This window comes from Hippocampus bargibanti, linkage group LG18, assembly GCF_051943395.1.
Source record: "Hippocampus bargibanti isolate YZ-2025 linkage group LG18, ASM5194339v1, whole genome shotgun sequence".
Taxonomy (NCBI): Eukaryota; Metazoa; Chordata; class Actinopteri; order Syngnathiformes; family Syngnathidae; genus Hippocampus; species Hippocampus bargibanti.
The window spans coordinates 1,550,613-1,833,431 of record NC_142751.1 but is presented as its reverse complement, the minus strand read 5'-3'; the positions used below and the strand labels follow the sequence as shown (position 1 = coordinate 1,833,431).

The 282,819-nt window shown below is 42.3% G+C and overlaps 12 protein-coding genes and 2 long non-coding RNA genes across 33 annotated transcripts; 7 read left to right on the top strand and 7 right to left on the bottom strand.

Annotated features, from left to right (window-relative positions):
• Positions 1-8,842: 8,842 nt before the first annotated feature.
• On the top strand, positions 8,843-19,171 carry stoml2 (stomatin (EPB72)-like 2). 2 transcript variants are annotated; one of them, XM_089020983.1, is made up of 10 exons: positions 8,843-9,003; positions 10,100-10,252; positions 10,543-10,642; positions 10,780-10,838; positions 11,626-11,727; positions 11,811-11,945; positions 17,825-17,969; positions 18,060-18,139; positions 18,841-18,969; positions 19,041-19,171. In XM_089020983.1, the coding sequence occupies exons 1-10, from the start codon at positions 8,959-8,961 to the stop codon at positions 19,140-19,142; spliced, it is 1,050 nt and encodes a 349-aa protein (XP_088877109.1). In that variant the 5' UTR covers positions 8,843-8,958; the 3' UTR covers positions 19,143-19,171. The 2 variants fall into 2 exon arrangements, with proteins under 2 accessions (XP_088877109.1, XP_088877110.1); XM_089020984.1 differs by having other exon boundaries at positions 8,864-9,003; positions 10,105-10,252.
• A 1,585-nt stretch (positions 19,172-20,756) lies between these two features.
• On the top strand, positions 20,757-49,984 carry pigo (phosphatidylinositol glycan anchor biosynthesis, class O). 7 transcript variants are annotated; one of them, XM_089020976.1, is made up of 13 exons: positions 20,757-20,902; positions 21,447-21,577; positions 21,676-22,154; positions 26,009-26,152; positions 26,261-26,384; positions 28,334-28,493; positions 38,800-38,982; positions 39,062-40,550; positions 40,653-40,856; positions 42,383-42,573; positions 44,225-44,295; positions 44,548-44,673; positions 48,329-49,055. In XM_089020976.1, exons 2-13 carry the CDS (start codon positions 21,564-21,566, stop codon positions 48,621-48,623), a joined length of 3,480 nt encoding a protein of 1,159 aa, XP_088877102.1. In that variant the 5' UTR covers positions 20,757-20,902; positions 21,447-21,563; the 3' UTR covers positions 48,624-49,055. The 7 variants fall into 7 exon arrangements, with proteins under 7 accessions (XP_088877102.1, XP_088877107.1, XP_088877101.1 ...); XM_089020975.1 differs by lacking the exon at positions 20,757-20,902 and having other exon boundaries at positions 21,010-21,577; XM_089020977.1 differs by lacking the exons at positions 20,757-20,902; positions 48,329-49,055 and adding an exon at positions 44,945-46,042 and having other exon boundaries at positions 21,011-21,577.
• Positions 49,985-62,865: 12,881 nt separating this feature from the next.
• phf24 (PHD finger protein 24) lies at positions 62,866-95,023 on the top strand. Of its 3 annotated transcripts, none has more exons than XM_089020487.1 (9): positions 62,866-63,172; positions 80,945-81,021; positions 85,318-85,706; positions 88,793-88,978; positions 92,165-92,243; positions 92,635-92,837; positions 92,922-93,088; positions 93,549-93,626; positions 94,347-95,023. In XM_089020487.1, the coding sequence occupies exons 3-9, from the start codon at positions 85,320-85,322 to the stop codon at positions 94,441-94,443; spliced, it is 1,197 nt and encodes a 398-aa protein (XP_088876613.1). In that variant the 5' UTR covers positions 62,866-63,172; positions 80,945-81,021; positions 85,318-85,319; the 3' UTR covers positions 94,444-95,023. The 3 variants fall into 3 exon arrangements, with proteins under 3 accessions (XP_088876613.1, XP_088876612.1, XP_088876611.1); XM_089020486.1 differs by having other exon boundaries at positions 80,945-81,045; XM_089020485.1 differs by lacking the exon at positions 80,945-81,021.
• Positions 95,024-98,874: 3,851 nt separating this feature from the next.
• On the bottom strand, positions 98,875-112,548 carry LOC148884191 (cilia- and flagella-associated protein 44-like). Of its 4 annotated transcripts, none has more exons than XM_089021207.1 (33): positions 112,410-112,548; positions 112,092-112,254; positions 111,916-112,018; positions 111,611-111,827; positions 111,243-111,357; positions 111,002-111,166; positions 110,758-110,913; positions 110,638-110,685; positions 110,303-110,402; positions 110,110-110,204; positions 109,852-110,046; positions 109,646-109,756; positions 109,382-109,534; positions 109,108-109,284; positions 108,783-108,925; positions 108,415-108,694; positions 108,226-108,281; positions 107,960-108,122; positions 107,733-107,863; positions 107,439-107,644; positions 107,208-107,352; positions 106,930-107,107; positions 106,608-106,846; positions 106,301-106,514; positions 106,006-106,209; positions 105,678-105,870; positions 105,495-105,605; positions 105,285-105,415; positions 104,871-104,987; positions 104,587-104,788; positions 104,356-104,516; positions 104,113-104,247; positions 98,875-102,027 (listed from the first exon to the last, which is right to left on the bottom strand). In XM_089021207.1, the coding sequence occupies exons 1-33, from the start codon at positions 112,490-112,492 to the stop codon at positions 101,764-101,766; spliced, it is 5,154 nt and encodes a 1,717-aa protein (XP_088877333.1). In that variant the 5' UTR covers positions 112,493-112,548; the 3' UTR covers positions 98,875-101,763. The 4 variants fall into 4 exon arrangements, with proteins under 4 accessions (XP_088877333.1, XP_088877332.1, XP_088877331.1 ...); XM_089021206.1 differs by having other exon boundaries at positions 105,495-105,599; positions 112,410-112,542; XM_089021205.1 differs by lacking the exons at positions 110,758-110,913; positions 111,002-111,166; positions 111,243-111,357; ... (2 more) ...; positions 112,092-112,254; positions 112,410-112,548 and having other exon boundaries at positions 104,587-104,764; positions 110,303-110,675.
• Positions 112,549-113,386: 838 nt separating this feature from the next.
• On the top strand, positions 113,387-126,698 carry pum3 (pumilio RNA-binding family member 3). Its single transcript, XM_089021209.1, has 18 exons — positions 113,387-113,460; positions 113,874-113,941; positions 114,023-114,202; positions 114,908-115,103; positions 115,232-115,307; positions 115,838-115,931; positions 117,656-117,722; positions 118,007-118,181; positions 118,829-118,932; positions 122,668-122,746; positions 122,818-122,916; positions 123,209-123,262; positions 123,798-123,878; positions 124,115-124,257; positions 124,363-124,585; positions 124,687-124,774; positions 125,571-125,661; positions 126,214-126,698. The coding sequence occupies exons 2-18, from the start codon at positions 113,875-113,877 to the stop codon at positions 126,335-126,337; spliced, it is 1,941 nt and encodes a 646-aa protein (XP_088877335.1). The 5' UTR covers positions 113,387-113,460; position 113,874; the 3' UTR covers positions 126,338-126,698.
• Positions 118,943-126,339, bottom strand: LOC148884190 (uncharacterized). 2 transcript variants are annotated; one of them, XR_016118346.1, is made up of 5 exons: positions 126,203-126,339; positions 125,521-125,687; positions 123,944-124,029; positions 122,632-122,729; positions 118,943-119,633 (listed from the first exon to the last, which is right to left on the bottom strand). It is a non-coding gene; the product is annotated as an uncharacterized LOC148884190 (long non-coding RNA). The 2 variants fall into 2 exon arrangements; XR_016118345.1 differs by lacking the exon at positions 118,943-119,633 and having other exon boundaries at positions 122,190-122,729.
• A 1,410-nt stretch (positions 126,699-128,108) lies between the features above and the next one.
• On the bottom strand, positions 128,109-142,259 carry LOC148884188 (potassium voltage-gated channel subfamily V member 2-like). 4 transcript variants are annotated; one of them, XR_016118344.1, is made up of 10 exons: positions 141,072-142,259; positions 140,088-140,204; positions 139,628-139,806; positions 139,366-139,537; positions 134,155-134,355; positions 133,832-134,086; positions 130,953-131,069; positions 130,748-130,873; positions 128,702-129,366; positions 128,109-128,183 (listed from the first exon to the last, which is right to left on the bottom strand). XR_016118344.1 is itself a non-coding variant. In XM_089021201.1 (9 exons), exons 1-9 carry the CDS (start codon positions 141,225-141,227, stop codon positions 129,025-129,027), a joined length of 1,665 nt encoding a protein of 554 aa, XP_088877327.1. In that variant the 5' UTR covers positions 141,228-142,259; the 3' UTR covers positions 128,632-129,024. The 4 variants fall into 4 exon arrangements, 3 of the variants coding, with proteins under 3 accessions (XP_088877327.1, XP_088877328.1, XP_088877329.1); XM_089021201.1 differs by lacking the exon at positions 128,109-128,183 and having other exon boundaries at positions 128,632-129,366; XM_089021202.1 differs by lacking the exons at positions 128,109-128,183; positions 130,953-131,069 and having other exon boundaries at positions 128,632-129,366.
• A 26-nt stretch (positions 142,260-142,285) lies between these two features.
• On the bottom strand, positions 142,286-173,201 carry vldlr (very low density lipoprotein receptor). Its single transcript, XM_089021200.1, has 20 exons — positions 173,054-173,201; positions 172,805-172,953; positions 168,910-169,029; positions 168,687-168,803; positions 166,029-166,151; positions 165,735-165,943; positions 163,253-163,415; positions 162,242-162,364; positions 161,952-162,074; positions 158,816-158,935; positions 158,583-158,708; positions 157,815-157,986; positions 155,662-155,886; positions 155,452-155,570; positions 154,816-154,955; positions 154,568-154,709; positions 153,204-153,353; positions 147,023-147,097; positions 146,423-146,592; positions 142,286-142,599 (listed from the first exon to the last, which is right to left on the bottom strand). The coding sequence occupies exons 2-20, from the start codon at positions 172,875-172,877 to the stop codon at positions 142,564-142,566; spliced, it is 2,526 nt and encodes an 841-aa protein (XP_088877326.1). The 5' UTR covers positions 172,878-172,953; positions 173,054-173,201; the 3' UTR covers positions 142,286-142,563.
• A 6,147-nt stretch (positions 173,202-179,348) lies between these two features.
• Positions 179,349-207,083, top strand: LOC148884186 (uncharacterized). The gene is made up of 2 exons (XR_016118317.1): positions 179,349-179,381; positions 206,337-207,083. It is a non-coding gene; the product is annotated as an uncharacterized LOC148884186 (long non-coding RNA).
• sh3bp2 (SH3-domain binding protein 2) lies at positions 201,357-219,376 on the bottom strand. Of its 3 annotated transcripts, none has more exons than XM_089020838.1 (13): positions 219,020-219,376; positions 213,510-213,649; positions 211,534-211,636; positions 211,341-211,458; positions 209,259-209,326; positions 209,091-209,176; positions 208,932-209,021; positions 207,268-207,952; positions 204,994-205,114; positions 204,863-204,918; positions 204,618-204,693; positions 203,024-203,083; positions 201,357-202,898 (listed from the first exon to the last, which is right to left on the bottom strand). In XM_089020838.1, the coding sequence occupies exons 1-13, from the start codon at positions 219,082-219,084 to the stop codon at positions 202,773-202,775; spliced, it is 1,794 nt and encodes a 597-aa protein (XP_088876964.1). In that variant the 5' UTR covers positions 219,085-219,376; the 3' UTR covers positions 201,357-202,772. The 3 variants fall into 3 exon arrangements, with proteins under 3 accessions (XP_088876964.1, XP_088876963.1, XP_088876965.1); XM_089020837.1 differs by having other exon boundaries at positions 204,994-205,117; positions 219,020-219,375; XM_089020839.1 differs by lacking the exon at positions 219,020-219,376 and adding an exon at positions 216,446-216,622 and having other exon boundaries at positions 204,994-205,117.
• A 26,937-nt stretch (positions 219,377-246,313) lies between these two features.
• On the top strand, positions 246,314-253,912 carry spp1 (secreted phosphoprotein 1). Its single transcript, XM_089020951.1, has 8 exons — positions 246,314-246,386; positions 247,597-247,666; positions 248,123-248,167; positions 248,248-248,316; positions 248,403-248,477; positions 248,547-248,693; positions 248,791-249,111; positions 253,290-253,912. Exons 2-8 carry the CDS (start codon positions 247,613-247,615, stop codon positions 253,560-253,562), a joined length of 984 nt encoding a protein of 327 aa, XP_088877077.1. The 5' UTR covers positions 246,314-246,386; positions 247,597-247,612; the 3' UTR covers positions 253,563-253,912.
• Positions 253,913-261,422: 7,510 nt separating this feature from the next.
• LOC148884183 (uncharacterized) lies at positions 261,423-262,916 on the bottom strand. The gene is made up of 3 exons (XM_089020505.1): positions 262,772-262,916; positions 262,622-262,694; positions 261,423-262,216 (listed from the first exon to the last, which is right to left on the bottom strand). Exons 2-3 carry the CDS (start codon positions 262,682-262,684, stop codon positions 261,689-261,691), a joined length of 591 nt encoding a protein of 196 aa, XP_088876631.1. The 5' UTR covers positions 262,685-262,694; positions 262,772-262,916; the 3' UTR covers positions 261,423-261,688.
• Positions 262,917-269,992: 7,076 nt separating this feature from the next.
• Positions 269,993-275,798, top strand: LOC148884182 (uncharacterized). Of its 2 annotated transcripts, XM_089020409.1 has the most exons (4): positions 269,993-270,010; positions 270,538-270,621; positions 273,314-273,529; positions 274,911-275,798. In XM_089020409.1, the coding sequence occupies exons 3-4, from the start codon at positions 273,375-273,377 to the stop codon at positions 275,290-275,292; spliced, it is 537 nt and encodes a 178-aa protein (XP_088876535.1). In that variant the 5' UTR covers positions 269,993-270,010; positions 270,538-270,621; positions 273,314-273,374; the 3' UTR covers positions 275,293-275,798. The 2 variants fall into 2 exon arrangements, with proteins under 2 accessions (XP_088876535.1, XP_088876536.1); XM_089020410.1 differs by lacking the exon at positions 269,993-270,010 and having other exon boundaries at positions 270,521-270,621.
• Positions 275,799-275,976: 178 nt separating this feature from the next.
• Positions 275,977-280,611, bottom strand: LOC148884181 (5-hydroxytryptamine receptor 1A-beta-like). The gene has a single exon (XM_089020949.1). It carries the CDS (start codon positions 280,520-280,522, stop codon positions 279,296-279,298), a length of 1,227 nt encoding a protein of 408 aa, XP_088877075.1. The 5' UTR covers positions 280,523-280,611; the 3' UTR covers positions 275,977-279,295.
• Positions 280,612-282,819: the final 2,208 nt, after the last annotated feature.

The window sequence follows — 282,819 nt, the reverse complement described above, 5'->3', positions numbered from 1 at the left end:
CCTTCTGACTATATCTACCGATTGCGCTATCCAGTCTCCGTCGGAATATTTCGGAAGTCACCCCCATTACTACCTTGCTGTCAGGTTCGCTATTTCTTCCATTGCCGTTACGCACATTCCCCACTTTATGAGTTTGTTGTTTTGCATGCGTGTTTCAGTAAAAGACTTTACCCTGATCTCTGTCTCGCCGTTGCATTTCGGATCCAAGCCTTCCCTCCTTCCCTCGCCACTCGAGCCCGGCGTCCTTGCCTCGAGTAGCGTAACATAATATTCCGACCACCCATGGATCCCGCCGGCGAAGACAGATTCCTCACCGCCCTCTCCATGCAAGCGGAGCGTTCGAGCCAGATGGCGCAAGTCATCACGGAACTCCGCCAGATCACCACCTCGCTGGCTCAACGATTCGAGACGGTCGAGGAACGTCTGGCAGCCCTCACAATTCGGTCCTCCCCGTCCGCGGGTGGGCACCCGCTCCCGCTACCCAACCCCTCTCGCTACGCAGGCGAAACCGGGCGTTGCGCGCAATTTCTCATGCAATGCGCGCTCGTGTTTGAACAACTGCCGCAAGCCTACGCTAGCGATGAGGCTAAGGTAGCTTTTATCACCAGCCTGCTCAGGGGAGACGCCGAGACGTGGGTGCTGGCCATCCGGGAGTCTCGACCGGAGCTGTGCACCTCCTACCCGGACTTCGTGGCAGAGATTCGCCGGGTGTTCCACCATCCAGTCACGGAAGTTGAGGTAGAAGGAAGACTCCTCGACTGCGTCCAGGGGTCCCGCTCGGCTGCAGAGTACTCCGTCGCCTTCCGGATTCAGGCCGCTGGCAGCGGCTACGACGACCGAGCGTTGAGGGGGGTGTTTCGTCGCGGGCTTAACTCCGATCTCAAGGACGAACTGGCTACACGCGACGCTGGCACCACCTTCGACGACTTGGTCAACATAGTCATCGGCCTTGATCACCGCCTTCAGGAGCGACGGAGGGAGCTGAGCGGTCGGCGGCCCGACGAGCCACGAACCCGGTCGTTGAGAACCAACGCCGGCAGCGAGCGCGTGCGACGTCGGGAGATTTCCCCCGAACCCATGCTGATTGGTGGGGGGAACGACCGCATCGAACCCGGGGCTCGCCGCACCCAAGGCCCCCAACCAAAGACCTCCGGCACATGCAAGTCCCTGTCGAAGAAACGACATAGGCGACCGCGGGAGACAAAACCCCCTACCCCCGTAACGCGATTGGAGCTGGAAGGTGAATTGACTGGGCCTTCCAGCTCCCAAACAGTGCGGGCATTAGTGGACTCGGGGGCCGACGGGTGCATTATCGATCCCGAGTTGGCAGACTCATTGGGCTGCCAACTTATCGACCTCCTGCCCCCCAAGGAGTTCGTGGACCTGGACGGAGGACTATTAGCGCGAGTCACGCACATCACGGCCCCGCTCAAACTTCGGGTAGCGGGGAACCATGTGGAGCACCGCCAATTTTTAGTCATGCCCTCCCGGAATGCTCCATTGGTATTGGGTCTTCCCTGGCTCAATACCCACGACCCATCCATCTCCTGGGAGGGTCCCACCATTCAGGGCTGGAGCCCCTACTGCTACGCCAACTGCCTACGGTCGGCTACGGCAGGGCAAGATCCCTCCCGCGTTGGCCCGCCCGAGGCCATCTGCCTCAAGGGTGTGCCACAATGTTACCATGACCTGCGGGAGGTGTTCAGCAAGGACAGAGCCCAATCCTTGCCACCCCACCGACCGTATGACTGTGCCATTGACTTGCAGCCAGGGGCTCCATTACCGGACTCCAGACTTTACCACATTTCACAACCGGAACGGGAAGCCCTGAGCACTTACATAGACTCCTCTCTAGCGGCGGGACTCATTCGCCCGTCGCGTTCCCCGCTGGGCGCAGGGTTTTTCTTTATCGAGAAGAAGGACGGATCCCTGCGCCCATGCGTTGACTACCGGGGCCTGAACGACATCACCATCCGTAACAGATACCCTCTCCCCCTCATGGATTCGGCCTTCGCGCCCCTTCAGTCCGCCACCATGTTTTCTAAATTAGACCTTCGCAGCGCCTACCATTTGGTCCGTATCCGTGAGGGGGATGAATGGAAAACAGCATTCAAGACACCTTTAGGGCACTTCGAATACCTGGTGATGCCGTTCGGGCTCACGAACGCGCCCGCCGTTTTCCAAAATCTGATAAATGATGTGCTCAGGGACTTCCTCAATGTTTTCGTTTTTGTTTACCTAGATGACATTCTTATTTTTTCCCGCTCTGCAGAAGAACATCGGCAACACGTCCGACGGGTCCTGGCGCGGCTCCTGCAAAACCGGCTCTACGTGAGGGCAGAGAAGTGCGACTTCCATGTCCGCTCTCTGTCGTTCCTGGGGTTTGTCGTGGAGCAGGGGCAGCTCAGGGCCGACCCCGCCAAAACCAAAGCGGTGGTGGAATGGCCGACCCCTAAGACGCGCAAGCAGCTTCAGCGGTTTTTGGGGTTTGCCAACTTCTACCGCCGCTTCATTCGCGGGTATAGTCAGAAGGCACTTCCCCTCACTAACCTCACGTCCACCAAGCTCCCTTTCAGGTGGACTCCCGATGCTGAGGGGGCATTCAACCGCCTCCGTCGTGCCTTCACCAACCCCCCTGTCCTGCGTCATCCCGACCCCGAGCTTCCGTTCACGGTCGAGGTTGACGCATCCGAGTCCGGAGTAGGGGCCGTCCTTTCCCAGCGCTCTCCCACCGACCAGAAGCTACGCCCATGCGCCTTCTTCTCCCGCCGGCTCAGCCCCGCCGAGGCCAATTATGACGTCGGCAATCGGGAACTGCTGGCGGTCGTCCTGGCCCTGCAGGAATGGAGACACTGGCTTGAGGGAGCTAAACACCCCTTCACCGTCTACACGGATCACAAGAACCTGGCGGCCATCCGGTCTGCCAAGAGACTTAACTCGCGACAGGCCCGATGGTCACTCTTCCTCACCCGGTTTAACTTTTCTCTCACCTACTGCCCAGGGTCACAGAACACCAAGCCCGATGCCCTATCCCGCATCCATGAGCCGGCAGAAAGGGAGGAGACCACCACCAACATCCTGCCGGCCCAACGCATCCTGGGTGCCCTGAGGTGGGAGGTTGAGAGAAAAGTTCAGCAAGCCCTGGGGACGACCCCCATCCCCAGGGGCTGTCCTAAGGATCGCCTGTTCGTCCCCGCCCCTCTTCGCACGGAGGTGCTCGTCTGGGGGCACACCTCCAAGATTGCCTGTCACCCGGGGGTCAACAGGACGATCCAACTCATCGCCCAACGGTTCTGGTGGCCGGGGTTCCGAAGGGACATCACCAGCTTCGTGAAAGCCTGCCCGACCTGTGCTTGTGGGAAAGCTTCCCACCAGCCCCCGGCAGGACTCCTCCAACCGCTACCGGTGCCGTCCAGACCCTGGTCTCACATCTCCGTCGACTTCGTGACAGGCCTCCCCCCCTCCCGTGGCAAGACGGTCGTCCTCACCGTTGTGGACCGATTCTCCAAGTCGGCCCACTTCGTCCTGTTAACCAGGTTGCCGTCCGCCATCGAGACGGCTCAACTCCTGGTTAACCACGTCGTCCGTCTCCACGGGATTCCGACGGACATCGTGTCGGACCGGGGACCGCAGTTCGTGTCCAAGGTATGGAAGCGTTTCTGTCGGTCCCTAGGGGCGTCGGCGAGCCTGTCATCTGGATACCATCCCCAGACCAACGGACAGACGGAGAGGAAGAACCAGGACCTGGAGGCGGCCCTCCGGTGCGTGTGCCTCCACAACCCGGCGTCGTGGGCCCTGCACCTACCTTGGGTGGAGTACGCCCACAACTCCCTGGTCTCCGCAGCCACAGGTCGGTCCCCATTCATGTCCGCCTGTGGCTATCAGCCGCCCTTGTTCCCCACACAGGAGGGCCAGGTGGAGGTCCCGTCTATTGAACATCACCTCAGACGGGCCCACCGAGTCTGGAAGGAGACCAGGGACGCCCTGACACGCACCGCATCCCGGAACCAGCGGTTGGCGGACCGTCATCGGAGACAGGCACCCAACTACCAGGTCGGGCAGGAGGTGTGGCTGTCCACGAGGGACCTTCGGCTGGCAGGGTCTTCAGCCAAGCTGGGCCCACGCTTTACGGGTCCCTTCCCCATCGAGGCCATCCTCAGCCCGGTCTCGGTGAGGCTCCGGCTGCCACCCACCATGAGGATCCACCCCGTCTTTCACGTTTCCCTCCTCAAGCCAGTGGAAACCAGCTCCTTAGCCCCCACTCCCACCCCCCCACCTCCCCCCCGGATGTTGGCCGACGGACCGGTCTACACCGTGCGGGAGATACTGGACTCCAGGCGCATGGGCAGAGGAGTGCAGTACCTGGTCGACTGGGAGGGCTATGGACCGGAGGAACGACAGTGGGTCCCACGTGCCTGGATCCTCGACCCATCTCTCATCCGGGCGTTCCATGCGGCTCACCCTTCCAAACCTGGAGGGCCGCCAAGAGGCGTCCATTGAGGGGGGGGCACTGTCACATCTCGTCGCCGTCCTGGGCGCGCCCCGCCCCTCCTGTCATCTCCTCCGCTGCTCCCTGGAGACGGCCCCTCCCATCATCACGCACCTGGGTTCCCACAGCTGTTTGTCATTCCCGTGATTGTGCCTTCTGACTATATCTACCGATTGCGCTATCCAGTCTCCGTCGGAATATTTCGGAAGTCACCCCCATTACTACCTTGCTGTCAGGTTCGCTATTTCTTCCATTGCCGTTACGCACATTCCCCACTTTATGAGTTTGTTGTTTTGCATGCGTGTTTCAGTAAAAGACTTTACCCTGATCTCTGTCTCGCCGTTGCATTTCGGATCCAAGCCTTCCCTCCTTCCCTCGCCACTCGAGCCCGGCGTCCTTGCCTCGAGTAGCGTAACAGGAGTCAATCAATGGGAGCGGGTATTTGTTCTTGGTAGTTATTTCATTTAGCCCACGATAGTCCACGCATGGACGCAGCGATTTATCTTTTTTGGCGATAAAAAAGAACCCAAGGGTGACCGCGATGGCCGAATGAGCCCGGCCGCGAGTGAGGAGTCAATGTCGTCCCGGAGAGTTTGTTGTTCGGGTTGGGAGACGTTGTAAAGTCGAGAACTGGGGAACGGAGCGTTGGGCTGGAGGTCAATGGCGCAATCATAGGGACGGTACGGTGGTAAGGACAGGGCGCTGTCCTTGCTGAACGCCTGTCGTAGGTTGTGGTAACAGGGCGGGACCCCCTCTAAACTAATAATCTCCGGTGGGTGGTTGCGAGATGATGACGAACCGCCCGCGACCGACCTGAGGCAGTGAGCGTAGCAGAGGGAGCTTCACCCCTGAATGGTAGGTCCGTCCCACGAAATGGCCCCCAGCCAAGGTAAACCCAGCACGCCGGTATTCTACGTGGTTGCCCGAGAGTACGAGTCGAAGCAGCGCTGTTTCTTGCTTAACCTCGGCGAGTAACCGACCGTCGAGATCGAGTACGCTCCGACTCGCCCCCAGCTGGACAACCCGACAACCCAACGCAGACACGACGCGCAGATCTATGAAACCGCCTTCGGCCCCCGAATCCACTAGGGCCCGAACGGACATGGTCCTGGTGGGGCCGTGGTTTACGGCGTCCAGTTCAAGTCTCCGCAACGCGAACCCACCCGCAGACCTTAACGGGACCCGTAGTTTGGGAGGACGGGGCGACTTATAGTCACTGAAGGGCTTTCCAGGAAGCCCCCAGCTAGGACAGTCCGGGGCTCTGTGTCCCGACTTCCCACAGAGTTGGCAAGCCGGGCCGGTGTTGCGTCGCTCCGGCTGCTGTGGAGCGGCCCTTTCACCCCCCATCTCCATAGGCTCCACGCCCGCGTGGCCCCCGCACAGAGAGGTCCGGGCACCGCCCCCTCGGGCCCCCGCCGGCGGCTCGGGACTAGCCTGAGCAGCACGCTTCCGGATCCTCTCTCGCATCCGGTTGACAAGCTGCAGCGTGAGGGAGATGAGCTCGCAAAGGCTGGAGCACTCGTCGCGCGTGGCCAGTTCGTCCTTCAGCGCCGCATTGAGCCCGCGCCGAAACATTCCCCGCAGGGCGCGGTCGTCGTAACCGCTGGCGGCTGCCTGGACATGGAAGGCGACGGAATATTCCGCCGCCGATCGGGTGCCCTGGTGGCAGATCCACAGCTGGGCCTCTGCTTCCTGCCCACTCACCGGGTGATGGAACACCTGCCGCAGCTCGGCGATGAAGTCCGGGAAGGAGGCTCGGAGCTCCGGCCAAGATTCACAGACGGCCAACGCCTAAGCGGCTGCCGGGCCGGCAAGCAGGCTGGTAAGAAACGACACTTTTGCCGCGACGGTGGTGCATACGGATGGTTGTTGGTCGAATACTATGGAGCACTGCAGCAGGAATTGCGCACAGCGTCCGGGCTCCCCTCCGTAACGGGCGGGGTGTGGGATGTTGGGTTCGCAGCTCATAGGTTGGCAAGGGACGGCCACCGAGGCGGAGGCACCACTGGTCTCAAGTCTCTCTACCCGTTGGGCCAATCGGGTGATGTCGCGTCAGACCTCCGCAAGGGCTGGCACCAATTCACCGAGCTGCTCCGCCTGCTAAGTGAGGACGGAGAAGATGCGGTTACTGTCTGCGGGATCCATGGTGGTCGGAAGATTCTGTCACGTTCCAGCAGCGACAGTGGCAGCTGACGAGCGGGAACATTAGGGATAGGTGGTGGATCGCTAAGCAGGAATGAGGCGTTAGTGCAGGCAGTTGATTTATTAACAGAAAGCGCGGGTCCGAGATGACGCGGACCCGGTAAAAAGGTATGTAAAACAAAAAGAATGACTAAACAACAATGCTAGTGGGTGAGCGGCGGCAATCCACCCAACCACAATAACAAACAAAACAAAGAGGCACACGAGGGTGCAAACACAGCCTACGACGCAGTGCAGTTAAACAAATGCGATCGTGGCTAAAATAATTCCTCGGGCGAAGCAACTCACATACTGAATACACGTTCAAGGTGCTGGCAAGGCGCGAGGCGAAGTATCGTCCGACGCTTGGTAAGTGCCAGCGTCTGGTTTAAATGTCCAACAGTCAGTGATGAGGGAATTGACAGCAGCTGGCGGACGGCGGGAGCAGAGGCCCCGCCCAGCTGTCAACTCGCTCATGACAAAAGTCAGCTTTATTGTCAAATATGCTAGTATGCATGACATACAGCAAATATGAAATTACTGTCCTCTCGGACCCAGCACGCAAGGCACTTATAATGACTTTAACAAACATAATAAACATGAAAACGCCAATTTGCCGGGAGGGGGAGCCGCAAGACATTGTCTCACATCTCCTGTCCCACATAAATCCACTTCAATTCCAAGCCGCGACAGTTCTACATACGCATCGGCGCTCTGCGCTGATGCTCCTTCTTATCGCGGGCTCCTCAAGCCATGCATCCATCCAACCGCAGACTGTCCAACAGCACCGACCTTTCCGCTGAAGAAAGTGGGGCTGTGAAGATGCTGCCCATTACAAGCGCAAAAAAAGCACAATGGCCCAAGAGCTGTCCAGCAATGACAGTCAAATGGCACCGACATTCCTCCCATTCAAAAACAGTACTGGCATATTCATGCTGCCGAAACTGCTCAGTCTCCTCCTTGATGATTGTCGTGACCAAAAATGCTGAAAAACAATCTGTATCCGTTCCACACGACGCACAACAACACAAAGTGACAAAAGAAAACACAATAACAAGACAAAAACAACAACAAAAAAGCAAGGCTCATGAGAGCACTTGCTGACGGCTGCCTACTCAGGCGCCATCTTGAAAAAATATATATATACCTGTATATATATATATATATACATATATATATTTGGAGTCTTGCACAGAGCTAGGATACTTTTGTTTTGATGTGGTTTGGGTGGAAATGATGATGATGATGATGATGATGATGATGATGATGATGATGATGATGATGATGATGATGATGATGATGATGATGATATTATTATTATTATTATTATTATTATTATTATCCATCCATCCATTTTCCGTACCGCTTATTCCTCATTAGGGTCGCGGGGGGTGCTGGAGAGTATCTCAGCTGTCTTCGGGCACGAGGCGGGGGACACCCTAAATTGGTTGCCAGCCAATCGCAGGGCACACAAAGACGAACAACAGTCACTCTCACACTCACACCTAGGGACAATTTGGAGTTGTCAATCTGCCTGCCATGCATGTTTTTGGAGTGTGGGAGGAAACCGGAGGACCCGGAGAAAACCCACGCGGGTCCGGGGAGAACATGCAAACTCCACACAGGGAGGCCGGACCGGGACACGAACCGGCGACCTCTGCACTGTGAAGCCATTGTGCTAACCACTCAACTATCGGGCCGCCTATTATTATTATTATTATTATTATTATTATTATTATTATTATTATTATTATTATTATTATTATTATTATTATTATTATTATTATTATTCGTGTTAGGTGACGTAATGATTTCGGAAAAAACAACAAATTCATTTTGCAAAGAAAGCTCAAAGTTGCATTCCGAGAGTTTTTGATAGTTGCAACAGGAAGTGTCATCGACAGTGCTTCGCGCTTACAAGTGCAATGTCTTATTGTCATTACTTTCATGCTTTTAAAATATTTGTGTAAACCCGTTTTGTTATATTGCTTGTCAAACACAACATTCTATATTATTATTATTATTATTATTATTATTAGTAGTAGTAGTAGTAGTAGTAGTAGTAGTAGTAGTAGTAGTAGTAGTAGTAGTACAGTAGTAGTCGTCGTAACGGAACCGCAGATCCCACGTCGTTGTTGCACAGCGGCGACATTTCTAACGCTGCACCAATGATGTAACTTTCCTGATAGGTCATATACAGCAGAGTGGGGACTTCCGACGAGTGGAATTTACTTTCAATTCACAATTCCTGTCACATAGCGTTATTCATTCATTGCAATTTAGTTTATATGATGATCCGAACACTGTTTCGCACCGGTGGGTCCCTCCTTCAGGTAAATTTAAATCATAGTGCATTTGCATTAGCGGTTTGTTTTACGTTTATTTTTATGATGCGAACCAATTTTTTTGTACATTGGAAACACTCCCATTCATAAACAAATTCACTCATTTTGTGACAGCCTAATCTGGTTTCCTCCCACATTGCAAACACCTGCACGGTAGGTTCATTGATGACTCTAAATGAATGTGAATGATCCATTCTCTAAATATGATCTATTGTTTGGCAACCAGTTCAAGGAATACACCACCCACTGTCCTAAATCAGTTCTGATCGGCTCCAGCAAGCCGCGACCCTCGTGAGGCCAAGAAACTCAGATAAAACATAAATGAATTGATAGGCATGCATGTATTTTTGTGGAAATGAATATCTATTTAGTTTCTACAATATTGGATTGGATGTACCTTTATTCATCTCACAGTGGAGAAATTTACATTTCACAGCAGCAAAGTTATGAAAGGAAAGGGAAATGAAAGAAGTAGAAAAACAAAATACAGGAGCTGCTGGAAAGGCAGCCACTTCCGCGGTCTTGAAGTAAAAACAAACTAGAATTTAAATTTTAAAAATAAGGTCTGGAGGTCGTGGTTGGTTACCTGTAGTTGAATGGTTCTCAAAACATCATGTGTATGCTAGCTGTCTAGCTGGCTACCTAGATAGCTATCTATTTGCTATTTTCTGTCTATTAGCTATCTATCTAGCTAGCTGGCTCTCTGGCTGTCTATCTATTAGCAAGCTAGCTATTAGCTATCTACCGAGCTAGCTACCTGGCTGGCTATCTATTTGCTAGCTTTCTAACTATTTCAGTTATTCCGGGCTGAGTGAACGCTGGTGCGTGTGGCTGCCTCGACTCACCCACAGAAAAAAACTTATCCTGTGACTGTAAAGTGACCTTGAGAGAAAGGCGCTTAGAAATACAATGTATTATTATTATTATTATTATTATTATTATTATTATATGACAACACGGAGAGGCATTCATTCTTCAGCACTTGATGTACCCTCTTTGTGACATGAAGAAGTTCTATATAAAAGAGGAGATAACCCCGTATATATATATATATATATATATATATATATGTTTTTTTTTCTAGCACAGCCGACGAACCGTGCCAAAGTTGTGGGTGTCCCCACTGCAGCAGCGATGGGCCTCGAGTCTGCCGATGAACACAGTGGTCCTGTTTGTGCCACAGCAGGAAGCGTGGGTAGTTGAGAGAATGGGTCGCTTTCATCGCATCCTCGAACCGGTATGGGTTTTTTTTTTTGGTTGTTGTTGTTGTTTTACAATCGGTTCAATCGGCACAGTGACATTTTAGGATTGAGACCTAGCAGATGACAAATGCAAAGCAGACCACCTTATGTGTGTGCCAATCCTCTAAAGCTGTTGAAAACTAAACTTTGGGCCGCGGTAATGCAGCACCGATTACAACTCAATTAATTTGTTAATGTCTTCCACTCACTACAGCATAAACTTAACAGGTGTGAACACGTTTTTTGCACTCCACTTGCTCATCCTCTCCTGGTTGACCTCCTCTAGGGGTTAAATTTCCTCATCCCAGTGCTTGACCGAATCCGGTATGTGCAAAGTCTCAAAGAAATTGTCATTGATGTCCCTGAGCAGTCTGCAGTATCTTTAGGCAAGTCATCCTGTCATGTGTTTACGCTGTGAAAAAAAACACAAAACAATGAACGCTCCAACAGTCTTCACACAAGTTGATATTCAATCCTTTGTAATTATAGAATGTTTCAATTGTACTTCTAATCTGTTTGCCAGATAATGTAACACTCCAGATTGATGGAGTTCTGTATTTACGGATCCTGGACCCTTTCAAAGTAAGAGTTTCAAATTGATGTGATAAATTGTACATTTTCTACCCCGATACGTCTATGTAAGCTCTCAGTCATACAGGAGTGGTCCATCGATGAGAAGGTTTCTTCAGCCATCTGTACTTCTTTGAAGGTGTCTGACGTTTCGCTTCTTATCCAAGAGGGTTTGTCAGCGAACAAAAATTTTTGCTGGTAGTTTTGGCCCTATATATATATATATATCCCTACTGTCCAGACGTGGCGGTGCCAGACTCTGCTATGATAGGTCCCTGCTCTCAGGTTCGGGGGAGCCGAGGATTATTCCTTGAGGCTACACTGATTACTTCTATTGTCCAGGCTGATTATGGGGTGTACGACTGGCCCGACTACGACCTACAGCATAACTAACCCTATGTTGCCTAAGAAGTCTGTTGTACGAACGATCCAAATTAAACCTCACCCCACCATGGCGATTTAGTGAAGGGTTTTGCTGTTTTATGAACATAGCTTCTTTTACTCCCCTTTCAAGCGATCTATTTTCTTTCGCTAAGATTTTAACCTCACTGTTGTCAAATTTATGGTTGCTAGCTTTTAGGTGCATATGTACCGCAGATTGAGGCCCACTAGTATTATCCCTGCGATTTTTATAAAGTATTTTTTTTAGAATTTGTTTAGTCTCCCCAATTTATTGCTCTTTACAATTTTCATTTTTACAATGTATTGAATAAACACCACTTTGTTTTTGATTTCGTTTCTACCCCGATGTCACTGATTTTTTTTGTTTTTTTTTTTTATGTAAAAATGTTCGCCCCAGGCTAGTTATGGCGTTGAGGACCCGGAATATGCTGTCACGCAGCTGGCGCAGACCACGATGCGTTCAGAACTGGGCAAACTCACCCTGGATAAAGTGTTCAGGGTAGCAACATGCTATTAAATCTCACTTTGTCGATAATATTGTGTCTAAACAAGATAAGAACCAGTTTGTTGTTTCCTCTGAAGGAGAGAGAGTCCCTGAACGCCAACATTGTTCACTCCATCAACCAAGCTTCAGACGAGTGGGGAATCCGTTGCTTGCGGTATGAAATTAAAGATATACATGTTCCACCTCGTGTGAAGGAATCCATGCAGATGCAGGTGAGGTTTAAAGATCGATGTTTACGTTTGTTAAATGTGCTCAATCCCCCTTTTTCATAATTACAAGAAAAACACTAGGTTTATATAACACAAGATGCATAATAATAATCATCATAATAATAATAAATTTCATTTCTAAGCACCTTTCAAAACTCTCAAGGTCACTACAGTCACAGGATAAAATTTTCCTGTGCGTGTGCAGCGGCAACCACATGCGCCAGCATTCACTCAACCCCGAAGTAACTGAAATAGATAGAAAGCTAGCTAGCTCGCTAATGGATAGCAAATAAATAGTTAATAGATAGCCAACAGCTAGACATTTTACAGCCAGCCACCTAGACAGCTAATAGCTAGCCAGCTAGCTAATGGATAGCTAATTGATAGCCAACAGCTAGCCAGCTAGCTAGCTAGCTAATGATAGCTAATAAATAGCTAATAGATAGCCAGATAGCCAACAGCTAGCCCGTCAGCTAGACGACTAATTGCTAGTCATCTAGATAGCTAATAGCGAGCCAGTCAAATAGCTATATACAGTGAGACCTCAACTTACGAACTTAATTGGTTCCCAGACAGAGTGTGTAAGGCGAATAGTGTGTATGTAAAAAAAAATCCCATAGGAAACCATTAAAATGGGAATAATCCGTTCCCGGGTTTCCATAAAATATACTTTTCAACTAAATAAGCCTTAAAACTACACACAACATACCTTATTCTTCTCTTCTTCTTTTCCATTCGGCTTTCCCCTTCAGGGGTCGCCACAGCGAATCAATGTCCTCCATCTATCCCGGCTTTGTGCATCCTCTTCTCTCACACCAGCTACCTTCATGTCCTCCTTGACCACATCCATAAACCTCCTCTTGGGTCTTCCTCTCGGTCTCCTGCCTAGCAGTTCAAGGCTCAGCATCCTTCTCCCGATATAGTCACTCTCTCTCCTCTGGACATGTCTAAACCATCACATTCTGGCCTCTCTGACTTTCTCTCCAAAGCCTCTAATATGAGTTGTCCCTTTAATGTACCTATACCTGAGCCTATCCAACCTGGTCACTCCCAAAGAAAACTTCAACATATTCAGCTCTGCTACCTCCATCTCTGCTTCCTGTCTTTTCTTCATTGGCACTGTCTCCAGTCCAAACATCATGGCTGGTCTCACCACTGTTTTATACACTTTTCCTTTCATCCTAGCTGAAACCCTCCTATCACACATTACACCTGACATTCTTCTCCAGCCGCTCCAGCCTGCCTGGACACGTTTCATCACCTCTTTTCCACACTCTCCATTGCTCTGGACAGTTGACCCCACTTAAAATCTTCCACCTTCTTTATCTCTTCTCCCTGTAGCACCACTCTTGCACTTGGATCCCTCTCATTCACACATGTATATTCCGTCTTGCTGCGACTGATCTTCATTCCTCTCCTTTCCAGGGCATTTCTCCACATCTCTAGTTTCTCCGCCACCTGTTCCCTGTTCTCGCTACAGATCACAATGTCATCTGCAAACATCATGGTCCAAGGAGATTCTTGTCTAACATCATCTGTCAGCCTGTCCATCACCATAGCAATAAGAAGGGGCTCAGAGCTGACCCCTGGTGGAGTCCCACCTCCACCTTGAATTCCTCAGTCATACCGACAGCACACCTCACAACTGTCTTACAGTCATGATACATGTCTTGCACCGCTCTGACATACTTTTCCGTCACTCCAGACTTCCTCATGCAATGCCACAGCTCTTCTCTGGGCACCCTGTCATACGCTTTCTCCAGATCTACAAAGGCACAATGCAAGTCCTTCCGACCTTCTCTGTACTTCTCTATCAGCATTCTTAAAGCAAACACTGCATCTGTCGTACTATTTTTTTGGCATGAAGCCATACTGCTGCTCACAAATGTTCACTTCTACTCTTAGTCTAGCTTCAACTACTCTTTCCCAGAGTTTCATTGTATGGCTCATCAACTTTATTCCTCTGTAATTAGTACAACTCTGCACATCTCCTTTGTTCTTAAAAATGGGCACGAGTACACTTCGTCTCCATTCTTCAGGCATCTGTTCACCATCTAAGATCTTGTTGAATAACCCAGTCAGGAACACCACCACCACCTCTCCAAGACACTTCCATACCTCGATTGGTAAATCATCAGGCCCGAGTGCCTTTCTATGTATAATAAATGTCCTGTTGTATTGTAATGATAGAAATACACTGCATTGTATCATAAAGTCACTATTTACATTTGTGATGGCCATTGATCGCTTGATGGAATATCGTTGGAGGTCAAAGGGAATTGCTGTTTGGAAAGAGAGGCACATTACATAAGGACTGTAATTAAAGAAATAAACTGTGCTGTAAAATAAAGTTTTATTTACCTTTTTGATGGTCGTTGATAGCTTATAATATGAGAGTCACCTTCCATAAGGACTGTTGATAACTTAACCTCTGTTGTGGCTTCTCTTTTTTCTTTGGAGACTCCTCATCATTTTTGCTGATTAAAAACCTCTTAATTGACACCTGTTGCTTTCTGACTTGTAAGGTCTTACGAAGCTGAGGCATCACATTATCGCTCATCATGTTGATGATTATCATAGCCAGTCTTTTCTGGATTGACTGTTCACTAAAAGCCTGCACATCATTCCACTTAGCCAACATTGCCTTTATGAGCTCACTTGATGCTGCAGCCATCACCTCCTCGTCGCCCTCAGATGTTCTCGAACCATCCGTTACTGGCTTTAAAATCCTCAATAAGCGCCGAACTTCCAGGTTGGCGCATGGCGATATCGGCGTGAATTAGCTGTGCTTTCTCACATAAAATAGCTTTACTCACGGTGTCGTCGGATAGCTGCTTTTCGTTAATCCAAATTAACAGAAGTTTTTCAACTTCTTCGATTGCCCGAGACCGTCGCTTTGAGAGCACGGAAACACCTTTTGCAACAGACGCACCTTTGATGGCTTTTCTGTTCCGGAGAATGGTAGCAATCGTTGACTCAGCATAGCCGTGCTCGGCCACTAAATCACAAAAACACACACCTCGTTCGTGTTTTTCAATTATCTCCATCTTATCAGCGACTGTGATTTTATTTTGTGTCTTCTTGGGCTGAACACGAGCCTGTGGTGTTTTTTTTCCGGTCCCATCATAATAAAATTACAGTGAAACCTCAATTTACGAACGCCTTATAATACGAACTTTTCATCATGCGAACGTCAAATTTATGAAAATTAAGCCTTATAATAAGCAATATTTTCATAATACACACCCACCATGGCCGGTCCATCAAGCACACGACCTTCGGATCTGGCGAAAGTGATCTTCGGCTGTAGCACACGACCGAACAGCGCTCCAGCCGGCGCTACTTTCCATACCCCTTCTCATTGAATGCACACGTCGATCGCCTACTTGGAGCTTTTTGCTGATAATTTTACTATTATAGGACCGGAAAATAAACACCACAGGCTCGTGTTCAGCCTCAGTTCAAATGTGGTGCGTTTCTATGAATAAATTGAAGAAACTACCAGCCGTACACGTCTATTCTGCTCTGTTTGTTTGTCATCCATGACTTGGTGTGCGTTCAGGTTCGAGAATAGCGCACGACTTCTTATGACTCTAGGCTGTTTGGAAAGCATTGTCTAACTGAATGAGCAGGGACAAACACTTGCCAACGTTTTTGTGTTGCTACACTTGAACGCACCCCCTTGTCAAGATGCGATAGAAGTGATTGTGATTGGCTAAAGGGTAGAGTCATGTGTCATGGTAAGCCAATCGGAGCTAGTGTTTTCACACACACTGGAACAGCGTGTCAATAGTCACGCTAAATTGTCACGTGCGAGTTGACAGCTCGGGCGTGGCTTCCGCTCGCGACACTTCAATTTCATTTCATTTCAACGAGTCACTGTCACCTCACCAGTGACATGATTACGACGGAAGTGCATCGCTATGCCCTGTGCTCCAAAAGTTTGCTTTGGACGAGGTGATTGTTAGACGCGAGTGTGCCATTTTATTCGCCCCGCCCGCCTTCTTTTGTCGCATTTTATTCCGCGTCCGTGGAATCATCGGACTCGCGCCTTTTGTTGTAATAAAATCTCTGCCAGCACCTACGGGACTCGAAGTGAATGCAGATGACATTGAGGAGCTTGTTGCTGACCATAATGAGGTCATCAACACAGATAATTTGATTTGCCTTCAAGAGGACAAGCAGAAGCAGGCCATTCAACAGTTGATGTGCAGGCTTTTATTGAACAGTTCCATCCAGAAAAGGCTATGAGAATCATCAACATGATGAATGATAATGTGATGCCTCAGTTTCGTAAGACCTTACAAGTCAGAAAGCAACAGGTGTCAATTAAGAGCCATCAATGACCATCACAAATAAAGTGACTTTATTATACAATGCAGTGTATTTCTTTCATTACAATACAATAGCACATTTATTATACATAGGATAAGGTAGGTTGTTTGTAGTTTTAAGGCTTATTTAGTTGAAAAGTATGTTTTATGGAAACCCGGGAACGGATTATTCCCATTTTAATGGTTTCCTATGGGAATTTTTTTTTTAGATACACACTTATCGCCCACACCTACACACTCTGTCTGGGAACCAATTAAGTTCATAAGTTGAGGTCTCACTGTATCAGCAAAAAGCTCCAAGTAGGTGATCCACGTGTGCATTCAATGAGAGGGGGTGTGGAAAGTAGCGCGAGCTTGAGCGCTGTTCGGTCGTGTGCTTCCGCCGAAGATCACTCCACCAGATCCGAAGGTCGTGTGCTTGATGGACCAGCCGTGGTGGGTGTGTATTATGAAAATAGTGCTTATTATAAGGTTTAATTTTCATAAATTTGACGTTCGTAAGATGAAAAGTTCGTAAGATAAGGTGTTTGTAAGTTGAGGTCTCACTGTATTTTTTAGCACAGCCTCATGAGTCCTGTACTTTGTGACTCCGAGTATGAGGAATAATAATAATAATAATAATAATAAATATAGGGCCTAAACTACCAGTAAGACTTTTCATCGGTGGACCACTCCTGTACGACTGAGAGCTTACACAGACGAATGATAATAATCACGTTTATTGAGAAGCCTGAGAGCAGTCGGTATCTCTCCTTTTTACAGCGCGGGTGTAACAGTCTTTGGCTGAAGGAGCTTCCCAATGCTGTCAGGATGGGCTGAAGATGGGCGTCGGAGGGGTTGTCCATCTTAGCTTTTATAATAATAATAATAACACATTTTATTTCAAGCGCCTTTCAAAGCTCTCAAGGACATCAATAGAAGTAATCAGTGGAGCCGCAGGGAGTGTGACAGAAGTAATCACTGGAGCCGCAGGGAGTAGTCCTCTGCTCCCCCCAACCTGAGAGCAAGGACCAATCATAGCACCACATCTGGGCCGTAGGGATATATAGAGCCGAAACTACCAGTAAGACTTTAGTTCGCTGACAAAGCATCTTGGATAAGAAGCGAAATGTTTGACACCTTCAAAGAAGTACAGATGACGGCTGAAGAAACCTTTTCATCGATGGACCACTCCTGTACGACTGAGAGCTGACACAGACGAATAATAATACATTTCATTTATAAGCGCCTTTCAAAACTCACTAATCACACTCTTTTACAGACTGTATAGCAAACAACTTTCAAATTGTGTAAAAAATCTGGTTGAAAGACGTTAGCATTTGGAAGTGGGGTTTCACTATCAAGTGAGGCAAATGAAAGTTAGTATATTTTGATACAATACAGTACAGTAAATATAGTACAGGTAATATCCGAGTTTCGACCGGGTCCCGTTCCGACAAAACGGTTGTAAGTCAAACGGTCGTAAATCGAAATCCATTCAAAATGGCCGCACATGTATGTAATGTAATTCTCTGTGACGTGCAATAATTTAGAAACACCATATTGCAGGTAGAGGCTGAACGTAAGAAGAGAGCCACAGTGCTGGAGTCTGAAGGAACAAGGGAATCTGCCATTAATGTCGCAGAGGGTAGTAAACAAGCTCAAATTCTTGCCTCAGAGGGTGAAAAGGCGGAACAAATCAACAAAGCGGCTGGTTGGTGCATTTGATAAGTTATTGTTTTGTACTAGAGTTACGGTTAGAAGTAGTTTTTGTTTATTTGTTTGTTTCACTTACATTTGCCAGGTGAAGCCCAAGCAGTCTTAGCATTAGCTGAAGCCAAAGCCAAGGCCATCCGGGTTCTATCTGATGCCCTCGCTGAGCAGGTGAGTAATTTTCCCTTTTTTGGGGCTTGGTATGGTGCCAATCCAATCTGAAACATCTCCCTGTTCATTTTACTGCCTCAAACAGGGATGAGAATTTCTGACTTTTTCAGACCAAATGGCCAGATAATAAGAATAAGAATAAGAATAATAAGAATAATAAATGACTTCAACAAAATGTCAGAATGTATTATATATATATATATATATATATATATATATATATATATATATATATATATATATATATATATATATATATATATATATATGTGTGTGTGTGTGTGTGTGTGTGTGTGTGTGTGTGTGTGTGTGTGTGTGTGTGTGTGTGTGTGTGTGTGTGTGTATATATATATATATATATATATATATATATATATGCACGCAAGGAGAAAATTCCATGCGCGCAGGGTGTATATCGTGTGTTATATCGAAATTTTTCGTGAGAATATCGATATAACGAGACTTTACTGTATATATATATATATATATATATATATATATATATATATATATATATATATATATATATATATATATATATATATATATATATATATAGATATATATATATATATAGATAGATAGATAGATAGATAGATAGATAGATACACACACACACACAGTATATATGCCTGTGCACAGCCGGCACTCCACCTTTTTTTTCAGACTTTTTTCTCATTTGTCATTCTCATCCCTGCTAGAATGGAAATGCGGCCGCATCACTGAGCGTGGCTGAGCAGTATGTGTCTGCGTTTTCCAACCTGGCCAAAGAGTCCAACACTGTCCTTCTCCCGACAAATACAGGCGACATTAGCAGCCTGGTTACACAGGTAAACATGTGAAAACCTGAAAGATGTTTTCTGAAATCATGAATTTACTAATTGTGTTGTCCTACCTGCAGGCCATGACCATTTATGGAACTTTAGCAAAGGCGAGTCCAAAGATCCCACCGGGAGGAGTGGAGAAGCGTGAAGATATTTCGAATCAATCAGAAGCTAAATAGCACAGAACACAATAAATGAACTGAAAATGCACCAGAAATCAAAATGATATGATTCCAATGGATGGTTAGATAGGATGACAAACTATTTTCAATGACTTGCATGGAGTTGCATGAGTGGAATTTTCCAACTGTCATCAATTTGACTTTTGGATGCGGCTCATGTTTGTCATTTACTGCGGGTACCATCGCTCTTTTCTGTCAAATGTAAAAATGTGATAATTAATTCAGGCAAGACAATCTTCATACACTTCATCATCGAAGTATAAGTGAAGACTGCATTTTTTTCCTACTGTACTAGTTTTGCGTTGAAACATGTCCGGATGTCTCATTGTGGGAATACCTCAATGTGTAGTATATTTAGTTTGTCATGATAAAATAGCAGGCAGCAAATTAATTTCAGCCCTCTAAAGGACAACCAACACCATTTTTTTTGTTTCCTAACTGACAACGCCAATAAAAATGACTTAGTGTCCCAAAACTGCCACAAATGAGCTCGAAACCGGGGAGATTCAGAAAGCCCCGCCCACTTGTTCGTGACATCACTATAGGTCACACACTGCATTGCCAGAATCAAAAGAATGACTTTAGAGAGTTCAGATTCTGAGAAGATGCTTTCTTGTTACTCATATATAAATATTATTTAACATTATAAATATGATTCAAATTGTTCTGAAGAGGAAAGCATAAATGTTTGCAATCCGTGAAAGAAGTCCTTCTGTATCAATTCGAGCCGTCTGCAAACGATGAAACCGATGAAGATCTGGACTCTGATGTAGAAAAATGCACAAGATGGCGCACAAGATGGCGCACAAGATGGCGCACAAGATGGCGCACAAGATGGCGCACAAGATGGCGCACAAGATGGCGCACAAGATGGCGCACAAGATGGCGCACAAGATGGCGCACAAGATGGCGCACAAAATGGCGCACAAGATGGCGCACAAGATGGCGCACAAGCTCCGTTGAAAACAGGCTGATTTTTCAGCTGGGAATTTGTGTAAACTTACACCTTCTTTATCCGTGTTACTGCAATTGGCTGCGACACACAACGATTCACCATTGCATTATTTATGTAGTTTTCCTTCTTTCGCGATCAACACAGACGGTGTTTTCAGACGAAAAAAAAAGTACCCAAAATGCATTGTGTGTCACTTTCTCGGTCAGGGGCGAATGTGACATCACTTCGGGCATTGTCATCAACTCGAAAACAAGACTTCATGAATATTCAGTGCGAGTCTGAAACTGTAAAATATAGCTATATGCGGCGGAATCTTTGTAAAATGCGCTCACTAGAAGTCATTTGAAATGATTTTACAAATTATGGACGCAACTTGTCCGAAGATGTCGGTTGTCCTTTAAAATATGTTAACATTTTTTTAAGATGAAATATTTTGCCTTTGTTCTGTTAGAAATAAATACAATGTCCAATCATCACATTTGTATTGACATTTGTTAACTTTGGTATATATTTTGTGCTTTCTCTTCAAATTCTATTTCTTACGGAAGAGGATTAGGGCCACTGAAGAAAAAAAAATACGGTTGGCAAAATTCTGACTTTAATCTCAGATTTCTGACTTCAAAGTCAGAATTATTTTCGTTGCGACTTTAAAGTCAGAATTCTGACTTTGTGACGTTCGTGGAGCTATTCAACGTTGGCCCTGTCAGCGTGTACAGTACGTTAAGTGTGGCTCGGAAGACAGGACATACAGTAATGGTTTCATCGTTTGCAGACGGCTCTGCTATCAGCTCCGCGGAGCACGGTAACTATGGACACAACAGCCATTAAACGAAACAAACACAACACACTGTTTACTCACCCTTCCTCAGTATGAATAATAATACATTTTATTTCATGTGCCTTTGAAAGCTCTCAAGGACACTTTATAGTCACAGACAAGCATACATACAATGATAAATAAAACACAATTATAAATAGAATACAACAAGTAAAATACAATTATAAATAGAAACAAAAGATAGAGCTACACAGAAAATGCAATTTTAAATAGGAGGGTTTTGAGATGGGATTTGAAGGTGGGAAGAGAATCGATAATACGAATGTTGGGAGGAAATGAGTCCGATGTGTTTCTTTTTTAACAAATCACTATTTCGGAAATGAATTTATTTTCAAAATACAATATCTTAAGTGGCTCCGTTCAGCTGTAAACACAAATTAATCGCCGCAAGACAAAAAGAAGTTCGAATGTTATGTTTTGTGTCATACTGAAACGGTTCCCCCTAACACTTCCGTTCCGTGCGCCTTAAAATTCCGACCCACTCTTGTCTTGGCTGTCCGGACCGCAGTTCGAATGAGTCGGGCTAAGTGTGCACCGTAGTGCATGTACACGAGACACCCGAACCCGACTGGGCCAAAACAACGACCATCAAGTCTGCCCCCGGTCCACCGCGGCAGGGGGGGCAATGACTTCTGCAAGGTCAGTGTGTTCAACAGCGAGTCGATATTTGACGCAAGTAACCGAGTGAAGAAATTGACAAGAGTCATGTTTTGATGCATCAATCGTTGTCGTTATAGAATGAAAGGACAACTGGTGCTCACCTCACTCCTCTGGGTGTGCGCGTTGTATTTTGTGGGAATTTACTTGTTTGTGGGTGGATTCTTGCTGGTCCGGTTGGAGGTGAACCGCACCAGCACCTGCGGAGACACACTGGAACCGAAGGGAGAGTCGAGAGACTTTTGTAGGGTCAAGCCACGTTTCCGAAGGACTGTTCTACTCATCGTCGACGCCTTAAAGATCGACTTTGCCCGCTTTGACCCCAACAACACTTCGCCTCGACATTTTGAAAACAAACTGCCTGTGTTTGAGGAGACTTCCGCGTGCAGGCCCGCCCAGTGCCGTTTGTACCCTTTTCGTGCTGACCCACCCACGACCACCATGCAGAGAATCAAAGGATTGACCACCGGGTCTCTGCCCACCTTTGTGGATATGGGGAGCAACTTTGCATCTCCGGCCATTTCAGATGACAACCTCATCCACCAGTTTGGTCAAATGGGTGAGTACTACATTAACATGCACTATCCCATTTTTTTAAGAGATTGTGGGAGTTTTTATACACAAATATTATTGCTGTTGTCTTATTTTTTGTACTCCATATGCACGAGTTATTACTGTCTCGTTTACCGACATCACCATCTATTGCACAGTTGTCAAAGTCAAGGCCCGGGGGCCAAATCCGGCCCACCACATCATTTTTTTCGGCCCGCGAAAGCAAATCTAAGTTGTGAAATTCCATGATGCTAGCTAAAATCCTAACCAAAATTTCATATTTTTGGATGTAAACCACAATAACAGTCATTATCCTTGACTTCAGATTTGAAAACTAGTTATTCATTAATTTGTTGTGCACTCTATATGTTATAAATGTGGAGGGTATTAAACATTGTAATGGCTTCCCCAAATTCATAATGGCCTTCGACAGGAAACCGTAACTACAATGTGGCCCGCAGCAAAAAATGACTTTGACACCCCTGAATTGCATTGGATTGGATTTGCCCTTATTAGTCTCGCAGTGGAGAAATGTACATTTCACAGCAGCAAAGTGATGAAAGGAATGAAAGTAGAAAAACAAAATACATGAGCTGCTGGAAAGGCAGCCACTCTCGCGGTGTCACGGTTTGCAAGGTGCTGATGGTGGTTGTGGATCCCAAAAAAGCAGGCAGGGGGAGCAGCAGGTTGTATTTGACAAATTGTATTAAAATAAAGTCTTGCTACGTCTTGGTCCACAACAGTCACGTCTCCTACTCTTTGTTCCTTCTCATTTTCCTCATTCATCAATTCTTCAAAGTACTCTTTCCATCTTCCCATCACACTACCGGTACCTGTTAATACATTGCCATCTATATCCTTAATTACCTGAACCTGCTGCAGGTCCTTACCATCTTTGTCTCGCCAGCCTGTAAAGGATCAGTCTCACCTTCCTTGCTGTCCAGCCGAGCATACAAGTCATCATAGGCCTCTTGTTTGGCCTTTGCCACCTTTACTTTAACCATGCGCTGCATCTCCTTGTACTGCTGCCTACTCTCATCCGTCCTCTCACTGTCCCACTTCTTCTTTGCTAACCTATTTCTCTGTATACACTCCTGCACCTCCCCATTCCACCACCAAGTCTCCTTATCTACCTTTCTTCCACTCGATACACCAAGTACTTTCCGACCTGTGTCTCTGATTATGTTCGCTGTAGTTTGCCAGTCATCTGGAAGGACCTCTTGCCCACCCAGTGCTTGTCTTACCTCCTTCCTAAATGTCATGCAACACTCTTCCTTTTTCAACTTCCACCATTTTGTCCTCACTTCAGCCTTTGGTTTCTTCATCTTCCTCACTGCCAGCGTCATCCTACACACCACCAACCTATGCTATCTGGCTACACTCTCACCAACCACTACTTTGCAGTCACTGATTTCCTTTAGATGGCGCCGTTGACACAAAATGTAGTCTACCTGTGTACTTCTGCCTCCACTCTTATAGGTCACCCTATGTTCCTGTCTCTTCTGAAAGAAAGTATTCACAATAGCCATTTCCATTCTCTTAGCAAAGTCAACCACTATCCGTCCTTCAGCGTTCCTCATCTGAAGTCCAAACCTGCCCGTCACCTCCTCATCATCTTTGTTTCCTGCGCCAATATGCCCATTGAAGTCTCCACCAATTACAACCCTCTCACTTCTCGGCATGTTCTGTATGACTTCATCAAAGTCCAACCAAAATTTCTCCTTCTCTGCCGGCTCACATCCTACTTGTGGGGCATACCCACAAACAACATTGAACATCACCCCTTCAATTTCTAGCTTCAGACTCATCATTCTATCTGATACTCTTTTTACTTCTAAGACATTCCTAACAAACTCCTCTTTTAAGATAACCCCAACTCCATTTCTCTTTCTGTCTTCACCATCATAGAACAACTTAAACCCTGAGCCTAAGCTTCTAGCCTTGCTCCCTTTCCATGGTCTCCTGAACACACAGTATGTCTACCTTCCTTCTCTGCATCATGTCAACCAGCTCTCTACCTTTACCTGTCATTGTTTCTACATTCAAAGTTCCTACTCTTAGTTCTATGCTCTTGGCGTTCCATTTCTCTCTTTTCCTCCGGGCACACCTCCCTCCTCTCCTTCTTCGACCAACAGTAGTCAATTTTCCACTGGCACCCTGAAGGTCAACAGTACCAACGGCGCCCGTTGTTAACCCGGGCCTCGACCGATCCGTTGTGGGATTCATAGGTTTGATTTGCATATTTGTTTTGGATTTTTTTTTTACGTCGGATGCCCTTCCTGACACAACCCTCTGTATTTATCCGGGCTTGGGACCGGCACAATAAGACACTGGCTTGTGCCCCCTTGTGGCTACATTAATAATAATAATAATAATAATAATAATAATAATACATTTCATTTGTAAGCGCCTTTCAAAACTCACACAGTCACTTTACAGTCGCAGGATAGGTTTTTCCTGCGGGTGAGCAGCAGCAGCCACTAAAAAAAAGCTAGCTAGCAAGTCAATAGATACCAAATAGCGAGCCAGTAGTGACGAGTAGATGAGGCATCCTGTATCGTTTCGACACAGTGACACACTGTATTGACACTGTGTTACTGAATTCTGTTGCTGAATACTGACACCTGGTGGACTTGCAGGAAACATTTGACAGGGTCACCTGACACTGATCTGTCAAACCAATTTTATCCAATTCTGTTGATTAGGCATTTGCATACACATTATTTTTACATATACGTAATTTCATTAAAAAATCTTTGATGTTTGAGATTCAGTTGATACATGAAGTGAACATCTGTCTGAATGCCGAAGTAAAAGTGTTATGAATGACAATGGACTCATTGTAATTACAGATTTTTATTAAAAAATAGTTTCTCCAGCGTTTTGTTATTCAGTCTATATATATATATATATATATATATATATATATATACAGTAAAGTCTCGTTATATCGATATCGGATATATCGATAGTCCCGGTTATATCGATACTATTTCTATGCACGCACGGAGAAAATTACATGCAAACAGGGTCGGATATATCGATAGTCCCGGTTATATCGATATTTTTTCACAGCAGCAAAGTGATGAAAGGAATGAAAGTAGAAAAACAAAATACATGAGCTGCTGGAAAGGCAGCCACTCTCGCGGTGTCACGGTTTGCAAGGTGCTGATGGTGGTTGTGGATCCCAAAAAAGCAGGCAGGGGGGAGCAGCAGGTTGTATCCAGTAAAGTCTCGTTATATCGATATTCAAGGGAGTCCAAAAAAATATCGATATAACCGGGACTATCGATATATCCGACCCTGTTTGCGTGTAATTTTCTCCGTGTGTGCATAGAAATAGTATCGATATAACCGGGACTATCGATATATCCGATATTGATATAACGAGACTTTACTGTGTGTGTGTGTGTGTGTGTGTATATATATATATATATATATATATATATATATATATATATTTATTTATTTTTTGGGGGCCGCTGTGCACAACACCTGTGTGGCCAATATAAATAGGTGAGGGAACGTTGCCTCCATGGACTTCCAGTATAAGAGGGGGTCTTCCATGTGTGCCATGTGTCCTGCTGACATATATAGCGCTGCACCTCTAATTGCGCATCAACAGTGGTTCCGGTAGCAGTCACATGACTTTCTTAAAGCGGTACGTGCACCGACACGTGGTATTGCCCTGTAAGCTCGGCGCATTAAACACAGGGGACCGCTGTCTTGGAGCGATATAGAAAGATTTGAATGTATATCAGTGCCTACAGATGAGAGGAGGTTAAAAATGCTAACAGGCGAGGCATAACTCAATATTCTCCGACAAATGCCAGTTTTCAATTCCGATGTCCTCTTTCACAGGCAAACGTGTGGTGTTCATGGGCGACGACACGTGGGAGAGTCTTTTCCCAAAGAAATTCCACCGTTCTCTGCCTTTCCCATCTTTTAACGTGCACGACCTGCACACCGTGGACGACGGCATCCTCCAGAATCTGTACACAACTAGTAGGTCATACGTTCAACAAAACTAAACGGCTCGTTGGAAATCCAAGTCCATCCTCTTGTGTACATACTTGAATAATTTTTTCCCCTTTTTCTTCACTTTGTTGGTAGTGGCGGGTGACGAGTGGGATGTATTGGTTGCTCATTTCCTCGGGGTGGACCACTGTGGTCACAGGTTTGGTCCTGACCACCCGGCCATGGCTGACAAGCTCATCCAAATGGATGGAGTCATCAGGTCAGACAACGGCGCCACGTGCCTGTGTGATGACAACATGCATTACATTAGTACATTACCTTTATTCATTTATTCATTAATTCATTTACAGTAAAGTCTCGTTATATCGATATCGGATATATCGATAGTCCCGGTTATATCGATACTATTTCTATGCACGCAAGGAGAAAATTACATGCGCGCAGGGTCGGATATATCGATAGTTCCGGTTATATCGATATTTTTCGGACTCCCGAGAATATCGATATAACGAGACTTTACTGTATCTATTGATCTGTTTTTATTTCTTTATCTTTTATTTATAATGTATTTGCTTTACTGTTTATTTATTTATTTGTTTATGTGTTTATTCATTTGTTTATGTATTTGCCTTGTTATTTATTCATGTTTTTTATTTATTTGCATATTTAGTTTTTTATTTGCATTTACTCATGTATTTATTTACTTATGTATTTATCTCTTTATCTTTTGTTTGTTTGCTTGCCTATTTATTTATTTATTTATTTATTTATCTGTTGCGATTTATTTATATTTTATTCATTATATATTTACTTTCCTGTTCATGTATTTATTTAGATGTTTATTTATTTGTATTTATTTATTTATATGTTGATTTATTTGTTTATGCATATACAGTGGGGGCTCGGGTTACGAACACCTTGCCTTACGAAATTTTCGGTTTACGAACATTAAATTTATGAAAATTAAACCTCAGATTAAGCACTACTTTTCGGGATACACACAAAGCGCCGCCCCCACCACGGCTGGCGGAGTAATCTTCGGCGGAAGAACACCAAAACACACGACCGAACAGCGCCCCAGCCGGACTACCTTTCCACACCCCCTTTCTCTGAATGCACACGTCGATCGCCTCCAAGGAGTTTTTTACAGATACTTTTGCTGTTATGGGACCGAAAAAGACCCCACCACAGGCTCGTGTTCAGCCGAAGAAGACACAAAACAAAATTACAGTCGAGGAGAAGAAGGAGATCATAGAGAAACACGAACAAGGTGTACGTTTTTCTGATTTAGCGGCCCGGTCCCGATATGCTAAGTCCACCATTGCTACCATCCTTTGCAACAAAGCTTTACACAAAGGCTTTATTTTCTCGATGCTTTCACGTGACTAAAGGCTTGGCATGATGTTACCCATCGATCCTTGAAAGCAGCAAGGAAGAATTTGTGTCCTGCATGCATCCTTGAGAGGGACTTTGAAGGATTTGATCCTCATGACTGTTGTTTTGGACGACATTGTTTCCATTGGACAGAACATGGGACTCGAAGTGGATGCAGATGACATCAAGGAGCTTGTAATGATGTACAGGCTTTTATTGAACAGTTGCATCCAGAAAGGACTGTGGCTACGAGAATGATAATGTGATGATAATGATAATGTAATGCCTCAGTTTCGTCAATTCAGAAAGCAACAGGTGTCAATTAAGAGCCATCAACGACCATCACAAATGTAAATAAAGTGACTTTATTATCCAGTGTATTGTATTTATTTCATTACAATACAATAGCACATGTATTATACATAGAATAAGGTATGTTGTGTGTAGTTTTAAGGCTTATTTAGTTGAAAAATATATTTTATGGAGACCTGGGAACGGATTATTCTGATTTTAATGGTTTCCTATGGGAACTTAATTTTTGGGATACACACTTTTCGCCTTACACACTCTGTCTGGGAACCAATTAAGTTTGTAAGCCAAGGCCCCACTGTATGCGTTTATAATTCATTTATTTGCTTTATTATTTATTCATTTACTTGGTTATTCATCTATTTTTTAATTTCATTTATCTCATTTATCTATTCACTTTTTTAAATGTATTTATTTATCTGCTTTTTATTTATTTATCTATCTATCAATTTGTGTATTTATTTTACGTCATTCTAACAACGAAGAAATCATAGGTACTAGCGCTTTTCATATTTTGGTCTGCAGGTCTGTGATCAAGCATATCGAGAAGGACACGCTCCTGGTGGTGATGGGAGATCACGGGATGACCGATACTGGTGATCACGGAGGAGAAAGTGAGAAGGAAACCGATGCGGCGCTCTTCCTCTACAGCGCCGTCCCACTTTTTCCTGGACCCCCATCGCAGGTCTGTACAAAAATGGCCATTGGATTGGATTGGATTGGATTGGATATGCCTTTATTAGTCTCACAGTGGAGAAATTTACATTTCACAGCAGCAAAGTGATGAAAAGAATGAAAGTAGAAAAACAAAATACATGAGCTGCTGGAAAGGCAGCCACTCTCGCGTCGCCGTCTTGAAGCCATAATATGGATTAGGAGTTCCTCTGCAATCTCAAGTGTTCAGCTGATCGGAACTTTGGGATTCGACATTCCAGAGCTGAGAATAAAACAGAAATCTAAACTTGCTTTAATTCCTCATCACCGATTGTGCTCTGCGAACGGATGGCACTGAGAATTCTTTCCGCCGTCAGCGATTAATAAAGCTCGCCACCCACCAGTGTTGAACTGAGGCGCTCATTTCCATAATTGCTTTTTCAATGGAGCGTCTCGCGGCGCAATGCACACTGTGCAAAGCTGCTCCTTTCAGTCGGAAACATTATGAATCGACAGTGATACCTTGGTTTACGAACCCCTTGGTTTACGAATGTTAAATTTATGAACATTTTACCTTGGATACGAACAATTTTTCGGGATACACACGGAGCGCCACAATGAGTGATGTGTCGTTCGCGAACGAGCCCGTTCTCCTAACAAGAAAATGGTAGCTGACTGTTTTTGTCCTCTATTCCCGCCCCCAGTCTTTGGTTAAAGCCACATGATTGGTCAAGAACGCAGCAGTGAGGGAAAGGGGGTTAAACATTAAAGTACAACCGACGTCACTTTTTTGTTTTTTAACTGACATCAGAAAAACGTTTCATAGCATCTAAAAATACCCAAAACACTCAGTATGATATTTTTAGTCAAATGCAAAACACCAATAAAAATGACTTAAAGTGTCCAAAATATGCCAAAAATTGAGCTGCGAATTGGGCATTTTCAGAAAGTCCCGCCCCCAGTTTGTGATGTCACACCAAGACGTCTTGCATTGCTAGTGAATCAAAACAATGGCTTCAGATTCGGAGAATATGCTTTCTTGTTTTACATCCAGTTATGAATATGATTCAAATAGTTCTGAAGAGGAAAGCATACATGTTTGCAATCGATTAAAGAATTTATTTGTGCCATTTTGAGGCAACATTGGGGAGAAATCTCTCACACAAAAAAAGCCGCACAAAATGGCGACACCTCCGTTTCCACAGGCTGATAAATTCCTTATATGGCACTTGGACGCCCTCTTCTGGCCCTCTGGCGGCTTTTGGGTGCAACAAGAGGTCCCCAGACCAAACAAGTACAGCAACATACATTGACGTGATGGAAGGGCTGCTACAATGCGTCTTTTTTACGGTTATGTGGTGGTCCTTTCGTGACATCACTTACGGACTCGTCACCAACTCAAAAACAAGACTGCCTGAATATTCAGTGCGAGTCTTAAAACGGAAAATATAGCTATATGTGGTGGAATCTTTGTACAATATACTCAGTATAAGTCATTTGAAGCCATTTTACGAATTATGGACACAACTTGTCCGGAGACGTGGGTTGTCCTTTAAAGAGACAAGCAGACGACAGAGAGAGAGAGAAAATGGATAGAAAACAGTGAAATTTGGACTCATTTCAACTTTGATAGTTCAAAGGCAGAGTGTAGACTGCAAGGTTAAAATATCCCATCAATCAGGCTCCACAAATTACCCACACAAGCCATCTGTACACTTGATGCAAAAAGCTATCAACCCTGCTAACCAGAACACAATTGATGAGGAACAAGGTATAAATATCGCAGAAAAAGCACCAATCCTCATCAAGTGTTTGCTGTGATGCTGATGAAACCGGCCACTCCATTCCATCGACCATCACAAAGGTAAATAAAACGACTTTATTATATAGTACAGTTTGTTTCTTTAATTATAATACCATCACCATGATGTCCCTGATCCACTGGTGGAAAGACACTTTGATCCTCTCCTCTTTCATCTGGAAATGCTTCATGTCATCACAAAGAGGGTACAGCAAGTCCTGAAGAATGAATGTCTCTCTGTGTCTTTGTTTTGTCATGTTGTCTCTATGCTGTCATATTATTTATTTAGGTTTTTTTTTTGTTCTTTTGACTTCAAGACGGCGCCGCAAGAGTGGCTGCCTTTCCAGCAGCTCATGTATTTCGTTTTTCTACTTTCATTCCTTTCATCACTTTGCTGCTGTGAAATGTAAATTTCTCCACTGTGAGACTAATAAAGGCATATCCAATCCAATCACACACATTTATTATAAATAAAATAAGGTATATTTTGTGTAGTTTTAAGGCTGAGAAAATTAGAAAGTAGAAATTTATGTTCTATGGGGACCTGGGAACAGATTATTCTCCTTTTAATGGTTTACTATAGGAAATTAATTTTTGGTAGACACACTTTTCGCCTTACACACTCTGTCTGGAAACCAATTAAGTTCGTAAGCCAAGGTATCACTGTATTTACTTATTTTTTCTTATTTATATATTTTATTCATCTATTTATAATGTATCTATTTGGTTGCATATTTATTCCAGTATTTATTTATTTATTTATTTATTTATTTATTTATTTATTTATTTATTAATCTATTGACCATTTACTTATTTATTATATTTATTTGTGTATTTGTTATGTATTATTTTGTTTAGCTATTTATTATTTATTTAGTTGCTTGCTAATGTTTTTTTTTATTTTTTATGCATGTTTTTATTATTTATTTTATTTATCTATTTATAATGTATTTGCTTGCATATTTATTCCTTTTTTATTTATTTATCTATTTATTTAGTTAATCTATTTACTTATTTACTTATTTCTTTTATTTATCTATGTATTTATTGATGAAAAGGTTTCTTCAGCCGTCATCTGTACTTCTTTGAAGGTGTCGGACGTTTCGCTTCTTATCCAAGAAACTTCGTCAGCAAACTAAAGTCTTATTGGTAGTTTAGGCCCTATATATATCCCTACTGTCCAGACATGGCGGTGCCGGACTTTGCTATTAAAGGTCCCTGCTCTCAGGTTGGGGGGGGGGGGGACAGAGGACTACTCCCTGCAGCTCCACTGATTGTTCCTATTGTTCTGACTAACGACTGACCTGATTGCCTCACTTCCACCGGTATCACCTCATCAGTATTACTAATGATATGTTGCCTAAGCATGCTAATGTATGAACGATCCAAATTGAACCTCACCCCACAATATCGGTTTAATGAAGGATTTAGTTGTTTATGAAAATCGCTTCTTTTACTCCCCTTTCATACCATCCATGTTCTTTCGCTAAGATTTAACGTCATTGTCGTCAAATGAGTGGTTGCTCGCTTTTAGGTGATTTAGGTGACAGATTGAGGCCCACTCGTATTATCCCTGCGATGTCGATAGTCTTTTTTTGAGAATTTGTTTAGTCTCCCCAATGTACTGCTCTTTACAATTTTCATTCTTACAATGTATTGAATAAACTACATGTCAGAGATATGATGGACAGAGACTCGGAACCAGAAAGACAGTCCCCACTGCCGGCAGGAGACGCAGTCATCAATGACATACGTCTGAATTCTGGGTCCAGTCTGCTCCTGAAAATAATGGACGAGAACACAAAATGAGCGTATGTCTCCTCAATGAACCATTCTTTGAGGAGCGCCCGGGGCCATGCATTCACCTGGAGCGGGGAGCCCCTGGCCACGTTCCACCTCAAAAGGCGTGGAACCCCTGGCGGAATTTACGGTGACGCTCGAGGCTGAGTAGCGCAATTGGCACAGCCTCACCCAATTGAGAATATCACCGAGGTCACCACCATATAATTCTCAGATTCTAGACACTGTATTGTATTTCGATCTTACCGGGGTTTTCTGACGAACCCCATTTCCCCCGCCTGGAGTCTCCAACCGTTGATACAAACCTTCCGTCCCTGGCCACTCCGTCTGCAGTCCCCCTACTCAGGAATTCACCTAAACGGTCTGCAAGAAGGTGATTAACGTGAAAAAAAAACAAAAACGAAACGAAAAAAAAAACAAATATACTATCTTTCCCCTTAAACATTAAAAATCTCCCCAATTACATCGCCTGAATCATCATAGGAGTTGATCTCCCAACAACTTGGATAAGAAGCAAAACGTCCGACACTTTCAAAGAAGTGCAGATGACGGCTGAAGAAACCTTTTCATCGATGGACCACTCCTGTACGACTGAGAGCTTACACAGACGTCTCCCAACAACTGCTTTCTCTAGCACCTTCAAAAACCCTTAATATCTCTTTAGGCTAACCCGTCTCCTCCTAATATTCTAATCAAGAAACTATTCATACACAACATCAACAACTGTTCATCCTACTTGAATATCATCGACAACTGCACCCAATCCCCCTCTAACTGTTGCAACTTTAGAGTTCATATTGATCAGCACCTCTCTTTCTACCATTCCACCCAAAATTACCCAAACCGCATTCTTCTAGCTAAAAAAAAAAATGTTCTCGTTTCCGCTCCCTGTTTCCACACACTCTCACAAATACCTCCACAAACAATTTGCCCTTTGCCCAACCTTCATATTTTAATAACGTTTTAGTTCAGCCAGCAATCTCTTTCAGAGTAAAGTTATTCTCTTTTTATAGGCACAATTATATCACATTATTGATTTGGTGTTTGCCATCGACGAGCATTAATTCATCAACCTTATTTCGGCACCTCAGATTGAAGGCAGTTTGATTTCGAATGTTCGAGTAGGACTGACCACATTCCAACACTTCGTCCGTCCAAAGCAGAAACAAGTTTGTTGTCAACATTTTATACATTCGGGGCGCCCCTAAATACTGCCTGAGATCCGCGGGCCGAAACACGCATCCTAATACAGTGAGGCCTCAGCTTACGAACACTTTATCTTACGAACTTTTAGTCTTACGAACGTCAAATTTATGAAAATTAAACCTTGAAATATGCACTACTTTTCGCGATACACACCCACCACGGCTGGCGGAGTGCTCTTCGGATCTGGCTGAGTGATCTTCGGATCTTCGGAGGAAGCACACGACCGAACAGCGCTCCAGCCGGCGCTACTTTTCACGCCCCCTCTTTGAATTCACACGTCGATCGCCTCGAGGAGCTTTTTGCAGATAATTTTACTATTATGGGACCGAAAAAAAACACCACAGTCTCATGTTCAGCCGGAGAAGACACAAAAAATAAAATTACCGTTGAGGAGTAGGAGATCATTGAGAAACACGAACGAGGTGTGCGTTTATGGCGTCACATGTGAACACCGCGGCTGTCATGTGAATCTCAGCCTGACACATCTCTCACGCAGTGTGTCACTTCCCTGAGAGTAACATTCTCCATTTCCACCATTGCCACCATCCTTCGCCTAAAGCTTCAGCGACTCGTTGAAATGAAATGAAATTGAAGTGTCAGCGCCGCCCCAGCTGTCAACTCGCACGTGACAATTTTGGCGTCATTAGTCACGTGAAAGCATCGACTAAATAACACCTTTGTGTAAAGTTTACACAACACTGTAAAGCTTTTAGGCAAAGGATGGTGGCAATGGTGGAAATGAAGAATGTTACTCTCAGGGAAGTGACACACAGCGTGAGAGATGTGTCAGGATGAGATTCACATGACAGCCGCGGTGTGCACATGTGACGCCACAAAAGCACACCTCGTTCATGTTTCTCACATCGACTAAATAACGGCTTTGTGTAAAGTTTACACAAAGGCGTTATTTAGTCGATGCTTTCACGTGACTAATGACGCGTTTTATTACGCGTCCGTGGAATCATCGGACTCGCGCCTTTTGTTGTAATAAAATCTCTGCCAGCACCTACGGGACTCGAAGTGGCTGCAGATGACATCGAGAAGCTTGTTGCTGACCATAATGAGGTCCTCAACACAGAGAATTTGATTTGTGCAGGCTTTTATTTAACAGTTCCATCCAGAAAAGGCTATGAGAATCATCTACATGATGAATGATAATGTGATGCCTCATTTTCGTAAGACCTTACAAGTCAGAAAGCAACAGGTGTCAATTAAGAGCCATCAACGACCATCACAAATGTAAATAAAGTGACTTTATTATACAGTGCAGTGTATTTCTTTCATTACAATACAATAGCACACTTATTATACATAGAATAAGGTATGTTGTATGTAGTTTTAAAGGACAACCGACGTCTCCGGACAAGTTGTGTCCATAATTTGTAAAATGGCTTCAAATGACTTCTACTGAGCGTATTTTAATAAGATTCCACCGCATATAGCTAAATTAACGTTTTAAGACTTGCGCTGAATATTCAGGGAGTCTTGTTTTTGAGTTGGTGACGAGTCCGTACGTGACATCACTAAAGGACCACCCTTGACCGTAAAAAAGACGCATTGTAGCGGTCCTTCCATCCCGTCAATGTATTTTGCTGGACTTGTTTGGTCTGGGGACCTCGTGTTGCACCAAAAGCCGCCAGAAGGCCAGAAGAGGGCGTCCAAGCGCCATATAAGGAATTTATCAGCCTGTGGAAACGGAGGTGGCCACAGGAGGTCGCCATTTTGTGCCTCTTTTTTTTGGGTGAGAGATTTTCCCCCAATGTTGCCTCAAAATGGGACAAATAAATTATTTAATCGATTGCAAACATGTATGTTTTCCTCTTCAGAACTATTTGAATCATATTCATAACTGGATGTATAACAAGAAAGCATATTCTCCGAGTCTGAAGCCATTGTTTTGATTCACAAGCAATGCGTCTTGTCTTGGCGTGACGTCACAAACTGGGGGCGGGACTTTCTGAAAATGCCCAATTCGCAGCTCAATTTTTTGCAGATTTTGGACACTTGAAGTCCTTTTTATTGGTGTTTTGCATTTGACTAAAAATATCATACTGCGTGTTTTGGGTATTTTAGATGCTATGAAACGTTTTTCTGGTGTCAGTTGAAGAACAAAAAAAGTGATGTCGCTTGTCCTTTAAGGTTTATTTAGTTGAAAAGTATATTTTATGGGAACGAATTATTCCCATTTTAATGGTTTCCTATGGGATTTTTTTTTTTGTGAGACACTTTTTGGCTGACACACTCTGTCTTGGAACGAATTAAGTTCGTAAGCTGATGTGTCACTGTACCTTTTTTTCCCCCTTTTTCTTGTCTGGTCTTCCATCAATTTTTTTTCAACGTCTATATCCACCAATCGTTGTTTTTTTTCAACAAATTGTTCTTCATCGAGGCAGACTGGCAACTGATATGATTTAACTCGTTGCCAAAAACGGGAAGACTTCCGCGTAGCCATGTTGGTGCCTAGACTTCACTGTAATTTACATGAAATCGCATTCTCGTTCCGGCGTGTTTTTTCTAAATAAAATATTCAAGTGCCGGCGCCGAATTACATTTCCATTAATACTATCGAAGCAAAGCCAATTATTAGCATTCAATTTTTGCGTCATCCCCGTTCTCCCTCTCTCTTTTTTTTATTGCTTCTATGAATATGGTCCAGTTCTTCGACGCATAGGGCGGACTCTATAACTGGGTTTGTTCAGTAGGACAGCAATTCAAATTTACATTTGGGGTTTCTCCTTCTTCAACCCCCGATCAGGTGAAGAGAGCTTGCATATTGCATCCACAAAAGTCTGCTGTTTAAATCCCACTGTATATTATATGAATTACGACACGTTGTCGCAATTCCAATCACACTCCGATGCGCTCACGGCTGAAACAGCCCGCGTGCGACAGACACAGCAAAGCTCGCAGGCTTTACTTACAGACCCGCATGCCCACACATTAACTCACACAGGCACAGACACAAAGATGATCAGTCCTTGTGTAGCCAAAAACTAAGCTCAGTTCAGCACTCTTACTACCACAGAAACTAGCTTATTTTTTCCGAGCCAACCGGCTCTTCCTTTTTCCTAAAATCAGTATCCGACTGACCTTCCGTACGTTTTTCTTTCATGGTGCACTGGCCCTTTAAAACATTCTTATTTTCCTAAAATCAGTATCCGACTGACCTTCCGTACGTTTTTTTATCCATGGCGCACTGGCCCTTTAGAACGTTCTCTATCTTCCAAGCTTGGCATTCTTCCCGCTGCACTGTCGTTTATCTTCCAAGACCCAAACAAAAGGGCTTGTACTATCCCAAATCAGACTGACCTAAATTTTCAGAGACGATCTTTCTGGCCCCGAGCCTGCCCAGGTCCGTTGGAATGGCGTTTGCGTCTTACCCGGCGAGCAGGCCTGGCTTCTGGCCCCAAGAAAAGGAGGTTCTCTCGAAATCCTGATGGCTTTGCCGATGCACTGGTTCTTGACAGTCGCCGTAGACAGCTCACCGCAGGAGACGCGTTGCCATCCCGGACGAGCACCAAAATGTCAGAGATATGACAGTCAGACACCGTGGACAGAGACTCTGAACCAGAAAGATCGTCCCCACTGCCGGCAGGAGACGCAGTCATCAATGACATATGTCCGAATTCTACGCCCCTCTGCCAAGCTATTTATTGAGAGTATATGTAAATTAAAGTGATACATTAGTAAAACATAGTTTTCTTGATTATAATGCCACGCCACTGGACGCTCCGAGGACCAACAGCTGCAAGCAATAAAACATAGACACTCTAATTGGTTGTCCCCTACATGAACCGATAAGTCTGTAACCTGGCGCCTGTGCAGGATGTTCAAGCCGTAAATAACTTCGGTGATAAAGGAGTATCCCAAGCCCCAAATTCTGTGCAAGGCCAGACCTCCTAGATGGAGCCGAAAGTTCACCCTGCCGTGTCTGTTTCACTCAGATTTACTGTGGTCATCTGCACTTTGGCTGTGGGCTTATTGTTTAGTTGGTCAGCAAAGCACGGCACTTTTAAACATAACTTCTTATTCTCCATCACTACATTACTTTGTTTTTCCATTTGGCAGCCTATCTTTTGGATGCACTAATTTTTGCCTTAAAGTGTTTATCGGTTTGAAATAAGTAGGAATTTTTTGTTGCCAAAGGACTCTATAGTTTTTCCAGAAACTCCTGCAATGTAAGGTACTGCTACTCCTCTCCTTTTTGTATCTTCAGAATTTTTGGTTTCATTCCCTATTCCTTATTTCTGACATTTGTTAAATGACCACGGAGGGTACCCTCAGTTTGTAAGTGCTCTCCTGATATGTTTTAACTTCTTTTCTCTACCTTCAACGCTTGTTAGTTTAGCCCTATGCTGGAGGGTTCTGATAACCAGTTTGTGTTGTAAAGGGTGGTTAGAATCGAAAAGTAAGTATTGGTCAGTGTGCGTAGCCTTCCTAAAGACTTCTGTTTTTAGCGCTTTGTCCTCTTTTATAATTACTTTACAATCAAAAAAGGCTGGTTGCTTCTCTTTCATGTCCTCACGAGTAAATTTAATGTTGATGTCTACCGAGTTGAGGTGATCTGTGAAGGATTGAATTTCTTGTTTTTTAATTATGACAAGAGTATCGTCCACATATCTAAAGCAGTGTCTAGGTTTTGTGAAGAATGTGAGGGCCTGTTTCTCCATCTCTTCCATGTACAGATTAGCCACTATGGGTGAAACTGGTGAGCCCATAGCACAACCATGAATTTGTTTGTAAAATTTCTCCCTAAATCGAAATATAGTAGTATTAAGGCAGATTTCCAATAATTGGCAGATGTGGTCCGGTTTAAGTTTTGTTCTTTCAAACAGAGATACGTCCGCCAGCAGTCTCGTCCTCACCACTGCTGCTGGGGTTGGGACAGATGTAAAGACAGAAGTCATTTCGTAAGATGCCAATGATTCCTCAGGTTCCAATATGAGGTCTTTGATCCTCTCTACAAACCCTGTGGTGTTCTCTACGTGATATTCTGTGTTACCAATCAACGGAGCTAAGATAGTTTTTAAATATTTGGCTAGATTGTATGGAGAGGAGTCAATGCTTCAAACAATGGGTCTGAGGGGGAACCCTTCTTTATGAATTTTTGGCAGGCCATTGGATACATGGCGTGGCCTCTCCCGGGTATAATCTAAAATACATTATTTATTTATTTAGTCACTTATTCATTCATTTGTTTATTAATCGATTTACTTATTTACTTGTTTCATTTATTGATCTATGTATTTATTATTTATTACTCTTATTTAACTCTTTCTTATTTATTTAATTGTTTGCTTATTTATAATTTTTTATTTATCTATGTTATTATTTCTATAGTTTATGCATCTATGTATTTGTTATTTCTTTATGTGCTTGCTTATTTGTTCATTTATTTATTAATTTATCCATCCACTGGAGTGGACACATACGTTGCACATTGTCTGGCAGTGAATGAGTTGAAGGACAGCACACAGCGTGAATAACGCTATAAAAAATGACGCCATTTCTCCTCACATCTTGTCTCTAGGAGGAACCCGATGTGGTGCCGCAGATCAATCTGGTCCCCACACTGGCCCTGCTTCTTGGAGTTCCCATCCCGTACAGCAGCGTGGGCCAGGTTATCTTACCTTTGTTTCCTGAGTTTGAGTCCTCGCAAGATGCAGTTGAAGGTCTCAGCCAGCTGGAGGCGCTGTGGATCAATACAAAGCAGGTTTGGAAGACACTGGAGAAGAAAAAGAAGACAAAGTCTTTTTTTGTAATCGAAGATTGTTTACGTTGTGTTTCTGAAGGTTAACCGGTTCCTGGTGACGTATTCAACTTTGGCTAAAGATATCCCTCCCGAAAGACTGTCCGCGCTTCAGGATCAGTACGAAAACCTGACGTCGGAGTATCTGATGTTCATCCGAAATGGCGGGCCACCCCCCCGCCACCTGTCGGCGGCGCTGCAGGCCTACCTCACCTCAGTCCAAGACATCTGCCGAGCCACCTGGGCGCGTTTCAACCCGCTTAAAATGGCTGTGGGTCTAATCATCCTAGCGCTGGCCTGCCTGACGTCTTTCGCCTTGTCTGAAACGCAGCTGGCGCAGGTCGGGGGGAATAATTTCCGCCCGAGGGCGGCCGTTGTCGCCGCGCCGCTGGTCGGCGTTAGCGCGGCTGCCGTTCAGCTGCTCTCGCGGGGTGACGTCCAGTTAGCGTGGTGCGCGGCGGCCACCGCCCTAACGTCCGAGCTCCTCTTCCTGCTTCAAGCTCTCGGGTCCATTAAGAAGGAAGCCAAATCCCCTAAAAACGGCAACGGGAGATCGCCGCGTCAGCTGGTCTCTCCACCGGCATTGGTGATGTTCCTTCGCTTTGCCTCGGCGCTCTCCAACAGCTACGTGATCACCGAAGGTCAAGTGGTGATGTTCTTGTTGCGCTCACTGGCTCTCTACGTTCCTCTCCGGCTCAACTGGGATGGTCTCCTTGCACCCTCCCAGCCAGACCCTCCCAAGGCCACCTCGCCGCGAAAAGACTGGACTCTGGCGTTCTTCTTCGCCCTTCTGGCAGGAAGTCTCTACCTCTCTGTTTTCTTCCACGGTTGTCGAGAGGATCAGGGTGGCTGTCAGCCATCGCCCTTCCTTTCGTCGCTCGCACGGGTGAAGGACAATCAACTGAAAAACCTTTTCTACCTTTTGTCGGTTTTCTCGCTGGCCGTGTGGACGTTCCTGTTGAGAAAATGCCTGCGACATTACGGCAACCTTAACTCGTCAGGCGGAACGGTTTTCACTGCCCGTTGGGTCCTACCCCTGCTATCCGTGTGCCTGGCCCTGCACTGGGCCGTTTGCGCCTCGCCAGAGAGCAGCTTCAAGAATTTATCCCAGCTCATCAAACCGGCCCGGTTTTTCATCCCCAGAGTTTCCTTTTCTCTATTGTTTCTGGGTCTGACCCTGACCTGGCTGGACCCACTCACCGTCTTTGTGAAGATGAAGAACTTCCCCGCGCATGCGCCGTGCTACCGAGCTAGCACCGGGATCAGCCCGCAGGCCGAGCTCCACCACCTGATCCCGCAAATCTACCAGCGCATGCGGCGCTCGCTGGAGGACGGCGAAACAGACCAGCGAGCCGCCGTGGAGGCCTACGGTCTGGGAACCGTCTACTCCGCCCCCTTGCTTCTGCTCTGCGGGCTTCTGGGATTGGGTCTCCTGCACCTGCACCCGGAAGGGATGTCTTTGTCTTTCCTCCTGCTTTTTTTGGAAATGGCGGCTCTGCTCCACATTCACGTCTCGTCCGCAACGCTTCGCGGTGAGTTGAGAATGTCCTCACGTCCGCAACGCTTCGCGGTGAGTTGAGAATGTCCTCATTATCTTTTTAGATCATCTCACTGTCACCATTTTTTTTTCTTAGGTGGCTTCATGGTGCCGTGGACTCCTGTGGTGCTTTGGTCGCTAGCAGCCACTCAGTTCTTCCACGCAACAGGTCACCTGCCCACCTTCTCCTCCATCCAGTGGGAAGCGGCTTTTGTGGGATTCCCCGATGGCCACACGGGCACCTTATTGCCGGCCTCCTTGGTTACACTCAACACTTTTGCTTCCCAAATCCTGTTTGCAGGTACACCCAAGCGCTTTTGATTTTGCTGCCCCTCTGGTGCCATATCACACAGTCGATTGCTGTGCGAGAGTGAGATGCTGGCTGGCCAAAATTGTCCAACGCGTTTCCGGCCTGCTAGCACGTTGCGGTGCCAGGCGTAGATTTAAAATTTTAAATAATAGAGTCTGGAGGTCATGGATGTAAATACGGTGGTCGTAAGTCGAGTCGGTCCTAAGTCTGATGTTACCTCTACGGCCGGGGAGAGGGCCACCGATAGAACACCGGCGACCCAGACCCACGCCCGCCCGCCCACCGTGGCGTCCGAATCAGGTCGTTTTCCAGTCATTTAGCACCGAGTCTCTATTCAACATTTTTAATGGATTTTGACTCACGACCATTTTGACTTACGACTGTTTGGTCGGAACGGAACCCTGTCATAAGTTGGATGTTACCTGTATAAGGTGCACCAGACTATAAGACGCACCTTCAATGAATGAAAAAAAGACAAATATAATACATAAATCTATAAAAGTTTTTCAAATATAAGGCACACCACATCATAAATAATAAATAACCCCCCCCACACCCCCATACATTAAACAGCGTAATTTCAGTCATCTCTTAAAATTACTTTCTAAGGTGGAATTTTTTCTCGATTTTACCATAATTTTCCATTTTTGGCATCATGATTAGAAAAGGAAAATTTGGAGTGTGTTTTTTTTTGCTTTTTATATTTAAAGTCTTAACAAAAACAAAATTTCAGAATAAATTGAAGGGCAAAATATTCCATGAAAACATCTAAGGAACATAAAAGTTTGAAAGTAGGAAGATTGGTAATCTCACAACAAATTGATGAACAACCAGTCTTCAAATATGAATCAAAAATAATGACTGTTATTATGGTTTACATGGGACAATTTGAAATGTTGGTTTGATTTGCTTGCACAGGCCGAATAAAATGATGTGGTGGGCCAGATTTGGCCCCCGGGCCTTGACTTGGACACCTGATGGGTGCATAACGTAACTCCAGCCTCGACTGTCGCGCCTTATAATGTGGTGTGCCTTATACAGGTAACATCCGACTTACTACCGAGTTCCGTTCTGACCAAACGGTCGTAAGTCGAAATGTTCGTAAGTTGAAATCCATTCAAAATGTTGAATAGAGACTCGGAAGCTAAATGACACGCAAACTCCCCCCTCTGGTGCCATCACATGGTCAATTTGCTGTGTGAGAGTGAGATGCTAGCTAGCTGGCCAAAATTGTCCTACGCGTTGCCAGCCTGCTAGCGCATTGTGGTGCCAGGCGTAGAATTAAAAATTTAAAAATGGGGTCTGGAGGTTGTGGTCGTAAGTATGGGTGGTTGTAAGTCGAACTGGTCGTAAGTCGAATGTTACCTGTAGATGTAAGACTTTTTGGAAACATGTCAATCAATGAAGGTTCGCCTTATACACCGGAAAATACGGTCATTTACATCACAATAATGCAGGTGTTATGTTATGGTCAATCCAGACGTTTGGCATTGTAACGTAGCCTTGTTGTTTCCTAGTGGCATGTCCCTTGCTGCTGTTTTGGCCCCTAGTCCGCGAGGTGCACAGAAGCGGACCAGGGGCGGGCAAAGCCGGCGGCGACGCAGGAGAAGATGGCGTGATGGAAATGAGACTGAGGGAGAAGCCTCAACTCTTTAGCTCGGCTCTCCTGCAACTCTCAGCACGCTACCTCTGCATTCTCGGATTGCAGGTAGCGCGAAGAAAGAATATTCGCATACAATATCCGCATATTCTTCTCGCCAAATGATCTATTTTGTCACAAATTAGGATTAGTGATTAGGGTCAAAACAATTAACAGTGATACCTTGTCTTACGAATTTAAATAAGTAAATAGGTAAATGGATTAATAAATAAACAAATGAATAAGTGAATAACTAAATAAATAGATAAAAACAGTAAATAAATAAAGTAATAAATATGCAAGCAAATACATAAATAAAATATATAAATAATAAATAAATAGATAAATAAAAAATGAATAAATGAGCAAGCAACTAAATAAATAATACACAGATAAATAAATAATAAATACATTGATAAAAGAATACGTCTGTGTAAGCTCTCAGGAGTGGTCCATCGATGAGAAGGTTTCTTCAGCCGTCATCTGTACAATTTTGAAGGTACGAAGCCTCTTGGATAGGAGGCGAAACGTCTGAAAACTTCAAAATTGTACAGATGACGGCTGAAGAAACCTTCTCATCGATTGATAAAAGAAATAACAAAATAAATAAATACAGTGATACCTTGGCTTACGAACTTAATTGGTTCCCAGACTCCCAAAGTGTGTATCCCAAACAAAAAAATCCCATAAGAAACCATTAAAATGACAATAATCCGTTCCCAGGTCACCATAAAATATAATTTTCTACTTTCTAATTTTCTAAGACATAGAACTACACAAAACATACCTTATTGTATGTATAATAAATGTGCTATGGTATTATAATTAAAGAAATACACTGTACAGTATAATAAAGTCATTTTATTTGCCTTTGTGATGGTCGTTGATGGCTTGATGGAATGGAGTCATCAGCATTAAACACTTGATGAGGAACGTAACCTTTTTCTTTCACCATCTTGAGCAATGATTCCTTGTAAGCTTTGGCAGCTTTATCGTCAGAACTGGCGGCCTCACCATGATGAATGACACAATGAATCCCTGTACGATGCTTAAAGTTCTCGAACCACCCGTAGCCAGCCTTGAAATCATCAATGGATGACGAACTTCCAGGTTCCCTCTTGACGATATCCGAGTGAAATTGCCGTGCTTTCTCTGCAATAATTTTACCTAGTTCCTCATCAATTGTGTTCTGTTTAGCTGGGTTGATAGCTTTGTGCATCAAGTGTACAGATGGCTTGTGTGGGTTATTTGTGCAGCCTGATTGATAGGATATTTTAATCTTGCAGTCTACACTCTGCCTTTGAACTATCAAAGTTGAAACAAGTCCAAATTTCACTCTTTTCTATCAATTTTCTCTCTCTCTCTCTCTCTGTCATCTGCCTACCTATTTAATGTTAGCAGCACTGTGTTTCTGTAAATTCCCCACCGCCTTGCTGCTGCATTCTTGATCAATCACGTGCGGCTCCCATTTCCTTGTTAGGCTCGTTCACAAATGACACATCACTCATTGTTGCGCTCCGTGTGTATCCTGAAAAATAGTTCGGATGCCAAGATGAAATTCTCGTGAATTTAACGTTCATAATCCGAAAACTTCGTTAGCCAACGCGTTCGTAAGCTGAGGTATCACTGTATTTCACAAATCAGAGTTGCTTGACATTTGCAAGATGGCCGCACTGTGTTTGTTACAATGCTAGCATGTTTCCGTTTGCTTGCTTCCCAGCTCTTGGCTTCCATGTGTGCAGCTGTAATCCTCAGGAGACACCTAATGGTGTGGTGTGTTTTCGCACCCAAGTGAGTGCCCCCACTTTAATTTCCCGCTCACACGGCTTTTCGAAATATGGAAAGTCTTGGCACTTATACGACTTTCCACCATGCACACATTAGAGCACGCCTGCTCAACTCGCAGTAATGGAACGCCGTAATAGCTACCGTTGGGTAGTTACACATATCAGAAATGAGAAAACTAAGTGCCCCCCCCCCCCCCCCCCCCTTCATTCCCCCTCGGAGCCCCCGGTGGCATTCATATTGTTGTTCACTTTTCAGGTTTATGTTTGAGGCTTCGGGTTTCCTGGTGAGCTGCGCGTCTTTGCTGTTCGGCGTGGCGTTCGTGCTGAGAGTGGACGTGGCAGTGCACCGTTGGTTCCAGAGACTCGTCCCTGATGTCACCAGGTAGCGGAAGCCGTGGCGTTGCTTTAAATCGGAGCTTGTCGGAGGAACGGACGAGGGGGACGACGTTCCGATGATGATTTGGATCCGGTGTGAAGGCTGACCCGAACATTTTTGTATCCGCAACGCCCCCACTTTATCATGGCAATAAACAATGCAATAAAAACGCAATTTGCATTCCTCAAAAATAAGAACAACAAAAAATGTTGAACCCTCTGTTATCCTCAGTTATTTTTAACTTTTTTTTCTTTGGGGTCCATGGCCCGTCACACAGCGCCAGTTTTGTCTTCAAGTGCAAAAATCTTCATGTGGCGTATGCATCCATTGGGTCTGGCGGCGCCTGCATCTTGAAGGCAGAAAAACACGTTTTGGAGTCATCATCGTCTCGTGCTGAGTGTGGTCAGAATAAAAAGCACACACAGATTGGCGTCTTTGCTTCTAAAAAAAAACGAACATGTATATAAAGGCGTTTTTAGTCTGAAAAAAACATCATGTCTTTAAAGGGGTTTTTAGTCCAAAAAAGACAACCATTCAAATTAAGGCGTTTTTAGCAACAAAAAAACGACGAAATGTATAATAAGGCGTTTTAGCCCCCCCCCCCCCCAAAAAAAAAAATCAACCATGTATAGTAAGGCGTTTTTAGTCCGAAAAGGATGACCATTTATAGTAAGGCCTTTTTAGCGCAAAAAAAATCGACCATGGCGATCAAGGCGTTTTTAGGCTTGAAAAAAACCACCATGTATAGTGAAGCGTTTTTAGTCCGAAAAAGACGACCATTTATATTAAGACGTTTTTAGTCTGAAAAAGACAAACATTTTTAGTAGGGCGTTGGCGTTTTTAGTCCGAAAAAGACGACCATATATAGTAATGCCTTTTTAGCACAAAAAAATCAACCATATGTTTCAAGGCATTTTTAGTCCGAAAAAAATATCGTAAGGCGTTGGCGTCTTTAGTCCGAAAAAGACGACCATTTATAGTAAGGCGTTTTTGTCACGAGCGAGTTGACAGCTGGGCGGGGCCTCCGCTCCCGACGTCCGCCAGCTGCTGTCAATTCCCTCATCACTGACTTTTGGACATTTAAACCAGATACTACACCTTGCGCCTCGCCTGTGCCTTGAACTGCTATTCGGTATGCGAGTTGCTTCGCCGGAGGTATTTATTAGCCACAATCACGTCTGTTTGTACGCCCTGTATCGTATGCTGTTTTGCACCCTCGTGTGCCTTTTTATTTTTCTGCTAGCTAGTGAGGTTGGGCGGATTGCCCCCGCTCACCCACTATCTTTGTTGTTTTGTCACTTTTTGTTCAACAAGTTTTTTCCGGGTTCGCGTTGTCTCGGACCTGCGCTTTTTGTTAATAAATCATCTGCCAGCACCAACGCCTCTGTCACCTGCCTCGCGATCCTCCAATTACTAATGTTCCAACTGGTCAGCTGCCACTGTCACCGGCGGAGCGTGACAGTTTTTAGTCTGAAAAAAAAACAAGGCGTATAAATTACAAGGCGTTATTAGTCCGAAAATAACGATCATGTATAGTCAGGCGTTTTTAGCCGAAAAAAAACGACCATGCATAGTTAGCCGTTTTTAGCCTGAAAAAAAAGCATGTATATTAAGGCATTTACAGCGCAAAAAAAACACCCTGTATAGGAAGGCGTTTTTAGTCTGAAAAAAAATGACCATGTATAATAAGGAATTTTCAACTAAAAAAAAACCCACCATGTATCGTAAGCCATTTTTAGATGAAAAAAATAACCGCCGGCTGCTTAGCGATGTGATGATAGCGTTCATGATAAACACAAATTGTCTCAAATACCAGTGCTCTGCATCCACATTTGGCACCACACACAAGATCGGGGATGGAGTTTGTACACCACCTGGTTTATTTGGAGGATAACCTTTAAATCAAACGCAGCTGTTCCTTCCGCTTCGGATGGAACACTGTTCTGCTTGGCGTCTTCCACCCTCCCAAGGAGTCCACTTCATTCCAGATACCTCCTCCATTACGGATAAGATGCAACAAAAACACCAATTCATTCCTCGCGTATTACATTTTGTATACATGATCTCATGCGGTTTCCTTACGTGTACCGTTGGATGAAATAAAACCGAATGAAAAGCATCCCTCGTCCTTTCCGTTCAAAGATGGCTGAATGGGATTTTGCTGCTCAAAAAGCAAACCAAAACAAAGTAGTGCCTTGGAACTATGCGGCACACGAACAGGTGTACCTGTGACTTTTTTGTCCTCCATCTTTTCATATTCTCATCACGTTCATCCTTACTGAAGCATTTGACCCCCGTTGAGTAACCATTCAGTTCATTTCAACGGTGTACAACTATCTTCTGACTCACATCATGCAGTAGAGAACATTGGATTGGATTTGCCTTTATTAGTCTTGGCGCAGTGGAGAAATTTACATTTCATAGCAGCCAAGTTATGAAAGTAGAAAAACAAAATACATGAGCTGCTGTAAAGGCAGCCACTTTCAAGCTAAATGTTGAAAGCAAACACGCAGCTGTAGCATCCATTGACGAACAGATTGTCACACATAAATCCGCTTCAATTCCAAGCCGCGACAGTTCAACATACGCATTGGCACTCTGCGCTGACGCTGCTTCTTATCGCGGGCTCCTCAAGCGTTGCATTCATCCAGCTGCAAACTGTCCAACATCACCAACCTTTCCGCTGAACAAAGCGGCACTGTAAAGATGCTGCCCATTACAGGCGCAAAAAAGCACAATGGCCCCAGAGCTGCCCAGTGATGACAGTCGAATGGCACCGACATTCCTCCCATTCAAAAACAGTACTCATACCCACACAAATTCTTCCGTAAGCACATCTGCACCTCCTTCGCCACTCAGCTGTCAATCATATGCTGTCGGAGATGCTCCAGATGTCATCTGTGCACTCGCAATTGTTGGAAGGATGAACATTTAGCAAACCATTATTTCATAAAGAAACAAGGGTTTGAGAAAATAAAAATATGCTTTTTTTACATTTATTTTCATTTATTTTTATTTAATTTATCAGAAAAAAAATCTGAGAACCTTTATTTGTCCCACAATGGGGAAATTTGCAAATGTATGTATATATATTATATATATATTTGTTTATTTATAATATTTGTGTTTATTTATTTAATTTAAATATGTGCGTATTTATTTTTTTGTTTATTTGTTTGGTTATCTTTATCTATTTATTTATATTTTTATTTGTTAATCTGGCTGTCTGTTGTTTGTTTGTTTATTTATTATGTGTGTGTGTGTGTGTTTATTTATTATGTGTTTATTTGTTTAGTTATGTTAGTTAGGTATTCATTCATTTGTTTCTTTATCCATTTGTTTCTTTATTCATTTGTGTATTTATGAATTTATTTTGTTATTTATTTATATGTGTGTGTTTATTTGCTTATTTACTATGTGTCTAATGGTTTAGATAGTTATGTATTCATTCATTTGTTACTTTATTCATTTGTGTATTTATGTATGTATTTATTTAGTTATTTATTTATGTGTGTGTTTATTTATTTGCTTATTTATTGTATGTATTTTATTTATTTGTTTAGTTAGTTATGTGTTTCTTTGTTCATTTGTGTATTTATTCATTTGTGTACTTATGTAGTTCTCTCTCATCTCATTTTCCGTACCGCTTATTCCTTATTAGGGTCGCGGGGGTTGCTGGAGCCTATCTCAGCTGTCTTCGGGCACGAGGCGGGGGACACCCCGAATTGGTTGCCAGCCAATCGCAGGGCACACAAAGACATACAACAGTCACACTCACACCTAGGGACAATTTGGTGTGGTCAACCTGCCTGCCATGCATGTTTTTGGAGTGTGGGAGGAAACCGGAGGACACGGAGAAAACCCACGCGGGTCTGGGGAGAACATGCAAACTCCACACAGGAAGGCCGGATGGGATGCGAACCGGCGACCTCTGCACTGTGAAGCCGGTGTGCTAACCACTCGACTACCGGGCCGCCTACTTATGTAGTTAATTTAGTTATTTCTATGTGTGTGTGTTTATTTATTTATTTGCTTATTTATTATATGTCTATTTGTTTAGTTAGTTATGTATTTATTTATTTGTTTCTTCATTTATTTCTTTATTCATTTGTGTATTTATTCAATTGTGTATTTTTGTATTTATTTGTGTATTTATGCATTTATTTGTGTATTTATGTATTGATTATTTTGGTGTATTCCTTTATTTCCAATTCCTTTATTTCTATATTTGTGTGTTTGTTTGTTTGTTTATTTATGTATTTATCTGTGTATTTGTTTGTTTATTTATTTGTTGCCACCCAATCATCCGAGATGATTGGGCACTTTGTGATTTTTTTTTAATTTTTTATTTTAATCCAAAAAATCTTACTTGGACTTTGATATCTTGCTCCTTTCGGGATGTACAGTTGACCACCACTGGTGTTTATCTTTCTCGCACTCGACAGAGAGACACGTAAACATCCATGCAGGGGAGAGGAGACGAGATGGCCAAAAGCACTCCATCACCTTTTATGTTGTTGTTGTTGTTGCTGCTTATGATGATGATGCTGGAAACCTTTGCTGCCATCAGACAACACAGAAAGATGAGAGTGCAAAAAGGGAGTTGGGGCGGGTTCTCTCACCTCAGCTACTCACTTGCAGATGGGATGGCGATCGATACAGTTAGTGTGCTTTAAAAGAGTCAAGAGAGGTTGGTGACGAAACGCAGCGTTTCAATTGCACTTCCTACGAAACAAATAGGACTGCCGCTGCAATTTTAATTCAAAAGCACTTCCAGCAAAAAGTAATTCAATTGCACTTCAAATACAAAATTGAATTCAATTACAAAATTGAATTCAATTGCCAAATTTAATTTCAATTGCAAAATTTAATTCGATTGCACTTCCTGCAAAACTGCCGCTGCAATTTTAATTCAAAAGCACTTCCAGCAAAAAGTAATTCAATTGCACTTCAATTACAAAATTGAATTCAATTACAAAATGAATTCAATTGCCAAATTTAATTTCAATTGCAAAATTTAATTCAATTGTACTTCCTGCAAAACTGCCGCTGCAATTTTAATTCAAAAGCACTTCTGCAAAAATTAATTCAATTGCACTTCAATTGCAAAATGTAATTCAGTTGCAAGTTGTAATTTCAATTGCAAAATTTAATTCAATTGCACTTCCTGAAAAACAAATAGGACTGCCGCTGCAGTTTTAATTCAAAAGCATATTTTAGTTTTAAAAATATAAAAATATATATATTCGAAGGGCTTTTTAGTGAAAACACATAAAAGCCCTCTGAATATTTTATGTATTTATTTATTTATGTTTATTTATTCATGCATTTATTTATCTGTTTATTTTTCTGTTTTTTATCTCTTTATGTATTTACATACTTATGTATCTACAGTAAAGTCTCGTTATATCGATATCGGATATATCGATAGTCCCGGTTATATCGATACTATTTCTATGCACGCACGGAGAAAATTACATGCAAACAGGGTCGGATATATCGATAGTCCCGGTTATATCGATATTTTTTCGGACTCCCTTGAATATCGATATAACGAGACTTTACTGTATTTAGTTATTTGTGTATTTGTATATGTATTTATTATTCTATTTTCTTATTTATTTATTAATGTATTTATCTATTTTGTCATTTGTTTGTTTATTTGTCTATTTATTTTTCAATTTTTTTTATATTTATTTATCAATGTAACTATTTAGTTATTTGTTTATTTGTTTGTTTGGTTTTACGGAAAGTGACTGCTGCATTTTCATGTGTCTTTGAATTACAGTAAATAACTACTCTGGAATTCCGATATGGGGGTGGCGGAATTGAGCACAACAGTCCAAAAAATGTACATCGGCACCAAAATTGATGTCGACTTCTCAGCATGGATGCATATTTTATTTTGAAAGTGGTTCCTTCTTTTTCAAGACGAAATCTGAATGGGATTTGCTTTGTTTGTTTACCTACGAATGACCAGATTGGAACTTTCCCGATTGCTTTGCTTCTTCCGACAAATCTGCCGAGTGATTGAATGAAGGCTGAATGATAGAAAACAGATTTTTGTCTCTCCGTATTGCATCCAAGCGATGCGGGTAAGTCAAACCCAATGACATCAAAGCTTCATCTTGTAAACGTGCTGTCCGTATTTATAAACGGAAGCCTTTTGACGCCTGATCACACGTCAGAGTGTCTTGGCCAAAACTAAACGAGACATCCATAAGGGTGCATTTGCAATAAGTGGCGGCGAAAGGGATCGCTTTCCACAACTGAAGACTGAATTCATCTTTGGTTTACCGGTGACTTAATCAATTATGTATGTGTGACGGGTGTCACAACAGTGACTGTCTTCATCTCCACGATGCTGCCGTATTAATGAAGACGAGACGCGTGGATGTGTCTTTTTATTTCTTTTATTTCTGCAACACAGTATGGCAGAAGGGATGGGTGAAGTCGCATGGGTTTCGTCTTGTGATTAACCTGAATCTCCTCGAGATTGTTCTGGAAACTATGGGCGGGACATAGTGCCACACTGTGCGCCGTTGCGTCACTTCCTTCATAATTTAATAATCTAAGTGCACAACTCCGTTACATACACCCCCCTTAAATTATGCAGAAGTGAGGCAACATACACACGGAAGACAACAGAAAGACCAACAGGCAAAATAGACAAGGTTATCGGGCAAGGATGTACAAGGAAGCTGTCTAATTATGTCACTCATCTGACCAACTACGTCAGGTGACTGGAGTGAGGGATCTGTCGCCGGTGTGTCAGGGTCTGTGTGCTCGTCGGAGATGCACTGTACTGGGTCTGGGAAGGAACTCTGTCCCCACTAACATAAGTGGCCTCAGCTCGCACCTGCCCATTCCCCTCTGTACAAACTACATCACCCTGCATAGCACTACATAACTGTGACAGACTGGAGAAAGGGATCTGTTGCTGGTGTATCAGTTGTCTGTGCGCTCGTCGTAGATGCACTGCACTGGGTCTGGGAAGGAACTCTGTCCCCACTAACATAAGTGGCCTCAGCTTGAACCTGCCCATTCCCCTCTGTACAACCTACACCACTCTGGATTGCACTATACAACTGTTACACAGTTGGGAAGCCTCTACCTCTAGCAACACACTCATTCAAAGGTGTGCTACTGGTTAAATGTAAGGAGCTCATTCTTAGACTTAACACACGAAAACACGTACATGAAAAAAAAACACACTAATTGCAAAACAGCAGGTCAGACAATTAACACACTACATGTATTTCCAAAACGGGGGTCGACACACCGTCCACCGAGTGATGGGACTGCACAGCGTCTTCATTGTGCAGCATCGCGGTCCCGGTCCGAAGTGGAGAGTCACTTGTGATCCGGGTCACGGCACCAATGTGACGGGTGTCACAACAGTGACTATCTTCATCTCCACGATGCTGCCGTATTAATGAAGACGAGACGCGTGGATGTGTCTTTTTATTTCTTTTATTTCTGCAACACAGTATGGCAGAAGGGATGGGTGAAGTCGCATGGGTTTCGTCTTGTGATTAACCTGAATCTCCTCGAGATTGTTCTGGAAACTATGGGCGGGACATAGTGCCACACTGTGCGCCGTTGCGTCACTTCCTTCATAATTTAATAATCTAAGTGCACAACTCCGTTACATATGCAAGCCAAGTATGTGTTTGTTGCTCAAACAGCATCCCTCGTTTCGATATGGGGAGGCCCCTTTCCCGGTTGATTAAAAATGAAACTGTCAGCTTATTTTCACCAGTGACGACTCTGACATTTCAAAGAGTTTAAAGTTTCTTTGCTTTTCCCCTCGTCACTATATCAGGCTTTTTTTTTTTTTCAATTACAAAATGGCCTCCTCTTGTTTGTCGGGCCCTCATTATATTAAAGCCATTTTATATTGAGCATCATCAAAAAGATAAAACAAGAACTAGAACAATAATAATCTATGTCAATTGGACAAAAAAAAAACATTCAGATGAGGACATCCTTGTCCTCTTCTTTTCCTTTCGGCTTTTCCCTTCAAGGGGTCTCTACAGCAAATCAGTATCCTCCATCTTTAGAGGTTTGATCCGCATGTTTGTTTTGGCCAAGCTTTTACGTCGGATGCAACTTCCTGACACAACCCTCTGTATTTATCCGGGCTTGGGACCGGCACAATAGGACATATGTCCTTTTGTGGCTACAGAACAAGCAACTCGCTCCGTAAAAGGCTTCCAAACACAAAATGGTAATCGGCACAGCAACATTCAAAAAAGCAAAAACTATACTCACGATTCATCTGTGTAAGCTCTCAGTCGTACATGGACGTCAAATGAAACTAACAGTTATAAGATTTATAAATGAACTGCCATCATTTTGGTATATAATAGTATTCAATAGAAAAGGTTGCTTAAAAACCACTAGCACATGCAAATTAGACTGCTAAATCAAACAGCTTTGACACGATCCATTTAGCATGCTTTCACACTTGATCATATCTTAAATATTGCATCATCACAATGCGCTATGACATTTTGAAGCGGCTTGTTGAAAGCGCATCATCTGATTTAGAGACAAAATGCTAATCAAAGTTGATCCACCCCATCATGCCTGTCAAATTCACGTTGATTCAAGTTATGGCTGTGCATGTTTTTTCTCTTTCCATTGCAGCATTTATCATTTTATCCCCTAACCTCCAAAAAATATGTTGCAAAAACATCAATCAATCAATCAAAAAGATTTATATATTTATTTTTATTTTTAATTTGTTTATTTACTTGTGTGTTTGTTTGTGTATTTATGTGTGTAATTTTATGTATTTGTGTATCTATTTATTTGTATGTATTTATTTGTGTATTTCAATTATGTATTCATGCATTTATTTATTTGTGTTTACTTATTTGTGTGTTTGTGTATTTTTTGTGCATTTGTGTACTATTTATTTATTTATGTGTTTATTTATTTGTAAGTTTTTATTTGTATATTTTTATATATATTATGTATTCATTTATTGATGTATTTGTGTATTCATGTGTTTGTTTAATTGTTTATGTATTTATTTATGTATTTATGTATGTGTGTATTAATTAATTAATTTATTTATTTATTTGACGCATTTTGTCGAAATCAAATCCTACAACATTAAATTGATTAACTTTGGACAAATTTTCTTAGCGGCTACTTTCAATCTGCTGACCTCAACCTGTCAGCGAAGATCTTTATCATGATCATGTCAAAACGTTTCCATTTACAGGGAAAAAAAAGCTCTTATTAAATATTAAATTGCGCTAATACCCGGCGTTGGGCCATCGCCATGGAAATATGGATCCAAACATGACGTCCAATTACTTGTAATCTCTCGCTAACTGCTGCTAATGAGGCCGAGTGCTTGTGATATTCGCAGCTAATGGCTTTTCCTTTCATCAATGTCTTCCTGAGTGCAGCGAAAATTCACTTGCTTTGTATACGGGATGCAGATGTCAGGTGGAGATGAGCGAGGAACAGAAGAACCAAGACGCGCAAAACTTTGAGCACCTTTTAGCCGCAGTTTGAATGAAACGTCATCGCGCCATCGTCACTGCTCACTGGGCTCAGATGTTGCCTCTGTTTCCGCCACCTCGCGTCTTTTCAATTAACCCCGCCAGAGCCTGTCGGAGTCCTCAGCGGCAGGATATTGCAAAGCGAGAAACCGGCAAGGACAATAACAGAGCAGGTGTGGAGCTTCAATGAAAAGAATCCAAAGCATGAAATGATTCAGCGGATTTTGCAAGTTAACTCATTGACTGCCAGACAATGTGCAAAAACGCATCCGCTCCGGTGCCAGGGTTTTTGTCATTGTCACTCAAATTCCAGGACCCACCAAATATCGAGTTTTAGGACTACAGTAAAGTCTCGTTATATCGATATCGGATATATCGATAGTCCCGGTTATATCGATACTATTTCTATGCACGCACGAAGAAAATTACATGCAAACAGGGTCGGATATATCGATAGTCCCGGTTATATCGATATTTTTTCGGACTCCCTTGAATATCGATATAACGAGACTTTACTGTATATAATTTAATATAGCATTAGAAACCTTAGACTCCCTTCTTTTATTAGAAAAAAAGTGTTACAGTGATACCTCAGTTTACGAACGCTTTAGCTAACAAAATTTTCGCCTTACGCACGTTAAATTCACGAGAATATAATCTTGGTATACAAACTATTTTTCAGGAAACACACAGAGCGTGGCGCTCCGTGTGTTTGAGTGGTGTGAATGAGTGATGTGTCGTTCGCGAATGATCCGGTTCTTGGAGCTCCTAACAAGGAGCTAGAAATGGCAGCCGGCTTTTTGTCCTCTATTCCCCGTCCCCAGTCTTCGGTTGAAGCCGCACGAGTTTGGTCAAGATCCGTGGTAGAGGAGGGAGGGGACACACGCACCAGTGATGGGGGGGAGAAGTTAGAGCAAGGGTCGGGAACCTATGGCTCGCGAGCCATATATGGCTCTTTTGATGATTGCATATGGCTCGCCAATAAATATTACATATTATAATACAGATTGTTGTTTTTTTTCGCCGTTCATTTCCCGTTGGGGGTGCAGTTGGCGGAAAGCGCAATTTTGATTGGATGACACTGACCTAGAATGGCCGAAAGCGCCATGTTGATTGGATGACACCGGCCGTCATGTTGAAACAGGTAAACGCCCCTTTCAATGAGCCCAACGAGTGCACTTCAGCCTGAATGCACCGGAGCATTAGAGGAGAGAAAATGTTCTGATTCTAATTTGGAATGAAACAATTCCATCGATGAAACAGTCGAACGTCAGTGACATTTTAACAAGCCCCTGTTAACGTTAACATCGACATACTTCTGCGAGAAGTAGATTGCAGATAGCAAGTGTGGAAGCTTATGAGCCGTGTGCAGGCTAGCTAGCAGGTACTTCGCCTCTGGACCGGCAATTTGAATTTCATTCCGGTCGTTTGCCTGGGTTTTTACCAATCACCAGGAACGGAAAACCATTCATGTTAACGGTGAGTACTATCACAAAGTTATTTTAAATAATACATTCTGATATTTTGTTGAAAAGTGGCTGCGCGTGCGTGTGTGTGTGTGCGCGCGTGCTCGCATGCGTTTGTATGTGCGCGCGCATGTGCGTGTGGCTCTCACTGAAAAACATTTCTAAATATTTTACTTTTATGGCTCTCTTAGTCTAAAAGGTTCCCGACCCCTGAGTTACAGAAACACAGAGCTGCACATGAATCAGGAAAGGCAGACGACAGAGCTTGAAACAAAAAAAACAAGTGAAACAAAAAAACAAAAGTGAGAAGGTGATAAAATGGATAGAAAACAGTGAAATGTGTACTCGTTTCAACTTTATTGATAGAGTTCAAAGGCAGAGGGTAGACTGCAAGGTTAAAATATCTCATCAATCAGGCTCCACAAATAACCGTCTAACAATTTGAAAAGAAAAGACAAGCAAGGGAACCAGCTTTTAATGAAGTTTCTCGTGTGTCTGCCTGCATCTGTTGCTGTTGCAATATCACAACTTCCAAGATGTACAAACCCACAGCTCCTTGAGACACTTAGTGCAAAAAGCTATCAAGCGAGCTAAACAGAACACAATTGATTAGGAACTGGGTAAAATTATCGCAGACAAAGCATGGCAACTTCACTCCAGTCCATCAGGCCATCAACGACCATCACAAAGGTAAATAAAACTACTTTATTCTATAGTACAGTTAATTTCTTTAATTGCAATACCATAGCCCATTTATTATACATAAAATGGGGTATTTTTGTGTAATTTTAAGGCTTATTTAGTAGAAAAGTATGTTTTATATTTACCTGGGAACGGATTATTCTCATTTTAATGGTTTCCTATGGGAAATTAATGCTTGGAATACGCACATTTCGCCTTACACACTTTCTGGGAACCAATTAAGTTCGTAAGCCAAGATATCACTGTAATTCCTAAATGATATGGGTCTGGTGTTATATGAGCTTGAAATGAGGGCAGCTGTCCAAAATACAATGCAATACATACATATTGGTTTATATAGCACTTTAACAACAGCTGAAGTTGCAACAAAGCGTTAACACGGGCAAAAAGGGAAATGCTGCCCCCTTGTGGAAAAGAACCACCATTTCCAGAGGCCATGGCCCGCACTTTATTGGCACCCAAGCTTGACATTAAAAAAAAAAAAAACAGAACCCGAACAAATTCGGGAACGGTGCTCCACGTCGTATTTTCAATTCCCGAATAAATTAGTGAATGGCAGTGAATGGCAGTGAATGAGTTAAATCTTCCGACCGTGAATTTTATACGTTAAAAGTGGAGCGATCAATTTCCTTTGATTGTTCTCCTAAATCTTGAGACATCCAACAAAGGGTTCCATGTGTCATGATCTGGTTGGCGACCAACGGGGGGCGCTGTCGCCCCCGCCTACACCTCACAGGTGCTGGTCGTCCCGATCAGATTGGCGACCAGCGGGTAGCGACGTCAGCCCTGCCTGCAGCCTCGCAGGTGTTGGTCGTTTAATCATTGACATTTAAAAGAACACCCGGCACGACCATCCGGTGCCGGTTCATTGTTTGTTTGCTGCTTGGTTGCAGCATGCATCGTGTACGTGTTTGTTTAACCTTGGCGGGCTTTTACTTTTGGTCTTCTTTTGCTACTTTGTATTTTTTCCATTCAGATCATTTTGATGTTTTACATTTTGTTCCTGCTGACTTTATTTTAATACAATTTGTCAAACAACCCGCCATCACCACCTCGCAAACCGTGACACCATGAATAGCAACGTGCTCCTCTGTCCTCATCTTTTCCATAAAGCAGCACTTAAATAGATTCCTTATCATCAGCCAACTTCAAATCATATTGTAACTAAATATACAACATTGAGTGCCAGATTGATCAAAGGACAAAGACCCCCCCCCCCCCCCCCGCGCCCCCAAAGACAAATTTGGATTGCTTTTTGAAATGAAACACAAGAGTGAAGATGAACGATGATCAAAACAAATAAATAAACAAACAAATAAATGAAGGGTACGACAGCCGGAGAGAAAACAACTTGGTGCAGAGAACATGGCCTTGGACCTCTATTAGTCACCGTTGCCATGACGACTCACTTTTAATTTGCTCGTCTGCTATAAAAGTGTCCTTTTCCTGACAAAACGCTCAGAAGGAGACATCTGTATAATCGTATTTTTTTTTGGGTGGGGGGGTGAGGTCTATCGATGCCCCCCTCCAAATGAAAACATACAGTGATACCTTGGCTTACGAACTTAACTGGTTCCCAGAAAGTGTGTCAGGCGAAAAGTGTGCATTCCAAACATTAATTTCACATAGGAAACCATTACAATGAGAATAATCCGTTCCCAGGTCCCCATAAAAAATAATTTAAAAAAAAAATCTAGTAAATATGCCTTAAAACTACACAAAATATATCTTATTTTGTGTATAATACATTTTCTATGGTGTTGTAATTACATAATAAACTGTACTGTATAATAAAGTTCTTTTATTGACCTTTGTGATGGTTGTTGATGGCTTGATGGAATGGATAGCTTTTTGCATAAAGTGTCTCCAGGAGCTCTGGTTAGCTAGCGATCGAGCTAGCCAGCTTTCTTTCTCTATTCAAATAGCTGGCTAATCCCTTACATCACGTGTCAAAGTCAAGGCCCAGGGGCCAAATTTTGTCCGCTACATCATTTTATTCAGCCCGCAAAAGCAAATCAAACTTGTGAAATTCTATGCTGCTTGCAAAAGTCCCAACCCAAATTTCAAATTGCCACATGTAAATTACAATAATTCATTATTGGAGTATTTTTTACAAATGTGAAAACTAGTTATTCATTCATTTGTTGGACATGAAACATTTTAATGGCTTCCCCAAATTCATAACGGTCCTCGAAGGGAACCGTAACTACAATGTGGTACACGGCTAAACATAAGTTTGACACCCATGATATTTCGTAAACACACGTCGAAGGCTTTCGGCACATAGCCTAGCATATCTATCATGAATTATGGATGACAAAACAGAACGAAACGGCAGCTTGTCAAAAATAAAAATAAACAACACAAGAATAATCTGACCTCAACACGATGAGCTAAAGCGCATTGACTTGAATGTGAGAGGTCAAAGTATATATTTCCTAGGCGACATACCACAACGGGCCAGTTCTTGTCCTCCCCGAGCTGGAAAACAAGCACCTCAAGGCTGGCGGGTCAACGTGCACTTACGGCTTTATCAATAATGCAAGGTGCCTCCATTTTAGTCATATCACGCTAAGGAATGACACACTGGGGCACGGCGGCCCATGGAGCTGCTCATACATAATCCATGTCGTGTAATGCCCGCTGAGGCCACGAGGTTGCTGCGGTCCCAAACACTTTGAGGGATATGAACTCATTACGGTTACATGCACGAGGGTGGGTGAAAAGGAAATAACTAATCGGAAATTCGTATTGGCTTATTTATTTATTAGTATTTGTTTATGTGGGTGTTTATTTATTTATTTATTTATTTGGAGGTTTATTTATGTATTCATTTATTTGGGTGTTTATTTATTTATTTATTTATTTATTTATTTATTTATTCATTTATTTGGGCGTTTATTTATTCATTTATTTGGGTGTTTATTTATTTATTTATTTATTTATTTATTTATTTATTTGGGTGTTTATTCATTTACACATGTTTATTTTTTTATTTGCATGTGTTTATTTAATCATTTATATTCATGTATTTATTAATTTTGTATTTGCATTTATTTATTTATTTGCATTTATTTATTTATTTATTTATTTATTTGTACTATCGTTAAGTTGGGGGATCCTTCAAGGAACAATTTTCACAACAGCAGCTAGTTTGTTTGTTTATTTGTGCATTTATTTCTATTTTTTAATTCATTTCATTATTTATTTTGGTATTTATTTACTTAATTATTTATTCATGTATTTATTTTTATGTATTTAGTTAGCCTATTTTTATTTAGTTACCAGTTTATTTATTTACATGTTTATTTTTTCCAGAGTAGGCTCATGTGTCGATTTTGTGTGAGCGTGGCGTTGAAGTCAACATAGCATACAGCGTCTTGGTTTTTGCCCTCCAAACGCGCAAGGCTGTGAGAACAAATGCTGTGCAAAGTCATCGGCAGCCACTTTCAAGCAACATATTTTTCGGATCCCTATAGAAACACCCAACATTCAACCCGCTCCCCTTTCGTGACTATGGCGGCGTTCACTAAATGTGACCTCACCGCAGTCACGTTTGATACAAGCAACACTTGATTGCTGTGTAAAATTGTCAATGCATTGGCAGTGAGGGATAAATTGGATTTACTGTGCCGCCATCACAGCATCACCGCCCCCCCCCCGATATGAACAAAGTTCAATTCTGCGGCGCTCTACACTGAAATAATCATGACCTTGTCTCAAGTCCAAGCACGGCTCCTCAGATTTTTTTTTCTCTTCGGGCGTTGAGTGAGCTTGACCAATAAAGTATTATTCTTTCTTTTTTTCTTGGGGGGGTCGGAAAATAAATGTCATGGCAACATGAGGTCTACCGATGCAGCACATTCGCATCTCCTAAGCTCCGTGTAGCATCGTATGTTATTTGTACAGAATTTAAACAACCATAACATGCATTCAGTGAAATAAAATAAAATAATTGTGGAACAGTAGCGGCTTGGAATTGAAGTGGATTTATGTAAGACAGAAGATGTGAGACCATCTCTTTAGGTCAATGGATGCAACAGCTGCGTGTTTGCTTTCAACATTTAGCTTGTAGTAGACATGCACATTCCACCATGACGTCCCTGATCCACTGCTGAAAAGGATGCTTGGATCAAAGAGGGTACAGCAAGTGCTGAAGATCGAATGACTCTGTGTCTTTATGTTGTCATAAATAATAATAATAATAATAATAATAATAATAATAATAATAAATAGTGTTCACTTAACCTGGAAATAAATAGAAAGCTACCTAGCCAGCTAGTAGATAGCTAATAGATAGCCAACATATAGCTCGCTAGATAGCTAGCCACCTAGATAGCTATATAGCTAGCTAGCTAGATCGCTATATAGTTCGTTAGCTAATAAAATGAATGTCACTAAAATACAAAGATAGAAAGCTAGCTAGCCAGCTAGTTGATAGCTATATTATTTGTTATTAAGTTTTTTGTTATGACTTCAAGATGGGGCCGCGAAAGTGGCGGCCTTTCCAGCAGCTCCTGTATTTTGTTTTTCTATTTCTTTCTTTGCTTTCCTCTTCCTTTCATAACTTTTCAGCTGTGTTACTTCTGAGTAGAGTGAACGCAGGCGCGAATGGTTGCCGCTGCTCACCCACACAAAAAAGTTGAAATTATCATTATCATTATCATTATCATTATCATTATCATTATCAAATCATGTGACTCACAGGAAGAAATAAGCCAAGGCAATAGTGCCCGCTTGGGCCTTACATGTTTCATATGTTGAATATGTGTAATGTTATAATACAGTCAAACCGGGGTTTTCAACCATAATCCGTTCCAGAAACCTGTTCGAAAAATGATTTGTTCAAAAACCGAAACATTTCCCATGATAATCAATGTCAGCTTTTTTTGGAATGAATGACTCTCTGTGTCTTTGTGTTGTCATATTATTTTGTTTATGTGTGTTCTTTTGACTTCAAGATGCCACCGTGGGAGTGGCATCCTTTACTCTAGCTTGTTTTTCTACTTCTTTCTTTCATTTCCTCTTCCTTTCATAACTTTGCTGCTGTGTTACTTTCGGGTAGAGTGAAAAAACAAAAAAAAGTTCTTATCCCGTGACTGTAAAGTGTCCTTGAGAGTTTTCAAAGGTGCTTAGAAATTAAATGTACAGTGATACCTTGGCTTACGAACTTATTTGGTTCCCAGAAAGTGTGTGTAAGGCAAAACGTGTGTACTCCAAACATTAATTTCCCATATGAAACCCTTAAAATGAGAATAATCCGTTCCCAGGTCCCCATAAAACATAATTTTCTACTACATTAAAACTACACAAAATATACCTTATTTAATGTATAATAAATGTACAATGTTATTGTAATTAAAGAAATAAACTGTACTGTATCATAAAGTCGTTTTATTTACCTTTGTGATGGTCGTTGATGACTTGATGGAATGGATAGCTTTTTGCATAAAGTGTCTCAAAGTGCTCTTGGTTCTACATCTTGGAAGTTGGGATATTGCAACAGATGCAGGCAGAAACACTAGAAACTTCATTAATAGCTGGTTCCCTTGCGTGTCTACTCTTTAAATTGTACAGATGGCTTGTGCGCATCTGATGAGCACACTGATGCGCTTTGACACAGCGCTTGGAATTATTCACACATTCATCGAATCATTGTCGTCAAATTCATCTTGTGTTCTTCCATCACCGTTTGGTTCGGGGCCGCCACAAAAATGGACAAAATCCGACTTCAACGGACAGTTAGGACGGCGGAAAAATCATTGGCACCGCCCTACCCACTCTCGAGGACTTGCACACTGCAAGAATCCAAACTAGGGCGCGGAAAATCATACTGGACCCTCTGCACCCTGCCCACCACCTTTTCCAGCTACTCCCCTCAGGCAGGCGCTACCGATCCATGCGCACCAAATCCAGCAGACATTTAAACAGCTTCTTCCCCCAAGCCATTAACTCTTTGAACTCTTTCAACAGTAGCCAAAATGGAACTGTATAGTGCCACTTAGCAGTTTTTTTTTACGACGATACTAGTGCAGCGTGTTCTACTGGAAACAAATTCCTTGTGTGTTCTACATACTTGGCAATAAAGATGATTCAGATTCTGATTCAGACATCATCATAGATCAGAAAATTCAGTCACTTGTGCTGTGTGCACACAATGACTATAAAGGAACTTATCTCCGTTATACGATAAACGGGTGAGAGAAGAAATGGTCCCAGTCAGACCTCTCACTCTCAAAATGTGATAAGACTTAATTGGATGTTGAGAAAGCACGTTCCCAAACATTATTAGTTTGTCGCAGTCACGGGGATTCAGGTCCAATCGGGGCGTCCCGCCACTCGCTTCACCTCGGCTGTGGCTCGACTGCATCCGTCCACATCACTTGAAGAATGGGAGAGATCAAAAGGAGGGAAGGGGAGGTGGTCTCGGATGGGATGCAACTTGATTGGTTGCTTGTGAGTCAGCAGCGCCAAGGTCTCTCCTCCTTGACGCCATCGAGCGGCGGCGCGCCGCGTGGCCGCTCACACGGTGGAAGGAGGCCAGTTGCATTTCAGCACTGGGAGCTGTCCGTTGCTCCTCCAAGTCAAGTCTCGGCTTTTCTCAACCGCCTGACGCCCTTCGACAAGCTGCATTATTCTGCTCTCGGGGTTGCATGGGAGACGAAGGAATTTTAGCAAAGAAAGGACAGTGGTATTTATCACGAGAAAGGCACCCAGACTCCATCCAAGCCAAAGTCCTGCCATGCTGAACGGCCCGTTTTAAGGGCAGCGGAGTGATCAAGTCCGCATTGAGCGTCAATCTTTCCCCCTTTAACGGTGAGTTTGGACGGGGGCTGCTGAAGCCCACACATGCACATACAAACAGGCATGCACACCTTTTTGAAGTGTGACGTAATATATTGGAAATGCACGGTGCTAATTGTCCCCTAAAAAGTCATTTGTCGTGGGGTTTAATTATTTATTTATTTATTCATTTATCTATTTTGAGTCATGAGTCAGGCTAATTACTGGACTACTTTTTCCTATTTATTTGTGCATTTATTTTTGAGTCATGAGTCAGTCTAATTATTGTACTACTTTTTCCTATTTATTTATGCATTTATTTTTGAGTGATGAGTCAGGCTAATTATTGGACAACTTTTTCCTCTTTATTTTTGTGTCATTAGTCAGGCTAATTATTGGATTATTTTTTCCTATTTATTTAGTTTGTTATTTATTCATGTATTTATTTTTGAGTCATGAGTCAGGTTAATTACTGAACAATTTATGTATGTATGTATGTATGTATGTGTGTACGTGTGTACGTGTGTATGTGTGTGTGTGTGTGTGTGTGTGTGTGTGTGTGTGTGTGTGTGTGTGCGTGCTGCGTTTATTTATTTATTAATTTCTTTATTTTGGAGTCATGAGTCAGGTTAATTACTGGACATTTTGTCCTATTTATTTATTTGTTTGTTTTTCAGTCATGAGTCGGGTTAATGACTGGACTATTTTGGACTATTTATTTATTTATAGTATTTGTTTATTCATTTATTTGAGTCATGAGTCAGTTTAATTGTTGGACTACATTTATTCCCCCCTCCCCCCAAAGGCCAAAGTGTCCACTTCCCTTCCGTTGTATAAGGGAAGTGTTGAGGCAGTACATCTAAAAGATGCAGCAGTATACTGTCATTCATAAAAAAAGCGTATAGCCTCGTGCAGATTGCTTGAAGCGTTCAAGTCAGCATGTACTTGGGTGTGGGTAGTTTTAATTTGACCCCCCCCCCCCCACCCACGCTAATGAAAGGTCACAACCATGAGTGATCTAAATATACTCTAATAGGGTAGATGGAAACATTTGAAGTTCACTTCCCTTCTTCGAATACTTGCGACATATTGCAAATGGCTGCTAGTTTTGCTGAAAACCAAATCATTGGTTATCTCACTCAAACAGCCATTGTTTCATTTTTGACATCGGGACTTGCTTCCCAATGTTGCTTTTTATCTCGTCGGCTGCATTGGTGTTCAAAACGAGCCTGTCACGGTTTGCAAGGTGGTAATGGCGGGTGCGGATCCCAAAAAGCAGGCAGGAGAGCAGGAGGTTGTTTGACAAATTGTATTAAATTAAAGTCAGCAGGAACAAAATGTAAAACATCAAAATCATCTGAATGGAAAAAATACAAAGTAGCAAAAGAAGACCAAAAGTAAAAGTCCGCCAAGGTTAAACAAACACGTACACAATGCATGCAGCAACCAAGCAGCAAACAAACAATGAACCGGCCCCGGATGGTCGCGCCCGGTGTCCTTTTAAGTGTCAGTGATTATAGCGACCAGCACCTGCGAGGCTGTCTGCAGGGCTGACGTCGCTACCCGCTGGTCGCCAATCTGATCGGGATGACCAACACCTGTGCAGGTGTAGGCGGGGCCGACAGCGCCCCCCGTTGGTCGCCAACCAGATCATGACAGTACCCCCCCTTCAAGGGGCTGCTTCCAGAAGTCCCAACAGTCTCCCAAAAGGTCCACTCGCCAGGGAACGGTCGGTGGAGAGGGCAACCGCTGCCTCTCCAGCATACGACGGGCGGCGGCCTGATAGGAACAGGACTCGGCCTGGGGTGGACGAAGACGCAGCACGGATCGTCGTGGGCGTGAGTGTGATCACTCTCGCACGTTCACGCGACGGCGCATGGCTCTGCATGGACGTCGAACTGCCAGGCGCAGAATGGCACCCCGTACGGCTGTATGGGACCAGGTCTCGGCCGGACGCCGACGTGGGCGTGAACTGCCCGGCTCCGGGGGAACGAGACCAGTCCAGAGCCGCTCCGAGATCCAGCGGTGAGGGGGTCTCGGACTGACGTTGACGCGGACGTTGCACGGCTCGTCGTGGATGAGACTCAATTCGTCATGCACGACGACAGCGTGGCTGGACATGGGCGTGCAATGCCAGTCACCCAGTGTCACCCTGGACGGCCACCTGGAAGGAGGTCTCGGCCGGACGTTTACGTGGACGTTATGGCTCGTCGAGTGACATAATTCAAACTCGACGAGGCTCGGGCTAACGTGGACGTAGCATTGCCAGGCACAGGGTGGAAATGAGACGGGTCCGATGTACCTGCGGGATCCGATGGTTGGCCGCTTCATTCTGTCACGTTTTGCGAGGTGGTGATGGCGGGTGCGGATCCCAAAAAGCAGGCAGGAGAGCAGGAGGTTGTTTGACAAATTGTATTAAAATAAAGTCAGCAGGAACAAAATGTAAAACATCAAAATCATCTGAATGGAAAACATACAAAGTAGCAACAGAAGACCAAAAGTAAAAGTCCGCCAAGGTTAAACAAACACGTACACGATGCATGCAGCAACCAAGCAGCAAACAAACAATGAACCGGCCCCGGATGGTCGCGCCCGGTGTCCTTTTAAGTGTCAGTGATTATAACGACCAGCACCTGCGAGGCTGTCTGCAGGGCTGACGTCGCTAACCGCTGGTCGCCAATCTGATCGGGACGACCAGCACCTGTGCAGGTGTAGGCGGGGCCGACAGCGCCCCCCGTTGGTCGCCAACCAGATCATGATAGAGCCAAATTTCGTGTGTGACAGATCCCCACAGTCTGATCCGCCTTCGCTGTTGTTTATTGTCCAACTATTGTGAGCTGGCACACAAGCATTCGCGGCTCTGGAAGCGGTTGAAAGTCATTTTAGTTCATTTTAGTGTTACAGGTAGCAGCTGACGACAGGCGCGACTTACGACCACCCATACTTACGACCACGACTGCCAGACCCTGTTTTTTTATTTTTTATTTTACTTTGAGACAGTTCGTTCTGCTTCGGAGCGAGGTAGCGGTTCGGGCGCGTCGGCTCGGTGAACGGGATAATGCCGGGGAGCAACTGGTAGAACACCGGCGACGAAGACCCACGCCTACCTGCCCTCGTGGCGTCCGAATCAAATCGTTTGCAAGTCATTTAGTCTCCATTCAACATTTTGAATGGAATTCGACTCACGACCATTTTGACTTACGACTGTTTGGTTGGAATGGAACCCGGTCGTAAGTCGGATGTTACCTGTATTTTGAAAATTTCACAACGGTCAGGAATGTTCGAATTTTACCCAAAATATTTCCGGTACGGCGAAAGGATTTATATCTCCAACCATTCGAGCATTCGAAGTAATTGTTATTGAATGCGGAAAGTGTGTTTTGAAATAAGAGCACAGAACAGATTGTGCTTGCAATTATGTTTTTGTGAATCTGACGAGTGAGAAATATTGAATTGAATTCACTCAACTCTTCATGTAGAACAGCTCGTTTAACTTGCATCTTTTCAATGTTGGCCAATGATTCCACTTAGGCATTCCCTGCAAAGTTCTGGTGACACTCATTAGTGGAATTAGTTCCAGGTCTCTGCTTCTCTCCGGATCCGTGGGCCGCTTCTATGGCTAAAAGCGGTAGGGGGGGGCGGATTCTTTCCCATGAAAAGCAACACAAAAGGAGAAAAAGAAAAAAAAGCCCCTCTCTCCTTCTCAGGCAAGAAATGAAAGGGGGAGCTGGTTGGGATTCTAATCAGCACATACCAGTCACATCCAACAGTCAAGACCGTAGAGCCAGAGAATCCGTGGCCAAACAAAATTCCTTTTTTTCACACTAATTCTTATATATATTTTTTGTTTTTTAAATATTTATAGCAAGAGTATAAAGAGTTACCGAGTACTCTGCACTCTAAATGCGGTGTCATATATTCCTTTTAGCATTGCTTCATTAAGCACAATTTTAGCTTTTATTCTATGCACCTTATATATGAAAACAGTTTTAAAATAGCCCATAAATATAATGAAGCCGTATTGTGTTGTATTCCGTTTAGCGGAACTCCATTAGCCACTATTTTCACTTCTATTCTTCTTCTTCTTTTCCTTTCGGCTTTTCCCTTCAGGGGTCGCCACAGCGAATCAATGTCCTCCATCTATCCCGGTTTTGTGGATCGTCTTCTCTCACACGAGCTACCTTCATGTCCTCCTTGACCACATCCATAAACCTCCTCTTCGGTCTTCCTCTCAGTCTCCTGCCTGGCAGTTCAAGGCCCAGCATCCTTCTCCCGATATAGTCACTCTCTCGCTTCTGGACATGTCCAAACCATCACATTCTGGCCTCTCTGACTTTCTCTCCAAGGCCTCTAATATGAGTTGTCCCTCTAATGTACTCATTCCTGATCCTATCCAACCTGGTCACTCCCAAAGAAAACCTCAACATCTTCAGCTCTGCTACCTCCAGCTATGCTTCCTGTCTTTGCTTCAGTGGCACTGTCTCCAGTCCAAACATCATGGCTGGTATCACCACTGTTTTATACACTTTCCCTTTCATCCTAGCTGAAACCCTTCTATCACACATCACACCTGACATTTTTCACCAGCCGCTCCAGCCTGCCTGGACACGCTTCTTCACCTCTTTTCCACACTCTCCATTGCTTTGGACAGTTGACCCCAAGTACTAAAAATCCTCCACCTTCTTTATCTCTTCTCCCTGTAGCATCACTCTTGCACTTGGATCCCTCTCATTCACACACATATATTCCATCTTGCTGTGACTGATCTTCATTACTCTCCTTTCCAGGGCATATCTCCACATCTCTAGTTTCCTTCTGACCTTCGCTGTACTTCTCTATAAGCATTCTTAAAGCAAACACTGCAACTGTCGTACTCTTTTTTTGGCATGAAGCCATACTGCTGCTCACAAATGTTCACTTAGTCTAGCTTCAACTACTCTTTCCCAGAGTTTCATTGTATGGCTCATCAACTTTATTCCTCTGTAGCTAGTACATCTCCTTTGTTCTTAAAAATGGACACAAGTACACTTCGTCTCCATTCTTCAGGCATCTGTTCACCATCTAAGATCTTGTTGAATAACCCAGTCAGGAACACCACCGCCACCTCTCCAAGACACTTCCCTACCTCGATTGGTAAATCATCATGCCCGAGTGCCTTTCCCCCCTTCATCCTCTTCAGTGCCCTCCTCACTTCATCCTTGCTAATGTTTGCTACTTCTTGGTCCACAACAGTCACGTCTTCTACTCTTTGTTCCTTCTCATTTTCCTCATTATGATATTATCATATCGAGTGGAAGAAAGGTAGATAAGGATACTTGGTGGTGGAATGAGGAGGTGCAGGAATGTATACAGAGAAAGAGGTTAGCAAAGAAGAAGTGGGACAGTGAGAGGACGGACGAGAGTAGACAGCAGTACAAGGAGATGCAGCGCACGGTTAAAGTAAAGGTGGCAAAGGCCAAACAAGAGGCCGATGATGACTTGTATGCTCGGCTGGACAGCAAGGAAGGTGAGACTGATCTTTACAGGCTGGCGAGACAGAGAGACAAAGATGGTAAGGACATTCAGCAGGTTCGGGTGATTAAGGATAGAGATGGCAATGTATTAACAGGTGCCAGTAGTGTGATGGCAAGATGGAAAGAGTACTTTGAAGAATTGATGAATGAGGAAAATGAGAAGGAACAAAGAGTAGACGACGTGACTGTTGTGGACCAAGACGTAGCAAACATTAGCAAGAATGAAGTGAGGAGGGCGCTGAAGAGGATCAAGGGGGGAAAGGCACTCGGGCCTGATGATTTACCAATCGAGGTATAGAAGTGTCTTGGAGATGTGGCAGTGGTGTTCCTGTCTGGGTTATTCAACAAGATCTTAGATGGTGAACAGATGCCTGAAGAATGGAGACGAAGTGTACTCATGCCCATTTTTAAGAACAAAGGAGATGTGCAGAGTTGTACTAACTACAGAGGAATAAAGTTGATGAGCCTTACAATGAAACTCTGGGAAAGAGTAGTTGAAGCTCGACTAAGAGCAGAAGTGAACATTTGTGAGCAGCAGTATGGCTTCATGCCAAAAAAAAAGAGTACGACAGATGCAGTGTTTGCTTTAAGAATGCTGATAGAGAAGTATAGAGAGGGTCAGAAGGAATTGCATTGTGTCTTTATAGATCTGGATAAAGCGTATGACAGGGTGCCCAGAGAAGAGCTGTGGCATTGCATGAGGAAGTCTGGAGTGACGGAAAAGTATGTCAGAGCGGTGCAAGACATGTATCATGACTGTAAGACAGTTGTGAGGTGTGCTGTCGGTATAACTGAGGAATTCAACGTGGAGGTGGGACTCCATCAGGGGTCTGCTCTGAGCCCCTTCTTGTTTGCTATGGTGATGGACAGGCTGACAGACGATGTTAGACAAGAATCTCCTTGGACCATGATGTTTGCAGATGACATTGTGATCAGTAGCGAGAACGGGGAACAGGTGGCGGAGAAACTAGAGATGTGGAGATATGCCCTGGAAAGGAGATGAATGAAGATCAGTCGCAGCAAGACGGAATATATGTGTGTGAATGAGAGGGATCCAAGTGCAAGAGTGATGCTACAGGGAGAAGAGATAAAGAAGGTGGAGGATTTTAAGTACTTGGGGTCAACTGTCCAGAGCAATGGAGAGTGTGGAAAAGAGGTGAAGAAGCGTGTGCAGGCAGGCTGGAGCGGCTGGAGAAAAATGTCAGGTGTGATGTGTGATAGAAGGGTTTCAGCTAGGATGAAAGGAAAAGTGTATAAAACAGTGGTGAGACCAGCCATGATGTTTGGACTGGAGACAGTGCCACTGAAGAAAAGACAGGAAGCAGAGCTGGAGGTAGCAGAGCTCAAGATGTTGAGGTTTTCTTTGGGAGTGACCAGGTTGGATAGGATCAGGAATGAGTTAATTAGAGGGACAACTCACATTAGAGGCTTTGGAGAGAAAGTCAAATAGGCCAGACTGAGATGGTTTGGACATGTCCAGAGGAGAGGGAGTGACTATATCGGGAGAAGGATGCTGAGTCTTGAACTGCTAGGCAGGAGACCGAGAGGAAGACCCAAGAGGAGGTTTATGGATGTGGTCAAGGAGGACATGAAGGTAGCTGGTGTGCGAGAAGAGGATGCACAAAACCGGGATAGATGGAGGACATTGATTCGCTGTGGCGACCCCTGAGGGGAAAAGCCGAAAGGAAAAGAAGAAGAGTACAGTGTTTATAATGTACAGTGACTGTACATTATATACACCAGCTAAACTGTAGAAATTTAGTTCATATTCTAAACGTGTTTGAACGCTTTAATAGCGATATGCAGAAGGACAGCAATGCGGTCTCACTGCAGAGCAAGCCAGCATAGTTAGCATAGTTATTGTGCAATCCATGTTGAGGCTCAGCCGTCTCTAGTTAGTATTTGAACGGTAAATGTGAAAATTCAGCGATTTTGAAAAAAATCCAAAAACGGTGAAGTTAAATGGATAAGAACTTTAAAGTACAAATCAGTAAATACATCTCTCATCTCATCTCATTTTCCGTACCGCTTATTCCTTATTAGGGTCGCGGGGGGTGCTGGAGCCTATCTCAGCTGTCTTCGGGCACGAGGCTGGGGACACCTTGAATTGGTTGCCAGCCAATCGCAGGGCACACAAAGACATACAACAGTCACTCTCACACTCACACCTAGGGACAATTTGGAGTGGTCAATCTGCCTGCCATGCATGTTTTTGGAGTGTGGGAGGAAACCGGAGGACCCGGAGAAAACCCACGCGGGTCCGGGGAGAACATGCAAACTCCACACAGGGAGGCCGGACCGGGACGCGTACCGGCGACCTCTGCACTGTGAAGCCAGTGTGCTAACCACTCGACTACCGGGCCGCCCTCACTAAATGCATATAACTGTTTAATTTATTTTTTCATTTGATATTTCCATGACAGGTTCCCATGATGACAGGTGAGGCACTGCCTCCCCTGACTGCACGTCACTGATCACAGGACAAGGTGATGTGACATTGTCAGGAACTGACGCTTAACAAATCAAGTGGAGTTCGTTTGAAAAAAACTTGACGTCAGCCAATCAGCCATCCCTTTAATTGATTGATACACCGGAGAACCAATGAAATGACATCTCATTGAGAGACTCACTGTGAGCTCAAACAACGCCCCTTCGTTGCAAAGTGAACAAGGATGTCGTTAGTTACATCCTAATTTTTCGCTCGTTTTTTCCCCTTAAACGTAAGATAGAGTATAAAAAAAGTGGAAGAGCTGGACCAAGTAAGAAGAAAAAACGTATCATTTTCATACGGAATGAGAGGATTACTTTTTTTTCACGATGACATTTTCATGTGCGGTTGTCTCGTCTGCCACTTATCAGAATGAACTCAGGTAACGGCAAACAATTGACAGAATTATGTTGTGTTGTGCAACATACGCGGATATACATCAACATAAATTGCAATAATCTTCACTATATTTCATAATAAATATAATGAGTAGATCATTTTGACTTGGTCATTTCAAAAGTAGTTCCCTTGCTGAAAAAAGTGTGAGCACCCCTGCCCGAGCCTGATCAGACACTCGCACACCTTAATATTTTGCTATTATTTCTTTCTTAAATGCAATAGTTGTACGCACTACTTTTCTTTTTTCACTTGTAGCAGCACTTACTTTCTTTGGAGGCATGATTAGGGGCTAAAACTCTTAGTACACCTATATTAAACGCGAGAGCAAAACGCAGCACGAAGAGAGCGATACACCCGTATCTCAGCATCCCACCCTCGCGTACGTACTCACGCGTTGTACCGGCGTTCGAAATCCGATTGTTGTTCGAACTACGAAGCAAGAATTTCTCAAATATTTTGTTCGAACTGTGAGTCGTTCGAAAACCGAGGTTCCACTGTATATGAAAACAAATCACAATGGATGCATAATAATAATAATATTTTTTATTTATAATCACCTGATATGCTTGATATACCCCAGCCACTCTGAAGGACTTGCAGACTGCAAGAATCGAAACAAGATCGCAAATAGCTAGCTAGCGAGATAGCCAGCTAGATAGATGGATAGCTAGATAAATAAATCAAGAAATGAGAAGGTTTCTTCAGCCATCATCTGTACTTTTTTGAAGGTGTCTGACGTTTCGCCTCCTATCCAAGAGGCTTCGTCAGCGAACTAAAGACGTATTGGCCCTATTTATATATCCCTAATGTCCAGACATGGTGTCCGACACCTTCAAAAAAGTACAGATGACGGCTGAAGAAATCTTACACAGACGTAAATTTAGAAATATTCACACTAAATGCTGATTTCATACCATTAGCTAGCTATGTTGAAATTCCCGGACTGCAGTAATACATAATGACTGTTATTGTGGTTTATATATGACAATTAGAAGTTTTTGTTGGTACTTCAGCTAGCATCGTGGAATTTCACAAGTTAGATTTGCTTTCGCGGGCCGAACAAAATGGTGTGGCGGGCCCCCGGGCCTTGACTTTGACACCTGTGCTCTAAACACTAACCCAAATAAAAGTGTATAGTGCCTCTTGCAATTTTTTAAGATTGTACTAGTGCCAATAAAGCTGATTCTGATTCGCTTTGTGGGATTGTACCACACACTGCAGCTACTGGGTAATGTTTTTTTTTTATAAATAAAATGAAGTCTTATTTCATATTATGCTCACATGCCAGCTGTGATGATTGCGGTGAGACTCAGAAAAAACTGTCTCCCAAAGGATCCGAAAAATAAATGAAAAAGATTAGACTTTTTTTTTTTCGTCTCGCCTCCCTTTTTAATTGATCAATATTTAATCAAATCAAGCTTCTCCGGGGAGAAGCGTCGCCATCAATTGCTGACAGGCCTCCCCAGGCTGAGTGAGAATCCACCCAGTTCTCTTGTTCACTGGTTCTTTAGCTTCTCATAAATGTACGTCTGAGAAAAAAAAATGAACGAACAGTATAGATGTTTTCAAGCAAAGCGTTTATTTGTGTCAGTCAAGTAAATATTCAAAATGGCAACTTTGAAACTAACATTCCGCAAGTCAATATGTCAGAATGGATTAGCCTGAAGCAGTGGTCCTCGCTAACCCCCCACCACACTCGCCCTCTTCTCTTAGATCTTTTTTAAACCTGAGGCCTGTAAATCATTCAGACGCGTCTGGGATGGGGAGGAGAACACAGATGTCAAGTTGGAAAGCGCCTGAAGATGTACTTCCTAAGTTGTTTTAAATATAAATTATGACGTTGAATGATGGATCAGTATTAGTTTTTAAAATTATGATTACGATTAGTTTTCATAATTAGGCCAAATGGAATGTGCATACAGTATGGAAAATACAGTCATTTCAGTTCACCTGCCATCAACATTTTTTCACCTTAAATGGCATATTGTTTTGGTTTTGTTCTACTGACCAACTGGATCTGTTATAAATAACCATTTTGGCGTCTTTCCGGCAGTTAGCGAGCAGCACAAATGAGCTGTCAGTTCAGCATCGAGCAGGCTGACGCGTGTCACGCTTGAAAGATGACAAACTGTCATGCGATTGAATTCTAACAAACCGAAGGTATCAAAGCCAGTCAATGACCCATTTGTGTCAGAATAGATTGTTGGCAAGCACACGGGTGCTATTTAATATTCACAACTTAACCAGAAATTGACAAGGTTCTGTTTGCTCAGCGGATACATTCATCATCGTTTCAGCCGTCTGCGCAGTGTGGAGAATAGAAATGCTTATCTTCTGCCGTGATTTCACTATTGCCTCAGATATTAGTCACACATAAAATGGGGAAATTCTGAGATACTTTCAAAATAAAAAGTAGCGTTTTTTTTCATGTACAACACACTTGTCAAAGTCAAGGCCTGGGGGCCAAATTTGACCCGCTACATCATTTTATTTGGCCCGCGAAAGCAAATCAAACTTGTGAAATTACATGCTTATCTATTGAGCTAGCTAGCGAGCTAGCTCTCTTTGTATTCAGATAGCTGGCTAGAGCCTTGCATCACATGTGTCAAAGTCAGGGTCCATGGGCCAAACCTGGTACACTACATCATTTTATTTGGCCCGCGAAAGCAGATCAAACTTCTGAAATTACATGCTTATCTATTAAGCTAGCTAGCGAGCCTGCTCTCTTTCTATTCAGATATTTAGCTACACCCTTGCATCACAAGTGCGCCAAATCATTTTATTCGACCCGCGAAAGCAAATCAAACTTGTAAAAATACAGAAGCAGTTAATGGCAAAGGTGGGTCGCTTTTTGTCTCTCTCCGCCGCGGTTCAAGGAAGTATAAAATAAAAAATAAAATAAAATAAACAACCTTGAACTCGTTGATTGCCATTCCCAAATTTATTCGGGAATTGAAAATATGACGTAGAGTGCCATTCCCGAATTTGTTCGGGTTTTGTTTTTGTTTTGCTTGGGTGCCGATAAAGTTTTTCCCCTTCCACAAGGGGGTAGCATATCCCTTTTTTTCCATGCTCGTGCTTTGTGCCGGCTTCAGCTGTTGTTAAAGCGCTATATAAAACATTCTACAACATAATTCAAAGACACGGTGTCCGAGTCAAGGCCATGGGTCCAAATCTGGCCCACCAAATCACTTTATCTGGCCCGCTAAAGCAAATAAAGCATGTCAAGTGCTATGATGCTAGCTAAAATCCGAACCCAAATTTCAAATTGTCCCATTTAAACCACAATAACCGGCATTATTCTAGACTTCAAATGTGCAAATTAGTTTTCCTTCATTTGTTGTGCGTTCTGTATGTAATATGTGAAGGATGACTGTGTAGACATGTTTGATGTTGAAACTGGCTTTAGTTGATAGCCAACGGGGGAAGTCAAAAGATTACATTCAGAGATTTTTTTTTCAATTTCCTACAGTTACGTGGCCCAAAAATATTTGTCCACCACCCACCTTGGTCATTGCTTTTTTAAAATTTATCTAGCTATCTAGCTGGATATCTTGCTGGCTATCTAGTGGCTACCTAGCTAGCTATCCATTTGCTGCTTATTAGCTATCTGGCTGGCTAACTGGCTATTGAGCTCGCTATCTAGCTGGCTACCTAGCTGGCTATTTATTTGCTGCTCAATAGCTATCTGGCTATCTAGCTAGCTACGTAGCTAGCTATCTAGCTGGCTACCTAGTTGGGTACCTAGCTGGCTACCTATCTATCTATCTAGTTGGCTACCTAGCTGGCTACCTATCTATCTATCTAGTTGGCTACCTAGCTGGCTACCTAGCTAGCTATCTAGCAGGCTATCTAGCTAGCTAGGTTCTAGCTAATAGCTAGCTAGCTATCTAGCTTTATATCTATTTGAGTTATTCCGGGTTGACTGGCACGTGTGGCTGCCGCTTCTCACCCACAGAAAAAAACTGACCATGTGACTGTAAAGTGACCTTGAGAGTTTTAAAAGGCGCTCAGAAATGAAATATATGATGATGATGATGATGATGATGATGATGATGAAGCATATTAATGGCTTCCCCAAATTTATAACGACCCCCAAGAGGAAAGCATAACGACAATGTGGCCCGTGGCAAAAAAATTATTTTGACACCCGTGATGTAGAACACGCTAAAATTAAATTGACATACAGGATAATTCACATTTGCGGTATGTTTCATTGCGCAATAGACAAGCATGTAGGAGTGCACGTGTTTCATCGTAAACAGAATTGACTGACCTTTTGAGGATGGACTTGTCCTAGACTTCTTATATGCGTCACACTGCACAATATGTCACATAGAGGCACGTTTACGGGAACACAAGATGGCGGGATGCTGGAAAGAAAAACATAACATGTCAATATAGGGGACCATTCAAAATTGAGTCTTGAGGTCATGTAAATAGTTTTGGCAGTTTTGTTTGAGAAATGTGAAACATCAATTAATAATAATAATAATAATAATAATAATAATAATAATAATAATAATAATAATAATAATAATAATAATAATAATAATAATAATAATAATAATAATAGGCCGGCCCGGTAGTCGAGTGGTTAGCACACCGGCTTCACAGTGCAGAGGTCGCCGGTTCAGTTCCCGGTCCGGCCTCCCTGTGTGGAGTTTGCATGTTCTCCCCGGACCTGCGTGGGTTTTCTCCGGGTCCTCCTGGCAGGCAGATTGATCAATCCAAATTGTCCCTAGGTGTGAGTGTGAGAGTGACTGTTGTAAGTCTTTGTGTGCCCTGCGATTGGCTGGCAACCAATTCAGGGTGTCCCCCGCCTCATGCCCGAATACAGCTGAGATAGGCTCCAGCAACCCCCGCGACCCTAATGAGGAATAAGCGGTACGGACAATGAGATGAGATAATAATAATAATAATCTTCTTTTCCTTTCGGCTTTTCCCTTCAGGGGTCCCCACAGCGAATCGATGTCCGCCATCTAACCCGGTTTTGTGCATCCTCTTGTCTCACACCAGCTACCTTCATGTCCTCCTTGACCACATCCATAAACCTCCTCTTGGGTCTTCCTCTCGGTCTCCTGCCTAGCAGTTCAAGGCTCAGCATCCTTCTCCCGATATAGTCACTCTCTCTCCTCTGGACATGTCCAAACCATCTCAGTCTTGCTTTGCTGACTTTTTCTTCAAAGCCTCTAATATGAGGTGTCCCTCTAATGTACTCATTCCTGATCCTATCCAACCTGGTCACTCCCAAAGAAAACCTCAACATCTTCAGCTCTGCTACCTCCAGCTATGCTTCCTGTCTTTTCTTCAGTGGCACTGTCTCCAGTCCAAACATCATGGCTGGTCTGACCACTGTTTTATACACTTTTCCTTTCATCCTAGCTGAAACCCTTCTATCACACCTGACATTTTTCTCCAGCCTGCCTGGACACGTTTCTTCACCTCTTTTCCACAGTCTCCATTGCTCTGGACAGTTGACCCCAAGTACTTAAAATCCTCCACCTTCTTTATCTCTTCTCCCTGTAGCACCACTCTTGCACTTGGATCCCTCTCATTCACACATGTATATTCCGTCTTGCTGCGACTGATCTTCAGTCCTCTCGTTTCCAGGGCATATCTCCACATCTCTGGTTTCTCCGCCACCTCATTCCCGTTCTCGCTACAGATCACGACGTCATCTGCAAACATCATGGTCCAAGGAGATTCTTGTCTAACATCGTCTGTCAGCCTGTCCATCACCATAGCAAACAAGAAGGGGCTCAGAGCTGACCGCTGGTGGAGTCCCACCTCCACCTTGAATTCCTCAGTCACACCGACAGCACACCTCACAACTGTCTTACAGTCATGATACATGTCTTGCACCGCTCTGACATACTTTTCCGTCACTCCAGACTTCCTCATGCAATACCACAGCTCTTCTCTGGGCACCCTGGCGTACGCTTTCTCCAGATCTACAAAGACACAATGCAATTCCTTCTGACCTTCTCTGTACTACTCTATCAGCATTCTTAAAGCAAACACTGCATTGGTTGTACTCTTTTTGGCATGAAGCCATACTGCTGCTCACAAATGTTCACTTCTGCTCTTAGTCTAGCTTCAACTACTCTTTCCCAGAGTTTCATTGTATGGCTCATCAACTTTATTCCATTGTAGTTAGTACAACTCTGCACATCTCCTTTGTTCTTAAAAATGGGCACGAGTACACTTCGTCTCCATTCTTCAGGCATCTGTTCACCATCTAAGATCTTGTTGAATAACCCAGTCAAGAACACCACCGCCACCTCCCCAAGACACTTCCATACCTCGATTGGTAAATCATCAGGCCCGAGTGGCTTTTCCCCCCTTCATCCTCTGCAGCGCCTTCCTCACTTCATCCTTGCTAATGTTTGCTACGCCTTGGTCCACAACAGTCACGTCTTCTACTCTTTGTTCCTTCTCATTTTCCTCATTCATCAATTCTTCAAAGTACTCTTTCCATGTTGCCATCACACTACTGGCACCTGTTAATACATTGCCATCTCTATCCTTAATCACCCGAACCTGCTGAAGGTCCTTACCATCTTTGTCTCTCTGTCTCGCCGGCCTGTAAAGATCAGTCTCACCTTCCTTGCTGTCCAGCCGAGCATACAAGTCATCATCGGCCTCTTGTTTGGCCTTTGCCACCTTTACTTTAACCGTGCGCTGCATCTCCTTGTACTGCTGTCTACTCTCATCCGTCCTCTCACTGTCCCACTTCTTCTTTGCTAACCTATTTCTCTGTATACACTCCTGCACCTCCCCATTCCACCACCAAGTCTCCTTATCTACCTTTCTCCCACTCGATACACCAAGTACCTTCCGACCTATGTCTCTGATTATGTTCGCTGTAGTTTGCCAGTCATCTGGTAGGACCTCTTGCACACCCAGTGCTTGTCTTACATCCTTCCTAAATGTTATGCAACACTCTTCCTTTTTCAACTTCCACCATTTTGTCCTCACTTCAGCCTTTGGTTTCTTCATCTTCCTCACTGCGAGCGTCATCCTACACACCACCAACCTATGCTGTCTGGCTACACACTCACCAACCACTAATTTGCAGTCACTGATTTCTTTTAGATGGCGCCATTGACACAAAATGTAGTCTAGCTGTGTACTTCTGCCTCCACTCTTATAGGTCACCCTATGTTCCTGTCTCTTCTGAAAGAAAGTATTCACAATAGCCATTTCCATTCTCTTAGCAAAGTCAACCACTATCCGTCCTTCGGCGTTCCTCATCTGAAGTCCAAACCTGCCCGTCACCTCCTCATCATCTTTGTTTCCTGCGCCAATATGCCCATTGAAGTCTCCACCAATTACAACCCTCTCACTTCTCGGGATGTTCTGTATGACTTCATCAAAGTCCAACCAAAATGTCTCCTTCTCTGCCAGCTCACATCCTACTTGTGGGGAGTACCCTCAAACAACATTGAACATCACGCCTTCAATTTCTAGCTTCAGACTCATCATTTTATCTGATACTCTTTTTACTTCTAAAACATTCCTAACAAACTACTCTTTTAAGATAACCCCAACTCCATTTCTCTTTCTGTTTTCACCACGATAGAACAACTTAAACCCTGACCCTAAGCTTCTAGCCTTGATCCCTTTCCACCTGGTCTCCTGAACACACAGTATGTCTACCTTCCTTCTCTGCCTCATGTCAACCAGCTCTCTACCTTTACCTGTCATTGTTCCTACATTCAAAGTTCCTACTCTTAGTTCTATACTCTTGGCGTTCCATTTCTCTCTTTTCCTCCGGGCAGACCTCCCTCCTCTCCTTCTTCGACCAACAGTAGTCCATTTTCCACTGGCACCCTGAAGGTCAACAGTACCAATGGCGGGCGTTGTTAACCCGGGCCTCGACCGATCCGGTATGAGATTCAGAGGTTTGATTCGCATATTTGTTTTGGCAAAATTTTTTACGTTGGATGCCCTTCCTGACACAACCCTCTGTATTTATCCGGGCTTGGGACCGGCACAATAACACACTGGCCTGTGCCCCCTTGTGGCTACATAATAATAATAATAATAATAATAATAATAATAATAATAATAATAATAATAATAATAATATAAATACATTTCATTTCTAAGCGTTTTTCAAAACTATCAAGGACACTTTACAGTCACAGGATATTTTTTCTGCGGGTGAGCAGCGGCAGCCACACGCGCCACCGTTCACTCAACCCGGAAAAAAAACAAAAAAAACTAAATAACAAATAATAAATATCGATGAGAAGGTTTCTTCAGCCGTCATCTGTACAAATTTGAAGGTTTCGGACGTTTCACCTCCTATCCAAGAGGCTTCGTCAGCGAACTAAAGTCTGACTGGTCGTATCGGCCCTATTTATATATCCCTAACGTCCAGCCATGGCGGCGCCCAACCTGACAGTAGGGACCTATCATAACTGTGTCCGGCGCCACCATGGCTGGACATTAGGGATATATAAATAGGGCCGATACGACCAGTCAGACTTTAGTTCGCTGACGAAGCCTCTGGGATAGGAGGCGAAACGTCCGAAACCTTCAAATTTATACAGATGACGACTGAAGAAACCTTCTCATCGATAGACCACTCCTGTACGACTGAGAGCTTACACAGACGAAATAATAAATATGAAAACACAAATGAATATTACATCTTAAAAAAACACAGAAAAGCAAAAAAAACACAAAAACATACAGACGCTCCCCTACTTCTGAAAATTCGAGTTACGAACAACGGTACATATGAAAATTTTTGTAGCAACATATGAAGTATTCACTCCAGTTGTATCTTTATAGAGGATATATTTTATTAAATGTTTACTTTTCGGTAGAAACCAATAAAGGCCACTTATACAAGCCTTAAACATACTTATATAAATCTTAAACATACTTATATAAGTCTGAAACATACATTCGATACAAAATACAGCACTGAAGCAACTTACGAACAAATTCAACTTACGAACAACCGTTAGAGACCGTATCTTGTTCATAAGTTGGGCAGAATTAGCTTTTTTTTATTGTATTTATTTTTTGGTCTCTAGGGTGCCAGCACCTGCGTCAGTCTGTTTGTGTCACAGATGGCAAGAGTTTACAAGCAGCCTGGGAGCAAAACGAGGGGCTTGTAAGCTGTCAGAGCAGCCCAGGAGGAAGAGAATGACTCCCGTTTCACTCCCGATATAACAGATCGAATTTCATACCAGCACTTATGTAAAGTGAAGATGGATGGGGTTGAATTTCCAAGCAAAAGGAAGACACGGCTACTCCATTTCGCTCCATGTGACAATTCAACCCGCATAAACAAAACTACGGCGACTTTTGGACGACATTGTTAGAGGATGGAATGAGGCAATATGTCAGAATTTGATTTCCTTCAATATGTGTTGTGGTTTTCAGAGACGAGCATCATTCCAGTGTTATTTCTCCAAGCTTGAAAAGTGTTCCAACACCTCTCAGCGCTGTTGCCGCCATAGGTGCGAAATCCCAGTCGGTTTTGGGTGAGTGAGGGAGGGAGGCTGCTATGTACTTCTGGACAATTTCTTCAAGTCTTCGGTTTGTCGACAAAGCAGGTTTTTGGATTGTGCGAGGAGGCCAGAGTAGCTTGAGGAAATTTGTCCAGAGTAGGAAATTAGCATGGTTTGTTTATTGATTTATTTATCTATTGATTTATTTATTTATCTGTGTATTTATTTACAGTAAAGTCTCGTTATATCGATATCGGATATATCGATAGTCCCGGTTATATCGATACTATTTCTATGCACGCACGGAGAAAATTACATGCAAACAGGGTCGGATATATCGATAGTCCCGGTTATATAGATATTTTTTTGGACTCCCTTGAATATCGATATAACTAGACTTTACTGTATCTATTTATTTATTATTTATGTGCTTGCTTATTTATTCATTTGTTTATTAATTTATCTATTTACTTATTTATCTATTTATCCATCCACTGGCGATGACACATTTTTTGCACGTCTGACAGTGAGTAACAATGAGTTAAATTAGTACATCGATTTAATTATTTCATGTATTTATTTGTGTGTTTCTTTATGTATTTATTTATTTTAATCTATTTATTTATTCAGAATCAGAATCAGAATCAGAATCATCTTTATTGCCAAGTATGTAGAACACACAAGGAATTTGTTTCCGGTAGAACACGCTGCACTAGTATCGTTGTCAAAAAAACTGCTAAGTGGCACTATACAGTTCCATTTTGGCTACTGTTGAAAGAGTTCAAAGAGTTAATGGCTTGGGGGAAGAAGCTGTTTAAATGTCTGCTGGATTTGGTGCGCATGGATCGGTAGCGCCTGCCTGAGGGGAGTAGCTGGAAAAGGTGGTGGGCAGGGTGCGGAGGGTCCAGTAGGATTTTCCGCGCCCTAGTTTGGATTCTTGCAGTGTGCAAGTCCTCGAGAGTGGGTAGGGCGGTGCCAATGATTTTTTCCGCCGTCCTAACTGTCCGTTGAAGTCGGATTTTGTCCATTTTTGTGGCGGCCCCGAACCAAACGGTGATGGAAGAACACAGGATGGATTCGATGACAGCCGTGTAGAAATGTTGCAGCACCTCCTGTGGCAGGCCATGCTTCTTTAGCAGCCTCAGGAAGTACATTCTCTGTTGGGCCTTTTTCAGGATAGAGTTGGTGTTGACCTCCCACTTCATGTCCTGGGAGACTGTGATTCCCAGGAACTTGAAGGTCTCAACGGTTGACACAAGGCAGTTGGATAGTGTGAGGGGTAGCTGTGGTGATGGATGTTTCCTGAAGTCCACGATCATCTCAACTGTCTTGAGCGTGTTCAGCTCCAGGTTGTGACGGCTGCACCAGAGCTCCAGCTGCTCCACTTGTTGTCGGTACGCAGACTCGTCGCCGTCTTTGATGAGACCGATGACCGTGGTGTCGTCTGCGAACTTTATGAATTTGACAGCTGGGTGCGTTGAGGTGCAGTCGTTTGTGTAGAGAGAGAAGAGCAATGGAGAGAGGACGCATCCCTGCGGGGCTCCAGTGCTATTCATTTATTTGCTTGCTTATTGATTTATTTATCTATTTATTTATTTATTTATTTGTTTGTTTATTTATTTATTTATTTATTTACATACAATGAAACTCTGGAAAAGAGTAGTTGAAGCGAGACTAAGAGCAGAAGTGAACATTTGTGAGCAGCAGTATGGCTTCATGCCAAAAAAGAGTACGACAGATGCAGTGTTTGCTTTAAGAATGCTGATAGAGAAAAATCCGACTTCAACGGACAGTTAGGACGGCGGAAAAAATCATTGGCACCGCCCTACCCACTCTCGAGGACTTGCACACTGAAAGAATCCAAACTAGGGCGCGGAAAATCCTACTGGACCCTCTGCACCCTGCCCACCACCTTTTCCAGCTACTCCCCTCAGGCAGGCGCTACCGATCCAAGCGCACCAAATCCAGCAGACATTTAAACAGCTTCTTCCCCAAGCCATTAACTCTTTGAACTCTTCAACAGTAGCCAAAATGGAACTGTATAGTGCAACTTAGCAGTTTTTTTGATGACGATACTAGTGCAGCGTGTTCTACCGGAAACAAATTCCTTGTGTGTTATACATACTTGGCAATAAAGATGATTCTGATTCTGAGAAGTACGGAGAAGGTCAGAAGCAATTGCATTGTGTCTTTGTAGATCTGGAGAAAGCGTACGACAGGGTGCCCAGAGAAGAGCTGTGGCATTGCATGAGGAAGTCTGGAGTGACGGAAAAGTATGTCAGAGCGGTGCAAGACATGTATCATGACTGTAAGACAGTTGTGAGGTATGCTGTCGGTGTGACTGAGGAATTCAAGGTGGAGGTGGGACTCCACCAGGGTTCAGCTCTGAGCCCCTTCTTGTTTGCTATGGTGATGGACAGGGTGACAGACGATGTTAGACAAGAATCTCCTTGGACCATGATGTTTGCAGATGACATTGTGATCAGTAGCGAGAACGGGGAACAGGTGGCGGAGAAACTAGCGATGTGGAGATATGCCCTGGAAAGGAGATGAATGAAGATCAGTCGCAGCAAGACGGAATATATGTGTGTGAATGAGAGGGATCCAAGTGCAAGAGTGATGCTACAGGGGGAAGAGATAAGGAAGGTGGAGGATTTTAAGTACTTGGGGTCAACTGTCCAGAGCAATGGAGAGTGTGGAAAAGAGGTGAAGAAGCGTGTCCAGGCAGGCTGAAGCGGCTGGAGAAAAATGTCAGGTGTGATGTGTGATAGGAGGGTTTCAGCTCGGATGAAAGGAAAAGTGTATAAAACAGTGGTGAGACCAGCCATGATGTTTGGACTGGAGACAGTGCCACTGAAGAAAAGACAGGAAGCAGAGCTGGAGGTAGCAGAGCTGAAGATGTTGAGGTTTTCTTTGGGAGTGACCAGGTTGGATAGGATCAGGAATGAGTACATTAGAGGGACAACTCATGTTAGAGGCTTTGGAGAGAAAGTCAGAGAGGCCAGACTGTAATGGTTTGGACATGTCCAGAGGAGAGAGAGTGACTATATCGGGAGAAGGATGCTGAGCCTTGAACTGTTAGGCAGGAGACCGAGAGGAAGACCCAAGAGGAGGTTTATGGATGTGGTCAAGGAGGACACGAAGGTAGCTGGTGTGAGACAAGAGGATGCACAAAACCGGGATAGATGGAGGACATTGATTCGCTGTGGTGACCCGTAAAGGGAAAAGCTGAAAGGAAAAGAAGAAGAAGAAGATTATTCATTTATTTACTTGCTTATTTATTCATTTGTGTTTCTTTATGTAGTTGTTTATTTATTTTTTTATTTTATTTATCGATTTACTTTTGTATTTTTTATTTGCGGCTTATTCATTCCTTTTTTAAATTTATGTATCTATTTATGTACTTCTGTGTAGGCTCTCAGTCGTACAGGAGTGGTCCATCAATGAAAAGGTTTCTTCAGCCGTCACCTGTACTTCTTCGAAGGTGTCGGATGTTTTGCTTCTTATCCAAGAAACTTTGTCAGCAAACTAAAGTCGTACTGGTAGTTTCGGCCCTATATATATCCCTAGTGTCCAGACGTGGCGGTGCTGGACTCTGCTGATCTCACGTTTGGGGGAGCAGAGGACTAATCCCTGCGGCTCCACTGATTACTTCTATTGTCCTGACTGACGACTGGCCTGATTGCCCAATTTGCCCTGGTATCACCTCACCAGCATAACTAAGCCTATGTTGCCTAAGCAGTCTATTGTACAAACCTTTTCATCTATTTATGTACTCTATTTATTCACTTATTTATTCATTTGTTTATTTTTTTATTTAATGTATTTATTTATCTAGTTTTTTATTATTAGTGTATTTGCTTGCTTGCTTATTTATGTATTATTTATTTATCAATGTTTTATTGTATTGTATGTATACATAAATTTAAAAATAAGTGTATACATATACAAATAAATAAAAAAAGCAATGAATAAGCAAGCAAGTAAAGAAATAAAAAGTAACTAGATTCTGGTTATTACTACTGGAGTGGACACATATTTGCACATCGTCTGGTCGTGAATGAGCTGAAGGACAGCACATACCGTGAATAATGATATTGGAAAAAATGACATTTCTACGCTCATCATGTTTCTAAGGGGCAAAGTTTGACACGGGTCCAGATGTTTTCTTTCTTATACTTTTTTTTAAATGGAGCACAGATGGATTCACGATCTGACACCCCCCTCATCCCCAACCCCCCAAGGCTTCTTGAGAGTACTCACGCAAATGTGCCCTGTTCCTTTCCTCTCTCCATCTGTGCTCAGCCATGGGTGTGCTCATGTCAAAGAAGCAGTCGGTGGACAAAGTGCAGAGGTGCACCGCTGTGGTTTCAGCCTTCCAGTCAGGCATCAAAGACCGCGCGGCGTTCGCCAAGCAGGCGGAGGGAGACGCGGAGGTCGGCGAGGCGTCGGCTAAAACCTCCACCGAGGATGACGAGAAAACCGCCGAGGAGGTCAAAGGTGGGGAAACGGAAAGCGGCGGCGCTTTCGCCTCGGTCAACCAGGAGGCCTGGTCCAGGTTACGAGACGGGAAAGGCGTGGAGCCAGAAGATCTGGAAAAGAGTCACCAGCTCACACCGCCGGCTTACGTGCGGCCCAAAAGGGAAGCAGATGACGATCAGCCATTGGAAGCCGCACTGGACAAAAAAGAGCAGGTAACGCCCTCATACCAACTGCCTCCGCCTCATCAATATGACCCTTCAAATCATCGGCGGAGAGGGCACCAAAACACAAAAGGACTTACCGTATTTTCCGGTGTATAAGGCGCACCTAAAAGTCTTGATGTTCTTCCAAAGAGCCTTATATGTGAAGTCATATTGAGCCACAACAGGTCTGGCCAAAACTGTTAGCAGCCATTTCCCCCTGTAGAAGAAGTACTGCAGCCTCGACTGTGGCGCCTTATGTGGCGTGCCTTATATTTAGAAACCGTTCATAAATGTATATACAGGTAACATCCGACTTACGAACGAGTTACGTTCCGACCAAACGGTCGTAAGTCAAAATGGTCGTAAGTCGAAACACACTAAAAATGTTGAATAGAGACTCGGAGGCTAAATGACACACAAACCCCCCCCCCCCCCCCCCCCCCTCTGGTGCCATCACACGGTCGATTGCTGTGCGAGAGTGAGATGCTGGCTGCATGGACAAAATTGTCGTACGCGTTGCCGGCCTGCTAGCGCGTTGTGGTGTAAAGCGTAGAATTACATTTTTTTTAAATAGGGTCTGGAGGTCGTGGTCATAAGTACGGGTGGTCGTAAGTTGAGCCGGTCGTAAGTTGGATGTTACCTGTATCATATTTGAAAAACTTCTATAAATGTATACATTATACAGTAAAGTCTCGTTATATCGATATTCTCGGGAGTCAGAAAAAATATCGCTATAACCGGACTATCGATATATCCGCTCCTGCAGCATGTAATTTTCTCCTTGCGTTCATAGAAATAGTATCGTAATAAGCAGTACTATCGATATAACCGATATCGATATAACGAGACTTTGTAAAACTTCTCTCATTAATTGTAGTCTGGTGTGCCTGATATATGGAAAAATTTGAAAATACATTGGGGGTGCGCCTTATACACAAGTGCGTCTTATACACTGACAAATGTGGTATTTCTTTCTTTTTATTCTTTTTAGAAGTATTTACTAGATTTTATTCATCGATCATATTTGTAAAATGTTTGTCATTCATTGAAGGTGTGCTTTATAGTCCGGTGCGCCTTATATATGCAAATGTTTTAAAATACACCATTCATTGGGGGTGCGCCTTATATTCTGGTGCACCTTATACACCAGAAAATACAGTAGTTTACTCACATGAAATCCCAGAGGGACATGAAGACTAAGGACATATTTGTACAACATCAGTCTCCACGGCAACAGCGGCGAATGATCCGGTTTGCCGGTCCAAGTCAAAGCGATTCAGCGAGGGACTCCCCCCTCGAGCTTTTCTTCTCACGTTCTTGAAGAATAAAAAAGTTGAAAAAGATCCAGAACATTCCGTGTGACTTGTGTCTGAACAAGAGCACTTAACATAAAATGGACGGGGGGTTGATTCCTTCAGCATGGCAAGATGATCCACGTGCAACCTGGTGGAGTTCAGGGGTGGTGCTGTGTTTTCAACACGGCTGAGAAATAATCCTGCGAGCACAAAGAAAAAGGAAGAAATGTCACAATTTCCCCATTGTGGGACGAATAAAGGTTTTCTGATTCTGATTCCGAGGAGACCACTTCAAATCAAAGCTTACCGTATTTTCCAGTGTGTCTCTTCTCTCCTCAGAAAAAAGTTAATTCCTAAATGACATGATTCTCATGTTATATGAGCTTGAAATGAGGGTGGCTGCCCAAAATACAATGCAATACATACATATTGGTTTATATAGTGCTTGAACAATAGCTGAAACCGGAACAAATTGCGAGCATGGGAGGAAAAGGGAAATGCTGCCCCCTTGTGGAAGGAAAAAAAAACATTGCCAGAGGCTGTGGCCAGCACTTTATCGGCGCCCAAGCATGAAAAAAAAAACAGAGCAAATTTGGAAATGGAATTCTACGTCATATTTTTAATTCCCGAATAAATTCGGCAGGAACAAAGCACTAACATGGAAAAAGGGGAAATGCTGCACCTTTGTGGAAAACAAGAAAATATTGCCAGAGGTCTGGCCAGTGCTTTATTGGATTGGATTGGATTGATTGGATTTGATTGGATGTACCTTTATTCGTCTCGCAGTGGAGACATTTACATCTCATATCAGCAAAGTTATGAAAAAAGAGCAAACTAAAGAAGGAAGTAGAAAAACAAAATACGGTACAGGACCTGCTGGATAGGCAGCCACCTGTCGCAGCGCCGTCTTGAAGTCAAAACAACATAAAAACTAAATAAATAATGTGACAACAATAACAAAAATAACAAATTCCCCTGAGGGGAAAAGCCGAAAGGAAAAGAAGAAAGAAGAAGATGAGCGTAGGGACCTATCATAGCTGTGTCCGGCGCCGCCATGTCTGGACATTAGGGATATATAAATAGGGCCGATACGACCAGTAGGACTTTAGTTCGCTGACGAAGTCTCTTGGATAGGAGGCGAAACGTCCGACACCTTCAAAAAAAAAAAAAAAAGTACAAATGACGGCTGAGGGCGGCCCGGTAGTCGAGTTGTTAGCACACCGGCTTCACAGTGCAGAGGTGGCCGGTTCACGTCCCGGTCCGGCCTCCCTATGTGGAGTTTGCATGTTCTCCCCGGACCCGCGTGGGTTTTCTCCGGGTCCTCCGGTTTCCTCCCACACTCCAAAAACATGCATGGCAGGCCGATTGACCACTCCAAATTGTCCCTAGGTGTGAGTGTGAGAATGACTCTTGTATGTCTTTGTGTGCCCTGCGATTGGCTGGCAACCAATTCAGGGTGTCCCCCGCCTCGTGCCCGAAGACAGTTGAGATAGGCTCCAGCAACCCTCGCGACCCTAATGAGGAATAAGCTGTACGGAAAATGAGATGAGATGAGATATTTTCATATTATGATTATTATTATATTATGCGTGCCTTACTTCCCGGTTGAGTGAACGCTGGCGCGTGTGGCTGCCGCTGCTCACCTGCAGAAAAACTTATCCTGTGACTATAAAGTGTCCTTGAAAGTTTTGAAAGCCGCTTATAAATGAAATTTATTATTATTATTATTAAAGTATCCAAGCACCATGTTGTTATTTTTATCCCTGAATCCAAATCAAACCGTTTGTCATTCGACCCCAGCCGAAGAGCGACGAGATGTGCGACGTGTGCGAGGTGTGGACCGCCGACGACCTTTACCCGTGCAGGATCTGCACTCGGGTTTTCCATGACGGCTGCTTGAGGGAGCTTGGCTACCTGCGTGCCGAGGCCTTGCAGGAGATGAGGGACGGGGCTCACACGGTGACCGGATGGAGTTGCTATTATTGCGTAAGTCGCCATTTGGTCTTCGGAAGAGTTTCTATCAATGAATATCACACGGCACAGTAACAAGTTGATGAATTTATTAGTCACGCTTTTCTTATTCTTCCTTAGCTCCGATGAGACGCCTCTGTCAAGACTCAACTTCCCTCTTTTTTTTGCAGTACAGTTAAAACATGTTTAAGTTGGTGCAAAAATAGAGAAATGAATTCATTAATCCATTGACTAACAATTAACTAACGAATTAACTAAATAAATAAATAACCAAATGAATGAACTAGCAAATAAATAAATAAATATAAATAAATAATTAAATACATCCATAAATAACCGGATGAATGAATGAATGAATACAAATCAGAGAATCAGAATCATCTTTATTGCCAAGTATGTAGAACACAAGGAATGTGTTTCCGGTAGAACACGCTGCACTAGTATCATTATCAAAAATACAAATACATAAATATAAATACATGAATAAATATGAATAAATAAATATAAATACATATAAATAAAAGAATGAATGAATGAATAAATAAATGGAAGAATAAATACAGATAAATAAATAAATAACAGGATGGATGAATAAATAAATAACTGAATAAAAAGAAAGACCGAATGAATGAATGAATAAATAAAAAATACATAAATAAACCCAAAAATAAATAAATACAAATTAATTAAATACATTAATAAACAAAAACATACAGAAATAAATAAATGTCTTTCGTCACAATCCGCATCCGCAACATCCGCAATATTGACTCCCTCCCTATTTTCAAGGCTCACCTCAAAACCCACTTGTTTAAAATTGCTTTCAATGTATAGTTCTATCTACTATTTTATTATGTATCATTTTACTTATGGTTTTATTGTTATGTGCTTTGTTTTATTGTTCTTATTGTAAAGTGTCCTTGGGTGTTTTGAAAGGCGCTTGAAATAAAATGTATTATTATTACAATGGTACGTCTGTGTAAGCTCTCAGTCGTACAGGAGTGGTCCATCGATGAGAAGGTTTCTTCAGCCGTCATCTGTACAAAAGTGAAGGTTTCGGACGTTTCGCCTCCTATCCAAGAGGCTTCGTCAGCGAACTAAAGTCTGACTGGTCGTATCGGCCCCATTTATATATCCCTAATGTCCAGACATGGTGGCACCGGACACAGCTATGATAGGTCCCTACTCTCAGGTTGGGGGGGCAGAGGACCTCTCCCTGTGGCCCCACTGATTGTTCCTACATTCATCTTAGCGAAAGAACATTGATGGTTTGAAAGGGGGATAAAAGAAGCGATTCTTATAAAACAACAAAATCCTTCATTAAACCGGTCTGGTGGGGTGAGGTTCAATTTGGATCGTTCTTACAATAGCCTGCTTAGGCAAAACAGGTTAGGCAACTTTCGTAATGCTGATGAGGGTCGTTATGCTGATGAGGTGATACCGGTGGGAGTGGGGGTAATTGGCCAGTCGTTAGTCAGGAATGTAGGAACAATCAGTGGGGTCACAGGGAGGGGTCCCCTGCCCCCCAACCTGAGAGTAGGGACCTATCATAGCTGCGTCCGGCGCCACCATGTCTGGACATTAGGGATATATAAATGGGGCCGATACGACCAGTCAGACTTTAGTTCGCTGACGAAGCCTCTTGGATAGGAGGCGAAACGTCCGAAACCTTCACTTTTGTACAGATGACGGCTGAAGAAACCTTCTCATCGATATTACAATGGTAGTAAAAATCATGCTGTCTGTTTTTAATGCCTGCAAATGCCCAAATAGTGTTGTTTTTTTTCTGTTTTTTTCCGCTCAAGAACCCTTCACGGTAAAGTAGAGGCTTGGCTGTGCTCCATCAGCACTGGGAAATTCAACTGAATGCCAAACGAGTTGCAAGAGGCGGTTTAGAGGGGCTCTCTGCCACTCGGAAAAAGGACCCTGAAAGGTCCTCAGAGAGAGGAATGCGGACCGGAAAACGTTTTTATGTCTCGCTGACAAAGAGTGAGAACGTTCTTTGACATCAGTTGTCGTCTGTTCCTTTCGATTATATAATACAATACCCAAGAAATCAGAATATTGATACATATACAGGGTGACCCAAAAAGATGCGTGCCCATGAAAATTTCAATTGTGGCTTTGATTAAAAAGCTATTTATTTCAAATTTCAACCACACATTATTCAGTTCATGGAAGACCATTCACCAGATTTTCAGCTATTTCTGTCAATTTTTAGTCAATTTATGGCTTTCCCAAGATATGTTCCAAATGTCCACCATTTGGTTGCAAGCAAACCTGTACTTGTCTGAAAAAGTTGTCAATTCCAGTAAAGTCTCGTTATATCGATATCGGATATATCGATAGTCCCGGTTATATCGATACTATTTCTATGCACGCACGGAGAAAATTACATGCAAACAGGGTCGGATACATCGATAGTCCCGGTTATATCGATATTTTTTCGGACTCCCTTGAATATCGATATAACGAGACTTTACTGTACTTTGACACACTCCTCTTTCGGGAGAAAACATTGCTGCAGTGAAGGACTCAGTAGGACACATCTTTTTGGGTCACCCTCCTGACAGAGGAGTGTGTAAAATTGATTGACAACTTTGTCAGACCAGTACGGGTTTGCTTGCAACCAAATGGTGGACATTTGGAACACATATCGGGAAAGCCATAAATTGACTAAAATTGTCAGAAATGGTTGAAACTTTGATGAATGCTCTCCCATAAAATGAATAATGTGTGGTTGTAATTTGAAATAAATAGCTTTTTAATCAAAGCCACAATTGAAATGTTCATGGGTAAGCATCCATTTGGGTCACCCTGTACAAGGCAGATTGAATTGAAAGGTGCACTTTGGGCTTCTTCCGTGCACCTTATAGAGCAGAAAATAAGCTCACCTGAAAGTTGTACGACGGTTGCAATTGACGATCATTTCTCCAAAGGTTCCAATTAAGTGAGAGGTGCCACAAAGGCCAATGTGTATTTGACAAATTGCATGACACAAACAAAACCATGACGAGAAGAAACAAACTTCACACTGAATGGCTGTTAATGTGTCTAAATATAATATTCATACTCTTTTTTTTTATCTTGAAATGATGCGACCTTATTAGTCATTGTCTGATTCTATCACGTTTTAACTGCGGCGATCTGAAAATTCCATCCATGAACAACCACCGGAATACGGGTCTCTTTGTCTTTCAGGATAATTTGAACCTGCTGTTAACGGAAGAAGAAATGTACAGCCTTATGGAGACTTTTAAACAGTGTAAGATCATCCCAGGTGAGCTTCTGGAAAAATACTTCTGTGTACATGTGACACAACCTATTTATAACGATGGTGTCAGCGGCGCCTTTTTAATCAGACTGTGGACTCGGAATTGTGTTCATTTTAAAAGAAATGAGGAAGACTGCTCTCAAAATAACGTTTCCTGCAATATATATAAATATATATATATATATTTTTTTTTTACAGTCAAGCAGCGCCTTTAATTGCCCTCAGTCTCATTAACCTGAAGTGTTATTTCATAGAGCATCCAGGGGAGAGGAAATGGGGGTGGAACTTCCCCTTTGTCTGAAACGTGTCATGGGACGTTCATTGTTCATGCGAAAAATGTTGTCAGTGACTAATGAAGGTGTCAGACGCTGTCATTCACTGTCGCTTGTCGCTATAGAATCGTGCCTGGTCTCGGATGAGTTGCTGCAGTACCACCATTTTGTATCCAAGCAGCAGTTTGAGAAAGACTTAAGCGACGAGCAGGAGGAAGAAGTCCTGGCTCAGTTTGCGGCCCTGGATCCCGACAAAAAGGGTCACATTGAGTGGTCCGATTTTCTGTATTTTGAATCCTTGGCGGTTTTGAGGAAGTTTCGGACTGAGGTATTGAGCAGACGGACGGACAGACGGATGGACGAATTTATTTCATTGTCTCAATTGCCATTATGTGTCTGGCTTCCCCATTAGAATTCCCTTGTGCGCCTGCTGACGGCGAAGGAAAGAGACTCAGCCCGGTTAGTGTTCTTGGCTCTGGATTTGGATGAGGATGGCTTGATTACGAGAGCAGAATGTCGTCAGGCCCAGCAATCCTGGTTCAAAAAACTTAGCAAAGACTCGCAATCGTGCAACGTGAGGTGAGTTGACAAAAGGAGAGCTTTCGCGCACGGACGGTAGTCTTTAAATGCGACGGAAGTTGGTAAAATGTGTGGCTATTTGGCCAAAATGTCACACCGTAATCCCTTCTCTCTCTCTCTCTCTCTCTCTCTCTCTGTCTCTCTCTCTCTCTCTACCTCTACACCTCCCTGCCTCTACCTCTCTACCTCTCTCCCTGTACACCTCTGCCTCGACACCTCTACGTCCACACCTCTACCTCTCTTCCTCTACCTCCACACCTCTACCTCTACCTCCATACCTCTACCTCCCTACCTCGACATCTCTACACCTCTACACCTCTACACCTGTAAACATCCACCTCTCCGCCCCTCCGCCTCTCTCTCTCTCTCTCTCTCTCTCTCTCTCTCTCTCTCTCTCTCTCTCTCTCTCTCTCTCTCTCTCTCTCTCTCTCTCTCTCTCTCTCTCTATCATCCCCCCAAGTATAAGCCACGTTGGTCCCATTTGTGAGAGCAGCCCGGCCAGCTACAGCAGCGAACAAAGCAAGACCGATGACATCCGGTTTGTACTCTTTTAAAGTTTGGGGACTGTCGGAAATATTTAATTGGTGCACATATAAATAACGACAGTCTGTTGATCCGTATTTTATCACCCAGACTTTTAACTGGTAGCATGTGACAAATCACAGAAGACTTGTCATGATGATCTGACAAAAAAAAAAAAAAAAAATCCAAAATGAGCAAAACCAAAAAAACTGCCTGTAAAAATAGCTATGGCACAATAAGATTTTTTCCCTCACTAATTCGATTTTTATTCATTGACGGATATTTTGAAAGGTCGCAGTGAACAACTATTTTATCTTTATGCACCACCAAATTGTGATAATGGTTGTGAATATTGATTTTTGACTTTTCATTTCATATTTGGGTGAAGACGGTCTACCAGAAATCCACTTGATGTTAATATTTTTTAACATTTACAAAAATAATCAGACACATTTTAACAACAGACCACAATAGCCACGTGAACAGGGGGAAACTGTTCTGAAATCGGCTCATCTGCGGTAGGACATTGTGATTTTCTCGGAATGTTCCGTCACACATGTAGTGCTCTGATAACTTTCGTGTGCATTGACATCGGTTGAAGATTCATGACACAGTTTTTCAATTTAGATGGATGCTACTTTGATCACATTGTAATGAGCTGGAAATGAACAGACGTGTCATTGAGCAAAGCATGGCGCATTGAAACCCTTTTTGAATCTTGTCTTACGTTCAACAGGCCAACGTCATGGGCAGACTTCCTCAGGGAGAGTTCCATCTACATCTTGGCCGCACGTCCCAATAGCACGGCTGTGCACATCCGTCTCCCCCTATAGTGCAGGATCCCGCGCCGTCGCCGGCAGACAAAGTGAGAATGGGCTGGGGCCAGGATGTACCTTAGCCTCCGCAAAGTGTCGAGCAGAAAAAATAATAATAATAATCCAGATGCCCGCCGGAGGATAAGGCTATCGGATGAAGAAAGAAAATGACAGTGTGTCAAGCATCTGGAGCCCACAAAAAACAACAACAAACACCGCAACACAACATGAATGTGGGTGACAGCATGTCGGATGGATGGATTGCTTGGATTGATGGATTGTTCGGATGGATGGATGGACGGACGGATGGATGGATGGATGTCTAGACAAATGAAAACAAAACAATTGGAAAAATAATGCTTGGATGGATGATTGATGGATGGATGAGCGGTTGGCTGGCTGGAAGGATGGATGGATGTTGGATGGACGGTTGGAATGATGGGTGATGAATGGATTGTTTAATGGACAGTTAGATGGATGGACAGATGGATGGATGGACAGTTGCATGGATGGATGGAGGGATGGATGGACTATAGAATGGATGCATTGATGATGGATGGATGTTAGATTGTTGGATGATTGGTTGGATGATTGGTTGGATGGACAATGGATGGATTGATGATGGATGGATGTTGGATTGTTGGATGATTGGTTGGATGGATGGATGAATTCTTGGATGGATGGATGGATGGATGGATGGATGGATGGATGGACAATGGATGGATGTTGGATTGTTGGATGATTGGTTGGATGGATGGATGAATTGTTGGATGGATGGATGGATGTTGGATTGTTGGATGATTGATAAGATGGATGAATTGCTGGATGGATGGATGGATGGATGGACAATGGATGGATGGATTAATGATGGATGGATGTTGGATTGATGATTTGTTGGATGGATGGATGGATTAATTGTTGGATGGCTGGATGGATTAATGACGGATGGATGATGATTGGATCTTGGATTGTTGGATGGATGGAGGGATGGACAATGGATGGATGGAGGGATGGATTGACAATGGATTGATGATGGATGGATCTTGGATTGTTGGATGATTGGTCGGATGGATGATTTGTTGGATGGATGGAAATGGATGGACAGTTGGATAGATGGATTAACGATGGATGGATGAACAGATGGATTGTGGCATGGTTGGTTGGATGGATGGTTGGGAGGCACTTAAAGAGGTTTTGAGAATCCCGGAGAGCGAAAAAAACCAGATGCGCCGTTTGGCCACTGGCGCTTTTGAAATGACAAAAAACAGAGGAGTGGACAGCCCTCCGGGTAAAACTAAGCTGGCCGTGCTGGTTGCATTCCTTTGATGGGCTGTTCAATCCTTTGGGGCCTCTTGATGTCGTCATTGTCGCGACTGTAATGGCATAGTATTCATTTGCTAATCGATCACGCCATCGAACACAAAAGAAAAAAGAAAAAATCTGCTTTTTGGCCACAATTTTCTCGCAGATGTGACGACATTTACCTTGCCAGCAAAAGGAACACACACCGCAGACAGAAATATACGTTATATAGCCAATATTAAGCAGATTCTTTACTTACAGACAGTGTAGGTGTAGGTGTTCAATTAGCTGACATGTTTCGGCGACTACTTCCAAGGCGGAAGTAGTCGCCGAAACATGTCAGCTAATTGAACACCTACACTGTCTGTAAGTAAAGAATCTGCTTAATATTAGATATCAAGTACACAGGATGAACTTAGTACAACGATTACGTTATATAGCCGCTATACAAACTAGCCTAATTTATTCCAAATGCAATACAAAGCCATATTTATTCATATATCCTCAGATGTACACCATTTTATCTTCACGCTAACCCTTTTGATTTTGTTTATTTTCCAATGTTCTTTGAAGTCTGTGACACATATATAACTGCCATCAATTGCCATCTAGTTTAATCAGCTGTTTTATTATTTATCATTTTATTCATGGTTTTATTGTTCTATGGATTGTTGTTTTAAAGGACAACCGACTTCACTTTTTTGTTTCTTAACTGACATCAGAAAAAACGTTTTATAGCATCTAGTTAGTGACGTATATCTTGCATTGCTGCAGAATCAAAACAATGGCTTCAGATTCGGAGAATAGGCTTTCTTGTTACACATCCAGTTATGAATATGATTCAAATAGTTCTGAAGAGGAAAGCATACATGTTTGCAATCGATTAAAGAATTTATTCCGTGCCATTATGAGGCAACATTGAGGGGAGATGTCTCAACGGAAAAGAGGCACAAAATGGCGACCTCCTGTGGTCACCTCCGTTTCCACAGGCTGATAAATTCCTTATATGGAGCTTGGACACCCTCTTCTGGCAGCTTTTGGGTGCAACACAAGCTTTTCAGACCAAACAATGCAGCAAAATACATTGACGTGATGGAAGGACTGCTACAATGTGGTTTTTTTTCGGTGTGGGGCGTTCCTTTCGTGACGTCACGTACGGACTCGTCACCAACTCAAAAACAAGACTTCCTTAATATTCAGCGCGAGTCTTAAAATGTAAAATATAGCTATATGCGGTGGAATCCTTTTAAAATACGCTCAGTAGAAGTCATTTGAAGCCATTTTACAAATTATGGACACAACTTGTCCGGAGACGTCGGTTGTCCTTTAAGGTAAAGTGTACTTGGGTGTTCAGAAAGGCACTTGTAAATTAAATGTATTATTATGATAATGATGATTATTATTATTTATTAGCTATCTAGCTAGCTGGTTAGCTATCTATTAGCTATCTATCCAGCTGGATGGCTATCTATTAGCTAGCTAGCTACTTAGCTGGCTATCTGTTAGCTACCTATTAGCTAGCTAGCTAGCTATCTATGAGCTATCTATTAGCTAGCAAGCTAGCTTTTTATTCATTTGAGTTATTCCAGGTTGAGTGAACGCTGGCGCGTGTGGCTGTCGCTGCTCACCCACAGAAAAACTGATCCTGACTGTAAAGTGACCTTGAGAGTTTTGAAAGGCAATTATAAATTAAATGTATTATTATTATTATTATTATTATTATTATTATATTATTATTATTATTTCTTCCTGTGGTCTGACCATTTTGGAAACATCTGTTGAGACATTTCTGGCCAGAAAGTGCCAGGGTTGTAAAATGTGGCGGCGAAAAGGAGAAACTGTACAAATGTTGGGTTGAAAGTTCATATGCACAAAATATGGCAACGTCATTGAGCGACTAGCATAACAACTGGCTATCTAGCTAGCTAGTTATTGGCTAGTTAGCTAGCGTTCTATCTATTTGAATTACTTCCGGGTTGGGTGAACGCTTGCGCGTGCTTCCGCCGCTGCTCACTTGTAGAAAAACTGTGACTCGTCTGTGTAAGCTCTCAGTCGTACAGGAGTGGTTCATTGATGAAAAGGTTTCTTCAGCCGTCATCTGTACTTTGTTGAAGGTGTCGGACGTTTCGCTTTTCATCCAAGAGGCTTTGTCAGTGAACTAAAATTTGCTGGTAGTTTTGGTCCGATATATATCCCTATTGTCAATGGGGTTAAAATCTTAGTGAAAGAAAATATTATTATTATTATTATTATTATTATTATTATTATTATTATTATTATTACTGGAGCTTTGCGTGGCCTGTCATTTATGTTTTTAAAGCTCAGTCTGCTTTGTGAATACATTCTAATTGACAAAAAACACTGGTGTGAGGGATGTCACTGTGCGGAAATAAATGCATAGCGTTAACTCTCCTGGGGGGGGTCTTGTTTCTTTCTTTTCTTCCTTATAATGAACATGATGGCACGGAACGCAGAGTCCAATATGAAAAAGTGTGCGTCAGAATCTTGACAAGTCAAATCCAACATTTTGACTCATTTTTTTTTTTTTTTTTATGTTGAGTTAAAGGATTAATCTGATGCAGAGAGACGCACGCTGTAATTGGGAGGATATGAAGTCTCGAAATGAGCTGTAATAAAATAAGCAGAGGGATTTTTTTTTTATTGCATTCATTATCTTTGGACCTCGGGGACGATTGGCTGACTGCATGTGCCGCAAAAAAAAAAAAAGATAAAGAATGGTTCGAGTTGGAGAAAGATGGGGGATGGATCATAGAGCCGATTCCATAAACGACAAGCAATCGATACCTATTTTCCGATGTATAAGACGCTAACTGACTATCTGGCTGGCTACCTAGCTGGCTATCTATTTGCTGTCTATTAGTTAGCTATCTGGCTCTCTAGCTAGCTATCTATTAGCTATCTAGCTAGCTTTCGATCTAATTGAGTTATTCCGGGTTGAGTGAACGTTGGCGCATGTGGCTGCCGCTGCTCACCCACAGAAAAAAACTGATCCTGTGACTGTCGTGACCTTGAGTTTTGAAAGTCACTTCAAAATGAAATGTATTATTATTATTATTATTATTATTATTATTATTGTGGTGAAGAAATACCGATCATTTTGTTAGATTGGTACGAGTAAGCATGCAGTTGATTTGATTTGGTCTTTATTTGTCCTTAAACAGCATTAAAACCCTCACAAAAAAACAGGATATGATCATACGAGTAACAAATACATAAAGGAGACACGACGCATTCGCATTCGACTCTTTTGCCCTAAAAACATGTATATAAAAAACAGTAAAAATAAGTCGTCGCAGGGAAAATGCATTTGTCCATCATAAGCAAGTCCATCATGGTTTGATTAGCACACAGGTGTCAAAGTCGAGGCCCAGGGGCCAAATCAGGCCTGCTACATCATTTTATTTGGCCCACGAAAACAAATCCAACTTGTTAAATTCCATGCTCATCTATCGAGCTAGCTAGCTAGCAAGATAGGCTAGCTATCTCTCTCTTTATTCAGATAGCTGGCTAATCCCTTACATCACAGGTGTCAAAGTCAAGGTCACAGGGATCAAATCCGGCCCCCCACATCATTTTTTTCGGCCAGCGAAGGCAAATCAAGCTTGAGAAATTTCATGATGCTTGTTTAGTCCTATCCAAAATGTCCTATTTTTGAATGTAAACCACCATATCAGTCATTATTGTTGACTTCGGATTTGAAAACGAGTTATTCATTAATTTGTTGTGCGCTCTAAATGTAAAATGTGGAGGGGATTCAACAATCTAATGGCTTCCCCAAATTCATAACGGCCCTCGAGAGGAAACCATAACTACAATTTGGCCCGTGGCAAAAATGACTTTGATACCCCTAGGATTAGCACAACAAAATGTATAATTGGATGATGTCATTTATGAATGCATTTTCATCGTTTAAATTAACTCATTCACTGCCATTCCCCAATTTATTCGGGAATTGAAAATATGACGTAGAGCGCCATTCCCCAATTTGTTCGGGTTTTGTTTTTTCTTGCGAGGGGTGCCGTTAAAGCGCTGGTTAGACCTCTGGCAATGTTTTTTTGCCATCTGCAAGGGGGCAGCATTTGGTTTTTGTCCATGTTAGCGCTTTGTACCAGCTTCAGCTGCTATTAAAGTGCTATATAAATCAATATGTGTCAAAGCTGACTTTGACTTTGATTTATTCGAGTATAACGCGCAAAATGTTCTATCTAAAAAATAACTCAAAGTTTGGGTGGGTGTAATAAACAAGGGGTGGGGAAAAAATCATATACAGTAAAGTCTCGTTACATCGATATTCAAGGGAGTCCAAAAAATATCGATATAACCGGGACTATCGATATATCCGACCCTGTTTGCATGTAATTTTCTCCGTGCGTGCATACAAATAGTATCGATATAACAGGGACTATCGATATATCCGATATCGATATAACGAGACTTTACTGTATGTTTAATGCTTTATCCCTTCCAGGAGGGGGCAGCATTTCCATCGCTATTCTCCATAGGCCCTTCAGTTTCGATTCTCGGAAAGACTGGATCACACGTATTCCTTTTTTGGGGGGATTGTTAATTGGCATTTCTTTAGCTACACTTCATTTCCTTTCCTCGTCTGGCCCACACTGAAATGTGAGTGAAGCATTGATGTTTTGCACAATTACCAATATCCAGAGTTTACATTGTCAATAACTGATTTTTATCATGGACGCCGCATGTGTTGTCACTTACAATGCTTGGTCTGAGCCGAGAATAAGTGAAACAAAATTTGATACTGATTTTTAATTGAAAATTAGGGGAGCACGTTATACACATGTGTGCGTTGTACTAGAATAAATACATTATGTGTTGCATTGCCTTTTGGACAGCCGCCCCCATTTCAAGCTCAGATCACTGCAGACCCATATAACTTGGGAATTAACTTTTTTCTGATGAAAGAAGAGAATCCTTGGTTTCTTTCGTTGAATTGAATGTTTATGTAGTCCTAAAACTCAATATTCTGTGGGTCCTGGAATTTGAGTGAAAATGACAAAAACCCTGGCACTGGAGCGGACACATTTTTGCACATTGTCTGGCAGTGAATGAGTTAAGGTACAGGTAGGTAAAAATTTTCCTGAGTGAAATTGAGGCATGGATATAAAGGAAATAATTCAGGAATGAACATTCCTCTTTGTAAAGCCACCAAATGGTCTGCCATATGACCAGAAGAACATCCTTTCATGATGTCGGAGGAGCTCAAGAGCTGCAAAAGACCCAAAAGTGGCGATTTGGGTCTGACATTACAAAGAACTTGTCATTAACAGCAATTTCAAGGGCGGGGTTTCGTGAGCCCAGACCGCCACACTTATGCCGCCCACCACCGCGACGCATAAATCATACAAATCATTTTCAGATGAGTAAGTACACTTTGACTTATTAACTATTAACACGAGCCTTCGTGTGTGCCGTAATGGAAAAATGTAACAGTAGCATTTTAAAAAAAAGTCGATAAGATAAAGTACTAGTCCCTTCATCGGAAGTCGAATAAATCAGGAGGGTGATGGTATGAAATCAGCATTGAGTGTGAATATTTCTTGATTTGATATCTAGCTATCCAGCTAGCGCTCTCACTAGCTAGCTATTTGCTATCTATTTGCTATCTACCTCCCTAGCCGGCGATCAACCTAGCTATCTATTAGCTATATCGCTATCTAGCTGGCTTGCTAGCAATCTAGCGATTAGCTATCTATTGGCTAGCCAGCTAGCTTGCTATCTATTTGAGTTACTTCCGGGTTGTGAATGCTGGCGCATGTAGCTGCCACTGCTCACCCGCAGAAAAACATATCCTGTGACTGTAAAGTGACCTTAAGAGTTTTGAAAAGCACTTAGAAATGAAAGGTATTATTGTTATTATTATTATTAAGATGGAGATGATCGAAAAAAATATCCTAGTGGATTTCAAATGAAAAGTTGTGGATGGCAAATAAGCAACTTGACATTTGATGACCTGTATTGATCGCCTCCTTCTGTGACCACAGTGGACATTCAGTTGAATACCTTCCTGTCGGTCGTGTTTGAATTTGCTTTACCTGGTGTCCTTGTGTGTTTCTGAACTGTTGGTTGTGCGAAATGAGCAAGTGGAGGCAGCTTAGTTTGGCCGCCGACGAGGCCATCGGCTCCTTTCTGGGACAGAAAGAAGATTTCTTTTTGCAGATTTTCCAACTGCTCCGACTGCTTTCTCACCAGCTCTTGAAGACTCAAAATTTCCTTTCGATCAGCTCGCCGGCGACACTCTTGAAGATGTTTTCCCTGAGAACACACATTGAATAAAGTGATACCTTGGCTTACGAATCTAATTGGTTCCCAGAGAGTGTGTGTAAGGCGAAAAGTGGGTATTCCAAACATTAATCCCTGAGGAAACCATTAAAATGAGACTAATCCATTCCCAGGTCCCAGTAAATCATGATTTTCTACTAAATAAGCCTTAAAACTACACAAAATACACCTTATTTTATGTATAATAAATGTGTATGGTATTGTAATTAAAGAAATAAACTGTACTATATAATAAAGTCGTTTTATTTAACTTTGTGATGGTCGTTGATGGCTTGATTGAATGGATAGCTTTATCCTTAGGAGTGTCTCAATGAGCTCTAGGTTGTACATTTTGGAAGCTCGTCTGTGTACGCTCTCAGTCGTACAGGAGTGGTCCATCGATGAAAAGGTTTCTTCAGCCGTCATCTGTACTTCTTTGAAGGTGTAGGCCGTTTCGCTTCTTATCCAAGAAACTTCGCCAGCAAACTAAAGTCTTACTGGTAGTTTAGGCTCTATATATATCCCTACTGTCCAGACATGGCGGTGCCGGACTCTGCTATGATAGGTCCCTGCTCTCAGGTTGGGGGAGCAGAGGACTACTCCCTGTAGCTCCACTGATTGTTCCTATTTTTCTGACTAACGACTGGCCCGATTGCCCACTTCCACCTTTATCACCTCATCAGTATTACTCATCCTATGTTGCCTCAGCAGGCTATTGTATGAACGATCCAAATTTAACCTCACCCCACCATATCGGTTTAATGAAGGATTTAGTTGTTTCATGAAAATCGCTTCTTTTACTCCCCTGTCAAACCATCTATGTTCTTTTGCTAAGAGTTTAACCTCATTGTCATCAAATGAGTGGTTGCTAGCTTTTACGTGCATATGTACTGCCGATTGAGACCCACTTGTATTATCCCTGCGATGTTGATAGTCTTTTTTTGAGAATTTGTTGAGTCTCCCCAATGTACTGCTCTTTACAATTTTCATTCTTACAATGTATTGAATAAACTACATTACTTTGTTTTTCATTTGGGCCGTTCATACAATAGCCTGCTTAGGCAACATAGGATTAATAATACTGATGAGGTGATACCGGTGGAAGTGGAGCAATCAGGCCAGTCGTTAGTCAGAACAATAGGAACAATCAGTGGATCTGCAGGGAGTAGTCCACTGCTCCCCCCAACCTGAGAGCAGGGACCTATCATAGCAGAGTCCGGCACCTCCATGTCTGGACAGTAGGGATATATATCGGGCCTAAACTAACAGTAAGACTTTAGTTTGCTGACGAAGTTTCTTGGATAAGAAGCGAAACGTCCGACACCTTCAAAGAAGTACAGATGACGGCTGAACAAACTTTTTCATCCATCTTGGAAGTTGTGATATTGCAACACAATATCCTGATTGATGGGATATTTTAACCTTGCAGTCTAAACTCTGTGTTTGAATTATCAATAAAGTTGAAACAAGTCTAAATTTCACGATGTTTTCTCTCCATGTTCTCGCCTTTTCACTTTTGTTTTTTTTTTGTTTCAAGCTCTGTCGTCTCCCTTTCGTGTGTGTGTTTCTGTAACCCCTCCACCCGCTCACTGCTGCGTGCGTCCTGCTTCGTGTGTACCCTCCCTCCTCTACTACGGATCTTGACCAATCACGTGGCTTTAACCAAAGACTGGGGGCGGGGAATGGAGGGGAAAGAACGTCTGCCATTTTCAGCTTCATTCACTTCTGAGATCCAGCTCCAAGAACCGGCTTGTTCGCCAACGACACATCACTCATTGTGGAGCTCCGTGTGTTTCCCAAAAAATAGTTCGTATGCCAAGATTATATTGTTGCCAATTTTACGTTCGTAACGCAAAGTTTGTTAGTTAAAGTGTTCGTAAGCCGAGGTACCACTGTATAGCATTTTTTTAAACATGAACCCTGCAGTGTTTACCCCCTCTAAACCCTGCAAAAAATAACATCCGTCCCGAAATGTTGATCTCAAATCAGGGTCTACGATGAAAAATCTTGAAATTTCAAAACTGAAACGATCGCACGATGTAGCGTCAGGTCGATACGCTAACTTGGAGAATAAATTACTATTTTCTTCTGTCTGGCATCGAGTTTGCACTCCAGTTCCTTCTTCCGCTCCAAGAGACTATTCAAGCAGTCGAGTCGCTCCGTGTTGCGCCTTGTTGTCTCCATTAGCGCTCCACGGGCTTTTTCCACTTCGATCTGTCAAACAAAACAAAAAAAAAAAAAAGAAATTATTGCAGATGAATGAATGTCAAAGCTCGCAAAAGCAGAAAGGTCCAAAGAGAACACGTGCAAAGAGCGGCGTACATCCCACTGTTGTATTTCTTTGGCGTTCGCGGCTTCTTGAAGGAGTTTCTCCTGCTTCAGTTCCTCAACAGTCCTGTTACCAGATAGCGTTTGCAGAACCTCCAGATCCACCTCTCTTCCAAACCTTCTCATCATAAGCTGGTTGCAAAGCTTCTCCAGCACTTTGTCAAAACACAAATATGTGATCAGTGGTCTTCAGGACCTTCGGCGAAGGATCAACTGGGGTCTTACGCTGGATCTTGGTGGTCATGTCTTTGCGTTCTTGGATGAGTTTGATATGCTGCTGCCTGGCTTGATTGTAGACTTCCGTCCGTTGCTGCTTTTCAACTTCCAACTGCTTCACTCGCTCCTGAAGTCGTCTCAGCTCCATCCCGTTGAGCACTAAAGCCGAGCTGAGGTCTGAAGGCGCCTGGATGGAGATATCAAACTGGATCTTGGGGGAAAAGGTGAAGCAAGGAACAGTAGGAAGAAAAAACTTGTTATTTGTCTTCATATAAATAAACTGTGATATATACCTGGTGCAGTCTTAGAGGAACCACGACATGGAGTTCGTTGATCTTCTGCTGTTTCTCTCGGTTTACTTGCTCCAAGTCATCTTCTGCTGCTTTGCGACTGATTTTCAGCAAATTGAGCTGGAGATCCAAATAAATCGGCAAAATTACAATTCTGGTTGCGTCTACGACATATCAGGTGCCCAAAACAGAACAGCAGCTGCTCCATAAATGGCAATTTCCGACCAATTTCTCACCAATCTTCACACCAAACTTGACATTTTGACCCATGTTAATATATTTTGATGGATTTTTTTCACCAGTATGTTCTGGAAAACATTTTCCTGTATCCACTTGCGCTAAATTTACGCACATTTCCATCATCGAGGTTAACTTAACGTCACCAATGAATTAATGTTTCTCAAGAATCCAATGTACCTTCTTAACAAGGGCGTTGCATTCCCTCTCCAGAAGATCAGCGCTTTTCTTCTCCTCCGTCAGCAGTTCCTCCAGGTCCAGTCGACGTTCTCGGAGCTGCAGTATATGCTTGAATAACTTTGAGTCCATGCCTGTGACCAAAATTGCACACAGGGTTTTATTTTGGGAGCAAGATGATCAATGCCCATATAAGGAACGTCAACGACTGACCTGGAGGACATTGGTCCGTCGCAGCATCTCCATCCAATGCATCCCAATCGTCATCGTCACCTTCCCAGTTTTCGTAATCGTCAAAGTCGTCGTCGTCTTCTTCTTCTTCTTCTGCAAGATTTGGACCATGAGAACCAAAAAGCACAAACTCCTGCTGACGTTCTGTGTGAACCTTTCCCTCACCGTCACCCAGTTCATCCGTTTTCTTGACACGTTTAATTTTCCTTTTGAAAACATTGGTGAGATACACTTCATGGTTGTTGTCATCCCCAAGCGAGGCCCGAAAAGCTTTTGTGATGGCCTGCTCTTTCTCCCGCGCTTTCGTTATGGCTTGATGCTTCATCTCCAGTTCTTCCTTACACTCCTCCAACTCGTACTTTTTTTTCCAAAAACATTTGAAACAAATCCAAAGTCTACATGAGGTAATACCCACTGCATATTTTAAAGCAGATTTTGAAATCCTATAATCCTCATAAATAAAGTCCATTTTGGACGGTCCCAGTTTTCTCACCATCAAGTTGTTCTCCTCCCTCACACGCCCGTCCAGCTTCTCTTGGAGAACCTTCTCTCGCTCGTCCACCTCCTCGAGGACGACCAGCTCCTGATAAAGCGTCAGCTGACGGAGGTGACCGAGTTTTAGCCTGCAGTCCAGCATCTGCACCTTCTGAAGGCACGTTAGGTGTTCTTTGTCAAACTGAGTAATCATGCTCTCCATCTGAGGATTACAAAATATATAAAAGTACATATTCAGTTGCAATTTGCTGAATGAAACATCAGGTGGTGTCAAGGTAAAGGATACCAAAGACCTTTTCCAGGATAGAATCCTGCATGAGGAGCAATTTGTTCTGCTCCAACTGGCTCAGCTCAGCTGCATCCTCTTCTTCAGGCTTCTCTTCTTCTTCTCCTTCAATGGTTGTCAATAAAAGTGACTCATTTCCCCCTGCCTCTGTTCCTCCCATCTCATTTTCCAGTCGCCCGAGCAAATCTTGGCCTCCATCCTGATCCTCCAGCTCTGGAAACCTATGGAAGGTCAAAAAAACCCTCTGAACGGAAATCTGAAGGACGGGATTTTGAACCACAGACCTGGTGATCCGTCAAACGTGGCTTTGGCACCTGTGGTCCCTCAGCATCTTGTATTTCTCCAAGATGCTTCGGGTGCACCGTATCTTGTCTGGGATTTCCTCTGGATGTATTGTTGGTAGGGGTGGCAGAAGGCGCCGGAGATGGGATGGCAGAAGATTCCGGACCTTCTGGAACCGCTTTGTCTGACCTCGTAGTCTTGATAAAAGCCCAAGTTTGGAATCTCGCAAGATCACGATCTCTCTATTCATCTCAGTCTGTTTCTCACGTATCTGGTGGCATGGATGCAATCATTTCTGAAAAATTACATCAGTCTGTTTCTCAAATGTGTTAAGTTGATGCCGAATTGCTTCACCTTTTCCACCAGGTTGGCCATCTCTGCTTTATTTTTCTCTGTGTTCTTCCGTAAGTGTTTTGGTACGGTGAAATTTTCGTCCGTTTTAAGTTTCAAGTCCCCAATGCTCTCTGTGGCTTGGCGGATGGCCTGCACATCGCCCGGATCTTCATGGTTCTTCTTGGGTTTATCTATATAACTGACGCGCCAACAAAGGTGTTGCCATTGTATGAGCCCCAAAGGCAACAAACAAATCATCAGACATAGTAAAAAAAGGTCTGCAGTGACAGCCCACATACAGTTTGTCCCATTCCTCCTTCCTCTTTTTAATCTTGGCGCGTGCCTGTTCAGCTTTCTCTGCGGCCTTTCGGAGCCTCTCGATCTGCCGATGTGCCAGCTTTACCGCTGAAGATCGCGTCACCGGCGGCTGTGGCACATCTTCTTCTGGCGAGCACACAACAGCCAATATTTAGCTGAAAGCAATCGTACCTAGATGGGTACCTAGATGGTATTTGATATCCTGGTCTCACCATCTGTTTCAGTTCTGCCTTTGACAGTTTGATCTTTGGATTTCCTGCGTTCGTCTCGAGCTGTTTCATGTCCGACAGTCTCGCTGCTAATGCTTTGCTTTTGGGCTTGCTCGGAAGAACGTGCGGGGATACGGTAGGTGGAGACTGTGCGCTCAGTGCGGATGGCAAAGACCCTGACTATGTTGGACTCCAGAGAGCCTTTGAACCTGAAAGCAAAACACGTCAATGAGACGTGTACAGTCTTTGGTTTGTCGAAACACTGAGATAAAAGTCATCGTAGTGATTGGTCAGTACCATTCCTGTAGTTTTTTTAATGCGATCTGGGAGTGTTGCTCTTTCCAGCTCATCTGTTTTTGGACTTGTTTTAATTTCCAGGTCTTCTCCTTCTCAGCCTGCTCTGCAAAACACGTGTTCAGCTGCAACTCCTACAAAGACGTAAGAACCAATTGACTTCGCTCTCAAACTGAATTCATATTTGTCTGTGTCGTCAAAATTTAACTCTGTGTGTTTTGTGTGAGTACCGTAAGTGTTAGTCGGGAATGTTTTGGCAGTTCAAGGTTGTCCTTGAGCAATTTTTGGAATATGTTCTGAATCTCAGCAAGCCTCCTGCGCTTGTCAGATTTCTTCTTCTCAGCTTCTCGACACCGAAGGACTTTCTCCAACTTCTGTCGGACCATCTCAATGCTGGGTGGAAGTATTAAATCTCATTCAATATTTTTTTTTTACAGTTTTTACAGTTAATCACCCAGGGAAGGTGATTTCCAATAACAATCAGTTCATACTCAACTTGTCAGCCGCTGGGTCATCAATATCCTGAGCTGAATCCTCATTCTCAAGACCGTCCTAGTTGGAGCGTCACAATATTCTCTATTACTTTTCAATGATATTCTATCAGACCGATTATCCATTTGTCACTACCAACGGATCTGTAACTGCATAAGCCGAGGACGTTTTTGTGGAATGAAGACGAACTAACCCTTGGAGAAGGGACCACGGCCCTTTGTCTCTGCAGGCCTTTCTGTAGCTCTTCATGAGAAAGCAGGTTGAATGAGAAGATGTTCCCGTCATCTCCTGCCGTCAAAACAAACCGATCATCGTAGCTGCAGCGGATGTGCCGCAGGTGTCCGTAATTGCCGTCGTGGATGCTTAGTTCCCAGTATGCCCGCATGGAGGTTAAGGTGTGGTTGTCCGGATCAAGAGGGTAAACCCTGATGCAGCCGGAGCACATGCCGCAGAGCATGAGCCGCCAGTTGGAGCTGCGACAACAACAACCAAACATAAATTCGACCCATAAGAAGCAAGACCTGCATTTTCACGAAAGTTGAGTTTGATCCATCATCGTACTTGAAGGTGATCGAGCAAATAGCGTCGTTGTCAGCATTTAGGACAGTCAGGAAGTCAAATGGCTCATCCTGACGTTGGTCTGGACTCTCATCCTGATTCTCAGAGAACTTGCAATGGTACAAGAAACCAGAGTCAAAGCCTCCCTGAAATTGAAAGAATGTAAAAAAACTAATCACAAATGTATCCTGTTCATCATCCATCCATTAATCGAATCCTATTATTCTGTTTTCATATTTAAGTTCTACTAATTCCCATGTGTAGAGAGGAAAATGTGGATCACGTCAACAAATTGCTCATGATATAATGCACCGACATGTATGTGTACCATCGAGAGCCAGAATTGGCCAGGTCGTGAATAGAAACCACAAAGAAGAGGACTACGAGGGTTAGGGTTGAAAATGGGCGGTAACTCCTCTTCCAGCATCTCCTCTTCTCCGACCTGATGCCCCTCTTGCATTTGCTGCTGCTTCAAAGCTTGACGTCTTGCCGTTTCCTCTGCTCTCTACAACGCACAGACATATCCGACATATCCGAGTTGTGTTGATAATTGAAATGTCCTGAAGAACTGGTAGTACACGTGTGTTGAGAACCCAAGATACCTTGATTTGGGATTTGATGCTCTTGAAGCAGAAAAACCTTCTGGGCAGGTCGAGCAGTTGGAAGGATTGGGTTGGTTTCGGGCCATTCTGATCAGGACATGGTACCTCTACAATTTGGGCAGTCTGACACAGGATCAGCAGCCTGTTTTCTTGCTGCAGAAAATCGGGAAGTGGTACATTGGTATTCATGCGGTGCAAGAATCATCGAAAGCACTGTATATTGATTTTTTTTTTGCTTATACTTCGCTTCAAACCGCAACTTACATGGGAATGTGGCGACCACTCCAGTAACTGCACCGGTCCAGGAACGTGAACAAAACCAATGGGCTCATATTTTTCTCCAACAATAAAGAAGAACACGGTGCGGTCTGAACTCTGGGGATAAAACCAGAGCCTGAATATCAAACGAGGAGTAATAATTCTCAAAAAGAAAATACTTTTGGTTTTATTATGATGAGTAAGGTGCTTACCCCTGTGGCTAATATTTTCCCATTGCACTCATATGCAACAGAAGTGACAGGGCCGTTATGGGGCTTCAAAGCTTGTTTGAGTCGAATGTGGGCGTCCCCTTTGCTGTTGTGCAACCCTTTGGCATCATAAAGCTCCAGTAAGCGAACCACCCCATCTTCAAATCCCGTCACCAATATACTTCCACCTTGGTTCACCTGGAAACAGACGTCAAGCGTTGTTTATTCCATTAGCCGTCGTAACGCATGCCCATACGTTACCGAAAGTGGTGCCCAGTGAAGAGTGGTTCCTCCTTGATTGAACCGGCTACTGATGAGTTCCCTTTTTGTCAGAAAGTCGTAGACTCTTACTGAACCTGGAAAGGCGAAGATCCAGGAAAACATAGCAGCGACTGCGTGATGACGATTGTGTCCATGTGTAGATATTATACGTAGAAATAAACAATTGTCTCACGGTCCAGAGCAGTCGTGGCCATGAGATGACTAGACTTTGACACATCAAGACCCTCGATCGGTCCGGCGTGGGAGGACAACAGGCACTGTGGATCAGGAGTCTGCAGATTTCGGTGTGATAAAGTCGTGCAAATTATCTTCAATTGCTGTAGACTGGCTAGTAGAGCAAAGCAAACACATCTGAACATTTGTATTTTCTCGATTATATTTTAAAGTCATTATAGTCAGTGGTTGCTCCTTAAATCTGCTTCTTCCTGGACATTGAGAAGTTTAATTTCAGTTCAGTTCAGAAGTTAAAGTACACATTGGTTAATTAGTTGTGAAGATGAGCCTCACGGTATATGTGAAAGAGAGATCCACTTTCCAAATAGCTCCATTGGAATCCTACAAAAGACAAGAAGATGAGGTTGGAATTTTTCACCAATTTTGGCATTTTTATGAGACAAGGCTCGTGACCTGAGCAAACCAAACAGTCGAGTCAGATCGGGTGCATTTCACGATGGTGGACAGACACGCTTGGCGCCCAACCACCAACTCATGCACGGGCTCCATCTCAAATTTGCCGCTTTCACCACCGCTGTCCGCATTGTCGATCGCCTCAAAGTCCCAGGCCTGCGGACTCAAAGGGAGTTGACAAAGTATGAATGAACCAGCATCACTGCCTCAGCTTTTCATCAAGCCCAATGATTCTTTCTTCTACCCGGATCACTCCATCAGCGCCCATGGTCATCAGTTGTCCATCTTCCAAGGAAAATGGTTGAACCACGCCAGCGTGACAACGCCCTCCTCCCTTTCTGCAGAGCTCCACCGTAATGGAACTTCCATCCCACAGAAGCAGGTTACCCCAGTTTGAGCCAGATACCACCTAAGAGGGTGGATATATGTCAAAGCGCTGTAATTCTGTACTAAACTCAACTATTCAAGATTTGTAGGACCCAAACCTTTCCATCCGGAAGTTCTACGTAGCTTTCAATATCGGTAGCTGCCGTTTTTCCAAAATTGCCAATATGTCCTTCCAATTTGAGACCTGTAAAGGTACTAGCCATTTTCCAGAACCTGGGGAAGGAAGACAGTTGAGAATAAACGGTCTATGAAATGGTCTATGGTCAGGTTCTCCCAATATGATAACTATAACCATGCTGTCTCCACACAAGTTCAACAGAAGTGCAAACCAGAACATGGGTACACCATGCTGCGATCATCTGAACCAGCAGATGGACCTTGGTCTTAGTATATGACTACAAATCTATCGATTATGACTCCAACAATAATACTAAGGCATTTTAGACTTAAGGATTGCGTCTAGTACTTGATGTGTCCGGATCCAGAAGACGTGAGCAGTCCAGGGTTGTACGGCGAGAAGCTCACTCGGAAAACCTCCTGAGAAAAGGCTTTGCACCTGAGCATCACCTCTTCTTGCCTCCATTTCCATACGGTCAACAAGTAGTCTGGTGCACTGGCCACAGTGGCCAGAAGACTGCCATCACTGTTAAAGTTCACAGAACAAAAGGAATGCTCTGCACCGTCTACACACACATAGACACATAAATATGTGATCACAACACCACAGCTGAAGAGAAATATCCAACACTGATGAATATTAGTTGTGATTACCTCTGAGGATGCAGTAGACTTGCAATGACGGATATTCATATACAACCAGGATCGGCTTTTTTCCTTTGTCTGCCACGACAAAGTACTCTTGGCTTGGGTGCACCTACACATTCACAAAATAATGCATGGTGTACAATGGACACGCTCTATTTACACCCCTTATAATTGATTCTTACACCAATTGCACCAATTCCACCGCCACTGTAGCTACAGATGTATCGCTGCTGTTTGGTGTTCGCATCAAAAAGGATCAGCATTCGACCAGCAATAAAAATCAGAGTTTGGTCTTCCAGCAGTTGCAGGTTTGCTCTGCGCCTGCAGTCATAGCCAAAAGAGTGACTTCGAGAAGAATGAATCAAGGTAAATGATGATGCTTTGTAAAACACTGCTATTTCGAGCTGCTGAACATGAAATCAAGGTAGCCTTTTGGAACATTTGGACACACAGAAATAACCTTCATGGACAAAGTTTGAAGTGCAGTAGATGAAGGATACGAGAGACTCAGGAGATTCTCTGGCAGGTTAGAGCCGGGTGTGATGAATGGTCTTGAATAAAGCTGCTCATATGCATAAGGCATGACCGCAAAGATTTGCTTACTCTCAGCAGATATCACAATGTGACCCCAAGCTGCTCCTGAGAAATGAACAAAATAAATACATAAAGAATAACAGAAGACAAGCATAATAACCATTATAACATTAAATATATACAGTAAATGTATGTTTTAAACAACATCCACTGCTTTTATGGACAGTTATTTTTTCCAATAAGCCGTTCCATAAACTTTATTTGTTTTGGTTATATGTATATCAATTTTGAACTGTGCTCCATTCAATCTCATGACATTATTTGTTTTGTTTTAACAGACTTGAAATGAATGCTTTACTAAATCCCATTTTTTTGATACAGGACAAAAAAAAAATACAATTTCATTGTTGGTCTAATTATAACAAATTATATGAAGGCAAAACGATGCGAGGATGCGCTTACGTTTTTTTCTTTTATCGTTGCAATTTCAGCGCGTCTCGTGTCCAACCGTGTTTGTCCCGTACCGTTGCATCCGTTGCCTAGCAATAACAACCCTCTGCCTATTGGTTACTGAAGTCCTCTTAGTTGGTCCACCCACCCTGTTTTTTTAAACACCGAAAATTATTTTTAAGTGGACTCTATTATCATTTTATTTATTGTTTGAGAACTAAACATTGATTGCAACTTGCAGGATTTGTGAATGACAAACACGACAGAATGACCGCTGAAACGACACTGAAAAGAATGATAACTAAACAGGCAGTTTTGCAGTAATTGTATCAAATAGAGAAGCCTTTATTTGCGCATGATGCAGTAACGTGACCCGAACTGCGATCACATTACAATATTTCCCCTTAGTCTCTACAATGACTTTAGTTTGTGTTGCAACACTGTCGTAACGATATAACGTTTTACGGCAGCAAACGTTGAGATTGATTGGAGCGTTCAGTGTCGTAAACCGTTGAGGAAAAACGCGTGGACAATTTCAGGCGGCGTGTTGGTATCCTAGTAATCAATGTAAGTAAGTCTGTTAAATAACAAAAATCAGTGCCGTTATAAAAATGAATGTGTAATATTAGTAGCTGTCATTTGTGTGCTTTATTTGGGTGGGGCGAATATTCGGACATTTTGATCGCTGTCATGTTCGCGCAAAAGTATCCTTAAAATTAAACCAATAAATATCTGTTCGTAGTCTATTATGACTAAAAATGTCATCTTCCCTAGAAATCAGTTTGTCACATTGAATTTTTATCCAAATGTTCTTTAACCATTCAATTTCGAACCGTTTATTTTCAAATTTTGATTTGCTAATTCGCAGTTTTATTCACATTTCATGGTTCGATCAATATCGTCATCCTATTTTTAGCCTTAACCGCGGGCGTGTATATGGATAAAATGTTACACTGATCATGTTATTATCACTTATTTAGAATGGAAGACAAACCCAAAACAGAATTTTCCTCCAAAGGAAGGAAGAAGATGAAACAAAAAGGCAAAGGTAAGCTTGAAAACACAGTTAAACAACTAAATGCTCATGTTGAAGTTTGAACCTCATTTGGTCCTGAAAACATCCCTCCAGATTCTCCTGGGAAAGCCCTGAAAAGTAGGCCACCTGGCAAAAAGCCCTTCAAACCATACAACAAAAATGGCAAAATGGAGAAGAGTGGAGATAATGCCAAGAAACAACAATCAATTGTTAAAGGGATGAAAGGGCCTAAGAGAAAATCCCTTGTCGAAAAAGGGGATGTAGAGGATGGAGGTAAAAAAAAAAAATGTCTATCCATTTTCTACAGAAGATCATTAGGGCCAGTTTGAAGTATATATATATTTTAGACACGGGGTATTCTGAGAAAAAAAGTCAAAAATGTTCTAGATTTAAACCTTAAAAAAAACTTTCGGAGTTTGAGATAGATTGGGTCATGCGGTGGGTTAGCAGCCTAATGCTCTTCCGTAGCTGACGGATACGGTCTTGCTGAAATGTTACTTTGAGATCGGGTTTAGTAACAGAGAGATCCTTCAAGTGTTGGCACAGAATCACAATATTGTGATTTCTATCCGGAGTTTGAAGAGGCGGTGTCGTGAACTCGGTCACGGCCAAAAGTATTGACGTAGTTAGGCCATGAAAACCTTAGAAAATAAATGAATTACGCCATAATGCAACTCCACAGATACCCACTTTTGTTCTGCTAATTATCTCGTCTCACAAGGCTGCTAATGCTAACCCACCACAAGACCGAATGATGCATCTCAAACTCCAAGTTTTTTTTAAACGTTTAAATCTAGCAAATTTGTGACTTTAAATCGAGCATATTTGTGAGTTCGAAACTGACAAATGTGACTTTTTTCTTAGAATAATACCCCATCTCTAAAAAAATATATACAGTATTTCAACATGGCCCTAATGCTCTTCCGTAATTTTCCTCCACACGTTTAACATCGTTTTATTCATTTTACATGTAACCAGCTCCAGAAGCAAAGAAGTTCAAGGAAGGTAAAATTAAGGCAAAGAAGAAGCAGGAACTGCAGCAGGCGGATGAAGACCTGAAAAAGAACAGGTTGCAGAAAAAGAAAGACTTGAAGAAGAGCAGACAGCAGGCAGACCGAAAGGACATGTACCAGATTATCAATCAGGCCAAGCAAGTATGGGGAGACCTGAGAACGTACGTAGATCTCACTCGGGTACACACAAGTCAAATTTTAATGCACTTCTTTGTTGCGCATTTTTGCATAATTTTGCACAACCTGTGATGAATATGAACAATTTTCGTTTGTGTGTGTCAATCTACAGGAAGAAGTGTAACGGCGATTTGAAGAAGAAGCTGATGAAGGAACTTCATGACCTGATTGGGGGCAAGTACAAGCAGGTATTTGTTGAAAGTCGATGTTAGCCGACGGCCCGCTCGTGAATGATTTTATTAAACAGTACAGTTTAGGTCTTTAATTACGAGACCATAGCACATTTATTATACATAAAATAAGGTATATTTTGTGTCGTTTTAAGACTTTAAGTGGAAAGTTGTGTTTTGTGGGGACCTGGGAACGGATTATTCTCATCTTAATGGTTTCCTATTGTAAATTAATGTTTGGAATACACACTTTTCGCCTTGCACGCTCTGTCTGGGAACCAATTGGGTTCGTGAGCCGAGGTGTGTGTGTGTGTGTATATATATATATATATATATATATATATATATATATATATATATATATATATATATATATATATATATATATATATATATATATGCTGCTTACCCGCAAAAAGTTCTTATCCTGTGACTAAAGTCTCCTTGAGAGTTTTGAAAGGTGCTTCTAAATGAAATGTATTATTATTATTAGTGTTATTATTGTGTCCAAGTAGGATGCGCTAAAAGCCGCCGTCTACCTTCCCCAGATGGCGTACGCTCACGACTCTGTGCGAGTGCTGCAGTGTTTTATCCAGTGGGGAAGCCACGAGCAGAGATTGGAAGTGTTTGAGGACCTTAAAGGTATTTTAAGTAGTTAGATATTATGTATCGGTCGCTTTATAATACAGTGACACCTCGCCTTGCGAACGAACATGTCGCCTTACGAACATTATATTCACTGTCGGACTAGTTTTCGGCGGAAGAACACCAAACCACACGGCCGAACAGCGCCAGCGTGGCTGCCGGACTACTTTTTCACATCCACTCTCTTTGAGTGTAGTTGTGGTTTGCTTTCGAGTGGTTTACTTTTACTTTTCGGGACCCAAAAAGACCCCACCATTCAGCCAAAGAGGACACAAAAGAAAATGCCAGATCACCGAGAAACACGAACGGGGTGTGCGTTTGTGTGTCCCAGTACCAGTAAGCTTAGTCGACCATTGCTACATGTGGCTAAGGGTATTTCTGTGTTGTCTAAGCAACGGTCTCAGGCAATTGAAGAGATTGAAAAACATCTGTTAATTTGGATTAACGAAAAGCAGCTAGTAGGGGACAGTGTGAATGAGGGTATTATCGCCGAGAAAGCACGGCAACTTCACTCGGATATCATCAAGAGGCAACTGCATCAACGACCATTACAAAGGTACATAAAATGACTATTATACTGTAGTTTATTTCTTTAATTACAATACAATAGCACATTTATTATACATAAAATAAGGTACATTTTGTGTAGTTCTAAGGCTTATTTAGTAGAAATTCATGTTTGATGGGGACCTGGGATTATTCTCATTTTTAATGGTTTCCTATGGGAAATTAATGTTTGGAAGACACACTTTCTGGGAACCAATTAAGTTCGTAAGCTGAGGTATCACTGTAAAATAAATTAATAACAATATAAACCAAGTAAATAAATAAGCAAATGGATAAATAAATGAGCACAAATGAATAAACAAACAAACAAATAAACATATAAATGAATACACAAACAAATACATTAATGGATAAATAAACAAGCAAATAAATAACAAATATGTGCATAAATAAATGAACTGATCAACAAATAAATACATCAAAAAATAAATACATAACGGGATACATGAACAACTAAATATGATCGTTATTATGATGATTATTATTTTGGTTATGATTATTATGATTACTACCTGGCTGGCTATCTAGCTAGCTACCTAGCTGGCTATCTGGCTGGCTCGCTAGCTCTCTAGCGGGCTCGCTAGCTATCTAGCTGGCTATCTTTTAGTTATACGGCTAGCTGTCTATGTATTAGCTATCTGTTAGCTAGTGAGCTAGCTTTCTATTTGAGTTACTTCCGGGTTGAGTGAACGCTGGCGCGTGTGGCTGCTTGCTGCTCACCCACAGAAAAAAATGTCCTGTAACTGTAAAGTGACCTTGAGAGTTTTGAAAGGCGCTTATAAATAAAATGTATTATTAAATTTAATTTAAAGCAGATTCTTTACTTACAGACAGTGTATTATAGATGTTCAAATACCTGACATGTTTCGGCGTATACTTCCGCCTTCGTCAGAGTGAATGTATTATTATATTATTATAAAAGATTTTGCAGACAAGTTTCGTTGTATTCTATTAGTTTACCAGAAGGGGGCACTGCATTCTATACACTAAATTTTCATATTGTGATAAATAACTGTTCGAATTTGGTTCGAGTAAGATTTAAAAGTGAGACATTGCTCATTTGGAATGATTTGCAAAACGCTGTTCATAAATTAAAAAAAAAAAAATACAATCCAGGCTTTGCTGATATCTGTCGACTGCTGTGTGTCCTGCAGATGACGTGATTGAATTATCCAAGTCGCAGTACGGCAAGCATGTGGTCAAAAAGTTGCTGATGTACGGGTGAGTTTCACCGCGTTGAAACTGAAAAGGACACTTTGATCCTCTCCTCTTTTCAGCTCGAACTGCTTCATGTCACAAAGAGGGTACAGCAAGTGCTGAAGGATGAATGACACTTTGTTTTTGTGTTGTCATATTATGTTATGCCGTCGTGAGAGTGGCTGCCTTTGCAGCACCTCCTGTATTTTGTTTTTCTACTTTCATTCCTTTCATAACTTTGCTGCTGTGAAATGTCAATTTCTCCACTGAGAGACGAATAAATCCAATCCAATCATTCCGCTCGACAGGAATAAGAAGCTGGTGGCGGCGGTGATGCAAACGTTTAAAGGCAACGTGCGGCCGCTGCTTCGCCACGCCGCCGCTTCCACCATTATCGAGTACGCTTACAACGACAAAGCGGTACTTGCGCAGAGACTTATGCTTACCGAGGAACTTTACGGCAACACCTTCACCGTCTGCAAGGTATGTTAAACGCCTCCAATTGGATAAATAGTTAAAATATATATTATTTGCGCATCCCATTCAATTGAATTCCTAATGCTATTATTTTAAGCCGTTGTTTAACTTAGACCCTCAAAAGTCCATCATCTCAATTATAAATATTTTGACAAAACATTTTTTTTAATTCAAACCACTTCTTGGAATTATATACTCCTTTTTAAAGCAAATACAAATGAGATATCCCTCATGTTAGCCACCAAAGTTGTGTGAACAAAAACGGTAGCTAATACCAGAAACTTGAATTTGAAACACTTTTTTTGTTATGATGATCATTTTGCGATCATTTTGTCACTATGATGTAAAGAGAGTTTTGAAGAGCGCTTGTAAATGAAATGTATTATTATTATTAGCTATCTGTTAGCTAGCAAGATTTCTATCCATCTGAGATACTTCCGGGTTGAGTGAACGCTGGCGCGTGTGGCTGCCGCTGCTCACCCACAAAAAAAACGTATCCAGTGATTGTAAAGTGACCCTGAGAGTTTTGAAAGGCGCTTATAAATACAATGTATTATTGTTATTCTAATGGTTATTTTTAAGTTATGTGTTGTAATCGAGTCGAATGAAGAATGCCGTTTTCTCAATCTTATCGTGTTTTTCTCTGCGCGCAGTCGTCGGTGTGCAACACCATTGAGAAGGTTGCGGAGGCCAACCCCGACAAGCTGAATCGAATCATCACCGACATGAAGCAAATTATTACGCCGATGGCACAGAAGTAAGTTCACTGAAAAGTCTACTACAGGTAACATCCGACTTACGACCCTTTTCCATTCCGACCAGACGGTTGTAAGTCTCAATCAGGGCTGTCAAACTCATTTCACATGGTGGGCCACATATGGCCTCGGTAGATGTCAACTGGGCCTGACCATTAAAATGATACCATACATGGTATAAATAACCAAAATATCATGTCTTTCATTAGTTTTGGTGTAAAGCACAAGAACATTAGCAAAACAATGACATTTAATGAGCATTCCTTTTACACAACATTTCGTTTCATGAATAAATGTGCAATTTACTTTTATCATTCACATATGCATTGCAACTGATCCCAATGACTCTCAACACACAACAATAAATTGGTATCTAAAAATATAATAATGCACTTTAAAGGACAACAGACATCACTTTTTTGTTTCCTGACATCAGAAAAAACATTTTATAGCATCTAAAATACCCAAAACACGCAGTATGATATTTTTAGTCAAATGCAAAACACCAATAAAAATGACTTAAAGTGTGCTGAAACTGCAAAAAATCGAAACTGGAAGTGGCCAGTTTCAGAAGGTCCCGCCCCCTTGTTCGTGGTGTCTCCCCAAGACATCTTGCCTTGCTGGAGAATAAAAACAATGGCTTCAGATTTGGAAAAGATGCTTTCTTGTTACTCATCCAGTTATGAATATGATTCCAATAATTCTGAAGAGGAAAGCATACATGTTTGCAATCAATTAAATAATTTATTCTGATCATTTTGATGCATCTGGAGAGAAATGTAGTGACAAACTCTTTAGTACTCACACTACCCAAAGCTCTGTGGAAATTGTCTCCTGGTAAGTTTTGTCAGCGAATATCAAATAGAAGTCTTGGTGCAACGACCTTCTAATTTCGCCATCAACACGATCAACACGAAGTTTTCAGACCAAACAAAGTACCGCAAAATGCATTGACGCCATGAAAGGGCTGCTACAATGTGTCCTTTCTCTGTCAGGGGCGTTCCTTTCGTGACGTCACATACGGACTCGTCTCCAACTCAAAAACATGACTTCCGGAATATTCAGCGCAAGTCTTAAAACGTAAAATATGGTTATATGCAGTGGAATCTTTGTAAAATACGCTCAGTACAAGTCATTTGAAGCGATTTTACAAATTATGGACACAACTTGTCCGGAGGTGTCGGTTGTCCTTTAAGATTACATTATATTTATAAATTTTGAAACCATTATTTTTGTACCCGATATTTGGCATCTTTTGACCTGTACAAGTGCATCAATAACATGTGTCATGTCCTGACTAGCTGACACTTTCACAATGTCATTTAAAGGACAACCGACGTCACTTTTTTGTTTCCTAACTGAAAAAAAACGTTTTATAGCATCTAAAATAGTCAAATACAATAGTTTAGTCAAATACAAAGCACTAATAAAAATGACTTAAAGTGTCCAAAATCTGCTAAAAATTGAGCTGCGAATTGGGCATTTTCAGAAAGTCCCGCCCCCAGTTCGTGACGTCACGCCAAGACGTCTTGCATTGCTAGAGAATCAAGACAATGGCTTCAAATTCGGAGAATATGCTTTCTTGTTACACATCCAGTTATGAATATGATTCAAATAGCTCTGATCGATTAAAGAATTTATTCCGTACCATTTTGAGGCAACATTGGGGGGAAATGGACCACCAAAAAAGAGGCAGAAAATGGTGTCCAAGCTCCTGTGAGGAATTAATCAGCCTGTTTCCACAGGCTGATAAATTCCTTCCATGGAGCTTGGTTACCCTCTTCTGTCAGCTTTTTGGTGCAACACGAGGTTTTCAGACCAAACAAGTACAGCAAAATACATTGACGTGATGGAAGGACTGCTACAATGTGTCTTTTTTTCGGTCAGGGTCGTTCCTTCAGTGACGTCACATACGGACTCGTCACCAACTCATAAACAAGACTTCCTATATATATAGATATTACGTTTTTCAAACTCCCACAGTAATCCTGCAATCTTGTCTTTGTACTACCTCACGTCCGCATCAGGTCTGGTCACACACACATCTCTCGGACAGGGGAAATGAGCGGGGTTGCGACTTGCCAGTTGCGTGTTGAAAAAATTTACAAGCGGTTGAAAAAAAAAACCACCACTGTTTTCTAATACGTTGATCAAAACAGCACCACTGTGCCCCTTAGTGGACAATCCCAGAATTGCATCTCATTAAAAATATGAATTCCATGTCGTTTGTGAATTTTTTCCAATTTTAAAATCCTGCGGGCCTGATTAAACCTCCCTGGGGGCCCACGGGCCGTATGTTTGACACCCCTAAATGGTCATAAGCCGAAATCCATTCAAAATGTCGGAGGCTGAATGACACTTAAACTCCCCCCCCTGGTGCCATCACATGGTCGATTGCTGTGTGAGAGTGAGATGCTGGCTGGCTGGCCAAAATTGTCGTACGCGCTGCCGGCCTACTAGCATGTTGCGGTGCCAGGCGTAGAATTAACATTTTAAAAATAGGGCCTGAAGGTCATGGTTGTAAGTACGGGTGGTCGTAAGTCGAGCCGGTCATAAGTCGGATGTTAGCTGTATTTGTTTTCCTGCTATTTATGTACAAAATGTGTCCACTCCAGTGCCAGGGCGTTTGCCATTTTCACTCAAATTCCAGGACCCGCAGAATATTGCGTTTTAGGACTACATAAACATTCAATGCAAAGAAGCCTTAGACTCTCTTCTTTCATCAGGAAAAAAAAAAGAGTTAACTCCTTCCTAAGTTATATGGGTCTGGAGTTATCTGAGCTTGGAATGGGACCAGCTGTACAAAATACAGGTAACATCCGAGTTACGACCACTCATACTTGCGACCACAACCGTCAGACTTTATTTATTTTAATTCTATGCCTGGCACCGCAACGCGCAAGCAGCCAGCAACGGATACTACAATTTTGGCTGGCAAGCAGTCATACACTTGCACAGCAATCTACTGCGCGACTACACTCAATACAGTAGTTATATAGTGCAGATACCGTCTCGGCAACATCTCCTGTAGTACTTCACATTGCTTTTTTCCTTCGGCGTCCGCCTGAGTCTGAGCGTGTGTCTGGCAACCTCTTCTGGCCGTTAGCAGGCAGAGCGATTTTTCAACAGCTGTATTTTTTACGTATGTTTTCTTTAACCCACTATATAAAATCTAAATATAAAATAAAAATTAATATAAAATATAAAATGATACAAATGACACTAAAGGTTCTCATTTTTAATTATTTATAAAATTTATAAATGAACTGTAAACAGTTTTGTATATAATAGTATTCAATAGAAACCGTTGCTTAAAAACAACAGATTGACATCTAATGCCATCCTGTCGTGTAAACGTCACGTCGGCCATTTTGAATGGATTTCGATTTACGACCGTTTAACTTACGACCATTTTGTCGGAATGCAACCCGGTCGTAACTCAGATGTTACCTGTACATCCATATTGGTTTATGTAGTGCTTTAACAACAGCAAAAGCTGAAGCAAAGCTCTAACATGGGAAAAATGGAAATGCTGCCCCCTTGTGGAAGGGACAAACATTGCTAGAGGTCTGGCCAGCGCTTCAATGAGTTCATTAATCTAATTTAAGAGCTAATTAGTTATTTATTTAATGAATCCAGAATCCTGCTATTTATTAATTTTCATCATTCAATATCCGGGACAATGTAAACAAAGCTTTAACCTGGATGTGTGAGCTGACGTGCGCCGTTTGTTTCAGAGAGCAAGTCATCAAACATTCTCTGGTCCACAAAGTCTTCCTGGACTTTTTCTTGTTGAGTCCTGAAAAAGACAGAACGGTGAGTTACATTCTGTGACGGATCAAAGTTTTAGGGCGTGTCCGCGTTTTCAACGGTGTCGCTATGAACAGGAGATGATCGAGTCCATCAGAGAGTCCGTGGTCTACATGGCTCACACCCACGACGGAGCTCGAGTGGCCATGCACTGCCTGTGGCATGGCACCGCCAAGGTTCGTTCGCGCTCGCCGCTTTTGAATAGGTGATCGGTCGACAAAATACAGTAAAGTCTCGTTATATCTTTCAAGGGAGTGAATAGGTATCGATATATCGACCCTGTTTGCATCGATAGAAATAGTATCGATATAACCAGGACTATCGATATATCCGATATCGATATAACGAGACTTTACTGTACTTGCAACCAAGTTATCAGTCATCACAACATCCTTGGAGCTCAATCGAGTCTCGTTCAAAAATCAGAAAAGTTGCGTCGAGCTGCAAATGTTCATTTTTGTCTTTCAGGACAGAAAAGTCATCATCAAAACAATGAAGACGTACATGGTGAAATTTGCCACGGTGGGTTTTTACACCATCTTAACTCATTCGCTTTGAGTGGATGCGCAGTACCGTCCTTGGCCACCAGGGGCGCTCTCCCCCATTGATTTGTATGGCCAAGCCATTTCCCCCATTCACTTCGATGGAGGCACAACCAAGCACTACAGTATCGCCTTTGGCCACCAGGGGCGCTCTCCCCCATTCATTTGAATGGCCAGGCCACTTTCCCATTCATTTCTAGCTAGCTAGTTAGTTATCTTACTAGCTAGCTCGCTATGTATTAGTTATCTATTAGCGAGCTAACTTTCTACCTATTTGAGTTATTCCGGCTTGAGTGAACGCTGGCGCGAGTGGCTGCCGCTGCTCACCTACAGAAAAACCGATCCTGTGACTGTAAAGGGCGCTCTCCCCAATTTATTTGAATGGTCAGGCCACTTTCCCATTCGTTTTTATGGAGGGTCAATCATTAACATAAATGACATGAATTTTTTGTTTTTTGTTGTTGTTTTCGACTAAGTCTGGCTGCGCTGACGTGTGACTGTGTTGTTGTCCTCAGGGGGAATTTGGCCACCTGGTTCTTCTCGCCATATTTGACTGCGTGGACGACACCAAACTTGTTAAACTTGCCGTGTTGTCGGTACGTGCAACTTTTAGCGCCACGGCGTTCATCTTGTCTGCCTGTTGCTTCAATTTCACTCTTACCTAGCTCACAGTTTCAGCTGTCACTTAAATCTTTGTCGGAGTCGTCACGGCTTCCTTGTGACGTTTCTTGAAAACAGCAGAATTGTCTGAAAAAAAACAAAGACAGACATTTTAAACCGTATCTGGAAAACATCTTAGCGTGATCACGTGACGCGTTTCTCACTCGTCCAGGAACTGTTGTCGTCTTTGAATGAGGTCATCAATAACAAGTACGGCAAGAAGGTTCTGATGTACCTGCTGAGTCCCAGAGACCCTGCTCACCTTCTACCTGAGATCATCAAGGTGCTGGAAAAAGGAGATGGCAACCAGCACAGGTCAGACCTCCCAAAAAAATGCTTTGTGGACGTGTTCGCTGTTGAAGTTTGGAATCTGCAACCGAGCAACGTCGCCGCCATCTTGTTTTTTTTTTCTGCCATCAGTAAAAAGAAGGCGTCCCTTCGAAGAAAGGAGCTTCTCGATGAGGTCTCCCCGTCGCTGCTGGAGTACCTCCGTGACAACGCCGCCGCCATGGTCATGGACAAGGCCACCAGTGTGACAGTGAGCGACATCTTGTCTTCAGCCTGCGGCGACCTGCGACCCGCCATGGCGGCTGTGGCTCAGCTGGCCAATCAGGAACTCGTCCCAGGTGGCGTCCAAGGAGAGGTCGGTGCGACCGCTTGTGGAATGTTTTGGGTTGGCTAAATAGTGTTAGGGCGGAATCCTTCGTACAATTGATTCAAATGTGCGCCCACTTTTTTTTTAAGCTCCACATGGCAGAACATCCCGCCGGACACCTGGTGCTCAAATGGCTCATCGAGCAGGACGTCACTTTGGCCGATGCTGGCAAAGAAGGTGACTTGACATACATACAGTGATACCGCGGCTTATGAACACGTTAGCTAATGAACTTTTCGCTTTATCAACGTTAAATTCACGAGAATATAATCTTGACATACAAGCTATTTTTTGGGAAACGCATGGTTAAAGCTGCATGTGATTGGTCAAGGTCTGTGGGAGAGGAAGGAGGGGACACACTCAGCAGTGGGGGGGGGGGGGGTAGAGAAACACAGAGCTGCACATGAAACAGAAAAGGCAGACGACAAAGCTTGATCGCATTCAACGAAAAAACAAAAGTGAAAAGGTGAGAAAATGTAAAGAACAAGCCATCTGTACAATTTGAAGAGAAAAGACCAGCAAGGTAACCAGATATTAATGAGGTTTCTAGTGTGACTGCCTGCGTCTGTTGCAATATCACAACTTGAGCTCCTTGAGACACTATGCAAAAAGCTATCCATTCCATCAAGCCATCAAGGACCACCACAACGGTAAATAAAACGATATTATACAGTTTATTCCTTAAATGACAATACCATAGCACATTATCCACAAAATAAGTTATATTTTGTGTAGTTTTCAAGGCTTATCTAGTCGAAAAATGTGTTTTATGGGGACATGGGAACTGATTATTCTCATTTTAATAGTTTTCTATGGGAGATTAATGTTTGGAATGCACACTTTCTGGGAACCAATTAAATTCGTAAGCCAAGGTATCAATCACTTTATTTTCCATTTATGTCAAAGTCAATCTGTGTACGTACTTGCTTTGTCGTGTTTTGGAATTCCGAGTGTCTTCTTGTCATCCCGCCAGAGCGCTTTTCCAGGATCTTGGTGGACACTGTCGGGATGGAAAAACTCAGGACTTGGTCCAAAGTCAACAGAGGAGCCATGGTGCTCTGCAGGTCCGTACGAGTTCCTGTGTCGTCTTCTGAAATCAAAATCAATTTTAATGAACTGATTCACTGCCATTCCCAAATGTATTCGGGAATTGAAAATATGATATAGAGCGCCATTCCCGAATTTGTTTGGGTTTTGGTTTTTCTTGCTATGGTGCCGATAAAGCCCTGGCAATGTTTTTTCCCTTCCACAGGCGGGCAGCATTTGCGTTTTGTCCATGTTAGCGCTTTGTTCTAGCTTCAGCTGTTGTTAAAGCGCTATACAACCCAATTTTATGTATTGCATTGTATTTTGTACAGTTGCATTTCAAGCTCAGATAACTCCAGGCCCATATCATTTAGGAATTAACTCTTTTTTTCTGATGAATAAAGAGAGTCTAAGGTTTCTTACGCTCCATTGAATGTTTACGTAGTCCTAAAAGTCAATATTCTGTGGGTCCTGGAATTGGAATGAAAATGACAAAAGCCCTGGCACAGGAGTGGACACATTTTTGCACGTCTGGCAGTGAATGAGTTAAGTCCAATGGACAGTAAAAATGTGTCTTACTTTTTCCACAGCCTCCTGAACAGCTGCGACGGGTCTGTGGCGGTCGACGTGAAAACAGCCCTGAAGGACTTTAAGATCGACGGCGCCAACAGCAGCATAGGAGCTGAAATCCTGCTGAAAATTTTGAAAAAATAAACGCCATTCACACCGTTGGCGACACGATCCGGAAGTTGGACTGGAAGGGAAGAGAACAGGATCGGAGCCATTTGACCAGATGGTGTTGGCCCAAAAACGTTTTTTTTTTCACCCATGCGGTGCTGCCGACTGACTTGGGCAACAATGACAGCACATATTATTCAATGTGATGCTTCATAAATTGTTGGGTTTTATTTTCAAAGTGGCTCAACGAGACGATGCAATTTTTACACTCATGTATTTTCAGTTTGGTCAAGTTTGTGACTTTTTTTTTCATCTGAATGATGTCGACTGGTGAAATGCTAACAAAATATTTGAATGTCAAATATGGTTGAGCCTCATGATAAATTTGAATCAACCAGCTATTAATGAAGTTTCTAGTGTGTCTGCCCCCATCGGTTTCAATGTCAAAACTTCTAAGATGTACAACCCAGAGCTCCTTGAGACACTTTATGCAAAAAGCTATCCATTCCATCAAGCCATCAACGACCTTCACAAAGGTAAATAAAATGACTATTATACAGTACAGTTAATTTGTTTAATTGCAATACCATAGCACATTTGTTATCCATAAAATAAGGTATATTTTGTGTAGTTTTAAGGCTTATTTAGTAGGAAATTTTTATGGGGACCTGGGAACTAATTATTCTCATTTTAATGGTTTCCTATGGGAAATTAATGTTTGGAATACACATTTTTCACCTTACACACACTTTCTGGGAACCAATTAAGTTTGTAAGCCAAGGTATCACAGTTGGTGATTAGAATTCGATATTTTTGGGGGAGGGTTGGCCTTTCAGAATGAACGCAATTGAAGTCTAAATACACACTAGCACACAGGTGTCAAAGTCATGGCCGGGGGGGGGGCAAATCCAGCCTGCAACATCATTTTATTCGGCCTGCGAAGGCAAATCAAACGTCCAAAATTCCATCTTCTTTTCCTTTGAGCTTTTCCTTTTCCATTCAGGGGTCCCCACAGCGAATCAATGTCCTCCACTATAACGGTCATCATTTTTTACTTCAAATTTGAAAACTCGTTATTCATTAATTTGTTGTGCACTCTATATGTAACATCCCCTCCACATATTACATATTGAGCGCACAACAAATCAATGAATAAGTTTTCAATTCTGAAAAGTATAACTAGAACAACTAGTTTTCAAATCAGAAAGTTTTTAACTTGAATACATTGTTTTCAAATCTGAAAATAAACATTGTAATGGCTTCTCCAAATTCCTAACGGCCCCTGAGAGGAAACCGTAACTACAATGTGGCCCACAGCAAAAAAAATGAGTTTGACACCTTTGCACTAGTACAGGGGTCGGGAAACCTTTTTGACTAAGAGAGCCATAAAAGTAAAATATTTAGAAATGTTTTTCAGTGAGAGCCACACACACATACACTACACACGCGATTTCAACATAATGTCAGAGTATATTTAAAATAACTTTGTGATAATACTCACTATTAACATAAATCGTTTTACGTTCCTCATGATTGGTAAAAAAAAAATCCAGTCAAACGATCGGAATGAAAGTCAACTTGCTGGGTCCATAGGCGAAGCTACTGCTAGTTAGCTTGCACGCTTGCTTTCTGCTGTCACAGAAGTGTATTGATGCTAACGTTAGCATGGGGCCTGTCAACGCGCCATTGATATTAAACTGTTTCATTCATTGTATTGTTTCATTGCAAATTAGAATCACGGCAGAACTTTTTCTCTCCACTCTCCAGAAAATGGCGAATTCGCCATTTTCTTTACTCATCAGGCTTATTTAAAAGGGGGTGTTTACCTGACATCAACGGCCATAGGTCAGTATCATCCAATCAAAATTGCACTTTCCGCCAACTGCCGCCCAAACAGGAAATGAACAGTGAAAAAGTGAGAATATATTTAGTTTTAGTGGCGAGCCAGATGCAATCATCAAAAGAGCCATCGGTACCCCACCCTTGCAGTAGTACAACGCCTATTCTACTAGTAACATTAGTAGCTTTACTTATAAAATCTTAAACTGAATCTAAAGGGTCTGAATAAAAGTATTAATAAAACAAACACTCAAGCGTTTTTAGATAGTGAATTGGAAAAATGGATGATATGTGAGTCAACTTGCCAGGTACATACGCAAGGTTACTGCTAGCTAGCCTGCACACTTCTCATTAGCTTGCACGCTTGTTTTCTGTTGCCTATCACAGTAGTATATTGATGCTAACGTTACCCTGGGGCTTGTCATAGTGCCACTGACATTCGACTGTTTCATCGATGGTAATGTTTCATTGCAAATTAGAATCTACCACAAAGGCGAATCCTTCGGTCTATTCAACTTGATTTTTTTTTACTTATCCGCTTATCCAAAAGGGGGCGTTTACCTGTTTAGACACCTAAATCAAGATCATCCAATCAAAATGGCGCTTTCCACCAACTGCCGTCAGTATCATCCAATCAAAATGGCGCGTTCCGCCAACACAAGCTGAAACAAAATGAAGAGCAAAAAAAGAGAATACATATTTAGTTTTATCTCGTCATTTCGCTCTGAAAAAGTCGGAAATCCACCGATCAGTAGAAAATTCTCATCCCTGTAAAATGAAAAAAAGTCAATGGGAATTTGGGGACGGCAGTTTCCATGATGTCAAGATCCCAAAAAGGAAAAAAAAGGTGTTGGAGCTTTGTCCGGTTTTATCGCTAAATGAAGCTACCGGCACGTGTGGTCAAAGTGCATCTGGAAATCTTTCCCGACATGACATCCATCCTCCGCCGCGCCAAGTGACGACGCCCTGCACCGAACAGCGTCCTGATAACATTCCGCCAATTTCTTGGCCGCCCTTCGGGCAAAGTGCAAATCACCGCGGGCCTTGGTGACGGCGGCGTACTCTTGCGACTTCAACTTCCCGTAGTAGTCGGAGAACTTGTTGTAGAGGACGGAGATGGGCATGCCGTTCAGGATGATCCCGAAAGCGATGCAGGCGAATGCAAAGATGCGGCCCAGGTTGGTCTCGGGGAGCATGTCGCCATAGCCCACCGTGGAGATGCTCACCTGCGAGATTCAAAACGGAAAGATTGTATGGTCATCGTGTCGAAGCCCCTTTTCCCCATGTGAGCGTCGCTATCAGAAGAAAATCAACATGTTCCCTCTTACGAGTACCAGTTAAAGGACAACCGACACCTCCGGGCAAGTTGCGTCCATAATTTGTAAAATCACTGCAAATGACTTCTACTAAGCGCATTTTACAAAGATTCCACAGCATGTAGCGATATTTTACGTTTTAAGACTCGCACTGAATATTCATGAAGTCTTGTTTTCGAGTTCATGACGATGCCCGAAGTGACGTCACGGAGGGAACGTCCTTGACCGAGAAAGCGACAATGTTGATCAGGAAATTAGAAGGAAAACTACATAATGATGGTGAATCGTTGTGTGGCAGCCAATTACGGTAACACGCATAAAGACGGTGCAAGTTGACACAAATTCCCAGCGGACAAACCATGGAGCATTTCCAACGGACCATAGCAGTATAACGCCAGCCGAGGAGCTCATGACTGCTGTCATCCTCTCAGCCTGACAATGGGTGGAAAGTTGCTTCCAGTGGTGAAAGAGAGCAATCGTCATTATAGTGGAGCAAACCTAACGGACAAACATTCAGCTGCTGAAAGGAGGAGCTAACCGGAGTTAGCGATGGAAAACCGCTGACATTCATACGCAAGTTCGGATCTCTTCATCAACGTTTTGCATGCACAACAAGTAAAATATCTGCATTGATGTTGACGTCTTGTAGCTTATTATTTGTGTCCTTATATGCCACATATCACTATATTGCTTATTCAAAGAGCTTCAAATATGCTTCATATGTCGTGTCCTTCACCAGTTTCGTCACTTTGCTTACACGGCTCGAATTGATAGGGAAGGACTTCTTTAATCGATGGCAAACACTTATGCTTTCCTCTTCAGAACAATTTGAATCATATTCATAACTGGATGCCTAACAAGAAAGGATCTTTTTCGGAATCTGAACTCTTTCAAGCCATTGTTTTGATTCTGGAGCAAGGCAGTTTGTGAAGGAGTATCCTGATGAGACGTCACCAACTTATGGTGGAACTTTCCGAATCTCTCCAGTTTTGAGCTCATTAGTGGCAGTTTTGGTCAACTTTAAGTCAGTTTATTGGTGTTTTGCGTTCGACTAAAAATATCAGCCTGCGTGTTTTGGGTATTTTAGATACTCTAAAATGTTTTTTCTGATGTCAGTTAGGAAACAAAAAAATGGTGTTGATTGTCTTTTAAGACGTGAGCAGCAGCATTTTAGACCAACTTGAGAGCTCAATGTTCATTTTGTTGCAGTATTCAAGCCGAGATGCGACAAAATCATGAATTTGAATCCGTTTTTTATAACCTTGGCAAGTGTGGCGGGCGAATGACTCACAGCGGCCCACCACCACGCTAGCGGTATGGAGGTGAAGTTGGTATTGGGAACGTCGTGCTCCACGGTGTACACCATGGCTGAAAACATGAAGATCCCCATGGCAATGAAAAGCAGCAAACAGCCCACCTAAAACACAAACACACGCAAACGATGTTGCCCCCGAGCGATCTGGATGAGAAGTATCAACGTTTTCGTAGCACGCCACCTGCTGGTAGCATTGTCTCAGCGTGAAGCCAAAGGCCCTCAGGCCCGTCGAGTGACGAGCCAGCTTCAGGATCCGAAAAATGCGCATCAATCGCATGATCTTCAGAACTTGGCCCAACTGCAGACGCAAAGACGGACGCAAACGGGGACCACAAACCACAAAATTAATCCACATTGATGACGGTGAATGTCAAAAAATACACATTGGGGGAGGGGTGTTTTAAATATCTCATAATACAGTGATACCTTGGCTTACAAACTTAATAGGCTCCCAGACAGAGTGTGTAAGGCAAAAAGTGTGTCTCCCCAAAAATAATTTCCCATAGGAAACCATTAAAATGAGAATAATCAGTTCCCAGGTTCCCATAACATAATTTTCTAAGCCTCAAAACTACACCAAATATACCTTATTTTATGTAGAATAATTGTGCTCTGGTAGAATTAAAGAAAAACTGTACTATATAATAAAGTCATTTTATTTACCTTTGTGATGGTCGTTGATGGCTTGATGGAATGGAGTGGCCGCTTTCATCAGCATTAAACACTTGATGAGGAACGTAACCTTCTTTCACCATTTTGAGGAATGATCCCTTGTAGGTGCTTTCTCTGTGATAATTTTATCGAGTTCCTCATCAATTGTGTTCTGTTTAGCTGGGTTGATAGCTTTTTGCATCAAGTGTACAGATGGCTGTGCGGGATGTTTGTGGAGCCTGATTGATGGGATATTTTAACCTTGCAGTCTACACTCTGCCTTTGAACTATTAAAGTTGAAACGAGTCCAACTTTTAATGTTTTCTCTCCATTTACTCACTCTCTCTGTCGTCTGCCGGTCTCTTTAATGTTTAAACCACATCCCCTAACTGCTGCGTTGTTGACCAATCACGTGGCTTTAACCGAAGACTGGGGGCGAGGAATAGAGAACAACAGTTGGCTGCCATTTTATTGTTAGAACGCTCGTTCGCGAATTACATCACTCATTGAGGCAGCTCCGTGTGTATCCCGAAAAAAGTTTGTATGACAAGGTAAAATTTTCAAAAGTTTAAAGTTCGTAAACCGAAAAGTTTGTAAGCCAAGGGGTTCGTAAACCAAAGTATCACTGTATTTGAATTTGTATTACAATGAGTAGATTTAGGATACTTTCCATATTTTGGTCTTAACAAAATTTATATATTTATTTTGCACTTATTTTCCATTTCTATTCATATACTCCTTTCCCATTTCTACTTATTTTGTTTTTTTACGTATTTACATTTTACGTCTGTGTAAGCTCTCAGTCGTACAGGAGTGGTCCATCGATGAAAAGGTTTCTTCAGCCGTCCTCTGTACTTCTTTGAAGGTGTCGGACTTTTCGCTTCTTATCCAAGAAACTTCGTCAGCAAACTAAAGTCTTACTGGTAGTTTAGGCCCTATATATATATATCCCTACTGTCCAGACACGGCGGTGCCGGACTCTGCTATGATAGGTCTCTGCTCTCAGGTTGGGGGGGAGCACAGGACTACTCCCTGCAGCTGCTCCACTGATAGTTCCTGTCGTTCTGACTAATGACTGGCATCTATGTTCTTTCGCTAAGATTTTAACCTCATTGTCATCAAATGAATGGTTGCTAGCTTTTAGGTGCAAATGTACTGCCGATTGAGGCCCACTAGTATTATCGCTGCAATGTTGATAAAGTCTTTTTTTTGAGAATGTGTTGAGTCTCCCCAATGTACTGTTCTTTACAATTTTCATTCTTACAATGTATTGAATAAACTACATTACTTTGTTTTTCATTTGGCAGCCTATCTTTTGGGTGCACCAATTCTTGCCTTAAAGTGTTTATCGGTTTGAAATAAGTAGGAATTTTGTGTTGCCAAAGGACTCTGTAGTTTTTCAGAAACTCCTCCAATGTAAGGTACTGCTTTTTGCACAATCACAAATACAATTACAGCTACTTGTAAACACGGGAAAAATTAGGTATGAGCAGATTTCAAGGGAGAATTGGATCAAAAATTTGTCAGGCAGAGATCTCTCAGAGACAGAAAAGGCGGTACTAACCAAAGGTTGACATTTCTCAGTAACTCCTAAAACAATACCTACAATAGACTACATCACAGCTACTGAATCGGCTATTAAAAACAGCAAACTTTCCGATGCAGAGGCAGATGATCTGCGCATTAAAATATCAGCCCTTCTTAGAAGTGCCAAACCACCTCCGTCCAACATCACATTAGAAGAGAGAAAGAAAGGCGTGAACTACTCTACAAAAAGATACAAATATTATTATTACAGACATCGAGTGTTCGTTGGGAGTTTTTGCAGGTGCTGGAGGTTCAAGGGGTCAGCTGGTTCTTATCACACAGGGGAAGCGAAGGAATACAACATGGCCAAGGCTGTATGGAGGAGGTGAATGCTACAACAAAAGCCAACGCTGTTTGATGGGAATGCAACTTGAAATATCCACTTCCCCCGCCAAAGAGGAAGATGACATCACAGACCAGTGAAGGAGAGGGACACAATCAACTGTTGATTTCTTTGTTTGAGCCAAATTTGAATGTGCATGTCGTACCCGTTAAAAATGGGCTCCTGTCTCTGTCTCCCCAGTCTCACTCCTGACTGAAGACATACAAATATTTTCTGTGTCAAAGAGCTGAGACCCAGAATTCTGCATTAGATCAAATTGTTAGGAATAAATCATCTGTGAGCAACTTGCCAGCTTCTTTGGTGATCTCTCTCACAACAAACACACCAATTGTTAGGTTACAACGTTGCACAATAAGGTAAATATTTAATTATGTTCATAATATTTACAATTTTAAAGACAACCGTAAAATGCTAATTTAGTCTAATACTTTAACCTAACACTTTGCATATTCCTTTGTGTATTCTTGTGTCACTTTTACCTTCCCGACCCGCGACATGGCCTCGATGTCTCCGGGATGCACATGTGTGTCCCCTTCATCGAAAGACTCCAAGAGCAGCTGCAAGTAATGCGGCAAGATGGCGATTAGATCGACGGAATTGAGTACGCTGCGTCCAAAACCTCGGATGCTGGGAGTGGATAGCAAGCGAAGAACGTATTCCAGGGTGAAGAAGGCGATGCAGAAAGTCTCCACATGTTCGCCGTAGAACTTGCCGCTCAGGTGACCCGATGGCGTCTGCAACGCAAATTCACACATCCGATGTGATGTGATGTTGAATCCCTCCATTTTGTCCTCTTTCCCACCTCATAGTGCATCTCCTCAACAGTGTTGAGCGTCATAGCGACCAGCGAGATGAGGACAAAGATGGAGGACGCCACAGCCATCAGCTTGGCGGCGATGGAGGAGAAAGGCTTTTCCATCATGTTCCAAATCTTACAGCGAATGCTACCCAAGATCATGTTTTTGTACAAGGCCTGGTCTTCTTCCAATGCCACCATCTCCACCTGCGGGAGACCGATATTACAACATTGAAAAATGAATAAATACCATCTTCTGCTTTAAAAGAAATTACAGATGTATGACAGACAGTGACGAATGTAGCCACAAGGGGGCACAAGCCAGTGTCTTATGGTGCCTGTACCAAGCCCGGATAAATACGGAGGGTTGTGTGAGGAAAGGCATCCAGCGTAAACAAACCAACGAATCAAGCCTCTGAATCCCATACCGGATCGGTCGAGGCCCGGGTTAACAACGGCCGCCATTGGTACTGTTGACCTTCCGGGTGCCATTGGAAAATTGACTACTGTTGGTCGAAGAAGGAGAGGAGGGATGTGTGCCCGGAGGAAGAGAGAGAAATGGAACGCCAAGAGTATAGATCTAAGAGTAGGGACTTTGAATGTAGGAACAATGACAGGTAAAGGTAGAGAGCTGGTTGACATGATGCAGAGAAGGGAGACATACTGTGTGTCCATACTGTGTAACTGGACTACAAACACGGATGCCCTAATCAAAAAGGGACAGAGTCGCCCCTTCCTGAGGTCTTTTGGAGTTCAGGGGTCACTCCTAAAGATTTTCTACGACTCTGTGGTAGCTTCAGCCATCCACTATGGAATTGTCTGCTGGTGGTGGAATGGGAAGGTGCAGGAGTGTATACAGAGAAAGAGGTTAGCAAAGAAGAAGTGGGACACTGAGAGGACGGACGAGAGTAGACAGCAGTACAAGGAGATGCAGCGCACGGTTAAAGTAAAGGTGGCAAAGGCCAAACAAAAGGCCGATCTTTACAGGCTGATGAGACAGAGAGACAAAGATGGTAAGGACCTGCAGCAGGTTCGGGTGATTAAGGATAGAGATGGCAATGTATTAACAGGCGCCAGTAGTCTGATGGCAAGATGGAAAGAGTACTTTGAAGAATTGATAAATGAGGAAAATGAGAAGGAACAGAGTAGAAGACATGACTGTTGTGGACCAAGACGTAGCAAACATTAGCAAGGATGAAGTGAGGAGGGCGCTGAAGAGGATGAAGGGGGAAAGCACTCGGGCCAGATGATTTACCAATCGAGGTACGGCAGTGTCTTGGAGAGGTGGCGGTGGTGTTCCTGACTGGGTTATTCAACAAGATCTTAGACGGTGAACAGATGCCTGAAGAATGGAGACAAAGTGTACTCGTGCCCATTTTTAAGAACAACGGAGATGTGCAGAGTTGTAATAACTACAGAGCAATAAAGTTGATGAGTCATACAATAAAACTCTGGGAAAGAGTACTTGAAGCTAGACTAAGAGCAGAAGTGAACATTTGTGAGCAACAGTATGGCTTCATGCCAAAAAAGAGTACGACAGATGTGTCACGGTTTGCGAGGTGGCGATGGCGGGTTAGGATCCCAAAAAGCAGGCAGGAGGGAGCAGGAGGTTGTTTGACAAATTGTATTAAAATAAAGGTCAGCAGGAACAAAATGTAAAACATCAAAATGATCTGAATGGAATAAATACAAAGTAGCAAAAGAAAACCAAGTGTAAAAGTCCGCCAAGGTTAAACAAACACGTACACAATGCATGCAGCAAACAAACAATGAAACGGCACCGGATGATCGTGCCAGGTGTCCTTTTAAGTGTCATTGATTATAACGACCAGCACCTGCAAGGCTGCCGGCAGGGCTGACGTCGCTACCCGCTGGTCGCCAATCTGATCGGGACGACCAGCACCTGTGCAGGTGCAGGCGGGGCCGACAGCGCCCCCCGTTGATCGCCAACCAGATCATGACAAGATGCAGTTTTGGCTTTAAGAATGCTGATAGAGAAGTACAGAGAAGGTCAGAAGGAATTGCATTGTGTCTTTGTAGATCTGGAGAAAGCGTACGACTTTACAGTCACAGGGTAAGTTTTTCTGTGGGTGAGCAGTGGCAGCCACACGTGCTTGCATTCACTCAGTCCGGAAGTAACTCAAATACAGTAATGTCTCGTTATATCGATATAGTTTATATTGATAATACTGCTTATTACGACACTATTTTCATTTCCCGTGCACATTTCTAGTCTTTTTATGTATAATTAATTCCGTTTAGTACGATTCGTGGTTTTTACGATAATCCGGTTACTACGGTCCTCTTTTTCATTTCCCGCCGGCCATTTAACTATGTTTATATCGATACACGCCATCGGTCGACTTGGTCACGTGAGTTTGTTACGTGACCAGCTCCCGTGTAGCAGAGCCATTTCATTTTCAGACGCTAGCTCGTGTGTAGCAGACGAGATTGAAGTGTATTGAATTGAAGTGTATACTGTGTATTAAAGGACAACCGATGTCACTTTTTATTCAAATGCAAAACACCAATAAAAATGACTTCACGGCAAGATGTCTTGCATTGCTTGTGAATCCAAACAATGGCTTCAGATTCGGATATGCTTAAGATCGGATATATGCTTTCTTGTTACAAATCCAGTTATGAATATGATTCAAATACACTGTAGTTCTGAAGAGGAAAGCATACATGTTTGCAATCGATTAAAGAATTGTATGTGCCATTTTGAGGCAACATTGGGGGAACATCTCTCACCCAAAAAAAAGAGGCACAAAATGGCGAGCTCATGGCCAGCTCCGTTTCTTATATGGCGCTTGGATGCCCTCTTTTGGCGGCTTTTGTTAATGCAGTTCAGCGCAGGACAGATATATTGACAGTACGGTTATAGCGACATTTTTTTCTAACTCCCAAGAATATCGATATAACGAGACTTTACTGTATATAGAAAGCTAGCTCGCAAGCCAATCGATAGCCAATAGCTAGTCAGCTAGATAGCTAGCCAGCCAGCCAGATAGCTATTGTACGGTATTACATAAAAGACAAAGAGCATAGACTTGGCACAATATTACGAAGGCGGAATAGCTAAATGTTGAAATCAAACACACAACTGTAGCATTCATTGACCAAAAGAGATTATCTCACATCTCACGTAAATCCGCTTCAATTGCAAGTCGCGACATCTGGAACCCCCCCCCCCCCACAAGAAAAAACAAAACCCAAACAAATTCAGCTCCACATCCTGCTGTTCAATCCCAGAATAAATTCCTCAATGGCAGTGAATGAGTTAATGGTGTCATCAAACTAGACTGCTCTGTTAATATTTTGTATATTTTACAGCCAGTGAGAACACAAAGAGGACAAGGGGTCATGAGCAATTTGATTTGGTTTCATTTTGGCACTTCGGGTGCTTCATAGGGACACATATCAAGTCCAGTGATCTTTCAGAGCCTCCGCCAGCTCGCCCTGACGACAAAAAAGACGAAAGAGTCGAAACAAAACAACATAACACTTAGTTTAAATACATTTTATTTCTGAAACCATTTTAATTCATTTAAGAGATTTTTTTTGGTCAGCGTCCAAGTAGGTTCAAGTGTGCTGATGACATTTCTTGAACCTTGCTCGACGTCGATCTCTGCGTAGCAGTGGCGGGCCGTGGAATTGATCGCGAGGCCTTCAGTGACTAGCTATCTATTAGCTATCGAGGTAGCTATTTGGCTAGCTGTCTATCTAATAGCAATCTATTAGCTAGCTTTCTATCTATTGGATATATTTGAGCTACTTCCGCGCTGAGTGAACAGAAAAACGTATGCTGTGACTGTAGTGACCTTGAGAGCTTTGAAAGGCGCTTCGAAATCAAATTTATTATTATTCAGTAGTGCTACATCACGATCAATCCAGACTGAAAAACGTTTGATGTGATTTATTACATGTCCACTAGAGGGTACCATTAGCCAGGAAATAACTGACCGACCTTTCTAAATGATGTCCATCTTGAAAATGGCTTTCACAGTATATCTGCAACCAAATGAATTTCTTCTCCTTCAACCATTGTGGGTTGACAAAACTGCTATTCAATCGTCACAACACTATTTTTGCTTAAGCAGCTCGCTACCGATAAAATGTGCTAGCTCTGACCAGTATGCTCTTGTCTTTAGCTGACCAGCGCCTTCAAGAAGGCGTTGGTATCTGTTCTGGAACTCAAAATCTGATTGGTTAGAGCAACAGTTCAAGGTCTGCCGTGACGCGTCTGCCTACATTCGGAAATCCACAATTTTGATTTTGAACGCGCCATCAGCCCTCAGAGGAAATTACATCCGCCCCCCCCCCCCCCAAAAAAAAAAAAAAAAAAAAAAAATTCAAATAAAATAAAAACGATGTCAAATTGAAAAAAAAAAAAAACGTAACTTGACATCAACGTGAATTGCGGTCTGACAATCGTGACACGGGAGGGGGCGAGGTACGCCAAGAAGAAGCCTTTTCTCCTCGCACCATCTGTCGACCGGACCACCGATTTAGGTCAGAAGACGTCTGTCGGCATGCAGATTAGATTAGGTCAGAAATAAACTGGAGAAGTGTGCTCTGTAAGGGGCGGGGCATCGTCTTGAGATGACATTTTGCACTTGTTCGACTAATTTTAAGGCATTGAGGGCAGAAATTAGCATATGTACGAGTAAGATTGACAGATCACAGATGAAACAAACTTGACAGTTAGCGAATAAAAGTTCAATGGCTGATAATGCACAACCACAGGTCAAAGGTGGCCGCCTTATTTTATTTTGAAAAAACATTTAGCTCCATGTTGTACTTTTATAGCATTAAATTGATTTACTGTCTTCGGGGTGTCAGTCATGTTTTGTGTTGGGCCACATTCTTGGGAGCCGTTATGAATGTGGGGAATCCATTAAAATGTTTCATCCCCTCCACATATGTATGCACAATAAATTAATGAATAACTCGTTTTCAAATTTGAAGTAAAAATTAATGTCCGTTTTTCTGATTTATGTGCGACAATTTGAAATTTGGGTTAAGACTAACATGCATCATGGAATTCAACAAGTGCCATTTACTTTCGCGGGCCGAAGAAAATGATGTGACGGGCCAGATTTGGCCCCCGGGTCTTGACTTGGACACCTTTGTCTTCGAATTAAAGGATGTTTTTTTTGTTTAGTGTTTTTTTTACTTCCTTGGACCGTGGCAGTGAGCCAAAGAGCGACCCACCTCTGCCATAAGCTGCTCCTGTATTTTCAGCTGCTCGGTCAGCTCGTCCTGCCTCTCCTCGAATGAGATGCGACAGCAGCGTTGGCTGTTCTTGATTCGGATGCCCCAGTAGTTGATTTCCTCCAGGAAGTTACGCGGGCAAAGCTCATCTTTAATCCACAACACGCCGGTCCTTGGCAATGGCCCAGAGAAGATTCAGCGTCATAGTCTGCGACATTTTTACTTTGGTTTGGTACATTTTTGGTCCCACGGTTTATCGTACCTGTAGAAGTTGAAGACATTTTGGAAAATGGTAGGGTCCCGGTCAAAGAAGAACTCATTGCCGTGCACAATGTAGTCATCGCATAGTTCCAACTTCCTGTCGTGGTCAGTGTATGTGGCCAGGCGACCGAGTCGCGTTTTGGGATACCTGACCGCTAACCTGGAGGGCAGGTGGTAAACCTGCCAAATAGAAAAATACACATCATAAAAAGGGTCCAGTTGCCTTATGGATGGATAAACTAAAGATTTATAATGTCAAAAATGATTGCCAAAACTGAAACGGACCAATTATGATTTTACTTATTATAGTACCTATGCTTGTCCGTGACTGTAAAGTGTCCTTGAGAGCTTTGAAAGGGGCTTAAAATGTAATGTATTATTAATTGTTCAATTGCCTGAAAAATGGCCGCTCGGAACAATTTGGGTTTGCAATAGACGGCAACAGACTGCTTGAAACTTACAGTTCCGCCAACATTGATGTTGAGCACAAAGTGCTTGGCCGGAGAAAGCAGCATGGGGGGAGGCCACGCGTCCTCTTCATCCTCAGCATACAGATCGTAGATGTCTTTGCTTAGATCCTACATACACAAAAACAGAAAAACAATAAAACAAAGACAAAACAAAAAAAAAACATGGCAAGGTGAACATGAAGTATCATTTTTCATAGACTAAAAAAAACAAAAAACTGTATGTAAAGGAAAAGAGAAAAAAAACATCTCAATTTTATCAGTCTGAAACTGCGTGCAAGAAATTCTATTAATTTGTTTCCAAATTGTAATGAAAGAATAGAAAAATACATAAATATACTGTATTAATTCTAATCAGGATGAAACTGCATTGAAAATAACCTTTCCCAAATTGTAACTTGAAGGACAACAGAAAAATAAATCTTAATTCCATCAGGATGAAACTGCATGCAAAAAGTTGCTTTAAAAATGATTTTCCCCCCCAAATTGTAACTTGAAGGAAAACAGAAAAATAAATACATTAATTCTATGAGGATGAAACCGCATGCAGGAAATTGCTTTCAATATACCACTTTTTCCATTTTGTAACGAATTAAAACAGAAAAATAAATAAATATGAATTCTAATCAGGATGAAACTGCATGTAAAAAATTGCATTAAAAATAACATTTTTTTCCCCCAAATTGTAACTTGAAGGAAAACAGAAATAAATTAATTATATCAGGATGAAACTGCATGCAAAAAATTGCTTTAAAATTACTTTTTTTCCAAATTGTAACCTGATGGAAAATAAATCCAATCAGGATGAATCTGCATTCAAAAAGTTATTTTAAAATGGATTTTTGTCCCCCCCAAATTGTAACAAAGGAAAACAGAAAAAAATGAATTCTATCAGGATGAAAATGCATGCAAAAAGTTGCTTTAAAAATGACACCTTTTTCTGAATGGCAATTTGAAGACAAAAAAAAAATGTCTGACCTGCATGGAATTCCATGGCTTGAAAAAGATCCTGGTCAGATCCATCAAGTCGTTTGTTTCCCTGAAGGGTCCAGATGGGCTGGCGGGTTTGTAACCAGGGAACAAACTCCTGCTGCGGGCTCGCAGGAGTCTCAACATGCTTCGATTGGCAGACATCAAGTCATCAACATCATGCCAAAGTAAATCATTGATGGGAAAGGGTGGGAATAATTTTTTTAGATGAATTTACATTTCTTGGGGCAAAAAAGGCATCGGCGCAAGAGAGGTGATGACGCAAATTTGAAATCGGAGAGGCTCTGGGTCCTTAAGAGTGTATTCAATGGTATTATCGACCCCCCCGCCCCCCACGTCACAATAACTTGACCAATCAGGTTTGACTACGGCTGTATCACGTCTCGGGTAAAGCAGAAAAAAACACAAACAAACCCAATTCTCTGGATTAGAGTTTTCATTGAATCGCTTTACAAATTGCCCCACCTCCCTCCACACACTGTATACAGATTTTTGAAATATTTAAACAACTGTACAAGGCTAAAAAAGAGCCACGGCAAACATACAATTTTTTTTTCTTTTGGTACATTTGAACTATGACTCTCCCACCCTGGCAAAATGGCAGACCGGAGCCAAACAGTTCTCGGGTCAAACGTATACAATCTTATTTACACAAATCTTTTCATCAAAGTGCATTGAATAGAACCCAGATGGAGAGGATGGCTGAATATGTACAGTATTTAAAAATGCTATCAATAATCATCATAATATTCATAAATAATATTAAAGATTCAAAACACAACTTCTCGCAAATTTGAACATTAACATTTGACCAAAAACATGATATTAGCATGTAGGTTTAAAAATGCTATCAATAATAATAATAATAATAATAATAATAATAATAATAATAATAATAATACAAAACACAACTTCTCGCAAATTTGAACATTTACATTTGACCAAAAACATGATATTGGCATGTAGGTTTAAAAATGCTATCGATAATAATAATAATAATAATAATAATAATAATACAAAACACAACTTCTCGCAAATTTGAACATTAACATTTGACCAAAAACATGATATTAACATAGCATGTAGGTTGAAAATGGCAAGTTGAGGTTGGGATCTAGTTGACTTGATCCGTTTTGTTTTTTGAATTTTTTTTTTTTTTTTTTTTTTTTTTTTGGGGGGGGGGGGGGGGGAAGACACCCCCCCCCCCCAGATAGATCTCAGAAACTACCGACTTGTACATTGTTGGGCTTTCTCACATTTTTTTTTTTGGGGGGGGGGTGATATGTGGAGATAAAAAATACTGTCGAACTGCTTTTGGGAGAATGGCGGCGGAGGGGCGACGGGTGGTCAAAGTTGGAAAAGCGGAGCTATGAAAACAAAGCGACACAATCCAAAGTAGTATTTACAAAATAAATAACATTTCATTCTGTTAGTGTCACCGCAGAATTATGAGCGAATGCACTTCGGGTGGTGGTGGGGGTCATGAGAGATCATCTTCTGTGCTCACAATTGAAATCTGAAAAACAAAAAACAATAGCGAATTAGGATTTCAAAAAGATGCCCTTTGACCTCCAAAGTCCTAAAAAAAAAATTGCGATCCAGGCGTCCCCACGGAATGTCGAAGCAACGAAAGGCGCATTTAGTTTTGCAAGAAAAAAAATTAAAAATACTTGCATTGTTGACGGCATTTAGTGGAATGACGGCAACCTGCCTCTGAGCCGTTAATCTACCGTATTTTCCAGACTATAAAGTGCATTTTAAAATGTCATTTCAATGAATAATGATAAATGTAATTTCTAAATGCCTATCAAAAATTTCAATGTCACTTTACAGTCACAGGATAAGTTTTCTGAGGGTGAGCAGCGGCAGCCGCACGCGCCAGCGTTCACTCAACCCGGAAGTAAATAGATAGAAAGCTAGCTCGCCAGCTAGTGGATAGCTAACAGATAGCCAAGAGGTAACTAGCTAGATAGCAAGTCACCTATATAGATAGCCAGCTAGATCGTTGGCTAATACACTGTCACTATTAAATACAGAGATAGAAAGCTAGCTATCCAGCTAGTGGATAGTTAACAGATAGCTGTCTAGATAGCTAGCTACCTATATAGCTAGCTAGCTAGTTAGCCAATACACTGAGTGTTACTATTAAATACACAGATAGAAAGCTAGCTAGCCAGTTAGTGGATAGCTAATAGATAGCCAACAGATAGCTAGCTAGCTAATACATCGATTGTCACTATTATAAACTTTTCTATATAATAATAATAACAATAATAGTAATAATAAATTTCATTGATAAGTGCCTTTCAAAACTCTCAAGGTCACTTTAGAGTCACAGGATCAGTCTTTCTGGGGGTGAGCAGCGGCAGCCGCATACGCCAGCGTTCACTCAATCCGGAAGTAACTCAAAAAGATAGAAACCTAGCTAATAGACAGCCAGCTAGATAGCTATATCGCTAATAGATAGCTAGCGAGATATCTAGCCATCCAATACATATCAGGAGAGCACTCACTAACTGTGGGTACCCTCAGTGGTCATTCAACAAATGTCAGAAAGAAAGAATAGCGAACGAAACCAATAATTCTCAAGATTCTAAAAGGAGAGGAGTAGCAGTACCGTACATTGCAGGAGTTTCTGAAAAATTACAAAGAGTCCTTTGGCAACATAAAATTCCTACTTATTTCAAACCGATAAACACGTTAAGGCAAAAATTAGTGCATCCAAAAGATAGGCTACCAAATGAAAAACAAAGTAATGTAGTTTATTCCATACATTGTAAGAATGAAAATTGTAAAGAGCAGTACATTGGGGAGACTCAACAAATTCTCAAAAAAAGACTTTATCAACATCGCAGGGATAATACTAGTGGGCCTCAATCGGCAGTACATTTGCACCTAAAAGCTAGCAACCACTCATTTGACGACAATGAGGTTAAAATCTTAGCGAAAGAACATAGATGGTTTGAAAGGGGGGTAAAAGAGGCGATTCTTATAAAACAACAAAATCCTTCATTAAACCGGTCTGGTGGTGTGAGGTTCAATTTGGATCGTTCATACAATAGCCTGCTCAGGCAAAACAGGTTAGGCAACTTTCGCAATGCTGATGAGGGTCGTTATGCTGATGAGGTGATACCGGGGGGAGTGGGTGTAATAGGCCAATCGTTAGTCAGGAATGTAGGAACAATCAGTGGGGCCACAGGGGGGGGTCCCGCGCCCCCCCCAACCTGAGAGTAGGGACCTATCATAGCTGTGTCTGGACATTAGGGATATATAAATGGGGCCGATACGACCAGTCAGACTTTAGTTCGCTGACGAAGCCTCTTGGATAGGAGGCGAAACGTCCGAAACCTTCACTTTTGTACAGATGACGGCTGAAGAAACCTTCTCATCGATGGACCACTCCTGTACGACTGAGAGCTTACACAGACGCATCCAATACATAGCAAATAGATAGTAGTGATGTGTCATTCGTGAATGAGCCGGTTCTTAGATCATTGAACTGAACGAACAGAGCCAGAAATGGGAGCTGACTTTTTGTCAGACTTTAGTTCGCTGACGAAGCCTCTTGGATAGGAGGCGAAACGTCCGAAACCTTCACTTTTGTACAGATGACGGCTGAAGAAACCTTCTCATCGATGGACCATTCCTGTACGACTGAGAGCTTACACAGACGAATAGAACCGGATCTTTCCAGTGATCTGAGCCAAAAGAACCAGCTCTCTGAAAAGAGCCGGAATTCCCATCATTAGTAGATAGGTAGCTAAATAGCTAGCCAGCCATATAGTTAATAGTGAGCTAGTTAGATAGCTAGCCAGCCAACCAAATTGGTTTTTCTCTAGTAATTAAATAATTCATTCGGTCATTAATTCATTCATCTTCTGAAGCGCTTATTCCTCTCTAGGGCCGCAGGAGCCTATCCTAGCAGTTGTTCGTTCGGCAGTGGGGGAAGATGCACCACCAGACCAGCAGGCTCATGGACAGTTTCTGCCACCAGGCAGTCAGGAGACTCAACTCCCTCCCTGCCCTTTCCCACTGCCACACTCACCGAACTCTGAGTACACGCTACACGCCGTACTATCATCCTGAACTCTATTTTTTTTTCCTGCATGTCACTTTACATAAGGCACAACCTCACTTTACATTCAGCAATTACATCTATTGTCTGCCATTCACGCTGGGTCCGCGAGGACATTAATTTCATCGGTGCTGTATGTCATGCATATTAGCATATTACACAACAAAGACTGACATTATAATGATGTATATAAGAATTGTTTTCATATACAAGGCACACTGGATTCTAAAGTATATGAAAGCATTTGAAAAAAATGGGTTTTTATGTGCACCTTGTAGTGCAGAAAATACGGTAAGATTATGGAAGGCTGCAGATGTGTGTGGAGGTCATACGGAAGCATTCTCAATCCCCTGCGACTAAGAAATGATTTAATCTAATGCGAAGGGGACTTTGCAGCAATTAACCTATTTTACCGCTCGGTTTATATTCTTAGCTCAACCGAAGTGATACGGGGCTGGGGGGGGGGGGGGGGGGGTTTAACTCATTCACCGCCATTACGGAATTTATTGGGGAATTAAAAATATGACGTAGAGCGCCATTCCCGAATTTGTTCGGGTTTTGTTTTTTTCTCTTGCGGGGGTGCCGATAAAGCGCTGGTCAGACCTCTGGCAATGTTTTTTTTGCCTTTCACAAGGGGGAAGTATTGCCCTTTTACCCATGTTAGGGCTTTGTTCCAGCTTCAGCTGTTAAGGCGGTATATAAACCAATATGGATGGATTGCATTGTATTTTGAACAGTCACCCTCATTTGAAGCTCATACAACTCCATACCCATATAAGGAATTAACTTTTTTACTGATTAAAGAAGAGAGTCTCCAGTTTCTAACACTGAATGTTTTTCCTCTTTCACTTTTTATTTATCTGGCTCTCTAACTAGCTCACTATCTATTAGCCGTCTAGCTGTCTATATATTAGCTAGCCATCTATCAGCCTAGATATTTAGCTGGCTTGCTATTAGCTGTACAGCTAGCTTTCTATCTATTTGAGTTACTTCCGGGTTGAGTGAACGCTGGCCCGTGTGGCTGCGGCTGCTCACCCACAGAAAAACGTATCCTGTTACTTCTAAAGTGACCTTGAGAGTTTGAAAGGTGCTTATAAATGTATTATTATTATTATTATTATTTAGTCCTAAAACTCAATATTCTGTGGATCCTGAAATTTGGGTGAAAATGACAAAAACCCTGGCACTGCAATGGACCCATTTTTGCACATCGTCTGGCAGTGAATGAGTTAAAAGGTAATTCTGCTCATTGCTTTTTACTTACCGCTGGGTACGTGTGTCCCACGTTGGCACTGTGCCGTGTGATGTCAATGTTGAGGTCTTCTTCGGTGGTTTTCAGGTAGACCGGGTTGTCAAAGTTCATACTTTTATGGTTTTTCAGTGTCCAGTTCCTCCACATCAAATAGCCACCAGCTGCCGCCATGGCGAGCAACACTGTGGGCGCAAATTTTGAGCCGGTCAGAGGAAAGGAGATAATAATCATCATCATAGGGAAATTGTGCCATCAAGTGGCCAAAAATGAACATACAGCCGCCATGAGTGATACTACCGACACTATCAAAATGGAGCATATTTTGTACAAAGTAGTACAGTAAAGTCTCGTTATATCGATATCGGATATATCGATAGTCCCGGTTATATCGATACTATTTCTATGCACGCACGGAGAAAATTACATGCAAACAGGGTCGGATATATAGATAGTCCCGGTTATATCGATATTTTTTCGGACTCCCTTGAATATCGATATAACGAGACTTTACTGTAATTAGTTTGGCCTTGCAACAAGATTGTGTGCCAAATATAACACACGGAATTCATTCATCTAAAATAATATGCAAGAAAGATAATGATGACGACGTACAGACAGGTAGGATGGCCCAAGCCGCTGCAGAACCTCTGGCTGCGTTTATCTGAATTGACGTACTCACATTGGCTTCTGGGGGGACGACAAAAAAAAAAGAAGTCATTTTCTTTTCAACTCATTCACCGCCATTCCCGAATTTATTCAGCAATTGAAAATATGACGTAGCGTGCCATTCTCAAATGCGTTGGTGCCGATAAAGTGCTTGTCAGACCTCTAGCAATGTTTTTTCCCTTCCACAAGGGGGCAGTATTTGCCTTTTGTCCATGTTAGCGCTTTGCTCTAGCTTCAGCTGTTGTTAAAGCGCCATATAACCCAATATGCATGTATTGCATTTTGTACAGTTGCCCCCATTTCAAGCTCATATAACTCCAGATCCATATAATTGAGGAATTAACTTGTTTTCTGGCGAAAGAAGAGAGTCTAAGGCAGGGGTCGGGAACCTTTTTGACGAAGAGCGCCATAAAAGTAAAATATTTCGAAATGTTTTTCAGTGAGAGCCACAACACGCGAGCACACACGCGCACACACACACGCACACACACACACACGCACACGCACACACACACGCACACACACACGCACACACGGCCACTTTTCAACAAAATGTCAGAATTTAATATTTAAAATAACTGTGATAGTCCTCACTGTTACCATGAATGGTTTTCCGTTCCTCACGATAGGTAAAAATCCAACGGAATGATGGGAATGAAAGTCAACTTGCCGGCTCCATACGCGAAGTTATTGCTAGCTAGCCTGCACACGGCTCATTAGCTTCAACACTTGCTATGCAACACACTTCTCACAGAAGTATATTGATGCCAACATTAACATGGGGGTTGTTAAAATGTCACTGACATTCGACTGATTCATCGATGGTATTGTTTCATTGCAAATTAGAATCAGAACCTTTTCTCTCCACAAAGGCGAATCCTCGGTGTATTCAAGCTGAAGTGTACTTAGTTTTTACTCCTCAGGCTCAGTGCCGCCATTTTGATTTTTTTTTTGTATTGTTTAGGTTTTTGAGGCTTTTTTTGGTGAAGTATTCACTCAGTCTTCCGCCATTTTTATTTTTTCAGGCTTTTTTTTTTTTAGGAAGATTTCAGTCAGTCTGCCGACATTTTCATTTTTTGTTTTGTTTTTTTTTTCGGGTTTGTAGGATGTAGTCCTAAAAGTCAATATTCTGTGGGCCCTGGAATTTGGAGTGTGATGGAGAATAATAATTTATCATGTTTAAAAGTGCCGTGCTGACCAACTAAACAATGGGCCCACAGTCAAAGCGCAGATGGCCACAGTAAATCTGAGTGAAACAGACACGGCAAGGTGAACTGTCGTCTCCATCTAGATTCTAGAAGGTCCGGCCTTGCACAGAATTTAGGGATTGAGATACCCCTTTTTCACCAAAGTTATTTACGGTTTAAACATCCTGCACAAGCGCCAGATTACAAACTTATCAGTTCATGGAAAAGACAACCAATTAAAATGTCTTATGTTTTACTGCTTGCAGCTGTTGGTGCTCAGAACGCCCAAAGGCGTAGTATGCAAATCAAGAAAACTATGTTTTACTAACACTTTAATTTACATATACTCTCAATAAATAGCTTGGCAGAGAGGCGCATAATTCAGACGCATGTCATTTGATGACTGTGTCTCCTGAAGGCAGTGGGGACAATCTTTCTGGTTCTGAGTCTCTGTCCACGGTGTCTGACTGTCATATCTCTGACAGAGTGACAATAACAAAAACCCTGGCACTGGAGTGGACACATTTTTGCACATGGTCTGGCAGTGAATGAGTTAATTTGATTCCTCATTGTTTTAATAGTTGACTGTCGGAAAAGTAACAAAATACATGCAGTCTCCAAATCAGCAACGCATGACGGATATCAAAATAAAAGTCCAAATTGCTGTCCAACGCTTAGCACCTAGCTTGCGCGACAAAACGAGCAGGTTGTAAAATCCAAAGAACAAACGATCCCCAGTTCCATTTTGGATCGTCTGCAATTGCCGAACAAAATGGGATCAACGCGTTGAACTTGAGATTGACGCCGAGCGGCTTCTGGCTCCAACCCAATTCAAGGGGACGGTGAAAGGGATTCTTCTACCTCCAGCTATTAAGTCAGCCGGCCAAATTCACTGAAAGCCGTGTTAACGTAATTAGACGCGCAAACTCGCCGCGCAACTTCGACCAACTGCATTTTTTCTTTTGAGGAGTACGGCGGCGCACTGTTGTCAGGGAGATGCTCCGCCGCTTTGTTTACCGTGATTTCTCCGTCTGCAGCCCAGAGAGCCTAATTAGGAGTTTATATGCCATGAATTCCGTTGCCGGGTTTGTTTAAAGGAAAAAAGAGGGTGTAGGGAGGAAGGGGGGGCGATAGACTCTCCGTGTAGTCACATTGTTAATCAAGGAATGAATGGAAAAGACTGCGGGTGTGGCAGCTTTTTTTTCGTCAAACAAAATATATTCTGGCAAAATGGAGATGCCGTAAAGCAGGGGTGTCAAAGGCCTTTTTTGCCGCAGGCCACATTGTAGTTGTGGTTTCCTCTCTAGGGCCGTTATTAATTTGGGGAAGCCATTAGAATGTTTAATCTCCCCCACATATGACATAGAGAGCACAACAAATTAATCAAAAACTAGTTTTCAAATCTGATGTCAAGAATAATGACTGTTATTGTGGTTTACATCCAAGAATGAAATTTTTGATCGGATTTTAGCAAGCATCATGGAATTTCACACGTTTCATTTGCTTTCGCGGGCCGAAAAAATGATGTGGCGGGCCGGATTTGGCCCCGGGGCCTTGACTTTGACACTTGTGCTATACATGGTCGTTTTTAATCGGCTAAGAACGCCTGACTATACATGGTAATTTTTTTCGCGCTAAAAACACTTTACTATAGATGGCTCATTTTTTTCGGCTAAAAACACCTAACTAATCATGGATGAGAAGGTTTCTTCAGCCGTTATCTGTACAAAAGTGAAGGTTTCGGACGTTTCGCCTCCTATCCAAGAGGCTTCGTCAGCGAACTAAAGTCTGACTGGTCCAGACATGGTGGCGCCGGACACAGCTATGATAGGTCCCTACTCTCAGGTTGGGGGGGGGGGGGGGGGGGGGGGGGGGGGGGGGGGGGGGGGGGGGGGGGGACCCCTCCATGTGGCCCCACTGATTGTTCCTACATCCCTGACTAACGACTGGACTATTACCCCCACTCCCCCCGGTATCACCTCATCAGCATAACGACCCTCATCAGCATTGCGAAAGTTGCCTAACCTGTTTTGCCTAAGCAGGCTATTGTATGAACGATCCAAATTGAACCTCACCCCACCAGACCGGTTTAATGATGGATTTTGTTGTTTTATAAGAATCGCTTCTTTTACCCCCCTTTCAAACCATCTATGTTCTTTCGCTAAGATTTTAACCTCATTGTCGTCAAATGAGTGGTTGCTAGCTTTTAGGTGCAAATGTACTGCCGATTGAGGCCCACTTGTATTATCCCTGCGATGTTGATAACGTCTTTTTGAGAATTTGTTGAGTCTCCCCAATGTACTGCTCTTTACAATTTTCATTCTTACAATGTATGGAATAAACTACATTACTTTGTTTTTCATTTGGTAGCCTATCTTTTGGATGCACTAATTTTTCCCTTAACGTGTTTATCGGTTTGAAATAAGTAGGAATTTTATGTTGCCAAAGGACTCTGTAATTTTTCAGAAACTCCTGCAATGTACGGTACTGCTACTCCTCTCCTTTTAGAATCTTGAGAATTATTGGTTTCGTTCGCTATTCTTTCTTTCTGACATTTGTTGAATGACCACTGAGGGTACCCACAGTTAGTGAGTGCTCTCCTGATATGTAGTTCGCTGACGAAGCCTCTTGGATAGGAGGAGAAACGTCCGAAACCTTCACTTTTGTACAGATGACGGCTGAAGAAACCTTCTCATCGATGGACCACTCCTGTACGACTGAGAGCTTACACAGACGCATGGATGAGAAGGTTTCTTCAGCCGTATCTGTACAAATTTGAAGGTTTCGGACGTTTCGCCTCCTATCCAAGAGGCTTCGTCAGCGAACTAAAGTCTGACTGGTCGTATCGGCCCTATTTATATATCCCTAATGTCCAGCCATGGCGGCGCCGGACGCAGCTATGATAGGTCCCTACTCTCAGGTTGAGGGGAGCAGAGGACCACTCCCTGTGGCCCCACTGATTGTTCCTACATTCCTGACTAACGACTGGCCCATTTCCCCCACTCCCACCGGTATCACCTCATCAGCATTACGAATGTTGCCTAACCTGTTTTGCCTAAGCAGGATATTGTATGAACGATCCAAATTGAACCTCACCCCACCAGACCGGTTTAATGAAGGATTTTGTTGTTTTATAAGAATCACTTCTTTTACCCCCCTTTCAAACCATCTATGTTCTTTCGCTAAGATTTTAACCTCATTGTCGTCAAATGAGTGGTTGCTAGCTTTTAGGTGCAAATGTACTGCCGATTGAGGCCCACTTGTATTATCCCTGCGATGTTGATAACGTCTTTTTGAGAATTTGTTGAGTCTCCCCAATGTACTGCTCTTTACAATTTTCATTCTTACAATGTATGGAATAAACTACATTACTTTGTTTTTCATTTGGTAGCCTATCTTTTGGATGCACTAATTTTTGCCTTAACGTGTTTATCGGTTTGAAATAAGTAGGAATTTTATGTTGCCAAAGGACTCTTTGTAATTTTTCAAAAACTCCTGCAATGTAAGGTACTGCTACCCCTCTCCTTTTTGTATCTTGAGAATTATTGGTTTCATTCCCTATTCTTTCTTTCATTTGTTGAAAGACCACTGAGGGTACCCACATCGCCTGATATGTTTTGACTCCTTTTGTCTACCTTCAATGCTAGTTGGTATTAGTTTAGCCCTATGCTGGAAGGTTCTGATAACTCCTAATTTGTGTTGTAAAGGGTGGTTAGAGTCAAACAGTAAGTATTGGTCAGTGTGCGTAGCCTTCCTAAAGACTTCTGTTTTTAGCGCTTTGTCCTCTTTTATAATTACTTTACAATCCAAAAAGGCTGGTTGCTTCTCTTTAATGTCCTCACGATTAAATTTAATGTTGATGTCTACAGAGTTGAGGTGATCTGTGAAGATTGAATTTCTTGTTTTTTTAATTATGACAAAAGTATCGTCCACATATCTAAACCAGTGTCTAGGTTTTGTCCCCGGGAAGGATGTGAGGGCCTGTTTCTCCATCTCTTCCATGCACAGATTAGCCACTATAGGTGAAACTGGTGAGCCCATAGCACAACCATGAATTTGTTTATAAAATTTATCCCGAAATTGAAAATCCGTAGTATTAAGGCAGATTTCCAATAATTTGCAGATGTGATCCGCTTTAAGTTTGGTTCTTTCATGCAGAGAAATGTCCGCCAGCAGTCTCGTCCTCACCACTGAGACTGCTGCTGGGGTTGGGACAGATGTAAAGTGGGGCCACAGGGAGTGGTCCTCTGCTCCCCCCAACCTGAGAGTAGGGACCTATCATAGCTGTGTCCGGCGCCGGCATGGCTGGACATTAGGGATATATAAATAGGGCCGATACGACCAGTCAGACTTTAGTTCGCTGACGAAGCCTCTTGGATAGGAGGCGAAACATCCGAGACCTTCAAATTTGTACAGATGACGGCTGAAGAAACCTTCTCATCGATGGACCACTCCTGTACGACTTAGAGCTTACACAGACCTAACTAATCATGGTCGTTTTTAATCAGCTAACTACAGTCGTTTTTTCAAGCCAAAAACGAGTTACTATACATGGTCTTTATTTTTCAGGCCAAAAACACCTTACTATACATGGTTGTTTTTTTTTTGGGCCGAAAAACAACTTACTATATATGGTCGTTTTTTGGGGGGCTAAAAACGCATACTATACACGGTCGGTTTAATCCCCTCCACATATTACATATAGAGCGCACAACAAATTAATCAATAACTAGTTTTCAAATCTGAAGTCAAAAATAATGTGTTATTGTAGTTTACATCCAAAAATATGAAATTTCGTTTTGGAGTTTAGAAAGCTTCATGAAACTCCATTTGCTGTCGCGGGCCGACTAAAACGAAGCGGCGGGTCAGATCTGGCCCCCGGACTTTGACACTGGTGCCGGAAATCCACAAAATGACAAGAAAGACACGTTTGGACTAACCTGGCCTGCAGCGCAAGCCGTCAGCGGCCACTTCCTGCCCGGTTGGACAGAGGCAAGTGAATTTGGGGGAGTGTTTGTTGATTTGCGGTGCGGGCAGACACATGAAGCTGCAGCCTCCGTTTGCGGCTTTTTCCATACACCAATTCGTTCCTGCAAGGGAAAAAAAAGAATGGAAGCTTCTGGTGAAGTTCTTTTACACTTTTGACTGGCACTAAATTCATAGATCCACTCATACTTTTCTTGGATCGCATTTAGAGAAATATTTTTATTTTATTTTGAAGATCCAGTTCATACATACCAAAAGATGTGTATAAGGCGCACCCTCAACTCATGCTGTATTTTCAATTTTTTCCATATAAAGGTAACATCCAACTTAAGACCGGCTCGACTTACGACCACCCGTACTTATGACCACGACCTCCAGAACCTATTTTTATTTTTTTTATTCTACTCCTGGCACCGCAACGGGCTAGCAGGCCGGCAACGTGTACAACAATTTTGGCCAGCCAGCCAGCATCTCGCTCAGCAAACGACCGTGTGATCAGAATTAGAATCCTCTTTATTGCCAAGTATGTAGAACACAAGGAATTGGTTTCCGGTAGAACATGCTGGTGATGGCACCAGAGGGGGGAGTTTGCCAGTCATTTAGCCTCCGAGTCTCTATTCAACATTTTGACTTCCGACCGTTTGGTCGGAACGGAACTCAGTCGTTAAGTCGGATGTTACCTGTATAAGGCACACCGGACTATAAGTCGCACCTTTAATGAATGAAAAAAGCTTTCCCAATATAATCTATAAATAAAATCCAGTCCGTACATACCAAAAGAAAGAAATACCTCTTTTTTTAACTCTTAAAATTTGAAGGGCTGAAATTAACACACAAGATAGACCGGAGCCTTGATCCACAGCCCCCCCCCCCCCCCAAATAAATAAATAAATAAATAAATAAATAAGTAAATAAATAAGGAATGGTGCCCCATGTATTTTTTTCAATACCCGAATAAATTTGGGAATGGCAGTGAATGAGTTAAAAAGCACCGTATTTTCCATTACCATATGCTAAAATTAAGTAAAAAAATAAAACTACTACAATTAAAAATTATTTAAAATAGACCACAATTTGAAACATTTGGCAAAATGTGCTTCAAATATGCCGATAGCAAAACGAGAAGGATGAATGGTGAATTTTCAAAATTAAAGGCGCAGGGTCATTTTTGAAGAAAATCAAGGCTTTTTGATGTGCCTTATACACCGGAAAATACAGCACTTCTTTTCCCCACAAAGCCGCAAATGGATGGTTTGATCACAAAATTAATTTTAGGTGCGATTCTACACGTTCCCCCTCTATTGTTTTATGTTCTCACCAGAAAGTTGAATGAGCTCATGGTACACGATGATATCTTGTGGATCGTTGAGGTTGTTGGCTAGCATCACAATATCCGATCCGGTGAATTTGTTTGCGCCATAGATGGCTTTCTTCTCGCCGTCTGTCCAGAAGACACGATCCTGAAATTGAAGATGACGACAACATACATTTTTTGAAGCAGATAAAAAAAAACTACAGTATTACAGTACACGTATTGCACATTATTTCAAAATAACACTGATTTACCTCAAAAACAGTCAGAGCAAAAGGATGAGCAAGGTAGTCGGAAGATTGGAGCACTTTGTTCCTGTTGTCGCCATTCAGGTCGACACTGCACAGCATGTGGAGCTTGGAATCGACCCAGTACAGTCTGCCTTTGATTAGATCTAGATCCACAATAGACGGAACATCAGAAGAAGTTGGCATTAACTCATTGGCTGCCAGACGATGTTGAAAAATGTGTCCACTCCAGTGCCAGGGTTTTTGTCATTTTCACTCAATTTGCAGAACCCACACAAAAAAAAACATAACCCGAACAAATCCGGCAATGGCTCTCCACGTTACACTTTTCAATTTCCGTATAAATTCGAGAATAGCAGTCAATGAGTTAACATATCGCAAAAGGTAAGCAAATAATAATAACCCCTTGAAGGGAAAAGAATAATAAATAATAATAATAAAAATAAATTCAATTCATAAGAGCTTTTCAAAACTCAAGGTGTGGTACAAAAAAATCTGAATTATAAACGAAGCTTTAAAAAATACCACAGGCCATATTTTTAAGATGAATTTAACCCGTAGCCTGTAACCGATGACATCCCATCAGGCACATGAAATATTGTGACAGACTTGTTGGTTTGAAGTGCGCCGCTTTGTTCTTACCAAGCGTTATCCCATTGGGCCACTGGATGTCCGTTGCCACCAGAATCTGCCTATTGACTCCGTTCATGCCAGACTTCTCAATTTTGGCTGGCACACCCCAGTCAGACCAGTATAGAAACCTGGTAGAGGCGGGGGGTGAATTTTGAAGATTGTGCAATACACTGTTAATGTCATCTGAGGAAGGAAAACAAAAAAAAAAAAAACACCCACCCGGACAGAGGATCCACTGCGATGGAAGCCGGTTCCTTCAGGCCTCGCCGAAAGAGAATTTTCTGCTTGGTCCCGTTAAAGTTGGCGACAGAAATAGTTTTGGTGCCAAGATCGGACCAGTACAGGTTCTTGTAGATCCAGTCCACAGCCATTCCGACGGGAGAGTGGACGTTTTCGATCACTTTGTTGTGGACGTTCACGTCGCCTCGTTTGTCTAGCACGGTACTGTTGAGAAAAATTATGTCAGATGCAATACGTTGCCATACTCATTTGAAACCTGTCAGTCACGTTCCTGGTCCCCTGCTGAAAAGGAGACTTTGATCCTCTCCTCTTTCATCTGCAACTGCTTCATGTCACAAAGAGGGTAAAGCAAGTGCTGAATAATAATAATAATACATTTCATTTATAAGCGCCTTTCAAAACTCTCAAGGACACTTTACAGTCACAGGATATTTTTCTCTGCGGGTGAGCAGTGGTAGCCACACGCGCCAGCATTCACTCAACCCGGAAGTTAGAAAAAAAAAAAAAAATAAAAAAAAAAACTAAAATAATGACAACACAAAGACACAAAGTCATTCATTCTTCAGCACTTTCTTTACCCTCTTTGTGACAAAGCAGTTCTAAATGAAAGAGGAGAGGATCAAAGCGTCCTTTTCAGCAGTGGACCAGGGACGTCATGATGGAATGTGCACGTCTACTCTGTCTTATTATTTGTTATTTAATTTATTTAGTTTTTTTACTTCAAGATGGCATCACAAGAATGGCTGCCTTTCCAGCAGGTCCTGTATTTTGTTTTTCTACTTCTTTTTCCTTTCCTTTCACAACTTTGCTGCTGTGAAATGTCAATTTCTCCACTGACGAATAAAGGTACATCCAATCCAATCCCACCGAGGCATTTGGTCCACGCATTTGAGGCGACATCACTTTTTTTGCCAACATCACAAATGGGCAGATACAGCAAGAGGGACATACGAGTGGAGTTTGATGAACTTTCCTTTTTTTGCAGCAAACTGTTGTTTGCCAAGTACACCTGTTGCTCAATTGAATCTAAAAAGGAAACTGGACGTGGCAGCTTTCTTTAAACAGAAATTTGTTGGGGGTCATTTCTAGGAGGACAGTGATACGTCAGCTAAAGGAACTCAATTGGTTCCCAGAAAGTGTGTGTTAGGTGAAAAGTGTGTCTTCCAAACATTAATTTCCCATAGGAAACCATTAAAAATTAGAATAATACATTTCCAGGTCCCCATAAAACAATTTTCTACTAAATAAGCCTCATAACTACACGAAATATACCTTATTTTATGTATAATAAACGTGCTATTGTACTGTAATGAAAGAAATAAACAGTAAACATAATACATAACACATAATAAAGTCGTTTTATTGACTTTTGTGACGGTCGATGTAGTTGCCTCTTGATAATATCCAAGTGATGTTGCCGTGCTTTCTCGGCGATAATACCCTCACACACTGTCCCCTACTAGCTTCTTTTCATTAATCCAAATCAACAGAAGTTTTTCAACCTCTTCTATTGCCAGAGACTGTTGCTTAGACAACACAGAAACACTGAGCCACAAGTAGCAATACTGGTACTCGGACACCAAGTCACACAAACGCACACATCGTGTTTTTCGATGATGTTTTTCTGCTCGACCGTCATTTTCTTTTGTGTCTTCTTTGGCTTAATACTAGCCTGTGGTGGGTTCTTTTTCGTCCCAAAAAAGCAAAAGTACTCCACTCGATAACAAACCATGTCTGCACTGAGTGCACTCAAAGAAAGTGGATGTGGAAAAGTAATCCGCCAGCCACCGTGGCGCTGTTCGACCGTGTGGTTTGGTGTTCATCCGCCATAAACAAGTTGGTATGCCAAGATTATATTCTCACAAATTTAATGTTCGTAAGGCAAAAAGTTAGTGAGCTGAAGTGTTCGTAAGCCGAAGTATCACTGTATTTGCCATTTTTGGAACACATTTTAAATGGAAGTCGACTTGGAAGCCTTTTCGGACGCACGACAGAATATGTCACATTGACGAATTGACAAATATGAAGCTTCCACTTCCACTTTCACTTCTCCAAAACTACTTTTACGGACTGCGTGACTCATGTGCTGCAGTTTTCCAATGTTTATTTTTTGACATGTGGGAATAAATTACCTGAATATGGCTTTCTGCCCGAGGTCGGCCCAAAACATCAATTGCTGATCAATATCGGCATCCAGCGCCACCGTGTTCCTCTGCTGCTCCAAAATCTGAGTGTATTCCTTCCTCTCAAGGCCCAGACGGCGGACATCGCGGCGGTTGGTGAAAATCAGACTGGGCTCCTTACCTTGGGGGAAAAAAAAAAAATAGGATTTTGTTCTTTTTCACTCAAGTCAAGTCGAAGTCAGCTTTATTGTCAAATATGCTAATATGCATGACATACAGCACAGATGAAATTAATGTCCTCTCGGACCCAGCGTGCAAAACACTTATAATGTGGCTAAAAAAGACAGACAATTGACAACAGACAATACATGTAATTTGTGAATGTAAAGTGAGGTAGTGTCGTATGTAAAGGTAGGCAGTGTCGTATGTTAAAGTGACGTAGTATAGTCATGCAAAAACAAAAAAAAAAGTTAAAGTGAGGTCTTGCAAAATAAAAAAAAAGAAAAAAAATAGAGTTCAGGATGATAGTACAGCATGTAGCATGTACTCAAGAGTGTGGCGAGTGTGGCAGGGCTCGGAGGGAGTTGAGTCTCCTGACTGCCTGGTGGCAGAAACTGTTTGGTGGTCCTGGCTCGGAGTCAACCTAGCGTGCTTGCTTTTGTTTTTTTTTTTTTTTTTTTTTTTTTTTTTTTTTTTTTTTTTTTTTTTTTTTTTTGGGGGGGGGGGGGGGGGGGGTGAATCTTCAATGCCGGTGTCTGTTGGTTAGGTATGACTCACCCACAGCTTTACAGACTCCGGTCGGGGGGTCCATCTGGTAGCCGTTGTGACACTCGCATTTGTATCCCCCCTTTAGGTTGATGCAGATCTGACTGCAGATGCCCGGGTTCAGACACTCATTAACATCTGAGGGGAAAAAAATAAAAACCAGAAGGTGAGAAATAATCTCACATTAAACATGAACGAGCGATGTTTCAAACAAATACCACGACTGAAGAAAGAAATGGTGATACCTCCGCAAGTCCTGTGGTCAATGAGCTGCAGGCCCGGCGTGCAGTCACACTCGAAGCCGATTACCATGTCTTTGCAGAGATGCGAGCAGCCCCCGTTGTTCATCAGGCATTCGTTGACGTCTGCAGGTGATGGAAAATAGAGAAAACCGAATCAGCATTCGTACAAGGAAGGGGCTACTGTTAAACCTCCCCGATTCAGGCTGTCAAATGACTGAAGCAAATGAAGTAAAAAAAATAAATAATAATAATAATAATATATAATTTATTTTTAATCAATGTATTAATTTACTTCATTTATTTTTTATTATTTAATTTATTCATTTATTTTTATTTATGTATTATTTATGTATTATCATTATTATTTTTATTTATTTCCTATTTATTTATGCGTTTATGAATTGATGTATGTATTTATTTTTGTCTTTGTGTCTAATGTATTTATATTTATTTATTTATATGCGTTTTTATCCATTTATTATTTATTTATGTACTATTTATCTTCTTTTCCTTTCGGCTTTTCCCCTCAGGGGTCGCATCCTCTTCTCTCACACCAGCTACCTTCATGTCCTCTTTGACCACATCCATAAACCTCCTCTTCGGTCTTCCTCTCGGTCTCCTGCCTGGCAGTTCAAGGATCAGCATCCTTCTCCCGATAGTCACTCTCTGTCCTCTGGACATGTCCAAACAATCTCAGTCTGGTCTCTCTGACTTTCTCTCCAAAGCCTCTAATATGAGTTGTCCCTCTAATGTACTCATTCCTGATCCTATCCAACCTGGTCACTCCCAAAGAAAACCTCAAAATCTTCAGCTCTGCTACCTGTCTTTTCTTCAGTGGCAGTCTCCAGTCCAGACATCATGGCTGGCCTCACCACTGTTTTATACATTTTTCCTTTCATCCTAACTCTTACTGCTATACTCTTGGCGTTCCATTTCTATCTTTTCCTCCGGGCACACATCCCTCCTCTCCTTCGACCAACAGTAGTCAATTTTCCACTGGCACCCTGAAGGTAAACAGTACCAATGGTGGCCGTTGTTAACCGGGCCTCGACCGATCCAGTATGGGATTCAGAGGCTTGATACGCTTATTTGTTTTGGCATTTTTTTTTACGTCGGATCCCCTTCCTGTCACAACCCTCTGTATTTATCCGGGCTTGGGAATGGCACCATAAAACACTGGCTTGTGCCCACATTAATTATGTACTATTTATTTAGATTTATGTGTTATTTGTTTTTATTTATGTATTCTTTTTTTTTTAGTTTCCATGTGTGTATTTATGTATGTATGTATTTATATATATATTTTTAATCTATTTATTTATTTACTATTCATTTATTATTTTATTTATGTAATATTTATTTAGATTTATGTGTGGTTTGTTTTTATTTATGAATTATTCATTTTTATTTATTTTCTATTTATTTATGAGTTTATGAATTGATGTATTTATGTCCAGTGATACCGTGGTTTACGAACTTAATTGGTTCCCAGACAGAGTGTGTAAGGCGAAAAGTGTGGATGCCAAAAACAAAAAAAAAAACAAAAACAAAAAAAAAAAAAACATTAAAATGAGAATAATCAGTTCCCAGGTCCCCGTAAAACAATTTTCTACTTTCTAATGTTAATTAATTAACTGTACTGTATAATAAAGTCGTTTTATTTACACTGATGGTTGTTGATGGCTTGATGGAATGGATAGCTTTTTGCATAAAGTGTCTCATGGAGCTCTGGGTTGTACGTCTTGGAAGTTGTGATATTGCAACAGCAACAGATGAAAGCAGACACACTAGAAACACCATTAATAGCTGGTTCCCTTGCTTGTCTTTTCATTTCAAATTGAACAGATGGCTTGTGCGGGTTATTTGTGGAGCCTGATTGATGGGAATTTTAACCTTGCAGTCTACACTCTGCCATTGAACTATCAAAGTTGAAATGAGCCCAAATGTCACTGTTTTCTATCATTTTTTTCACTCACTGTCGTCTGTGTCTCTTTAACGTTTAAACCACATCCCCCTCACTGCTGCGTTCTTGACTAATCATGTGGCTTTAACCGAAGACTGGGGGCGGGGAATAGATGACAAAAAATGTCGGCAGCCATTTTCTTTTTTGGAGAATGGCTTCACTCTGTCTGTAAACCCCCCACACCCTCACTGCTGCGTTCTTGACCAATGACGTGGCTTTAACCCACGACTGGGGGCGGGGAATAGAGGACCAAAACAAGCCGGCTCCCATTTTCTTTTAGGAGAACAAGTTTGCATGCCAAGGCAAAATTTTCATAAATTTTACATTTGTAAACCGAAATGTTCGTAAGCCAAGGTTCGTAAACCAAGGTATGACTGTATTTATTTTTTTATATTTATTAATGTACTATTTGTTCATTTTATTTACATATTCATTTAGATTTATGTGTTATTTGTTCATTTATTTATTCTTTTTTAATTTTGAATTTGTGTATTTATGTATGTATGTATTTTTTGTCTAATTAATTTATATGTATTCATTTTTGATTTTATCTATTTACTATTTATTTACTATTTTATTTAGACGCGGTAGTCAAGTGGTTAGCACACCGGCTTCACAGTGCAGAGGTGCGGCCTCCCTCTGTGGAGTTTGCATGTTCTCCCCGGGCCCGCGTGGGTTTTCTCCGGGTCCTCCGGTGTCCTCCCACACTCGAAAAAGATGGATGGCAGGCATATTGACAACTCCAAATTGTCCCTAGGTGTGAGAGTGACTGTTGTATGTCTGTGTGCCTTGCGTTTGGCTGGCAACCAATTCAGGGTGTCCTCCACCTCGTGCCCAAAGACAGCTGAGATAGGCTCAAGCACCCCCGGCGACCCTAATGAGAAATAAGCGGTACGGAAAATGGATTGATGGATATTTATTTAGACGTATGTGTTGTTTTTATTTATGTATTACTCATTTTTATTTACTTTCTATTTGTGTATGTATTCATCTATTATTCATCTGTATTTATTGTCTATTTATTTATGTATTAATGAATTTATGTGTTTATGTATTTATTTTGGTCTTTTTTTATCTGTTATTCCCTCTATTTCTGGATGTTTTTATTCATTTATTTACCTACTTTTGTTTTTTTTACTGTTGAAGAGTTTCATTTTGCGTTGCAAAAAAACTCACCACATTCTTTAATGGGTTCGTCACTCCAGTCTGGACAATCTCGATTCTTGTTGCACACTTTGCTCATCTCGATGCATTCGCCGCTGCGACATTTGAACCTGTCAGGTCCTTGACAGCGAGTCTCTGCAAGGGAAATAAAAAAGTACATAAAAATTGCATTTAATGTAAAAAGTATTTGTCCTGCATAGTTTGAAATTGAGCAATTTTCACCAAGGGGGAACACCAAAGTGAATTTCCACCATATTTACATAAAAATAAATAAAAATCAAATAGAAGAAATTGGAACTTACGGTTTTTGCAGTTGACCTCATCTGATCCATCAGGACACTCTCGGATATCGTTACACTGCTTGCTGCCCGGGATACAATTCCCATCATCACATTTAAACTGATCCACTCCGCAGGTGCGAACAGCTGCCAACAGCGTACATCATGCGTTAAAACTCCCTCGGAAATGACAGTACATTAACACCTCGGCTTACGAATGCTTTAGTTTACAAACGTTAAATACGCAAGAATATAATCTTGGCATACGAACTCGTTATCAGGAAAAACACGGAGCGCCAAAATTAGTGATGTGTCATTCGTGAGCGAGCCGGTTGTTGGAGCTGGATCTCTGAAGTGAACGAAGAGAGCCGAGCTGGAAATGGCAGCCGACTTTTTGGGGAATTTGGGCTTCTTTCAACTTTATTGATAGTTCAAAGGCAGAGTGTAGATGGCAAGGTTAAAGTATCCCATCAATCAGGTTCCACAAATAACCCGCACAAGACCTCTCCAATTTGAAGAGAAAAGACAAGCAAGGGAACCAGTTATTAATGAAGTTTCTAGTGTGTCTTCGAAGATGTACAACCCAGAGCTTCTTGAGACACTTGATGCAAAAAGCTATCCATTCCATCAAGCCATCAACGACCATCACAAAGGTAAATAAAATGACTATTACAGTAAAGTCTCGTTATATCGATATCGGATATATCGATAGTCCCGGTTATATCAATACTATTTCTATGCACGCACGGAGAAAATTCCATGCAAACAGGGTCGGATATATCGATAGTCCCGGTTATATCGATATTTTTTCGGACTCCCTTGAATATCGATATAACGAGACTTTACTGTATATAGTACAGTTTATTTCTTTAATTACAATACCATATGACATTTATTATACATAAAACAAGGTACATTATGGTTTATTTAGTTGAGAATTATATTTTATGGGGACCTGGGAACCAATTAATTTCGTAAGCCAAGGTATCACTGTATTTAAAAAAAGTTGACAAGGTGTTTTGGGTTTGTACTTACGACAGTTTTGCTCATCACTGCCATCTTTGCAGTCACGGTCCCCGTCACACCTCATCAATTTGTCGATGCACTGTCCCGAAAGGCATTGCATCTCCCAGGCATAGCATTTGGCTCGCGGGGTTGGCTGGTGACCGCAACGTGACGGCGACTCGTCAGACTCATCCTGCGCAACAAGTTGGGGAAAATGGGCACCGCATCATGGGATAAGGATAAATAATAATAATAATAATAATACTTTGCTATCTATTCGCCATTTAACTAGCTAGCTGGGTATCTGGCTAGCTATCTGTTTGCCATCTATTCGCTATCTAACTAGCTAGCTGGCTATCTGTTCGCTATCTAACTAGCTAGCTTGCTATCCTTTAGTTATATATTAGCTAGCTAAATTACCATCTATTCGAGTTATTCAGGTTGAGTGAACGCTGGGGCATGTGGCTGCCGCTGCTCACCCGCAGAAAAACTGATCCTGTGACTGTAAAGTGACGTTGAACGTTTTGAAAAGCACTTAGAAATGAAATGGATTATTATTATTATTGTATTTTGCACAGCCGTCCCCATTTCAAGCTCAGATAACTCCAGACCAATATAAATTAGGAATTAACTCTTTTTTTCTGATGAAAAATGAGAGCCTAAAATTGCCAAAGCTGAATGGAATGTTTATGTCGTCCCAAAACTCAATATTCTGTGGGTCGTGCAATTGTAGTGACAATAGACCTCTTCAAAATTGACCTTTTTCTTCAAACATATGGAAACTGATATTATTCCAATACTCCAAGGTCTAAATTAGTTAAATATACCAGTTATTGTGATTTTGGACCTTGGCTATGCCTGCCTCAAGAGCCATGTAATTTTAATGTTGACGTTTTTCAAAAACATTGCAAATTTTGGGATATTAGAAGAAGTCCAAGATGGCGCCCGAGTAGGCAGCCTCAGCAAGTGCTCTCATGAGCCTTGCTTTTTTTGGTTGTTTTTGTCTTGTCTTGTGTTTTCTTTTGTCACTTTGTGTTGTTGTACATCGTGTGGAACGGATACAGATTGTTTTTCAGCATTTTTGACCACGACATTCATCAAGGAGGAGACTGTGCTGAGCGGTTGCGCCTTTTCGGCAGCATGAATATGCCAGTACTGTTTTTGAATGGGAGGAATGTCGGAGCCATTCGACTGCCATCGCTGGACACCAAAGGGGCCATTGTGCTTTTTTTGCGCCCGTAATGGGCAGCATCTTCACAGCCCCGCTTTGTTTAGCGGAAAGGTCAGTGCCGTTGGACGGTCTGCGGCTGGATGGATGCATGGCTGGAGGAACCCGCAATAAGAAGAAAGGAGCGTCAGCGCAGAGCGCCGATGCGTATGTGGAACTGTTGCGGCTTGGAATTGAAGCAGATTTATGTGGAACAGGAGATGTGAGACAATCTCTTTTCGTCAATGGATGCTACAGCTGCGTGTTTGCTTTCAACATTTAGCTTGTAGTCGACGTGCACATTCCACCATGATGTCCCTGATCCACTGGTGGAAAGACGCTTTGATCCTCTCCTCTTTCATCTAGAACTGTTTCATGTCATCACAAAGAGGGTACAGCAAGTCCTGAAGAATGAATGTCTCTCTGTGTCTTTGTTTTGTCATATTGTCTCTATGCTGTCATATTATTTGTTATTTAGTTTTTTTTTTTTTTTTTGTTCTTTTGACTTCAAGACGGCGCCGCGAGAGTGGCTGCCTTTCCAGCAGCTCATGTATTTCGTTTTTCTACTTTCATTCCTTTCATCACTTTGCTGCTGTGAAATGTAAATTTCTCCACTGTGAGACTAATAAAGGCATATCCAATCCAATCCAATTATGTCCTTATTTTCATTGTAGCTTTCCAGAGGTTGATGCTATAGCATTGAAGTGGTACCAAATGAAAGCTAATAAAATTTTCTTGCATATGGTAGTAAACACATGAACACCTGTGTTAATTTTAATGCACAAACATGTATTTTTTTATGCTTGGAAAGGATGCCATCATATAATACATAACTTCATCTCAGAAATGTTACTCTTAATGCATGCATATAATTTATTATCACTAGTTATGTTTTATCTCTTCATTTCAGATTGTAAGTGAAAGCTGATTTGTTAAGATTTGTGAACTGCTGACAACATGGCATCTGGAAGACAACTACGCTGTGGGAAAGTGGTACGCGATACAAGTGAACGGGATGAACCAACTGAAAAGAGAAGAAAGGTGGCAACTCCTGCCATAAGGTCATTCAGTGATGTGTATCTCATTGGGCAACCCAGCTCCAGCATCAGAGCCTCGCAACTTCCTACTAATCGCCAGGTGTTCCAGTATTTCCTGCATTTGAGGAATGATAATCCCAACAGTGACAATAGGTCTTTAGCCCATGATACAGTGGATGTCGTTTTGCCGTTGTGGAATATGGCAAGGACTAAAAACTAACTAGACCAAATGCACATGGTCTCGCAGTGAATAAGTGTATTGCATTACCTGGCAGTCGACGTCCTCATCGCACACCCAACTATCGGGGATGCAGGTTGAATTTCCACATTGGAATTGACTGGGGCCACAGGAAGAAGGCACACATTCCACCTCGTCGGAAGCGTCGCCGCAGTCGTCCTCGCCGTTGCAGACAAAGTTTCGTGAGATGCAGCGCTGGCTGGCGCAGGTGAACTCGTTTGCGGCGCAGGTGATGTTACCTGCCAATTCGCAATAAACCCAAAATTTGCAATTGGAGGACGTTTAAGGTGAAAGGTGGAAGGTGAGAATATTGGCTTGGCTTACCGCAGTTGAGCTCATCCTCTCCATTGTCGCAGTCTTTTTCGCCATCACAGGACCAGAAGTTGGAGATGCACTGAGTGGAACCGGCGCCGCAACTAAACTCGTTCAGACGGCAAGTCCGCATATCTGCATGATAACGATAAATATTAAAAAAAAAAAAAAAATAGGTCACAATTCAACAACAAAAAAATAAATGTCGTAGACGTGTACATTCCACTGCTAAAAAGGACGCTTTGATCATCTCCTCTTTCATCTGGAATCGCTTCATGTCACAAAGAGGCTACAGCAAGTGCTGAAGAATGAATGGCTGTCTTTTTGTTGACATGTTATTTTCGTTTTTTTTTTACTTCCAAGATGGTGCCGCAACAGTGGCTGCCTTTACAAACCCATCACACAGTTCATGAGCAATATTGCATTTTGTTTAAAAAAAGGGACAACCAAAACAGTGTCGACGAATGGATGTACTGTATTTTCTGCAATATAAGGAGCACTTAAAGGACAACCGACGCCTCCGGACAAGTTGTGTCCATAATTTGTAAAATCGCTTCAAATGACTTCTACTGAGCGTATTTTACAAAGATTCCACCACATATAGATATATTTTACGTTTTAAGACTCGCGCAGAATATTCAGGAAGTCTTGTTTTTGAGTTGGTGACGATCCCTGACGTCACGGAAGGAACACCCCTGACTGAGAAAGGACACACAATGCATTTTGCGGTACTTTGTTTGGTTTGGAAACTTTGTGTTGATCCGTGTTGATGGCGAAATTAGAAGGAAAACACATAACGCGATGGTGAATCATTGTGTGTTGCAGCGAGACAACTATTTGATATTCGCTGACAAAAATTCCCAGGAGACCAATCAGCCCATTTCCACGGAGCTTTGTCGCCATCTTCTGCATTTCTTTGGGTGCTACATTTCTGTCCAGATGCCTCAAAATGACACGGAACAAATTCTTTAAATCGATTGCAAAAATGTATGCTTTCCTCTTCAGAATTATTTGAATCATATTCATAACTGGATGAGTAACAAGAAAGCATCTTCTCCGAATCTGAAGCCATTGTTTTGATTGTCGAGCAAGGCAAGACGTTTTGACGTGACACCACAAACAAGGGGGTGGGAGATTCTGAAACTGGCCACTTCAATTTCAGAATCATCTTTATTGCCAAGTATGTAGAACGCACAAGGAATTTGTTTCCGGTAGAACACGCTGCACTAGTATCGTCGTCAAAAAAAAACTGCCAAGTGGCACTATACAGTTCCATTTTGGCTACTGTTGATTTTTTTTTCAATTTCAATTTGAAATAGTTTTTAGACACTTGAAGTCATTTTTATTGGTGTTTTGCATTTGACTAAGAATAGTAGCCTTCTTCCTTCTTTCTAATTTTACCTTGCTTCTCATCAATTGTGTTCCGTTTAGCTGGGTTGAGCTTTTTTTGCATAAGGTGTACAGATGGCTTGTGCGGGTTATTTGTGCAGCCTGATTGATGGGAATTTTAACCTTGCAGTCTACACTCTTCCTTTGAACTATTAAAGTTGAAATCCATTTTCTCGCTTTCTCTGTCATCTGCCCGTCTCTTTAATGTTTAAACCTCCTCCCCTCACTGCTGCGTTCTTGACCAATCATGTTGCTTTAACTGAAGACTGGGGAAGGAGAAAGTCGGCTGCCATTTTCTCTTTGGACGGGCTCGTTCGCGAACGACATCACTCCGTGTGTATCCCGAAAAATAGTTTGTATGTCAAGGTAAAATTTTCATACATTTAATGTTTGTATACCAAAAAGTTCGGAGGCCAAGGGGTTCGTAAACTGAGGTATCACTGTATGTCATTCGTTGAACGTGCGCTTTAGATTCCAGAAAATAGAAAATCCGGTAATTTAATCTCCCAAAAAAAATACATATGGTTTGATAAAAAGGGATACATTTTGATTATAAAGCGGTGCACCTTATGTAATGCGGTGCACCTTATGTATGGAAAAAGTTTTTAAATGTGCGACTTGCGAACGTGCGACTTGTATTCCAGAAAATATGGTAATTTAATCTCCAACAATCAAAAAAACACATGTTGAAAAAAAAAAAATATGGATTAATTTTCAAGTGGATTCCGGTCAATGAAAGCGTATAGCGCATTCTATTTTATTCTTGTTGGAGTAAAACTGTATATCATGTAGTCACATTATATTCGTAAATTAGTTTGCTTTGTATTATTCAAGTTACTTACACACGCTCATAGCTTATTGTTTTGACTCATAGCCATGCAGACTCTCAATAACAGAATGTGCAGACACAATAACAGAATGTCTCCTTGAACAGTCTTTTCTGCTTTTCTCAAAATATGCTTGTGTTTTGCGCCAGTCTCAACCCGTGTGCTCCCCCTCCCTTTAGACGGTTGAGACCTTGTAACTAGGCACTCCCAAACTTTCAATAAAAGCAAGGAGACCAGAAATTGTTTTCAGAGTGGGTCGGATGAATGTTACTGAACAGTCTCTGAACACTCTCCTTGGAAGTCCATCTCGCGTCTTTGTGTTTTCTTTCACAGTTGGTGAAAATGTTTTGGGTTTAACCCTAACAATTCTTAAAAAATGTTGTGAATATCCAACATAAACACACATTAAAAAGAAAAACAGGACTTCAAATTGCCAGTTTTGAGCTCTACTTACGGCAAATTTCCACATTTTCGTCAGAGCCGTCCTCGCAATCTGGTTCGCCATCGCACTGCCACCTCTTGGGTACACACTGGCCATTACGACATACAAAATCCGGACAAACTTTCTTGACTGTTGTGGAAAGAGGAAGAGAAAAAAACAATCAATTTGACAATCACAGTCAATGTGAATTTCATATTTGGGGGGGGGAGAAAAAACTAAAAACAACCATTCTTACCGCACGACCTTTCGTCACTGCCATCGCTGCAGTCCTCGTCACCGTCACACTTCCAAATGGACGGGATGCAATGACCGTTTGCGCACTGAAACTGGTTGGCCACACATTCCGTTTTGGTTCCTGGAACAGACCATGAGGGACAAGCATGCCAAAAAAATCTTACTGGACCCTCCACACCCAGCTTTCACAGTTACTCCCCTCAGGCAGTTTGTTCCATACTTATTCATGTACATCTGGTTTTTAATTTGTGCTCGCTGTGGTTGCCGTTGAGCACATCAAATAATTAATAACATTATTTAATAACGCCTGTAACTTCTAATTGAATGCTAGTATCAAAGCACCGAGGTTTCCTATTGGCAGGCCTGTCCTTGAACGTCTCCTCACCAATTTAAACCTATTGAAATTGATATTTAAAGTATTTTTACCAACCATTTTCCAACCCCTTGTTTAATCCTAAAACCTTATGATTCATTGTTGCAAGTGTATTTTACTAAAACCTGACTATTTTTAGCAAAATATGATTTAATGCTCTTTAACGTAACTAAAAGGCTATTTTATAGTTATTTATTGTTAAATTCTTAATCAATAGTTTAACAAAGAACAAAACAGCATATACCAGTAAGATAATTATGTTGATATGAAAACAAAAGCGTAATTATTAATATACGGGCTGTGATTTCTATAGCACTTTCATTTTTTAGAATTTGTCATTTATCATTGTATCTGCTGTTTTATTTATGTGCTTGTTTTGTGATTTGAAAGTGTCGGAGATAAATTCCTTGTGTATTCGACATACTTTGCCAATACAGATGATTCTGATGACAAACGGCACTGGACTTTTACAGAAAAATAATATTTGGACTATCATATGACAAAGATGTAGTTAAAAAAAATACACAGTAGCACCTTGTGCCCTGCTAAAAATAGATTGACACTGTGCTTTATATAAATGCTGTCACAGTCCCAACAGTGTTCACGCAAATTTCCCCAGTAACACAAACTGTTGCAGTGTGTTTACCCCCACTCCTCCTCGTCTTCTTCTTCTTCTTCTTGCAGTCCGCACCCCGCCCACTTGGGCAGCCAAGCGCACCCCCAACCTCCCACGCCGCCTTGGTTCCGAGGATCTGGGTCTAACGTACCATCACACTAAGGGAGGAGGGAAGCTACATTCGTGCTAATCCGGGCAAGTATTGCTACCGTTCATCTAATATGTGAGACGTCTTGCTCGGGAAGCTCTTAAATAACATCTGCTAGCTTGTACTTCACCGTTAGTTTTTTTTTTTTTTTTGTCTTTCAATTATTTATTGAATAAGACTGTGCATTATAATCAGAATCATCAGAATCTTCTTTATTACCAAGTATGTAGAACACACAAGGAATTTGTCTCCGGTAGAACACACTGCACTACAGTGACGTGCAGTCAGGGGGGGCAGGTGAGGCACAGCCTCACCTGTCATCATGGAAATATCAAATGACAAAATAAATTGAACGGTTACATTTCTTTAGTGATTTGTACTTTAACATTCTTTTCCATTTAACTTCACCATTTTTTTTTTTCCAAAATCGCAGAATTTTCACATTTACAGTTCAGATACTAAGTAGAGACAAGCGGTGAGGCACCAGCCGGATGAGCCTCACCATGGATTGCGCAATCACTATGCTAACTGTGCTGGCTTGCTCTGCAGTGAGACCGCATTACTGTCCCTCTGCATAACGCTATTAAAGTGTTCAAAAGCTTTTATTATATGAACTAAACTTCTAAAATTTAGCTGGTGTATATAATGTACAGTCACTGAACATTATAAACATAGTACTACAGTGTTTATTTTATTTTTATCAAAACTGTGCATAGGTGAGGCACACAGTTCTCCTGCCTCATGACAGGGGGCGCTGGTGATTACAGATTCTTCTTGCGACTCCTCGGCTGCAGAATAATTGAATTAGTGACAGCAAGCTACAGTAAACAGTTAGCAAGTAAAGTGCAACCATCCAGTCATTTTTTTCGTGTTGCTTGGCCTTATTTTCAGAATGGAGGATTACATTTCTAAATTGAAAGAATTTTCTAAACTGGACTTTCAATCGAAGCAGGAGATAGTAATTAAAGGAAGACCAACACCGGACTGTTTCGCTCACAAACGGTGAGGGATGAATGTAAATTTCCTGGACAGCTTCTCAGCTTTTTGGCCAGAAAGGATCTCATTGAAACTATTCCTGAAGCGACAAGTTGCTCCAGCTCGTGCTCACTGTTCCAGCTACTACAGCATCAGTAGAGCGGTCATTCTAAGCACAAAAGACTGAAAACATACAGTCGGAACAGGACTGATCAAGGATGACTTTCTTCACTGGCAGTGATCTCCATTGAGACAGAGTGACTTCATTTACAAGTCAAGGTAACATAACGTTTTTTTAATTATTATTTTTTCTATGCTAGTTTGTATACAGTATATAAAGAATGCTGACATTACATTTTAAACAAAACACGTTAACTTGCCAATCAAATGGTGAATAAGCGACACTGTGGAGTTCATATGTTTGTAAATCTGACTGTGATGACGTCAGTGCCTCACCAGCCATGAACCTCACCGCACGTCACTGCTGCACTACTATCATCATGAGAAAAATGGAGGCACTATACAGCGCCATTTGGGTTACTGTTTAGAGCAGGGGTCGGGAACCTATGGCTCTTTTGATGATTGCATCTGGCTCGCCGATAAAACTGAATACATATTCTCACTTTTTCGATGTTCATTTCCTGTTTGGGCGGCAGTTGTCGGAATGCGCAATTTTGATTGGATGATACTGACCTACGGCCGTGGATGTCAAAACAGGAAAACGCCCCTTTTAAATAAGCCTGAAGAGTTTGTAAAAAAAAATGGAGGATTCGCCTTTGTGGAGCGAAAAAGTTCTGCCGTGATTCTAAATTAATAACAATAAACTAATTTGCAATAAAACAATCCAATGAATGAAATAGTTGAATATCTGTGGCACTTTGACAAGCCCCATGATAACGTTTGCATCAATATACTTCTGTGAGAGACAGCAGAAAGCAAGCGTGCAAGCTTGAGCAATGTGCAGGCTAGCTAGCAGTAGCTTCGCCGATGGACCCGGCAAGTTGACTTTCATTGTGATAGGTTGGCTGGATTTTTTTTTTACCAATAATGAGAACGGAAAATTATTCGTATTAATGGTGAGTATTATGAGAGTTATTTTAAATAATATATCCTGACATTTAGTTGAAATCACGTGCGCGCGTGTTTGCGCGTGCGTGAGTGTGTATGCGTGGCTCTCACTGAATAACATTTCTAAATATTTTACTTTTATGGCTCTTCGTCAAAAAGGTTACGGACCCCTGATTTAGATGATAGTTATGCAATCGGGAAGACAAATCAAAGGGAGACTTGAATCTCCTGCGTCAGGTAAACTCAGCTGTCGCCAATATTTCATCCCACAACTCATCGTGACCCACTTCCACGCAACAAATAATAACAAAATAAACCAGTTTCAACAGCCCCGAGGCCCGATAAATGAAAGCAGATTCAGTATGCAAGCGTTTTGTTTCTTCGTATGAAATACATTCATTGATGATATCGATCATTAGATCATTTTTACGCAACGCCAACAGGGCCCACTTCGACGATCAATTCAAATGAGTCCGAATTAATTAGCTACGATGGCCAATATGCGTTTTTGGTTATGGTTAAGATTAGGGAAATGTTATGGTTAAGATGATGGAAAGAAAACGCGTGACAAAAACACCAGGTCACATAAACGCAAAAGGTAACAACACAGCCGAGCAGGGTCATTCAATCGGGGGCGCAGCACTAAAACAGGTGTTCCAGCGACATTAAGCTAACATCGCCGACGGTGCGTGGCCAGCGTCGGCTTCAAGACTTACCGTGAACACCGGCGGGGTGCTGGAGGCATATTAGCAGCGGCAGCAGAAGAATTCCGGCTGTGGAAGCGAACATGTCTCGCCGTGGAACGTGCGGTGGGGTGGTTGGTTGCTAGCCGAGCGCTGGCGAGCAGCCTGCTTTGCTCTGTCGCCTGTCAAGCGACCAGATTCATAAGGACTTACGGGCGCGCTCACGCACGTGCGTAGGCGCTCCCATGCACGCGCAGACGTAAGTGAGCAAACCAAACTCACGTGCGGCAACGGTCACGCGCCTGGCTGGTCGCTTGTGGTTCGGTTGATTCGATTCGACACGGAATTCATTTCCGAAATTGTGACGTTCGGGCGGCTCTCGGTGAGCTGGCGCAATCCAGATTGGGGTTTAACCTCGGTGGATTTTTTCCCTCCTCCTTCTCAATGTTTTGTTAACCCTTAACGTACCGCACTGAATTTTTCAATTTTAGTTTCCACCCCCATCTATAATAAAATAATAATAATAATAATAATAATAATAATAATAATAATAATAATAATACATTTAATTTCCAAGCGCCTTTCAAAACATTCAAGGACACTACAATCAAAAAACAACACACAAAACAATAGACCCATAAATAAAATGATAAATAATAAAACAGCTGATTGAACTAGACCATGAATGCAATATTAAATATTAAACAGATGGGTTTTGAAGTGGGATTTGAAAGTAGGAAGGGAGTCAATATTACGGATGTTGGGTGGAAGTGAATTCCAGAGTTTCGGAGCAGAACGGATGAAAGCTCTGCACCCATCGTGGTGAGACGGGCCGAAGGCACATAGAGGTGAAGGGAGGATGAGGATCTGAGGGACCTACTCGACAAACCAAAATACGTATGACAATAATACACAACACAAGGTCCGATTCAAAACGTGCATAATAATAATAATAATAATAATAATAATAATAATAATAATAATAATAAAAATCAGAATCAGAATAATCTTTATTGCCAAGTGTTTTATGAAAAATTGCCTTGTTAGAGGTTCAGAGAGATCGCAGCAGAGAAAAGACCACAAATAACGACTGTATATATATAAAAATATGTATTTATTGATAAAACACACAGCAATTTACAGCATTTCCCGATCATGAGTAATTACGCTAGACACAAACTGTCACCTCTATGCCCCCACGTAAAGACTCCAACATCACGGTTAAGATCCAGAATAGTATACCTTACCGTTGACAGAGGGCGGAGAGCCGGCAAATACACCCCGGTAGAGTAATCTGACTCTACCGGGGCTCTAACCAATATTGAGGAAAACCCCATTTTATAGACCCACTCTTTGCTAAGACAGGTGGCCAGCCTGTCCACGCAGGAGATAAGTCATTCCTCCTCCTTTTTCCTCAGCCCCGGACTAACAAGCAATTTTTGGCAGGCACACAAAGATGTGTGAGAACCTGCAATTTCCAAAACCAAGACAAATTTGGTCAGTGTGACGGATTGTGCCAGTGTATCCGACCCAGGTGTTTCGACTCAGAAACACAAAAAGGCGAATACAAAACAGTCAATGTGAAAAGCGAAAAAGCGAATACAAAACAATCAGTGTACCCAGGTGTTTCGACTCAGATACAAAATAATCACTGTGAGAAGCAAAAAAAGCGAATACAAAACAATCCATGTGAAAAGCAAAAAATGAAACTATATATAAATCAGCTCAGGACACCAATAACCATTTTTTCTTCCTTCACCAAGTATGTAGAAACAAGAATAAGAATAAGAATAAGAATAAGAATAAGAATAAGAATACATTGTATTTATAAGCGCCTTTCAAATCTCTCAAGGTCACTTTACACTCACAGGATGAGTTTTTCTGCGGGTGAGCAGGGGCAGCCACACACGCCAGCATTCACTCAAACCGGAAGTAACTCATTACGTCAAAAACCCCTGTTTATTAATCCATAGCCCAATATTAGATCAATAACACCTTTATAATTTTGACTGGTTGAATAAAAAAATTATCTTTGACACCTCACAAAAGCTCCCCAAATAACACCATACGACCAGCATGAAAATACAGAAATAAGAATAATAATTCAGCACAATAGTGAATTAAAATGTAATTTATATTTTTTTCCAATTTATTCAACAATACAGTGTTTATCCTAAAACAAGACCGGGCTTTTAAAATAATTATAATAGTAAGAACATTGTAAACTACTGTAATTATTATCCATAATTTAGTGCTTTAAAAAAAGGACAGGAAAAAAACTGTTTGGAATGTGATTCAGTGAATATTTACTGTATAGAGCAGTTAAATGAAACGATATAATCATGTTTTAAAAACAGCAGTTCAAGCTAAATCAAGCTAAATGTTTCATCCATTCATTTCATTCGACCTAAAATTTAAATAATTGTATACGTATAGCGAAAATACAGTAAAGTCTCGTTATATCGATATCGTTTATATTAATAATACTGCTTATTACGACACTATTTCCATTTCCTGTGCACATTTCTAGTCTGTTTATATATAATTAGTTCCGTTTAGTACGATTCGTGGTTTTTACGATAATCCGGTTACTACTGTGCTCTTTTTCATCTCCCACCGGCCATTTTGCTATGTTTATATCGATACACGCCATCGGTCGCGCCATCGGTCGACTTGGTCACGTGAGTTTGTTACCAGCTCCCGTGTAGCAGAGCCATTTTCATTTTCAGACGCTAGCTCGTGTGTAGCAGACGAGATTGAAGTGTTTGCGTTAAAAGGTAAAAATGGGAAGCAGAAGAAGATTGATGACTTTTTTAAATTGTATACATAATACAGTAAGATGTAAGCGTTGCAGTTTCCCTGTTGTGTTATGTACATGCCCACTGTACTGTATATGAATGCAATCGTTTTTTGCAACAATGTTTGTTGTTTTGTCTTCTGAAGCGTGATGATTTTGAAAATTACCATACATTCCATATTGTGTATTAAAGGACAACCGATGTCACTTTTTATTCAAATGCAAAACACCAATAAAAATGACTTCACGCCAAGACGTCTTGCATTGCTTGTGAATCCAAACAATGGCTTCCGATTCGGATAAAATGCTTTCTTGTTACACATCCAGTTATGAATATGATTCAAATACACTGTAGTTCTGAAGAGGAAAGTATACATGTTTGCAATCGATTAAAGAATTACATGTGCCATTTTGAGGCAACATTGGGGGAACATCTCTCACCCAAAAAAAAGAGGCACAAAATGGCGAGCTCATGGCCAGCTCCGTTTCTTATATGGCGCTTGGATGCCCTCTTTTGGCGGCTTTTGTTAATGCAGTTCGGTGCAGGACGGATATATCCACAGTACGGTTATATCGACATTTTTTGGAACTGTATAGTGCCACTTAGCAGTTTTTTTTTTGACAACGATACTAGTGCAGCGTGTTCTACCGGAAACAAATTCCTTGTGTGTTCTACATACTTGGCAATAAAGATGATTCTGATTCTGATTCTGATTCTGATTTTTTCTAACTCCCGAGAATATCGATATAACGAGACTTTGCTGTACTTGTGCAATGCAATATTCGTTAGAGACCACAAGAGAATGCCCATGTAACCAGGAGTTACTGATGATACTTGGGACAGCATTTTGATAATAATAATAATAATAATAATAATAATAATAATAATGTTGCATTAACTGTTGTTCTTCCTGGTTCAGCTCTCCATTTGTATAGTCTAAATCAGGGGTGCTCACACTTTTTCAATATACGAGTTACTTATAAAAACAACCAAGTCAAAATGATCTATCCATGACAAAAATGCAACACATAATTATTTTCAAATGTTTTAAGGATTCTTTGTATGTACACTGTATGTTGATATACCTTGCTTAACTGAATACGCCAATATTACACACCACACTTAATAACTACATATACATAACATAAATAACTATTAAAATTTTTTGTAATTACCTGAGTTTACTTTGATGACTTGCACTGAATTGAATCAGCCAGGGATGCATAGTCCGGACAGTAGCTGCTGACAGCCAGCCTCAAGCACATTTCCAAATGTTCATCATTCATGGTGGAACGGTATTTCGACTTAATGATCTTCATGTGCCGCTCACCATATTGTTTGTTGTACGCCGGCGGTCTATAATCTTTCTTTTGTGTCTTTCTCTGTGAATTTGATTTACAATTTCGAGCAATATGTCCTATTTTGTTACATAGGTAGCATCGGTCATGATGTTGCCAGCTCCTCTTTCTTCGACCTTGGTACAACACGCACTCCGTGGCATAGGCCATCACCTGTTTGGTCGGTGTTGTCATATTTTTCCTCACCACTTCCTGGGCATGAATGGCCCATTCCATGAGATCAACCAGCCTCCCAGATCGGTGCTGTACATAATGTTTACAAATGAAATTTCCTATCTCTGGCGTCAAATTCTGTAGAAATATTTGTTTAAATTGATTAATGTACGTTGAATCATCATCCGAAGATTCTTGTATAACGCTGTAATTTTTGTAGACACATTCCAGACGTCCTCGGAACGATTCAATATCTTCATCCTGTCGTTTTCTACATTGTTGTATAATGGTGAAATTGGGTGTCTTTTTCCATAATTTCCTGATATTGTCACACACTGCCCTACGCAGGGCAGCCGCTTCATCGTAAGACATGTTGACACCGGTTGGGGTCTTCCCAGTGTAACAGCCTTTCACTCTATTCCAATTATGACCAAGACATCGTCTGAAAATCTGAAGTGTTTTCATTCCATTCAGTTGGTAAGAAGCACACCATTCCTCGAAAATTGTTGTCCATTTCTGTCGCTTTTCCAGACAACCCACAGCTGCATCTCCTTTTTTCGCTAATTAATTCATTAATTAGCCTTCGGCCGAATGCAATGCAATGCACCCCACTTTAGCTTCCAGATTCAGACAAAAAAATCAGAAGCCCCCCACAATAATGTGTCCTCCGTGACGATTACGACTCTAGTTCCTCCTTGAACTTGAGTTTTTTTTCTCGTAAAAGCACAGGTATTCGGCCAATTAATTCATATTAATTAGCCTTCAGCTGAATGCAATGCAATGCACCCCACCCCGGAACTTCAGCTTCCAGATTCAGACAAAAAATCAGAATGCCCCCACAAAAATCCTCCGTCACAATTACAACTCTAGTTCCTACTTGAACCTGAGTTTTTTTTTTCCGTAAAAGCACAGGTTTTCCTCAGGATTGTCAAACAGTTGGACAAATCACAACATTCATGGCCATGGAATCCTTTTTGCAATTTAATTCATCTTTTGTATGCTCATATCTATCTTCTTCTTTTCCTTTCGGCTTTTCCGCTCAGGGGTCGCCACAGCGAATCAATGTCCTCCATCTATCCCGGTTTTGTGCATCCTCTTCCCTCACACCAGCTACCTTCATGTCCTCTTTGACCACATCCATAAACCTCCTCTTAGGTCTTCCTTTCAGTCTCCTGCCTGGCAGTTCAAGGCTCAGCATCCTTTTCCCGATATAGTCGCTCTCTCTCCTCAGAACATGTCCAAACCATCTCAGTCTGGCCTCTCTGACTTTCTCTCCAAAGCCTCTAATGTGAGTTGTCCCTCTAATGTACTCATTCCTGATCCTATCCAACCTGGTCACTCCCAAAGAAAACCTCAACATCTTCAGCTCTGCTACCTCCAGCTCTGCTTCCTGTCTTTTCTTCAGTGGCACTGACCACTGTTTTATACACTTTTCCTTTCATCCTAGCTGAAGCCCTTCTATCGCACATCACACCTGACATTTTTCTCCAGCCGCTCCAGCCTGCCTGGACACGCTTCTTCACCCTTTTCCACACTCTCCATTGCTCTGGACAGTTGACCCCAAGTACTTAAAATCCTCCACCTTCTTTATCTCTTCTCCCTGTAGCATCACTCTTGCACTTGGATCCCTCTCATTCACACACATGGATTCCGTCTTGCTGCGACTGATCTTCATTCATTTCCTTTCCAGGGCATACCTCCACATCTCTAGCTTCCCCGCCACCTGTTCCCTGTTCTCGCTACAGATCACAATGTCATCTGAAAACATCATGGTCCAAGGAGATTCTTGTCTAACATCGTCTGTCAGCCTGCCCATCACCATAGCAAACAAGATTGGGCTCAGAGCTGACCCCTGGTGGAGTCCCACCTCCACCTTGAATTCCTCAGTCATACCGACAGCACACCTCACAACTGTCTTACAGTCATGATACATGTCTTGCACCGCTCTGACATACTGTTCCGTCACTCCAGACTTCCTCATGCAATGCCACAGCTCTTCTCTGGGCACCCTGTCATACGCTTTCTCCAGATCTATAAAGACACAATGCAATTGCTTCTGACCTTCTCTGTACTTCTCTATCAGCATTCTTAAAGCAAACACTGCATCTGTCGTACTCTTTATTAATTAACCTATACAGAAAACTAAACTACATACATATATGGACTTACGAATTGATAAGAATAAGTAGAAATGAAATAACATAGGATGATTTTAGCATGTGTGTCTAACTAATTCTAACAAATAATAATAATAATAATAATAATACATTTCATTTATAAGCGCCTTTCAAAACTCTCAAGGTCACTTTAAAGGATAAGCTTTTAGTGTAGCTCTACCTTTTGTTTCTATTCATAATTATATTTTATTTATTGTATTTGTAATTGTATTTTATTTATTATAGTATATATGCTTGTCTGTGACTGTAGTGTCCTTGAGAGGTTTGAAAGGCACTTGTATTATTATTATTATTATTTTCTGTGGGTGATTAGTGGCAGCCACACACGCCAGCGTTCACTCAACCAGGAAGTCACTCAAATAGATAGAAAGCTAGCTAGCTAATAGATACAGACTAATAATAATAAATTTAATGTATTTAAGGTTTTTTTAATCATGTATTTTTTTTGAACATGATATGAGATTGCACAGCCCCATGAAACTTTAGATTATTCCACTGCGGTGTTTGTCATCAAATTTTAGAGATTCTGTTCCTATCAGCTTTGAACCTCATCCATTGTGATGGCTGACAGCCGTAGATGCACCCTAAAGCTTGTTGTGCCCTAGATTCATGCGCTCTTTGCGGGGGTGAGGGGAGGGGAACCCACTAGCTACTAAACATCTCTGTTTTCGTTGATTGACTGCCAGCATCAGTTAATGTTGCAGATATAATGATTATCTCTCATCAGATGCACTGTTATGTCTACTAGGGGGAGGGCTGGAACACAAATGATGAGATAAGGTCAAGAGGGCCGAATTGTTCTGGGAAACTCAATAGGCGTATTATGTAGCATGTAAATTAAAAAAAATATTAAATAAAAAAAATAAAAAAACACTACTGTTTCTTTTCTTTCTTTTGTCACTTCAGCACCACAGACAGTGGCCTTTGAAATGAGTTGCAATCATCAGACTGGTGTGGTGGCACACATCCAAGCTGGTTTGGATGAACAGGTACCGATACCCACCTCACAATAATATTTAATGTTTTTTTTCTTCTCTTTTTTACTTGAGGCAAAATGGACCGTAACGTATAATAATGATAATAATAATAATAATAATAACATTCCCGGTCCAGTTTGCATGTTGTCTCCGGGCCCATGTGGGCTTTCTCCGGGTCCTCCGGTTTCCTCCCACACTCCAAAAACATGCATGGCAGGCAGATTGGTCACTCCAAATTGTCCCTAGGTGTGAGTGTGAGAGTGACTGTTGTACGTCTTTGTGTGCCCTGCGATTGGCTGGCAACCAATTCGGGGTGTCCCCAGCCTCCTGCCCGTGTCACAGTTTGCGAGGTGGTGATGGCGGGTGCGGGTCCCAAGAAGCAGACAGGAGGGAGCAGGAGGTTGTTTGACAAATTGCATTAAAATAAAGGTCAGCAGGAACAAAATGTAAAACATCAAAATCATCTGAACAGAAAAAAAGTATCAAAAGAAAACCAAGTCCGCCAAGGTTAAACAAACACATGCACAGCATGCAATTGCAGACAAAGCAAGCAACAAACATGCAGCAAACAGACAGCAAACAATGAACCGACCCCGGATGGTCGTGCCGGGTGTCCTTTTAAGTGTCAGTGATTAAAACGACCAGCACCTGCGAGGCTGCAGGCAGGGCTGACATCGCTACCCGTTGGTCGCCAATCTGATCGGGACGACCAGCACCTGTGCAGGTGCAGGTGGGGCCGACAGCGTTGGTCGCCAACCAGATCATGACAGCCCGAAGGCGGCTGGGATGGGCTCCGGCACCCCCCGCGACCCTAGTGAGGAATAATCGGTATGGAAAATGGATGAATAATAATAATAATATCCATTTCATTTCGAAGCGCCTTTCAAAACTCTCAAGTTCACTTTATAGTCACAGGATCAGTTTCTCTGCGGGTGAGCTGCGGCAGCCACATGCGGCAGCTTTTACTCAACCCAGAAGTAACTCAAATAGATAGAAAGCAGTGACGTGCAGTCAGGGGAGGCAGGTGAGGCTGTGCCTCACCTGTCATCATGGAAATATCAAATGACAAAATAAATTAAACCGTTATATTGATTTAGTGATTTGTACTTTTTAACGTTTTTTTCCATTTAACTTCACCATTTTTGGATTTTTTTTTCAAAATCGCTGAATTTTCACATTTACCGTTCAAATACAAAGTGGAGACAAGTGGTGAGGCAGCAGCCGGCTGCGCCTCACCACGGATTGCGCAAACACTATGCTAACTGCCGCATTGCTGTCCCTCTGCATATCGCTATTAAAGTGTTCAAAAGCTTTTAGTATATGAACTAATTTTCTACAGTTTAGCTGGTGTATATAATGTACAGTCACTGTACATTATAAACACTGTACTACAGTGTTTATTTTATTTTATTTTTATCAAAACTGTGTGCATAGATGAGGCACACAGTTCTCCTGCCTCATGACAGGTGGTGATTACAGATTCTTCTTGCAACTCCTCGGCTGCACTATAATAGAATTAGTGACAGTAAGCTACAGTAAAGAGTTAGCAAGTTAAGTGCAATCATCCAGTCATTTTTTTCGTGTTGCTTGGCCTTATTTTCAGAATGGTGGATTACATATCTAAATTAAAATACTTTTCTAAACTGGACTTTCAATCGAAGCAGGAGATAATAATTAAAGGAAGACCAACACCGGACTGTATAGCTCACAAACGGTGAGGGATGGATGTAAATCTCCTGGACAGCTTCTCAGCTTTTTGCCCAAAAAGGATCTCATTGAAACTCTTCCTGAAGCGACAAAGTTGCTCCAGCTCGTGCTCACTGTTTCAGCTACTATAGCATCAGTAGAGCGGTCATTCTCAGCACAAAAGACTGAAAACATACAGTCGGAACAGGACTGATCAAGGACGATGTTGGAGTCTAATTCCTGTTTCTCTTCTGGTTCGGAGTTCAACGGAGTTTTATGATGAAATACCAGCGGGGACGATAGATGGTGAACAGAAAAAACTACTTTATTCTAGTAGAACAAAAAGAAGGACATGTCTCGTCGGAGCGGGAAGCCAAGAGAACAAAGCCCGCCTCCTCCAACTAGTTTAAACTCACACAGCAGCCATCTGTTGTCCAATCAGCTACAGACAAGTGTTGGGAGAACATTAGACTGAAAGTTGATACTCGTTACACTCTGCATACGCAACTAGTTAACTAATAAGCTACATACATCCATATAGACTAAACTAATCATGAAATAACATAGTATGTACTACATTAATCATGAAATAACAGAGTACAGTAAAGTCTCGTTATATCGATAGTCTCGGGAGTTAGAAAAAATGTCGATATAACCGTACTGTCGATATATCCGTCCTGCGCCGAACTGCATTAACAAAAGCCGCCAAAAGAGGGCATCCAAGCGCCATATAAGAAACGGAGCTGGCCATGAGCTCGCCATTTTGTGCCTCTTTTTTTTCGGGTGAGAGATGTTCCCCCAATGTTGCCTCAAAATGGCACATATAATTCTTTAATCGATTGCAAACATGTATGCTTTCCTCTTCAGAACTACAGTGTATTTGAATCATATTCATAACTGGATGTGTAACAAGAAAGCATATTATCCGAATCTGAAGCCATTGTTTGGATTCACAAGCAAGACATCTTGGCGTGAAGTCATTTTCATTGGCGTTTTGCATTTGAATAAAAAGTGACATCGGTTGTCCTTTAATACACAGTATGGAATGTACGGTAATTTTCAAAATCATCACGCTTCAGCAGACAAAACAACAAACATTGTTGCAAAAAACGATTGCATTCATATACAGTACAGTGGGCATGTACATAACACAACAGGGGAACTGCAACGCTTACATCTTACTGTATTATGTATGCAATTTAAAAAAGTCATCAATCTTCTTCTGCTTCCCATTTTTACCTTTTAACACAAACACTTCAATCTCGTCTGCTACACACGAGCTAGCGTCTGAAAATGAAAATGGCTCTGCTACACGGGAGCTGGGCGCGTAACAAACTCACGTGACCAGGTCACGTGACCAAGTCGACCAATGGCGCGACCGATGGCGTGTATCGATATAAACATAGCAAAATGGCCGGCGGGAGATGAAAAAGAGCACCGTAGTAACCAGATTATCGTAAAAACCACTAGTCGTACTAAACGGAACTAATTATACATAAAAAGACTAGAAATGTGCACAGGAAATGAAAATAGTGTTGTAATAAGCAGTATTATCAATATAAACGATATCGATATAACGAGACTTTACTGTATGTAGTAAACTAAACATGATGTTTACGGATGTGTATAAAACACTCTATCAGACAACTTTCTTCACTAGCAGTGATCTCCATTGAGACAGAGAGACTTGGACTTCATTTATAAGTAAAGGTAACACAATAATAATGTGTTTTTAAATATTTTTTCTATGCTACAGTTTGTATACAGTATATAAAAATGCTGATATGACATTTTAAAGAAAACACGTTAACTGTTGCCAATCAAATGCTGAATAAGCTACTCAGTGGAGTTCATATGTTTGTAAATCTGACTGCGATGACATCAGTGCCTCACCAGTCCTTAACCTCACCGCACGTCACTGATAGAAAGCTAGCTAGGAAGCTAACAGCTGGCTAGCCAGATAGCTAATCGATAGCAGAAATGCCCTTATAAATGAAATGTATTATTATTATTATTATTATTATTATTATTATTATTATTATTTGTTCTGTCCCCAGTAATTGCATTATAATGCAGCACAGTGCCCCCTTGTCGTGGAAATAGTGAAAACCACTCAAAAAGTTGTGGAGTAGCCATTTTGAAATCTAACAGTGAAGAGGTGTGATTACATCCATGTCTATCCTCTTTCTTTTGACTTGTTCAGGCACAATCTACATTTTACTGTTTGTTGTGCAAGTTATTGATAAGCCTACGTCGGTATTTCGATAAGTTAAACATTTCATATGCTTACCATAGAATTGTGAATGAGCTACAGAACACGCCTGTTACATTAATGTAATTTTATATTTATAATTGGATGCTGTACAGTGTACAACATTTGTATTTTTTTCTGTTTGTATGCAATTTTACAAGAAAGACTTCCATAAAAATACTAAACTGTGGATTCTCATCTTCGTGTTTTTATTGGAAGATTGTTAAGCTCGCTGTCTACACACCTATTGGTGAGGGCAGAGGAGTAAAAAGATTACCTATACGTCGAAAGCATAGCTGTGGATTGGATAGACATTATATCTCCTTCAAAAGCAAAATGTCAGAGCCCAAGGAAATGTCTAACCTGGAGGTCAGGTCAGTGTGTGAAAGTGCTAGCCAGTCATCATCTTCCATACACTCTTCCAAGTCAAATTCAAGCCAGGTTGCTGCAGCAGCAGAGGCAAAGACGGAGGCCGCTCGCAAAAGAGCTGAATATACTAAATTTAAAATACACATGGAAGTTGAACAAATCCGCATTGATGCAACGTTGAATGCTTTTAAAGAAGAGAGTGAAGCTGAAGCTGCACTGGCTGCAGCAAAGTGTCACGTCCACTCGAGGCGTAGTGACAGGACTTGAGGGACGACGGAAGGAGGTAAGGGTAGGATCCGAAATACACGGTGAGACAGATTTCCAACAAATGGTCTTTACTGAGACACGCACAAAAATAATAAACAGATGGAATGACAAAGATAGCGATAACTGGACAGACCTGGTGGCGAGGTAGTAGCGGGAAACTCCCTAGAATACTCCGACAAAGACAGTAAGGTAGGAGTGGCTTTTATAGCCAGAAGGCACAATCAAGGGGATCAAAAACAGGTGTGGGAGCCGGGTGAGTCAGGAAAGTAGGGGTCGTCCCCAGGGAGCAGCGGAGGAGGAGACAGGAGGGGAGGGGCACGCTCAGGACGGTGACGACGATGTGACACAAAGGTTCTTGAAGCAGCAGCAGAAAGTGAAAGTAGAAAAGCTGACTTGGCTATCGGACCTCTACCGCTGGCTGTATCAAAACAACACGTTGATGACTACATTGACGCACACTTCATCCCCCAAAATGATGAGAAAAGTGATAACAAAGGGAAATCAGTATACCATCCACCGCGCCATTATAAGGACAGTTCACATAATAGCCCCAGCGTGTTTCAGCCTGTAGCATCTTGTACAACCCAGCGTTCTGAGCAATGCCACACCACACGGCGGCCAGTCTTCCCTCATGCCAATGTTGATGCCTTCAGATACGGATGTTTCTGACCTTGCTGCCTTTCTCGCTCGTCGTGACCTTCTCACAACAGGGTTAAAGGTGTTTGACAATCAGCCTGAGAACTATATGTTATGGCGATCTGCCTTTTGCAATGCCATAGACGGCTTGGATCTCAAACTTAGTGAGGAGCTAGACTTACTTACGAGGTGGTTTGATGGGGTATCATTTCACCATGCCCAGCGGATCAGGGCAGTGCATGTCAACGATCCAGCGGCTGGATTCGACAGGCTATGGCAACGATTGGAAAAGGCTTATGGTTCTCCACAGGTTATTGAAGCCTCACTATTCAAACGTCTTGACAATGTGCCTAAAATCTCTCCCAAAGATAGTCGATGTCTTCAGGAGCTTGCAGACCTTCTTCTGGAGGTGGAAGCTGCAAAGAATGAAGGTTACCTACCTGGCCTCAGTTTCCTCGACTCATCTAGGGGCATAAATTCAATTGTTGAGAAGCTTCCATACAAGCTCCAGGACACATGGGTTACTCAGGGGACCAAATACAAGAGAGAGAACTTTGTCCATTATCGGCCATTCTCCTTTTTCGTTAACTTTGTGAACAGTTACGCAGAAATGAAGATGGATCCCAGTTTTACCCTCCAAGGCTCCAGTACAGGTCCCTACAAAGATGAGAAACCTCCCACCAGCCAGTGGAAGGTCAGGACTCCCATCTCTGCTAATAAAACGGTGGTTGAAGCCTCCAACCATTCAGGAAGTGACAGCCTCCCATAGACCAGGAAAGACATTGCCCTATTCATAACAAACCACACTCTCTCAGGAAGTGGAGGGGTTTCAGAATGAAGACCCTAGAAGAGAGGATGAGCTTCCTTAAAAAGAATTTCATTTGTTTGCTGCTGCAGTTCGCTGTTCAGAGTGTGACAGTGATTGTCACATCTCAGCTCTCCATGATGGTCCAGCTCCCTGGATGGCAAAGGAGGCCATGACTGCCACGGGTGATGGCGGGGAGCAGGCTGAGGAGAACTCCAGCTGCACTGAAGTTTGTGGAGAGGGCTTGCATGGAAAGTCATGTTCCGAAATATGCCTGGCCAATGTGTATCCCAAAGGATATCCTGAACAGAAGAAGAAAATGTATGTTATGCTGGATGGTCAGAGTAATTTGTCACTCGCTAAGTCCGCCTTCTTCGACATGTTTAACGTTCAGGGAATGGTCTCTCCTTATACATTGAAGACATGTTCTGGCATGACAGAAACCAGTGGAGGAAAAGCCACAAACTTCAGCATAGAGGCTATTGATAGTGGAGAATCCATGGTACTGCCAACACTCATTGAGTGCAATCTGATACCTAATAATAGAGAGGTGTCACGTCCGCACGAGGAGTGGCAACAGATCTCGACGGACGAAAAAGAATGAAGCTGGATCCAAAATACTCGCTGGAGACAGTATAGTTCAGAAAGGGTTTTACTAGACATGCAGGGGAAAACAAAAGGTTAGGCAAACGAACAGGAAGGCGCGACAGCTGAGCGGGACCGACCTGCGTACTGTGGGTGACAGGAACATGGGATAGTAGAATACACCGGTGAAAACCAAGCGGAACCAGGTGGCTTTTATAGCCAGAAGGCACAATCAATGGGATTGGAATCAGGTGAGTGAGCCCGGAGAGCAGGGAGGGGAGGGGCGCACTCCTGACACCAATCAGGATGTGACAGCCCCCCCCCCCCCCCCTCAACAGACACTCCTTGGCGGCCCGCCCGGTTTGGAGGGGTGAGCCGAGTGGAACGCTCGGGTGAGTTATGGGTCGAGGATCCAGGAGCGGGGGAACCACTGACGTTCCTCCGGTCCGTAGCCCTCCCAGTCGACCAGGTATTGCAAGCCTCTGCCCCTGCTCCGAGAATCCAATATCTCCCGCACAGTGTTGACTGGGTCGTCCTCCACAATCTGGGGAGCTGGTTTTCACCGGTTTGAGGAGGGTCACGTGGAAGGCCAACACGCCCCATGGCAGACAGATAGAGGTTTTTATGTTGAAAACAAAGCATATGAGACTTGATATAGTTTCTTCAGCCGTCATCTGTACAAAAGTGAAGGTTTCGGACGTTTCGCCTCCTATCCAAGAGGCTTCGTCAGCGAACTAAAGTCTGACTGGTCGTATCGGCCCCATTTATATATCCCTAATGTCCAGACATGGTGGCGCCGGACACAGCTATGATAGGTCCCTACTCTCAGGTTGGGAGGGGCGGGGGACCCCTCCCTGTGGCCCCACTGATTGTTCCTACATTCCTGACTAACGATTGGCCTATTACCCCCACTGCCCCCGGTATCACCTCATCAGCATAACGACCCTCATCAGCATTGCGAAAGTTGCCTAACCTGTTTTGCCTGAGCAGGCTATTGTATGAACGATCCAAATTGAACCTCACCCCACCAGACCGATTTAACGAAGGATTTTGTTGTTTTATAAGAATCGCTTCTTTTACGCCCCTTTCAAACCATCTATGTTCTTTCGCTAAGATTTTAACCTCATTGTCGTCAAATGAGTGGTTGCTAGCTTTTAGGTGCAAATGTACTGCCGATTGAGGCCCACTAGTGTTATCCCTGCGATGTTGATAAAGTCTTTTTTTGAGAATTTGTTGAGTCTCCCCAATGTACTGCTCTTTACAATTTTCATTCTTACAATGTATGGAATAAACTACATTACTTTGTTTTTCATTTGGTAGCCTATCTTTTGGATGCACTAATTTTTGCCTTAACGTGTTTATCGGTTTGAAATAAGTAGGAATTTTATGTTGCCAAAGGACTCTTTGTAATTTTTCAGAAACTCCTGCAATGTACGGTACTGCTACTCCTCTCCTTTTTGAATCTTGAGAATTATTGGTTTTGTTCGCTATTCTTTCTTTCTGACATTTGTTGAATGACCACTGAGGGTATCCACAGTTAGTGAGTGCTCTCCTGATATGTTTTGACTCCTTTTCTCTACCTTCAGTGCTAGTTGGTATTAGTTTAGCCCTATGCTGGAGGGTTCTGATAACTCCTAGTTTATGTTGTAAAGGGTGGTTAGAGTCAAAAAGTAAGTATTGGTCAGTGTGCGTAGCCTTCCTGAAGACTTCTGTTTTTAGCGCTCTGTCCTCTTTTATAATTACTTTACAATCCAAGAAGGCTAGTTGGTTCTCTTGAATGTCCTCACGAGTAAATTTAATGTTGAAGTCTACAGAGTTGAGGTGATCTGTGAAGGATTGAATTTCTTGTTTCTTAATTATGACAAAAGTATCGTCCACATATCTAAACCAGTGTCTAGGTTTTGTCCCTGGGAAGGATGTGAGGGCCTGTTTCTCCATCTCTTCCATGTAAAGATTAGCCACTATGGGTGAAACTGGTGAGCCCATAGCACAACCATGAATTTGTTTATAAAATTTTTCCCGAAATTGAAAATACGTAGTATTAAGGCAGATTTCTAATAATTGGCAGATGTGATCCGGTTTAAGTTTGGTTCTTTCATGCAGAGAAACATCCGCCAGCAGCCTCGTCCTCACCACTGAGACTGCTGCTGGGGTTGGGACAGATGTAAAGAGAGAAGTCACATCGTATGATGCCAAAGTTTCCTCAGGTTCCAATATGAGGTCTTTGATCCTCTCTACAAACCCTGTGGTATTCTCTACGTGATATTCAGTGTTACCAACCAACGGACCTAAAATAGTTTTTAAATATTTGGCTACATTGTATGTAGAGGAGTCAATGCTACACACAATGGGTCTGAGGGGGAACCCTTCTTTATGTATTTTTGGCAGGCCATAGATACATGGCGTGGCCTCTCCCGGGTATAATCTAAAATACATCTGTTTGTCTATATGTTTTCCTTTCTCTAACTTTTGGAGACAGTCAATCATTTCTTTCTTGTATCTATTGGAAGGGTCCCTTTTTAGTTGCTCATACGTGTTAGAATCACTGATTAACCTATTTATTTTGTCTTCATAATCCAATGTGTTGAGAAGCACTGTGCATCTGCCCTTGTCTGCTGGCAAAATAGTAATATTTTTGTCTTTTTGTAGAGTAGTTAACGCCTTTCTCTCTTCTAATGTTATGTTGGACGGAGGAAGTTTGGCACTACTGAGAAGAGCTGATATTTTAATGCGTAGATCATCTGCCTCTGCATACGAAAGTTTGTTATTTTTAATAGCCGATTCAGTAGCTGTGATATAATCTATTGTAGGTATAGTTTTAGGAGTCACTGAGAAATTTAAACCTTTGGTAAGTACCGCCTTTTCTGTCTCTGAGAGATCTCTGTCTGACAAATTTGTGATCCAATTCTCCCTTGCAAACTGTTCATTCCTAATTTTTCGCGTGTTTACCAGTAGCTGAGATTGTTTCAGTAAAAGTAATTTTTGAAATTTACCCTTTTGTCTCTCTTTGGTTTTGCTGTGGTGCCTCATATAACCGGATTTAGTAAATTCACACACTTCCTGATAGATTTTGTGGGTAAGTTTAGTTTGTAATCGCTGATAATAAGTTTCTATTTCTGACTGTTTGTTTTTTATCTCTATGTTAAGTCTCCTAATTCGCAAATTTAGAATTTTCCTAGTATAATTTTGTTGCATTTTATCGGCTAAGTATCCGGGTTCAAAGGACAGGTTCAATTTGGATCGTTCATACAATAGCCTGCTCAGGCAAAACAGGTTAGGCAACTTTCGCAATGCTGATGAGGGTCGTTATGCTGATGAGGTGATACCGGGGGCAGTGGGGGTAATAGGCCAATCGTTAGTCAGGAATGTAGGAACAATCAGTGGGGCCACAGGGAGGGGTCCCCCGCCCCTCCCAACCTGAGAGTAGGGACCTATCATAGCTGTGTCCGGCGCCACCATGTCTGGACATTAGGGATATATAAATGGGGCCGATACGACCAGTCAGACTTTAGTTCGCTGACGAAGCCTCTTGGATAGGAGGCGAAACGTCCGAAACCTTCACTTTTGTACAGATGACGGCTGAAGAAACCTTCTCATCGATGGACCACTCCTGTACGACTGAGAGCTTACACAGACGACTTGATATAGTATTTTACAAATGGCCTAGGGTTAGCACAGGCATGGGCAAACTACGGCCCGCGGGCCACATACGGCCCATTAGGCTTTTTAATCCGGCCCGCCGAACTTGCCCAAATTATAGTACAAACAGTGTCTAAAACTCATGACAAAAAGTTAGCGAACAACAGGGCAGATAACTGAAAAGTTGCCTGTCCCATTTTTCACAACTTGAAGCACAAAGAGACAACTAATCACATTAAAAAAACATTGTAACAAAGTATAAAGTTTTTTTTTTAATCAAGAATGCACCAACTACAAATGCTACCTTGCTTAATTTACGGTAAATGTGCATGGCCGTAGATTTTGCTGCAGTAGTCGATTGTCATTGCGGTGCACAATGCAACGTTTGCATTGCTTCCTACGAGCCACTAAGCCCCTTTCATAAGTCTCACGTACACTTTACAGTCACGGGTTAATGTAAATTTACGTTTTGTAGCGTCACATATCTTGTTAGCTTCTTTTGAATCTTTCTTCTGGGCTAAGGTTCTGTGCATCTATTTTGGAAAATGACATGCAATTGCACGACTTTATAACGCTTGCGAAAGTCCGGAAGAAAGAAGCAGGCTTCTGATTGGCTGCCGTGCCGAGAATGCAAATTTCAACTGCAGGTAGTCTATGTTCGTGTGCTCGGCGACGGTACACGTGTTTTGTTTGTGCGTGTAGGCGAGGGCGTCAGTGGAGAGTTTGTTGAGCGCGCGGTCAGGACAAACCATCTATGATTTGGCGGAATTTAACACAAGTAGGTATTATTGAGCTTGAATATTTCGTTGTGTAATAATATGTTTTGAATTTTGAAAGTGATTCCATTTTTCAATAAATGTGGATTTCTTTAACTTTGCCCCTTCGATGGAAACTTATTAAAAACAGACGCAATCTTGATAAATCACAGTGCATATGTTATTTTAATCTATTTCCATTTCCTCCTCCAAGTATCTGCGAAATAGTATGTAAACGCCATATTCCTTGAGACAAATTTATTAACTGATCAGGGATATTTTTCACATTTGAAAGACAGTTAATAAATTGGGTTGTAGTGTTCTTACTGTGCTATGAGGTTTGTACACACTACATTTAAAGGACAACCGGCACCATTTTTTGTTTTTGTTTCCCACTGACATCAGAAAAAACGTTTTATAGCATCTAAAATACCCAAATCAGGCAGGCTGATATTTTTAGTTAAATGAAAAACACCAATAAAAATGACTTCAAATGAATCCGGAAATGGTCAGTTTCAGAAGGTCCCACCCCCCTGTTCGTGACGTCACGCCAAGACGTCTTGCCTTTGATCGAGAATCAAAACAATGGCTTCAGATTCGGAGAAGATGCTTTCTTGTTACTCATCCAGTTATGAATATGATTCAAATAGTTCTAAAGAGGAAAGCATAAATGTTTGCAATTGATTCAAGGAGTCCTCCCATATCAATTTGAGCCGTCAATGACAGCAATGTAGCACCCAGAAAATGCAGAAGATTGCGCCCAAGCTCTGTTGGAAATGGGTTGATTTGTCAGCTGGGAATTTGTGTCAGCGAATATCAAACAGTTGTCTTGGTGCAACACACAACGATTCACCATGGCGTTATTTATGTGTTTTCTTTCTAATTTCACCATCAACACGGATCAACACGAAGTTTTCAGACCAAACAAAGTACCCAAAATGCATTGTATGCATTGTCAGGGGCGGTCCAAACGTGACATCAAATGGGGATCGTCATCAACTCGAAAACAAGACTTCATGAATATTCAGCGCAAGTCTTAAAACGTAAACTATAGCTATATTCTGTGGAATCTTTGTAAAATAAGCTCAGTCGAAGTCATTTGAAGTGATTTTATAAATTATGGACATAACTTGTTCAGAGTATTTCCGGCCCAAACACTCCCGCCAAATGCTCCTGGCCCGGCCCCTCTGTCAAATTTTAGAACCCAATGCGGCCCGCGAGTCAAAAAGTTTGCCCACCCCTGGGTTAGCATTATGCTGTCAAAGTTAAAAAGTGCTTTGAAAAGTCACCTTGGAACGGATAAAAAAAAATTACGGATTATAATGCAAAGTGCCGTTCCGGTTTTTGAACCAATCCACTTTCAAACATGTTTGTGGAAAGAATATGTGAGGTTTGGCCGCATTTGCAAACGTGACTTGGGTCCTATATTCTTTGGCGGGCAGGGTTAGAGGTGGCTTGGCACGACATCTCGCGGAAGTCGCTTCCACCTGTTTTTTTTTTTTTTTGCGTGAGCGGATTGCAGGCGAGGCAGACGGACACATTGCGATAATTGAAGCACTTTATTCAATGCAAGTGTAAATCAAATTGAGAGTGCCACAACTAGAAGGTAGAAGGTCCAGCGTTATCATGGATTGAAAACCATCTTTGTGCTCCATCCCGAACATTAGCATCATGGACTTTCACATTCTTTGCCATTCAGACGTGAAAGACGAGCTGGCTCGGGAGAAAAACATGGCGCCGCCAACTTTGCTCTCCATTCTTTCCTGAATCGGAGCAACTTCAGAGCACACACCAATCATTTCACACAAGAAGAAAATGTATCATGAGGAAGAAATGGTCAAAATGAGCAGATCTTCATTCAAAGGTGAATGTCAAGTCAAAGTCAGCTTTATTGTCAACTAAGCTCACAGCAGATGATAGGACGGCGCTGTCCAATGTGTTGAAAGCACAAGCAAGCCTTCTTCATTGCAAGCGCAATTGACATCGTTGAATAGGAGTTGGTGATTCAGAAACCACATGAACATTCAGCGATAACTGAAAACAATCCACTTAAACACGCCCTCATGATTCAAAGTGAACGTGTCATGACATCATCATCATCATCATCATCATCATCATCAATCCAAAATATGAATCGATGAAAGAAAAGCCCAACAGGAAGACGAACGGCCGTCAGAAGAAGAAAACGGATTTGTTTGGCATCGGCAAGCGACAGGTGGCGCCCGTCAGGCCTACAGGCACATCAAGATGGCGGCGACGCGGCCATAAATAAATAAAGTAAATAAGGTAAGGTCATAAGATACATCAATAAGGTAAGGTGTGTAGTTTTAAGGCTTGTTTAAGGCTAGTTGAAAATGATGTTTTATGGGGACCTGGGAACGGATTATTGTCATTTTAATGGTTTCCTATGGGAAAGGAATGTTTGGAATCTACACTTTTCACCTTGCACACACACTTTCTGGGAAGCAATTAAGTTTGTAAGCCACTGTAGTTAATTTTCAACAGAAGGAGCTTTCAAAGAGGAAACGATGGATTATTTGGAAAGAACCCCTTCAAGCAAATTGCACCAAAGTGGAAAGGCTGTCAAACAAAGACAACAGACAACAAGACATCAGACAATAAGACAAAACAAAACAGAATGGAAAAAAAAACGACACTCATAGATGACATACAAAAACATAGGACAGGAAAGGTTTACAGTAACATAGGAAAAAAAATTACAATACGAGAGTGGAAACGCTTCTATTGACAAAATGCAAGCTGTAGTTGATCACAGCCAAAAATGATTCACTTCATCCAATACATTTGGAGATCCTCAAGTCACAATGTCTTCGGTTGTCTTCAAGCTCCATCTTCAAAACATCAGATGGACAACAAGAAAGGTTTTCCAGCTGGCAAAACCATGGCGACAGTCTGACTTTTGGACCAATGTCACGCGTTTCGCGCAACTTTGCATTTTCTGGATGAATTCAATTGTGAGATTCAATCTTTGTCCGCGGTGGCGGCCATTTTGTCGCGCTCGGCGACGGCGGCAAACTCACGGGAAGTTTTGTTGAAACTGCGAAACGAAGCCGCTGTGGCGTCCGCAGGGGAAGTGCACCGTCTTGCGGCAACTTTTCACGCGCAGCACGTCTGCAAGACGCGCCTGCCGTCAGTCGCCGTCATCATGGCCGCCGCCGCCAACCTATCAGTCTGGCCGAACGGCGAATCTCCTGCTTGATGTCGTCCAGCAGGAAGCCCAACACGCCTTCGCTGTCTTTGCCTTGCTGGTAAACGCCGCACGACGTCAGCTGGAAGCACAACGGCGCCGCCAAGTCAAAATCGCCGCGGGCGACGCTGTCAATCAACATCCAGATCATAATCATAACAATAATAATAAATTTCATTTCTAAGCACCTGTCAAAACTCTCTAGGACACTTTACAGTCACAGGATATTGTTTTTCTGCGGGTGAGCAGTAGCAGCCACACGCGCCAGCGTTCACTCAACCTGGAAGTAACTCAGATAGATAGAAAGCTAGCTAGCTAGCTCATAGATACAGTCATAATACATAGAAGAAGTCCAAGCTGCAAATGCTGACAAGACATGGGTACACACACACAACGGAGAGGCTGCTCATGAGGTAAATCTGCAAGGAATGCACTTTTCAAGAGAAATATGCAAGTATTTCAGAGTTGCAAGCATATTTGTATGTAGTATGTCATGCATATTAGCATATTTGACAATAATAATGACTTTGACTTATTAAAAAAAATCCCAATATTCGTTTCAACTTGTCTAGGATTTTATTGAGATTTTTTTAAAGGATAAGGATACTACTACTGTAATTATATTATTGTTATTTTTTGATTCTGTCCTTTGGATTCTTTATGTCTGCTTGTATTTTGGTGAGTCATTCTGTATCGTTCACATGCATTGAAAAACTGCCCCAAGAAAGTCAATACACAAAGTTTCATTTTTTGAGGGATTTTCCAAATCACGCCATAATTGAATCTATTCAACCTTAAAAACACGATTAAATGAAGTAATACGAGTTGTGTCATCTTTTAAACAGCAGATCGTTCCATTTTTTTTGTCGCTTATAAATGAAATGTATTATTATTTTGAGAATCGGTACAGAAAATGAATGGATGGATGGGAAAAAATGGAAACGGTTCATCTGCAACAGCAAATGCTCACCTGTAGAGGTCGCTACTATTCATGTTTTTTCATGTGCGGGCCATGAAAAAATGAACAGGCGTGTGACGTCATATGCTGTGACATTTTAAATGTGAAAACTACATCAAATTACCATACATTGAAGTTTAATCATGACTACCTAATAATTTATCACAATAATAGTAATTATTATAATAAACATAATAATTATAATAGGCCATGTTGGATAGGATCCGGAATGAGTACATTAGAGGGACAACTCATGTTAGAGGCTTTGCAGAGAAAGTCAGAGAGGCCAGACTGAGATGGTTTGGACATGTCCAGAGGAGAGAGAGTGACTATATATCGGGAGAAGGATGCTGAGTCTTGAACTGCCAGACAGGAGACCGAGAGGAAGACCGAAGAGGAGGTTTATGGATGTGGTCAAAGAGGACATGAAGGTAGCTGGTGTGAGAGAAGAGGATGCACAAAACCGGGATAGATGGAGGACATTGATTCACTGTGGTGACCCCTGAGGGGAAAAGCCGAAAGGACTTCTACTAAGCGTATTTCACAAAGATTCCACCGCATATAGCTATATTTTACGTTTTAAAACTCGCGCTGAATATTCCGGGAGTCGTGTTTTTGAGTTGGTGACGTTACGTCACGGAAGGAACGCCCCTGACAGAAAAAGGACACATTGTAGCAGTCCTTCCATCACGTCAATGCATTTGGCTGTACTTAGCTGGTCTGAAAACTTTGTGTAGCACCAAAAAAGAGGCAGAAGAGGGCGACAAAGCTCAGTGTAAGGAATTAATCAGCCTGTGGAAACGGGCTGATTGATTCCTCACACGGAGCTTTGTCGCCATTTTCTGCCTCTTTTTTGGTGCTACACCCCCCCCCCTATTGCCTCAAAATGGCACGGAATCAATTATTGAATCGATTGCAAACATGTATGCTTTCCTCTTCAGAACTATTTGAATCATATTCATAACTGGATGAGTAATAAGAAAGCATTTTCTCCGAATCTGAAGCCATTGTTTTGATTCTCCAGCAAGGCAAGACGTCTTGGAGTGACACCACGAACTGGGGGCGGGACTAAAAATATCATAGTGCGTGTTTTGGGTATTTTAGATGCAATAAAACGTTTTTCTGATGTCCGTTAGGAAACAAATAAAGTGATGTCGGTTGTCCTTTAAGTGATACATTAGTAAAACATTGTTTTCTTGATTAAAATACCACATAATTGGAACGTTCTAAGCGCGAACAGCTGTAAGCAATAAAACATTGTGTCTTCCATCAACTGATAAATGTGTAACCTGGCTAATGAGCTCTTCCTGTGAATGAGTTTCAAGTCGTAAATTGCTTCAGTGATAAAGAGTTTCCCAAGTCTTAAATTCTTTCCCAAGGCAGATCTCCTAGATGAAGATGACAGTTTAACTTGCTGTGTTTGATGACCTCAGATTTACCCCAGGTTGTCTGTGCTTTAATTGTGTATTTGAGTTACACATTTTGACTAAGCATATAACAGCATGAAACTTTTAAATATGATAACTAACTTGCCTTGCTTTCCAGGTTGCCTGGGTAACGCGCTCAGAGCTGGCAGAAGCCATTGCTGTCAGACCCACCAGCAATGGGTTCATTGTGCCCTTCATTGTGGGCGGCAGCCAGAGCCTGACCGAGACCGGGGCGAGGACGGCCTCGATGGGGACGGGGCCCGCGAACCGCGGACCCAATTTGGCCGGAGATCCCTCGTGGACAGCCACACCTCCTGCCCGACCTGGTAGACCGGTGCCTCGCGGCGACGACGATCCGCGATGTGTTGGTTCCGGGACGCCGTGAGCGACAGGGCGGCTCTGGTCTCCTTCCATACTCGGTGGGCCCGTCTGAGGTGGTGTTGGATAGACGGGACCTCCATCTGGCCCTCCTGGATGGGGAACAGCGGCGGCTGATAACCACAGGCCGACATGAACGGAGACCGACCTGTGGCTGAGGAGACCAGGGTGTTGTGCACGTACTCCCACGACGCTGGACGGTGGAGGCACACGCACCGTAGAGCCGCTTCCAGATCCTGCTTGCGTTCCATCTGGCCGTTGGATTCAGGATGGTAGCTAGACGAAAAGCTCGCCGATGCCCCTATGGACCGACAGAAACGTTTTCATACCTTGGACACGAACTGCGGTCCCCGGTCCAACACGATGTCCGCCAGAATCCCATGGAGACAGACGACGTAGTTAACCAGGAGCTGGGCCATCTCGATGGCAGACGGCAACCTGGTTTTATGGAATGAAGTGGGACTACTTGGAGAAGCCGTCCACCACGGTGAGGACGACCGTCTTGCCACGGGAAGAGGGGGGCCCATGACGAAGTCCAGGGAGATATGGGACCAGGGTCGGGAGGGGACTGGTAGTGGCTGGAGAAGTCCCGCCAGGTGGCTCGAAGGGGCCAAACACCCCTTCACCGATCACAAGATCACGTAGTCCGCGACGTCCCTCCTGTAGTCCGGCCACCAGAACCGCTGGGCGATGAGGTGAATCGTCCTGTTGACCCCAAGGTAACAAGCGACCCCGGAGGCGTGTCCCCAGTGCAGCACCTCGGCGCGTAGTGCGGGGGGGGGACGAATAGGCGATCCACCGGGCAACCCTTGGGAACCGGGGGACCACCTTGGGCTTCCTGAACCTTCTTCTCTACCACACACCTAAGGGCGCCCAGGATGTGTTGCGCAGGGGCAGTAGTTGAGGATGAAGTTGAAGCGGGTCAGGAACAGTGCCCACTGGGCCTGGTGCGAATTAAGTCTCTTGGCTGACCGAATGGCGGCCAGGTTCTTGTGATCGGTGAAGGGGTGTTTGGCCCCTTCGAGCCAGTGTCTCTACTCCTGCAGCGCCAGGATGAACGCCAGCAGTTCCCGGTTACCCACATCGTAGTAGACTCCCGCAGGGCTGAGACGGCGGGAGAAGAAGGCGCATGGGTGGAGCTTCTGATCGGACGGGGAGCGCTGGAATAATACCGCCCCCACCCTGGACTCAGATGCGTCGACCTCTACCACGAATGTGTGGTCTGGGTCGGGGTGGCGTAATACAGGGGCGTTGGTGAAGGCGGAGGCGGTTAAATGCCCCCTCCGCGTCGGGTGTCCACCTAAAGGGAACATTTGGTGAAAGTGAGACTGGTTAGGGGAAGTGCCTTCTGACTATAACCACGGATGAAGCGGCGGTAGAGGTTGGCAAACCTCAAAAATCGCTGAAGTTGTTTGCGCGTCTTGGGGGTTGGCCATTCTACAATGAACGCTAGGAAAGACAGAGAGCGGACGTGAAACACCGCACTTCTCTGCCTTCACGTAGAGCCGGTTTTGCAGGTGCCGCGCCAGGACCCGTCGGACATTCTGCCGGTGTTCTTCTGTGGATTTAGAGAAGATAAGGATGTCATCCAGAAAGACAAAAACAAATACGTTGAGGAAATCCCTGAGCACATCATTGATAAGACTTTGAAATACGGTGGGAGCGTTGGTCAGTCCGAACGGCATTACCATGTATTTGAAATGCCCCAAGGGTGTTTTGAATGCAGTCTTCCACTCGTCCCCCACTCTGATGCGAACCAGATGGTATGCGCTACACAAATCTAGCTTAGTGAATATGGTGGCCGATTGAAGGGGCGCGAAGGCTCCATGAGGGGGAGCGGGTATTTATTGTGAATGGTGATGTCGTTGAGACCCCGGTTATCACACACGGACGCAAGGACTTGTCTTTCTTTTCGATAAAGAAGAACCCAGCACCGAGCGGAGAACGCGAGGGTGGGCTGAGTCCCGCCGTGAGGGAAGAGTCAATGTATGTGGCAGATCTCTTTGGACGAGACGCCACGGGAGGGGTCACGCCCTGCCATAGCCGACCGCAGACAGTTCGCGTCACAGTAGGGACTCCAACCCTGTATGGTGGGGCCCTCCCACGAGATGGAAGGGTCATGAGTGCTGAGCCAGGGGAGGCCCAGCACAAGTGTATCATTGCAGCAGGGCATTAGCAAAAAATGGCGGTGTTCAACGTGGTTGCGCGACAGCCGGAGTTTGAGTGGTGCGGTGACTCGGGTAACCCTGGTTGAAAGTCGGCCGTCCAGATCGAGAATCTCCTTCGGGATTTTAAGTTCCTCGATGTCGCACCACACTGACGATGCCAGTTGGGGGTCGATAAAGCACCCGTCCGCCCCCGAATCAACTAACGCCCGTATCGGCTGGGAATTGGACGGGCCAATTAATTTGCAGTCCAACTCCAACCGCTTGACGGGTGCTACCCTCGACGCTTCCGACGAGTGCCGTGGTCGCCGATTAGATGGGGACTTACAGGTGCCGGAGGTCTTTGGTGGAGGGCCTTGAGTGCGACGTCCTCCGGGGTTGGCGCGATCGCTCCCATTCCCTATTTGCATCGGCTCGGGGGGCCCCGCCTGTCGTCGAGCCTGGTAGTCCGCTGCTTGCTTCCGGGTCCGCTGGGCGCCTTGCTCCCGCTGCCTCTCCCAGAGACGATGGTCCAAGCAGATGACTACAACGATCTTCTCGCTGAGGTGGTGCCAGCGTCGCGGTTGGTCAACTCGTCCTTGAGAGCGGCGCTCAGTCCGCGACGAAACACTCCTCTCAGCGCCGATCGTTGTAGCCGCTCCGGGCAGCCAGGATGCGGAAGGCGATGGAATACTTAGCGGCCGAACGCGTCCCTTGTGTGCAGTCTCGGAGGAGTCCCTCTGCCTCCCCCTCGTTGACCAGATGATGGAACACAGTCACACAGTCCGGGCTTGGACTCTCGGACGGCCAACACCCAAAACTCGGCCTGGCCCGTGAGCAGGCTGGTAATGAAGGCAACCTTAGCCTCATCGCTGACGTAAGCAGCGGGTTGTTGCTCGAAAACCAGCGAGCGCTGCATCAAAAATTTAGCACAGCGCCCGGGCTCGCCTGCATTTTTCTGTTTGTATGCAGTTTTACAAGAAAGACTTCCATAAAAATACTCAACGGTGGATTCTCATCTTTGTGTTTTCATTGGAAGATTGTTAAGCTCGCTGTCTACACACCAACTATTGGTTAGGGCAGAAGATGTTTATTAAATAGATGGCAAATAGATAGCTAGCTAGGTAGCTAACTAATGGATATCAAATAGATAGCTAGTTAGTTAGCTAGCAAGATAGGAAATAGAGAGCAAATGCATAGCAAATACAGAGCCAGCTAGGTAGCTAGCTAATAGATAGCAAATGGATAGCAAATAGATAGTAAGTTAAAGCTAGCTAGCATTTTTATATACATACTGTGTATATGTGTATATATATATATATATATATATATATATATATATAAACCTTATAATAAGCACTATTTTCATAATACACACCCACCACGGCTGGCGGAGTGATCTTCGGTGGAAGCACACGACCGAACAGCACCAGAGGTTAAGTTATTAACAGTCCTTATGGAGGGTGATTCTCCTTCCATAAGCTATCAACGACCATCAAAAAGGTAAATAAACCTTTATTTTACAGCACAGTTTATTTCTTTAATTACAGTCCTCATGTAATGTGCCTCTCTTTCCAAACAGCAATTCCGTTTGACCCTCGACGCCATTCCATCAATGACCATCACAAATGCAAATAAAGTGACTTTATGATACAATGCAGTGTAGTTCTTTCATTGCAATACAATAGCACATTTATTATGCATAGCATAAGGTATGTTGTGTGTAGTTTTAAGGCTTATTTAGTTGAAAAGTATATTTTATGGAAACCCGGGAACGGATTATTCCCATTTTAATGGTTTCCTATGGGAATTTTCTTTTTGAGATACACACTTTTCGCCTTACACACTCAATCTGGGAACCAATTAAGTTCGTAAGTTGAGGTCTCACTATATATATATATATATATATATATATATATATATATATATATATATATATATATATATATATATATATATATATATATATATATATATATATATATATATATATATATATATATATATATACACATTTTGACTTCAAGATGGCGCTGCAAGAGTGGCTGCCTTTACAGCAGCTCCTGCATACTTACCCTCAATGCTCAATTTCGGAAGAACAACCGCGTCCGTTCCAGAGAAAGAAGTCACAAAATGAACACAATTCCATTTTGTTTTTAGCAAATATGAATCACTTGGTGAACATATGGCACACTTTTAATCTACAATTTTTAATTTCTTTATTCTTATTTACAAAAGACAACAGCGGGCCCTGTTTTATTCCGTTTGTTCTTATTTACAATATCTTACTTTGTAAAAAAAATGACATCCCTATTTATTTACAGCAGCTTTGAAATTTGATATGTGGAGAAAAGTAGCTCATTCAATAACAACTCTTGCTAGCCATTGTCAGGTTCTTCAGAGAAAATAGTGCACAGTCACATGGACAGTAGTATTAACAGAAAGAATTAGACGGTCCCAAAAAAATCAATAATAAAATGGAAAAGATAATAATAATAATAACAAAAATAATAATAGTAATAGTAATAATAATGATAATAATATGAATACATTTCATTTCTAAGCGGCTTTCAAAACACTCAAGGTCACTTTTCAGTCACAGGATAAGTTTTTCTGTGGGTGAGCAGCGGCAGCCACACGCGCCAGCATTCACTCAACCCGGAATAACTCAAAAAGATAGAAAGCTATCTAGCCATTTCGTAGGTATCTCGCTAACTAGATAGCTAATAGGTTTCCTGACTCAATATAGCTAGCCAGCTAGCTGTATTGCTAATATCTGGCTAGATAGCTAGCCATATTGCTAATGGATAGCTAGCCAGTCATATTGCTAATAGATAGCTAGCTAGATAGCTGATAGCTAGCTAGCTAATATGTTTAATCGATAGATACAGTAAAGTCTCGTTATATCGATATCGGATATATCGATAGTCCCGGTTATATCGATATTTTTTCGGACTCCCTTGAATATCGATATAACGAGACTTTACTGTATATAGCCAATAGATATCCAATAGCTGATCGATAGACAGATAGCTAGGTAGCTAAATAGCCATATAACTAATAGATAGCCAGCTAAATAGTTAGTGAGCCAGCCCGATAGCTAATAGATAGCAAATCGATAGCCAGCTAGGTAGCTAGCTAGATAGCCAGTTGGGTAGCCAGCTAGATAGCCATACCTCTAATAAATCATCCAGAAAGCTGCACGCCAAGATGTCTTGGATAGATGGGACTTCTACTCCAGTGCAAGTTAAAATCCAGAAAATACAGCACGTATAATCGCAATTTCATTTCCATTTTCCCCAATTTCACCAATTGCCCACGCTACAGCAGTGACCCCTCACCCCAAAATCCAGAGTGACATTTTGCTCTCAATGGCGACATTTTTATGGTCGAAATTGTAAGGTTGCAAAGTTCTCCCGTTTTGCTTGGCTTATTCCGAGTAAGGCTTCTGGAGGCGAAGGGAGACCTGGTGAGGAAGCGGATGGCTGTAGTAGTGTTCGATCAGGGTTGAAAGAGTGGGAAAGGTCACGTCGCAGTCCAGGAACACCTGGTCGGCCTGTGTTTATTTTTTTATTTTGACAAAATGTGTTACATTTCACAATGGAAATTCTCAGTGTGGAATCTGAATATGCATATTGATGTAACGGTCAAATATGAACGGTAAACGGCAGGTTCATCTACCTCTTCAAACAAGCGGTAGTTCCTGGCTTTGCCAATGCTGACATCCCAGACCACCAGGACCTGAATACAACGATGTTAAGGTGTTACCGTGTTTGCGCAATCAAATCAAAGAATCTATTGATTGACCCTTCATCTATGTGTTTATTTATATATGTATTTATAGTATTTGCTTTTTTGAATTTTGCTGTGCCGATGACCGTTTTGTCTTTGGGAGCCTTTTAACTGAGCAAGTTGCTTGTTCTGTAGCCACAAAGGGACATATGTCTTCTTGTGCCGGTCCCAAGCCCGGATAAATACAGAGGGTTGTGTCAAGAAGGGCACCCGACGTAAAAGCTTAGACAAAACAAACATGCGGATCAAACCTCTAAAGATGGAGGACACTGATTTGCTGTGGCGACCCCTTGAAGGGAAAAACCGAAAGGAAAAGAAGATTCATCTATCCATCCATCCATTTATTTATTTATTTATTTATTTATTTATTTATTTATTTATTTATTTATTTATTCATTCATTCATTTATCTGTTTATGTAATATTTATTTATGTATACTTCCATCCATCCATCTATATCTATATATATATATACAGTAAAGTCTCGTTATATCGATATCGGATATATCCATAGTCCCGGTTATATCGATACTATTTCTATGCACGCACGGAGAAAATTACATGCAAACAGGGTCGGATATATCGATAGTCCCGGTTATATCGATATTTTTTCGGACTCCCTTGAATATCGATATAACGAGACTTTACTGTATATATATATATCTATATATATATTTGATGATGATACGAGTGTAGCGTGTTCGACCGGAAACAAATTCCTTGTGTGTTCTACATACTTGGCAATAAAGATGATTCTGATATATATATATATATATATATATATATATATATATATATATATATATATATATATATATATATATATATATATATATATATATATATATTCATTCAGATATTCATTTATTTGTTTATTTGTTTCCACCTATTTATTGATTTAATCAATTAATTAATTATATTCAACCATCCAGCTATTCATTTCTATATATATATATATATATATATATTTATATATATATGTATATATATATATATATATATATATATATATATATATATATATATATATATATATATATATATATATATATATATATTTATTTATATACGTCTGTGTAAGCTCTTAGTCGTACAGGAGTGGTCCATCGATGAGAAGGTTTCTTCAGCCGTCATCTGTACAAATTTGAAGGATTTATATATTTATTTATTCATTCATCAATTCGTTTATGTGATTATTTTGTATTCCTCCACCCATTTATTATTATTATTATTATTTATTTATTTAGTTATTTATTTATTTTGTAAGTTATTTATATATTTATTCATTCATCCATTTATTTATATATTTATTTATTCATGAATTCATTTATTCATGTATTTATGTAATATAAATGTATTTAATTGTGTTCTTCCATCCATCTATTTATGTATTTATCTATTCATCCACCCATGTATTTATTCATTCATATATTTATGTATTAATGTATTAATTTATGAATTACTTCATTAATTTGTTTGTTTACCTTGGAGGTTTTGGTTCCAGAGTTTCTGATGCCATAAAGACCATCTTGCAGCACGACGGAGCCCTCCTGAAATAATCTACAGGAGCAAATGTCAGGAGGTTTTAGCGGTAGAAGTCATCAGCGTTGAAGAAATGCCGTCTTGCTAAATCTTTGTTACATTTATATTGATGTCATGATCGAAGACGTATGACTATGAAATCAACATTATGTGTCCCACTCTATGATTCAAAATATCAGGGTCATACTTCTCTACAAAGTTGGTTTCCGTCGAGTCAATAAAAACCGATTTCGGCAGATACATCTATAAGGAAAACAAAATATGTTTACGTTGAGAGAATAAAAAAAATCATCACTGGAAATAAATCTAAACTCTTACATCATCATAATCCTCATCAGAAACGTCACCTTCGTCACACTCGCTTGAGTCTTGATTGTTCTTTAATTCCGTGGCGGTCCTGTCTCCCGATAAACGGAAACTTTGACCTTCTGGTGCTGCTCTTCTGGTGGGAAGACACATTTCAAATAGCAGGACCGCTATCACCAATGAACCGTATTTTCCGGTGTATAAGGCTCACCCAAAATCCTTGATTTTCTTTAAAAGATCACCCTGCGCCTTGTACGCCGGTGCGCCTTACAGCATATTGAGCCACAACCGGTCTTGAAGCCAAACTCAATTTCCCCCCCTTCTGAAGAAGTATTGCGTAACCCTAGCCTCTACTGTAGTGCCTTATAATCTGGTACACCGTGTATTTGGAAAACTTTTATACCTTGTTTACGAACTTAATTGGTTCCCAGAAAGTGTGTGTAAGGCTGAAGTGTGTATTCCAAACATTAATTTCCCATAGGAAACCATTAAAATGAGAATAATCTGTTCCCAGTTCCCCATAAAACTATTAAATAAGCCTTAAAACTAAACAAAATATATCTTATGTTATGTATAATAAATGTTCATGTGCTCACAGCGTGCTTGTTTCAACCATACCCCCTATCACTGCTGCGTGCATCCTGCTTCGTGTGTCCCCTCCCTCCTCTACCGTGGATCTTGACCAATCACGTGCGGCTTTAACCGAAGCCCGGGGGCGGGGAATAGAGAAAAAAAAAAGGCGGCTGCCACTTCCATCTCCTTGTTAGGAGCTCCAAGAACCGTCTCGTTGGCGAATGACACATCACTCATTGTGGCGCTCCGTGTGGTTCCAAAAAATAGTTCGTATGCCAAGATTATATTCTCGCAAATTTAACCTTCGTAAGGTGAAAAGTTCGTTAGCTAAAGTGTTCGTAAGCCGAGATATCACTATATATTATATTTGGCAAACTATTTCATTCATAGAAGGTACACCTTATAGTCCGGTGCGCCTTATATATGTAAAAAGATTGAAAATACGCCATTCATTGGGCTAGCCCTAGCTAGTTAGGGAGCCAGCTAGAGAGCTAGCTAGATAGCCAGATAGCCATCTTGATAGCGAGATAGCTCAAGTGAGCAACATGGTCTCAACAGACCAGGAAGGACCCGTTTACTATATTGTACACATCCACGAAGGGAGTACAAAAAAGTTGGAAAATTAGGAGAAAGAGTCACGTAAGAGAAAAACCAGATTTTAGAAGAATGATGTCATAACAACGCAAGGAAAAAAATGTTGTGAATTAAATTGTAAACTATGAATAAAAGCTGATTTTATACTAATAATACATTTCATGTATAAGAGTTTCAAAACTCTCAAGGTCACTTTACAGTCACAGGAAGTTTTTCTGTGGGTGAGGAGCGGCAGCCACATGCACATACTTATATACATTGGGGAGACTAAGCAAATTCTCAAAAAAAGACTATCAACATCGCAGGGATAATACTAGTGGGCCGCAATCTGCAGTACATATGCACCTAAAAGCTACCAACCACTCATTTGACGACAATGAGGTTAAAATCTTAGCGAAAGAAAATAGATGGTTTGAAAGGAGAGTAAAATAAGCTATATTCATAAAAAAGCAAAACCCTTCACTAAATCGCCATGGTGGGGTGAGGTTCAATTTGGATCATTCCTACAACAGACTTCTTAGGCAACATAGGCTTAGTTATGCTGATGAGGTGATACCAGAGCGAATGGAGCAATCATGCCAGTCGTAAACCCCATACTCAGGCAGGACAATAGAAGTGATCAGTCAGGACAATAGAAGTAATCAGTGTACCCGCAGGGAGTACTCCTCTGCCCCCCCCCTCCCAACCTGAAAGCAGGGACCAATAATAGCAGTCTGGCACCGCCACGTCTGGACAGAAGGGATATATATAGGGTCAAAACTACCAGCAAATTTTAGAAACATCCGACACCTTCAAAAAAGTACGGCTGAAGAAACCTTCTCATCATCTCTTATTATGGCTTTTCATTTTCATTTTCTCAAAATAAGACAGCAATTGCCCTTTTATCAGAATACAGTAAAGTCTCGTTATATCGATATTCAAGGGAGTCCGAAAAATATCGATATAACCGGGACTATCGATATATCCGACCCTGTTTGCATGTAATTTTCTCCGTGCGTGCATAGAAATAGTATCGATATAACCGGGACTATCGATATATCCGATATCGATATAACGAGACTTTACTGTATTTCGGAATGACGAATCTGCCAAATTGCCTACAATGTGAGTGAAACTTACTGGAGGGGCGTACAAGGCCGCCCGGGCTTGGTTAAGGGCAGCGGAGGCTTGACCGGTGGTGGTTTTGGTGCATTTGGACCAAGGTTGCGCAATACAGTCTGAAGAAGTGGAGATGGGGGTGGCTGGCGGGGAGTCTGAGTCATTCGCGGTTTGGGGGTTGGGCCTTGAACATTTGGAGCATTGGTGGCTGGTCGGCTTTGCCTGCTGCGATGGTTGGTGAGGTGGTTGCCGCGAGGAGCCGGCGGGTGGTTTCCGGCGTCACCAGAGCAGTGATCGGAATCACCGATGCTCAGAATCCTGGTTTCCAGTTGGTCGCAGATGAGCAAATTGGTGCGGGGTTGAAGCGAAACCTCCGAAGAAGGCCTCTGGTGCGGTCGATCGGGCCCCGACTCAACCGCGGACCGCACCCTATTTTTAAGGGCCCGCTGCGAATTGGGCGGAGGAAGCGGCGGGGGGATAAGAGAGGGGTGATTGCGCAATTGGGCGGGAAAGGGGGCCGGCGGGGGTGGATTTTTGTTGGGGTCCTTCGGAACGGAGGTCAAGGTCTTTCGGCTTTGGAATCTGTTATGGGATGGGACGGTGGGTGGTCGGTCCTTGTGGACGTCTAAACAGGATCCTCGATGCCGCTGAGGAATCGCCGGAACCGGAGGGGGTGGGTAGGAAGGAGGGGGCCCGGTGGGTCGACCTATGGAAGTCATTTGCAGTGACACCTTGGCTTACGAACTTAATTGGTTCCCAGACAGAGTGTGTAGGGCGAAAAGTGTGTATCCCAAAAAATAATTTCCCATAGGAAACCATTAAAATGAGAATAATCCGTTCCCAGATCCCCATAAATTATAATTTCATACAATTTTCTAAGCCGTAAAACTACACAAAATATACGTTATGTTATGAATAATAAGTGTGCTATGGTATTATAATGAAAGAAATAAACTGTACTTATAATAAAGTCATTTTATTTACATTTGTGATGGTTGTTGATGGTTTGATGGAATGGAGTGGCCGGGTTCATCAGCCAACACTTGATAAGGAATGTAGCCTTCATTCATCATCTTGAGGAATGATCCCTTGTAGGTGCTTTCTCTGCGATAATTTTACCTAGTTCCTCATCAATTGTGTTCTGTTTAGCTGGGTTGATAGCTTTTTGCATCAAGTGTACAGATGGCTTGTGCGGGTTATTTGTGGAGCCTGATTGATGGGACATTTTAACCTTGCAGTCTACACTCTGCCTTTGAACAAAGTTGAAACGAGTGCAAATTTTGCTGTTTTCTATCCATTTTCTCACTCTCTCTGTCGTCTGCCTGTCTCTTTAATGGTTACCCCCCCCCCCACTCCCCTCACTGCTCCGTTCTTGACCAATCACGTGGCTTTAACCGAAGACTGGGGGCGGGGACTAGAGGACAAAAACAAGTCGGATGCCATTTTCTTATTAGGAGAACTGGCGCGTTGGCGAACGACACATCACTCATTGTGGCGCTCCGTTTGTATCCCGAAAAATAGTTCGTATGCCAAGGCAAAATTTTCATAAATTTAACATTAACCAAAAAGTTCGTAAGCCAAGGGGTTCTTAAACCAAGGTATCACTGTATATGCTCTTTAAGCTCCTCAAAAGGGTTCAAAATCGGATGTTTATGAGGCCATGAATGCGTTGGGGTTGTCCTTACTTGGCTTAATTGGACATGTGGGAATATCGTCACCGTCTGGTTTCAGATAATCTTCCTCAGCGTCGTCCTCATCGTCATCATCACCGTAATCTACTCGCAGAAAAGTTGAGTCGCGTAGCGGCAAATTGATCAGAAATCAAAATCTTCTTCATTTCTTACCAGCGTCTTCGTTATGGATGGTGTGTTTAATATCCAAAGGCCTCTCGATGCTCCCGTAGAAACTATCTGCATCTGAATCCGAGTCACTGAGGAGACAAAGACAATGCTGTCACTCAATTATAAACTCCACCCCCCCCCTAAAAAAAAACAAAAAAAACTGGGTGTCACCTCGGAATCTGGCTCTCTTTCCTGTCATTATAATGATCAATCTCCCGTCGCAAGGATCGCATCCATTTCTGCATCAAAGCATCGAAAATAGTGAGAGTTTTACCATATTTTCTGGTGTATAAGGCGCACCGGAGTATAAGGCGCACCACCAATGAATGGTGTATTTTCAACATGTTTTCATATACAGGTAACATCCGATTTATGACCGGCGCGAGTTACGTCCACCTTAACTTACGACCACGACCGGCAGACTTTTTTTTAAAATTCTACTGCTGCCACCACAGCCAGCAACGCGACAGAGACAGAGGTCCGTGCAGGATGATTTATTAAGCTACAGCACAAAGCACTGGTCCCAAAAAGAGGACCAGGGATATAATCAAAATTTTTGATTCAAAAATAAAGAATACCAAAAACGACAAGTGGGGTGGGGGGCAATTGGAAACCCGACAATGGCGAGAAGTAACTCGCACACGGTGGTGCAGAAACAGAACAATCCCAAAAGGATGACGGGATGTGGGGGGTGGAGGTTTGGAACGAGCACCGAAGACAAAGTCCAGGGTAATACAAAGTACAAATACAAGTTGACAGCGTCCCGTTTTCGTACCCGCTGAAAAATGTAGCGTGGAAGCGTGGCCCCGCCCCCAGCTGTCAATCCGAATGTGACAATATCGTTTATTTGCCGGAGCAGCATTGCACAAAAAGACGATACAAAATAACTGTTTCGTAATAAACGCATACGACAATTTCCTCCAGCATGACAGCACAGCAATCGGGGGGGAGGGAGGGGTGTCCACCGACGGCGAGGCGGAGCGGATGGGATCGCTGCGACGCAAACGCCGCGTCGGGCTCATGGTCGGCGCCGCCGCCTCTTTGAGACAGGTGACCTCTTCTGGCTTCTACGTTAGCAGGGAGAGCCATTTTTTGAAAGCTCGCATGCGTGGGAAGCCGTGCGTATTGGGTCAGCAGAAAGCGTGTGCGCCGACACAGTAATAAAAATCGATAATACGAAATATAAAATGATTAAAATGACACTAAAAGTTATAAGATTTATAAATGAACTATCAACATTTTGGTATATAATAGTATTCAATGGAAAACGTTAAAAACAACAGATTGACATCGTATACCATCCTGTCGTATAGGAGATGCCAGCATGTCGTCATTTGTTATGATCACGTGATCCTCGTGTCAGCCAGTTTGAATGCTTTTCGATTTACGACCATTTGATTTACGGAACCCGGTCGTAACTCGGATGTAACCTGTGCACCAGACTATAAGGCGCACCTTCAATTAATGAATTATATAAAATTATATATATAAATTATATAAAATCATTTTATATAGAAAAAAATATCTATATCATTATTTTTCAGTAAGCCTAATATATATTCATAACATAAATTTATGAAGATAATAATTAAACCGTCATGGAAACATTCATCTTTATTTTATTTTATTGTTTTTTTAATGTATTTTTTTAGTCAAAAATGAACCCATTTTGAAAACATTCATCTTTATTTAATTTATTTATATATATTTTTTTGTTAGTCAAAAATGAACCTGCTTTGGAAATATCTTTGTTTTATTTTTGTATTTTTTTTGAGTAAAAAATGAACCCATTTTGGAAACATTCATTTTTATTTTATTTTTCTTATTTTTCGAGTCAAAAATTAACCAGTTTTGGAAACATTCATTTTTATTTTATTTTACTTTTATTTATTTTGGAGTCAACAATGAACCCGTTTGGGAAACATTCACCTTGATTTTATTTATTTAGTCAAAAATCAACTGTATTTTGGTTTTCTACTTCTTCCTTTCCTTTCGTCTTCCTTTCATAACTTTGCTGCTGTGTTACTTCCGGGTAGAGTGAACACTGGCGCGAATGGCTACCGCCGCTCACCCGCACAAAAAAAACAGCGTTCTTATCCCGTGAATGTAACGTGTCCTGAAGAGTTTTGAAAAGCGCTTAGAAATTCAATGTATTATTATTATTATACATTTGCAGTCTGAGCGTTTGCTTCGTTTATCGTAAAAATTACCATTCAGAAAATATGACAAAATGTGGGTGCCACACTTCCTTACCCGCCTTTCGTCTTCACTCGCTGCGGAGAAAAACCACATCCTGTGTTTTTTACTAAAATGGATCATCTTAAATGGAAAAACATTGTTCGACGTCGTCTCCTCCGCCGCTCTCATCACTCTGTCAACGTAGCGTCGTGTCAAATGCATTTTTTTAAACTCAAGATACAAATCTGGAAAAAACTAAAATGCTGACCTGTTGTAACCATTCAGTGAGAACGCTCCTTGCGGTGCGGGGGATGTACTACTTTTAAAGTAGTACACGCAGCCCCGATGGATGATGATGTACCTCAACGGCCCTGAAAAGAAAAGCAAAAAAAAATAAAAATACATTCACAAGTAGACATTTTAGCTATTCATTAGCAAACTTGGCCAATCTCTTTTTATAAACAACAATAGATCTTGTGCAAATTAATTGCACCACCCTGTGATCTTGACTCTTTGCTGTAAGCTTGTGAAAAGTTCAGAACAATGTTTGCCACGATAGGGGTGGAGTCTGTCTGATATACTTGACCAACCACGTTTCCTAATTACTTGTTTGCCAGGCCTCTGATTGGATAATTAATGGATTACCATTTCCTAATCCCCTTTCCGTCGGGTATAAAAAGAAGGGGTTTTTGGTTTATAAATCAGTTCTTCTTCAACGAGTTGGACACTGCAGATTTCTTTGCACTTCTCAAAGAAGGGCATTACTGAGATGGATTGGCCTGGCAATTCACCGGACTTGAACCCGATTGAGAATTTATGGTCAATAATCAAGATTTGTCTGCATGACAAAGTTTGCACAACAAAAAAGCCCTAAATTGTGCTATAATTTAGACCTGGTACAGGGACCCTTCCATCATCAACAACTGTCAAAATCTGGTCGATTCCACGCCAAAACGCATCGCTGAGGTGAAAAAGAACAAGGGAGGACACACTTCTCACTAAAATGTACATTTGAATTATTTGAATTCTCAAAATATGTAAACAATCAATTTTATGCCAAAATAACAGGGCGGAGCAATTAATTTGCACAAGGGTGTATGTGTAATTCTCGCGGAAAATCCTACTGGACCCTCCGCACCCTGCCCACCACCTTTTCCAGCTACTCCCCTCAGGCAGGCGCTACGGATCCATGCGCACCAAATCCAGCAGACATTTAAACAGCTTCTGCCCCCAAGCCATTAACTCTTTGAACTCTTTCAACAGTAGCCAAAATGGAACTGTATAGTGCCAGTTTTTTTGACGACGATACTAGTGCAGCGTGTTCTACCGGAAACAAATTCCTTGTGTGTTCTACATACTTGGCAATAAAGATGATTCTGATTCTGATTCTGATATTTTACGAAGAGTCCACCGCGTATAGCTATATTTTACGTTTTAAGACTCGCACTGAATATTCCGGAAGTCTTGTTTTTGAGTTGGTGACGAGTCCTCACCCTACGTCACTGAAGGAACGCCCCTGACCGAGAAATGACACAAAATGCATTTTGCGATACTTTGTTTGGTCTGAAAACTTCGTGTTGATCCGTGTTGAGGGCGAAATTAGAAGGAAAACACATAACGCGATGGTGAATCCTTGTGTGTTGCACCAAACAACTATTTGATATTCGCTGACAAAAATTCCCAGGAGACCAATCAGCCCATTTCCACGGAGCTTTGTCGCCATCATCTGCCTTTTTTGGGTGCTACATCTCTCTCCAGCTGCCTCAGAATGACACGGAATAAATTCTTTAATCGATTGCAAACATGTATGCTTTCCTCTTCAGAACTATTTGAATCATATTCATAACTGGATGAGTAACAAGAAATCATCTTCTACGAATCTGAAGCCATCGTTTTGATTCTCGAGCAAGGCAAGACGTCTTGGCCTGACACCACGAACAAGGGGGCGGGACCTTCTGAAACTGGCCACTTCCGGTTTCAGTTTGAAGTAGCTTTTAGACACTTTAAGTCATTTTTATTGGTGTTTTGCATTTGACTAAAAATATCAGCCCGTGTGTTTTGGGTATTTTAGATGCTATAAAACGTTTTTCTGATGTCAGTTAGGAAACAAAAAAGTGGTGTCGGTTGTCCTTTAAATGGGGATTCAACCTGGTGATTTGACTCGTTTTGACTCCTGGCTTTTCACCTGGAACATCTCCACTTGAAAAACAAAACAAATACATATTTTCGGCATTATTTACTCACATCTCATGAGGCTAAATTGGCTGGCTCCCTTCTTGTGGAGATATCCCGCAATGGAAACTCCTCCAGGCATGGTGAGGAGGTTCTGTGCGCCGATGGCTCGCATGGGCACTGGCCAGCATACCTCCAGAGATGACATAGTTCTGCATGAAAAAGGAATGAGGTAGTTGAGATGAAAAGGAATCGCAGTTGCGAAGCCAGTGGAAAACCAATCATAGTCAGTAATGGAGTATTTGAAGTAGCGTAGCGGCTAGTTAGCATGTATGTGCCTTGGCTTAAAAGTCAAATGGTGGAGCGCGAGTTCCTGCTCTGAAAAAAATGAGCTCCTAGAAATTGATTCGGTGTGTGTGCAAGTGTGTACATTTGGGTGTGGCTTTCCACTTCATATAAACAGCTCAAGTCCGGCCCTTCAAGCTAGTGTAATGTCATGAGAGGCTAGCTCTCAGCGGGACAGGACAAGGAGCGCAATGGGCGACAGGTTTGAATGCAAACAAAGGTTTTAATAAAGGGTTTTAGGGGGAAATCACAAGCAACAAAGGCAAGAATAGCGTCTCTTACAATACTTAAATCATAATAAAGTCTCTTCTGAGGTGAGGTGGAGCTTGTCTCCCCCGGCGTCCACAGTCAGAGGCTCTCTGTCTTAAAAGCCTTGCTTGCCAATCAAGCAGTGATCAGCCACAGGTGTGGGGTTTGAATTGCTGCCTTCCACCTGATGTGGCAAAAACTCTCTCTGGATGAAGCCATCTTAGGGGAATGTATTTGCCCTCTCTCGTGACATCACACTAGCTATCTGGATTGGATTGGATTTGCCTTTATTAGTCTCGCAGTGGAGAAATTTACATTTCACAGCCACAAAGTGATGAAAGAAGGAAGGTAGAAAAACTAAATACATGAGCTGCTGGAAAGGCATTCACTCTCGCGGCGCCGGTTTGAAGCCAAAAAGAACACACACAAAAAACATGTAACAAATAATATGACAACACAAAGACATCTGATCTGTTGGCTATCTATTAGCTATCTACTAGCTGGCTGGCTAGCTTTCTCTCTACTTAGCTTTCTATTAGCTATATCGCTATCTAGATGGCGAGCTATCAAGCTAGCTATCTGTTTGCAATCTATTAGCTATCTACTAGCTGGCTAACTAGTTTTCTATTTACTTCCGGGTTGAGTGAACGCTGGGGCATGTGGCTGCCGCTGCTCACCCACAGAAAAACTGATCCTGTGACTGTAAAGTGACCTTGAGAGTTTTGAAAGGCGCTTAGAAATGAAATGAATTATTATTATTATTATTATTATTATTATTATTATTATTGGGCGGCCCGGTAGTCGAGTGGTTAGCACTCCGGCTTCACAGTGCAGAGGTCACCGGTTCGTGTCCCGGTTCGGCCTCCCTGTGTGGAGTTTGCATGTTCTCCCCGGACCCGCGTGGGTTTTCTCCGGGTACTCCGGTTTCCTCCCACACTCCAAAAACATGCATGGCAGGCAGATTGGCCAATCCAAATTGTCCCTAGGTGTGAGTGTGAGAGTGACTGTTGTATGTCTTTGTGTGGCCTGCGATTGGCTGGCAACCAATTCAGGGTGTCCCCCGCCTCGTGCCCGAAGACAGCTGAGATAGGCTCCAGCAACCCCCGCGACCCTAATGAGGAATAAGCGGTACGGAAAATGAGATGAGATGAGATTATTATTATTATTATCATTATTATTATTAAAGGAGGTTATGGGTAACTTCCAGTTTATCAGCAGACCCCGGAGGCCAAATGGCGAATGGCGGCTTCTCTGTGCGTATTGTACCCATTGGGGTAATTCGCAATACGAACATCTTTAAACATCTTTTTACATCGATTGTTTACATTTTGTACTTCCTGATACATCATATTCTGCCTTCCTCTACATGATGTCACATCCTATTATGTCCGTCTTATAAATGCTCTCCCAGCGGTCTTTCGCACTCTTCCTCCTTCTTCTTTCCTCTTTTCTTTCTGTCCCTTCTCGGCCGGCCCCACGATGCCCGTGCTGTCTACAAGATTAAACTAACTTATCCTGTTCAACACCTGGCTTCCTGCTGATTTAACCATCCTGTACACCCTGAGAAGCCATGAACCAGGAACGAACAATCACTGTCAACCCATTACATGCCAACTCATGCTAAAAAGTGTAGAAGGTTGTCTGTCATGATGTCAAAAGAAATGTTAAATAATTCCTTGTTTTCTGGATTTTGGATGGGAGAAAGGTGCACATTTCTCCCCATCCAAAACAGTAGAGTCGGGCGACCACTAATTGTCTCTGAGAAGGTGATTGCAACCACCTGAGAATGGCCAATTACCGTTGGGACCTGATTGGCCAGAAGCTCAGGTGAACCACCTTTAAAACCAGACGGAGGAAGTCGCTTCGAGGAGGAAGAAGAGGGAGAAAGGACAGCCTGGAGAGAGGAGTAGCAGTACCTTACATTGCAAGAGTTTCTGAAAAATTACAAAGAGTCCTTTGGCAACATAAAATTCCAATTTATTTCAAACCGATAAACACGTTAAGGCAAAAATTAGTGCATCCAAAAGATAGGCTACCAAATGAAAAACAAAGTAATGTAGTTTATTCCATACATTGTAAGAATGAAAATTGTAAAGAGCAGTACATTGGGGAGACTCAACAAATTCTCAAAAAAAGACTTTATCAACATCGCAGGGATAATACTAGTGGGCCTCAATCGGCAGTACATTTGCACCTAAAAGCTAGCAACCACTCATTTGACGACAATGAGGTTAAAATCTTAGCGAAAGAACATAGATGGTTTGAAAGGGGGGTAAAAGAAGCGATTCTTATAAAACAACAAAATCCTTCATTAAACCGGTCTGGTGGGGTGAGGTTCAATTTGGATCGTTCATACAATAGCCTGCTTAGGCAAAACAGGTTAGGCAACATTCGTAATGCTGATGAGGTGATACCTGAGGGAGGGGGGCAAACAGGCCAGTCGTTAGTCAGGAATGTAGGAACAATCAATGGGGCCACAGGGAGTGGTCCTCTGCTCCCCCCAACCCGAGAGTAGGGTCCTATCATAGCTGTGTCCGGCGCCGCCATGTCTGGACATTAGGGATATATAAATGGGGCCGATACGACCAGTAAGACTTTAGTTCCCTGACGAAGCCTCTTGGATAGGAGGCGAAACGTCCGACACCTTATAATAAATGTGCTATGGTATTATAATTAAATGAATAAACTGTACTGTATCATAAAGTCGTTTTATTTACCTTTGTGATGGTCATTGATGGCTTGATGGAATGGAGTGGCCGGTTTCATCAGCATTAAACACTTGATGATGAACGTAGCCTTCTTCTTTCACCAGCTTGAGGAATGATCCCTTGTAGGTGTTTTCTCTGCGATAATTTATACCTTGTTCCTCATCAATTGTGTTCTGTTTAGCTGGGTTGATAGCTTTTTGCATCTAGTGTACAGATGGCTTGTGCGGGTTATTTGTGGAGCCTGATTGATGGGATATTTTAACCTTGCAGTCTAAACTCTGCCTTTGAACTATCAAAGCTGAAACGAGTCCAGATCTCACTGTTTTCTATCCATTTTCTTACTCACTCTCTGTCGTCTGCCTGTCTCATTAATGTTTAAACCCTCTCCCCCTCATTGCTGCGGTCTTGAACAATCACGTGGCTTTAACCGAAGACTGGGGGCGGCCATTTTCTCGTTCGGAGAATGGGCGCGTTCGCGAACGACACATCACTCATTGTGGCGCTCCATTAGTCTCCCGAAAAATAGTTTGTATGCCAAGGTTAAAGTTTCATAAATTTAACGTTCATAAACCGAAATGTTCATAAGCCAAGGGGTTCTTACACCGATGTATCACTGTAATACATTTCATTTCTAAGCACCTTTCAAAACTCTCACGGTCAATTTAAAGTCACAGGATAAGTTTTTCAGTGGTTGAGCAGTGGCAGCCACACAGAGTAAGAATATTAGTTCTCTGGAACGGCAATAACTTTTTGGCGCTAAAAGTGAAACGGCGAGTCAAGCCTCAGGAATGATAGGCGCGGTAATCTCATGGCGGCCCAAAAGGAATGCAGATAAAAGATGAAAAAAAAGGGCCATCCGTCATCAGGGTGGAGCGACTGAAAGAAGACAGAGAAAAGAAATTCCTCGTTTGTTTTCGGGTTTCTCTCATATTAGTGTGGCAAAGATCCGGATTCTCCGTTCTGCTTATCAACTGGATTTCCTTAAACTCCGCCAACAACCCCCAGCCGCTTCTTCATCACACTAAACACAATATAACAATAATAATAATAATAATAATAATAATAATAATAATAATAATAATAATAATATATTTCATTTCCAAGTGCCTTTCAAAACTTTCACGGTCACTTTACAGTCACAGGATACATTTTCCTGTGGGTGAGCAGCAGCAGCCACATGCGCCAGCGTTCACTCAACCCAGAAATAACTCAAATAGATAGAAAGATAGCTATCTAATAGATAGCTAATAGATGGCTAATAGATAGCTATTAAATAGCTAGCTAGATAGCCTTTTTCCCCTTGGGGGTCGCCACAGCGAATCAGTGTCCTCCATCTTCAGAGTTTTCATTCGCAGCTATATAGCTAACAGCCAGCCAGCCAGCCAGATAGCTAGCTTGATAGCTATACATCGACATAGCTAATAGAGTGAAGGGATTATGGTTAAAAGTCTTCCCTGCTTTCCAGTTCTCCAGGCCAATACAAAAGTCGGTATGTGCTTTTGCTGTCTGTCATGTAAACATTTATAAGAAAAAAGCAGAACGCACAATCCAGTCATCTAATATCCTCACTCGCACACACACACACACACACACACACACACACACACACACACACACACACACACACACACACACACACACACACACACACACACACACACACACACACACACACACACACACACACACGCACACACACACGCGCACACACACACACACGCACACACACGCACACAAACACACGCACACACACACACACAAAACCCTCAAATGAATACACACCGAGGCAAAAAACACAAGGCCGGAAGACAAATTGGACTCCACGCCCAGACTTCCCCGCTGTTAGAGGCTTGAATCTAAAACACTTCCTGTTCATGACCCATTTTTTCCTCCCACAAACATTAGCCTAGCAATAAACGACTTAGCGTGGAGTGTTTATCTCAAACAGATAACAGTATCAGCAGGAAATGAGCCACATCTGACTGACAATGTCTTTTTAGTCACATAATTTGACATTGGTGAAGACATATGTGACCAAAACAACGGCTGTTTTGAAAACAAATGTGACTTTCCACAATATATTGGACATAATTTCTATTTCTATGCCACCTAAAAGTGCAAAAAAGGGATGTTGTAAAGAAAGTGAAGACATATGTGACCCAAAAAAACGGACATTTGGAAAACAAATGTGACTTCATACAATATATTGGACATAACGTCCATTTGTATGTCACCTAAAAGTGCAAAAAAAGGATGTTGTAAAGAAAGTGAGCCACTTACATGACATCCCTCTGTTCTGGAAAACGCATCCTGTCGCTCGACTTCCTCATCGATGGAACATCCATACCGGTGGTAGGAAATCCCAGAGCAGCATTTTAAAAATATATATATATATTTTTGACCTCACGATGTCAGCTGAATGTCATCGCCAAAACTGAGCGTGTCCATTCTAGAAAAGAGATAGAAAAAGTAAAAACGTTGGTGATGGTGGCAAGTTGATCAAATGGATAGTTCAATGGACGTGCTGGGGTTGGGGGGTCAAAGTTAGAAGGAAAAGGTCAATGCCTTATGTCTTTTCTAAATTCCACAGAGGGGGTTTTGAAGTCTGTCTCTCACTTCCTGCGTTGGTTTCATTGTGACTGGTTGGCTGCGCCGAGCCTTTTGCTTCCTGTCTTGGTGACAGCCGCAATACGATTGGTTGACGGAATAGAAACCCACACCTCTGCACAAACATCTTGGTGTGCACACAAAGGAAGTGAAAAAAAAAGAAATTGGCAGGGGGGGACTTTCCATCCTTAGCAGTCCGAAAATGGCTGTTCCTTTCAGGTAATTAGCCATAAAAGTGCATCGGTGGAGTCAGATGAGGTGGTACCCCATGTGACCACGACCTCCGTCTTAAGTAATAATAATAATAATAATAATAATAATAATAATAATAATAATAATAATAATAATTTTCATTTCAAAGCGCTAAACACAACTCACTTCTACGTCCATTAATACTCCGGAGTAGTTCCATCTTAAAATAACAAAACGTGGTGAGTAATAAAAAACACATAAGGACTAGTAATGTACTCATTAATACAACTGTGTAACCATTTTATATTATAATGAAATGAAAACAATGAAAGAAAAGAGAAGAGAGAAAAAAATAAAAAATAAAATAAAATAAAATATAATAAAATAAAATAAAATAAAATAAAATAAAATAAAATAAAATATTTGACTCATCACGCTTTCTGTTACGGGTTACTACGGAGCCCCTAAGGGGACATTGAAGAAAAAAAAGAAAACTTTGCGAGATCTCGCAATACTTTGCGAGATCTCGCAATACTTTGCAAGATCTCCGTTGAACTCCGAACCAGAAGAGAAACAGGAATTAGACTCCAACATAAATTGGTGCCGAATCAACCCGTGCCAAAAGTCGGGTCCGGAGCGGTTGAGGAGTGCCCGCCTGCGTGCCTCAGTTGACGAGAGACGGGAGCTTCTTGCTTCTGGCGTCGTCTGTTTGTGGGTTCCCACAAGAGACACGAGGGGGTCATTCCTTCTTGGTTATGCCTGCTTGTTGACTGAGAAACGAGAGCCGAAAGAAGAGTGTGCGTGGTGGAGCTCCTCGTCATCCTGACTGACTACACGGCTAAGTTCGACGAATTTTTTTTCAAGGTGGGTGACGCGCTAGCACGCAGCCATTTGTTTGAATGTATTGTGGGATACTTTATGGCCAGAAGGCATTCTATTCACATTTAATCCACATATTCAGGGCTGGTAAAGCCAATTTTTGGGTTAGATCATCTGATTCTGATTCTGTTTCTGATTATTCTGATCACGGCGGATCACCTTAAATTTGGGCCCATGCATATGTCGTACTTTACGCGCGACTGATCGACGCCTGTACGGGTCGAATAGCGTTTCCGTGCGCTCGGCTGAAGTAAGGTTAGATCGAGGCAATTCCGGGTGGTGTTCTTCAGAGGGGTTGAACTCCTGGAACTCTCGTGCGAGGACTGGTGAAAAAATACAAAATTGATTTATTTTTTTTGACCCAGGGGATTATGTGTTCTTTTTCTTTAAATGCAGCTGCAATTGATCGTAGATTCACCGTGATATTAATACATTCATTTTGTTTGATCTGTGCTGAATTTGGTGAACTGCAAAAGTTTCTTTGTCTGAGGGAAAGATCTTGAACAAAGGGGGGTGGAGGGGGAGCCATTTGAGCCGTTAGTGAGAGTGTGTGCACGTGTGCGTGTGAGTGCGTAGGCATGTACGTGTGTGTGTACGTGCATTCATTGTGTGTATGTGAGCGCGTCTCGGGGTTGGAGACGTTTGTGTTTGAGCTAACAGAAGAAATTGTTAGTGAACTGTGGTGAATTGAATAGACGGGTGCAATTTTTTTCTAAGAAACCCCCAATCCACCAGGATATGAAATTCATAAAAAAAGTGGGGAAGATGAAAACATTTTCAGAGGACGCTTTAAAGGTGTTTTCAGACACCCCAGCTGTATCCCTGAATCTGCTGATGAGTATTCTGTATATGTTAACCAATTTAAGCAAACTGGGAAAAAATGAAAAAGCTATGTCTTTAAAGATGGCCGCTGATAAAGAAACACCTCCCTTACAAGGACAAAGCAGCACATGGTCTTAAAATTGCCATTACTGTGACAGACATAGAATTAACCACTGCAGGGAGGGGAGGCGAGCTGTGGGCTGGGGAATTTGAGCTTGGGGGTCAGAGGTCAGGGGGGCGATCTGCGCATGGAGTCCCCCACCACTTCCTCTAACGGCTGCCCTCTCTGTCCCCTACCCTCCCTCTCACACCCCCTTGCTGCTTATAGAAGACCAGATGTGTTTTCAGGAAAAGAGCAGACTGGAGCACACACGTCCCCTACTGGGGGGACTCAGTCGTTACACCAATTTTTTTTTTCACAAGAAATGTCTTCATGGATTGCTGACTTTAAAAAATCCTGTGACTTCTCAAATTCTTTTGTACATTGGCGACATCGTACTTGCCTCACCGACTGAAGACGAAGACAAGACTGTATCAATCGCTTTGTTCCAAAATCTAGAAAGTACAGGTAACAAAGCTTCTTTGACTATGTTACAGCTTTGCCAAAAAGAAGTTGAACTTCTAGGAAATAAAATAAAATAAAAAAGATGACATTTCTACGACCTGATTTGAAAGACGGTGATGATTTTTACAGACAGCCAATATTGTGCCTTCAAAGAAATCCGATGCATTATCCGTTGCGAAAGCATTATGCAAACATATTATTCCAGAACATGGCCTGAAAGTCTGTTTTTGGTTAAATTATACAGTAAAGTCTCGTTATATCGATATTCAAGGGAGCCCGAAAAAATATAGATATAACCGGGACTATCGATATATCCGACCCTGTTTGCATGTAATTGTCTCCGTGCGTGTATAGAAATAGTATCGATATAACCGGGACTATCGATATATCCGATATCGATATAACGAGACTTTACTGTATATGAGAATAACGCCCACTAATAACGGCTTAATGCCTATTGAGATCTTGCATGAGAGACTTTTCATCCTCCCATTATGGGGAGGTGTGCCCTGGCAAGAGAATGAATCAGATCCAGGCGCCTTGTTGGCAAAATGGTTGTGTGAAATGTTTACAACAAAATAGTAGTACGTTCCACATGTGTACTGCCGCAGTCCTCTTTGTTCCCTCCACAAGAACAGAGGCTGCGCCCCCGGAGACGAGGTGCTGATCAAGGCAATCAGGAGGAAGACCTGGTCTGCTCCAAAGTGGGAGGGGCCATTCACCATGCTGATCAAAACGGCAACTGCCATCAAGGTGGAAGACGGAAGACGGAAGACGGAGCCAAACTACTCACTAGCAATGGGTTTGGTTCACATCATCTTGCTGTACTGATTCGTGGGGGCAATCCAGATGACACACGTGGAGCCCCCATTCCATCAGCCTGTGAAATTCCACTATCATATCCAACGACGTCAGATAAGTGTCCAAACATGGCACATCCTGTAGCCTGCTTTCCACTAGAGGCTGCAGGAATAGTATAATTTCCTCTTAGCATCCTCGTGAACGAAGTACGACAAAATGGAAGCAATTATCCACCATTTTTTTGGTACGCTCGTATCAAGTTGGGGAAGGCTTGGACCACTGGTTGGGATTCCGTTGTGGTCCATTCTAAGCCCAATATTAAATGGGTTCGAGAAAGCTGTGCCCAAGAAGCAAAACGAACTATCGTCAAGATAGCTCGAGGGAACTGGTTAGTAACTGGAACTGGTACAATGACTGATATCCAACTTGCTCTCATAACTCATGATGCTGCGGAATGCATGGAATAGACACTCTGTCCTGATTTTCGTGAAAATCACAATAAAATGGCTTGAGCTGCATATATGTTAATATCTTTGCATAGACCCGATCAACATTTTCCAGTTCTTCGCAATGCTTCGAGAGGAGAGATTGTTCCAAGTTTAGATACCATTTTGGAAACTGAAAATCAGGTTATGACCGAGAGCGGGTTGCGACTACGAGTATGCGTTACAATCTACATTACGGGTCAAAATTTGGGTTTTATAGATGAGGATAGATGTTTATATGTACTACCGTTAAACACTAATGTCACTGTTTTGCCCGTATCTTCACAGCTTTGGTGGTTATGCGGTTAGAAAGTATATTCTTTTATTCCTCCGCGAGCCTACGGTTTGTGCGCACCTGTTACGGTAACTGACAATACTTTCATCGTTGCCAGTCGTCCAGTGCACCATCATGTCCTTTTTTGAGAATTTGTTGAGTCTCCCCAATGTATTGCTCTTTACAATTTTCATTCTTACAATGTATTGAATAAACTACATTACTTTATTTTTCATTTGGTAGCCTATCTTTCGGATGCAAAAAAATACTTTATCAACATTGCAGGGATAATACTAGTGGGCCTCAATCGGCAGTACATTTGCACCTAAAAGCTAGCAACCACTCATTTGACGACAATGAGGTTAAAATCTTAGCGAAAGAACATAGGTGGTTTCAAAGGGGGGTAAAAGAAACGATTCTCATAAAAACAACTAAATCTTTCATTAAACCGGTCTGGTGGGGTGAGGTTCAATTTGGATCGTTCATACAATAGCCTGCTTAAGCAACACAGGTTAGGCAACATTCGTAATGCTGATGAGGTGATACCGGTGGGAGTGGGGCAAATAGGCCAGTCGTTAGTCAGGAATGTAGGAACAATCAGTGGGGCCACAGGGAGTGGTCCTCTGCTCCCCCCAACCTGAGAGTAGGGACCTATCATAGCTGTGTCCGGCACCGCCATTTCTGGACATTAGGGAGATATAAATAGATACGACCAGTCAGACTTTAGTTTGCTGATGAAGCCTCTTGGATAGGAGGCGGAACGTCCGACACCTTCAAAAAGTACAGATGATGGCTGAAGAAACCTTCTCATCGATGGACCACTCCTGTACGACTGAGAGCTTACACAGACGTAAAGATCCTGTATGCCCTAGCACTGGGGTGTCAAAGTCATTTTTTGCCGCGGGCCACATTGTAGTTATGGTTTCCTCTCGAGGGCCGTTATGAATTTATGGAACCCATTAGAATGTTTAAATCCCTTCAAATATTACATATAGAGCACTCAGCAAATTAATGAATAACTCGTTTTCAAATCTGAAGTCAAGAATAATGACTTTTATTGTGGTTGACATCCAAAAATATGAAATTTTGGCTCAGATTTTAGCATTTTAGCGGGGGCATTGACTTTGACACCTGTGCCCTAGCAGATCAAGGGAAGTGGCTGAGTCAACTAGAACAGACTGTCGCGGAGCTCAGTGGTGCCACCCCCATCATCTTGGGCATCATCTTAGGGTCAATGGACGAGCCGACTCCCTGAGCAATCCATACTTGCGTAGCACTTCTGCTTCAGCTGGTTTTGGTTTTAAAAATGAACTGCTGATGTCGAGCAGAACGTCACGGAAGTACGTACGCCTCGGTTGTAGTGAGGCAGACGAAGACGAACATTTACACGAGTGAGACAAACATAATAAACACGAAAACACAAATTTGCCGGGAGATTCATTAATTCTGAAAAATGCGACTTCCACGTCTCGTCCCTCCCCCTTCTGGGGTTGATCGTTGAGCGGGGTCAGTTCCGGGCAGACCCTCCCAAGACTGAAGCGGTGGTAGAGGCGCCGACGCCGGAGACGCACAAGCAACTCCAGCATTTCTTGGGCTTTGCGAACTTCTACCGCCGCTTCATCCGTAATTACAGAAGGCGCTCCCACTGACACAGTTAACCTCCACCAAAACCTCGTTTAAGTGGTCGGACGAGGCAGACGCCGCATTTCGTTTGCTGAGCATTCACTAACCCTCCGGTTCTCCATCACCCTGACCCTAACTCCGCCTTTATCATAGAGGTGGACGCGTCAGATTCAGGAGTGGGGGCAGTGCTTTCTCAGTGTTCCCCAGTCGACCGCAGGCTCCACCCTTGCGCCTTCTTCTCACGTCGCTTTAGTCCTGCGGAAGCTAACTACGACGTGAACAACTGGGAGCTTCTCGCAGTCGTGTGGGCCCTGCAGGAGTGGAGGCACTGGCTCGAGGGGGCTAGGGAGCCGTTCACCGTGTTTACGAACCACAAGAACCTGGTGGTCATCCGATCAGCCAAGAGGCTGAACTCATGCCAGGCAGGGTGGGCGCTCTTTCTAAATCGCTTCTCCTTCACCCTCACTTACAGCCCAGGGACCAAGAACACGGAGCCCGACACCCTCTCTTGGATCCACAAACTGGTGGGGAAGGATGACTGCGTGGAACCCATCCTGCCGGGCCGACAGATCTTGGGGACGCTCTGATGGGAGGTGGAGCGGAAGATACAGGAGGCGCTACAAGGTACCCCGGCTCCCAGTGACTGTCCATCAGGGAGGCTGTTCGTGCCCCCTGCGCTGCGCTCGGAGGTACTGCAGTGGGGGCATGCCTCCAAGGTGGCCTGTCACTCTGGGGTGAGCTGCACCGCGCACCTCGGCGCCCAGCAGTTCTGATGGCCACAGCTCCGCAACGACGTGGCGGACTTCGTCAAGGTCTGACTGTCGTGTGCCTGAGGCAAGGTGACCCACCAGCCTCCGGCGGGGTTACTCCGTCCACTGCCGGCTCCTCCTCGCCCTTGGTCCCACATCTCCATTGACTTCATCACTGGCTTCCCCCTTTCCCGTGGTAAGATGGTAATTCTCACGGTAGTGGACCGTTTTTCCAAATCGGCCCACTTCGTGCCGTTTGCCAAGTTGCCGTCCGTCATCCAGACGGCAACTCTGTTGGTCAACCACGTCGTCCGTCTCCACGGGATCCCTACGGAATTTGTGTCGGACCGGGGTCCTCAGTTTGTGTCCCGGGTTTAGAAGCAATTCTGCAAGGCCAAGGGTTGTAATCAGCTTGAAATCAGGGTACCACCCCCAGTCCAATGGCCAGATTGAGCGGAAGAGCCAGGACCTGGAAGTGCCACTGCGCTGCGTGTGTCTCCATCGTCCCTCGGCCTGGGCGGTCCATTACGTGGAATGAATACGCCCACAACCCCCTTGTCTCCTCAGCCACAGGTCGGTACCCGTTTATGTCGGCGTATGGCTACCAGGAAGGCGAGGTGGAGGTCCTGCAGATACAGCACCATCTCCGGCGGGCCTATCGGGTGTGGAGGGAGACCAGGGCAGCCCTGTTGCGCACTGCGGCCCGGAACCATCGAGTTGCGGATCGCCGTCATCGCCCTGCGCGAGCTTACCAGGTGGGGCAGAAGGTGTCGCTGTCTATAAGGGACCTGCGGCTGGCCGGGCCCCTTCACCGTGGAGTCCATCATGAGCCCGTTGCGGTTCAGCTCCGTCTGCCTGCCTCTATGAAGGTCCATTCGGTGTTCCACGTCTCTCTCATGAAGCCAGTGGAGACCAGCCCCTTGCCCCCCTTTGCCCAACCTCCCCCTTCGCAGATTGTTGGCGGCGGACTGGTGTACACCGTACGGGAGATCCTGGACTCGCGGCGCAAGGTAGGTGTCTCCAGTACCTGTTTGACTGGGAGGGTTACGGACCGGAGGATCGTCAGTGGGTCCCCCGCACCTGGTTCCTGGACCCGTCGCTTCTGCAGGCATTCCACTCAGCTTACCGGGAGCATCCGTTGAGGGGGTGTAATGTAATGTGCGGATTGACAGCTGGGGGCGGGTCACTTTTCCCCGCTCCCAACACCTGCTGTCAATTTCCTAATCATGGACACGGTGTATTTATACGGGTCGCGGTCACCTCGCTAGTGCCGGATCACTGTTCTTACCTCGCATATCAACCGTACCCAGGACCCTCTCTTCGGTGCGTGAGTATACCCGGTCAGAGGTGTTTTTCCCCCGCGTCCTGTAAGTTTTATTGGTCTTCTGGGATTATGCGTAATTTTTCACCACCGTATGTGATTTGCTTTGAGGCATAGTAGGTGGGTCGGTTCACCCCTTGCCTTCCTACTCACTGTGTTTTAGTACTCTTTATTTGTTTTTCCCTTTTTCCATGTGTTTTTGGACCAGCTCTTCTTATTTGTGAATAAACATCCTGCAAGGATCGTCGTCTCTGTCGCCTGCTTTGGGATCCAAACATTACATTCCGACGAGTCAGTGACCTTCTGTATTGAACGGAATGTGACATTTTTACATGTAATGTCCTTCTGATACTGTCTTGAGTTTGTCTTCCTCGTATAAAACCCGTCATTACATTTTTACATGTAATGTCCTTCTGATACTGTCTTGAGTTTGTCTCCCTCGTATAAAACCCGTCTGATTCTAGGCGTTTACAGAGTATGTATGTAAAGATTTTATAGTCCGGGTTCAACACACTTGTCTAAAATTGCTACAGTCAGATCTATCTTTCTCCTCCTTTGGGATGAGTGATATCACTGCTTCCCTCCATGAGGGGGGCACATTTTTCTCTTTAAGAACACAGTTGAAAGTGGACTGCAACATGGGTACCACAGTCTACCATGATGCTGTACCACTTAGAGGGGAATCCATCCGGGCCTGGCGCCTTATTTGGTTTAAGATGTGATATGGCTGAGCGAATCTCTTTCTCTGTTATTTCAGCTACAAAATTCCTACTTTGTTCTGGAAGAAAAATGTGATTTTGTCTCCATCAATTTGAGGTTGGGAATATAATTTCAAAACAATCTTGAATTTCTTTTAGTTTATATTGTATGGTATTAGTATCAGGATTCCTTATTTTATTAATGGAATTCTCTGCTAGTTGTTGTTTTTCAATCTATAAGATAGTAATTTATTGGCATTTCCTGCACCTTCATAAGATTTCTGTTTGGTAAAAATTAACTTTTTCAGTATAACTTTGGTATAGATCTCATTTATTTTATTCCTTGTTTTGTGAAGTTGCTCTGTATTTTTGGGGTGAACTGTGTCCTTTCCAATTGCTCTAGTTGTTTTTGCCTTTCTTCTTTCTTTCTTCGTCAGCAACCTGTTTGCTGACGAAGTTTCTTGGATAAAGCAAAACGTCCGACACCTTCAAAGAAGTACAGATGACGGCTGAAGAAACCTTTTCATCGATGGACCACTCCTGCCTGCCAGCCTGTTATCAAATCGAGTATTTGTTTAAAAAAATTCCAATCGGAGTCAGGGGGAGCATTAATATTAAATAAAGTGACCAATAAGCCTCCTAAATTTCCCCTCACCAAAACAAATCTTCCCTCTGTGTCTTTCTTTTCAAATATGGTTTCGAAATTGGAATTATTGGATACTAATATTGCCACCCCCCTCCTATGCCCATCCTGATAGGAGGATGAATATTGATATTTGAATCCCATTCGTGTTCATTTAGCATGTTCTGTACCAGAAAGGTGTGTTTCTTATAGGAAAGCCACTTCAACTCTGACCTTTTTTAATTTTGTCAGAATCTTGCTCTTCTTAATGCCGTTGACAAGGCCATTTACATTGTAAGTGGTTATTTCAATTGCCTGCATTTAAGGTTTAATATGTGTGAAAAAAGCAGTGATGGAAACCAAAAACATGCCATCGTAATGTCCAAGAGCAATAATATGAGTCATAAGTTATCCCCCGGTAACTATAAAGAACAACAGTAAACAACAATGAAAATTGGTATAACACATATAGCACAATAAGAACAAAAGATATATGAAAAAAGACTTCCAAAAGTAGGGTCTTACTTAGTATTGACCCTGGTGGAGCCCCAGTTGTCCAAGGGCTTTGAGGTAAAGCCTCCCCACGTGTCAGATGGAAGAGGGCCTTTGTGCATGGAATTGCCTATTAGCCGCTTATAATGGACAGCAAAAAAAACGACATTTGTATTATGATCTTCATTTTAAAGCCTATCCAGTGTGTTTTTTTTGCAGTGTGTGGTAAAGCATTAATTTCTCCCTCCTCCGGGATTCCCCCGGGAGAGGGAGACAGAAAATGAAGAAATGTGGGGAAAATAAGAGTTTCATCAATCTTGTCTGCTAAGCTCTATGCCGTGGATTTCGAGTTACTTACAGTCACCTTGGGACCTGACGTTTGAAAGCCTGAAGTTTTTCCTGAAAGACTGGCGGTTTCTCTGCTCTGTGCCGGTCCCCGGACCCCTTGACAGTGCGCCACGAGAAGCGTTGGATCCCTTCCAAAAGCGAGTCCGGTTGTTTGATTACTGACACCGGGAATCCTCCGTCGTCTCTCCCGCCGATTTATATAGCATAGTCCCCTCCTGGTAGACGACTGAGCCTGGCGGGTTTCCCGAGGTCTTCGAATCCTCTCTTTTGCCAGGCTGATTGCAGCAGTTCTTCTTTCATTCTGTAGCTGGATAACTTGATGACGATGGACCTCGGTGGTGCCTCTCCAGGCGTTTTTAGCATTAGGGCGCAATGGGCTCTTTCAACGCGTAGTTCAAATGTGGCCAGGAGATCCATGCACTCCCGGAACAGGTGCTCCACATACGTGGCCATAGATGAGGAATGTTCTTCTGCACCTCCTTTAACACCATGGATCCTGATGTTTTCCCATCGAGAGCGGCTCTCTAAGTCTGTTAACTTTGCATCCAGGTATATCTGAAGGTGCAGCAGCTCCCGCATCGTGTCCTCTACCACCTGTAGCCGTGTTTCAGTCATTTATTTGTTTGTACGCCTCCTCGATCCTTGCGCTTGACTTGTTATTTCCTCCCGAATCCCATTTAGCTGTTGGCTGTTGTCTTCTCTGCACTCTCTCAGATCTTTCAAAATTAGACTCAAATCAGCGCGATCTCGTTGACCCACTCTCAAGTGTGGTTCCGTGGCGGCTTCTTCCTCCATTGCGCTGTTAGCCGGGGAGGTTTGGCCAGCCCCATCTCTGTCGAAAAACTCTGCGTTGTCTTTTTACTTTTCTTCATAGGCATTCTGAAGACCCACGAGTTTGAACCAAATTGTTGATGGTATATATTTTTGGATATTCAGGTTTCCGTGGGTTACTTTGGCTTAAGTTGTCGGGAGCTTGTGCTCTATGCTGCCATTCCCTGGTTCGTCCTTCTAAGCGTCTTTCAAAACTCTCATGGTCACTTTACCGTACAGTGTTTCTGTGGGTGAGCAGAGGCAGCCACACGTACCAGCGTTCACTCATCCCAGAAGTAACTCAAATAGATAAAAAGCTAGGTAGATAGCCAGCTATTGGATAGCGAATAAATAGCTAATAGCCAGATAGCCAACAGCTAGCCAGCCAGAAAGCTTACAGTCAGCTGTACAGCTTATAACTAGCTATCTAATAAATAGCAAATAAATAGTGAATATAGATCTCCAGATAGCCAACAGCTAGCGAGCTAGACAGCTTACAGTCAGCTAGACAGCTAATAGCTAGCTATCTAGCTAATGGAAAGCAAATATATAGCGAATATAGATACAGCTTACAGTCAGTTAGAAAGCTAATAGCGAGCTACCTAGCTAAGTACACAAACAGAGTTGTTCAGGAGAAAATCAAAATCAATGTATTTTGTGATTGTATTTTATTTATGATAGTACCTATGCTTGTCTGTGACTGTAAAGTGTCCTAGAGAGGTTTGAAATACGCTTAAAATAAAATGTATAATAATAATAATAATAATAATAATAATAATAATAATAATAATAATAATAATAATAATAATAATAATAATAATAATAATAATTCAAAACTCTCAAGGTCACTTTTGTCACGTTTCAAGCGTGACAGGTACAGCTAACTCGTCGGAACGTTAATGAAGGGGTTGGATCCCTAAGCAGGTAGCAGAGACGTTTGTGCTGGCAGAGAATTTATTATAACAAAAGGCGCGGCTCATAACCTGGAGAGGTAGGGCCACCGGGGCGGAGACGCCGGCGGTCTCGATCCTCTCCACCTGGTGGGCTAGTCTGGCGATGTCGCTGCGGACCTCAGCGAGGGCCGGCACCAGTTGGCTGATCTCCTCCACCTGCTGCGTTAAGGCGGACAAGATCCGGTCTCCCGGTTGGATCCCTAAGCAGGCGGCAGAGACGTAGCTGCTGGCAGAGAATTTATTATAACAAAAGGCACGGGTCCGATAATACCACGGACCCGGATAAACGTGACAAAATAAACCACAAAAGAAGCACAGCGAGTAGGCGGGCGGGGGGACAATCCGTCCAGCCTAACAAGTTCGAAAAATAAAAAGGCACATGGGGGTGCAAACGCACGTGGTCCCGACAAGCAACAGATTTACGCGATCGCGGCCAACAAACACCTCGGGCGAAGTAACTATTTCTGGCAGAAGTCCAAGACACGGGCGAGGCGCGAGGCGTCGTATCATCCGACGCTGAAGAAGTGCCAGCGACTAGTTTAAATGTCCCAGAGTAGGTGATTAGGGGATTGACAGCAGCTGGCGGAGGTCGGGAGTGTTGGCCCCGCCCCAGCTGTCAACTTGCATGTTACAACTTTACAGTCACAAGATAAGTTTTTCTGTGGGTGAGCACACACCAGCATTCACTCAACCCGGAATAACTCAAATAAAAAGAAAGCTATCTAGCTAGGTAATAGATAGATAGACATATAGCTAATATATACCTAATAGGTAGCTAAGTAGCTAATAGATATCTAGATAGGTAGCTAATAGATATCTAGCTAGGTAGCCAGCTAGATAGATAGCTAGGTAGATAGCTACTAGCTAGCCAGCTAGCTAATAGACAGCGAGCTAGATAGCTAAAAGATAGCTAGATAGAAAGTTAATAGATAGCTAGCTCGATAGCGAATAGCTAGCAAGCTAGGGAGCCAACTAGATAGATAGCTAAATAGCCAGCTCGATTGCTAATTATTGATAGCCAGCTAAGTACATATATAAACCAATATGTATGTATTGTATTGTATTTTGGACAGCCGCCCCCATTTCAAGCTCAGATAACTCCAGACCCATATTATTTAGGAAATACAGGTAACATCCGATTTACGACCAGCTCGATTTACGACCAGCCGTACTTACGACCATGACCTCCAGACCCTATTCTTTAATTTTGATTTGATGAAATAAGAGAGTCTAATGTTTCTAACGCGGCATTGAATGTTTATATATGTAACGGAGTTGTACACTAATATTATTAAATTATGATGGTGACGCAACGGCGCACCATGTCCCGCCCATAGTTTTCCAGAACAATCTGGACGATACTTATGGTGAGTCCCATTTCTCTGATGGTCTGGATTAACGCGCATTTTCATGACAATATCTTATTTTGTTTCCCCTTTTGTACTGTCTAGTGTTATCTAATTAGTTCCCTTATTCATTTCGAGTCCAGATTACTTTTTGTGTCATTATTTAATTCACGTTTTGTCAAGTGGAACTTTGAAGCACATTGGCTTCATAGTGTTCCCTGATCCACTGCTGACATAGATGCTTTGATCCTCTCCTCTTTCAACTAGAACTGCTTCATGTCAACACAAAGAGGGTACAGCAAGTCCTGAACAATGAATGACTCTGTGTCTTTGTGTTGTCATATTTGTTATTTTTTTTTTTCCCCCCAAGATGGCGGCGCGTGAACACGCAGCGGCTCCCCTCTCCCGGTAAATTGGCGTTTTCATGTTTATTATGTTTGTTAAAGTCATTATAAGTGCCTTGCATGCTGGGTCCAAGAGGACAGTAATTTCATCTGTGCTGTGTGTCATACATATTAGCATATTTGACAATAAAGCTGACTTTGACTTTTGACTTTGATAGTGCTTTTCTGTTGCGCAGTTAATCACCAGACGAAACCCATGCGACTTCACCCATCCCTTCTGCCATACTGTGTTGCAGAAATAAAAGAAATAAGACACATCCACGCGTCTGGTCTTATTAAGACGGCAGCATCGTGGAGATGAAGACAGTCACTGTTGTGACACCCGTCACATATAGCCCTAAAATTCAATATTCTGTTGGTTTTGGAAATTGAGTGACAATGACAAAAAACTTGGAGTGAACACAATTTTCCACGTCTGGCAGTGAATGAGTTAATATTGTTAATTCTTGATTTGGAACTTCTGCATTTAAAATTTGGCCCAGCAGTATTTTTAATGCAAGGCCACATTTGAACATTTTATTTTAACTCATGCGCATGTTTCTGGTGAGGGGGGATGTTATTGTTTCCTGAGGGAAAGCGATTCCAACGCGTAGCGTCGTTTGTCATCCCACACTGCTCGCAATCTCGCTGAGAACAACACACGCCGCCCATTTTTAGCGGTGGCAGGAAACGTGTCAAACCACAACAGCGACAATGAGCTGACGTTCTGACTCATGCCTTCCTTCACTATTGTTAATTTTCTTTCTTTGCTGCATTTGATGACCGTTTATTTTCCTGATTCAATTAAGATAATTATAATTTGTAGACTCAACTCCCTCCCAACCCTGCCCCGCCTGCCCCTTCCCACTGCCATACTCACCGAACTCTGAGTACACGCTGCACACTGTACTATCATCCTGAACTCTATTTTTTTCTCTTTTTTTCTGCAAGACCTCACTTCAACCCTTTTTTTGTTTGTTTGTTTTTGCATTTATACATTACGTCACTTTACATACGAAACTACCTCACTTTACATATGACACTACCTCACTTTACATTCAGAAATTACATGTATTGTCTGTTGTCAATTGTCTGTCTTTTTTAGCCACATTATAAGTGCTTTGACATTAATTTCATCTGTGTTGTATGTGATGCATATTGGCATATTTGACAATAAAGCTGACTTTGACTGTTATGACCACTATTTGTTAATATCTAATCATATGACTGATATGCAACTTACTTGGTCCTCATGACTGCAGTTTTCTCTCGTATTAAACGATACTGCGGTATCGTTGAAAAATAACGAGAAAATAACTGTCTTTAATTTTAATTCAAAATGGCACTTATTCTTTTAAACATACATATGGATTATGTCCTTAAAGTGTGGACTTTACATGTTCTCTGACATTCCTCAAACATGCAGATGCATATCTGTCAACCTTGGCTAATAGCTGTCTTTATAAATGATTACAATTACGATATAAAAGTTGTAGTAGGCTGTACATTATTTTAAATTATTTTTAAAAACGTATAAAATACGGGGAAAACGTATATATTCACATTTACATGTATATGTTTGTAAATACGTATAAGGGTACTTTACTGCACTGCAATTGCAATAACAATCTGGCGATTTACACTAGAGGGACGATGCTCCCCTCTAGCGGCAGAGTTGAGATGACACACGACCGATGGTTTGACAAACTTCTTTATCTTACGACTTTTCCCTTCAAGGGGTCGCCACAGCAAATCAGTGTCCTCCCTCTTTAGATGTTTGATCCGCATGTTTGTTTTGGCCAAGCTTTTACGTCGGATGCCCTTCCTGACACAACACTCTGTATTTATCCGGGCTTGGGACCGGCACAAGAAGACTTATGTCCCTTTGTGGCTACAGAACAAGCAAGTCACTCAGTCAAAGGCTCCCATACACAAAATGGTCATCGGCACAGCAACATTCAAAAAAGCAAACTAAGCCCAACAAAGGTGGTATTTTCAAGTAAAAAATATTATTATTATTATTATTTAAATAATAATAATAATATCGATGAGAAGGTTTCTTCAGCCGACATCTGTACAAATTTGAAGCTTTCGGACGTTTCGCCTCCTATCCAAGAGGCTTCGTCAGCGAACTAAAGTCTGACTGGTCGTATCGGCCCCATTTATATATCCCTAATGTCCAGACATGGTGGCGCCGGACACAGCTATGATAGGGCCCTACTCTCAGGTTGGGGGGGCAGAGGACCCCTCCCTGTGGCCCCACTGATTGTTCCTACATTCCTGACTAACGACTGGCCTATTACCCCCACTCCCACCGGAATCACCTCATCAGCATAACGACCCTCATCAGCCTTACGAAAGTTGCCTAACCTGTTTTGCCTAAGCAGGCTATTGTATGAACGATCCAAATTGAACCTCACCCCACCAGACCGGTTTAATGAAGGATTTTGTTGTTTTATAAGAATCGCTTCTTTTACCCCCCTTTCAAACCATCGATGTTCTTTCGCTAAGATTTTAACCTCATTGTCGTCAAATGAGTGGTTGCTAGCTTTTAGGTGCAAATGTACTGCCGATTGAGGCTATCATGTAATTTTCTCCGTGCGTGCATAGAAATAGTATCGATATAACCGGGACTATCGATATATCCGATATCGATATAACGAGACTTTACTGTAATACATTTGATTTCTAAGCGTCTTTCAAAACTCTCAAGGTTACTTTACAGTCACACTTTTCTGAGGGTGAGCAGCAGCAGCCACACGCACCAGCGTTCACTCAACCCGGAAGTAACTCAAATACAGTACATAGAAATCTCGCTAGCCAATAGATAGCTAGATAGCTATTTAGCTATATAATTAACAGGAAGTAGCTCAAATTGATAGAAAGCTAGTAGCTAATAGATAGCTAGTCTAGCTAGCTATCTAGATAGCTTCTTCTTTTCCTTAAATATACATTTGGGAGTAAAAATAAATAAATAAATAAATAAATACCACTAATACAAGACACACACACACACACGCACGCACGCACGCACACACACACACACACACACACACACACACACACACACACACACGCACACACACACACACACATACACACGCACACACACACACACACACACACTGGAGAAATAATAATAATAATAATAATAATAATAATAATAATAATAATAATAATAATAATAATACCTAGCTATCTATTTGCTATCAATTCGCTGTCTAACTAGCTAGCTTGCTAGCCAGCTATCTATTAGTCTTATATTAGCTAGCTAACTTGATCTATTTGAGTTATTCTCGGTTGAACAGGGTCAGCATTGCCGGCTACCTCGCTAGCTATCTATTTGCTATCTATTAGCTGTCTAACTAGCTAGCTAGCTATTAGTTATCTATTAGCTATATGATGATATATGCTATATGAAATTTATTATTATTTTAATAATAATACATTTCATTTGTAAGCATCTTTCGACACTCTCAAGGTCACTTTTCAGTCACAGGATACGTTTTTCTGTGGGTGAGCAGCGGCAGCCACACGCGCCGGCGTTCACTCAACCCGGAAGTAACTCAAATAGATAGAACGCTAGCTAGCTAATAGATAGCCAATAGATAGCCGATAGACAGCTAGCTTGGTAGCTATATAGCCGTATAACTAATAGATAGCCAGCTAGATAGCCAGTGAGCGAGCTAGATAACTAATAGATAGCAAATTGATAGCCAGCTACATAGCTAGTGAGCCAGCCAGATAGCGAATAGATAGCAAATTGATAGCCAGCTAGCTAACTAGTGAGCCAGCCAGATAAATAATTGCTAGCAAATTGATAGCCAGTTAAGTAGCGAGCAAGATAGCCAGCGAGCCAGCCAGATAACTACTAGATAGCAATTTGAAAGCCAGCTAGATAGCCAGTGAGCCAGCCAGATAGCTAATGGAGAGTAAATCGATAACCATTTAGATAGCCAGTGAGCCAGCCAGCTAGCTAATAGATAGCAAATTGATAGCCAGCTGGGTAGCCAGCTAGATAGCCATATCTCGAATAAATCCTCCAGAAAGACGCCAAGATGTCTTAAATTTGAATCTTCCCAGTACGAAGCAGGTCGAAAGGCATGCAGCCTAGTATGTGGCAATCTTGCAGCTGACAGACTGTTTCCCAAGTCCAGTTTTTTGGCGTGTTTTTAACTCTCACTGTCGGCTCACCAAAGTAAAAATTCTGGCAGCTTGACTGGAACTTTTTTGTTTGTGTGTGTGTGTTTTTTTTTTTTTAAGCGTGCGTGTCCAAAGGAAAAGCTTTGCTATCGTCAGTTATGTAACTTGACAAAGTTATGAAACTTCGAAGGGCAAACATTGTATTTTGCACAGCTGCCCTCATTCCAAGCTCATATAACTCCAGACCCATATTATTTAGGAAATACAGGTAACATTCGATTTATTTACCAGCTCGACTTAGGACTACCCGTACTTACGACCCTGACCTCCAAACCCACCCATTTTTCCATCCATCCATTTTCCATACCGCTTATTCCTCATTAGGGTCGCGGGGGTTGCTGGAGCCGATCTCAGCTGTCTTCGGGCACGAGGAGGGGGACACCCTGAATTGGTTGCCAGCCAATCGCAGGGCACACAAAGACGTACAACAGTCACTGACACTCACACCTAGGGACAATTTTGAGTGGTCATCTGCCTGCCATGCAAGTTTTTGGAGTGTGTGGGGAAACCGGAGCACCCGGAGAAAACCCACGCGACCCACCTCCAGACCCTAACGCGTAGGACAATTTTGGCCAGCCAGCCAGCATTTCACTCTCGCACAGCAATCGACCGTGTGATGGCACGGATGTTACCTGTAACTAGTTTTTTTCTGATTAAAGAAGAGTCTAAAGTCTCTTACGCTGCATTGAATGTTCATGTAGTCCTAAAGGTCAAATTCTGTGGGTCCTGGAGTTCCAGTGACAATGACAAAAAAACCCAGTGGACACATTTTTGCACATCTGGCTGTGAAGAAGTTAAAGTACAAAGCCGCAGAACCCGCCAGTACTTCTTACAACTTAGTCATGCTTTGTTCTATTTTTCAATTGTTTTTTGTAATCATGTTTAGAAAGGTCAATGTGGGTCATAAAGGTGTTTTTTTTTTGTTCCCCAGAGGAAGTGACCATATAAGGTTGTTTCCTTGGCCCTGCCACAGGGCCTCTTCTCAGAGAGTGTCAGCCTTGACTTTGTGGTGATCTGTAATTACATTTGGCTGGTCCAACAAGAGCCGCATGAGTGTTAGTTCTCAACTCGCTACTTTTCCTTCAATGTTTGCCAATTCGAGCTGTAACATACGCGCACAGGCAGGCATGTAATCGCGTGGTCTCGTATGTCAAGGGAGGCCATGTTGTATGCGCTTGCATAACACGTCCTCGTCGTCTGGACGCAATTTGACCGAAATGTACACTTGGGATGTCTGGGGGTGGGGCAGGTGGGGGGGGGGGGGGTTAAAAATAACACTCTTTAATTTAGGGACTGTGGTAAAAAATAAATTAGGCAATTCTCACGGAAACATTTGTGAAAGAAACATTAATACGAATACACTGCTTTTTTTGAGGGGGGGGGGGGTCCTCAAATTCCAGAAGTCCACAATGATGCCATTAGAAGTCGCCATTTTCAATAATCACGTGAAAAAAAAACTGGACTCTTGTACTGTAAATATGGGTCGATGCAATACAGCTACATACAGTAAAGTCTCGTTATATCGATATCGGATATATCGATAGTCCCGGTTATATCGATACTATTTCTATGCACGCACGGAGAAAATTACATGCAAACAGGGTCGGATATATCGATAGTCCCGGTTATATCGATATTTTTTCGGACTCCCTTGAATATCGATATAACGAGACTTTACTGTATATCAATATACCTTCCTTGATACTTGCACTATGTACAGTTTTTTTTACGAAATGGTTTTGCACATTTACAGTATGCATCTCAGTCTGCTGACATTTTTACTATGCTTAGAATATCTTGTTTTTCTATCCTTTCACCGCCCCACCCCAATCCCCTGTTGAAATTGCTGCTGTGGACTGCAAATTTCCCCATTGTGGGACAATTAAAGGTTTTCTGATTCTGATTTTGGGGTAAAAATGGTGTTTTGAAGGGTCAGAAAATCAATGTGAATACTGCTGATTTGGCTCATTCCACTCGGTTGGATTGTTAACAGTGACTTGACTTTTTTTTCTAAATTCCCAAGCTTTGATGATCTTTTTGTACGTATAAAACATAAGCATTTCAAACCACGGGACAGTACGTTGACCACTCGGGGCAAGTCCCTGAATGTCATGGTGGTTTCCCAGAACAAGCCCCGCAAAGCTACTGAGATCAGGATTTTGTGAGTGAGGCTTTTTGGAAAAAAAAAAAGATTTCTTTGCAGTTTTTAGGGCATTGTAGAGGCATTGACAAAAACGTAAAATGTATTCTAGTATGTATGACATTTTGTTATTATTATGATCATCATTTGCTAGCTGTTTGCTATCCATTAGCTATCTGGAGATCTAGCTAGCTATCCAATATCTATCTGGCTGGCTATCTATCTGGCTGGCTATCTAGCTAAGTATCTGTTGGCTATCGATTGGCTCGCTAGCTCGCTTTCTATCTATTTGACTTACGTTCGGTTTGCGAGAATGCTGGCACGTGTGGCTGCCACTGCTCACCGACAGAAAAACTGATCTTGTGACTGTAGAGTGACCTTGAGAGTTTTGAAAGGCACTTAGAAATAAAATGTATTATTATTATTATAATGATGGATTGGGTTTAAAGATGAAACCGATTGCATCATCCTGTTGCCTCATCTCTGTGATAACAGCCACAAAATCAGTTTTAGATCATTTAAATATTACATAAAATCCTTGCAAATAATCATGTATATGTCATATATGTTGCAATTGGTAGAACAAAAAAATAAACACTAAATAAGGGTGTACTGAACAAAATCTATCAACAAAAAAAGGTCGCGCAGTTGCGACATTGAAAACAATAACAAACTCCCGGAAAACTTCCAAGTCACACACAAAAAAACACCACGATGACAAACAAAACAATAAAACGTTCAAAAGCCATTCGTCGGTCTCGGTCTTTTTGTCCTTTTTATTCACCATAGAGCACAGGTGTCAAAGTCGAGGCCCGGGGGCCAAATCTGGCCCACCACATCATTTTTTTTTGGCCCGCAAAAGCAAATAAAACTTGTGAAATTCCATCATGCTAGCTAAAGTCTGAACCAAAATTTTAATTCGTCGAATGTAAACCACAATAACAGTGAATATTTTTTACTTCAAATTTGAAAACTAGTTATTCATGAAGTTGTTGTGTGCTACATATGTAATATGTGGAGGGGATGAATTCATTACGGCCCCTGAGAGAAAACCGTAACTACAAAGTGGCCCGCAGCAAAATGGGTGTTTCCCCCCCTTGATCTTAAGTTATGACCAACTCTTCTTTTCACACCATTCAATAAAAAAGTAAAAGTACAGTCCAAGGAAGTAGGAAAAAAACAAAAAAAAAAAACAACAGCCTTAAATTTGAAGACACTGATGTCCAAGTCAAAGCCCGGGGGCCGAATCTGGCCCGCCACGTAATTTTATTTGGCCCGCGAAAGCAAATCAAACTTGTTGAATTACATAATGCATGTTAAAGTCCGAATCCAAATTTCTAATTGTTGTATTTAAACCACAATAATAGTCATTATTTTTTACTTCAAATTTGAAAATTAGTTATTTGTGAATTTTTGGTGCATTTTATATGTAATATGTGGAGGGAATTAAACATTTTAATGTCTGTCATAATTATGAATGCCCTCATGAGGACAAACTGTTACAGCAACTTGCCGGGAAGTTAAAGACCATTAAAATGTTGTTAGTGGAAAATGATTTTGCTTTTCTTCTCTTTCCCGTCCCCGTCACCCCTTTTTCGCCCCGATTCTTCTCCTACGTGTAAAAGTCTGGTTTGTGTCGGACCACAACACGACCATGGCGGCAATCTTCTAGACACAAATAACCTACGCGGACACACCCTCAAACCAAAATAGTTTGCACGGACACATGGGACCAACCAACCACCAGAATTTGCTTTGGGCATGTGACTTCAATGTCATCGTCCAACGACGATGCATGATTTCATTATTTCATTTCAAATGTAATTTTTTTTGTCTCATTGCACACCCACACATTGTCACCGCCGATCTGTTTGTTTTCATAGCACTCCCAAGACCCGCTGACAAAGTTCGGCGCGGTGCGTTCCCTCAACCTGAGTCACTTTTCAACTGCGCAAAAACAAGTCAATATTTTCCGCCCCCAAAATCCTGCACACAACCCCGGTGAGACAAACAACGTTGCCAATCAAACGCAGCCCGTGGAGAAAACCGTGAAAGCAACCGTTGCCCGTTGCGAGGTCGCTCCACGGAGTTCCTAAGAGTAATAACAACCTCCACCATAAATGCCAGACTTGTCCGAAGCACTTGCCAAAACAAACACAATACCGAGCAGAGATATTTTAACTCATTCACTGCCAGACCATGTGCAAAAATAATAATAATAATAATACATTTGATTTAAAAGCATCTTTCAAAACTCTCAAAGTCACTTTACAATCACAGGATACATTTTTCTGTGGGTGAGCAGCGGCAGCCATATGCGCCAGCGTTCACTCAACCAGAAGTAACTGAAATAGATAGAAAGCCAGATCACTAGATAATAGATAGCTAATAGCTAGCTAGATAGCTAACCAGTCAGCTAGATAGCAAACAGAGCGTTAGCTAGCTAGATAGATAGCTAGCCAGCTAGATAGCAAATAGAGAGCTAGCTAGATACACACACATACACATACACGGTGGGGACGTGGTGTGTGAGGGACCTGCCCTGTGGGAACAACACACACACACACACACACACACACACGCACGCACGCACACACACACACACACACACACACACACACACACACGCACACGCACACAAACACACACACACACATGTTCCAATGTTCCATTTTTTTGCACTCAAATCCAAGTCCCAGACTCTTTGAGAATGGGTTGATATGGCCTCCCGACCTGATACCTCTCTCATCTTTATAACTCACACAAACTCATAAAGTCACATTGTGCAGACAGAAAGCTAGTTAGCTAATAGATAGCTAGCTAGAGCTAATAGATAGCTAATAGATGGATAGCTAGAGCCAATAGATAGTTAATAGCTAGCTAGCGATAGCTAGTAGTGATTATGCTATATCGACATTTATCCGCTGGGTATTTATATGGAGAATATGAATATAAGACTATTGTTTTGGCTAGTTCCTTTTGTAGAATAAACATGGCTGTGTATCTTCCTATATCTAATATAATGCGCAATTCCACATCCACTTCAGTAGGTGGCATATGTCCACTCCGGTGATTTTGTCATTGTCACTCCAATTGCAGGACCCACACAATATTGAGTTTTAGGACAACATATATACAATACAATCAATCCTAATTCATATAAAGTAGCATTTTCACAACAGCTGCAGCTATAACAAAGCACTTCGCATAATAGTCAACACAAAGCAAAATAATAAACACAATAGGAACATAAAACCACAGGACAGTTGCTCAATCTTAACATCTTTCCCCATGTACTCTAATGACGTTTTAGTACAAGACAAACACTTTATTACAAGAAGTAGTCCTAGTGGAAAGAGGAAAGGATGAAAGGAACAAACATTCAATGCATCATAAGAAACTTCTCTTCTTTCATCAGAATGAAAAAGTTCATTCTTAAACTGTATGACTCTGGAGTTATTTAAGCTTGAAATGAGGGTGGCTGTCTAAAATACAATGCAATACATCCATATTGGTTTATATAATAATAATAATAATAATAATAATAATACATTTAATTTCTAAGCGCCTTTCAAAACTCTCAAGGTCACTTAACAGTCACAGGACAAGATTTTCTGAGGGTGAGCAGCGGCAGCCACACGCGCCAGCATTCACTTAACATCTGTACTCAAAGAAGTACAGATGGCGACTGAAGAAACCTTTTCATCGCTTAACACGGTATAACTCAAAAAGATAGAAAGCTATCGAGCCAGCTCATAGATATCTAGCTAACTAGATAGCTAATGTTTCCTGACTAGCCAGCTAGCTATATTGCTAATAGCTAGCTATATTGCTAATAGCTAGCCAGCTAGATAGCCATATTGCTAATAGCTATCTAGCTAAATAGCTAGATAACTAATAGATAGATAGCTGTTTCCTGAAAAAAAAGCGGCTAGAATAATTTCATTTATAAGCGCCTTTCAAAACTCTCAAGGACACTTTACAGTCACAAGATATTTTTTTATGCGAGTGAGCAGCGGCAGCCACACGCGCCAGCGTTCACTCATCCCGGGAGTAACTCAAATAGTAGATAGAAAGCTAGCTATCTAGCTAATTGATACAGTAATAATAATAATACATTTCATGTATTTCATGTTTTTTAATCATTTTTTTCTATTGAACATGATATGAGATTGCACAGCCCCATGGAAATTTTGATTATTCCAATGCGGTGTTTGTCGCTAAATTTTAGAGACTCTGTTCGTATCAGATTTGAACCACATCCATCATGACGGCTGACGGCTGTAGATGCACCCTAAAGCTTGTTGTGCCTTAGATTCTAAGAAAACAACAACAAAAACTAAACAACAAAAAAGACAAACAAATAATAATATAGCGCTTTAACAACAGCTAAAGCTGGAACAAAGCTCTAACGTGGAAAAAAGGGAAATGGTGCCCGCTTGTGGAAGGGAAAAATATTGCCAGAGGTCTGGCCAACTTTTTATCGGCACCCAAGCGTGACAAAAAACAAAATCCGAAAAAAATTCTACATCATATTTCCAATTCCCGAATAAATTCGTGAATGGCAGTGTGTGAGTTAAATGTCTGATCAAAAATCCAGAATCCAGAATCAGAAATTTGAGATTGGTTTGCTCAAAGTGGAAATGTCATTGTGTCGAAAATAAATGTTGAAATCATGGAAAGAAGAAGTGGGAAGATTGAGCCAGACCAGACGCTGGAATAACAACAATCCAATCATCACGGAACATTTTGAGAGGCGTTAATGATGACAGCGGAGGGACGTGCAGTGGGCTGACATTTCTGTCACCAATGATTTCATCTTGCCTGTGTCATTTTGTCGGCATTCCCACGTCGACACAGTGAACGATCGTAGATCAATGCCACGTTGCGCTAATTCTGGCTAGCCATGGCGAACGCTTTATCGGCACCCCAGCAAGAAAAAAACAAAACCCGAACAAATTAGGGAACGGTGCTCCACGTCATATTTTCAATTCGCGAATAAATGTGTCTTTTGTGTTGGATCGGATTAGATGTACCTTTATTTGTTTCACAGTGGAGAAATTGACATTTCACAGCAGCAAAGTTATGAAAGGAAGAGGAAAGGAAAGAAAGATGTAGAAAAACAAAATACAGGAGCTTTCTCCACTGTGAGACAAATAATTCCGCAATCAATGTGCACGTCCATGCGAAAAGTGCGAAGGAAGGGCGACACGCAGAGAGATACTGGAAATTACTGAATGATGTGGCTTTGAGGTTATTACTATTAGTGAAGGAGGTCAAGGAATCCATCTTGCTTTTGAACGACGAAGAGGAACGCTACGTCGCCCTGGCCAGGTAACCGACGATTCAAATGTGTGGAACAGACAGAATAATTGTGCTTTTTTTTGTCTTTTCTCTTGACTTTATTCTTATTTTGTTTTTCCTCTCTTCACGTCTGTGTAAGCTCTCAGTCGTACAGGAGTGGTCCATCGATGAGAAGGTTTCTTCAGCCGACATCTGTACAAATTTGAAGGTTTCGGACGTTTCGCCTCCTATCCAAGAGGCTTCGTCAGCGAACTAAAGTCTGACTGGTCGTATCGGCCCTATTTATATATCCCTAATGTCCACGCATGGTGGCGCCGGACACAGCTATGATAGGTCCCTACTCTCAGGTTGGGGGGGCAGAGGACCCCTCCCTGTGGCCCCACTGATTGTTCCTACATTCCTGACTAACGACTGGCCTATTTGCCCCACTCCCACCGGTATCACCTCATCAGCATTACGAATGTTGCCTAACCTGTTTTGCCTAAGCAGGCTTTGTATGAACGATCCAAATTGAACCTCACCCCACCAGACCGGTTTAAAGAAGGATTTTGTTGTTTTATGAGAATCACTTCTTTTACTCCCCTTTCAAACCATCTATGTTCTTTCGCTAAGATTTTAACCTCATTGTCGTCAAATGAGTGGTTGCTAGCTTTTAGGTGCAAATGTACTGCCGATTGAGACCCACTAGTATTATCGCTGCAATGTTGATAAAGTCTTTTTTTTGAGAATTTGTTGAGTCTCCCCAATGTACTGTTCTTTACAATTTTAATTCTTACAATGGATTGAATAAACTACATTACTTTGTTTTTCATTTGGTAGCCTATCTTTTGGATGCGCTAATTTTTGCCTTAACGTGTTTATCGGTTTGAAATAAGTAGGAATTTTGTGTTGCCAAAGGACTCTGTAATTTTTCAGAAACTCCTGCAATGTAAGGTACTGCTACTCCTCTCCTTTTTGTATCTTGAGAATTTTTGGTTTCATTCCCTATTCTTTCTTTCTGACATTTGTTGAATGACCACTGAGGGTACCCACAGTTAGTGAGTGCTCTCCTGATATGTTTTGACTCCTTTCCTTTCCTCTCTTCACTTCGTTTTATTTCTTTAGCTCTCCAGCTATCTATCAATCTAGATAGTTACCTAGATGGCTACCTCGCTCGCTATCTATTTGCTATCTATTAGCTGGCTAGCGATCCATTAGCTAGCTAGCAAGTTAGCTAATTGAGCTAAATATAGTGACTGTGGGCACCAGGTAGCAAGCACCTCCATCTACAACATTAGTAGCCTGTTCTAAAAAAAGTGATTGGGCGCCATCAATGTCAACAATCTTAGCTACCTATTAGCTAGCTATCTATTGGATATCTATTAGCTAACTAGCTTTCTATCTATTTGAGTTACTTCGGGGTTGAGTGAACAATGGCACCTGTGGCTGCTGCTGCTCACCCACAGAAAAATCCTGTGATTGTAAAGTGACCTCGAGAGTTTTGAAAGGCGCTTAGAAATGAAATGTATTATTATCATTGTAAATAAAGGCTCATCTAGTCTAATCTAGATTCGGGAATTGCAGTGAATGAGTTAAAATGCTCATTTGGGGGAGGGGGGTTACTGAAGATGGGTCATAGGACATGGGTTGTGTCATGAAAAGTTGTCAATTATCAAGCAATTATTCAGTCGGACATGTTTCTGTCTGAAAGGAAGTTGAATCATTGTCATAGCGCTGTTTTTGTATTATTATTTTTTTTTTAATAATCAACATCATGACCGTGTATTTTATTAGATTAATTTAATTCCCCACATGTGCGCGCGTGCTTTAGCCCCCGCACCCGCAAAACCAAAGGAAGAGTGAGTGGGGAACGGGGAATGAGGGACAGACAAGAGGTGGACCCTGCAGCGGTTTACCTCATGACATCACAGCCTGGGCTCTGATTGGCCGCTGGCAGAAGCGTCGCCATTTAAAGGCCACGGAAGAACTGCACAAGCATCACAAAGGGGCGTACCGCCGTCAAAACCTCATCCGTCCATCATTCCAATAAGGTGAGTACCAATTCGGGTCATGTGAATGGAAATATGGAGATTTTCATGAACGTGGACGCTTATTTGATATGCGCTGCTTTTTAAAGATGCAAGAACATGTCACATGTCACATCTGGAAGGGCTAGGGGGGTTTGAGTGCAGCCCAGTTGCATGTTACTGTTTGGGAGCATCTCTGCGGGAAATAGTTGCGGAAAGTCATCCTGTCGTAATTTAAATTGGACAATTTCATTTGAGCAGCGTGCAATTATCTTCTATGAGCAACTGAATCCCACTTTAGGAAGAGACTTACTGCTATTTGTTTTCCATTATAGCTTTATATTCAACACCTGTTGTCCAGCGAGCTTGACCGACAGTTCTAGGGGGGTGGGGGGGGGTCATGTTCTGGAGTCTGAAGAGTTGAGGCCGAGCGGCAATAAATGAGTAGGCATGCTTGGGAAATGACATGTTAGTTTTTGCTCGGAATGGCTGCTCATGTGTGTGCGTGGGGTGAGTGCACCGCTCAGCTTTCGAGTAGTTCCATCTTTTTTTAAATTTTTTTTTTTAGGTTTTGCGGCGGAGGCTTTTTAACTATAACTTGCAATTTTACTCGCTGTGTCCCGAACACTGCGACTCAAATCGTAAATTATACAACTGGAGTCCAAATGTTGAGGTGTCTCTCATTCTTGCCAGTTGCCAGCGAAAAATAAGGAACCCCCTGAACCCCAAAGAAAATAAAAAAAGTTTATTTGCTTTTGCTATTTTTTTTAGTAGTGCTTTATGTTGGATTGGATTGGATTATTATTTGGATTGGATCATTAGTCTCACAGTGGAGACATTTACATTTCACATCATATATATATATATATATATATATATATATATATATATATATATATATATATATATATATATATAGGTCCCTACTCTCAGGTTGGGGGGAGCAGAGGACCACTCCCTGTGGCCCCACTGATTGTTCCTACATTCCTGTCTAACGAAGTCAGTTGAATAGAGACTCTGAGGCTAAATGTCTCGCAAACCAATATTATTTTAATCTTGACAAAATAAGGACCAATATTTATTACATCTCTGATAAAAATAGGCGGTCGTAAGTCGGATGTTATTTTGTCTTTTTTAAAAATTTTAATTGATTGATTTTGTATTGATTTGCATTAAAAACAAATAATGTTGCATTTCAACACCTCTATTTTGTACTTTTCTTTGGTTCTTACAGACACCCAACAGACACCATGAAAGTGGCTTTTGTTTTCGTTCTGCTCTTTGCTGCAGTTCTCTGCCGACCGGTGAGTTATTTACATATCGTCCATTTTAGCGCTTTGTTCCGGCTTCAGCGTCATATACTGTAGCTCAATATGTACTGTATTGTATTATATTTTGTACATCTGCCCCCCTTTCAAGCTCAGATAACTACAGACCCATATCCTTTAGGAATTAACTCTTTTTCTCAGAATAAAGAAGAGATGCTTAGGTTTCTTATGCTGCATTGAATGTTTATGCAGTCCTAAAACTCAATATTCTGTGGGTCCTGGAATTGGAGTGACAATGACAAAATCCCTGGCACTGGAGAAGACAAATTTTTGCACATCATCTGGCAGTGAATGAGTTAATTGTACAACAGATAACAAAGCGCCTATGAAACACCCAATCTCGTGTTTGTATGATATCAGTAGATCGCCCAAACAATTTCCTGAACTGTCGTATTTATTGATTGTATTGATCAAGACGATTTTCTTTTCAAGGCAAGAAAATATTCAGACAGTTCTGCAGAAAGCTCTGAAGAAGTGGTAGGTGTAGCGTCGGTGGTCAGACAGAAAGACGGCCAGAGGGTGAGACATCCACATTGACATCTTCTGCTTTTCCGCAGGTCAGACGACCTTCACTCTTCAGGAAAAAAATGGCCGAATTTACACGCTTCCGCGTGTCGCCATTCAGGGTAAGGCATTCCCACGATTGGCGCCCATCATCAAACGGTTGCAACCTCACACGCCGCAGCTCACCCGTCGCTCACATTTTTCACAGCTAATCCAGAAATTTTTAGCGCCCGTTGCTGCTGCTGCTTTGGATGAGATGACAGACGGTTACGATGAGGTCAAAGTACGTTCGAGTATACGCCAAGACTGTCGTGTATAATTGATCAGCGGGTCTTTGCATTTTTCGGAGCAGAAAGCGGTCGAGATTCCGGCTTTCGTCAACGTGGAAAGTCCTGACGACGCCGCGGCGGACGCGCCCTCCGTCGACACCCAAGATGAGCCGAGTAAGGATGACGATGATGATGATGATGACGATGATGAAGATGAATCCGAAGAGAGTGTGAGTCGTCAAAACCAACACCGTCCGCCGACCAACGCACCCCAAGATGGGTTCCCGGTTCAAATCCCAGATCATGATTCCTATTATCCCCTTCCAGGAAAGCGACGAGGACGACGAAGAAGACACTTCAGAGTCTGGCGAATCTTCAACAGTGGCTCCCGACACCGCCACACCTGTGATAGTGACAGACGAACCTCTGCTGCCCACCATCGTCACCGACCCGGATTCGGGTCGCGGTGACAGCATGGGAAGATACCCCAGCGAGTACAAGAGTTCTGTCTACGCCCAGGAGAAGACCTACCACAAGGCTCCTTCCTCTTACAAGTCGTACGAATATGTCGACGCGGGAAAGAAATCCGGTTACGACATGCCCGTCGACAACGAGGTGGAGAAGTCACCGGAGGTCTACAAGAGTGAGGTCAGTTGGGTTTTTTTCAGCTATTTTGTTTGATGGACGATCTAAAAAGTATGAATTATCTATCTGCTTCAAACGCAGAGCAATGAGGTTAAAAAAACACTTTGTGGCAAAAAGGGGGTCATTTATTCCGCATTGGGAATGCTATATCACTTGCCACGTTACTGGTTATTTTTACTAGACCTCAATAATCTGTTTTCTCAAACTGTGAGTTTGTGGTGGAAGAGTCGAAGACGTTGCTCATGGGAAAAACTGTCAACTGAAAAGCAATTCCAAAATTGGAACGCCAACTCTGTGACAAATTGAATGCGAAATTTCGGACTTGGTTGAAGGGGGAGGGGGTGTTGACCTGTGACAGGTATCAAGTTCAGTATTTAGCCGCGGGTCTCAGTGACTCTGAACAGGATTATCTCGACAAAAAAAGGACGATACCAAAAAAAAAGACCAGTATTATTTAAATCACTGAAAAAAATTGAATGAGGTTCCAAAAAATGGGCCAATATTATTTTAATCTTGACCAAAAATGGACGATACCGAAAAACAGACCGAGATTATTTGAATTTTCACCAAAAATGGACCAATATAATTTTAAGCTTCATAAGAAATGGATAAGGTACAAAAAATGGGCCAATATTATTTTAATCTTGACCAAAAAATGGATGATATACCAAAAATGGGCCAATATTATTTTAAGCTTCACAAGAAATGGATGAGGTACCAAAAAATGGGGCAATGTTATTGTAATCTTGACAAAATATACACAAGATACCAAAAACACGACCAATATTATTTTATGCGTGACATAAAATGGACCATTATTTAAATCTCTGAAAAAAATGACTGAGGTACCAAAAAATGAGCCAATATTATTTTAAGCTTGACAAAAAATGGACAATATACCAAAAAATGGACCAATATTATTTTAATCTTGACAAAAAAATGGACAATATACCAAAAATGGACCAATATTATTTTAATCTTGACAAAAAATGGACGATATACCAAAAATGGACCAATATTATTTTAAGCTTCACAAGAAATGGATGAGGTACCCAAAAAATGGACCAATATTATTTGTTATTTAGTTTTTTTTGTTCTTTTGACTTCAAGATGGTGCCGCGAGAGTGGCTGCCTTTCAAGCAGCTCATGTATTTTGTTTTTCTACTTTCATTCCTTTCATCAGTTTGCTGTTGTGAAATGTAAATTTCTCCCCTGCGAGACTAATAAAGGCAAATCCAATCCAATCCAATATTATTTTAATCTTGACAAAAATACAAAAGATACCAAAAAATGGGCCAATGTTAATTTAAGATTGCCAAAAAACGGACCAAAAAAAAAAAAAACCAGCAAATTTTATTTAAATCTTGACAAAAAACCACTGACGCCTTCAGACAAGTTGTGTCCATAATTTGTAAAATCACTTCAAATGACTTCTACTGAGCGTATTTTACAAATATTCACCGTATATAGCTATATTTTACGTTTTAAGATTCGCGCAGAATATTCAGGAAGTCTTGTTTTTGAGTTGGTGACGAGTCCTGACGTCACGGAAGAAATGCCCCTGACCGAGAAAGCGACACACAATGCATTTTGGGTACTTTGTTTGGTCTGAAAACGTCGTGTTGATCTGTGTGGATGGCGAAATTAGAAGGAAAACACATAAATAATGCGATGGTCAATCGTTGTGTGTTTCACCAAGACTACTATTTGATACTAGTTGACACAAATTCTCAGCAGACGAATCAGCCCATTTCCAACGGAGTTTGGGCACCATCTTGTGCATTTTCTGGGACGCTACATTGGAGCCCTGACAGCTCGAATTGATCCGGAATGACTTCTTTAATCGATTGCAAACATTTATGCTTTCCTCTTCAGAACTATTAGAATCATATTCATAACTGGATGAGTAACAAGAAAGCATCTTCTCTGTATCTGAAGCCATTGTTTTGATTCTAGAGCAAGGCAAGACGTCCTGGCGTGACGTCACGAACAAGGAGGCGGGACCTTCCGAAACTGGCCACTTCCGGGGTTATTTTGAAGTAGTTTTGGGACACTTTAACTCATTTTTATTGGTGTTTTGCATTTGACTAAAAATATTAGCCTGTGTGTTTTGGGTATTTTAGATGCTATACAACGTTTTTCTGATGTTAGTTAGGAAACAAAAAAAATGGTGTCGGTTGTCCTTTAAATCTTGACAAAAAAATGAACGAGATCACAAAAAAATGGACCACTATTATTTTAAGATTGACAAAAAAAGGGACGAGGTACCATAAAAATGGGCCTATATTATTGTAATACGTTCTTTGTTTATATTTTCAGAGCTGTTTACGCACACAGAAAAAAAATACGTGCACGTGAATGACAACGATTAAATGCCTTCACGCAAGTTGCGTAAGCCAATAATTAAAACACTTTTTTTTTTTTTTTTAATCACCCGGACCACCGTAGTCGTTCTGCAAAAAAAACAAAGTAAACCACGCTTGCCAAAGCAGTAATGCCTCCGGGTGCAAACGTTCAAATGAAGGGAAGAAAAAAAAATAAAAATACAGTAGGCGAAATAAATACACAGGGGCATCATTTCCCAAACTCCAAATTACAGAGTTTCAACTGGCACCTTGACATTGCCGGCCGGATGATTTTTTTTTTTCGTTTTTTTCCTCATTTATTTTAAACGAGTTCCCGTTCCAACTGGCTAAAGCCAGCCAGGAGTTGTCCTGAAAAACTGTACTCCTTCATCCGCGGCCTGATGTTTGTCTTGAGTCTGTAAGTCAACAAACGGATGCTCTCAAGACACCATGTGACTTTTTACCCACGTGGACCCAAAATGGATCATTTATTTATGGAGAGCAACTTAAAATGCGGGTAACCCGAAATAGTAGCTTTTTTTGTCAATAAAAGCCAGAATTTTGGTACCTCATAGCTGGGTCTGCGATACACAAACGAGTAGATTGGAAATTCTGTCAAAAATAGCCTCGAGGAAACACAGTCCAGCCTTTCAATCAAACATTGGAAGCCCAAAGCAACATGAAACCCTCTGGATGGCGTGTCCAAAAATTGAACATGACTACCGTATTTTCCGCTGTATAAGGCGCACGGGACTATATATAAGGTGCACCTTTAATGAATGACAAAAAGTTTTCAGAATTTATTATATAAATTTATAAATGTTTTCAAAATACAATATTAAATTCCATATTTGCCAGTGTATAAGGTGCACCGGACTATAAGGGGCACCTTTAATGAATGTTTTTTTTTTCATAATTGAATATATTATTGAATATTGAATATATTATTATATATATTATTATTATTATATATATTATTATATTAGGCAACCCCAATGAAAAAAGCTACTATTTCGGGTGACCCACATTTTAAATTGCTCTCCAACTTTTTCCATATATAAGGCGCACTGGACTATAAGGCGCACCTTTAAAGAATGAGATTTTCTTTAGAATTTATTATATAAATTTATAAACGTTTTCAAAATATAATATTAAATTCCATATTTTCCAGTGTATAAGGTGCATTGGATTATAAAGTGCATCCCCAATGAATGGTGTCTTTTCAAACGTTTGCTATTAATAAGGCGCACCACTATAAGGTGCACATTTAATGAATGAAAAAAAGTTTTCAGAATTTAATATATAAATGTCTAAAAGTTTTCCAAATATAATACATAAGTTCCATATTTTCCAGTGTATAAGGTGCACCGGATTATAAAATGCATCCCCAATGAATTGTGTATTTTTAAACTTTTTCTATATATAAGGCACACCGGACTATAAGGTGCACATTTAATGAATGAAAAAAAAGTTTTCAGAATTTCATATATAAATGTCTCAAAGTTTTCCAAATATAATACATAAATTACATATTTTCCAGTGTATGAGGTGCGCCGAATTATAAAACACACCCTCAATGAATGGTGTCTTTTCAAACTTTTTCCATATATAAGGCGCACCGGAATATAATGAAGAACGTTTTCCAAATATAAATATAAAAAAATAAATATAAATAAAATCCAGTCCATACATACCAAAAGAAAGAAATACCCTATTTTCCGGTGTATAAGGTGCATCGGCGTATAAGGCTCACGGCCATCTATTTAAGATGTAGCCTTTTGGGTGTGCTATATGCAAGTGTGAGAGTAAATCTGTTGTTTGCATGCCTTGCTGCAGCCCTACCAGGAGTCCACTGACATCCTGGAAGAAGATGCCAGCACTCCAGAGAACCAGGACGCTCTCCCGGCGGAGGAGGAGACTGAAGGCACAAGTGATAGCGGAAGCTCGGCAGATGTGGAAGAGGAAGAAGAGTCTGAAGAAGAGGCCACTGCCACGCCCGGAGCCGCCGACAGCGATTCCGACGAGAGTGACAGCGACGAGAGTGACTCGGATGAGCACGAGACGGGTCGCGACACCACCGACATACCGCTGGTCATCACCGCCAAATAAATGATCCGAAAATCCCCTTCGGGAGACATTTTCGTCCAATGGCGACAATCCAAAATGCTTGTTTACGATCAGTTCTTGGTCGGGTTCAGAGGATAATTGTGAGCTCAGTGGCCGAACTTGATTTGTTTGGATCAAAACTGGTCTTGACTGCTGAATTGTAGTTTAATCTGGGAGAAAAATTCCACGCCATATCAAAACATGCTATCATATCAAATCTGTTAGCATCATCGGTTCTTGTTTTACACTACATGTTGGCACCTACCCCTTCATGTTTATTGTAATGTATTTTACTATTTTTTTTTTTTGTACTATTTCTAAAATATAAATAAAATTATTTTACTTTAATCTACCCCGCCGCGCCGTTTGTTTATTTATTTTGCCATCATTTTGCTCACGCAAAACATTTAGAATAATTCAGCCGGCTATTCTGATGAAACGTGTTCTCTCATGAGACATGTTCTCCGAAATATTATAAAATTATATATATACAGGTTACATCCGAGTTACGACCGGTTCCGTTCCGACAAAGCGGTCGTAAGTCAAACAGTCGTAAATTGAAAAACATTGTGGCCGAAGTGACGTTTATACGACAGGATAGTATACGATGTGAATCTGTTGTTTTGAAGCAATGTTTTCTATTGAATACTATTATATACCAAACTCTTTACAATTCATTTATAAATTTGATAACTTTTAGTGTCATTTTTATCATTTTATATTTTGTATTGTCAATTTTTAAAACTGCATAACTGTACCTGTAATGTATACAAAATTGTTTACTGTGCATTTCATTTACAAGTGTTATACTTACCTTTTAGTGCTTTTTTTATCATTTTATTTTTCATATTATCGATTTTTATTACTGTATAACAGTACCTGTAATGTATACTAAACGGTTGACTTACTGTACAGTTCATTTATAAATGTCATACTTACCCTGCTCTCCCTGGTAGCGGCCAGAAGAGGTCGCCCGACAAGCACGCTCGGACTCAGGTGGACGCCAAAGGAAAAAAAAGCAGTGTACAGTGACCCCTCTACTTCGCGGTTCACTTATCGCGGCTTCAGTGCATCGCATATTTTTTTTCCTGGGGAAAGAAAAAAAACGTCTTTTTTTAAAATAATTGCGCAACAAACAATACACAACTGATAACTACTAGACAAACTGATCACACAAACAAAAAGAAAAAGAGGAGATGAGTAGAAAGGAGAAGAGAGAAAGAAACAGGGGGTAGACCTGTTCAAAATTGACCTTTTTCTCCAAACATATGGAAACTGATATTATTCCCATTCTCCAAGGTCTAAATTAGCTAAATATACCAGTTATTGTGATCTTGGACCTTGGCTATGCCTGCCTCAAGAGCCATGTAATTTTATTGTTGACGTTTTTCAAAAACGCTGCAAAATTTGGGATATTATGTCCTTATTTTCATTGTAGCTTTCCAGAGGTTGATGCTATAGCATTGAAAGTGGTACCAAATGAAGGCTCATAAAATTTTCTTGAATATGCTGGTAAGCACAATAAAACACATGAAAACCTGTGTAAATTTTAGCTAATTCTAATGCACAAACATCTGGGACAGTACAAAAAATCAGTTTGGTAGTATGATAGCACTGCACTGACACATATTGCAGAAGAAACTGTCAGATAGGATGTTACTAATACATGTTTTATCACTTGTTCAATGTGGCTTTTTTGAAACTGTCAATTTTTTACTGTGGTACTCCACAACTTGTAGTAAGCAGCTTCTTTGCTCTGGGTCAGTTGTGATCTGAGTTGCAAAGTCACTCATTAGTTTCACACCTCTCTCAGCCACATCATTGGTCACTTTCACTGACTTCACAAACTTCTGTGCATTCTTGTAGCTGTCATTGTCTTCCCAGTTGTCAGCTGGAGTAGTGAGCCAGTCACATTTCACTTTAAGAGCACCAAACAGAAAGTGAGACTCTGGCCCTACCAGGTCTGTGAGAACTGTATCTGCCTTGATGACAGGAAACACTGGCTTGCCTTTCCTGTAGCTCTCAGGTTTGTTTCTGACAGCTTGACTGCGAGCTTCCTTTTGCAGACTTGGTCATGCTGGCATGTGAACTGAACAAGGTGAATGGCACTAGTTCCTGGGTCAGATACCAGCGGTGGTTATTCATTTTCTTGAGAACAGAGGTTGCCAGTTCATAGTCATACTGCTTGTATTGCAGCATGTTCTCCATAAGCTGGAGGTCATGGAATGGTGGCTGGTGTAGAATAAGGCCAGGAACTTGTTCATCCTCTCCAGCTTGAATATAGTGTCCGTGTTGTATGTTAGTTCCTTGGAAATCATGAGCATCTTCATAGAGTAAATGTTCCTGGCCCTGCAGCGGGCTTGGTGAATGGCACCTGGCTTGGCTCAATGGATACCTCGAGGAGGTTCCTCACCAACCAGGATCAGGCACAGCTCTGCCACCTATCTGTATTCTGCCCTCGGACTTGCTTCCTCAAGAAAATTGCTTAAGACTGCAATTGTGCTTGTCTTCTTCTGATTCAAGTCTTGTTCAACTAGGCCCAGAACTCTTGGGCAGTCCTTAACCAACTTGTCCCACTTCTCTTTCACATTGCTGAACATTGGGTTGTCAGTACTCTTGACCTTGCGAAACACAGCCTCCCATACACTTCCAATTATTACCTCTGATATGTGATGGCGACAAACGAAGTAGAATACCTTTTTGCAAGAGAAGAGCATCTCATTAATAATGAGAGATGCATCCGATAATGGAAGAAAGTCTTTGAAGATATTGAGAGAATATTATGCCGGGAAAGGACAACCACGGATAATAAATCTGTACACCACGCTCACGTCGCTTCAAAAGAGGAAGGATGAAAGTGTTACAGACTATATCATCAAAGCCGAAACCGCCATCACAGCACTCCGAAATGCGGGTGAAACTATGGGAGATGGACTACTTGTTGCCATGGTACTAAAAGGACTACCAGCAAGTTTCAAGCGATTTGCAGTACATGTGGCGCATTCAAACGATGAAATCAAGTTGGCAAATTTCAAGACGAAGCTAAGGAGTTTTGAAGAAACTGAGAAATTTCACACTGAGTCAGGGGACAGTGTGATGAAGACACAGGGTCGGAGTGGACGACACACCACCAAAACCAACACCCGTGACCAGCACAATGATTACACAAGTACCGTGTGTTTCAAATGTGGGATCAAAGGCCACAAAGCAAGAGAATGTCGACAGAAGACATGGTGCAGTCATTGCAAAAGAAAGACGCTTAAAGATGCCACGTGCAGGCGTAAGGACAAGTACAGACGAGATGATGCCAGTAAAGCGTCAGAAATTGGCGACACCGACAACGTGCTCAAGATGAGGGACAGCGAGACCAGATCCAGGGAGCAGTTGGGTCGCAACATCCGAGAGAGAGGATTGATGGCGGACACAGGAGCCACTTCGCATATCATCACCAACGTGACCATGTTCAAGAATTTCGACAGCACCTTCAAACCGGAAAGACACCCCGTGGAGCTGGCGGACAGCACACAATGCAACAGAGTCGCACAGAAAAGGGGAGATGCTGAGGTCTCTTTGATTGACATCAAAGGACGAAGAGATAAAGCAACGCTGAAAGACGCTTTATACTTTCCTTCATACCCCAAGACATTTTGTCTGTAAAGAAAGCGACCATCAGCAGGGCAACAGTGATATTTAAAGAAGGTATAAATGCACTGATTACAAAAGGTGGGACAAAATATGATATACATGTGTATGGAAAGTTGTACTATTTACACATTGAGAAAGGGACACAGATAAATGAAACAGATGAAAACACATATTATGTCATGAGATTAAGGCCTAAGACTAATGTAGTCACAAGGGGACATAAGCCAGTGTCTTATTGTGCCGGTCCCAAGCCCGGATGAATACAAAGGGTTGTGTCAGGAAGGGCATCCAACATAAACAATTTTGCCAAAACAAATATGTGAACCAAACCTCTGAATCCCATACCGGATCGGTCGAGGCCCGGGTTAACAACGACCGCCATTGGTACTGTTGACCTTCATGGTGCCAGTGGAAAATTGACTACTGTTGGTCAAAGAAGGAGAGGAGGGAGGTGTGCCCGGAGGAAAATAAAGGAATGGAACGCCAAGAGTATAGAACTAAGAGTAGGAACTTTGAATGTAGGAACAATGACAGGTAAAGGTCGAAAGCTGGTTGCCATGATGCAGAGAAGGAAGGTAGACATACTGTGTGTCCAGGAGACCAGGTGGAAAGGGAGCAAGGCTAGAAGCTGAGGGTCAGGGTTTAAGTTGTTCTATCATGGTGAAGACGGGAAAGAGAAATGGAGTTGGGGTTATCTTAAAAAAGGAGTTTGTTAGGAATGTCTTAGAAGTTGTCACATCCTCGTCGCCGTCTGGAGCGTGCCCCTCCATCCGGTCTCCTCCTCCGCTGCTCCTTGGAGCGGGCCCCTCCCTTCCTGGCTCACCCGGCTCACGCACCTGTTCCCCATTCCCTTAATTGTGCCTTTTGGCTATAAAAGCCACACCTACCGTTCGGGTGTTGTCGTAGTATTCCAGGAAGTTCCCCGTGACACTTACGCATGCAGGTCTGTTTGTCATTGACCTTACCCTCACCTTGTATTCTGCCATTTCATTTGTGTCTCAGTAAAAGACTCTTTGTTGGAAACTCTGTCTCACCGTGTATTTCGGATCCAACCTTTACCCCCTTCCGTCGTCCCTCGAGTCCTGTCACACCGCCTCGAGTGGACGTGACAGAAGTAAAAAGAGTATCAGATAGAATGATGAGTCTGAAGCCAGAAATTGAAGGCGTGATGTTAAATGTGGTTTGTGGGTATGCCCCACAAGTCAAATGTGAGCTGGCGGAGAAGGAGAAATTTTAGTTGGACTTTGATGAAGTCATACAGAACATCCCGAGAAGTGAGAGGGTTGTAATTGGAGGAGACTTGAATGGACATGTTTGTGGAGGAAACAAATATGATGAGGAGGTGATGGGCAGGTTTGGACTCCCGATGAGGAACGCTGACGGACAGATGATGCTTGACTCTGCTAAGAGTCATGGAAATGGCTATTGCGAATACTTTCTTTCAGATGAGACAGGAACATAGGGAGTGGAGGCAGAAGTACACAGGTAGACTACATTCTGTGTCAACGGCGCCACTAAAGGAAATCAATGACTGCAAAGGAGTAGGTAATGAGAGTGTAGCCAGACAGCATAGGTTGGTGGTGTGTAGGATGATGCTGGCAGTGAGGAAGATGAAGAAACCAAAGGCTGAAGTGAGGACAAAATGGTGGAAGTTGAAAAAGGAAGAGTGTTGCATGACATTTAGGAAGGAGGTAAGACAACCACTGGGTGGGCAAGAGGTCCTTCCAGATGACTGGCAAACTACAGCGAACATAATCAGAGACACAGGTCGGAAAGTACTTAGTGTATCGAGTGGAAGAAAGGTAGATAAGGAGACTTGGTGGTGGAATGGGGAGGTGCAGGAGTGTATACAGAGAAAGAGGTTAGCAAAGAAGAAGTGGGACACTGAGAGGACGGACGAGGGTAGACAGCAGTACAAGGAGATGCAGCGCACGGTTAAAGTAAAGGTGGAAAAGGCCAAACAAGAAGCCTATGATGAGGAAGGTGAGACTGATCTTTGCAGGCTGGCGAGACAGAGAGACAAAGATGGTAAGGACCTGCAGCAGGTTCGGGTGATTAAGGATAGAGATGGCAATGTATTAACAGGTGCCAGTAGTGTGATGGCAAGATGGAAAGAGTACTTTGAAGAATTGATGAATGGGGAAAATGAGAAGGAACAAAGAGTAGAAGACGTGACTGTTGTCGACCAAGACGTAGCAAACATTAGCAAGGATGAAGTGAGGCTGAAGAGGATGAAGGGGGGAAAGGCACTCAGGCCTGATGATTTACTAATCGAGGTATGGAAGTGTCTTGGAGAGGTAGCGGTGGTGTTACTGACTGGGTTATTCAACAAGATCTTATATGGTGAACAGATGCCTGAAGAATGTAGACGAAGTGTACTCATGCCCATTTTTAAGAACAAAGGAGATGTGCGGAGTTGTACCAACTACAGAGGAATAGAGTTGATGAGCCATACAATGAAACTCTGGGAAAGAGTAGTTGAAGCTAGAGTAAGAACAGAAGTGAACATTTGTGAGCAGCAGTATGGCTTCATGCCAAAAATGAGTACGACAGATGCAGTGTGCTTTAAGAATGCTGATAGAGAAGTACAGAGAAGGTCAGAAGGAATTGCATTGTCTTTGTAGATCTGGAGAAAGCGTACGACAGGGTGCCCAGTGATGTGAGCTGTGGAGAGACGTTTTCACCAACAGCCAATCAAACAGATATAAGAGTGGGGCTTCAAAAAGCAGCTCTGGAAAATGGAGAAAAGGATGATGGTCTAGTTTACAAACTAGAAAAATCACTTTATGGTTTCAAACAATTTGGCCGAAACGGGAACAAGGTCTTACATGATTATTTACCTGATAATGAGTACAAGCAAAACCCAGGTGATTATTGTATTTATGCCAAAGGGTCAATAAGTGACAAGGTGATCAAAATCATATGGTGATTTCATTATTGATGACTACAATACGCAAAAACAATTGTATTTGAGAGTTTACACCCATTGTTTTAGAAGCTGAAATGTGTAAGACAGAGGTCACATTGTTCTATTTATCTTGGTTTACATTACAGCAAACTGAGTATAAGTGGGGGTGTTAAGAAAGTTACATTGTATCCTCATTTTGTGTAATGCTGTAATACTGAGCTGATCTGGCAACCCAGCCACTACGCGACATCACGTGATTTGACAGCGATCAAAGCCAGTGTATGTGTATCTGAGTGACTTCTCGTACGACGATGAGCGCAGCGGTTGCTCTCTGTGCTCCGGCAAATAAATATCATACTTGTATGATCTAAACAAAAGGACCATCTCGACTCTTTATTCTCCCAAATGCATCGCGAAAGCGCTGAAGATCTCAATAATAATAATAATAATAATAATAATAATAATAATAATAATAATAATAATAATAACAATAATAAACTATTAGTACAATTACTAATCATAATCATAATAATAATCATCATCATAGTCACAATAAAAATAATAAGAAGAATGAAAACATGAAAAAAAATGTTCTTCCATCACCGTTTGGTTCGGGGCCGCCACAAAAATGGACAAAATCCGACTTCAACGGACAGTTAGGACGGCGGAAAAAATCATTGGCACCGCCCTACCCACTCTCGAGGACTTGCACACTGCAAGAATCCAAACTAGGGCGCGGAAAATCCTACTGGAACCTGCGCACCCTGCCCACCACCTTTTCCAGCTACTCCCCTCAGGCAGGCGCTACCGATCCATGCGCACCAAATCCAGCAGACATTTAAACAGCTTCTTCCCCCAAGCCATTAACTCTTTGAACTCTTTCAACAGTAGCCAAAATGGAACTGTATAGTGCCACTTAGCAGTTTTTTTTTACGACGATACTAGTGCAGCGTGTTCTACCGGAAACAAATTCCTTGTGTGTTCTACATACTTGGCAATAAAGATGATTCTGATTCTGATTCTGATCATCATATGATTAGGATTAAAGTTTGGCCAAAAAAACATGTGAATCAAACCTCTGAAGATGGAGGACACTGATTCGCTGTGGCGACCCCTGTAGGAAAGAGCCGAAAGGAAAAGTTTATTATGAATATTTTTACTTTGTAAAAGCTTGGCCAAAACAAGCATCCGGATAACACCTCTGAAGACGGAGGACACTGATTCGCTGTGGCGACCCTATGAAGGGAAAAACCGAAAGGAAAAGAAGAAGAAGATGCAAAGTGCAAGTGGCATTTTGTTTAAGAAAATAGGTTTGGCAGCGTTTTCTCACTTTTGTGGAAACAACATTTATTGGTAGGATTTTGGAGGTTTTGTAAGTACAATTGATGTTACATTTGAAAAGGGTTCATTTCATACATTAAAAGTTATTAAAAATGTCTTAAAATATATGTAATATTCAGCAATGTGAGCATCTGTTTCCTGATTTTCATGCAACTAAAAAATGTTTGATCAGTAAAAAAAAATAATGGTTCTAGATAATGAGTCCAATCAACTTATTAGGTTCGCGGTCACCGTGTTAGTTGTCTCCGCGTCTTTCAGTGATGTGAGCTTCCGTGGAAAGACCAACATCTCCAGCAGGGGTGGTTGTGATTGGCTCATATGAGCTTGTGGTGGCAGGTTTGGGCGTGGATTGATTTGTGTCTTCTGTGGTTGTCATTATTGGATCTGTGATGGGAACTTCTGAGGATTCCTCTGATGACTCCTCGGAAGACTCCTCAGAAGACCCCTCAGAAGATTCGTCTGACGACTCCTCAGACGATTCCTCAGAAGACTCCTCGGAGGATTCTTCTGATGACTCCTCGGAAGACTCCTCAGAGGATTCTTCTGGAGACTCCTCAGAAGATTTGTCTGACGACTCCTCATGTGTCTCCTCAGAGGATTCTTCAGGTGACTCTTCGGACAATTCTGCCAGTGGCTTCACGGACAGAAATTCAATCGACCTCCCGGCGGATCCATTTACTGAGATGTCTCTGGACTCCCATGACTCAGAAGAATGAGTCCAGTTGACCCGATCAAACGATTCTTGCAGCCAGCTCTCATCAACCTGGAGAATATAATTCACAATCGTGAATCATTTACCAGCATTGATTTTGAATAATTAATGGATTTGAGTTAAACAGATGAAGGTTCTCCTATTCAGCGATTTAGTCAGGCAGTTATTGACTAATCGCCTCAAATCTGAAATGAGTTTCCACTTCTGCTTACTGCCTTCTCACAACTCGCTGACAACTCTGACCTGTTTTTAGGGTTAGGAGTTAGGAACCGCCTGTGAACTGACTTTGCGGGTGTTTGCCTTTACACATTAAGAGACTTGATTGAATAACACGGCACAGTTTACTCACACCATTTACAGATATGTCAGACAATAAGACGCAGAGGATGTATCAATTTTTTAAAGAGACCGATCCATGAGTTCAAAGGGGGCAGTCAAAAGTACGTTAAGGCTTACTGGTTTGGTAGAAGCTGTCGCAAGAAGTACAACCATGAGTGAAAAAGTTGGAAGATTCATCATGAATTGGTTCCTGCAATTAAAAACAATAAAATAAGAGTCTATACGACCTTATTAGGAACAAGTATGAATTCATCAAAATAGATCTACCTTTTTCTACCCCCCTGCCTGACGATAGCACAACTGTCACTTGGATCTTTCAGTTCCTTCAAATTCTGTCTGAAGTATTTGAGTTAAGTCCAAAAATGATGTGGGAGTGTCATTTGGGATGATCTGATGCTTAAGTAGTCCGTGCGGAGAAGCTGGGCAGGGCTATATTGTGGCTTTGCTGAGAGGATTGAGTAAGAGTCGAAAGGTTACCTGCAATCTCGGAGCTGAGAGTCGGGAGGGGGTGGGACAAGAAGGCCCAGAGAACACAAAAAGTGGATTTTGGTCTTAGGTTCCACTTGATATGTAAATGTTTTTTTTTGGTAGATATTTCAACAAAGAGCTGAATATTCATTGGAATTTGTGTAGAAAGTCTAGTGGATGTCATCTAGAGTGATGTACTTGGATTTCAAATACATTGTTGGAGTCCTTGAATATTTTTACTGAATGAATTACAAATTACAAACATAGAAAAAATAATTCAGGGGTTGGACAAAAGTTATCAGTTCTCCTAAATTATACCAAACCCTACCCTCAGTTCTTGTACAGGGTCCCGGCACAAAACAGAGGCCCTTATACATTATTTTATACCCGCTCCAATGGAGTCAATACAGGAAAAGCGACCAGCAGGCAATGTATGCCTTCTTTGTTTCTTGTAGTACAGATACTCAATAAGTAAATAATTCATAAACCGTGGGTGTTTGGCACCAGATGACAGTCCGATTTTACTGCTTTTGGCTCGTCTGATCCGATAACTGTGAAGTTTGTCATGGAGACGTATGAAAAATGGCGTATGATGAAATGAAGAATTTATTCAGCATTTCGGCAGACCGGGTGGCATGCTGTGGAATTTTACAGGGTGGTAAGAGTTTGATAAGTGTGTGTGTGTCTGTGTGACACAACCGTGTTACTCCAAAGGATTTCAACACGACTGAAACGGACGTCTTCCTGTTACCTCAGCGTGAATCGTCATGAGGACGTGCCATTCAAGAGCTTTCATTAGACGCGGACGAGCAAAGCCTTCGTGTGCTACCATTTACGGATTCAGATACTGTCTGTTTGGATTTCGGATTCAGATCATTTTTTCGGAATGTCAAAGTCTACAAGTTGCATAACATGACGGCTTTGTTTTCGTAGCCGAAGAGCCGCGCATGAACTTCATAAAAGAAAGATTTGTATTCTAAAAGCAAACGTTTTAGTTTAATACCATTTCAACCGAGACCAAAAATTAGCTATGGCACACTGCATGTGACGTCTATTTTACCTGAACTATCGTCATCGTCATTTTGAGCAAAACCACTTCCTCTTGTTTAAAAACGACTTCAAGCCACATGGCGATGCTTCCCGTTCTTAAGTGCCACCTATGAGTCAGAAACATGAGATAAGTTCATGACAAAATGACGGGTATCTCGGATTTGGGCCACTTGAGTGCCATGTGAAGGGGCGGGACGTTTGAAAGGTGGGAAACAAAATGTTGGAGTGACACGGTCGATATGAAATTAGTACGAGAGGACGAATGTGCGAGGAAACCCGAGTACCCGAAGAAAAGCCACACACTGCCATTAGCGGGTAACCCGTACTATAACATTTCTAGATGTTTTTGTGGTAGGTTTTCAGACCTTGCGTTTTTTTCTTTTCTTTTCATGTGCACACTCTTTTGGACAAACGTGAAAAATTACAGCTTTCTTGAGACATCGTCACTCACGCGGGCGCAATATGCGGAACTGCAATCATCCCGGCACCCCCTTGAAATATTTGAACTTAATCAAAGGTGACGGAGAAGACGGTCTCAGTCGCGACGAGACGCTTTCTCAAGTCGCCCCTTCTTTCCTCCTCTTGCTGATTGCGGCCATCAGCAAGCGTGTGGGCAAGATAACGCTCCTCTTTTCTAATGAGGATGTTTGCCATGACCCTCTGTAAGCGTCTTTGCAAAAAAAAAGTGATTTGATTTTTTTTTACAGATGTAGTGTATATGACTATGACTGTGATATGATAGCTAGACTAAGAGCAGAAGTGAACATTTGTGAGCAGTAGTATGGCTTCATGCCAAAAAATAGTACGACAGATGCTGTAAGAATGCTGATAGATAAATACAGAGAAGGTCAGAAGGAATTGCACTGTATCGATCTGGAGAAATGACAGGTATGACAGGGTGCCAAGAGAAGAGCTGTGGTATTGCATGAGGAAGTCTGGAGTGACAGAAAAGTATGTCAGAGCAGTGCAAGACATGTATCATGACTGGAAGACAGTTGTGAGGTGTGCTGTTGGTGTGACGGAGGAATTCAAGGTGGAGGTGGGACTCCACCAGGGGTCAGCTCTGAGCCCCTTCTTATTCACTACGGTGATGGATAGGCTGACAGACGATGTTAGACAATAATCTCCTTGGACCATGATGTTTGCAGATGACATTTTGATCTGTAACGAGAACAGGGTACAGGTGGGGGAGAACCTAGAGAGGTGAAGGTATGCCCTGGAAAGGAGAGGATTGAAGATCAGTCGCATCAGCGAATGAGAGGGATCCAAGTACAAGAGTGATGCTGAAGGGAGAGGAGATAAAGAAGGTGGAGGATTTTAAGTACTTGGGGTCAACTGTCCAGAGCAATGGAGAGTGTGGAAAAGAGGTGAAGAAGCGTGTCCAGGCAGGCTGGAACGGCTGGAGAAACATGTCAGGTGTGATGTGTGATAGGGTTTCAGCTAGTATGAAAGGAAAGGTGTATAAAACGGTGGTGAGACCAGACATGTTTGGACTGGAGACTGTGCCACTGAAGAAAAGACAAGAAACAGAACTGGAGATAGCACAGATGAAGATGTCAACGTTTTTTTCTGGGAGTGACCAGTAGAGGCTTTGGAGACAAAGTCAGAGAGGCCAGAATGAGATGGTTTGGACATGTCCAGAGGAGAGAGAGAGAGACTATATCGGAAGACGGATGCTGAGCCTTGAACTGCCAGGCAGGAGACCCAGAGGAAGACCAAAGAGGAGGTTTATGGATGTTGGTAAAGAGGACATGAAGGTAGCTGGTGTGATAGAAGAGGATGCACAAAACAGGCTTAAATGGAGGACACTGATTCACTGTGGCAACCCCTGAAGGGAAAATAATAAGATTTTTCGGATATTCTTTGCATGTCACAAAGCTTTGTTAGCAAACGTCTTTCCGGGACTTGAAGGGCAAACATATTGACACTGACTTAATACGCAATACACGCAATATATAAACTTTTGAAAGCCTCATACTCTTATACTTCTGCACCCTAAAATACGGTATACATATATCTATTATATGTGTCTGTGATTACGTTTCATTGCTTCCAAATCCAAATGGTGCGCATTGGAACTGATCCATCAAGATGACAGCATGGCGGTAGCGATCCCAAAACGGATGCCGACGGTGAGCGCGTTGTGCCGCCTCGCTGAGGATGAATATGGACAGCCGAGTGACCGGAGGCAGCCCCCGGTTGCCGATCATCATCTGATGACCTTGCGCCGTCTGCTAGGTAAAGTCGATCTGACAGCACAAAAGCCCCGAGCGGGAGGCGTACGCATCAATGTGCACATCGCTGACCAGCTAAAGACTGGATGGAAGATTTTGGCCCATGACGACGGGAAGGTATTGGCTACATTGGACATCAATTAGACCTTTAGCGATCTGCAGATCATCCTTTGATGAATTCGCTTTGAGTGTCCAATATGGCGACACTTATTGAAAATTGTCAAATGACGGATGTAAAGTCTGCCCATCTAAAAAGCAGAAAAGCAAAACAATGATGCTAAATAAATTATGATAACCCATTTTTTCTTTTCTCCAGGAAATTACAACTATGTATACACCTTAAAAAACTAAATGACTGCATATCAAAATCCCATGAATAGATTAATAATAATAATAAATTTCACATGAGCCAGCGTTCACTCAACCCGGAATAACTCAAATAGCTAGAAAACTAACTAGCTAGCTGACAGCTACCCAATTGATAGCTAGCTAGATAGATAGATAGCTAATAGATAGCTAATAGAAAGCAAACAGATAGCTAGCTGGATAGCCAGCGAGGTACCCAACTAGGTAGCCAGATAGGTAGCTAGCTATCTCGATAGCCAGCTAGGCAGCCAGATAGCTCATAGACCGTAAATAGATAGCAAATAGATAGCTAACTAGGTAGCCAGCTAAGTATCCAGATCGGAAGCGAGCTAGATAGTCAACTAGATAGCCAGCCAGATAGCCAGATAACCAGGGAGCCAGCCCGGCAGCTAATAGACAGCAAGTAGATAGCAAATTCACGCAATATCCATGGAAACAGCTTTGGAATAGCTGCCCAACCATATCATATGCCTGAAGCAAAATGTCATTATGCTTTTGTTGCAAAAGGACGCATGAAAAATAGTGACTTTAATCACATGACTAGATTAGATCGCACAACATGTGATCTTCAATGAAATGTTCAGATTAACATATCAACATTTGTTTTAGCGATCACGCACAAAATGACATCACCGTCCTCATTTTCACCAGTATCTTAAGAAACGTGTCCTGAATCATCAACTGTGGACCGTGATTGACCATCATTTCTACCGACTGCGCCATCGCACTGATTAGATATTGTCAAGGACGGGTTCAATGTCAAGTACAATGCATCAGGAAAGCGCACAAAAAAAAAGATCATGAAGGTTTATGATGGCGTTCTGAAGTACTTAAGAAATACACCCACCCATCAAGTGTTGTCTTCTGCTAAAACCAACTCGAGTGAAAAGATAATCAAGAAACAAACCCTGCGACACTGCCTTGTGAATGACATTCCGGCTTATTCATTTGTCACCACGGCCGGCCATCTTTTAACAAATGTCTCACAAAGCCATTTTGACAATACAATACAATACAATACAATACAACACATTGACTTATATCAGAATCGGAATGCCTTTAATAGCCCCGCAATGGGGACATTTGTATTCCTGAATTTATTCGGGATTGAAAATACATCATTTAGGAATTAACTTTTTTTTTGGATGAAAGAAGAAAGTCTAGGGAAGGGGTCGGGAACCTTTTTGACTAAAAAGCCGTAAATGCAAAATATTTAGAAGTATTTAGAGTCATACACACACACACACACACACACACACACACACACACACACACACACACACACACACACACACACACACACACACACACGCGCACACGCACACGCACGCACACACACACACACACGCACGCACACACACACACACACACACACGCACACACAATAATAATAATAATAATAATAATTATAATAATAATAATAATAATAATAATAATAATTATTATTATTATTATTAGAATACATTTTATTTTAAACGCCTTTCAAAGCTCTCAAGTACACTTTACAGTCACAGACAAGCATAGGTACTATAATAAATAAAATACAATTATAAAAAGAAACAAGAGAAAGAGAAAGAAAATGCAATTTTAAATAGGTGGGTTTTGAGATGGCACTTGAAGGTGGGAAGAGAATCGATGTTACGAATGTTGGGGGCAAGTGAGTTCCAGAGTTTGGGGGCAGAGCAGCTGAAAGCTCTGTCCACCATCGTGCCTGGATGTCAGAATGTATTCTTGAAAATAACGAGTGAATAGTTTTCCGTTGATTGGTAAAAATCCAGCCAAACAATCGGAATTAAAGTCAACTTGCCGGGTCCATACGCAAAGTTACTGCTCGCTTGCACAATGCTCATTAGCTTGGCAGCTTGCTTTCTGCTGTCTCTCGCAGAAGGCTAACATAGCATGGAGCTTTGTCAAAGTGCCACTGACATTCAACTGTTTCATCGATTGTACTGTTTCATTGCAAATTATAATCACGGCAGAATCTGTTCTCTCCACAAAGGCGAAATCTTCGGTTCATTCCATCTGAAGTGTACAATACTCATCGTTGTCTTTCTTACTCGTCCGTTTATTCAAAATGGGGGCATTTACCTGTTTCGACATCAACGGCCACCCAGGTCAGTATCATCCAATGAAAATTGCTCTTTCTAAACAATGGCGACCTTAGGTCAGTGTCATCCAATCAAAATTGCATTTTTCACAAATGGTCGGTTTGACTTAATGACGGAGCGAAGATGATTGACAGGTGGCCCGCTTGCTGCTGAATGACGAATGATTGGATTTGGATTGGATTGGATGATTTTTCTTAGTCTCACAGTGGAGAAATTGACATTTCACAGCAGCAAAGTGATGGAAGGAAGAGGGAAGGAAGAAGTAGAAAGTACCGGACACGCTAACATATAACGTGGCACAACACAAAAGACAGACAGTGATGCAATCCTTAGCACTTTCTGCACCCTCTTTGTTGTATGAAGCCGTTCTAGAATGACACAGGATCGGATCTTAGCATCCTTTTCACCAGTGGATCAGGGACGTAATGGTGAAATGTGCATGTCTGCTACAAACTAAAAGTTGAAAACAAATACGAAGCTGTAGCATCCATTGACAGAAGCGATTGTCTCACATCTCTTGCCCCACGTAAATCTGCTTCAATTCCAAGCATCAACGGTTCCACAACCGCATCGGCGCTATGCGCTGATGCTCCTTTCTTCTCATGGTGGGCTCCTCAAACCATGTGACAATGATTCTCATTTGAAAACATCGTTACGCTTGAAAGAATCCACCTTGAGACACAACATAGACCTTCTTCAAATTTCTATTCCCTCTCAGATCCTCTTCCTCCCTCCACTTCTGTGTGTGTGCCTCCCTGCCCGTCTCAGCACGATGGGGGACAGAGCTTTCAGCTGCTCTGCCCTCAAACTCTAGAACTTCCTTCAGACACTCGTAACATCAATTCTCTTCCCAACTTTAAATCCCATCTCAAAAGCCACCTATTTAAAATTGCATTTTCTGTGTAGCTCTATCTCTTGGTTTTATTTATAATTGTATTTTAATTATTGTACTTTATTTATACTGTAATTATATTTTATTTATTATTGTATCTATTCTTGTCTGAATGTAAAGTGTCCTTGAGAGCTTTGAAAGGCGCTTGCGATAAAATTGATTATTATTAATTCTTTTTTTCTCAAATTAGCAATGCAAACAATCCAAATGACGTTCCATTCCTTTATTACTTGCGGTTTTAGAACCGAGCATTGTTCCCCTCCGTTCCATTTTTCCTCCAGCTTGTCTGGGCGGGTCACCTCTCCCCTCAAGCACAATTTGACTTGCGATAACAGATCTTTTAATATGGCTCCCTCCGATATCAAAGGATTGTGAAAGTACCGAGCAGGTAATATTGAGAGTTCCTATCTTTTGAATCGGGCCCTAGAATCCAAACTTATTAGACCGATAAATGAAAGCTGGACTTGCATTGAAGCCAGCCTTTTTAGTGGTGGCATATTATTTATTTTTTTGTTGAATACTGGCTCAATCAGATACTAGCAAAGCTTTCGAGGCTTTGCTGCTGTCTTGTCTGCTTCTGGTGACCCGTTCCAGCTTTGGCAGAATGTTGGTGGGCCTCGGTGGCATCAAAGCAGATTTGAGACAATATCTACTTTATGATCGCAATGGCTTTTAATTTATGCTCGTGCATTTATCTTCTAGCTTTGATGCTAGTGTATTTAGCGACATTATCTAGCTGATGATTCATATTTAGACAACAGGAAGATACACATCACGGCACGTTAATTTCGACGTACATGGATCTCCGAAGACGTAACAAAAGATATCCTCGACAAGTTTCCTGTAACCATGGTGATAGGAAGTGATCGCAGCATTCCGTTAAGGAAGTGCAATGTTTCCTGTTGTTTTTACAAGCTTCCCTGCAATTGTACATGCCTGGAATTCTGCATTGAGTAGTGGAAGGCTGCTCACGGTCAGGGGGCTCTTTTTAAGCTCAAGGTAAGCTTTGTTTTTGTATTGTTGTTTATTTATCATTCATGACTATGCATAGTTCATATGCATCACCCTTTCAAGGGTAAGCATGATATATAACATGTAATACAATACAATACATATTGATTTATATATCGCTTTAAAGGACAACAGACACCACTTTTTTGTGTCCTAACTGACATCAGAAAAACGTTTTATAGCATCTAAAATACCCAAAACACGCAGGATGATATTTTTAGTCAAATGCAAAACACCAATAAAAATGACTTAAAGTGTCTAAAAACTACTTCAAATTGAACCTGGAAGTGGCCAGTTTAAGAAGGTCCCGCCCCCTTGTTCGTGGTGTCACGCTAAGACGTCTTGCCTTGCTCGAGAATCAAAACAATGGCTTCAGATTCGGAGAAGATGCTTTCTTGTTACTCATCCGGTTATGAATATGATTCAAATAGTTCTGAAGAGGAAAGCATACATGTTTGCAATCTATTAAATAATTTATTCCGTGTCATTTTGAGGAATCTGGACAGCAATGTAACACCCAAAAAACGCAGAAGATGACGACAAAGCTCTGTGCAAATGGGCTGATTTGTCTCCTGGGAATTTTTGTCAGCGAATATCAAATAGTTGTCTCGGTGCAACACACGATTCACCATCGCATTATTTATGTGTTTTCCTTCTAATTTCGCCATCGACGCGAAGTTTTCAGACCAAACAAAGTACCGCAAAATGCATTGTGTGTCCTTTGTCGGTCAGGGGCGTTCCTTCCGTGACGTGGTGTCAGGAATAATCACCAACTCAAAAACAAGACTTCCTGACTATTCAGCGCGAGTCTTAAAACATAAAATATAGCTATATGCGGTGGAATCTTTGTAAAATACGCTCAGTAGAAGTAATTTGAAGCGATGGGTTTTCAAGATGGTCAGTGTCTTGTCAGCAGACCTGAGGCGTCGGGAAGGTGCGTAGGGGGAGAAAGTCCATTTAAATATTTGAAAACAATAAGAACTCTAAAATGTATAGGGAGTCAGTGAAGGGATAATAATAATAATAATAATAATAATAATAATAATAATAATAATAATAATAATAATAATAATAATAATAATACATTTTATTTCAAGCGCCTTTCAAAACACCCAAGGACACTTTACAATAAAAACAATAAAACAAAGCACATAACAATAAAACCATAAGTAAAATGATACATAATAAAATAGCAGATAGAACTATACATTGAAAGCAATTTTAAACAAGTGGGTTTTGAGGTGAGCCTTGAAAATAGGGAGGGAGTCAATATTACGGATGTTGGGTGGGAGTGAATTCCAGAGTTTGGGAGCAGAGCGGCTGAAAGCTCTGCATCCCATCGTGGTGAGACGGGCAGAGGGCACATAGAGGTGAAGGGTGGATGAAGATCTGAGGGACCGAGAGGGAACAGAGATTTGAAGCAGGTCAGACAGATAGGGAGGGGCAAGGTTATGGATGGCTTTGAATGTAAACAGAAGTATTTTGAATTCGATACGATGTTTAACAGGTAGCCAGTGGAGTTGCTGGAGGACAGGGGTGATGTGGTGAAAGGAGGGGGTTCTAGTGATGATCCGGGCTGAAGAATTTTGGACGAGTTGGAGTTTATGGAGAAATTTCTGATTGATACCGAAGAGAAGTGCGTTGCAATAATCGATGCGGGAGGTGACGAGACTGTGGATAAGGATAGCAGTGGTGTGAGGGGTGAGCGAGGGACGGAGACGGTTAATATTACGGAGGAGGAAATAAGCAGACCGAGTTATGTTATTTATATGGGACTGAAAAGATAGTGAGCTATCGAGGATGACACCCAGGCTCTTGACCTGAGGGGAGGGGGACACGGTTGAACTGTCAATGGTGAGAGAGAAACTGTTAGTTTTGTGGAGGGTGGATTTGGTACCGACAAGGAGAAGTTCGGTTTTGTCACTGTTAAGCTTGAGAAAGTTATGGGAAAGCCAGGATTTAATTTCTGAGAGGCAAAGTGAGAGGGATGAAGGTGGAAGAGAGGCGTCGGGTTTGCTGGAGAGGTAGAGTTGGGTGTCATCCGCGAAGCAGTGAAAGTGAATGCCAAATTTACGGAAAATATTGCCAAGAGGAAGTAGGTAGATAATAAAGAGAAGTGGCCCAAGGACAGACCCTTGAGGCACACCAGAGGACACAGGAGAGGACCGTGAGGTGAACGAGTTGATTTGGATGAATTGTGAGCGATCAGAGAGATAGGAATGAAACCAGCGGAGTGGGGTATGTGTGATGCCTAGGGTGGAAAGTCTGTCGAGCAGGATAGGGTGGGAAATGGTGTCAAAGGCTGAGGTCAGGTCGAGAAGGATGAGGATGGAGAGTGAACCGGCATAGGCTGCCATAAAAAGATCATTCGTGATTTTTATGAGAGCCGATTCAGTACTGTGGCGGGGGCGGAAACCAGACTGGGATGCCAGAGTAGGAGTTATATACTCCCTCTTACGAGTACCAGTGAAATGTAAATAGATTAATATCCTTCACTGTTTTGATGTACAGGTACATCACCCTTAGTTCATACTATAGACATGGTAATTTGACCATTTTTTGTCAACAGCACATTTTACACCCGAGTCCCTTGACTCTGTCAATCATAGTTCTTAGTGATGACAGTTCCAGGTGAGTTCGTCAACGACACTTCTCCTTTCTTTCCCTAATCCCGAAACAGCTGCGCTGACCAGCGGCCAGCCAAGGGCCAAGTCCAAGCAGCTGTCAGAACCAGATGAGAAATGGAGACGGCGCGGTCCTCCAGGACATGCAGCTCATCCGAACCGGTTGGGAAATCGTGCTGGAGTTTGGATGCCAGTGTCGTGATGCTTCTGGTGACTCTCGCTGGCGCTGTCATCTTGTGGCTGCTGTACAGACTCTTACAAACACGACACAGGTGTGGATGGAATTACCGCCAAAATGAATTTCGAATTTTGTCTTGACGTAAGTGAGCAACGTCAATACCAGTCATTGTTCTCTGTCATAAACTTTATTATTGTATTTTCCAGGGCATAAGGCGCACCCAAAAGCCATCATTTTCTTCAGAAAATAACCATGGACCTTATACACCGGTGTATAAGGTACAGGGTATCAGGCGCACTCCCAATGTATCTTCAAACGTTTTCCAAATACAGGTAACATCCGACTTACTTAGCGAGTTCCGTTCCGACCACACGGCCGTAAGTCGAAATGGTTGTAAGTCGAAACGGTCATAAGTCAATAATTGTCCTAAGTCGAACTCCATTCTAAATGTTGAATAGAGACTCGGAGGCTAAATGACTCGCAAACTCCCCCCTCTGGTGCCACCACACGGTCGATTGCTGTGCAAGTGAGATGCTGGCTGGCCAAAAGTGTCGTACACACTGCCGGCCTGCTAGCACATTGCGGTCCCAGGCATAGAATTACAACTTTAAAAATAGAGGTCAAAATGGAGGTCGTGGTCGTAAGTAGAACTGGTCGTAATTAGGATGTTACGTGTATACAGCGCACCAGACTTTAAGGAACACCATCAAAGTTTTCCATATATAATATCTCAATATAATAAAGTTTTCCAAATATATGGTACACCATATTAAAAGGCGCTACAGTAGAGACTGTGGTTCCACACTACTACTGGGGGAAATAGGTCGTGTCGTGGCTGTCGTGGCTCATTATGACTTCATATACAGTAATACCTTGGCTTACGAACTTAATTGGTTCTCTGACATAGTGTGTTAAGCGAAAAGTGTGTATCCCAAGCATTAATTTCCCATTGGAAACCATTAAAATGATAATAATCTGTTCCCAAGTCTCCATAAAACATAATTTTCTACTTTCTAATTGTCTAAGCCTTAAAACTACACAAAATATACCTATCTATTTTCATTTGCAGCTCTGTGTTTCTGCAACCCCCCAACTGCTGCGTTCTTGACCAATCACGTGTGGCTTTAACCGAAAACTGGGGGCTGGGAATAGAGGACAAAAAAGTCGGCTGCCATTTCCTTGTTAGGAGAACGGGCTCGTTCGCGAACGACACATAACTCATTGTGGCACTCCGTGTGTATCCCGAAAAATAGTTTGTATACCAAGATTAAATTCTCGTGAATTTAACGTTCGGAAGCCGAAAAGTTTGTTAGCCAAGGCAAGGCGTTCGTAAACCGAGGTATCACTGTATAAGGTCATTTTCATGAAAATTAAATTTTTTTGGGTGCGCCTTAAAACACCGGAAAATATGGCAATACTATTGCTCTTTGAGAACTGATCATAATTACTTCAGCAGACTTTGTGGTGTCCCACAGGCTGAAAATGGCCAGTGCAAGAAATGCTCTGGAGTATTGCAGCTTCTACCACACGGCCACCTACACATTGAATAACCCTCCATCCTACGAGAAACAGTCCAATGGCAACGTTGCCAGCGCCATACCCGTCGCCGCCACACCACTGCCACCCATTCCAGCCCCGATATCACCGCCTGTGCCCCCTGTCCATTCTGATGTATCTTCACACCAGGTGACACCACCTTTACCCGCCCTCCAAACCGCCGCGCCAAGCCCCCACCTTTCATGGGGAGCCTGTTCCGACGCCGACGTGTACTCTCGGATTGGCGCTTACAGACCCTCAAGACTCTCCAGCCTATCCAGTCATTCCAAGGTCATTCTTTTCGAGCACTCATCTCTCTGACCCGAGCGCGATGTTCATCTTGAAGTCTGATTTCCTTCTCCCTCTTCATGTTGCTATTTGCTTCGAGTAATTGTATGATCAAGTTATTTTTAACTCATTCACTGCCATTCACGAATTTATTCGTGAATTGAAAATATGACGGAGAGCGCCATTCCCGAATTTGTTCAAGTTTTGCTTTTTCTTGCTTGGGTGTCGATAAACCTCTGGCCAGACGTTTTGGCAATGTTTTTCCCTTTCACAAGGGGCAGCATTTCCCTTTTTTCCATGTTAGCACTTTGATAGATGGATGGATGAATGGATGGATCGAGGGCTAGATAGATAGATGCCAAAATTTTGGAAAATATTGCCAAGGGGAAGAAGGTAGGGAATTAAGAGAATGGGACCCAGGACAGTCCCTTGAGGCACACCAGAAGACGCAGGAGAGGACCGTGAAGTGAAGGAGTTAATTTGTAAAGTGTTCTTGAGTGTTCCGAAAGCAGTAGGATATATATATATATATATATATATATATATATATATATATATACACAGTAAAGTCTCGTTATATCGATATCGGATATATCGATAGTCCCGGTTATATCGATACATTTCTATGCACACACGGAGAAAATTACATGCAAACAGGGTCGGATATATCGATAGTCCCGGTTATATCGATATTTTTTCGGACTCCCTTGAATATATATAAACCAGTGACATGCGGTGAGGTTCATGGCTGGTGAGGCACTGGCATCATCAGTCAGATTTACAACCATATGAACTCTACAGAGTAGCTTATTCACCATTTGAGTGGCAACAGTTAACGTGTTTTGTTTAAAATGTCATGTCAGCATTCTTTATATAAACTGTAGCATCGGAAAAAAGAATTACAAAAACGTTATCGTGTTACCTTTACTTATAAATGAAGTCCTTGCGTCCCTCATTCTGAAGAAAGGCATCTATACCTTCTTTGTAGAAGCTTTCCTTATCTTTCTTCGGTTTTAAAAGTCTCGCTATTTCTTTCAATTTAGATATGTAATCCTCCATTCTGAAAATAAGGCCAAGCAACACAAAAAAATGACTGGATGGTTGCACTTAACTTGCTAACTGTTTACTGTAGCTTGCTCTCACTAATTCTATTATTCTGCAGCCGAGGAGGCGCAAGAATCTCTGTAATCACCAGCGCACCCTGTCATGAGGCAGGAGAACTGTGTGCCTCACCTATGCACACAGTTTTGATAAAAAATCAAATGTAAAGTGACTCTACATTATATCCACCAGCTAAACTGTACAAATTTAGTTCATCTACTAAACGTGTTTGAACGCTTTAATAGATATGCAGAAGGACAGCAATGCGGTCTCACTGCAGAGCAAGCCAGCACAGTTAGCATAGTGATTGCGCAATCCATGGTGAGGCTCACCCGGCTGCTGCCTCACCGCTCGTCTCTACTTAGTATTTGAACGGTAAATGTTAAAATTCAGCGGTGAAAAAACGGTGAAGTTAAATGGACAAGAACTTTAAAGTACAAATCACTAAATACGTATAACTGTTTATTTTTTCATTTGATATTTCCATGACTGCTTTCCATGATGACAGGTGAGACACTGCCTCACCTTACTGCACGTCACTGATACAAACATATAAACAACCAAATGAATAAATATCTTAAAAAGTAAGTGGATAAATACATTAATAAATAGATAAATAGATAAAAAACGATTCATATTTTTCTGTGCTTTTTGTTTTCTTATTCTGCGGGATATTGAAATGAATTTTTGTTTTGGGTGTACAATAAATAAAATACCGTTAAAAAAAGAGCACCCACCTGTTCATTGTGTGCGTGATGACCCCCAGCTGTGGTCCACTTAAATACACCTCTGTATTATTGTGTTGTACCAGGCCTTTGATCAGGTAATTGCCCCTTGGGCTCCCGGAGTTTGCATCTTCCATATGTTGCCATAGTGACCACCTCTCATCCATTTCGGTGCCCCCCCCCCCCCCATCACCAATGTTGCCTTTCAAGAAATACGTTTTATGAGATCGAGAGTGACGGCAATGAGAGACACGCCCCCAAATTAACAACAATATCTTTATCGTGGACTCGTGACAAAAATGATGGACGGAAAAAAATAATAAAATAAACAAACAAAATTATATTGCTTTAAAAATCAAAATTCAGCTATTAGTTCAACATTTCCTTTTTTTAATAGAATAAAACAAAATCTTGAAACAATATCATATGTCACTCAAAGTGAAAAAAACACCCCAACAATGTATTTTTAATGCGAACTGTTTAATTTAAGTCTCACAGATGAATGAACCCAAAAAACATGGACTGCTTTTCATATGCACAATTTTCATTGTTGCAGAATTTAAAAACGATAAGTCGGTTATTAGAAAGTATACCTTTATCGAAAATGACGGAACAGCAATGAGGACTATGGGGCTCTCAGAATCAGAAAGCCTTTAATTGTCCCACAATGGGCAACTTTGCAATCCACAGCAGGAAATTTGAAAGGGGGTGAGTTGAAAAGATAAAATCTAAATATTATATTCATAATAGAAATAAAATAAATCAACAAAATAGTAGAACATCATTGCCACAAACTATGTGTGTATCTGTCTATTAGCTGGCTAGCTAGCTATTTAGCTGGCTATCTTTTAGCTATTAAGCTGGCTAGCTTTCTAGCTAGCTAGATAGCTATTAGCTATCTATTATCTAGCTAGCTAGCTTTCTATCTATTTAAGTTACTTCGGGGTTGAGAAAAACTTATCCTGTGACTGTGAAGTGACCTTGAGAGTTTTTAAAAGCGCTTATAAATGAAATGTATTATTATTATTATTATTATTATTATTATTATTAGCAATATGGCTATCTGGCTAGCTATATTGAGTCGGGAAACATTAACTATCCAGTTACCAAGATACCTATGAGCTAGCAAGGTAGCTTTCTATAAATCGACTCTCTGTGTCTTTGTGCTGTCATTTTATTGTTATTTAGTTTTTTGTTTTGTTTTTTACTTCAAGATGGCGCCGTGAGAGTGGCTGCCTTTCCAGCAGCTCATGTATTTTGTTTTTCTACTTTCATTCCTTTCATCACTTTGTTGCTGTGAAATGTAAATTTCTCAACTGTGAGACTAATAAAGGCAAATCCAATCCAATCTTTTCGAGTTATTCCGGGTTGAGTGAACGCTGCGTGTGTGGCTGCCGCTGCTCACCCACAGAAAAACTTATCCTGTGACTGTAAAGTGATCTTGAGAGTTTTGAAAGGCGCTTAGAAATGAAATGGATTATTATTATTATTATTAAAAAGGGTTCGGAGCTGCAATGGAGGCAGCCGCACAGGGCAGGGTGCCATGACAGCTGTAACAAAGCACTTCACATCATAGTCAACACAAAGCAAAATAATAAACACAACAGGATCATAAAAACATGGATGAATTTCCCCGTGTACTCTATGATGTTTGAGTGCAAGACAAACACTTGATTACGTGAAGCAGTTCTAGATGAATGAGGAAAGGATGAAAGCCTCCTTTTCACCAGTGGATCAGTGATGTCATCAAAGTCAAAGTGACATCCAGCACAGATGAAATTACTGTCCTCTCTGATCCAGTGTGCCAGGCACTTATAATGACTTTGACAAACATAATAAACACGAAAATGCCAATTTGCCGGGAGAGAGGAGCCACTGCGTGTTCACGCGCCGCCATCTTGGGGAAAAAAAAACCCAAAATAAATAATATGACAACACAAAGACACAGGGTCATTCATTCTTCAGCACTTGATGTACCTTCTTTCTGACATGAAGCAATTCTAGATGAAAGAAGGGAGGGTCAAAACATCCTTTTCAGCAGTGGATCAGGGACGTCATGGTGGAATGTGCACGTTTTCAAAGCAAACACGAAGCTGTAGCTTTCCATCGACTAAAAGAGATTACCCCACTTTCTTTATTGACGTTGCACATACCTCGGGTGATATTCTCATACGGGACAGTTACCGCGGCGATAGTCTTTGAAAGGAGTTTCAGGGTCTGCAGAAATGACACTTGACGATTTTCTTAAAAGCCCCCTGAAAGTCTTTGTTGAAGTAGGCGTAAATGATGGGATTGAGCAGTGAGTTGGAATAACCCAACCAGTTGATCACGTCTTCGAGCCAGCGGGGCATATAACATGAATCCTGGCAGAAGGGCATCACCAAGGCCACAATGAAGAACGGCAACCAGCAAAGGATGAAGGTGCCCATGATGATCCCCAACGTCTTCACCGCTTTGCGTTCGCGAGACAAGGCGATCTTTCGCTTGGCCTCGATGGCTTTCTCGTGCCTGCTCTGGAAAAGCGGGGCAGCGCCTGGCGTATTGGGCAAGGGGAGGGTGTCTCTGAGACCGCCGCGAACCTCGATGATCTCCAGAGATTCGCCATCGTCGGCGTGTTTGACAGCGCCGTTGACACAAGGCACCACGCTTCTTTTCCAGCTTTTGGTCTCCCGCGCCGTCTTTTGGCGCCATGGGGCGGGCGACAGAGCCGAGCAGGAGTCACCCACTTTCGTCTTTTCGCTTTTACGCACCGTCCTGCGAATTCGGAACCTGGCCGCTTTGAATATGCGACCGTAAAGAACCAGCATGAGCGCCAGCGGAATGTAGAAAGCGCCAAAAGTGGAATAAATGGTGTACCAGGGGTCTTGCCGGATCTTACACTGCTTCGGGTTCTTTCGGTTTTCCTCCACGCTGTTGGGCTGCGAGCGCATGATCAACATCGGCGGTACCGAAATAGAGAAGCCAACCAGCCAGGTGACGCCGATCAAAAGTGCCGCCCTCCGAGGCGTCCGCTTCTTCATGTAGTTGATAGGCTCGGTGATAGCCCAGTAGCGGTCCAGGGCGATGGCACACAGGTGCAAGATGGACGAAGTGCAGCACAAAACGTCCAGAGAGATGAAGATGTCGCATGAAACCTGGCCCAGCGTCCATCTATTCAAGACCTGGTAGAGCGCCGCCATGGGCAGGACCAAGACGGACACCATCAAATCGGTGACGGCCAGGGAACCGATTAAGTAGTTGGCCACGTTCTGCAAGGAGCGCTCCAGCGCGATGGCCGCCACCACGCAGGCGTTCCCGAAAATGGCACAGAGGATGAGCGCGCAAAGGAGGAATGAGGCGAGGATCTGGTAGCTTAACCTCACCTCCTGATCTTGGCCGCTTCGGTTGAAAGGGGTGTCAAAGTGAGACGAGACCGTGGCGTTGCTTGCATCCTCCATATCCGAGTTAGAAACGGTCTTGGATGGCACCGGGCGCACCGTCCTGCTTGGAGCAGCGCATGGCGGACCACCCGCTCGTTCAGACGTGCCGCTTGGAGAGATGCTGCATATTTATACCAGTGCGTCACGGTGTTGGTGTGACGGGGGAGTGGAAGGGGGGGATAATTGCAGGCCAGTAGGTTTCTTGAGTGGGTGGTTTTTTTTTTTGGGGGGGGGGGGGGCGTTTGTGCATTTAACTTTGTCGTTGCATTGGCCTATGCATTATATTTTTTTCTTTTTATTGACACATTAAAAAATTATACATACAGTGATACCTCGGTTTACGAACCCCTTGGCTTACGAACTTTTCGGTTTACGAACATTAAATTGATGAACATTTTTAGGTGGCCGTGTGGTAGAGGCTGCAATACTCCAGAGCCTTTCTTGCACTGGACATTCTCAGCCTGTGGGACACCACAAAATGTCTGCTGAAGTAATTATGAGCAGTTCTCAAAGAGCGATGGTATTGCCATATTTTCAGGTGTTTTAAGGCACACCCAAAAGCTTTAATTTTCATCAAAATATGACCATATAGAGTGATATGGTCTGTTTACGAATGCCTTGCCTTGGCGAACGAACCTTTCAGCTTATGAATGTCAAATTCATGAGAATTTAATCTTGCCATACAAACTATTTTTCGGGATACACACGGAGCGCCACAATGACTGATGTGTCATTCGCGAACGAGCCCGTTCTCCTAACAAGAAAATAGCTGTTGACTGTTTTTGTTCTCTATTCCCTGCCCCCAGTCTTCGGTTAAAGCCGCATGATTGGTCAAGAACGCAGCAGTGAGGGGAGGTGGTTTAAACATTATAGAGACAGGCAGATGACAATGAGAGTTTCAACTTTGATAGTTCAAAGGCAGAGTGTGGACTGCAAGGTTAAAATATCCCATTAATCAGGCTCCACAAACAACCCGCAAAAGCCATCTGTACATTTGATGCAAAAAGCTATCAACCCAGCTAAACACAATTGATGAGGAACTAGATAAAATGACCGCAGAGAAAGCACTACCAAGGATCATTCCTCAAGATGGTAAAAGAAGAAGGTTACATTCCTCATCAAGTGTTTAATGCTGAGGAAACCAGCCACTTCATTCTCTCAAGCCATCAACAACCATCTCAAAAGTAAATAAAACGACTTTATTATATAGTCCAGTTTATTTATTTAATTATAATACCATAGCACATTTATTAGACATAAAATAAGGTATATTTTGTGTAGTTTTAAGGCTTAGAAAATAAGAAAGTAGAAAATTATGTTTTATGGGGACCTGGAAACGGATTATTCACATTTTAATGGTTTCCTATGGGAAATTATTTCACACTTTTCGCCTGACACACTGTCTGTGAACCAATTAAGTTCGTAAGCCAAGGTATCACTGTATATATATATATATATATATATATATATATATATATATATATATATATATATATATATATATATATATATATATATACAGTGAGACCTCAAAAAAATCCCATAGGAAACCATTAAAATGGGAATAATCCGTTCCCGGATTTCCATAAAATATACTTTTCAACTGAATAAGCCTTAAAACTACACACAACCTACCTTATCCTATGTATAATAATGTGTTATTGTATTGTAATGAAAGAAATACACTGCACTATATAATAAAGTCACTTTATTTGTGATGGTCATTGATGGCTCTTAATTGACACCTGTTGCTTTCTGACTTGTAAGGTCTTACGAAACTGAGGCATCACATTATCATTCATCATGTTGATGATTCTCATAGCCTTTTCTGGATGGAACTGTTCAATAAAAGCCTGCACATCACCTGTTAAATGGCCTGCTTCTGCTTGTCCTCTTGAAGGGAAATCAAATTCTCTGTGGTGATGACCTCATTATGGTCAGCAACAAGCTCCTCGATGTCATCTGCATTCACTTCGAGTCCCGTAGGTGCTGGCAGAGATTTTATGACCACAAAAGGTGCGAGTCCGATGATTCCACGGACGCGGAATAAAACACGACAAAAGAAGGCGGGCGGGGCGAATAAAATGGCACACTCGCGTCTAACAATCACCTCATGCAAAGCAAACTGTTGGATTTGCCAGCACAAGACATAGCGATGGACTTTCGTCTTGATCATGTCACTGGTGAGGTGACAGTGACTCGTTGAAATGAAATGAAATTGAAGTGTTGCGAGCGGCGGCCACGCCTGAGCTGTCAACTCGCATGTGACAATTTAGCGTGACTATTGACACGCTGTTCCGGTGTGTGTGAAAACA

Excerpts from the sequence above, each read along its gene's own strand:
- stoml2 (XM_089020983.1), top strand. The coding sequence starts at position 8,959 with ATGATGATCCGAACACTGTTTCGCACCGGTGGGTCCCTCCTTCAG. Across the intron at positions 10,643-10,779 it reads GCAGTCTGCAGTATCTTTAG|ATAATGTAACACTCCAGATT; the intron begins GCAAGTCATCCT and ends TCTGTTTGCCAG. Across the intron at positions 11,946-17,824 it reads AGGAATCCATGCAGATGCAG|GTAGAGGCTGAACGTAAGAA; the intron begins GTGAGGTTTAAA and ends ACCATATTGCAG.
- pigo (XM_089020976.1), top strand. Across the intron at positions 40,857-42,382 it reads TTCCCAAATCCTGTTTGCAG|TGGCATGTCCCTTGCTGCTG; the intron begins GTACACCCAAGC and ends GTTGTTTCCTAG. Across the intron at positions 44,296-44,547 it reads TGGTGTGTTTTCGCACCCAA|GTTTATGTTTGAGGCTTCGG; the intron begins GTGAGTGCCCCC and ends TTCACTTTTCAG.
- phf24 (XM_089020485.1), top strand. The coding sequence starts at position 85,320 with ATGGGTGTGCTCATGTCAAAGAAGCAGTCGGTGGACAAAGTGCAGAGG. Across the intron at positions 88,979-92,164 it reads GATGGAGTTGCTATTATTGC|GATAATTTGAACCTGCTGTT; the intron begins GTAAGTCGCCAT and ends TTTGTCTTTCAG. Across the intron at positions 93,627-94,346 it reads AGCAAGACCGATGACATCCG|GCCAACGTCATGGGCAGACT; the intron begins GTTTGTACTCTT and ends TACGTTCAACAG.
- LOC148884191 (XM_089021207.1), bottom strand. The coding sequence starts at position 112,492 with ATGCCTTATGCATATGAGCAGCTTTATTCAAGACCATTCATCACACCC. Across the intron at positions 109,757-109,851 it reads GGAAAATATTAGCCACAGGG|AGTTCAGACCGCACCGTGTT; the intron begins GTAAGCACCTTA and ends TTTTATCCCCAG. Across the intron at positions 102,028-104,112 it reads ATGCCAGACAGAAGAAAATA|GGAAAACATCTTCAAGAGTG; the intron begins GTAATTTATTCT and ends GTGTGTTCTCAG.
- pum3 (XM_089021209.1), top strand. The coding sequence starts at position 113,875 with ATGGAAGACAAACCCAAAACAGAATTTTCCTCCAAAGGAAGGAAGAAG. Across the intron at positions 118,933-122,667 it reads ATTACGCCGATGGCACAGAA|AGAGCAAGTCATCAAACATT; the intron begins GTAAGTTCACTG and ends CGTTTGTTTCAG. Across the intron at positions 125,662-126,213 it reads GGAGCCATGGTGCTCTGCAG|CCTCCTGAACAGCTGCGACG; the intron begins GTCCGTACGAGT and ends CTTTTTCCACAG.
- LOC148884188 (XM_089021201.1), bottom strand. The coding sequence starts at position 141,227 with ATGTCTGCCAATCGAAGCATGTTGAGACTCCTGCGAGCCCGCAGCAGG. Across the intron at positions 134,356-139,365 it reads AGGAGCAGCTTATGGCAGAG|GTGGAGATGGTGGCATTGGA; the intron begins GTGGGTCGCTCT and ends GGTCTCCCGCAG. Across the intron at positions 131,070-133,831 it reads CCATGTCGCGGGTCGGGAAG|TTGGGCCAAGTTCTGAAGAT; the intron begins GTAAAAGTGACA and ends TTGCGTCTGCAG.
- vldlr (XM_089021200.1), bottom strand. The coding sequence starts at position 172,877 with ATGTTCGCTTCCACAGCCGGAATTCTTCTGCTGCCGCTGCTAATATGC. Across the intron at positions 158,709-158,815 it reads TGACCACAGGACTTGCGGAG|ATGTTAATGAGTGTCTGAAC; the intron begins GTATCACCATTT and ends TTTTCCCCTCAG. Across the intron at positions 155,887-157,814 it reads GGGCAGAAAGCCATATTCAG|TACCGTGCTAGACAAACGAG; the intron begins GTAATTTATTCC and ends TTTTCTCAACAG.
- sh3bp2 (XM_089020837.1), bottom strand. The coding sequence starts at position 219,084 with ATGGATGTTCCATCGATGAGGAAGTCGAGCGACAGGATGCGTTTTCCA. Across the intron at positions 211,459-211,533 it reads TCACTGAATGGTTACAACAG|AGTGATGAGAGCGGCGGAGG; the intron begins GTCAGCATTTTA and ends CTACGTTGACAG. Across the intron at positions 209,327-211,340 it reads CGAGTGAAGACGAAAGGCGG|AAATGGATGCGATCCTTGCG; the intron begins GTAAGGAAGTGT and ends GCTTTGATGCAG.
- spp1 (XM_089020951.1), top strand. The coding sequence starts at position 247,613 with ATGAAAGTGGCTTTTGTTTTCGTTCTGCTCTTTGCTGCAGTTCTCTGC. Across the intron at positions 247,667-248,122 it reads CTGCAGTTCTCTGCCGACCG|GCAAGAAAATATTCAGACAG; the intron begins GTGAGTTATTTA and ends TTTCTTTTCAAG. Across the intron at positions 248,694-248,790 it reads AAGATGAATCCGAAGAGAGT|GAAAGCGACGAGGACGACGA; the intron begins GTGAGTCGTCAA and ends ATCCCCTTCCAG.
- LOC148884183 (XM_089020505.1), bottom strand. The coding sequence starts at position 262,684 with ATGATGAATCTTCCAACTTTTTCACTCATGGTTGTACTTCTTGCGACA. Across the intron at positions 262,217-262,621 it reads CGACAGCTTCTACCAAACCA|GTTGATGAGAGCTGGCTGCA; the intron begins GTAAGCCTTAAC and ends TATATTCTCCAG.
- LOC148884182 (XM_089020409.1), top strand. The coding sequence starts at position 273,375 with ATGGAGACGGCGCGGTCCTCCAGGACATGCAGCTCATCCGAACCGGTT. Across the intron at positions 273,530-274,910 it reads CTCTTACAAACACGACACAG|GCTGAAAATGGCCAGTGCAA; the intron begins GTGTGGATGGAA and ends GGTGTCCCACAG.
- LOC148884181 (XM_089020949.1), bottom strand. The coding sequence starts at position 280,522 with ATGGAGGATGCAAGCAACGCCACGGTCTCGTCTCACTTTGACACCCCT.